This window comes from Mytilus galloprovincialis, chromosome 10, assembly GCF_965363235.1.
Source record: "Mytilus galloprovincialis chromosome 10, xbMytGall1.hap1.1, whole genome shotgun sequence".
NCBI classification, from domain to species: Eukaryota; Metazoa; Mollusca; class Bivalvia; order Mytilida; family Mytilidae; genus Mytilus; species Mytilus galloprovincialis.
The window spans coordinates 37288399-37576756 of record NC_134847.1 but is presented as its reverse complement, the minus strand read 5'-3'; the positions used below and the strand labels follow the sequence as shown (position 1 = coordinate 37576756).

The window sequence follows — 288358 nt, the reverse complement described above, 5'->3', positions numbered from 1 at the left end:
CTAAAAATAGAACATAGGGGTAAAATGCAGTTTTTGGCTTATAACTCAAAAATCAAAGCATTTAGAGCAAATCTGACGGGTTAAAAGTGTTTATCAGGTCAAGATCTATCTGTCCTGAAATTTTCAGATGAATCCGACAACCTGTTGTTGGGTTTCTGCCCCTGAATTGGTATTTTTAAGGAAATTTTGCTGTTTTTGGTTATTATCTTGAATATTATTATAGATAGAGATGAACTGTAAACAGCAATAATGTTCAGCAAAGTAAGATTTACAAATACCTCAATGCAAAGGAAATGGTCAGCTGACCTCTTTAGGAGTTATTTCCCTTTATAGTCAAATTTTAACCATTTTTTCGTAAATCTTAGTAATCTTTTACAAAAATCTTCTCCTCTGAAACTACTGGGCCAAATTAAACCAAACTTGGCCACAATTGTCATGGGGGTATCTAGTTTAAAAAATGTGTGGCGTGACCCGGCCAACCAACCAATATGGCCGCCATGGCTAAAAATAGAATATAGGGGTAAAATGCAGTTTTTGGCTTATAACTCAAAAACCAAAGCACTTAGAGCAAATCTGACATGGGGTAAAATTGTTTATCAGGTCAAGATCTTTCTGCCCTCAAATTTTCAGATGAATCCGACAACCCGTTGTTTGGTTACTGCCCCTGAATTGGTATCTTGAATATTATTATAGATAGAGATAAACTATAAACAGCAATAATGTTCAGCAAAGTTTGATTTACAAATAAGTCAACATGACCAAAATAGTCAATTGACTCCTTAAGGAGTTATTGCCGTTTATAGTTAATTTTTAGCATTTTTCATAAATTTTTGTAAATTTTTAGAAAATATTTTCCACTGTAATTACTGGGCCAAGTTCATTATAGATAAAGATAATTGTAGCAACAAGAATGTTCAGTAAAGTAAGATCTACAAACACATCACCATCACCAAAACACAATTATATCATGAATTTATCTGTGTCAATTGTTTAATATGCACATAGACCAAGGTGAGCGACACAGGCTCTTGAGAGCCTATAGTTTATATTGAACTCTAATACACAAACAAAGACATTGTATCACTTCAACAAAAATCTTATAAACTGAAGAATTAATGAAAACTTAAAACATTGACTGATTTTATCCTTTTTTTTTCTAAATAATTCTGGAATAAAAGGTCAAATAACTCCCAACAAGGCCTTAGAAAATTTCTCAGAATGCAGGATTTTGCATCTCATTTTTCAAAATTTTCTGATCATGAGTTCTAGCTATCATTTTCCATCCTAAGACTTGCAAATTGATATTTGCCGCCTCCACCTCTGCTGTATTTAGGTTAAATAATATACATAGCAAAGACTGCATTCCTTTCCCTGAAATATTTAAAGAGTGAGCAGATGGCTGTGAGATTGCCTTGCTTACTGATACAGGCTGTTGCAGATGCAGCTTTCTAATTTAACGGAATTATATACCCTTGATGGAACAAGGAAAATATGATCACAAGGGGCTCTTTATAGCTTGCTGTTCGGTGTGAGCTTTACTTGGACCTTAAATGGTTTTCTAATACACAACTTGGATAAAAAGGTGTCTCATTGACACTCGCACCACAGCTTCTTGTATCTACATTTGCATGAAAAGAAGATCTATGATTAAAAGCTCGGACAGGAGAACAGAATTTTCCTCTAGAAAAGATTTGAAATAAATCTTTAGAAGAGTGGCTAATGATACCAAAGTAACATTCAAACACGTAAATCAAATAAACTGACTAAGCTATGTTTAAAAAAAAAAAAAAGAAAAAACTAGTTTAGTCCAGGTATCTATGATGAGTTTATCTACATAGAAAACTGAAGACAAAAAAAAGAATAAAATGTGTAGTCTTCAAACAATGTACATGGAAGATGTTTTGACATGCATACGAAAATGAAGAAAAGATTGAATCATAAATTGCTTTGTTATGAAACGCTTGGAATGCAATTGCAAGGTGTTAATTTCATACCAATATAAAATTAGTATGTGTTTTTAAACCTCCCTTCCCTGCTATAGAGATTTGCCAAAAACTTTAGTTTAATGAACTTCATTGGAAATTTGCCAATATAAAAGTATCAATATTCAACAGCATAGTGAATTGCTCAAAAGCAAAAAAAAACAAACATTTTAAGATCATTAGACCACATTCATTCTGTGTCAGAAACCTATGCTGTGTCAACTATTTAATCACAATCCAAATTCAGAGCTGTATCCAGTTTGAATGTTGTGTCCATACTAGCCCCAACCGTTCAGGGTTCGAGCTCTGCGGTCGTTTAAAGCTGCGCCCTGCGGAACATCTGTTTGGCTTATATTTTAAAAACCAAAGCAGTTAGAGCAAATCTGACATGAGGTAAAAGTTCTGTCAGCCCTTAAATTTTCAGATGAATCTAATAACCCATTGTTGGGTTGCTGCCACTAAATTGGTAATTTTAAGGAAATTCTGCAGTTTTTGCTTATTATCTTGAATAGTATTAATGATACAGATAAGCTGTAAACAGCAAATATGTTGAGCAAAGTAATATCTACAAATAAGTTCATATGACCAAATCCTTGGGGTATCTAGAATAAAGTTACTATTTGAACCAAACATAGAAAAGAAGACATTTTTTATGATAAGCAATGAGAGTTATTTGCAACACATTAGTCAAATGTTGATGAAAGCATTTTCAAGTCAACTGCAGTTAAACACCTAACAAACTTCAAAATCTCACACCAAACAACTTTTTCTTTTGCTTTTAAAGAAAGTTTGACAAAAAACTGCATTTTCAAACACTTATTAATAGACATTAAACCAAAAAAACAAACTACGATGAAATTGGACACTTTAACTCTTAAACGAAAGATAAATGCCAAAAAATCAAGGTGAGCGATTCAGGCTCTTGAGAGCCTCTTGTTATATTATACAACCGTAAAAAAAAACATCATTTAATGCTATGATGTCGTTCTCGTTATTTGAAAACAAATTTGGTTAACTTTAGTAAAGTAATCTCTATGAAATTTTACCAGAAGGTTCAATACCACAAAAGCTAGGTTGGGGATAGTTTAGGAATTAGGAAACAAAAAAAAGTATTTTTGTAGTTTTCGGACAATATTATAACTTGAGTGTTAGTATATAAATCACACTGAAATAGCGTCACAAGTTCCATATCACAAATGGAAGGCTGGAAATGAGTATAGGGGTAATTGCCCCAAAACAAGCATTTCATTTTGTGTACGCCCGTTTGCGGGACGTATTATGGCATACCGTTGACCGTCTGTCTGTCATTTTTCGTCCGTCGTCAACAGGTCGGACATTAATTAAAAACGCTTTACCCAATTTACATAAAATGTTGGTGAATTGTATATATCTATTGACAAAAGCTCCCTTTCGTTTTTCATAAATTTTGGATTTTACGTTTCTGAGAAATGTTTTTTTCCCCAGTTTTCGGACAATTTGCAACAAACTTTGGTCAATTGTTTTGATACGACCGCAAAATAAAAATAAATTAAAATTAAAAAAAATTTGATCGTATATTGGTATCACGTTGTCAGTTCGTCCCAATCTAATTAAAAACCGATCTCTCATCGCTCCTGTTTCTGATATGTCGCGTGGGAGATCTAACGAAACCGGCTTTGAGGTCACATGTGAGTGAACTAAAAGTCATGAATTTATAAAGATATGCAAATGAGTTGACGACCTATTAATAAGCCAATCAAAAAAGTTTATGAATTATTATGACTGACGATTTCGTAGTAAATAAAATGAGTTACATCCCTTTGCCTTACGTTAAACTTCCAAGATCGTGGAAGACTCAATTTCATTGGTCGAAAAAGACACACCTACGAGGTCACTCGCATGTGACCTCAAAGCGGGTTTCGTTAGATCTCCCATGCGACATATCAGAAACAGGAGCGATGAGAGATCGGTTTTTAATTAGATTGAGTTCGTCCGAAGACAGATGTTTCCGGATAATAACTTTAGTATAAGTATAAAATAGATATCAATAAAATTTAACATAATGTTTATAACCACAAAAGGAAGGTTGGGATTGATTTTGGGGGTTATGGTCTCAAAGGTTTAGAAATTAGGGGCCCAAATGGGCCCTAAACAAGCATTTATCTAGTTTCAGGACAATAAGTTGTGTATAAGTATTTCAATTGCTCTGAAATTGTACGGTCTACCACAATGTTTAATACCATTAGTAGAAGGTTGGGATTTATTTTAAGGGTTAAGGGGCACACAGTCTAGGAATTAAGGGTCAAAATCACGCATTTTCTAGTTTCAGGACAATAACTTGTGTGTAACTGTATGAATCTCTCTTGACATTGTACCACAAGGTTTCATATAACAAAGGAAGGGCAGAGATTGAGTTTGGGGTTCATTTCCCCGAACATGTAGGAATAAAGGGCCAACAAGGAGCATTTTTTGTCGAGCCTGCAACTTTTGTTGCAGAAAGCTTGACATAGGGATAGTGATCCGGCGGCGGCGGTGGTGTTAGCTAACTTCTTAAAAGCTTTATATTTTAGAAGGTGGAAGACCTGGATGCTTCATACTTTGTATATAGATGCCTCATGTTACGAAGTTTCCGTCAGTCACATGTCCAATGTCCTTGACCTCATTTTCATAGTTCAGTGACCACTTGAAAAAAAAGTTCAGATTTTTTGTAATGTTGAATTCTCTCTTATTATAAGTAATATGATAACTATATTTGATATGTGCGTACCTTGAAAGGTCCTCGTGTCTGTCAGACAGTTTTCACTTGACCTCGACCTCATTTCATGGATCAGTGAACAAGGTTAAGTTTTGGTGGTCAAGTCCATATCTCAGATACTACAAGCAATAGGGCTAGTATATTCGGTGTATGGAAGGACTGTAAGGTGTACATGTCCAACTGGCAGGTGTCATCTGACCTTGACCTCATTTTCATGGTTCAGTGGTTATAGTTAAATTTTTGTGTTTTGGTCTGTTTTTCTCATACTATATGCAATAGGTCTACTATATTTGTTGTATGGAATGATTGTAAGGTGTACCTATCTAGCGGGCAGATGTCATGTGACCTTGACCTCATTTTCATGGTTCAGTGGTCAAAGTTAAGTTTTCGAGTTTTGGTCTTTTTATCTAATACTATATGCCATAGGCCATCTATATTTGGTGTATGGAAATATTTTATGATCTTTATGTCAGTCGCGCAGGTTTTATTTGACCGTGACCTCATTTTCACGGTTCATTGCACAGTGTTAAGTTTTTGTGTTTTGGTCTATTTTTCTTAATTATAAGTAATAGGTCAACTATATATGTTGTATAGAAGCATTGTTAGCTGTACATGTCTGCCTGGCATGGTTCATCTGACCTTGACCTCATTTTCAAGGTTCATTGGTCTTTGTTTAGTTATCTTGGTTAATGTTAAGTTTATGTGACAGTTGTATTAAAGCTTAGCTTTATACTTAGGACTATCAACATAATATCAATGATTAGTATAGAAGGCGAGACATTTCAGCGTGTGCACTCTTGTCTAGTTTACAGACAATAACTTGTGGTTAAGTGTATGGATCTCTCTGAAATTATACTACAAGGTTTCTTACTACAAAGGAAAGGCTGGAATTGAGTATTGGGGTTCTTGCTCCAAGGGGGTTTCAATAAGTTGGTAGCCAAAATGGGGCCCAAATAAGCATTTTTGTAGTTTCCAGTCAATAACTTGTGTTTAAGTGTATAAATCTCTCTGAAATTATAATACAAGTTTTCATACTACAAAGGGATGGTTATGGGGGGTTATGGCTCAAATCATTATAAGCAAATAGGGGCCAAAAAAAAGGGGGAGTAACAAGGGTTTTAAAAGAAGTGTAGGGGAGGTAATCCAATTCCATTTAAAGAATACTGTTATACATACATGTATTTGTTTGATTTCCTCCCTTACACTGCTTGAAAATTTTGTATTAAAAAATGATAATTGTCTTGAGATGATTAGCGGTGATTTGTTTTTAGAAGTTACTATTAATTAATATTAATTTTAACCATGACTGTATAACATTTTATATTTTAATATTTTATGATGTATTTAAATTAATGAGTAGTTATTGCTGCAAACTCCATTAGAAATTTGAATTGAGATTTTTTCTGGAATACGGGAATGGGGAGGTGAAAAAAAATGGGGGGGGGGGGGTACAATTTTTCACATTTCTGAAAATTAAAAAAAAAATTATTCAAATATTTTTTTTAGGGAATTAAAATTCAACAGCATAATGAATTGCTGAAAAGCTAAAACATTTTTTAAAGTTCATCAGACCACATTCATTCTGTGTCAACTATTTAATTACAATCAAAATTCAGAGCTGACCCTGTATCAAGCTTGAATGTTGTGTCCATACTTGCCCCAACTGTTCAGGGTTCGACCTCTGCGGTCGTATAAAGCTGCGCCCTGAGGAGCACCCGGTTATCTATTGACATGAGCTCCCTTTCGATTTTTATAAATTTTAGATTTTTCGTTTCCGAGCTATTAAAAATGTGGATTTTCCAGTTTTCGAACAACTAAAAATGCCTAATTCAGCAGTTCTCATGAACCGTTGGTGAATTGTTTATATCTATTGATGTAAGCCACAGGCACTTGTCCCATAATTTTTTTCCTTATATAGTGTTATATTAGATCATATTAGGGTTTATAGGAATTTTTTCGACAAGTGCCTGTAGTTTTCGAGGCAAATATGCAACACGAACACGTCCTTACATAAAAGGTGCACTCGATTTTTTTCTATTTTTAATGCAATTGTTTAAGACCCATGTTTTGGAATTTTTTCTTGAGTCACATAATGAAAGGGCAGAAACGAAAATTAAGGATTAAATAGACTGATATGTTCTTCGTCCGTGGTAAAAAAAATAAAATCGGAGGTTATGCATTTTTTTTTAGATCCAACTGAATAGACACTCATGTCTTCGACTTGATAACTAATTGTTCTGCTTAATTATGCAATAGATGAATTCATTTTATTTGTTTCTATCAACTTTTATTTTTTTGTTACTATATATACTATCGCCTTCTCTAACAAAGAGCTTCGATTCTTTAGTTCTATTTCAACCGAGTTTCTGCCTACAGGTACAATCCTATCTAGCGCGAATATTGTGTCCTTTTTGGCCCCAACTATTCAGGGTTTGAGCTATGCGGGCATATATGCGCTCAGTGAAGCATTTTATTGGTTTATATCTCTGAAACTTTGGTAATTACTTAAATATTTTTAAAGATAGAGATAAAAGGTAAACAGCAATTATGTTCAGCAAAGTAAGATCAACAAATAAATAAATTTAACCAAAATTGTCAATTGGCTTTTCAAGGAGTTATTGCTCTTTATAGTATTTTTTGTCAAAATTGTGGTAATCTCTTCAACTTCGTACTTTTTTTTTTGGTCTCTTCAATTTTTTTGGATTCGAGCGTCACTGATGAGTTATTTGTAGACGACTGAAACGCGCGTCTGGCATTAATACAAAATTTATCCTGGTATCTGCGATGATTTTTTTTTTACAAAATATGATCTTCTCCACATTAGTATGATGACTCATTAACTTCATTTCAGCAAGCATGTCCGTAGTGGAACAAGAACTGTTGAACTTCAAGAGCTCTCAAGTTCAAATTTTTTGCTGGAGTTCATATCACATGCTTATATGGTTGTCTCAGATTTCACCAATTATTATTTTTGTTTTCGTCGTCATTGGTTACTTTTCCAAAGATCATTGCCTTTGACAAAAGTATTATCACAAAAGTACTGAAATTTGAGGAAACGGAAGTCCCTATAACCAATTAAATGGAAAAATCAAAAGCTCAAACACATCAATCGAATGGACAACAACTTTCATATTCCTGACTTGGTACAGGTATTTTCTTATGTAGATAGAAAAATGGTGTATCAAATCTGGTTTTATAGCTAGCCGAACCTCTCACTTGCATGACAGTCGCATCAAATTCAATTATATTGACAACGATGTGTGAACAAAACAAACAGACACAATAGGTACAAATGTCAAAAATAGGGGTCAATATTGTGTTATTATCTTAATCACTCAAAAACAAAATCAAAATCTTATCAAACATTTACCATGTCATAATATAACGGGATGTATAAGTACAGAGCAACGGCATATGTAACAAACACAAAAAGCAAATAAGAATACAAAAATTATCATAGAACAATAACACATGGCGGGATGTTTATGTACAGAGCCACGTCAAATGAATACCACCCGGCCAAAATTAAACAGACTACTGAAACAGTAAAAGTAATATTCATAAAGAAAAAGAAAAGAATACTATAACACGTTTAGATATTAAGATGACAAACACCGTCAGTATACCCATAATCTATACTTCAAGACCATCGTCATTTGTTTGTGAAGTTAAGTAATATACCATTGATGTTTTAGCAGTTTTTGTGTCTATTATTTTTCATGAATATAGGATCAACACTTCAGTATAATCGTTATTTTATATTTGCTATGTAAATTAGCCTCTTAAACTTTACCCGGTTTATAAATGCATAATATAATACTGTGGAAAAAAAACTTTCAGGCAAACATGCCAACAGTCAAAGCATGCACAAACCGCAAAACATCCGCAGTTCCAGAAATTTTTGATTTACAATTTTCAAATCTTGTAGATTTCTTAATGTTAACATGGTTAAATCTTATGTCTCAAAATCGTACAAACTCCTGAGATTTTTAAATCTGAATCTAAATTTGATACGTTACCGTTTAATTTTTTTTTTTTAATTCAATGGAATACGAGCATACGAGGGTTCTTAATTACTTGATATATAAGACTTGAAAGTCATGAATACTTTTACTATGATAAGTGATTTTTTTTTACCAATATATAGATAAACATGTTTAACATGTTTAACAAACCAAAGTCTTGTTAATGAGTTTTATTCATTTTGAAATTAAAGTAAATCTTTTATTTAAAATTTCTTGTCAGGCGGATGTGTACAGTGTAAATTCGTGTTCTCTCTAATTTTATTATATTTAATCATCATTTATAACTACATTAGCAAGGTAAATTAAATTATTTCAAAAGTAAGCGCATATATTTTTTGTAATGCGGTGAACCTGCAAATAGGGAAAACATCCAATAGAAGAGGAAGTAGATGCATTGTGGTCAATTTAATATAGCACGTTGTTCTAATGTGATGTTTTGTGCTTTTAATTGAGGTTGCATTGCCGTAGACGTTTGTATATTCAATTTTCCAAACAGTAAAGATTTTTCAACAACAGCATGAACAGGTAAGTTTAAAATACGCGAAATACCTTCGTTTTTTAACTCATGTAAACAATTAACCGGAACTGCCCTCGTTTTGAAACATGCATGCTATTTTTACACTTTTAAATGAATAATGGGATGGGCTATGATAAAGATCATTTAAATATTCAAAATATAATTAAATGCTTGTTTTGGTTAAATGTTTATTACACACAAAACTTGCCAGTATAAATAAATATCATCTATATAATGTGGTTGCATGTAAATTAGTGTTTAGAAAGGGAAATAACCCCTGTTAACAATTACAATAACTCAAAGTTAAGCTAGATAAAATGATTTTAATCACGTTTTAAAAAAAATTATATATATGAATATATATATTTATAATTATTAGTTCTAATATTCTCCTGTAATTTAAAAGGATTGTACAGAAAGAAATGATAATTTGAGAAATAACTTTAATAACGCGATTTATACCAAGGCATGTTAATACAGGGAAGAAACAAATTATAATTTCAATCAGAATTTTATTGAATATTCTGCGAAAATCATATAAAGGCTCAGGCAGGTTTCGAAAGGGCGATGGCTCTTGTTTAAATGAAGACAATAGCAATCAAAACCAAGGAGTAAACAAAGACTCACAAAATCAAAGGACATTTACATCAACAGTTATAAATAATAAATAAGAAACAACACGAACTCCACTAAAAACCGGGAGTGAAATCAGGTGCTCCGGAAGGGTAAGCATTTCCTGCACCGTATACGACACCCGTCGTGTTATCTCTTTGTTCAGTTCGGTAATGATAGAAGGTTTTATTATGTTATTATGACTATAAGTAAGAATATCAGATATGATTTCTGACACACTTTTGTCATAATGGCCAATCAGCTCATGATGGCGACCGTAAAATTTCTTGAGTGATTACCTTAATTTGAATGATTCATAGCCCTGTCTTATCAACTTTTGAGAAAGATTCAAGATTCAAGATTCAATAGTTTATTAAAGTCTCACCACATACAACATGATTAAAACAAGATACAATTATAAAATTAATTATACAGTAAACATAGTTAAAACAATTAAATACATGTACGTGCCATTCTTAAAAGAATTATGAGAGACTATTAAAATACAAATAATACTTATTCATTTTATAAAATACTACAAATACAGTAGTTAATGATATAAAATACTGTTTCTCCTTGTTAAAATGTTATTGCAGGTTTTGGCAACAATATTACACAAATATTGGTATTTTTAAACATATATATAAATTTTTCTTCATCAGACAAGTTTAAAAACATATCATTATGACACAATATATCAATAAAAAGAGCATGTCTTAGATCTTCATACAAGGGACAATTTAAAAGTACATGTTTTTCATCGTCTAAAATATTACAGTTAAAACAGACTCTTTCGTCTAGATTTTTTCTTTCATATCGACCAGTCTCAATTTTTAATGGTGCTACACCACATCTAAACTTTGAAAAAGCACTACGATGGCACTGTAGCATTTTCTGTAGCAAATATTGCTCAGTGTTATAAGTATGTTTAAAAAGTTTATATGTTCTCAATTTACAACCGGTACTATATGAAAAAATTCTTGTACACCAGTCTTTTTTTATATTTATCAAACATTTTGAGAAAGCAGTAATCCTCGTTCAACTAAATCAACGTACTTTGAGCTAGCTCTAGAGTAACGTATCAATTGAGACACAGTATACACCATATGCTGGAAGACGAAATTGGATATATCAAATGGACATTCAGAATAAAACTACTCATGCAGTTAAGACTGACAATACCCCGGCCAAAAAAGACAAAAAAAACCAACAAACATGAACAAAATAAGTCTATAAAACACACACTTAAAAACCAAAAACCGAGCAATACAGGTGCCGTGATACATATGTTTGTTTAAATTGACAATACAATCTATTTATTGCTAAAGGCATTGACCCGCATTTCCTCTGAAACCATACAGAAATATTTGTAATATGACGTATAACTGTTGTGTTTTGTACTTCCTAAATTTGTATTTGAAACAATCGTTTTTCTACAGAAAGCAGGGTTTTTTTTGGAGAAAATAACCCAATTCGGAGAACGTTATTGATCCGTGTCTTACATGCTTTCGCGCATGCTCCGTGGAAGCTTATCCCCGCGAGATTTAAAAACTTTGTTTTAACACTTGCCCATTATGTACCGCGATTTCGCGGGCATCTTCTAGTCATGTCAATTGCTACGTATTAACCTCCCGCTTCGATTTAAACTTTAAGGTCACAAAAAATATTTTGAAATATAAAACCTATTGCAGATTGAAAGTTATTAGCTACGAATTTTATAGTTGAGTTGAAACTAATAATTGACATATAAAAGAAAACGTTTTTGACGTAATCATTTACAAAAATGGAATATTGAATGATTATAAGTAATTATGTAGTAGTATAAATGAAGCAGTGAGTTTCGGTTCAGTTCTGTCAAAACTTCTGAGGGTGAAACTTGATTGAAATTGACTTTTAGACTGTCAACGAAAGGTTTGGTGGATTGTTGGACGTTACTTTTAATTTTTCAGTCGGGTCATTCTTTTCAATTCGCTCAGATCATTCATTCACCAACTGCATGAAGTCACAACGGCAAAAGTATATATGTATGCGATGTTGGTCCATATGCATGGCATAACCTTATACAGTTAACTCTCGTTGTCTCGAACTCGGTTGACTCGAAATTTCGGATGAGTCGAAGTTTTCACGTGGTCCCGAACTTTATTCCATACAAAAGTATGTAATTCGACTCCTGATGAGTCGAAATTGGATGAGTCGAAATTTCGGTTGAGTCGAACTAAATCTACGGTCCCAAGGTTAACAAAAGCATTCAAAATTCATTTTTTTTATCTCGAACTAATACACATATGTCAAAACATGACCTCCGGGATTTAAATGGATTGAAGAGTTAATCTGACAATACACGTGTAATTAAATTTCCGGTCATTGACCACTGTATTGATTTATGACATGCTATTTCCATGAGTGTTTACCTAAGATTATCTTTTATAGAATTTTGATAAATAATGAGTGATACATTGTTAATGTTCATGAAAAAGTATTTAAAATGTTTACAAAACAATTAATTTGTGATTTACACTAATGAGCTTGGGTGTGTATAAAGTGAGGATTATTGCTTCCGTTGATGATCACCTAAAAACTACTCAAACGGCGTCTTTGATCTTGTTATATTTTCTTTTGAAAAGAAAGAGTGAGATAAAACAAAATGAATAGAAATCAAAATTTTCTTAAATCTTTTGTATCCGAGAATAAACAATTTTGTCAGCTATAACCGACCTGAATAACGAAACTATCGATTGGAATTTACACTCTTGGAAAAGCCATAGGATTTTTTTTTAATTGAAACAATTGAATGAGTAAAAATAATGTCATTATAATAATAAAAGACTGTGACATACAAATACATCGATCTGATACTAGAATATCGATCCCCTTGCCATATTCACCCGGATTTATTTTAGCTTTACCAAGCTAAGCAAGAGTTGTGTCCCTTAGATTGTCGAACTTCCGGTGTTCGTTTGAGTCGAACTACGTGTATCTCGAAATTCAATAAGCTGTCATGTTTATTATTGAAAACAATGACAACTGAAAAAACTTTTAACTAAAGCACAACAAGCCAAAGGAATTTGTCGACTGTTTCGACCCACAAAAAACAAAAGTGTCCTACTGGGAAACCATGGTGTTTATTATGGTATTTATCTATGTTCATGATGCTATGAAATTAAAAACAGAGATATCTTCAAAATAAAATTTGCTATGTGGATTAATTTTATATGTTTATAGATTATCGTTGATCATCTCAACGAGATTGATTTTCTCGCTTGAGCTGGTACAGTGAGATGACTAATGATTATCTGTTTATCGCTATTTTACCTATGACGACGTTGTCAATTTCATGTCAATTTCGTTAGCAACGCCACGTGGCCTCCTTAGTTTCTAGCGATAATTATTCCATCTCAAGCGAGAAGCATGATATGAAAATTATTACAAAAAAAAGATCAAAGGAAAAATGCACAAAATAGCGATAATTATATTTATCTATTCATAAATTATGTCGGGGTCACATGTCGTTTTCGACAAACTTCGCTTGTCATTTCGATTGTAAATTAGATTATGAATGTGAATGGAATCCACTCTCATAACGATGGTTCTTTTTATGAGTTTGTGTTTATTGCTAATCTTGGACTGATGTAATTCTAATTAATATACGTTTTAGAATGTTATAAATCATATATGACAGTTTGATTCATTTCGCGATCGGAGGACATGTATATGGTATAGATAATTCCCAATTAAAATAGCATATGTATGCAAAGAAAGGATATTATAAAAAAATTTTAAACAATTTTTGCATTCTCAAATTTTTTGAAGGGTTTTAATGGTCTTAGTATGTCATAGTCGACCGTTTCATTCTTTTATGTGGGAACTAATAAAAAGACACTAAATATAACTGAATAAAGATACACACAGTAAACAGAAATTAAAGAAAACCGATATGAACCCAGCAAAATGTGTTGCCTGTACCAAGTCTCTGGTCATTTGGACTGCGTTTTTGTTTTTGTTTTCTGTTTTTGTTTCTTTATCTGAGTCAGGTGTCGTGAGGTCTGTTCGCTCCTCTTGTTTTGGGATTTTTGCCAGACGTTCGAAATCCTCTGATTTTATCCATGTAGTGCCTTTAAAAAAAATTGCCAAATAACCCCTACTTTTCTTTTCATATGTTTATTACATATAGTTTTAAGATGCCTTCTTTGAAAATCTTATTAAAACCTTGTTATTTTTTCATACTTTCTGAAAGGTAAAAGGTGTTAATTGTAATTGTATGAAAAATCTAAAGCAAAACATTTCCTGCCAAATTTTTAGGGGCTTATATATCTCAAGCTCACGGAATTTATTTTCAGCTCACCGGGCCCAAAAGGGCCAAATATGCTTTTCTCATCACTTTGCACCCATCATCTGTCGTTAACTTTTACAAAAATCTTCTCCTCTGAAACTATTGGACCAAATTTAACCAAACTTGGCCACAGTCATCATTGGGGTATCTAGTTTTTAAAAATGTGTCCAATGACCCGGCCAACCAACCAAAATGACCGCCATGGCTAAAAATAAAACGTAGGGGTAATGTAGATTTTGGCTAAATGTAAACAAACGACCAATGATAATCTGTTTATCGCTATTTCACATATGACGACGATGTCAATTTCATTAGCAACGCCACGTGCCCCCTAAGTTTCTAGCCATAATTTTTCGTAACACTCGACTCCGTTGCACTGAGAAAGGAAATCATCAGTCATCAAGATCAAAGGAAAATTTCGTAAAATTATAAATACCGATAATTTCCTTTCTCATCAGAGTCGTGTGATAGAAACTAAGGATGCACGTGCCCGTTATCAATGTTATTAACAACGTCGTCATAGGTAAAACAGCGATAAACAGATTTTCATGGTTGTCAACTCGATTGCTTTTCTCACTTTCGAAGTATCGGCTCAATGGAGAAAATCAATCTCGTTGAGATGATCAACGACCATGACGTTGATAATCTATAAATATTCTCAATATTATTAGTTAAACTAGATGTGTCAAAGCGACACGAATGGCCCCGTCTCAAAAAATTGAAAAATCTGCAATTTCAATAACACATGTGGGCACAAACATGATGGTAGTCTCATGTATCAAAAATCAGCTCAAAATCTGGAGGCGTATAGAAAAAAAGTCTGTATATATAACTGTGATTTCCACAATTTTCAAAGTTGTAAACCCTTGATTTTGGCAAAAATTACCAGAGCGGAACAAAACTTAAACTTGATCTGTTACTCATCATGAGTAACTCACATACCAAAAATCAGCCCAATATCTGAAAGCGTTTATAAAAAAAGTCTGTATAACTATGATTTTCAACAATTGATCAAAGTCCATATAGCCTGTAATTTCGGCAAAAATTAGCCTCGCGGTACAAAACTTAAACTTAATCTGTAACTTATCTTGGTTAACTCACATGCCAAAAAAAAACTATACTAAATATATAAACGCTTTCAGATCATATTGGGCTTAAATATGAAAAATCTATTAAATATGCAATTAAAAACGCTCCGATTCAGGCTTGAATATGAAAAATCTATTAAATATGCAAAAAATCGTAATTTTTCAGATGGTTTTTGTCAAAAATGAAAGTGGCCGCATCTGTGTTCATCCTCAATCTTTATATATGTTACTAGAACACACCCGTGATATTGCGGGATCGTGACTGAATTAAAGTATATAACTATGCGCAACCCTTATTTCAGTATTATTATTGTCATCTGATAAAGTCATGCTGATTATAAGATACACAGTTTTCTCTGCTTTCAAATCTTTCTGTTTGGACCTTGCGAACTGGAACTTATCAATTATTGCCATTTGGTAATATTAATTATTTGGAAAACAAAAGGTCCTGGAATGGAGAATTTTTTAAGCAACATTATTGTCCTAGAGTATATTAGTTATAAATAAAGTTGAATTCTTTGATTCGCTGTTTTACGTCATGCCCCGGCGTCATGCCTGTTAACAAATTGAAAACTGTACCTATACGCCTTATCTTTAGTCCAGATTTTTAGTATTCGTATTGTTATCTTAGAAAGTCTTACTGATTATAAAATACTACAATAGGTAACAATTTGACAATGATTGATCGAATTTAGTAGTGTCAACCCTGTGATTAGTATTCGTATTGTTATCTTAGAAAGTCTTACTGATTAAAATACTATAATAGGTAACAATTTGACAATGATTGATGGAATTTAGTAGTGTCAACCCTGTGATTATGACCCGTGTAAATAGCATAATCCTAAATACACCGTTTGGTGGTGCGCCTGTCAGGTGCGGAACGTATACATATAAGGTAATAGGTAACAGGTGAATATACTATAATATTGGTATCGGTATCGGACTCGACACGGAACTTCTTAATTATTGGCAATATTAATTACTTGGAGAACAAAAGGGCCTGGAGTGGTGTAATTTTTAATCTACACCTTTGTACTATATTAGTTATATATAAAGTTGAATTCTTTGATTCGTCGTTTTTACGTGATGACGGCTGACAAATTGGACCACGTAATTTTAGTATTATAGAGTATTACATGTATTATCATCAAATACAACTTACATTTCAATATTATGAATGAACACGAATGCGACCACTTTCATTTAAGACGGAAACCATCTAAAATGTAACTAAAATGCTAAAATTGTGAAGATTTCAGTAATTTAGCATAACTTAATGATGTTAGTACCCGATATATGTGCATTGTATTGTCAAAAACAGCCCATATTTGTGTAGCAGAGGCATTCTACTTTCCAATAAATAGCTAAAATATTACAGTTTCACAATTTTGTAAAACTGCTATATTTTGGGGACAAAAAGGGGTCTTACTGAACCTACTCCTTTCTTGAATGTACAAACAGGTGCGTAGCTCCCTATACGCTAACACGCAGTTGCGTGCACATCGATTCGGCATGCAAAAAAAAAATGGCAAAATAAAAATTCATAGATTGAATGTTAAAGGAAACACCTATGTTGTCACTTTTTTAATTGATAAAATATCATTAAATAACGGCATTTGGTTTCAAAATAAAAGTGTTATTGGAGATTATGACAAAATCGGAAAGTAACTTGTATCTTTTACAAGATTTGAATTTGTAATACTCAGACTAAGACATGTAGTTTTTGGAGCACATTTTACAGTGTACGGTTCATCAGTTTGGAATGAGGTGTACCAATCGGCATTAGAATTATCAGAACCCTTCGATATCGTTGAAAATATGCCGAGGCGATGTGGTCGACAGACTACCAGAGCCAATCACCCTGCAAACACGCCAAAACAGTATTGGAAAGTCTCATTGTTTTTTGCGTATGTTGAAAACAAATGTACGATCAACAATGAACGACGACAGTTACTAGCATTACTGCATATTCATCGGCAATTTTGAGTAAATTCTGTATCACAAATATGTGTTGTTTATGTATTACGTACTCTATTCAGAGGATATTTTAATAGTATCTACATATAGCTCCTCTTTTAACCGTCCTATGACCGAAAACTGGAAAAGAAAACATTTTTCTGCATAAAAGGGTCACAAAAATTTTCGCCTCGCTCCGCTCGGCGGTAGTTGCTTGCACATTGTTTCTTTCTAGCTACGCCCCTGTACAACAAAGGTAGAATCTTGTTGTAAAATATTGATGGCCCTGAAAAGGACCGTTACTTCATAAGAGATACAGGGGCGGATCCAGCCATTTTAAAACGGGGGGGGGGGGGGGGGGGTTCCTAACCCAGGACAAAGGGTGGTTCCAATTACATGTCCCCATTCAAATGCATTGATCGTCCAAAAAAAGGGGGGGTTCCAACCCCCGGAACCCCCCTCTGGATCCGCGCCTGAGATACCATCAGCTGCTGGCACTCTATTCATGTCCAATGCCTTTTTTCCTCGTCTCTAGGTGGGCTTCCAGTGTAACCATGGCAACGTAAACGCTGCCACTCATAAGGTTATTCGCCGGTGAATAATAGGGTTATGCACCGCTGGTGGAAATTTTTAGGGTTATTCGTCCTTCCTTGCAATTGAATGAAAAAACAACTGAATTATTCCATGTCACGTGATAACGTTTTACCCAATAGAATTGTTTAAAATATATGTAAGGTATAATAATATAAATAATACATGTCAAATATATTTTGTTAAATGGAATTATGAACTGATGTACATGTTTATCTTCCAGTGCTCCTCTGACCCTGACCTCATATTCATAGTAAATTGATCAATGTTACGCTTTCCTTGTAGTTTTTTCTCTCGCATACTATTAGTCCAACGAATTTCGTCTTAATTGCGGTGTGCCGCAGGGCTCTGTGCTTGGCCCAAAGCTATATACTATATTTTCGAAGCCGATCGGCGAAATCTGTAGACGTCACAACATGTCTTATCAATGCTACGCCGATGATACGCAGATCTATTTAGTTTTCGAACCTCTTGATAACTGGAAAACACATCGAATCGAATTGAGGACTGTTTGGCCGATATAAGTTCCTGGATGTGTGTGAACATGCTTAAACTAAACGAGGACAAAACGGAACTGATGCTATTTGCTCCGAAAAACCGAGTGAAAGATTTGAAGGATTGCAATCTCACCTTTAAAGGAAACATCATTACAAGTTCTGAGTGTATTAAAAATCTGGGCGTTCATTTTGATAAGACTCTGTCAATGCACCAACAAGTCAGTTCAGTTTCGAGATCATGTTTTTATCAAATACGAAATATAGGCCGCATACGTCCGTACATCAACGACGATGCATGACAAACTCTGGTCAATTCGTTAATCATTTCTCGATTGGATTATGGCAACGCTTTACTCTATGGACTACCAGCTTACATGATTCAGAGACTACAAAGGGTTCAGAACACTGCTGCGCGAGTAGTTACAAGAAAAAAGAAATACGAACACATCAGTGGCGGATGCAGGAATTTTCGAAAGGGGGGGTGCTAGCCCAGGGCAAAGGGGGGGTGCAGGGGGGGTGCAAACACATGTCCCGATTCAAATGCATTGATCGGCCAAAATAAAGGGGGGGGTGCGGACCCCCGGAACCCCCCCTCTGGATCCGCCACTGCACATTACTTCGACACTTGAGTCTCTTCACTGGCTGCCTGTGCAATACAGGGTGCAATACAAAATATTATTATATGTATTCAAGTCCGTGAAACATGAAGCGCCATTATATCTTAGTGAACTTGTAAATTTATACAGGCCATCAAGACCATTAAGGTCTGAAAACAACTTAACACTCGTAACTCCTATTGTGCGAACCAAAACCTACGGCAATAGAAGATTTGATCAAGTAGCGGCCATCCTTTGGAATGCATTACCAAAAAAACTTCAAAATGCAAAGTCGGTGCCTGTATTCAAAAAGAACTTAAAAACTCACTTTTTTCGACAAGCATTTTTATCCCTTAAATTCGTTTCTGTGATACATTGTGCCATAGACGTTAGCCTGCTTTTGATTTATCGAACCTTTCTTTTAACTGGAGATATGTTTTATTTATAATATGTAAATTGTATGTTTTTTTTTTTTTTTTTTTTTTTTTTTTTTTTTAGTAGCACACATATTTTTCATTTCAGTAATTATATTTTTACATGGTAATATTCCTTTTTCATCTTTTGAATACGTTTTCAAATTTTTAACTTATATTTGATAATTTGTAATAGCAATCTTATTTTAAACTTTTTTGGCTATTTGTTTTACCAATTTTATTCAGTATAATTTTTTACTCGTTTTTTTATTTTGATTCATTGATATATATATTCCACTTTTTTGAAAAAAAATTCCACATTATTAATCCTTTTATCTAGAAAAGTTTTAACACTTAAATATTTATTTTGTGGGTTCATGTTTTATATTTTTATCACTGTCTGTGTGTATATTTCGTTTAACATGTGATGTAAAGCGCTTTGAGTAATATTGTTTTAGATTTAGCGCTATAGAAAAATTGTAATAATAATAATAAATAATTAGCAATTTGTGTCAACGTTATATAATTAATATGTGTTTCTTACTAGGTTCATCCGACCTTCACCCAATATCCATGGTTAAGTGGGTAATGTTAAGTTTTCGGAGTTAGGCCGATTACACGCATGCTACGAAATAGGTATTTGGTTTATAGAATGATTGTTAAGTGTATGTGTTTGTGTGTTTAAGTTCATCTGACCTTGACATCATTTCCGTGGTATAGGTCAATGTTAAGTTTTCATGTTTATGTTTGTATAATATCAGATACTATAAACAATAAGACAGCTCAGTTTTGCATGGTGTACATGTATGGTAGAGTAAATTTGACCTTGACCTAATTTTTGTGGTTCAACCCACCACTTTTATTCCCCTTTAAAAGTGTCCTGTACCAAGTCAGGAAGATGGCCATTGTTATATTATTGTTCGTTTCTGTGTGTGTGTTGCATTTTAACGTTGAGTCGTTTGTGTTTTCTCTTATTTTTGAGATATTGAGATCAGACGTGGCACGGTACTTGTCTATCCCAAATTCATGTATTTGGTTTTCATGTTATATTTGTTATTCTCGTGGTGTTTTGTCTGATGCTTGGTCCGTTTCTGTGTGTGTTACGTTTCGGTGTTATGTCGTTGTTCTCCTCTTATATTTAATGCGTTTCCCTCGGTTTTAGTTTGTTACCCCGATTTTGTTTTTTGTCCCTGGATTTATGAGTTTTGAACAGCGGTATACTACTGTTGCCTTTATTTTTCGTAATGAGGTCTGTTTCTCAGATCTATGAGCAACAGGCCTAACTACATTTGGTGTGTGGCATGACTTTTAGGTGTCCATGTCTGTCTGGCAGGTTCTATCTGACCTTGACCTCATTTAGATGGATAATTCATGATGTAAAGCGTATATGATACTTGTACATATCACAGACTTTCAATATAGATTCAAGATGATAATTAGAGCAGGTGAGACATTTCATCGTGTTCTCGATAGAGAAACTGAAAAACAAAGTAAGGCCTATATATAAGGCAATACACTAGTATCTGAAATTGTAAATCTTACTGATGTCAGAGGAATTGTTTTGGGGTGCAGATTGCATGCAAGGCAATCAAAACCCTATGTTACCGACTTGATAAGTAAATCATATCACTACCTATTTGATACACAAAATATAGTGCATTGATCTTAACATTCCATCCATCCTATCCATTAACATTTTCAGAAATTAATCAATGTAATAAATGCTCAGACAGTCACGTCATAAAACGATGTAACAACTGTCAAGAAAATTACATAACTTTTGCAAAGTGCAGGAATCTCATATCTGTCATTGTTAATAAAATTAACGGTACCAATTTTCTTGCACCAGATGCGCATTTCGACAATACATGTCTCTTCAGTGATGCTCGTGGCCAAAATATTTGAAATCCAAAGCTTTTATAAAAGATGAAGAGCTATAATCCAAAAGGTCCAAAAAGTATAGCCAAATCCGTGAAAGGAATCAGAGCTTTGCATGAGGGAGATACATTCCTTAATTTATAATAATTTCTATCATTTTGTAACAGCAAATTTTAATAACACAAAAAAATCCGTATTTTCATGCCAGTACTTCGGTACTGGCTACTGGGCTGGTGATACCCTCGGGGACTAATAGTCCACCAGCAGAGGCATCGACCCAGTGGTAGTAATAAAGTTAAAGTCATCTTAAAAAATTGGAGGTATCTCCCATTGTTCAGAATTAAATTGGCACTAGAACACACCCGCGAAATCGCGGGCATTTAGAGCGTATTTGAAAGGATGTAAAGTGTTGTAGGAAGAATTTTGTAAAAGATTTAATAACTTGAGAATTTCAGGAAAAGTATCAAAAGTCATAGGTACTTGGGGACAGGAAAATGTTTTTTTTAACCCTCCTCCTTTATTTCCAAAATTCACATTTTTTGTTTTCTATTTATTTCATTATGAACATACATTTAGTGTACATGTATTATGAACATTCCAGTCAGGAGCTTGTAATTCAGTGGTTCAGTGATATTTGTTTTTCGTTCATTTTTTGTACATAAATAAGGCTGTTAGTTTTCTCATTTGAATTGTTTTACATTGTCATTTCGGGGCCTTTTATATCAGACCATGCAGTATCGACTTTTGCTTATTGTTGAAGGCCGTTAGGTGACCTTTAAATTTCGGTGTCATTTTGGTCTTTTGTGGAGAACTGTCTCATTGGCATTCATACCACATCTTCTTTTTTTTTGTAAAACATTTAGTGATTTGAGTATTTCAGAAAAGGTATCAAAAGTCATAGGTAATTTGGGACAGAATAATTGTTTTTCTAGCCCGGTTCCTCCTTTTTCCACAAAAAAATCCTTTTTTTTTTGTTTGTTCTCTATTAATTTTAATGACACATGAATAATTTTAGCGCTTATCTGTATATTATGAACATTCATTAAAGGGGGGGGGGGTCGGGGCAGAGGCGGATTTAGTGGCGCCCCCCCCCCTTTCTGAAAAATAATTGGTTGCTTATATAGGGAATCAATGAAGCATGACCGGAGCGGGCCCCTCTTAGGCAGTCAACGGGCCTCTTCGTATGAAAAATTCTGGATCCGCCACTGCGTAGGGGCCCTGATCCCAATATCCCGGTCTTGAAAACATGAAATCCCGAGGTTATGAATTTATTATACAAATTAAATATCTCGACATCCCGAAATTCGAAAAAAGAAATCCGGGATCCCGAAATGGTCAATCCTGAAATTTCGATCTTAAAAACACCCATTCCAGACGTCCCGAAAGTATATTTTCTTTTTACAGTCAATTCTCAGTGTAATAATTGATATATTATTCAGACCCTCTCTATTAAATTAACCCTGTGACTGCCGTGGATAGTAAACTTGAAAATGATATCAGACAGAAAATACACTTTATTCGTAGTATATGTATTTGTTTCAAAGTAAAAAGAAAAACGCAAACCGGAGGTCTAATCTGACTTAAATTTCGTCCAATGACGGATATAAGACAGAAAATACACTGTATTCGTAGTATTAATGTATGTTCAAAGTATACAGAAAAACGCAAACCGGAAGTCTAATCCGACTTAAAATTTCCCCCAATGACGGAAACATATCCGGACGTCTTTTTTCTTGTTTTTCACCCAAAATAACTCAATCTGAATAATCATATGAATGGATGACATATACGATTATGCACTGTACCCATAGGACACAGAGGCATGATGATTAATTTATTGTGGAAAGAAGAGAAGCGACACCCAAAATGAGGTCTTCTAGTTTAATAGTATAGATGTGCAAGGTCATGGTGTCTCGGCAAATCTAAAAAAAAAAAAAAAAAATATACCATGAGATATCAGAGCAATTTCGTAATAGCTTCTTATATGAGTTATTGCATTAAATAATGATAAACCTTTACTCGTTTCTGTCTTATTCATGTTATTAGCATCTCAAAATCAATAACATATAGAGAGACAGCAAGATGAGGTCTACAAATAATTCAACACTTCTACAAATTTTCGAATTTATTAATATCTTTCAGCAGTTGTGGACTATAAATGTCAATGTTAAGTACCCATTCTCCAATATTTTAAACAACTGAACAGAAAGTGAGAAATCATTAGCAGAAAACATGATAGGAAAAGCAAAATTTACAGATATATACTATTAACATAACCCAAATTGTCAAACGTATCCATTAAGGTGATTTTGCCCTTAATGTTGTTGCTATCACCATGCAGTAAACAGTTTTTGCATTCTTTATTTTTTTCAATTTTCAGATTTCTCCCTGCTTCACATTACAAAATGACCGAACGTGTAGAAGAAAGCATACCTTCTCCAGAAACATTGAATTCTGCAATATCCGTCATTCCACCACTTTCTTCTTTAGAGAGTAGTTCGACCGATGATGCATCTATGTTTTGGTCGACGAAAAATATTAGTTATACAATGTTCCCGATGTCTATATCATCTCACAGCGAAGCCTGTGCTGAACAGAAAGTGATATTTTCGCCGACAGTTTCACCTGTGCAGTCGTCCGAACAGTTACCATTTATATCACCCATGAGCCGATGTTTTTCTAGTCATATCAGAAATTCTTCTGGTGAAGATGTGATTGTTGATCAAGATACGGAATTATATAATACTACACTATACAAAACTGAATCCCAAATGCACCACACATTAACAGCTACTGATGCAATGACTATAATCGAAGATTCATCTGTGGAAGTAAATCATTCGTTTAATGACGATTCTGATGTTTCTGAGAATCGATTGCAGTGTGACAGCAGTCGAGCGTCGACTCCAAGCACTTTAGATGCAGATTCGATCATGTCTTTATCTTTGTCGTTTAACGACAGTGACGACGATTCGTCTTATATGGATGTGGATGAGATTGCGGATGAGACAAATTATATGGTGGATAACGAGAGGAATGACATTGTTTATAAAGTAGACAACGAACAGTCAATTCAGATGTCTACGAATTTTAACGAAACAGTCAATACAAACAGGTTAGTTTGCGGATAGAAATGAACATTGCTTCAATATTGATGCTTATAATACTTTATTTCTGCAATAACAATTCAGTACACTTAAAAAAACGCATTTAAGTACGCGTCTTTTTTCAGTTCAATAACATAATACATATATAAAACTTGAAAATGCTTTTTGGAACTGTGCATTTAGGATGTAAGCTTCTGTAATGTTTGTCTGTTGTGTCGTCGTTTACTAATCCTGGTGGTGGTGGTACTCCCATCTGACCGTTTATGCTTGGTCATGTTGATGTAGGTCCAAAGTCGTTTCATGCAGTACGTTTTTTACGAATCACTTTTTCAAGTACTTGGTGTAACTATGTATTCACAGGGGCGTAGCTAGAAAGAAACAATGTGCAAGCAACTACCGCCGAGCGGAGCGAGGCGAAAATTTTTGTGACCCTTTTATGCAGAAAAATGTTTTCTTTTCCAGTTTTCGGTCATAGGACGGTTAAAAGAGGAGCTATATGTAGATACTATTAAAATATCCTCTGAATAGAGTACGTAATACATAAACAACACATATTTGTGATACAGAATTTACTCAAAATTGCCGATGAATATGCAGTAATGCTAGTAACTGTCGTCGTTCATTGTTGATCGTACATTTGTTTTCAACATACGCAAAAAACAATGAGACTTTCCAATACTGTTTTGGCGTGTTTGCAGGGTGATTGGCTCTGGTAGTCTGTCGACCACATCGCCTCGGCATATTTTCAACGATATCGAAGGGTTCTGATAATTCTAATGCCGATTGGTACACCTCATTCCAAACTGATGAACCGTACACTGTAAAATGTGCTCCAAAAACTACATGTCTTAGTCTGAGTATTACAAATTCAAATCTTGTAAAAGATACAAGTTACTTTCCGATTTTGTCATAATCTCCAATAACACTTTTATTTTGAAACCAAATGCCGTTATTTAATGATATTTTATCAATTAAAAAAGTGACAACATAGGTGTTTCCTTTAACATTCAATCTATGAATTTTTATTTTGCCATTTTTTTTTTTGCATGCCGAATCGATGTGCACGCAACTGCGTGTTAGCGTATAGGGAGCTACGCACCTGATTCAATGTACTTTCAATATGCCTTTCTTATTTCTCTCTGACGATAGCTCCGTAAATGAATTAGCATCTCTTTTATATCCACATTTTCTTCTTCTTTTTAGCTCACCTGGCCCGAAGGGCCAAGTGAGCTTTTCCCATCACTTGGCGTCCGTCGTCCGTCGTCGTCGTCGTCCGTCGTCTGTCGTCCGTCGTCTGTCGTCCGTCGTCTGTCGTCCGTCGTCCGTCGTCCGTCGTCGTTAACTTTTACAAAAATCTTCTCCTCTGAAACTACTGCGCCAAATTAAACCAAACTTGGCCACAATCATCATTGGGGTATCTAGTTTAAAAAATGTGTGGCGTGACCCGGCCAACCAACCAAGATGGCCGCCATAGCTAAAAATAGAACATAGGGGTAAAATGCAGTTTTTGGCTTATAACTCAAAAACCAAAGCATTTAGAGCAAATCTGACATGGGGGTAAAATTGTTTATCAGGTCAAGATCTATCTGCCCTCAAATTTTCAGATGAATCCGACAACCCGTTATTGGGTTGCTGCCCCTGAACTGGTAATTTTAGGTAATTTTTGCTGTTTTTGGCTATTATCTTGAATATTATTATAGATAAAGATAAACTGTAAACAGCAATAATGTTCAGCAAAGTAAGATTTACAAATAAGTCAACATGACCAAAATGGTCAGTTGACCCCTTTAGGAGTTATTGACCTTTATAGTCAATTTTTAACCATTTTTCCTAAATCTTAGTAATCTTTTACAAAAATCTTCTCCTCTGAAACTACTGGGCCAAATTAATCCAAACATGGCCACAATCATCTTTGGGATATCTAGTTTAAAAAATGTGTGGCGTGACCCGGCCAACCAACCAAGATGGCCGCCATGGCTAAAAATAGAACATAGGGGTAAAATGCAGTTTTTGGCTTATAACTCAAAAATCAAAGCATTTAGAGCAAATCTGACAGCGGTAAAAGTGTTTATCAGGTGAAGATCTATCTGTCCTGTAATTTTCAGATGAATCGGACAACCTGTTGTTGGGTTGCTGCCCCTGAATTGGGTAATTTTAAGGAAATTTTGCTGTTTTTGGTTATTATCTTGAATATTATTATAGATAGAGATAAACTGTAAACTGCAATAATGTTCAGCAAAGTAAGATTTACAAATAAGTCAGCATGACCAAAATGGTCAGTTGACCCCTGAAGGAGTTATTGCCCTTGATAGTCAATTTTTAACCATTTTTTCGTAAATCTTGGTAATCGTTTACAAAAATCTTCTTCTCTGAAACTACTGGGCCAAATTAAACTAAACTTGGCCACAGTCATCATTGGGGTAACTTGTTTAAAAAATGAGTGGCGTGACCTGGCCAATCAACCAAAATGGCTGCCACGGCTAATAATAGAACATAGGGGTAAAATGCAGTTTTTGGCTTATAACTCAAAAACCGAAGCATTAAGAGAAAATCTGACAGGGTTTAATTGTTTATCAGGTCAAGATCTATCTGCCCTGATGTTTTCACATGGATCGGATAACCCGTTGTTAGGTTACTGTCCTGAATTAGTAGTTTTAAGGAAATTTTGCCGTTTTTTGTTATTATCTTGAATATTATTATAGATAGGGATAAACTGTATACAGCAATAACGTTCAGCAAAATAAGATCTACAAATAAGTTTGCATGACCAAAATAGACAATTGACCCCTTAAGGAGTTATTGCCCTTTATAGTTAATTTTTAACATTTTTCATAAATTTTTGTTAATTTTTAGAAAATATTTTCCACTGTAATTACTGGGCCAAGTTCATTATAGATAGAGATAATTGTAGCAACAAGAATGTTCAGTAAAGTAAGATCTACAAACACATCACTATCACCAAAACACAGTTATGTCATGAATTTATCCGTGTCCATTGTTTAATATGCACAAGACCAAGGTGAGCGACACAGGCTCTTTAGAGCCTCTAGTTATATGCTTTTCCTTATGTCTAACGTGTCTAATTATAAACGTTCTTGGTTCTGTTATTATCCATTGGCATCCATCTTTTGTCGGGCAGTCTTGGTTACTATATTTTTAATGATGCTATCTTCTAGCGATGTGCAGGTACCATACAGATTCCAAATGTGATATAAAATGGTATCGCCATCATACATTGTTTCGGCTTTTGATAGGTTAGTGAACAGTTACAAAAGTCATGTATTATGTAGGTCGTATTTTACATTTTGCCAAAAGGATGATTTTTCTTGGTATAATTTTTCTGTTGTTATTTTGCTGGTATTTTGTTTATTTTCCTATTAACATTGTCGTAGTCAGACATTATTTCCGTTCTCCTAAAGCAACGTGGATAATTTGTAATATAAGGCCTAAAGTGTTTGATCCTCTTTAAGGTTCATAAACTTGTCGAATTAGCTCAAGATCGTTCAGTTTGTCCAGGTATATTTGAATCTCCAGTTGTAATAATGTACGATTTTCACATTTGCAGCTCTACCCATACGTCACATGAAATAGCTGGTATCACTCTGCAAAGATGTTTTAGGGTTGTAAAATGATGCTAGGTAGATGGCCTATATCCTACTAGTTCCAGGTTGCAGCATTCCATTTCATTTTCTGTTTGTAGTTCGTTCTATAGAGAGAGGCAAAATATACCAAAGGGGCGTTTAAACTCATTCAATTTATCATGTACTGGATTAAATACTCCTAGCTATACCATTTATTTTTCTATCATTCATGTACATTCCCCGTTCATGTTGCAGTCTGGTGGAAAAGTCGGAATGAATCCATGTTTCAGTTTCAAATATGAGGTACCAAACATGGTAAAGTTGGCAGTGTTTGTTTTTGATGGATTTGCGATTTTCATTTACCATGTATAATGTGTTTTATTTGAATTCTAATTTGGTATTGATTTGGTGTTCTCTGTAAAAGATGAGTAAATAGGCTTGCGATATCTGACATTTTCTACGTTTTCAGTGATTTATGTCGAACGTTTAGTTTGTGTGTTTATGATGGTTTATCAGATATCACTACATGTACTAGTATTCGGAATAGGTCAGGTGTTTTTTGTAGTAATAATTATTGGCATGTGTACATGTTGTCTAAAATGGTTCATTTGGCCTAGTTTGGAAGACTGGTCCCAACATAATCCAAGAATGGCAATCGGAAATGAGAGCAATCATGATCTCATTTTCACAAATAATTCAATACGGGGAACATGTAGTAAGACATACATCTTATAGACTTTAACATTAAACAACCGTTTGACCTGTTATATGTGTGCAATTAGCGTTAAGAAACATAAATATGCTTTAACTTCAATTACAACAATGTGCATTTGCTGTCAGTTTATCTCTGTAGAGGGAATCATGTAAATTGCTCGGATCAAATATTTTGATAATAATTTCATGGGTAAAACATCCTGTTTCAAAATTCAGATTGATTTTTCAGAGAACGTTTTAGATGTGATATGATTTCTTATTCATGAAAGACCAAATGACGTCGGTTCCATAGGTTACCTTACAATATTCAACATTGAGCAAAACAGTTTATTAAATAAATGAAATTTATTCTATTATCGATAATGAGAAGATAAATATCAAAACGCCACAATGACCACGACAAAGTAGAAGTAGAAAGAAAAAAAAAATAGCGAATTTCGAGAGAGCTTTGCTTTTTACTGATTTTGATCAAATATAACTTGCACTGCACGTGACTTGTATATTAACTGAGTTATACTACTCTGAATTGCTTAATCACTTAAATGAAATATTACAAAAAAAATAAAAAATTACAGAAGTCATCATGGTCATTGATAGCTTGATCTGTATATTGAGATCTATATTTCATAACAAATGATATTGTTTTTTTTTCTTTCAGCTATATACATACTATATCTACATATCAGTGTCCAGCTGAAGCAGATGATACAATAAGTAAGACTTCGACTAACGAGTCTAGTCTTGTCACATGTGATGATATCACTTGCGTTTCAGACGAAAAAGATCATCTCGATGTTTTAAAAAACGACACATTTGAGAAAAACATAGTACCAGTTACCTACACTACAAATTTAATATCAGGAGTGTCTACAGTGGAAGTGCAAGTGTCACACACTAAACCATTACATAAAGAAGCAAAGAATAATATGTCAGAATCATTACTGTCTTTTGAAAGTAATGAAAATTATCAAATATCTATGATGACAACTCAGAATATGATAGACGATGTATTTCAACAGCACCATTGTGATGCACATGATGTCAAATCAGATGATAATGTGCATTGCAGCAGTTCTGTAAATGTATTCGATTTTTCAGACATATTTTCTTCACCTATTCCTGTTGGTCTTTTTGCAAACAAAAACTTCTTACAAACCAAGATGGACAAAACCAATTCAGACTACTCCACGAGTTGTTCATACGTCGACAAAATGTCAACTAGCACAGAAGCTGTCATCAACAAAAGTAATCCATATGTATCTACAAACATGGACAAAACAGGACAGTGTTTTTCTAATAGTTCACAATTATTCAAAGGTAATTTAGAGAACTTTAACAAGAGTATTTTATCAGAATCAATGCGAGGAATACAACATTCGGTTATTAAAGAAGAAAATGTAACTGAGAACCAAATTAGTACAAGGGTATGTCCAGTTTTGCAGACTGCTGATTCAACACAGGTATCAAAAGATATAGAAACACCATCTTCTTTTGGTGTCAAAAAACAAACCACGCCATTGTCTATGTCTGTCACAAAGGAAAACCTTTTTTCAAATATTTCTTTAGAGGCACTAAAATCAGTTGTTATTAATACAGCACACCCACGGGGACCAACTATATTGCTGGGTAAATCTGAATTTGATGGGCTGCCTTCAAAAATAAAAGGTTCTGAGTTTGAGAGACTGCCTTCAAAAAGCTGCATTATTCCAGTTAATTCTGTGAATTCCCATGTCGAACTTAAAGGAAATTCAGAAGAGCCAAGTAACCATTCTTCCACTTACATGTCTATGGTAGGATCAACGACCACGATCTCTAAAGACTCAATCGAATCTTTTCCTGGTTCTATTATCAAATCACGTACTGGCATTGCAGGTTTAATGCAAACACCTATTTTGTCAGCTGCAGTACCCATTGGTCATAAAAGTAGACTTCGATCAGTTTTAACAAATCAGATACCAATACCTCATCATAAACAATTACAAGTGAAGAAAAAAGATGAGTTAAAATACAATCAGATAGCAATAAAAAAATTAAAAGAAGTCGAATTATTGAACAAACGAAATAACAATGGTAATGTCAAGATGATCAGTAAAACGGATGCTCGTGTCATGCGACGAAAACTTTCAGAAAACAAACTGTATACGCAATATATTACCATGTCATCAGGCGGCAATACGATTGTTTCGCCCATATCAAAATCAGTATATACAAATTCATTATTGAATCCTCAAACGATGCCGCCAGTAATATACAGATTAAATGCAACATTGAAGAATCCTGTATCAACAAGTACGAAGTTTACTACAGAGTCAAATGTACCGATTTTAGTTAAAGGTGCATCCGGTACATACTCTTATGCGTATCTTACTATTGAGAATGATAGGATACCAAAATCAAAGGCGAACGAAAATTTTGTAGTTATACCAAAAGTTAATTTTGTAAACACGATTAAAGTAGAACCGCCAAAATCAAGTCTAAATCATCCTACATCAACAAAATTATTAAAGGACAATTCGATCACACCAATAATGTCAAACTCGTCGACCGTTCCTACAATGACCAGCAGTACTTGTATGCTCAATTTAACTAGGCTTTTAACAAGTAATCTAACAAAGTCTTCTGCTACGACCACATGTACTAATATGTCATCTCGACCTATATGCAGTGTAACATCTGTTTTGCCGATACAACAGAAATCAAAACTTCTTACAGTTAAAGATATATTGACGAATGACACATTAGGTGAACTTAGGAAAACTAAAAGACTAGTTAGGGAAAATTTAGCATTGCTGCAAAAAACAAGTTGTGGAAGTAAAGACATATTTGACAGTTATAGCAATATTTTAAAGACTATAGAGAATCATGAAAATTCAATGTTTGAGACTTCAACTATGGTAAATAAGACATTAAACGTTCCTTCAAACGATTGTGTCACATCAACCCAAAAACATTTAGTTACCAATTGTAGTGTAAGTCTACCTCGATTACCGTTATTTTCTCAAGTTTCAAAGGTTCCAGAAACCAACGAAACGCTCCAGACAAAGACAGCATTTTCAAGTAGTGCAGCAAAGTCGCAAATACCTGTCATAAAACAATCTGAAAACCAGAGTGAAGGTCTTAAAAGACCCATAGTGGTTAAGGTGGTTTATGGAACAGAGAATGTAAAAGGAAAAACTTCAATGACTATGCATGACTATATATTGGACGAATCTACTGGACAGTTCCGACCAAGTTTTTTAGATGAGAAAGACCAGACATTGAAGACAACTTTGTCAGTTCCAAAGGAAACAACTGCTGTATATGACACAACAGATACCAATACATGTAGAGAGTCGTCCTCTGCTGAATCCAGTAGGGTATCAGCATTTACCAAAACCAGAATTAAATCATGGTACTCTAACAAATGTTCTGCATCATCGATTCCCTGTACAAAAATAAAGTCACCGTTGACAAGCACGCCTACAAACTCGACTGCTTATACGAGTAGTGTGTCATGGAAGTTACCTTGGTTCAATAAAGTTTGTATCTCATCCAATGGTAACCCAGCTGTTAAATCGCATCAAGACGAAGCAAATATCGTTTCATCACATGACAACAGAAAGCTTGTAACGTGCGCAATTACAAAGGTTGTTTCGTCACTACATCAAAAAAGTGTTGTGTCGCCATATCCCAGCAAAAGTGTTGGATCACAGTTTTCAAAATCAAATGGTATTTCACCGAAGAATGATGTTCCGTCAAAAGCAAGTTCCGAAAAGTCCGTCCGAATTGATAAAACGGCTAGTTCAAGTTTAGTACAGAACATTCAAACAAAACATGCCAGAAAACAAAAACTAATTCCATATTATTCATTGTATGATAAAGACTTACCGCATGAGCGTTTACCAAAAGACACACAAATTGACCAAAGTACTGCAGTGCCTATCAGTATACCATCGACTGTTATTCAAAGCCAAGTTATGTCAAAAGCTACAACAAATGCAACAGTGAATATTTTAGTTCCCTCTTCTTTGTACAAACAAACTGACTTTACTGCAGATGGTTTCAACTGTGCATCAGATAGATATGGAATTGCAAGTAAACAAAGTGGTAAAGTACAAACACTTACTCCATATCATTCATTATATGATAAAAGCTTACCACATAAGCGTTTAGCAAAAGACACACAAAATGAACAAAGTATTACAGTGCCTATCAATATACCATCGACTGTTATTCAAAGCCCAGCTACTTCAAAAGATACAACAAATGCAACGGTGAATATTTTAGTTACATCTCCTTTGTACAAACAAAATGACTTAACCGCAGATGGTTTCAACTGTGCATCAGATAGATATGGAATTGCGAGTAAACAAAGTGGTAAAGTACAAAAACTAACTCTATATCATTCATTATATGATAAAAAATTACCTCATAAGCGTTTAACAAAAGACCCACAAAATTACCAGAGTATTACAGTGCCTATCAGTATACCGTCTACTGTTATTCAGAGCCAGAGCCAAGCTACGTCGCAAGCTACAACAAATGCAACAGTGGATAGTTTACCTCCCTCTCCTTTGTTTAAACAAAATGACTTAAACTCCGATGGTTGCAATTGTATCTCACGTGGTTGCAATTGTGCCTCGGATGGATATGGTATTAAAATTGATTCTGTGTATTCATTGAGAGAGGATTATACGGTACCCGAGAAAGCTCTCCAGAATACACGATCATTTCTGAGGTATGGTTCCGAAACGGAGACAGACGATGAAGGAGAGCAGGCGACTTATTTTAGAGATCAATTTTATAGTAAACTACAGAAAGCAAAGGTCAAACTGAATGAGGTGGCAAAAAAAGATGAAAGATTGAGGAAACCTTGTTATGTAGTGCTTCATGGTTTTAAAGGGAAGTCGGGTTTACACTCTCGCTGTACTAGTTGTTGTAGAAAGTATGTCGTCAGAAGTTTGTGTCAAAGAATTTTTAGTAAAGCAATGATTTTAAAGAAAGAACTATTTACATATAAGAGAAAACATATCCGTTCATATAAGAAAAGCATACATAAGAAACCAACGCAAACAACTCAACAAATTACAAATTGTTGTACTACACTTCCGAGTAATACACCAATCAGTTGTATGTCAACATCCGGTTATGCACCTCTCAGTTGTACATCAGCATTCAGTTATACGTCTGTTAGTCGTACTTTAGATTCGAGTTTTACGCCAATCATTAACACTTCACTGGCAGCCCATGTTGTAACAACGTCACCTCTGCCTTTCCATTCTTTCTATATTAAGAGTGAATCTGGTACTAAGGAGTATGGAGATGAAAATCGTGTATTTACTGCTTCAAACAAAACTGAACATGATATTTCTGAATACGAATAAAAAGTTGGAAGAGGAGAAAATGACCATGCACCGACATTGAGTAAACGTGCTAGAATAGAAAAAAGGTGCGCGGACATCTGGAAAAGTAAAACGTTTTAAAGGACGAACTAAAAGTGCGGGTAGAGCTTCAGATGATATAAAACGCAAAAGAACACTGGATATAAATGATTGAGATAATAGACGGCACATAATTTGTTGAAATGAATACTTTAATACCTGGATAAGAAAAGAACATTTAAACATTACCGTAAAAGGGAATATAGTTGCAATGCTCATTTTTCGAAGGAGAATGATAAACCTTATCTAATTTGTCTTTCGTTGTTATACGATTTGTTTAACTTACCTAAAGAAGGGCAATTATTTGTCAGTAAAATAACTGCCTTATGTTCAAAGGAATAGTGTCAATGATTACAAATACGAATTTTACTTCACATTGTTTTCAATCTTTGCTCATATGCACAGAATTATAGCTGCATGTAAGTGTACTGCATTATGTCCTATTTCAAAATATTGTAAAAACGAATTATCAAAAAGTTATTTCAGGTGACTACACATTATGATACATCAAATGATAGATAGTCAGTAACAACTATCGATCAGCCTACGGCCTTCAACAATGAGAAAACCCATAATGCATAGCAAGCTTTATAAGCCCACTCAAAAATGACAAATATTAAACAACCCAAACAAGAAAACTAAAGTACTGAATTATGTTCAGCACAAATAAACGAAATACAAAAATGATATGCAGCAACAAGTTTAACGTGCGCATAACTTTAGACCGATAGACAATAATAGTGCATTGACTTGACATATCAACGATATAAGGATGAGGTATAGAAACGGGGAAATGCGAGGCTCTGTCGAGCTTTTTCCTTCGTTTCGTCAATACACTATTATTGTCTTTATACTGCAATCTAAAAAGAAAACATTTTCAATTGTTGTTTAATGTGGTAATGTTATTATTTGATTTAAATATTGGGAAACTTTCCCATTATATAAAAAGGCCTCATATCATGCAGGCGTAGTAAATATACAACACAATGAAATGTACATTACCTGTTGAAACCCGCAATCGATGGTGAACGAATTTGTTTGAGAATGGACTAAAATATCAACAATAAGCATAAAACATAATGATTTATAGTTTGCAAACCAAAAATCTAAACAAGCGAAATGTTTTTCTTTAAATTGTAAAAGAAATAAGTTTGAGACGTCGTTGTATACATTGGAAACAAGAACAGGTTGAAGAGGTCGTATGAATAATTAATTATAATTTCGGTAATTTCTATTCAAATATTCATGAGGAAAAGTGATATCGGGTCAGTGACCGTATATGACTTAAAAATATAAGGTCAACGCTGTTTGACTACTCAAATAGAACGAGTGCATTATAAATCCACATAGAGAATGTGGTGGCGTTCAAAGTGTTCGATGACGCCTAGCCCTTCCCATTACCTGGGTCAGTGGTATATGAATACAACACAAGAACACACAATTAGAATCGGTTAAAAAAAGCTTAGCTCATTATTTCGATGCAAAGCACAAAAACCTGAACAAACACAAAAGGCACAAAATGTACAACTAAGACTTCTTGCTCTTACTGAAAGTTAGTTAAATGACAATAACAACTTATAAAAGATTATGTACATACGACTGAAATATCAATTAGCATACACATCCAACATTCAATAGATTTCATGTAAAGACTGTCATTAACAGTCAAAGAAAAAGCATGATCTTAAGCTTGTGCAATGCAAAAATACAGGTATCGACAGAATGTAGGACGGTGAATGAACATGTTTGTACAACATTTATATTTAGTTTGATTTCAATAACAATTAATTGAGTATACTTTGTTTGTATAATTAGTGAAATTTATTTCAAGAATATTATTTAGACTCCTGGATTTTCATATTCCGCTAGAAATCTGAAACTCTTTTTGACTTTGGCCTATACTATTTAGCAAATTACTAAATTTGATGTTACAGCCTCGCTTTAATCTCAACCTGCAATAGACTAGTAAATATTAGTGACTACATAGAATACCAAAAAAAAAAATAGTCCATCAAGAAAAACACTGGACTTTATGATGAAAAACGAAAGAAAAGATAACTAATACACGTGTAAATAACATTTAGGAACTGTTAAAGGGTAAATAAATATAGCCCGTTGTCGAATTAAGACTAAGAGGTAGAGCTTCAAACCTAATCCACATTCAGTTCTAACTCAAACTATTAGTCTACGTTCGTAGACTCGTCTATTGTTATCTATATTTGATTTAATTAGCACTGGTCATCATAAATTGTATCGCCAGTGAAAGGGTTATGACCAATTTGGCTTCAATTTCATTCACTAGCAGGTAGCATTTCAACTTGAATAATCTCCTGGATTCAAAGTCAAATTTATAAACATCTATTTCACTCAACTAAACCCGAATGTCATATGCATTAACATTTATTTGGTACAATCTTTTTCTTCAATTGAGACATGACAGAATGAGACCTGTTTTCGCCGAATTTATTCATACCATCAGCTATATCATCAGCAACATGACGGTTGTCACCACTCGGGAGCAGGCCCCGATATCGTCTTATCCTTATGAAGCACCTGAGATCATCCGTAGTTTTAGGCTCAAGTCTTCTTTTTGTAGTGTTTTGGGGACTAACACTTGTTTGTCATTTTGTAGTCTTTCTCCTCTTTGGTGGATCGGTTTGTTGTCTCTTTGACACATTCCCCATTTCCCTTCTCTATTTTATTTGTCATGGCGATGTCAGTTTATCCGCGACTTTATATAGTATTGGATGTCCACTAATTGGTATCTTCCGCCCTTCTTTACAATACATACAATGTTTCATGTATACACATTCATCAAAGGTAACAACAAAACTATGACGTTACGCACGGTATTCGGTCTATTTTTCATTTGACCATTTCTTGATGCATAAGTAGGACAAAAAGAAATCAATTCTGCGTATTATTAAATAATTACTGGTCTTGATTCATCATTCGGATCGAAATTAAATAAAACCTGATTTTAATAAATTTAATGTTATGTATTATTACATAATTAAGCAACGATTCCGTGTTCATAATGACATTTTTGCCGTGTAAGACGTAACAACAATAACTAACCATCCAAATATAAACGAAGAAAACATACTAACTACTGAATGAATTTCGATGTTTGTACAGATGGGATATAATATGATCATATTTATGGTGTGAAACGGTCGAGATAAATATCCTGTCAGTTCGCAATCGAGCGGCTATTTACGAAATTCAAAAGAGCTGTAAGATTTGAAAATTCGAGTATACAAAAATGATGTTTTTTTAGTATTTTCCGTGTCTCCCTTAAATGGTACCATAGAGCAATTGTTCAAGATTTTTTAGTACATGATAATTAAGGGTATCTCAAATTTGTGACAGACAAATAAACTATGAAAACAAATGTTACTACTGACATGTGATTTTTTTAAAGATTTGTTTAAGCCTTCAATATTAAGGAAATGCTATTTTTTTCATCAATTTCCACCAAGTTGTCCGTGTCTCCCCAAAATGTTACAACGTCCAAATTGAACGTTTTTTGCACGGAACGTCAATGTACTACAACGTAATATATATAATTTTATTTTCCATTGACTGAAACTTTAGAATTTTTGTGTCTTTAGCATTTGACACGTTCTGTGTAATGATATATTTGTTTGAGATAATTTTTAATAATTTCTTTTAAAAGGTAATAAATAAACAAGGAAATTTGACTTCCATCAAAGTTTTGTAAACCTTTTGATGATCTTAAAGGCGTCGAAGTTTTTGGTAAAAATAAGTTTTCTATAATACCGAACCTTTCGACTTTGGAACATTTGAAGGCTAAAGTTGATAACATTTATACTCTTAAAGCACTAAACAGCTTTGGTACTGGCTGTATCTACGCGATATATATGTCTAGATTTAAATACTTGTGATGACGAAATCCTGAGCATCATATTACAGTATGTGCATTTTGCAACAATTGACATGATTGGGCAGTGACAAACATTTGAAATATATACTTTCGATAAGTAAAGATTATGAGGAAATACAGTTTATTTGTCAAAAATATATAATCAGTCATGTTTACAGTCTATTTTTTTAAGTAGTTATAAACATCAAAATGTCAGCTGTATTAAATATAGTGCAAAGCTTTGACGTTTTGTACACAAGTCGGTTGAAATCATTTATAAAACTACGTCGAGTAACGTTACCATTACTAAACCGAACACTGTGCGTAACGTCTATGCTGTACCATTCTTTTTTTTTCTATGGATAAAAAAATCCATCTGAATTGAAAATTGTAGGCCTAAGTACGTTTGCTTTTATATTTCTTGGATGGTTTTTTTTTTTTTGTTATTTTGTTTGTTTTATAAACGAACAGAAAATGCTACTATTATATACCTTTTTCGTCTGTATTTTCACATTACTAAACACAACTGATATATTGAAACTATTTAGGAAGATTTCAGCCTCATATATGGTAAGGATTAATGTGATTTTGAATTTTATTCATATAATATTTCGTATTGTGATAAACAAATACTGACTGCACGGTCCGTCACAATCCTCGAAGGGCCTTTTTTACATAAATTATAGCCTATTATGTTAAGTGACTATACATATGATTGTTTAAAATTGTATTTATAAAATTGAAAATGGAAATGGAAATGGGGAATATGTCAGACTGAGAAACAACAAGCCTGCATTTCATGTACATGTATTTATTAAGTTGTACTTTAAAATAAAAACATGTATCTATTTATATATCATATATCGTAACCCTCAACGATTGCATATACACCGCACTTATTATGCGTTTTTTCTCTGTGTGCTACTTTTTACAATCTTCTCTTTTCTATTGCTCTAATTGCTAAAGGACGACCAGAAACATATATTCAAAGTCTCTAGGATGATCACTATTTTTTAATTTTGGTCTAAATGATAAGAAAATGTAAAAATATCCATCAAATCACTGAAATTATTTAGCCGCTTAACATTGTTGTTAAAATATAACTTTGATATCTAAAACTGTTTATCATTTATACAGGACATTAACCTAAGTAAGCAGACATGCTTGTGGTTTGTTTTTGCTAAGACTACTGTTATAGTAGTCTCAGGTTTCTGTAAATATAAATCCTGGCCGCGTTTACTTCAAATGTTGAATTTGATCATAGAATTTTGGCGGTGTTCCCAATTATGGTGTCACATATAGTCTAAGATTGGGAGAAATGTATAATCATGGTTTCATTCCCCACTCCCAAATTGTTACCTACCATTTGCAGAATTTTTATCGCCGGACTTTGTAAAATTGCCCACCCCTGAACTTATGACACAAGTAGTGGGTTCTCAGATGACAATTAATAAGGTATTTTATTTTGAAAAAAATACATAAAACCATAAATCAGGCTGTTATTTTGTTGTTGTTGTTTGATAGCCTCACTGGACACAATTACGAACGATTTTTGAACTTTAGTTATTTTTTTTCTAATCTTTGTAGAATACTTTTCTTAAATTAATTGTACCATAGAATTAAAGATGTATGAATGCTTTTCCTTTTGAATCATAACACACATAATTTTCTATTTACGTTGGGATACTTTGGTAAGATTTTCATGACCTGGTTTTATGGGTCTAGCAAGCCCAATATCATGAATATGGACGCAATTACGAACGGCACTATATCTATAGATCTGGCAGAAAAAAATCATTGACAACGATCTAAATTTATGAAACATACATTAATCTTATCTTAAACACATTTCCTAAGAAAATAAGAAGTGTAATATGGTATTTTACTTCAAATTCTTCAGCAGTAGTTGAAGACGAAATTAGTGACAACAAATTTTCTTTCAAAAGGAAATAATTCGGATTTTTTGTTTTTATGCAAGTTCTTTCGTCTAAGAATCACTAAATTCTCTTTTTAGTTGGTGAACCTATGATTTTAATTTATATTTAAACTTTACTTTCGGAGTTCTCAGGACTTTTCAATAAAAATTCTATTTTCTTCTGACAATGCTCAGGGTCAACCGAGTTTGAGAAAACGTTCATTTTTGGATTATTTGGGCAAGATAAAGGGTATCACACATATGAACAGATTTAGGAGATATTTTTCTATCTATATAATGACAAAAGAAGGCAATTTGCACCAGCTTGTGTGCTTTATTCATGTAATTTCCAAGAGAGGGAGTCATTATTTTGACATTTACGAAACTTTTCGTCGTCTGCGACATTAACCAAGTGCGCATGAACTTTTTTTCGTGAAAACACAAGTAATGTAGTGGGTTTTTAATTAATAGAAACATTTATTAATTATCATGCAAAAATATAATATAAGAGGGCAAACATTAAAAATCGTTCGTAATTGTGTCCAGTCGTAATTGCGTCCGGTAAGACTACATTGTATATAATTTTCAAGTAATTTTTCATTTCGGGGCCTTTTATTGCTGGTTATGCGGTATGGGTCACACTCATTGTTGAAGGCTGTGAATTATCTACAGTTGTTATTTTGTATGTCATCTGGCCTTTTGTGGAGTGTTGTCTCAAAAAATTGAAACTGGAAAGCATAATCGTGATGATGAGTGGTGTCTGTCTGTATCTGAATGTATGTTTGTGTTGTATATGTATCTGATGTTACTACATGTATGTTTTGTTTATTAATATCAGTCAGTTTAAAGTACTCTTTTAGAGCTCATGTTCCTTGTTATTATGTACATGTATATATGCATCCCGACTACTTTACTTTACTTTAGCAGTTTAGTGTGATTACATGTGTATCTCCACCAGGACTTGAATTCAGGACCTCTGTGTTAACATTCAAGACAGGGTGTTAACAGACTGAGCTAAAGAAGTAATTCCCTAGCTGAACCGTTTACAGCTGGCTAACTTTATTTTCTACTACATATATCAAGAAAAAATTATTCAAGAAGCAATTCTGTTAGAAAACGTACTTAGCTGAATGACCTTAGATTTTCTCTAATTGTGATGTCAAACCTTTAAAATTATGATGCTAAATAAATTAAAATTTTATGAGAACATGTGTGATGTTACATCTTGGCTGAAAAATTTGCTAACCAGTGAAAATAAACAATGTTCATGTACATGATGTACATGAACATGTAGTGATGATATATGTCTATCATGATTTCCAACCACATAAGATTCTTCTTACTTATTTGTATATTTGAATTTGACAATCATAGACACTTCAAGTACCACTGTGACACTAACCTCATAATCATTACTAAAATTTATGCTATTCTTAACATGCATGCATGACATATGCAGAAATTAATGCTTAAACATGTTAAAGTTTAAGATTTAATCATTGTACAGTTCAATAAAGCATTAGATATTTTTTTTAAAACAGTGCCCCACATAACTCTATCTACATGTACATAAAATCACAAGTCAATCTACAGTACTGTGGATTCATGACTTGTTGGATACAAATTTTCACGGATTTCATGGGACATGTCAGGTGCAGGTAATCCACAAATTTAAAGGTTCAACAAATAACAAATCGTTCACAGGAAAAACCTAAAATCATATTATATCCATGAAAATGCAAGTTTTCCTCATTCCAAGAAAATTTTAATGTACATGCACAATAAATGAATCCAAAGTATTTACAGGTGAATTCATACTGCATCATTCATGTCACTAGATGACCAGCTACAACTACAACATTGTTCAAAGGGATATGGAATCTCGACCAACATGACCAAAGTGGGTTCAACACAAGTAATAGATAAAATTGAAAATGGAAATGGGAAATGTGTCAAAGAGACAACAGCAGGACCAAAGAGAAATCAACAGCGGAAGTCCACCAATGGGTCTAATATACCTTTTAAAACCACAAAATGGGCACACAGAAGTATTTAAGCATTCACATAAAGCTTTCTACACTCTTGATAATCAAATATGGAACAAACATGACAATGATGACAAATACATGACCAAAATCAACTCTTTGAATTATTAGACACTTTAAGATCTTGTACAGTTTCTATTCTATTGTATTTAGTAACTTAGACATCTTATTTCAGTAAGAATCAGTGAAATATTTCAATGAAATGGAGACTGTGGTGTTGAAACACAAGAGAACTACATTAGAGAGAGCAGAGAAATTTATTTCTAAGGATTACTTCACAGATGTTAACTTGGCTGGAAGGTAAAATAAAGGCAAAAATTCTAAAAAAAAAAAATGCTTTCGTTACCTTGGTTCTGCAAAACTTTATTGTTTATATATTATAGAATACATTTTATATTACATATAGAATCAGATATAATCCAGCTGTGAAAGGAAAATATAATGAGACAACAGTAGGATCTTTATTTGGACCAACGTATGTTAAGGCCTAAATTTAGAATATATTACTTTAACCAGTGAAAATGAAAAAAATAAAATAAAAGAATAATCCCACATTTTGATTTGTCTACTGGGCTTTAGCTGCTAATCTTTAAGTTCATAAGATATACATGTATAAATAAACGTATTGGTTAAATATGAATATAGAATAGGTTTCATATTTACAATGTTGCATAATAATTTTATTTAAAACATATATCATGTATATACACTGTACCATAATCATGGTTTAATAAATACATTATTCAGTAATCTACATATATAGTACTATAAAGTTTTTGTTGTCTATTGTATACATGTATATATAATTCAGACAAAGCATTTATTGACTGCTTTCACCTTCAAATATTTTCAGACTTTACACAAAGAAAGCAGCACTGACAAAGCTTACTCATTTTGAAGCACCATATAGAATCAGATATAATCAAGCTGTGAAAGGAAAATATATTGAGACAACAGTAGGATCTTCATTTGGACCAACGTATGTAAAGGCCTAAATTTAGAATATCATTTGGACCAACGTATGTAAAGGCCTAAATTAAGAATATCATTTGGACCAACGTATGTAAAGGCCTAAATTAAGAATATCATTTGGACCAACGTATGTAAAGGCCTAAATTAAGAATATCATTTGGACCAACATATGTAAAGGCCTAAATTAAGAATATCATTTGGACCAACGTATGTAAAGGCCTAACTTAATAATATCATTTGGACCAACGTATGTAAAGGGCTTAATTAAGAATATCATTTGGACAAATGTATGTAAAGGCCTAAATTCAGAATATCTTTCGGACCAACGTATGTAAAGCCCAAATTAAGAATATCATTTGGACCAACGTATGCAAAGGCCTAAATTAAGAATATCATTTTGACCAACGTATGTAAAGGCCTAAATTAAGAATATCATTCGGACCAATGTATCTAAAGGTCTTTAATAAGAATATTATTTGGACCAATGTATGTAAAGGCCTAAATTAAGAATATCATTTGGACCAACGTATGTAAAGGCCTAAATTAAGAAAATCATTTGGACCAACGTATGTAAAGGCCTAAATTAAGAATATCATTTTGACCAACGTATGTAAAGGCCTAAATTAAGAATATCATTCGGACCAATGTATGTAAAGGCCTTTAATCAGAATATTATTTGGACCAATGTATGTAAAGGCCTAAATTAAGAAAATCATTTGGACCAACGTATGTAAAGCCCTAAATTAAGAATAACAGTCCTAAATTAACAATATCATTTGGACCAACATATGTAAAGGCCTAAATTAAGAATATCATTTGGACCAACTTATGTAAAGGCCTAAATTTAGAATATCATTTGGACCAACATATGTTAAGGCCTAAATTAAGAAAATCATTTGGACCAACGTATGTAAAGCCCTAAATTAAAAATATCAGGCCTAAATTAAGAATATAATTTGGACCAACATATGTAAAGGCCTAAATTAAGAATATTACTTGGACCAACGTATGTAAAGGCCTAAATTAAGAATATCATTAACCCTTTTGGTTATATAGTTTTTAACATGTCAAGGTACTTATACATCCTTGTATGAAAAGATTTTTGGATCAAAAATAAGGACAATCATGTTATCCAAGCAATACGATCCATTGGCTCCTTATTTGAGACAGGCATACCAAGAATGTTGCAGGGTTTAAACTGTCTGTGAGAGCTCAACGCACCTTTTAACCTGTCTGTTAGATCTCAACCCTCCTTTTAGCCAGGTTTAACCTGGTACAGTGGTGGAACAGCACAACATATAAAGAACAAACTGTAGAAATCATTCATACCTGCCAACTTTTGAAAGTGCCGATGGGGGTTTTAGTGCGCAACAACAATTTCAAAGGTTACAATACTTTGCGACAACTATTTTGCCCGTGCTGTTTTGTGGTCTAGAAAAAGTGTCATATTTGTGAGATGAGTTTACATGCCTTTTTCTTAAGTTTATTTGCATGATTCTAGTTATTATATATCAGTAGAAAAGATGAACATGTGACTGCAAGACCAGGAATTAATTTCATGTGTAAGGATATTAAATAATTGTTGACTTTTCCAATTTAAAATTATGTGTTTTAGAGGGTTTTTCACGATCACGATCGTGCAATCGTGACAAAGGGTCAAAATCGTGAAAGTTGGCAGGTATGATTCATTTGGAAGTGGAATACTTGTAATAAAATGAGGACGATTCACAAGAAATAAAACATGAAAAAAATAATAATTACATCACATGTATATTTCATGAGAATTTATTAGTTAAATTGGTTACCAACAATCCCGTGTCATTCAAATTTTAACCTTCATATTTAAACCAAATGTAACATCTAAGGGATGGACAGGAACAAACTTTTTTTTGTTGGATTATAAGCATTAAAATGTAATTTTAAGAAATTAATGCTTCTTTTGTAATTTTTTTTTGTGTACAAATGTTGATGTGCCTTGATCAATGCTTTTACAACCCAATAAAATTACAAGAAAGAAGCATCCACTTTTTAATTGAATTATGGGTAGACTATTATTTCAGAAATATAGAGTATTCAAAAAAGGAAACAACCAGTGCAATCAACATGTATTACATCTAACAGAAGTTCGCCTGCAATCTTTGTTATAAACAATGTCATAATATTTCTTCCTGTTGGAATAAATATTATATACCCATTACCGGTATATATTCCCTTTGGAACAATAAATGTAATTTTGTTCCACTGGAAATAATATTCCAGACTATTTGTTTCTTTTGGAACTTATCTCATGAAGGAACTTCTATTTCATGACAAATTGACACCAATACTTGCATAAAACTATTTCCTTTTATTTTAGTTTTTGAAACAACTTCATGTTTCTTTAACTCTATAATTTCTTTGGGAGTACATTATTTATTCAATATTGTTCGTTTACAGATGGAGTACCCATTGGTTTTATCTGGAAATTGAGGTTCCGTTAGAATGGGCAGGACAGGAAGTTCATTTGCTATGGAATTCTGGGTCAGAGGCTTTGGTATGGCAAGATGGATGCCCATTACAGGTAACATCTATTTTTTAGAGTTATGGAAAACATTTAACTTTAAAGGTTGTATTCATGTTTATGTATTTGTTTCAGTTTAAGGAGTCAGACTGTTTTGCCATACTTAAATTGTAAATTACTCTTTGATTATATTAAATACAGTCATGTCTACCAATAATTCAGATACATGTACAGTGAAACCTGGGTAAACCGAACCCTGATAAAACCGAATTTCAGTTTAAACCGAACAATTTTCAAAGTCCCACAAAATTTCCCTATCAATTAATGTTAATCTAACCTGAAAAAACCGAACCCTGTCAACACCGAATTCCGAACGCTTTTTTAAGGCTCGTTAGAAAATAGATATTTAAAAATTACCTGTCACTATCGATCGATAGCAATCAAAACAAAAAAGTATATTTAATTATTTGCATGATTTAATTAAACAAACACAGGATGACAGAGTATCCCCAAGGTATTTGAGGTTTAATGAACTGGTGAGTTGTTATCACAAACTAATTAGCATGTTTGTGTCTATGTATTCAGTGATCAAATTTTTTTATTTTGTTAAGAAATGTTAAACTGGTCCGCTGCCCCTGTCGCCGAAAAGGACAAGAATTGAACTTTCCCTTGGATCAATTAAACGGTTTCGCTACTGAATGGCAGTAACGAATTTGTGACCGTAAATATTTGATTAACATGCATTTAATTAGTTAATTTAATAGTTTTAAGCGCTTCACTGGATTAAGAAGTCGTGCAACACAACAAGGCCAATGTCTTTTGAATTATATTTACGGGATGCCTGATTCCCTTTAGAGCCCCAATATATATATTTCAGATGCTCCTCCAGACTTCCGTTGGCTATTTATCAACGATAAAGTCCGAGAATAAACTGGACCCCTGCTGTTGTTTCCCTTTTATCTTGTGGCAAAGTATCAATCAGTGGGTGGCCAGTTTAGTCCGAGAACTCGTGTACAGATAATTGAAAATGACGATCTTGATTCAACTACGGAATCGTCATTTGGCAGTGACTGAGAATCTGAATTGGTCAGTAAATTAACGGATGAGATAAAAATTATAAAAAGCAAAATCGCAAAATCGCAAAAAGTCGGAAATCATTGAACGATTAATACATTTACACAACGAGGAGCGTGATTGACAGACTAGCGTAGATTTTTACATTTACATCTAAATCATCATGAAAATAAATTGCCGTCTGCTGTGTCACCTAACGTCCCTTGTCAGTAAGTGCTAAAATTATTTTGGTGCCGACTTCCGTTTACCTCTTCAATCCGAACACCTGTGAAAACCGAACAAAACTCAAAGTCCCGTGGGTTTTCGGTTTGGACAGGTTTCACTGTATCAAGAGCTGATGATAAGACATTAAATTTGATAAGTGTCCAAAACATATAACAAACCTGAAATTACTCAGATGTTAGATAAGTTTTGATAAATTAATCTAACAGATTTAGTTTGAGATCCCACCAATAACGAATTCTGTAAATAGACAAACTGATAGAGTAAACCACAAGATTGAACAATTCTTCTGTCTTTGGATAGACACATGAATATCTATGATGGGTAATCCCGTTTATGAAGAACTTTTTGATTTTGTTGCCTATTATTCTCAGTCTGGTATAAAAGAGTGACAAAAGTTAGTGACTAACAAGTTCTTGCAATTTTGTAAACAGATTTCTTTTCATTTTCAGGGATTGAGTGTAGCATTTAAGAGAACCTCATTTCCATTAAATCAAGCAAAGGTTGATGGGAAAAATAGGTAAGTTCATCCCAATAATAAGTTAATTATTAAGCCAGATTCTGTCTTTGAAAGAAAACGTATGGTTTATTAGGGTCCTGCATCCTATAGTTTTCACTTTGTCTGTCAGACTGTCTGTGAACACTTTTTCTAAAAACAAAACCTCCAAAAGTATAGGTAGGAGGCCAATGTATGTATGTACTTTGAGATTCCGCCAGTTGAGACGCACACCTTGATTGACTGCAAGCGTACAGCGGATCCATGTACACTCCCTAAGGATTAATGGAGATGTGTCTTTTACAATATTATCCCATCACCAGAGCAATCCCCACCCAACACCGCCCAAGGGAGTGTGTAGGACACTGGGAAGTCTGTTATTATGGTGGAGGAAGCCGACAGAACCACTGGGCTTCTTGGCAGGAACAGACAACCCGAAGAGATTTCAGAAGATTGATCTCCAGGTCAAGCTGGGAACAACTTTGACCTACCGAGGCCCCCAAATCCAATCTACTTTTAACTCCGGTCTGGATACCAGTGAATTGTGTGGGAGGGTGAAAATCGCCCTACTATTGTACTGAAAAATCAACTTTCGAGTGAGAATCGAACTCGGGACCTTCAGTACTGTAGCCATCGGTTTTAACCACTAGACCACGAATCCACAATGAAAATTTGCACAGTTGATGGTGAATAATTTGGAGATGTGTTACAAGTTAGTTAAATTTGGCTCACTATAGCTAATTTGATGAAAAACGTTTTTTTTGTTTAAAAATCATGAATATTAACTTCTTCTATGTGCTAGGATAACAATCAAAACTTTGATTTAAACATTAGAGATCAAAGGAAAATATGTTTTTCATGAGGTGCTTAATTTCATATCTGCTTGTACTGTTATAAATTCATAGACATATAACTAACTCACACATGCATTGGGAGCTGTGATGTAGTGGTTAGCGCATCTGACTACTAACACAGAGGTTCCTGGTTCGATCCCCGTTTCAGGGTGAAAATTTAAGGGACTGAATTTTTGGCTCTCCCCCGACACCATTTTTGAGTATGGTCTTGAGAAACGATGATAGTTCGTCGGAAGGGGACAATAGATGGCTGACCTGTGTTAAGAGAGAGCCATATCTCTTGCACGTAAAAGACTCCCTTGTAGATTTCGAAAATTGAAGGCTAATGCCGCTAATGCATCCGCAAAGTGAAAAGGAATTAATATAAGTTGCTATAACTTGTTTCCCAATCCACTATAAATAAACTTAACACCCACACATGTGTTGCTTTGTTAACATCAGTATGAATTATATGCTTTTGTGCCTCACAAGATTTTTTTGAAGGACCCTTGCTAAAATGTCAGTTTTCTAGTTTATTTTGTTTTTTCTAATATAGGTATAAGCTGTATGTAGAGATGGCCTGCAATACATTGTTTGGAGCAGGGGACGGTCTGATTAACCCACCAGTACTAGATAAGACATTCACTTTGTCACAGGCAGAAATCTCTGTGTTTCATAGAGATATCTTTGAATTAATATTAGATATTGAAACACTCCATGACATGGCGAAGGTAATGATTAAACATCTGTCAGTGTTGATAACAGTCATGCTTTTACCTTTTATAATCAATTGAAGTCTTATATGAAAAGAAAGAAGGGTGTTTTGGGGCAAAATTTTTCACCCTTGAAGGGAAAAAACAAAGAGTCAAAACATTTGACACAAATTCCAAAACCCCACCTAAGTTCTTCCTTAAAGTTTTGAAATTATTCAGTTTGTGAGTGCATTAATCTTGTTTACATATCAGTAACCTCTGTTTAGTCTTATAATATAAGAAGATATATTAATGAAATAATGACCCCATGGCACAAAAAACTAAAAAACATCTAGAGGGCAACGTATATTGTTCAAATTTGGAATTTGTTACAAGCATAAATGTCTTGCTTTTGTTATGAAGATGTCTTTAAGTTTAAAGTTGCATGCCCTACACACAGATTGTTAAAATTCATTTTAAATAAAACATAATGTAATGCATAAATATTGTAAAACCAATTAAATTTTCAAATACAAATTTTCAGCATCTACCAGAAGAGTCTGAGAGAGGTTATATAGCACTGTATACTGTCAATGATATGATTAATACAATCATCTTGGATGATAAGGCTAGCTATTCCAGGTAAACTAATTATAAAAAAGAAGATGTGGTATGATCGCCAGTGAGACAACTCTCCACTACAGATCACATGACACAGAAATTAACATCTATAGGTCACTGTATGGCCTTCAACAATGAGCAAAACCCATACGGCATTATAAAGTGAGATATAAAGGGCCCTCAAATGACAAATGTAGAATAATTTAAACAAGAAAAGTAACAGCCTTATTTATATACAAAAAATGAAGGAAAAAAACAAATACAAATGAAATATGTAACATATCAACAAAAAACAACCACTGAATTACAGGCCCCTGGTTTGGAACAGGCATATACATACAGAATGTATCACTGTAATTTTCAGCTTATTTTGTTTTTGTCAGCACATTGTTTGTTAATAAGGTGTATATTATTTTATATGCTTTTATTACTGTGTACATGTTCCAAAATAGATGCATCTTATTCAGATAAAAATAATAAAAATGTTAAATATTACAAGATATCTTCCTGTTGTTTCATTACAAAAAAAAATATGCATTAATATTTGTTGTTTAAAATGCTTTGAATTTGTGTCTTGCATTTTTTGCTTTATAAGGTGATGAAGGATAAACTTTTTATGCATATGAATTCCATTATGCAAATTAGTGAGACATATAGCTAATGTAGTTATATGTTTATTATTTTAGAGCCCATACAATGGCTGAGAAGTTTTTACAACAAGGCAATGGTCAAGGCCATCATACAATTCATGCGATGGGACATGCTCATATAGACTCAGGTAAACCGAATGGAAATATTAAAATTATTGAAAATAGTATACTGTAGATTCATTTATTTCTTGTGTACCAATTTTCGTGGATTGAACAAAACTTGCACTTTCATGAGGATTTAATTTCGTGGTTCTGCCAAAGTCTGCATACAAGTCTATGGAAAATTTGTAATTCGTTGAATATTGAAAGGAGTAGGTCCGGTAAGGACCGATTTTGGCCTCAAATTTCAGTTTCATCTGACGAAAGATTTTGACCACTTTTTAAATACTTAAGTGTCTATTTCATATGATGCAATTAATTTATGCGAAAGATTTTAACTTATTTAGTCATTAAAAACGATCCGATTCAGGCTCAAATATGAGAAATCTACCAAATATGCGAAAAAATGTCACTTTTCAGATGGTTTTTGTCAAAAACGAAAGTGGCCGCATCCGTGTTCATCCTCAATCTTTATATATGGTATGTATTATCATCAAATACAACTTCCATTTCAATATTTTGGATGAACACGAATGCGGCCACTTACGTTTTACACGAAAACCTTCTAAAATTTAACTAAAATGCTTTTTGTAAAACTGCTATATTTTGGGGCCAAAAAGGGGTCTTACTGGACCTACTCCTTTGTGGATCACCTGTACCCACAAAATACACAAGAATTGGTATCCAACGAAAAAATAATGAATCCACAGTAGATAGACTAAAAAAAGAAAACCATAAGTATTTCCCACAGAAATCATTAGGGTTCATGATGTTCCCAGTCAACCAAAATTATGTGAAAACTTCTGCTCACAGTTAAGGTTTAGAAAATTGAATACTTATTCAAATAACATTTAGGCTTTTTTATAATTAAATTTTCAAAAGCTTATAAGTCTTATTGCCATGGATTTTTTTTTTACACATTCTGAAATTTGACATTACCTTTCCCATTCAAAAGACATCTGAAATTGATCATTTAATTTTTCAGTGGTACAAGAAAAAAACAATTTCAAATCTTTTGAATAACCTAATTGATACTGTATTACAGCTTGGTTGTGGCCATATGGAGAAACTATCAGGAAATGTGCTAGGAGTTGGTCTTGTACTGTACAGTTGATGGAGAAATATCCAAACTTTACTTTTACTTGTTCTCAGGTAAACTACTTCCTCTATTTTTATGCGCCACTTAGAGGCATTATTTTTTTCAATCTTTGCATCCATTCAATGGTCAATTTGTTCAATTGTCTGTATGTTCGATCGTCCATTGGTAAATCTTTAAAAATCAAAAAAGAAAGGAAAAAAAACCATGATGTCCGTTTATTGAATACAATTCAAAAGGGACATTCATTAATTCTTTCAATTTAATCCTAAACAATAAACATAAAAAAGGAATGGATCACAAGCAACAAATGCCAAACACTAAATTACAGTCTCCTGACTTTGGGCATACACATAAAATATTAGTAATTGTGAATTCTCCAAGGCTTCTATATCCTTTAGTCATCTTTATGGCTATCCCATACTAATCTAGACTTTTGTAAGACGACAACAAATTTTGCAGTCGTATATTGGTATGACGTCGTCCTGGTCGTCGTCATCCCAAGGCAGTTGGTTTCTGGACAATAACTTTATTATAAGTACATGGAAATTTATGAAATTAAAACATAAGGTTTATAACCACAAAAGGAAGGTTGGGTGGATTTTTGGGTGTATGGTCCTAACAGTTCAGGAATTAGGGGTAAAAAAGGGACCCAAAAAGGCATTTTTCTAGTTTCTAGACAATAACTTGTGTTTAAGTGTATGGATCTCTCTGAAATTATATCACAAGTTTACGTACCACAAAGGGATGGTAAGAAATGGCCTTGGGTGGTTATGGCTCAAACTATTTAGGAATTATGGGGCAAAAAAGGGACAGTTTTAAAGCAGTGTTAGGGAGGTAATCCAAATATATTGAGGTAATCCAAACATATTATGTTAGTATAACCACCCTTACACTGCTTTAAAAGTATGTATAAAGAAATATTGTATTGTCTTGAGGTGATTAGCTATCAACTTACTCTAAGAAAATACTATTAAATTTATGCTGATTAATTTTCTATTTTATGACTTTTATGAGGAATTTAAATGGGTAAATTATGGTTACATCCCCAATGGAAATTTGAATTGAGATTATGACCATATCTTGAGGGAAAGATTTTTTTGGGGAAAAAAGGGTGGGGAGGTGATTTTTTTTTGGGGGGGAGTGGCAATTCGCAACAGCATAGTGATGTAGTGTATTGGACAAAAGCAAAAAATTGAGTACAAATTCAAATCATATAACCAGTTCTAAGTTCTTTGACTACAGTTATTCTAGGTTTTGTCAGAAACCTATTATGTGTCAAATATTTAATTAAAATCCAAATTCAGACCTGTATCAAGTGTGAATATTCTGTCCATTTTAAAGATTGAACCTGTGTGGTCATCCCATACCTGTGAGCTGTGCTCTGTGAAGCAATTCATTTATATGTTAAAGAGATTCAAAATACCATAGTGAAATAAATACATGATAAATTCTCGACTATCACTTATATTTGATATCTTAGCACAAAATAGGGGCCTTTTTGCCGAGTGGTCTAAGAAGTCAAACTACTGAATCACTAGCCTGTTCACACTGAGGTTTTAAGTTGAATATTCAACAGGGCGATGCACTCCAATTTTAATTGACTACGATTGTCAGTTTTTCCTACAGAAGATCCCTGCAATTTTCTAGGCACTCCAGCTGATGAGCCCCTCATCAATATAAAGTGACTGCCACAAAATAACATAATAGTTGTTAGGGAGCTACCATTTGATTTTTATGGGGGGGGGGGGGGGCTAGGATGAAAAATTTTGTCCTGCATTTTTTTTTAGCTGTAATCTCTGTCCTGCCTTTTTATTTTTCACTCTGTTCGGTCCTGCCCTTTTTTTTTAGTTTATTCTGACTTTTTTTTACCTAAATTGTCATCCTGCCTTTTTTTTTTACTCAAAACTCCTGTCCTGCCTATTTTTTTCAAATTTCATCCTAGCCCCCCATAAAAATCAAATGGTAGCTCCCTTAAAGTGGTGTAAAACAGCAATCAATACACAAAACAGGAACACTGCCAAAAACCTGTCAAACCTCAATCCACCTTTAATACAAACTACATTGATTATAAAAATTACAAGCTGTTAGATTCTGTGTATTGAACAGTGCTCTCGGATCTTTTTTTCTGAATTACTACTTTTCCTGTCTAGACTGAATGAAAAGAAAATGTAACACATATTTTTTTGATATTTCAGGCTCAGCAATATTATTGGGTGAAAGAACACTACCCAAAATTATACCAGAAGATTAAACAGTTAGTCAAGTCTGGGCAGTTTATTCCAGTTGGTGGCACATGGGTGGAGATGGTAAGAATTTGAAAAAAGTATTTGATATGTCTCTACATACATGTAATCATTTATGCAATAATACTTTCTTGGATAATTTTTTGACATTTGAGAACTCATGTAGTTAGGTTGATGTTGAACTATTAGATTATTCATATTATAATCATTCTTCAGATCCAATTAAAATCAATCCTTTTTGTTTATTATTTATTCAGTCATGTAAAAAAATTGTGTATGAGACAAATTTGTTGCATTTCTTTGACATGTTGTTTAATGAAATAGACAAGATAGACCAAATTTCCTGCCTGCACTGTATAGTTCAAAGTTCAGAATGGAATGGGTTTTTTTATAGGATGGAAACCTGCCAAGTGGAGAGTCATTTATAAGACAATTTTTGTATGGACAAAAGTTTTTCAAAGAAGAATTTGATGTGCAATGTAAAGAGGTAGGTAATACATATATTATTCACCTAATGTTGACTTTTTAGTCACATGGTTAACAAAATCAATTAATTGTCCTTATATTAACAGCTGTTTATCTAAATCTACAGCATTTATAATGTATCAAACTGTTGACCTCAATTAATGAGATACCGAGGGCATAATGAGAACAAATGACTGAACAATTAAGTAAGCATGATTTGAACAAATGACTGTTCAAGGAAGCATTATAAGTACACATGAATATACAAAGAAGCATAATGAGAACAAATGACTGTAAAAAAGCATGATGTGAACAAATGACTGTAAAAAAGCATGATGTGAACAAATGACTGTAAAAAAGCATGATGTGAACAAATGACTGTAAAAAAGCATGATGTGAACAAATGACTGTAAAAAAGCATGATGTGAACAAATTACAGTACAAAGACGCATGATGAGAACAAATGACTGTTAAAAAGCATGATGTGAACAAATGACTGTAAAAAAGCATGATGTGAACAAATGACTGTAAAAAAGCATGATGTGAACAAATTACAGTACAAAGACGCATGATGAGAACAAATGACTGTAAAAAAGCATGATGTGAACAAATGACTGTAAAAAAGCATGATGTGAACAAATAACAGTACAAAGACGCATGATGAGAACAAATGACTGTTAAAAAGCATGATGTGAACAAATGACTGTAAAAAAGCATGATGTGAACAAATGACTGTTAAAAAGCATGATGTGAACAAATGACTGTTAAAAAGCATGATGTGAACAAATGACTGTAAAAAAGCATGATGTGAACAAATGACTGTTAAAAAGCATGATGTGAACAAATTACAGCACAAAGAAGCATGATGAGAACAAATGACTGTAAAAAAGCATGATGTGAACAAATTACAGCACAAAGAAGCATGATGAAAAAACATGACTGTACACAACCATTTGTGTATAGCTTTGTTTTGAAATTTACTTTTTCATTTGATAGAGAATAAAAGAACATTGAGTAAAGTTTGTAACAGGTAGTAAGACCCTTTTTTATTTTTATAAAAACTATTCCTTTTTATTACTATTATAGAAATAACCATTTAAACTTAAACTTAAAACAGAACTGATAATGATTATGTTTTATAAATTTGAAAAATACTTTTTTTTAAGTTTTGGTTGCCGGATACATTTGGATATTCAGCACAGCTTCCCCAGATTATGAAAACTTGTGGCATTAACAGATTTTTGACACAAAAACTCAGCTGGAGTTTGTTCAACAAGTTTCCTGTAAGTATGTCTGGTTTTACATGTTATTTCTCTTGCATGAAGTTAAGGATGTTCACTTTATAGTTTATAACAATATAGAAATTAAACTTTATGTTTACCAGTAATTAAGTTTCTTGCTACCTGTGAAATTTTCCTTTTATCATACTGACTGATACATGTGATAATTTCCTTTCTCAGCGCAGTAGAGTGATATGAAAAATTATTGCTAAAAACTAAGGGAGCATGTGTCGTTGTCAATGAAATTAACAAAGTCTTTGTAGGTAAAATTAGAGATACACAGATTATCATTGGTCACCGTTGAGATGACCAACAATAATCTATATTTATCCGACAGTCTATTGTTTTTCATACACACAACTCTTGTTATTTTCAAATGTAGCTTAACATTTTTTTAATCTGTAGATAACATTTTAACAGATTCACACAGAGCAATGTATTGTTTATTGCAGCATCATACATTTATATGGGAAGGTATTGATGGTTCCAGAGTTCTGACTCATTTCCCCCCTGGAGATTCTTATGAGATGAAAGGACAGGTAGAAGAGGTAAGATAGATTTCGCTTTCATACCATAATAGAGACCAAGGCATGTGAACGAAGGTACATTGTTTTAACTATGCACAACTCCAGCTAAATTAAGGTATAATGCTTGTGACATCAGTAGGAAGTGCTGATTATAATTTATATTATTTTAAGTAGAATTGTTCGTAATTTAGACAGATTTAAGATAGAGACATAACTAGAATGATTTATTTGAGTATCTACTTGTTTTGTGTTTTGAAATTGGTTATGACATATGACATATAAATGCTCTAACAAACAATGATGTATTCACAAAAAATATGATTAAAATATTACATTTAAATTTTTCCACATATGAATAGCTCTTCTAGATCAGCAAGAATGTGCAAAACCAAATGTAAATCCTAAGATTTATCCTGTATTTATAAGCAGATGACAGGTGTATTTGGTCTTTTTTTTCTAACGAAAAGGATGCAAGTACTTATTCTCATTATGACTTTAGATAACTTCAGTTCTATTACAAAATTGAATATACCGGTAGACATCAATTATGATCACATATTATTAAATGAATACATCATATGTACACTTCCATTAGAGACTGATAACAGCAATATGGTTTAAATGTTGTAAATGAGATTTAATAAAAATATTATTTCATCTTAACACAATATAGCCTTATTTTGCTGATGGAACATTAAGCAATCAATAATTAATTAATCAATCTGTTTTCACTTTTAGGTGGTGAGAACAATAAAGAATTATAAAGATAAAGGCAGGTCTAGTAAAAGTGTTTTCCTGTTTGGATATGGTGATGGAGGAAATGGTCCATCGTAGGTATTTTATTTCTATGTAATAACTGAAGTATAACAGGGAAATGACTTGAGTGTATAGATAAAGGTAATATCCTTGGTTAGCTGGCTAGATAGCTGAACCGTGAAATCATTATAAGGTTAGGTATAGAATAGTCTAGTTCTACAGACTGATAGATTGGTTACCTGTTGGCCTAATCTACTTTAAAGGAGGGTAGCATGCCTAACCTAATAATGACTTCATGGTCCAGCTAGTGAGCAAGCTAACCAAATATATTACCTTTACCTACACACTCAAGTCATTTTGCTGTAACTAGAACAGTCTCTTTCGTATTTTTGTTTTGTTGGTACATAATAAGGAATGTTCAACTGTAGACATTTTCATTTGTCACTCTAATAGACCAAAGGATCTTCCATAAATTATAAGTGAAGGAATTTGATACCTGTGCTTTCAACTGTTAAATTCAGAGACATTTGTGGTAATTTTTTTTTTATCAGTTTTTGAATTCGATATTGTGTACTTTGATTATTGCTCTTGGGATATTTTATGTTCATTTTTGGGTATAGATTAAACATCAGTTTAAATATTTAACAATGAAGTTGAATGAACACATTTTCTATAGGCAAACTTCTTTATTGTGAAATCAAAGAACGACCAAAATACAATTAAAAGAATCCCCACTAGTTTTAGATGAGAAAATTGATGTAATATCTTATCCTGTATGTGTTTTCTATAGAATTTGATAAAAGTCTACAATGTGTATCAACATTCGTTCCATGTGAAACAATTATTATTGATAGAAATACTTGTACTCTAATTACAGAGAGGAAATGTTACAAAGATTGAAAAGACTTGAAGATGTCAATGGATTACCCAGGTATATATGTATTGATGCTGAGTATCATTAATAGTTTGACTGCAACCAAACCTTTCCATAAAATCAAAATAACTTACTGTAGGTTTCAGTCATTCAACAATTTGTTTTTCTCTATTGATTTTTTTAAAGCTTAGACAATAAATTGCTGTAGAGCTCAATTCATGTGTAATTGTCTGCTGAAAACCATTGACTAATTAACAGTGCCCTCTATGTTTTTGAGAAAGAAAATGTATGGCACATCGCATGGAAGATCATCATTATAACAGCATAAAATTAAGTGAAGTCTAGATGAACTTATAATTAACACTATAACTACCAAAGATCTTGAATTACTTTAAAAAACTAAAATCTCTAAGAGGTATAACTTAAACTACTATTCACAACGTTTCTGATTTGTGACAGGAATGTATATGTTACAGGCATTTTCTAAATTTAGGCATTTTGTAAAATGACTGAATTTTAAGCCAATTTCTAAAATGCCTAAAGTTGGCGGGCATTTTACAAAATGGCTAAAAAAACCTAGTCATTTTGTAAAATGCCTGAAATTTTTAATGAAAATTTCACAAATTGCCTGGTCTGTTTCAGGCAAATTGTGTAAATATGAAATACATGAAATAGATGATAAAAATATATTGTAAAGCTACACAAAAGGGTTAAGTAAAATAAATTAAAGATTATTCTTTAAAAATGTAGTCATAATTGTCAACCATTTTCCAAAGTGTACAACACATACACTTTGTCCGACCCCCCACCCTCCCTCAAAAAGTGTACATCAACCATTTTCAGATTTCAAGACAAGAATCAATCATTCCTAATAAAAAGAAGATCCTGTCTATTATTGTTCAGATTCATATCAAAATTTGCATTGAAAATAGATTGAAAAATATCTGGCTGTTTTACTTTTATTTTTTTTTAAAAGGCGTACGGTAAAATTTTGATTGTTTAACCCCCTCCACCCAAGTGTACGTTTTGTACACTTTGGAAAATGGTTGACAATTATGGATGACCCCTAACCTTATGGCTGTTGTGACTGGAAAGGAAGAGCATCGTTATCAACTGGGAATTAAAAAAGAAATACTTGGACTTTACACCAGGAATCAGTTTGAACTGTCTGACAGTAACTTTATTGCTATTCAATCTGTAAATTATGATAATGAAATATCCTTTAGAAAAGCTGTCAGTAAAGTTTCTTTATGTAATGGTCAGGGTTACATAAAATGTGGCTGTAGTGCTAGTGGTAAGACTAGATGCAACACTAAACGTTGTCTTTGCAAAAAGTCGGGACAAATGTGTAACAGTCGCTGTCATCCAAATCTTACATGTAGCAACAAATAATTGTCAACTTCACTGTTTATGTAAATAATTCAATTACAATTAAAAATCTGTAACTGTTTAAATTGCATGCTTTATTTAATAATAGAATAAAACTATCTATTTGATATTTCAAGTCGTTTAATTTTGAGTACATTATATTCAGTTTTAGTCTTTTAGGCATTTTGTAAAATGCCTTACAATTTTTTCAGGCATTTTATAAAATGCCTGAAAAAAATAGTCAATTTGTAAAATGCCTAAATCATGCAGGCATTTTAGAAAATGCCTAAAAATTTCAGTCATTTTACAAAATGCCTAAATTTAGAAAATGCCTGTAACATATATAATAGACCATATGAAATACCACTAATTAAAAACTTGAAAAACATATGTCTGATATTCTGTATGCCCAATTGAACTATGGATATTGGTTTTGGTTTTGCTCATTGTTAAAGGCTGTATGGTGACCTATTTTGAGAGTTATCTGTGATTGGATTGCTGTACAATTTATCATACAATTTTTTGGTATATTTGTTTATTTATGTTTGTATATTTTAGAAGAAAAGATATACTTGACAATACTAAAGCCAAGAGTCTATTTGCCACCTGGTTAGAGGTCAAAGTTTACAAGTTCGTTCTTAAATCTACCAAATTCAACTTGAAATACTAAGACATTACAAAAAGATATATTTCAACTTTGTATCTTAAAGCTTCATGGGATGGTGGTCAAAATCAGTTTAATCTGACTTAATCTTGACTTTGACCTCTATGCTAATAGTCAGAAATCTCAAAAGGTCATTTTCTAACTAATGAACTTCAATGCAGAAAATCAAATGAATGTAGGGGAGGAGAATGGCTAATAAGTCTTACTATGGCAACAGCTCTTGTTTTAATTTGGTTAGTCAAGTGAGAAAATCAACCAGTGTGACCTCCCAACATGATAATCAAGGAGATAACACCAATGGCTCCTCTGAACTAATGTCATATATCACTGAACTAGTATGCATATTTGTTTAGAGGCCAGCTGAAGGACACCTTCCGGTGCGGGAGTTTCTTGCTACATTGAAGACCCATTGGTGGCCTTCGGCTGTTGTCTCTTTGACACATTCCCCATTTCCATTCTCAATTTTATTACATGTAATTGAAAGGACATGTGATAAGAATCAATTACACAACTACCCAATGAACTTAGTACATAGAATGTTCAGCAATAGACAAGTGTCAAGTATTGTGCTTAAATTAACATAAAATCTGATACTTATTGTAACAGTTAAAGGGAGATAATTCTATGCTGTATTCTGCTCGCACTCATTAAAGTGATGAATGTACTTTGATTTTTTTTTGTTTTCTTTTCAGAGTAGAAATGAGTACACCAGATAAGTACTTTACCTCTGTAGAACAGGAGGATATCTCAAAGTTATGTCGATGGAGAGGAGAGTTGTACTTAGAACTTCACAACGGTACATATACTACTCATGCTAAGGTGAGTGGATTAGGAGAGAGCCTTCATCAAAATAATTCATCACCACTGATAAAAGACAACTTTATCAATTTTGTTGATATGCATACTAACCAGTGGCGGATCCAAAAATTTAATAAAGGGTTGGAGTGGGGGGACTGACTGCCATAAAATGGGGCCCGCACCAGTCATACTTCAGTGATTTCCTATATAATCACCAAATTTTTCCCACAAAAAGAGGACCCATGCCCCCTCCCCTGGATCCGCTTACAACCTCTGTCAAGAAAGGTATGTGGTAACATAGGAATCAGTGTTTGTCTGTCTGTCAACCCACTTCTCTTGTGAGTAAAACTTCTTCTTAACCATTTTGGATTGGATATTTTTTCATAAAGGTTATATAACATGTTCATAAATCGAAACAATTCCAGATTTTATGAGTGAATAACAAATTGAAATAACGTTTAAAAGATTGATTGGAAAGAGGGTTTGCTGACATTTTAAACCTACTATTTGAAAACTATAATAGATAGACATAAATTGTATCCAGCAAATATGATCAGCATTGCAAGATTTAAAATAAGCCAAATTCAAATGTAAATCTTTATTGTCATTATAATAAATTAGCTAGTGACAAATATAACAGCAAAAATTCATTAATGAATACATCTCCTTTATATTATAATTAATTAAATCATAAAATAACAGATCAAGTGAAAATATCTAGAGACCCCTGTGTCTTTAGAACAAATGACTAACAGTATTTGTTTTATATAAGAATAGTTTTATTTTCTGATAGATAGAGGGAATTCATGTCATAGTTTTGTATTTTAGTAAAATATTAAAAAAAAAAATGTTAATTTTTAACTTTGATAAAAAAAAATGTTAATTTTCAACTTTGATAAAAAAAAAAATTGTATGATTAACTACTGAAGTTACATGCCTTTGTTTCTTGGAAATATCCAAAATGTCTTCCCTTTTCTTATTTTTATGTTGTATCACTTCTTCTGAGTTATTATGGTTCATTATTATTTGTTTTGTACAAATTTTATTTTTTGTGAATAAAGGTAAATCACAAATTAAGATTTTAAAGAAGCACAAATTTTCATTACATTTGTAAGCTGATTTAGGCAAAACATTGAAATCTTATATCCACAAATATAAATGTCAAGTATTAAGTTTGTACCCAATGAAATTTGTGGTATTTTTTCTACAGATAAAACTTCATTTAGTTGAAATATTTTACCGCTTTCAGTTTAAGACTGCTATATAAAAACATTTCTCTTTTTTTCATCTATTTTGTCTATTAAATTTAGCACCAACTGTAATCTTTTTTGTCAAGTGTTTTTTTTTTTATGAACTTAATATAAAAATTTAAGTGAATTGCACTGTTTTTATAATACTTATAAATGAACTACTTTAAAGGAATTGTTCACTTTATAAATGAATTTTAATGATGATTTTTTTGCATTTTTTCCAGTATCTAGAAAATTATAATAACTATACAAAAACTGTAAACAGCACCAATAAATACCTTATGAGTTCTAACTAAAATTAATGGAAACCATTTTATCAACATTTTATAGGAGTTGTCCTTAAATGACTATTGCGAGTCAAATTTTTTACTTTTCGTTTTGAAAGTTAACATAGAAATCTTAATCTATTGAAAGTATAAGGAATTTTTTATATAAATAATCCTGATTTTTATGCTCATTTATATTTTTATATGACATATGTTTACCAGATGAATGTTTCATGCTCCTTTGATTTTTTTTCAAATTATGGGTCCAAGTTATTTCCAAAAATAGACCTTTTCCATTGTATCTCTCCTTTAAAAAATCATGAATATTTTCCTATATAGTTTAAACTTTTTGAGTTTTCAACACTTTGAAAAATCTTTATTGAATGTTTACCATTAAATATCATTTTGAATATTATATAATCATGATAATGGAATACAAATATAACAAATGTTTAAAAAAAATTCTGACAAAAATATAAAAAAGCGATGTAACTGAAAAACATCTTGTGCAGTTGTGGTGAAATGATAGATAAATTAAAGTCTCAAGAGTTTTCAGCCCATATAAATGTTTTGGTTCTCTGTGGTCTTTTTACCATGGATATCTTCATCAGTAATTGTCAATCTTTTATTCTTTTTAGACTGTAAATATAAAATAAAACAATAATATAATAATGATACATTTACATATGGAAGGAAGTATGTATAATTTTTTTTCTATTTCAATTCCAAAATTAGGAGCCAATCTGTAACATGTAATGTACTCTGAATGTAAGGTTATCATATTGACATGATATTTTGTATACATGATAAGATACCTACTCTCTGTGCAAAATATTTTAGTTTAGACATTCAATTGAAGTCTCTTTAAAGGGTGTCAACTATGTTTAGCAATTTATCAAATTAAAGCTGAAATAAGGCAATTTTTGCAGTTTTAGCTGGTAAAAATCAGTGTTTATCATCATGTTATTGTTTTATTGGTAAGGTTATGATTTTATACTGTCAAAATAAGTAAAATAACTGAGGTTGAAAAAATATCCTTTACCTAATTTGCCAATTCCTGTCCTGATATTCTGATAAAAAAGACACAAAGTACAGGTCTGAGTACAGCTCTTTACATGTTTCAGTATATATACATCAATGGCTTTCAAAAATTGACTGAATGAGCCTTTTGAAGTTAAATCCAGAAAAGTGCTTCAGATGCATAAAAAGTGTTATTTTTATTTTAATGCCCCATTTATGGGCATTATCTTTTGCGGTCTGTGTGTCAGCTCGTTTTTTCGTCTGTTTGTTCGTCCTTTTGTCCCGTTTCAGGTTAAATTTTTTAGGTCAAAGTTTTTGATCAAGTAGTTATTAATGAAGTTGAAGTCCAGTGAACGAGAACCTTAGTACACACATTCCCTATAATAGGATCTTTCTAATTTTAATGCCAAATTAGAGTGTTAACCCCTATTTTATGGTCCCCTGAACATAGAAAATGATAATGCAAATGGGGCATCCATGTACTATGGATACATTCTTGTTTTTATGACATTTTATATAAAGTATACTCACAAAATCCACCAGGGTAATAGAAGGGTGGTGGTGGAATTCCAGCTGGGAATGTGCCGAAGGAAGGGAACTGGCCTCCATTAATTATAAATGGCAGAGAAAGACCAGCTAGAAATGCTCCTCCTGTTGGCGAAAGCTGTGCTGTGGCATGGTATACACAAACCAATAGGACTACGAGTAACAGGATGGTCTTGTTCATTTTCTGTTTAAAAAAAGATATAACATATTGAATTTCATAAAACTCATGAAAGGAGTTGAATTGAAAATATTATTGAGACAACAGCCCATCAATACAAGTTAAAAAATAGATGCATTGCTGTGTCAGGAAAATTAGAATTAAAGGGGAATGAATTTATTGATAAATAATAAAATTTCTAAAAATCTTTCTGACATGGGGAATGAGATCATACTATTGAAGTTTAATTGTTGTTTAGATAAAATGATATTGTAAACAAAAAAAATAGTTTTTTTTATTCTTTGCTAAAATAAAGGTTATATTTTACTATAAAATAAAGAAAAAATGGATAAAAAGTATAGATTTTCAAAAAGAAAGAAAACACAAATCTTCTTTTTCATTATAAACTAAATGTTGTTCAAAACTGTCATACTTTGGTAGAATCATACATGGAAAAATTTCTATAATCATGATAATGTATAAACTTCAATGAAAAATATCAAAATAGATAAATTCAGAGTACATTCAATTATCTGAGTTATCTCCCCTTTTTAATTCAAGTTATCTTCTGATACTAGAAATAGAAAATTCTGTAAATTTTCTCTACCATAATGCTTTAATTATCTGCATTTGGCAAAAAAAGTTATTAGTGACAAAAATCACACAAATGAAATTGTATTTATTCATGTAACTTTGCTAATTTCTGTTAAAAAAAAGATTTGTTTCACTCAGTCTAGCAACCATTTGCCATCCAAAATTATAATTTACTCCTATATTACCTTAGAAAATTGAAATGTTGATTTTGTAGTGTACAAATTTGTTCATAGAGTGTTTTTATAAGACCGCTAAAATTAAAAAAAATTTTGGTCGTATATTGGTATGACGTTGGCGTCGTCGTCGTCTGAAGACATTTGGTTTTCGCACTATAGAAATCTATGAAATTTAATCTCAAGGTTTATGACCACAAAAGAAAGGTTGGGATTGGTTTTGGGAGTTTTGGTCCCAGCAGTTTAGGAATTAGGGGCCAAAAAAGGGCCCAAATAAGCATTTTTCTTGGTTTTTGCACAATAACTTTAGTATAAGTAAATAGAAATCTATGAAATTTAAACACAAGGTTTATGACTACAACAGGAAGGTTGGGATTGATTTTGGGAGTTTTGGTCTCAACTGAGTTCAGGGATTAGGGGCCAAAAGGGTCCCTAAATGAAACTTTGTTTGATTTCATCAAAAATTGAATTATTGGGGTTCTTTGATATTCCAAATCTAACCGTGTATTTAGATTCCTAATTTTTGGTCCCGTTTTCAAATTGGTCTACATTAAGGTCCAAGGGTCCAAAATTAACTTAGTTTGATTTTAACAAAAATTGAATTCTTGGGGTTCTTTGATATGCTGAATCTAAACATGTACTTAGATTTTTTATTATGGGCCCAGTTTTGAAGTTGGTCCAAATCGGGGTCCAAAATTAGTCTTTGTTTGATTTCAACAAGAATTGAATTCTTGGGGTTCTTCAATATGCTGAATCTAACCATGTATTTAGATTTTTGATATTTGGGCCCGGTTATCAAATTGGTCCACATTGAGGTCTAAAGGGTCCAAAATTGAACTTTATTTGATTTCATCAAAAATTGAATTCTTGGGATTCTTCGATATGCTGAATCTAACCATGTATTTAGATTTTGGATATTGGACCGTAATTGGTAAATGTCCAATGTAAAATTTTTAAGTTTTTAAGTTTAAGTTCTTAGACCACTTTCATTCTGTGTCAGAAACCTATGTTGTGTCAACTATTTAATCACAATCCAAATTCAGAGCTGTATCAAGCTTGAATGTTGTGTCCATACTTGCCCCAACTGTTCAGGGTTCGACCTCTGTGGTCATATAAAGCTGCACCCTGCGGAGCATCTGTTTTTTTTTTTTGCAAAGATGTTTATATCAAAAAAAAAATTAAAACAATAGAAATACAAAACAAAATAGAAAAAAACATAGAATTACTAAGACAAGAAAACTAACAAAATTAATATTACAGGAAATACTGAAAAAAATGTTTGAATAAAGAAATACTATCATATTAAAGATTTCTTACCTATTTGTTTTCCTTGAGACTAAACTATACCTGACAATGGTTTTACTTTTACTTATATATGTCCCTTTGACATGAACTAATTGATCACAATTACATAACTCTATTGTCCAGTGCTCTAAGTTGGTATATTAACTTTATAGTATTATAATGCATTATGGAGTACATGTAAATAATAAAACAATAAAATGTACTGTTTTTAATGACATGTAGATATATTATGTGCATGGGAGCTGCATGTACATGTAGTTCAGCAATAAACAAAAAGTTTTTGTTTGGTAATTTGTTTTTAGCTCACCTGGCCCGAAGGGCCAAGTGAGCTTTTCTCACCACTTGGCGTCCGTCGTCCGTCGTCGTCCGTCGTCGTCGTCCGTCGTCGTCGTTAACAATTTACATTTTGAACTTCTTCTAGAGAACCACTGAATGGAATGGAACCAAACATGGCATGAATGTTCCTTATGAGGTGCTGACCAAGTGTTGTTACTTTGTAGCCGATCCATCATCCAAGATGGCCGCCAGCGGGGGACTTAGTTTAACATAGGACCCTATGGGAAATGCATACAAATGACTTCTTTTAGAGAACCACTGAATGGAATAAAACCAAACATAGCATGAATGTTCCTTATGGGGTGCTGACCAAGTGATGTTACTTTGTAGGCGATCCATCATCCAAGATGGCCGCCAGCGGGGGACTTAGTTTAACATAGGACCCTATGGGAAATGCATACAAATGACTTCTTCTAGAGAACCACTAAATGGAATGAAACCAAACATAGCATGAATGTTCCTTATGGAGTGCTGACCAAGTGTTGTTACTTTGTAGCCGATCCATCATCCAAGATGGCCGCCAGCGGGGGACTTAGTTTAACATAGGACCCTATGGGAAATGCATACAAATGACTTCTTCTAGAGAACCACTAAATGGAATGAAACCAAACATAGCATGAATGTTCCTTATGGAGTGCTGACCAAGTGTTGTTACTTTGTAGCCAATCCATCATCCAAGATGGACGCCAGCGGGGGACTTAGTTTAACATAGGACCCTATGGGAAATGCATACAAATGACTTCTTTTAGAGAACCACTGAATGGAATGAAATCAAACATGGCATGAATGTTCCTAATGTGGTGCTGACCAAGTGTTGTTACTTTGTAGCCGATCCATTATCCAAGATGGACGCCAGCGGGGGACTTAGTTTAACATAGGACCCTATTGGAAATGCATACAAATGACTTCTTTTAGAGAACAACTGAATGGAATGAAACCAAACATTGCATGAATGTTCCTTATGCCGTGCTGACCATGTGTTGTTACTTTGTAGCCCATCCATCATCCAAGATGGCCGCCAGCATGGGACTTAGTTTAACATAGGACCCTATGGGAAATGCATACAAATGACTTCTTTTAGAGAACCACTGAATGGAATGAAATCAAACATGGCATGAATGTTCCTAATGTGGTGCTGACCAAGTGTTGTTACTTTGTAGCCGATCCATTATCCAAGATGGCCGCCAGCAGGGACTTAGTTTAACATAGGACCCTATTGGAAATGCATACAAATGACTTCTTTTAGAGAACCACTGAATGGAATAAAACTAAACATTGCATGAATGTTCCTTATGAGGTGCTGACCAAGTGTTGTTACTTTGTAGCAGATCCATCATCCAAGATGGCCGCCAGCAGGGGACTTAGTTTAACATAGGACCCTATGGGAAATGCATACAAATGACTTCTTTTAGAGAACCACTGAATGGAATAAAACCAAACATGGCATGAATGTTCCTTATGAGGTGCTGACCAAGTTTTGTTACTTTGTAGCCGATCCGCCATCCAAGATGGCCTCCAGTGGGGGACTTTTGAATGAAATTAAACATGTTCCTTTCCTTATCAATGAGGTTGTGTTGTCACTTTTAGCCAAATTTTATATTTTTTCATATGATTTCAAAAACCCAAGTAGAATCAGGTGAGCGATACAGGCTCTTGAGAGCCTCTAGTTTATGTTGTATGCCTATAGTTATCATGACATTGGTAAATAAAGATTATTATATATTTGTCTGTAAGATGAAAATATTAATGGTTTCTCTTTTTATGTATAGGAGAGTAAGAAAAGGTCAAAAGTATTACAAAAACAAAGTTTTTATTCTAACAAAATGTCAGATATATAATTGTATCAAATACACTCAATATGACATTATTAAAGACCATCTGTTCACAAATGTTTAATTATAGTGTTTTAAATATATACAATTGTTAAAAATATTAATTTAATACATTGGTTGCAATGAATTACATTGATTTCCCAGTGAAGTAAAAATTGGTAATTTCACATGTGAAAGAGACATGGTTATTTCACTCCTCTGACATCACACAACAATTGACATTGTGAAGATGTAGGATGGAAACAAATTGTAAATGCTTAGAAAAAGATATAGTTCCTTAGATTTTCTACTTTGATTTCAGAAAAAAAACAACATTCACCAATGGATTGTAATAAAAGAATATGGAACATTTTTATTTAAAGAGGGTTTATAGGCTTCATATGGGAAAGCATCATTTAAACAGAACAGTTGCTTGGAAACATGCATAGGATTTCTCGTACCATCATACTATTTCCACCTCTTTTAAAAAAAATCTGCCTCTAAAGGCCTATTCAATATGGGCCAACTAATCGTGAAGTGGCCTATTATAGTTGCTTTGTACTCCTGTTAAAGAACATCCTATTTGATATTTCAGCAATTTCAGCTGTTTCTATCTCATTCTAATGAAATTGTTTATGTCCTACTGAAATCAATATATTTGTCACAGAACAACAGTTGTTTATTCATTATAAAAATGTATGTTTTTATGACAGCAATGGAACAATGTAAGGCAGTAAGAAAAACTCCTAAAATTCAAATTGCTACATTCTGCACCAAATTCTCGATATGAAAATAAGATATGGTATGATTGCTTAAGATACAACTATTCATCCAGTCATGCTTCAGTGATTCCCTACAAAATCAACCAAATTTTTTTCCACAAAAGGAGAGCCAGGCCTCCACCCTGGATCTGCCTATGGCCTCTAACTCTATAAAATATGTATTTTCTTATTCATACAGCTGAAAAGATACAACAGAAAATGTGAATTTATGCTCCATGACCTGGAATATTTAGCAACAATATCAGCACTGACAAATAAAGGATACAGTTATCCCAGAGCTGAACTGGATCTGATGTGGAAACAAATACTTTTGAACCAGTTTCATGATGTCTTACCTGGCTCTTCTATTGGAGAGGTAAGTGCTTTGATATTTATGTACCAAAAGATTGGTAGAAATAAAAAAATAACAGACATTTTACAAGTCAGACCTTGTTTTGGAAATTCTTTCTCCATGAAAATTTATTCCATTATTTTTAGGGTTTATTAAAAAATTAAATGCAGGTTGGTTTGAAGGGACTTATATCATCAACCCATAACTAATATACTGACTGAAAATTATTCAAACTAATTGAAAAAGGCCTTTTATAGCTGACTATGCGGTATGGGCTTTGCTCATTGTTGTAGGCTGTACGGTGACCTATAAATGTTAATTTCTGTGTCATTTTAATCTCTTGTTGATAGTTGTCTGATTGGCAATCATACCACATCTTCTTTTTTTTTATATTTTCCATAAGAAGGCACTGATTTATGAACCACATTGTCCCTGGAACAACAGATAACATAAGTTACATTTTTCTTGTTGTATTTTGATGGCAAAGTTTTGTGTGATGTTTTCAGAAAACATGCTGAAAAAAACAAAGAAATATGTGAAAAGTGTAAAATCAAATGTTTTCTCTGTCTTTTGATTAAGTGTGATATTAACAAAAAATGTGTTTGCAGAACTACTTGCTTTGAAATTGATTTGGTTAAATTAGAATAAAATAGAAATATAATAAGGACTTAATTTGACTTTCGGTTGTTTGACCTATTTAAGAATAATATTTGTTTATATATTTCCAGGTTTTCAAAGACGCTGTAGATTTATACAAAGGTTTGTGAAATATTTTTACAAGGTATTTTGTATAATATTAATAGTAAGATGAATAACCGGAGATGTGGTGTAAAGTCAAGGGGACAGCAAACTTACAATACAAGTTGACAACCAAGAGCTCAGCATGCTTTCTCCACAAATGGTTGAAAGCCAACATCATATAGCTTCATTCTATATTCATGTTTGATTTTGATTTTATTTTAAACAATGTTAGATTGACCATTTTAGTTGAAGAACTTTACAATCTTTATGATTAATAAAATTTCTTTCCCATAATTACTGACATATCAAATTGACTGTCCAGAATATATTGTAATTTTGTAATAAGTGATTCCACCATTATTCACATATTCTATAATCAAAACCTTTTTAGCTCACCTGGCCACGGCTAAAAATAGAACATAGGGGTAAAATGCAGTTTTTGGCTTATAACTCAAAAACCAAAACATTTAGAAGAAATCTGACATGGAGTAAAATGTTTATCAGGTCAAGATCTATCTGCCCTGAAATTTTCAGATGAATGGGTCAACCCGTTGTTGGGTTGCTGCCCCTGAATTGGTAATTTTGAGGCAATTTTGCTGTTTTTGGTTATTATCTTGAATATTATTATAGATAGAGATAAACTGTAAACAGCAATAATGTTCATCAAAGTAAGATTTACAAATAAGTCAACATGACCGAAATGGTCAGTTGACCCCTTTAGGAGTTATTGCCCTTTATAGTCAATTTTTAACCATTTTTCGTAAATCTTAGTTATCTTTTACAAAAATCTTCTCCTCTGAAACTACTGGGCCAAATTAATTCAAACTTGGCCACAATCATCTTTGGGGTATCTTATTTGAAAAACGTGTCCGATGACCTGGCCATCCAACCAAGATGGCCACCACGGCTAAAAATAGAACAGGGGTAAAATGTAGATTTTGGCTTATAACTCTGAAACCAAATCATTTAGAGCAAATTTGACAAGGAGTTAAATTGTTAATCAAGTCAATATATATCTGCCCTGAAATATTCAAATGAATTGGACAACCGGTTGTTGGGTTGCTGCCCTCCAATTGGTAATTTTTAAAGAAATTTTGACGTTTTTGGTTATTATCTTGAATACTTTTATAGATAGCGATAAACTGTAAACAGCAATAATGTTCAGCAAAGTAAGATCTACAAATAAGTCAACGTGACCTAATGGTCAATTGACCCCTTAAGGAGTTATTGCCCTTTATAGTAAATTTTTAACAATTTTCATTAATTTGGTAAATTTATGTAAATTTTTACCAAATATTTTTCTCTGTTACTAATGGGCAAAGTTCATTATAGATATAATTGTAAGAAGCAAGAACATTCAGTAAAGTAAGAACTTCAAACACATCACCATCACCAAAATACAATTTTGTCATGAATCCATTTGTGTCCTTTGTTTAATATGCACATAGACCAAGGTGAGCGACACAGGCTCTTTAGAGCCTCTAGTTCGTAAATCTTAGTAATCTTTTACAAAAATCTTCTCCTCTGAAACTACTTAGCCAAATTAATCCAAACTTGGCCACAATCATCTTTGGGGTATTTAGTTTAAAAAATGTGTCCGGTGACCCGGCCATCCAACCAAGATGGCTGCCATGGCTAAAAATAGAACATAGGGGTAAAATACAGTTTTTGGCTTATAACTCAAAAACCAAAGCATTTAGAGCAAATCTGACATTGGGTAAAATTGTTTATCAGGTCGAAATCTATCTGGCTCAATATCTTTAATTGTTTTTACATAGGCGGTAATGGTAACGTTTTTTCCTGTAGCTCAGTCCATATCGTAAACTTGGATATGTATGATAGCTCGTTTCGAAGCTGTGACATTTTCACATATGTGGTTAAATTTTCGGGGTACGAAGTGAGATTACTTTTCCTGTAAATTAGCAAACCCCGAACATCCTTTTGTGATGCGGCTCCTTGTGGTAAAATATCCCCTTTTTAACACAATAAGTTCTTTGAAAATTTAATACTTTGAACACATTCAATAGCTCCATAGTTTTTACACATTTATTCTATGTTCCTCTACTTTCCTAATCACCACAAATAATTAAGTTCAGTCATTTGTTAAAAATAGAAACATGTCCAATATCACTACACAGAGATTTTTTCTTTACACGTGACTTTTGAGTTCCTCATTTCGAGGCGCATTAGGGATGTTGTCCCATCTGCCCTGAAATTTTCAGATGAATCGGACAACCTGTTGTGTGGTTGCTGCCCCTAAATTGGTAATTTTAAGGAAATTTTACTGTTTTTGGTTATTATCTTGAATATTATTATAGATAGAGATAAACTGTTTACAGCAATAATGTTCAACAAAGTTAGATTTACAAATAAGTCAACATGACCGAAATGGTCAGTTGACCCCTTTAGGAGTTATTGCCCTTTATAGTCAATTTTTAACCATTTTTCGTAAATCTTAGTAATCTTTTACAAAAATCTTCTCCTCTGAAACTACTGGGCCAAATTAATCCAAACTTGGCCACAATCATCATTGGGGTATCTAGTTTAAAAAATGTGTCCGGTGACCCGGCCAACCAACCAAGATGGCCGCCATGGCTAAAAATAGAACATAGGGGTAAAATGCAGTTTTTGGCTTATAACTCAAAAACCAAAGCATTAAGAGCAAATCTGACAGGCTAAAATTGTTTGTCAGGTCAAGATCTATCTGCCCTGAAATTTTCAGATGAATCGGACAACCCGTTGTTGGGTTGCTGCCCCTGAATTGGTAATTTTAAGGAAATTTGACTGTTATGGTTTATTATCTTGAATATTGTTATAGATAGAGATAAACTGTAAACAGCAATAATGTTCAGTAAAGTAAGATTTACAAATAAGTCAACATGACCAAAATGGTCAGTTGACCCCTTTAGGAGTTATTGCCCTTTATAGTCAATTTTTAACCATTTTTCGTAAATCTTGGTAATTTTTTACAAAAATCTTCTCCTCTGAAACTACTTGGCCAAATTAATCCAAACTTGGCCACAATCATTATTGGGGTATCTAGTTTAAAAAATGTGTCCGATGACCTGGCCATCCAACCAACCAAGATGGCCACCATGGCTAAAAATAGAACATAGGGGAAAAATGCAGTTTTTGGCTTATAACTCAAAAACCAAAGCATTTAGAGCAAATCTGACAGGGGTAAAATTGTTTATCGGGTCAAGATCTATCTGTTCTTAAATTTTCAGATGAATCGGACAACTCTTTGTTGGGTTGCTGCCCCTAAATTGATAAGTTTAAGGAAATTTTGCTGTTTTTGGTCATTATCTTGAATACTATTATAGATAGAGATAACCTGTAAACAGCAATAATGTTCAGAAAAGTAAGATTTACAAATAAGTCAACATGACTGAAATGGTCAATTGACCCCCTAAGGAGTTATTGTCCTTTATAGTCAATTTTTAACAATTTTCATAAAATTTGTAAATTTTTACTAACATTTTCCACTGAAACTACAGGGCCAAGTTCATTATAGATCGAGATAATTGTAAGCAGCAAGAATGTTCAGTAAAGTAAGACATCACCATCACCAAAACACAATTTTGTCATGAATCTATCTTCTTCTTTTGTTTAATATTCACAAATACCAAGGTGAGCGACACATGCTCTTTAGAGCCTCTAGTTAATGTCATTACTGTCAAATAGTTGCTGACACATCTGTAATAAAAATATTGTCCAAACTATATATTATGATTCATGCCTTTGAAAATTAAGTATCATTTATAATTTCTTTAAGTGATCCCACTTTTGTTATGTGCTCTCTCAAAATTTAATTTTCTTACAGGTGTGGAGAAAAAGTATAAAAAATTACTGGCTGATGTTCCATTCACTAATGAGAAAAAGTCAGATAGTTCCAGCATCATCATAAATAACACTCTTGGATGGGAGAGGAAAGGAGTTATTGCACTTGATAATAAAGGTCAAAGTGCATCTAAGAAACGTCGTGTCTCCACTGACAGTGATCTTACACAGATTGACAGTTTTGGTCAAACTTTGGGTAAATAGTTACTTTGTATATGTCACAGATAATAAGGGTATTAAACAATAAATTGAATAAATGTGTCTAAATATTTAAATGAACCAAGCCTGTTAAAAAAAAGATATCAACAACATTTTTTACAGTATTTTTACAGTATTTTTTACAGTATTTTAAAATAGAATAATGTTAAAAATTAAGTGTACTCTTATGAAATGTTGCTTAATGTTTTAGAGGATTGTCCTTTACCTGTCGTAAACAGTTTCCTTATATAAATTTTACTTTCACTTTTTGATTTTCTCGATAAATTAAGGTTTTTCTTTCCATTATCTTTATAACATGGAGAAAGAAAATATGCGTCCATAGGTCACCATGCACCACTCTCCCCAACACATTTCCATGTTCAGTAAACTGCAAAATATGGGTGAAAACCTTATAATTAATTTGGCATATGTCTTTTAACACAGCTAAAGTAGGTGGAGCATATGCATTTCATAAATACAGAGAAACACTTCAAAGAAGACATGTCAACATATATTTGTTCCGCCTAACAGAAGTTCCGATGGAAACTTTGTTATAAACATTGTCATAATATTTATTCCTGTTGGAACAAATATTCTATACCATTTATTCGGTTAGGAACATATACTGTAATATTTATTCCTGTGGAAATAATATTCCAGAATATATTTTCCTTTTGGAACTTATGTTAGGAAGGAATTCTATTCTGTGACAGACACACTCATAAGTGATTAACATTTCAGTATACTGTGGATTCAGTTATTTTCATGGGTATTAATTTTCTTGGTTAGAGAAATATATGCTATTTCAATGATACCATTATTTGTGGTTTTATCAAAGTAACTAAACACTTGTATTTTATTGAGTATTTGAATTAGGGGTTTTCCCATTCTCTTTACCTTGACCTTAATTATCTTTGGGTCAGAAGTCACATTAGTCATCCTCACAAAATCTCTGTAAATTGATATCTTACAAATATCAATTAAACCGCTGATACTGACGATCAGTTTTAATAGTTATATTATTTTTGCCATCTTCAATCTTTTTACTGATTCTCATATGTTTTAATAACTATGGAAGACACTATGATGAGGGTCATTTATACATAAGTCTGACAACCTCTTATCGAAGACACTATCATGAGGGTCATTTATGCATAAGTCTGACAACCTCTTATCGAAGACACTTTCATGAGGGTCATTTATGCATAAGTCTGACAAACCTCTTATCGAAGACACTATCATGAGGGTCATTTATGCAAACGTCTGACAACCTCTTATCGAAGACACTATCATGAGGGTCATTTATGCATAAGTCTGACAACCTCTTATGGAAGACACTATCATGAGGGTCATTTATGCATAAGTCTGACAAACCTCTTATCGAAGACACTATCATAAGGGTCATTTATGCATAAGTCTGACAACCTCTTATCGAAGACACTATCATGAGGGTCATTTATGCATAAGTCTGACAACCTGTTATCAAAGACACTATCATGAGGGTCATTTATACATAAGTCTGACAACCTCTTATCGAAGACACTATCATGAGGGTCATTTATGCATAAGTCTGACAACCTCTTCTGTTTCATTCACCATCTTTCAAGCAAATTAAAAAAATGAAAACTTCCCTCTTATTCATGTTTGTAAAATTATTTTTTGATATACAAATAAAAAAAATAATGGTTTTTAACATACTATTTTTGAATTTATGAGACTATTATGCACATTATGACATATATACTTTCAGCTTTTATGGAAGTAGGAGGTTATGGATACACAGTGTATAAACCAATTACTTGTCCGCATCATACACACGCATTTAAAAAGGTAAGAGTCAAAATACATCTAAGAATATTATATCACAGTTGCATTCAAAGAAATGATGAATACTGTAAATTCAGAAATTATTGCGTGCATTGATTATTGCGATTTTGTCATTTTAGACTAAAATGCAATTTTAATTTTTGGGATTTTAAGAAAAATCCTGTTTAATTCTTATTAAAAAGAAATCAATGCAAGTTTAAATTATTGGGCCATTCCAGTTAATGTCTACTATAGGGGAATGAATGGTCCTTTCTGAGGGGTGTGAATTTTAAACATCTTAGGGGTGTTATTTTTTTTTTTTTTTTCATCTGACATATACAATTATACGCAAAAAAATTCTGAGGGTCTTGCAGCAGTAGGTCATTTTTCCCATGAAAGCCCATCCACCAATATGAACAGAAACTCTACATCTGATAGGTCTTAAATTTTAGATCTGATAGGTAGTTTTTCATGATGTTTTTTCTGATACGTATAAAAAAAAATCTCCCCATCTATCCCCACCTGTCAAAATTAACTGGAATGGCCCATTGCGATTATAACCCTATTGCATTTATTGCAATAATAAAAAACCTTGCCATTACTTCTGAATTTACAGTACAAGCAGTTCATCTGTATCAAAAATCAATCTCCAATTGGACACATTTGGTTGAATGTAATGACATTGCATATCCCATATCGGTCCAGTTATCAGCCTGTTACTTGCAATCGTTAGACATAACCTTGAGATGAGAGCCTTTAATATCCGAGGTTAATGGAGAACTTGTTTTGGGATCAAAAAGATATGATTCAATGTGTGTATGACATCTTAAACATAAAAAATATTTGTATCATTTTTTTTTCAATTTGTTGCTCTTTTGGAAGCATTTTGTCGTATTTTGATATCTTTGTTTTCATAAACATGCTTTTCATCTGAAATCCTTGTTTTAAACCTGGCAAAAGGATATCAACATAATTTAGGAGTAAATAAAGAGTTCCTACATCAGCCACCATCTATAGCATGACATAATCTTTATGCTGTGGATTCATTTGTTTTTGTTGGTACCAATTTTTTTTGTAATGTGTTTATTGGCAAAGAACTACATATATATAAATAATAGTAAATAAGTTCATAGTACATCAGCAAAATCGAGACAGGTACATAAAGTTGATATTTTGAATCCTTCTATAAACGTATTATACATGTATTATAAATAATAATTTAAAAAAAAGAACAGAAAATCTTACTCTGAGGTAGCATGGATTGGGTAGATATTTTTTATTACGTGAAAATTAATTTATAAAATCATTCTATTAGTTGGAGCCAGGGGTTCGACGTTCCAGCAGGTGTACGCTCTTTGCAATGGTTTATTTTTATAAAATATTATTTTTTCAATGAACAAATTTTCTTTAAGATAATTTTTTAAGGCTACACTATTTACTTGTCCACATTGCATTTTTGTTTTGTATATATAATATTTAGTTAAAAGTATTATGAGATTTCTTATGTAGTTTTTTTCTGTTTTTATACGACCGCAAAATTTGAAAAATTTTTCGTCGTATATTGCTATCACGTTGGCGTCGTCGGCGTCGTCGTCGTCGTCCGAATACTTTTAGTTTTCGCACTCTAACTTTAATAAAAGTGAATAAAAATCTATGAAATTTTAACACAAGGTTTATGACCAGAAAAGGAAGGTTGGGATTGATTTTGGGAGTTTTGGTCCCAACATTTTAGGAATTAGGGGCCAAAAAGGGCCCAAATAAGCATTTTCTTGGTTTTCGCACTATAACTTTAGTTTAAGTTAATAGAAATCTATGAAATTTTGACACAAGGTTTATGACCACAAAAGAAAGGTTGGGATTGATTTTGGGAGTTTTGGTTCCAACAGTTTAGGAATTAGGGGCCAAAAAAGGGCCCAAATAAGCATTATTCTTGGTTTTCGCACAATTACTTTAGTTAAGTAAATAGAAATCAATGAAATTTAAACACAATGTTCATGACCACAAAAGGAAGGTTGGGATTGATTTTTGGAGTTGAGGTCACAACAGTTTATGAATTAAGGGCCAAAAAGGGGCCCAAATAAGCATTATTTTTGGTTTTTGCACCATAACTTTAGTATAAGTAAATAGAAATCTATGAAATTTAAGCACAAGGTTTATGACCATAAAAGGAAGGTTGGGTTTGATTTTGGGAGTTTTGGTCCTAACAGTTTAGGAATAAGGGGCCCAAAGGGTCCAAAATTGAACTTTGTGTGATTTCATCAAAAATTGAATAATTGGGGTTCTTTGATATGCCGAATCTAACTATGTATGTAGATTCTTAATTTTTGGTCCCGTTTTCAAATTGGTCTACATTAAGGTCCAAAGGGTCCAAAATTAAACTTAGTTTGATTTTAACAAAAATTGAATCCTTGGGGTTCTTTGATATACTGAATTTAAAAATGTACTTAGATTTTTAATTATTGGCCTAGTTTTCAAGTTGGTCCAAATGGGGGTCCAAAATTAAACTTTGTTTGATTTCATCAAAAATTGAATAAATGGGTTCTTTGATATGCCAAATCTAACTGTGTATGTAGATTCTTAATTTTTGGTCCAGTTTTCAAATTGGTCTATATTAAGGTCCAAAGGGTCCAAAATTAAACTAAGTTTGATTTTAAAAAAAATTAAATTCTTGGGCTTATTTGATATGCTTTATCTAAATATGTACTTTGATTTTTGATTATGGGCCCAGTTTTCAAGTTGGTCCAAATCAGGATTCCATATCAAGTATTGTGCAATAGCAAGAAATTTTCAATTGCACAGTATTGCACAATAGCAAGAAATATCTAATTGCACAATATTGTGCAATAGCAATTAATTTTCAATTGGAGTTATCTTTCTTTGTATAGAATAGTAGTTGATAATATATGTTGGAAATTTGCCAGACATGACTATGATGTCATTTTCTATTTTTATTTGCCAATAACTTTATGTAAATAACTTCATTGGAAATTTGCCAATATAAAATGTTGCTGATGAAGCTTTTTTTCCTTATCTTATCTAAAATGTTTTTAGATAATGTATGTTGGACATTTGCCAGACATGACTATGATGTCATTTTCTATTTTTATTTGCCAATAACTTTATGTAAATAACTTCATTGGTAATTTGCCAATATAAAATGTTGCTGATGAAGTTTTTTTTATTGTTTTATACAATAAACAATGTATATTCACTTTTACTACCAACCAATCTTTACCATTCAGTGATAACAAGCACTTTATTTTACATTTTAATATTTTATGATGTATTTAAAAGAGTAGTTATTAGAAATTTGAATTGATATCAGTTTTGGAAAAAGGGAAACGGGGATGTGAAAAAAAAGGGGGGGGGGGTTTAAATTTTTCTCATTTCAGATTTCATAAATAAAAAGAAAATTTCTTCAAACATTTTTTTGAGAGGATTAATATTCAACAGCATAGTGAATTGCTCAAAGGCAAAAAAAAACTTTTAAGTTCATTAGACCACATTCATTCTGTGTCAGAAACCTATGCTGTGTCAACTATTTAATTTTAGATTTAAAAAGTTTGAAGAAGAAATCTTTAATTGATTTGTAAAATCTTGACATTTGTTTTGTGTAAAAAAAAACCATGTAATGTCAAAAATTTGATCACAATCCAAATTCAGAGCTGTATCACGCTTGAATGTTTTGTCCATACTTGCCCCAACTGTTCAGGGTTCGACCTCTGCGGTCGTATAAAGCTGCGCCCTGCGGAGCACCTGGTTTTCTAATATCCCAAATAAGACAATATCTAAATTAAGTGGTAGTTCAATTTGGACTTTTGAATATATCCATTTATTAAGTTCTTCCCAAACATCAAAAACTTTTGGACATGTCCAGAATATGTGTTCAATAGTTTCTATTGAGTCCGTACAGAAAGTGCATTTATTGTTTTGTGAGACTTTAATTTTGTAGAGTAATTTATTAGTTCCCAAAATTCTGTGATTAATCCTGTATTGGAGCCACTGTAATTTTGAGTTTTTAGTAATGTAAAATGGAAGTCTCTATATTTTATTCCAAATAATATTATGTCTATTTAAGATTAAGGACCACTTTTGCTGTGATGTGATATTTGTTATTTTTTCATTTACAGTGACTTGACTGTTAGTGTTGCTCTCCACCAATTGCAATTCATTCAAAATTTTGACCAAATTGCAATTTGTTTTATAAAATCAAATTGTTCAACTGGTCAGAAATTTGAACCAATTGCTGTAGAAAACCACAGCCAAGTCACGAAAGTGCAAGGTGATAAAATAAAACATACTTACAATCCTATAAGACTTTAACTCCACTTTAATGATGTTGTGACAAAATATATATGGAAGTGTTTAACGACCTTGACTGGCTATACAGCCCTCGCACGGTCGGCTCGGTGCCCGAAGGCGATTGGTGAGCGTTTGAATATTTTGTGCCGTGGGTCAGGAACAGGTAGTAAGGACACCAAATGGAGGCCGCCATCTTGGTTTTGGTGAGTTGATTTTGGTTTGTTTACTATTTTGGATTTTACTTCTTCACAACGGCTGCTTTCAGGGCCAGTTTGGTCAGCTTGGCAGCCCGCTAGCCTCGATGATGGAATACTGGTAGATGATCTCGGATGTAGTTCTAAAGATGACAGGAAGCGTTATCAGGACCAAAGCCGTGAGGCAGTGAAACGTAGGTCGTATCGCCCAACGCCTAGGATACAGCCCTCGGACGTTAATCGGCATGACACTCCCCATGATACAATGGTTTTGGAGTGCATGTTAATGCGGGTACGCCAACTACTACGTCTATCTGTACGGCATGGATTGGTTTCTGTCATCTTAAGTAGTAAGTCGTTGATATCTAACTGTAAACCCTCATCGAAGATAGCGGGTAAAGGAGAGCTGGCCCAGCACGTCCGTTGAGCTGTAATGACTGAGACGTGATTTTGATGTGACAAAATTAGTTTATCAGTTTGTATAGTTATATTATATTCATTTCCATGCTGAAGGGGAACTGTTTATTTTGAATTGCTATTAAATTGTCCAAACTAAGCTTTCATATAGTTTTTCTTTCTAAAAGTATTCTATATTTATAAGAATCAGACATTATGTGAATTAAAACATTTCATATTCAGTAAAATATGTGTAAAATTGCAATATATGTTTGTAGGAAGTTTCCATGGGGGGAGATAATAACTTTTCTTTGAAAAAGTCTTTATTCAAAAGAATAATATTTTAGGTTATCTCCCCTGAAAACTTATCAATAGCATATTGTTATTTCACACATATTTTACTGAATATATGATGTTTTATTTAAAATGATATCTGATTCTTATAAATATAGAATACTTTTAGAAAGAAAAACTATATGAAAGCTTAGTTTGGACAATTTTATAGCAATTCAAAATAAACAGTTCCTCTTCAGCATGGAAATTGCTATAATATAACTATACAAACTGATAAACTAATTTTGTCACAACATCATTAAAGTGGAGTTAAAGTCTTATAGCATTGTAAGTATATTTTATTTTATCACCTTGCACTTTCACATTTTGACTGAACAATTTGTTCAATATTCTGACCAGTTGAACAATTTGGTTTAATAAAACAAATTGCAATTTGGTCAAAATTTTGAATGAGTTGCAATTGGTGGAGAGCAACACTAACAGTCAAGTCACTGTAAAACATTGTACATGTCTTTTGATCCTTTTGTAGATTTCATAAATATGGAAATAGTAGTTGGTATCAGGGTTTCCCCATGGTCAATTATTTTTTTCGCCACCTCTTTCGCCAAAACAATATATTTTTCGCCACTTTATTATTTTTTTCGCCAAGTAACATAACTATATTTTTCGTTTAAAATTTACCTTTTTTTCTACCCACCCCCGCCCCTCCCTTAAATAAGATGATTTTGCTCCATTGTGTCTATGATTATTCCCTCAAACTTATTTTATTATACCCCACGCAACAAAGTTGCGGAGGGTATAATGTTTTTGACCCGTCCGTCCGTCAGTCCTGTTTCTTGTCATCGCAACTCCTCTCAAACCACACAACAGAATTTCACGAAACCTTTTCAGATAATAAGGACATACTATGTAGTTGTGCATATCGAAGGGAAATTGCGATTCAATTTTTTTTCTAGGAGTTACGCCCCTTTGAACTTATCTTCTTTAATGTACTACTGCAACAGTTTGTCATCGCAACTCCTCTCAAACCACACAACAGAATTTCACGAAACCTTTTCAGATAATAAGGACATCCTATGTAGTTGTGCATATCGACGGGAAATTGCGATTCAATTTTTTTTCTAGGAGTTACGCCCCTTTGAACTTATTTACTTAATGTACTACTGCAACAGTTTGTCATCGCAACTCCTCTCAAACCACACAACAGAATTTCATGAAATCTTTTTATATGAAAAGGACATATTATGTAGTTGTGCATATCGACGGGAAATTACGATTCAATTTTATTTCTAGGAGTTGCGCCCCTTTGAACTTATTTGCTTCAATGTACTACTGCAACAGTTTGTCATCGCAACTCCTCTGAAACTACACAACAGAATTTCATGAAACCTTTTCAGATAATAAGGACATACTATGTAGTTGTGCATATCGACGTGAAATTACGATTCAATTTTATTTCTAGGAGTTACGCCACTTTGAACTTATTTGCTTCAATGTACTTCTGCAACAGTTTGTCATCTCAACTCCTCTGAAAACACACAACAGAATTTCATGAAATTTTGTAGATAATAAGGACATACTATGTAGATGTGTATATTGACAGGAAATTATTATGGTCATTTTTATTCACAAGTTCAATCATGCATGTTGGCATGTTTGTAAAAATGTTCAACCATGCATAAGTAACGACATGGTACATATTGTTGTTTTATTCATAAACATTATAGGGAAAAAAAAGATAAACATGTGTAATCACGATTATTTAATAATTTATTCTAGTGTAGACAAATTGTGAATTGTGCACGCTAAAATGAATGACTTATCTTGTGTAATACATATACACGACGACATACAATAGATCAGTAGAAACTTAAACAAAAATTGCATACTTACCAAATTTTATAAAATAAGTTAAATCCTGTTTATATAAGAATATTTAGACACAATCAATAATGCGATAACGCACATGCTTGCTGAAACAACACTAACTATGCCCTATTTCTTTCAATGGAATACGGATCATTTGATAAAATCGATAACGGAAAAGATTCTGGAAAAGTTAATGTATAAAAAAAGGGAAAGAAATTATTTAACAAAGATCTGTATGTGTATTCACAATATTTATTTTATACAATTGTGAAATCAATTGTACTATAGATACTAATATTATGAATAAGTTATATCTTACCAAATAGTGCTTCCCTAAACTATTAAGTAAACTAACATGAGGGATACTAAGTTACAAGCTGTAAACTTAGTAAATTGTTACAGCAAATATGCAATACAGATATTATTACGTTTAAAAAAAAAAAGGAAATTATTATTCAATATTTTTTCTTATACAATTTTTTTTTCTTATACTTATTTAATTTCTCCAATGACAATGTGGGGACGTGGGGTATGTGAGCGTGCTCACTAAGGTTCTTTAATTTTAAATGAATTTGGATAGATTTCTTCATAACGACAGTTTTCTTTTCTTGACCATCGTAAATGAAAAAGTTGAGACGTAAAACTATGCTTGAAACACGCATGTCACTCAAACGACTTTAAAGTAGTCTCCCTAATCAATTACCTATATTAAAACCAAATGATAATTAAAGTTTTAAATCAGAGACTTTTCTTGCTTTTGAACATTTTTCGTCACAACAACAGCTTTCTTTTCTTAACTATCTTTAAAAGGAGAGGAGACATCAAAAGTTTGCTTCAAACACGTGCGTCGCAAGGTGGTAAATAAATTCTGTATGTGACATTTAGCGGAAGCCATTCAACCATATCATTTTGTCAAACAATTCAATCAACACCTTTATTAATTAGTCCTTTGTTGTCGATAGCTTTTAAATGCAATCAGCTGATTATTGATTTTCTATCAAAATCTTAATGAGGTCAAGGTGAATTCCGAGTATTGTCTGATCGGGTAAAGTCCGAGAAACTCGAGAAAAAATTAAAGTAAATTAACAAGATGGAGGAAAATAAATCGTTTTATATATTTCTTTCGCCAAATTCTTTCGCTAATGACGAATTTTTATCGCCACAATTATTATTTTTTCGCAAATTGCAAAAATGGCGACCGCCAGCGGAAACCCTGGTTAGTATAATTGGCCCATAAGGCTTTATAAGCTGATTACTTTTAATATTAAGACTTTTCATGTAGGAATAAACAGCTGACATTACTCCTTGAAATATAAGAAAGTTGGTATCAATATCATATGTTTTTTTAAATTCCTGCCAATTCATTAAATGTCCATCATTATCAATTAAATCATTTATTAGCCAGACGCCCTTTTCAGTCCATTTTTTATATAGAGGGATTTGAATATCAATTTTGATTTCTTTATTATTCCAAAGATTAGATGTGATAAAATCATATTGGTTCTTAATAACTACTTTGGTTTGTAGTTCAGTCAAGCATTAAAAACCTCCTGCCAAAAAGGATTTCTTACTTGTGTTCTTGGACCTACCAAGAATAATTCATTTAATTCAATTTTTTCAGCACAAGTTAGTAACTTACAATAATTATTAGTTTGTTTGATTATTCTTCTTATCCAAGTTAGTTTTAATCCTTTGATGTATTGTTTTAGATTTAACATGTTAAGTCCACCCAGTTCATATATTTGAGCAATTGTTTCTTTTTTAATTTTGTCTGGTTTACCATCCCAAATAAAATCAAATAAATTTTTTATGAATTGATTTAGTAATCCATTATTTAGATTTGGTAAAGTTAGAAATAGGTGATTGAGCTTTGAAATTATAAGACTTTTAATTATAGAAATTTTTCCAATTGGGGATAAGTATTTGTTAGACCAGCTTTTCATTGTTCTTTCTATCTCCTTAAATTTGGGTTCAAAATTTAGTGTTTCCATTTCTTGTAAGTCTACTGAATATTTAATACCCAAGAGCGTAAATCTGTTGGAACCCCACTCCAGTCCCCACTTTACACACATTGTATCTTGGCTATATTTCTTTTTCCCAATCCAGACTACCTTTGTTTTCTCTAAATTCATCTTGAGACCAGACCATTCAGCATATAGTTCTAAAACACAAAGAGATGCATCTAAGGATTCTGGTGAACCATCTAAAATAAGTGTGGTGTCATCAGCATATTGTGATATCAAAAATTCTGAGTCTTCAATAGTAATACCTTTTATATTTTCGTTTTTTCTTAGTAATATTCCTAAAATTATTGCACATAACAAGAAAATGTAAGGGGATAAAGGATCCCCTTGTCTGCAACCTCTTTCAATTATACAAAAATCTGAAAGAAAGTTATTCTGCGTTATTGCTGATTTGGTATTTGTAAAAAAAGTTTTAACCCAATGTTTTATGGAATTTCCAAAGTTGAAAAAATCAAGAACTTGTTCTATGAAAATCCAGGATATTGTATCAAAAGCTTTTTCAAAGTCAATGAGGAGGAGAATGCCTGGGATATCATTTTCTTCAGTGTAGTGCAGTAAATCGTATATTAATCTGGTGTTTTCACCAATAAATCTACCAGGTATACCAATTTTAGTGGATTAAGGAAAATTTGAACTTTTGTGGATATTTGATTTCTCGGTATCAGTAAAGTCTACATATATTCCTTCAGGAAATTTTTAATCTTTGAACGTTTTTATTTGTGGTTCCCCTGTACCCAGGAAATTCAAGAAAATTGGTATTCAACTTATATTATAGGGTTATTGAATGAATATTGGGGAATATTGTCCAGAGTAGAATTTTATATTACACGAGCTTACAAGTGCAATATATGTTCTATGAGGGACAATATTCCCCAATATTCATGCAATAAACCTTTTATTGTATAGCAATATAATATTTGAAAGTAAAAATTGGTTTAAACTAACATTTTGTTGTTGATGACGTCATGAATTTTGAAGATTTATTGCACTAGTGCAATATTAGAATTTATTGCATGCTAACTTTGGTTACTTTCTGTGGGAAATATTATATTGCTATGCAATAATAATGAATCCACCATAAACAATATACACAACATATGTTTTATGTTTTCAGGGACAGCTGCATTGGTTGAAGAACAAGGTAGTAAGTGCAGCATTTGATTACGAAGGTAGAATGACACAGCTTCATCTCCATGGTGATGACAGGTAATTATTTTTGTCAGCCATGTTTTTTTTCCAATCTACAGAATGTCATTCTTGCATTTTTATCTGAAAGAAGTGGATTAACGAATCAAAATTCTCACTACAACTTTAACATTAAATGAGTTATTGTGTGTAAACATTACAATTCTTATATATTATTGGTTCACTACATTATGTTTAAAGCTTAAATTTTGGTTAACCAGATGAATATTAAAGATTTTGAATATGAAAATGAACTATCTCACTTTACCTTGGGTAAGATGCACTTGTTTGTGTCAATTGAGAAAAATAATGAATCTATTAATTTAAAGTGTTTTCAATTGTACAGAATCATTTTTTTTTTTTCAAGACTTTTAATTTTTTATACAGTTTTATAAATAGTTCATACAGTGGTCATCTGGTCGTTTTTCATCCATACAAATGAATTTCAGTTTAAAATAGAAAAAAAACTCTGAAATCATCAAAACATATTATAAAGTAAATTGATCCTGAACATGGTACAGGAAATCATTTAGGTCTAAAATATCCAGTCTCTGATGCAGTTAGGAAATCAATGGGTTTTATTTATTATTTTTCAATGAAAATTAGAAACAAGATTTGATTTATTTCAGAAACGCCATATCCAAAGATTACCATGGTAACCAGTTTGTTATATTTGATGACATACCATTATTCTGGGATGCCTGGGATGTGATGGACTACCATCTTGAGACAAGGTACGTCTGATAAATCAACTTTATTTTATTTATTGATATTGAAATTTAAAGGGTGTAGGTACATGTACATGTACATTACTTTATTTCAACACAATGCATAGTATAAAAAAAAAAAAATGTCATACATGGGTAGTTGTTTTTATCTTATTGCCTAAAAGAAATTGAAAATAAATTTAACTTAGAGAATTGATTTTGATTAATACACAAACATTAACAAAGACACATTAAAGAAATTGGGTCACTCTAATCTACTTTAAATGCATGTATGTTTGTGGAATAAGTGTATTGCAGGTGGAAATCTTTGACCAACAAAGTACTGATGATAGATATCATGCTTCTAGAATTATATGGAGGGTATTTTCAAAAAAATAATCATGAATGGGTCTTGTTAATATGTTTTTTAAATTAATATATTATGGACCATTTCTGGGCATTATGTTTTCTGGTCTGTGCGCCCTTTTGTTTGTTGGTTCGTCCTTCCATCTGTGCCGCTTCAGGTTAAAGTTTTTGGTTGAGGTAGTTTTTGATGAAGTTGAAGTGCAATCAACTTGAAACATAGTACACATGTTCCCTATAATATGATCTTTCTAATTTTAATGCCACATTAGAGTTTTTGTACCAATTTCACAGTCAACTGAACAAAGAAAATGATACTGCCGATATCTTCATTCTAGAAAACCAATCAACGAAAAACTGCAACATGTAAAGATTCTAGATGAAGGACCACTGAGAGCTTCATTGGAAGTTAGTATATTGTATTTTTATATGTACTTTGTGTTTACTTGAAGTTGATTTTAGTTATTTTTTATGGGCGTAAAGGTGAGGAAGGAATAAATGCATTTGATATAACATTCAACATTTCAAATGAACACTGAGAAAAGAGCCATTTTATCAAAGGAACAATGTTTTTATTGCTGTTATTTATATTGACAGTTGTTTGAAAATCTTCAAAAATAATTAAAAAACTTTTGACTTTCAGCTAAAAGTCAATTTAAGCATTGGTTTTTATAAGCTTTTACAAGTATTTCTTCAGATTCATGTCTAGATCATTTAGATTTTATCCTGTTGATCAGATTGAGACCGTTGAGTTTTTCATCAATCAACTCCTTTAAAATGACCTTTATAACTATAAATTAATTTTCACTGGTTTCCTTTGTTTTCTAGTTTTCACTGAAGATTAGTGATAAAAGTTATATAAAACAGGTGATAAGTTTGGATGCCGAGTCTCCTTACATCAGATTTGACACAGAGGTTTGTAGAATATAAGTAATATATTGATTTTATGCTTCGTGTTTGCCTTTACTGCGAATGATTTAATATGTTAGATAAACTTGCAATTATTATTTTCTCCCATAGTTTTAAAAAGAACATTTTCATATTTGTCAGCTGCTTGACAGTGATGAGTTGTTAAGTGGCTCCTTCTTTGATCTGGTAGACACTTCATGCCATTTTTTAGCTCAACTGGCCCAGAGGGCCTAGTGAGCTTTTATCATCAATTGGTGTCTGTCTTGTTCAAGTCGTCGCTAACTTTTCAAAAATGTTTTCCTCTGAAACTTCTGGGCCAAATTAAACCAAACTCATCTTAGGGTATCTTATTTCAAAAATGTATCAGGTGACCCCATCCATCAACCAAAATTGCCACCATGTTTAAAAATAAAGCATGGGGGTAAAATGTAGTTTTTGGCTTAAATCTCGGAAATTAAAGCATTTAGAGCAAATCTGATATAGGTCAAGTTGTTCACCAGGTCTAACATCTATCTGCCCTGATTTTTTCAGACATACAAGACAACCCATTATTGAGTTGCTGCCCCTGAATTGATAGTTTTAAGGAAATTTTGCAGTTTTGGGTTATTATGTTAAATATTATAAGAAAAAGAAATTAACAGTAAACAGAAAAATTGTTCCTCAAAGTAAGATCTACAAATAAGTCAACATAACCAAAATTGTCAATAGACCCCCATAAGGAGTTATTGCCCTTTAAAGTCAATTTTTCACATTTTTTTGTAAAATTTTGATATTTAATTTTTAAATCTTCTCCAGAAACTACTAGGCCAAGATAATTAAAGGTAACTGTAAACAGCAAGAATATTTAATAAAGTAAGATCTACAAACTAACCACCATCACAAACACAGAATTTTGTCATGAATTTTATTCTTGTCTATAATGCTTTGTTTAATATAAACATTGACCAAAGTGAGTGACACCCTCTAGTTTATAGTTATAATTACTAGTGGGAGTATATTGATGATGCATGCTTTTACCTGCTTTTGTAATTGAATACTTTATGCTTTACGCTAGAAAGTGTTTTGCAAAACTTTGTTAGTCCGTAAATTGTATTAAAAAATTCATAGTAGAACATATTGATCTTTGACTTATTCTTTTTCATTGGTAAATATTTTTTAAAATATATTATTATTTATTATTTTATAGGTCACATGGCATGAAAATAGAAAATTCCTTAAGGTAGAATTCCCAACATCAATCCACTCTATGCAAGCTTCATATGAAATACAGTATGGCCACCTACAGAGAACCAATCATAACAATACATCCTGGGATTCCGCTCAGTTTGAGGTATGATGTTTGAAAGAGAGGCAAAAGATACCAGAGGGATATCCTAACTCATAGATCAAAAATAGATTGACAACGCTATAGCTACAAAAGAAAAAGACAAACAGGCAAACAATAATACACTGAACACAACATAGACAAAATAAAGACTAAGCAACACAAACACCACTAAAAACTGGGATTGATCTCGGGTGCTCTGGAATGGTAAGCAGATCCTGCTCCACATGTGGCACCCTTAGTTTTCGCTCATGTACATGTACATTTGAACATTCACAGTGTCAACATTTTTTTGATTTTAGCAAAAAAAAAATTTATGAAAATATTTTTTTTAACAGAAGATATAAAATTTAGGGCTCCATCTTTTTTCAGTTTAGTTTAAGATATATCCTTTTTGGTCCCCTTTTGTTTTATTTCTCATGTCTTTCCAAATATTTTGCTCCCTGCATTCTTGATAGTTAAGTTAAGAGGTGTGCAGAGCTGTTTAAAAGATTTAGTTTCATTCATTATGTTTTCCTTATATATTTGTAGTTACAAAAAGTACTTAAAAATTTTGGGAATTATACTATTCTATCAATCAGTTCCTGTCATGGATAGTAAAAAATTAAGATAAGGACTTGGACAAAATATCTGTATATTGTACTGGGAACAGTATATGTAACAGGAAATGAATTTGAATATGATAGGCTTTTCAGTATGAAATTAATAAAATCTCTGACTCCACCAGACTTTGCGAATTAGGGGTTTTGGTTGCCTCTGACTGAAAAACTAGCGGAACTGCTCAATGGATTAACCACGTAATTCTAATCTTAGATAAATTCAAGTTTTATCATGAACTTAATATATTTTGTCATATAAAATGACCATAATAAGTGTGATTTTTAATGTGAAGTGTTTTGTAAGGTTTTTGAATTTGGGATTGCAATGGGCACAACTTTTGTATTACCCTGTTTGTATTCTGTACTATTCTGTGATAAAATGAATGCGATTATAAGAATTTTGAAGTGACAGAATACAAGATACACTGGCATCACTTTAAAACTAGTTTGAATGACATTTTATTGATATTATCAGAACTGAATAGGATAATAGTGAGTACGTTTTTAACACATGTCTGTTTCTGTATCATATCTTTATTACCTATGACCAGCTGATAAAATCTGCTACAATTAGGTAGTGTCAAGTCCCATCAAAATGTCTGTTCCTGATTGTAATACCGTAATCAATTAAATTATGTTTTTCTCAATTGAATAATTTCAAGGTCTGTGGACATAAATGGGCTGATATATCAGAGCATGGTTATGGACTAGCTTTGATGAATGATTGTAAATATGGCTACTCTTGTTTTGACAACGTTCTTAGACTTTCTCTGTAAGTAGTATTGTGTAGTAGCTCATACAAAAGTCCATCTTGAGAATTTAGAAAACGAAAAATAAAATTTCATTGAAATATTAAAAAAAGATTTTCAAGAAATAATCTTAACCGCAAAATAATTTATAAATTTTTGGGATTGCAATGGGCAAAATAATTTATAAATTTTCTATGAAATTCCTTAACAAAATGTTAAATCACAAAAATACTAAGATCTGAGGAAAATTCATAAGAGAAAATCCCTAATCAAACAGCAAAATTAAAAGCTCAAACACATCAAACGAATGGATAACAACTGTCATATTCCTGACTTGGTACAAGCATTTTCTTATGTAGAAAATGGTGGATTTAAGCTGGTTGACTGAGGTCATAAACATATCCCAGATCCACTGGGGTAAATGTGTTCTCCTTAACTGTAGTTATGTATATCCAAAGATGGCGGACGATGTTTGTGGTAAATTTTTTTTTTGTAAATTTTGTAGTAATAATGTATCATTCTTCAGTTTTTCGTGTCATTTTTGGTGTATTTCAAAATTTGAAAGTGAAATACTAAGTATTTCTATCATATAAATTCAACCGCTAAATGAAGAAAACGTCAATCTAAAATATTGTGATGATAACTGAAATAAATAAATTTTCAATGATATACGTAACTGGAAATATTGATATCCGTAACTGATTTTATTTCTAAACAATTCAATCATGTTTGAAACTTTACACACTCCTTAGTTATATTAATATAAAGATCTGTATACTTTTTGGTGATGATTCAAAATTTTATTTTAGAGTTGTTCAGTTTTTTGTAAAAAAAAAGGGGGGGTTTTTCACATGTCGCGCCGTATGTCAGAAACTATCCATGATTATTGCATAAAAATTCACACACAAGACGAAGGGCGTATCATGTGCTCATGGCGCAGCTGTTTATTATTTTATTAATTGCCACAGCCTATAAAATGCAAAATATCTGGATTTTTCAATTGCCAGAGCAACAAGCTCTAACATAAATACAGAATTTACATTAGGGAATTAGCCTTGGTGAGAATGAACTAGTCAATAAGATATTTACATAACTAATTTTTTTCTTGGGTGTATTTTTGTGTTTGAAATAATGACTCTATTTTTTTCCAATTTATATTTGTTAAAAAAAATTACTTTGTTATTTAGTGTCTGCATTCATTAAACCTGTTCTCCCTTTGAATGCAACTCTTATTAAAACATTAAATAATCTGGTATTTCTTGTAGGTTGAGATCACCAAAAGCTCCAGATGAAACGGCTGATATGGGAGTTCATCAGTTTACATATGCTGTTATGCCACACAAAGGTATGGAAGAGTTAGTTCCTTTTCCACAAATTGTACCTTTTAGATAGTTAACATGTTAACATGTTCAACCTTAAGCTTCTCAATAGAACTAGGTCACATCTCAAAAGAAACTAAAACCAATACAAAACAGATACCATAATTGTGATAAATTTTATCTTTTAAGTTTTGTATAAACTTATTTATAAAATGCATCCAGAAAATGCTGGGAAAATTCCATCCAAACAATGATTGTTATATTTAGGATCTATTCCAGTTGGTTCAATTTCTGTTCGTGAAATGGGAAAGACAAAACTATAGGGATGCAAAGACATTTTATATGTCAAAAACACATTTTATTCCATTACAGATTGCAAGCTTTAGAAGGACACAAAAATGAACTGTATAAAGTTATTTAAATGTAATTTTGCTTTACAACGAAAGCAAGATACTAGGAGATATTATGTGTATACTACATTGATTTTACTTTGAACAATGAAAGCAGGATACTAGTAGATGCTAGGTGTATACTATATAGATTTTATTTTGTCTTTTTTTTACAACTTTCCTGTATTTATTTAGTAAAATGGTTAATGGCAGGATAATTTGATTTGTTTTGTAGGAAGTTTTCAGGAAGCTGGTGTAATACAGCAAGCTTATGACTTGAACTGTCCTCTGTTTACAACAGAAGTTCAGGGAGAAGTTTCATCAACGTCTCATTCATATTTCAAAGTGGATAATTCACAAATTATATTGGAGACTATAAAAATGGTAGGTTATTATAGGATTAAACACATTTTTTCTAGAGGTTATTGATGTGTAAACCAGGGCTCTTACTTCGGAATTTATTCAGTTGGTGAGTTAATCGTCCCGGTTTACACATTGATAACCTCTAGAAAAAATGTGTTTAATCCTTATAAATCTTCAGTCAAACATTCACATGTAAAATTAAAAGGGCCTACCTCAAAAACTGCATTTTAATGAGATATTAACTGAATGTGAAGTAACAAATTAATCCTTTGCTTGAAAATTTTCATATGTATGATGTCGTGTTTTGCCATGAAATAAAAACACTAAATCATTCATGAAATTTCACAGATCTTTTTATAAATTTTAATTTTATGCATTTTCAAAGCTTTAATGCATTTTTTTTGTTGGTTGTATATACATTAAAATAGAAAACAAATGTTTTGTTGTTTTTTTTAAATCTCAATTTGCTGAAAATCCCAGGATCCCTGCACATGCATAAGTATTGCGCATGGATAATGGTACGGAAGTAGTTTGGGAAACATGGTTTATCGAAGTGTAAACCAAGGTAAAAAATTCTAATTGACCAATCCATTTGAAGTATTTATAGATTTGCAAAACATATAAGAATCAAAAACTAATTGTTCGGAGAACAATTGAAGGTCTTACAACTTCTAAAGATTTATTTTGATACAAAATATTAAAAATCGGTTGTAGAAAGTCATTTAATTTTCAATGTCAAATATTAGCCTATTGTATGCTGATTCCGAAAATATATGGTTTCTACAAACCTTTGGTTGAAATAAGTCCAAAAAATAGCTACTTCTGGTTAGCAAAAGGTCACTCCGGTTTGTTTTTTTGATAGTCATTTGGTTTGTAACCTAAAGCACAGAGATCTATGGCTTTATCGTGTAAATATGAATATTTTGAAACAAAGGTCATAATCTAGAATGTCCAATTAACCTATGACCTGACCCCAATTTCAAGGTCATAAACCAAGGGCCTTCAATCAAAAGACCTGAGGTCTTTAATATGTATGGTTTATTAGTTTTATATCACTTTAAGCATAAGTTTAAATATAAGAGAGGCAAAAACTCCCTATTATTGTCTACCCACCCTTTCAACCAAAATTTTGAGTAATGACATGTCGCAAATGATAATTTGATAAAAATATGCAGTAAAAATCTTGTACGGTTAAAGAAAAGAAGTTAGAATAAAACAAAATCAAAATTAAGATTATGAACTTGACCTTTGACCTTGACCTTATTTTCAAAAATCAAAAGACTCTAGGCCTATATCACTAGTCTTATAGTTTACCAGTTAGGAAAGCATATCACTTATATCAAATGCATAAGGGGGAATAACTCTCATGGATTCTCCAGATAGGACCGGTTTAAGTGTTTACCCTAATCCTTAAGACGTAACGAGCAATAAATTTGTCGTAATCTTTTATGGTTGCGAAGGAGTAGTGGACACAAGAAAAACAGTGTTTGGGGAGATCACACTCTTACAATGTAAAGTTTTCTGTTCAATGGTGTCAGTTTTAAAAGCGTATAAACTATTCGATATCATATACGAAATGTCTTAGCAACATCTTATGAAATAACAATACCCTCCAAGAACAAAATTAAGGCGGAAGAAAAAAATAATAATCAGAACAAAATCAATAGGTCTTTCCACGGAAAAGTGGAAAGACCTAGTTATTAATCTTTGTATACATTTTTAAAGATGTGGTATGATTGCCAGTGAGACAACTCTCAAACAGAAATTAAATGACATACAAGTTAACAACCATAAGTCACTGTACAGCCTTTAACAATGAGCAAACCTATAGTCGGTAATTAAAGCCCTGAAATGACACATGTAAAATATAGACTGCTGACTTTGGACAGGCACTTACAGAATGAGGCCCTTATTTCCCTTTTAAAGCATACAGGAGGTTTATGATTTTAAATTTACATTGCAATAGACTGTACAAACTTTAAGGGAAATTTAAAATTTTTACTTTGTTTTTTAATTGCCCTCTAGCTATGGTTTCAATTATTCTATTGTATATGCAAGCTCATTCAATAATAATTCTGATTTAGTGTGAAGATCAAACTAAGGATAAGACTGTTGTACTGAGATTGTATGAGTCCCATGGTGGAAAAGGGAAAGCAGTACTCATATCTTCATTACCAGTCAAAACAGCCAAGAGGTAAGTAAAGATATACATATATTTTTGATAGAGCCTAGGTGGAGTGGTCTAGCATGTCGGTCACAGTGCAATGCAGTTTGGTTTCAATTAAGACTTGTTTATATATACATATCAAACATGTATAATAAGTACGTCTGAACCAGTGACAACTCTACAACAGATTTGATTCATTGGATCACCAGCAGTGATGGTAATACAAGGCTGAGATTACATTTTGTATATATGATTCGTCTAAACATCAGCCCAACACATTATTTGTTCTTCCCTTGTCAGGATTCAAACTCATGCTACTGAGATATTGTGGCACCAAATCACCTTGCGTTTTGCCTGATGCATTAGACCACTAAACCACCTAGGTCCTATATTTTGACTTATCATGATAATGAAAAAGTAAAAAGAACAACACATTATGTAAATGTACAGTTTGAGGTATAAAAAGCTTTATACTGATAGTTTTTCTCATCAAAAATTTTCTTTCAGGCTTATGAAATGACAAAATGGTGCATTTAAATTTCAATAAACATCACATAGTTTATAAGGAGAACATATTGAATGTACTATTATTACTGTAGGAAAATCCTTATACCAAAGACATTCGACTATATTGTGCTTTGATTATTTCCTGTTTCAGGAATTTTACATTTGTGGTCTTGTGGCAGGATGCTCATCCTGATCTGAGGAAAGTTTCCACTTCTTAGATTTGTTTATAAACAAAGACCTTAAACTTTTAATTTGCTGTTGTTTGTTGCTATGTTTGCAAGATATAAGATTTAAGATTTAAGATTTGTTTGTAAACTAGATTGTATAATAATTTCCTTCTCTGAAATGTTACCATAATGTGAATTATTTCATTGAGAATTTTTCTTAGAGTGTCAGTATAAGTCTAGTTCAAAGCTGGTTTTAAATTAATAATAAATTAGAAATTTCCTCTGTATGATAAATCCCAACCATCTGTATGCATGTGATCCATCAAATCATGTAGTCATATTTGAGAGATTTTGAATCAAATTTCTTTTTGAAACAATATCAGACAACAAACTTCATGCAAGTTCATTCTGACTTTTTAAAAACATCTTGTTACTTGCAGAGATTTTTTTTTACATAAGTTAGATCTAGAATTAAGATAATATTAAAAAATCAGATTTTTTATATTTGACTTCACTATAAGCTTTTTTTTAACTTTCAGATGTAATGCATTGGAAGAGATTATAGAAGATACACATAAATCAGTGGCAGGGATAGAAGGGGACATTCATCTGACATTCCAACCTTTTGAAATCATAAGCATAATGGTAGAGTTCAATCTATGAGTTCAAATTGTTTTTCACTGTCTTGATATTTTTGTAGAGTCTTGCTGGGACTAGTTGCTTACGTAAACAGATGAGAAAGATTTTATATTATTTTTTTTGGATTTTACGCAATCTTTGGAGATACATTTGTTAATATGTATTGTACATAGCAATATGTCAGTGTTTGAAACAATAACAATTACAAACTAATTGCAGTTGATAACTTTATTTTTATAAACTTAAAATAATATTTAATAAATTCTTTTTAAAAGCTGATTAAATTATTTTTTTTAAATCCTAAAATGAGTCTGCTTCTAACATGTCTTATATCAGGAGTAGACATGTTTTTTTTTGTAGTTAAACATCAAAATGAAAACATAGTGAGGACACAACACTTCAAATAATTACATAATATTGTGTCTTTATTACTTGAACATGTTTTTGAAATTCTAAATGCTGTAATCAGGATAGGCACAAAGAGTTAAAATCACAGTTAACAATGAATTTTATAGGGAATTTTTTCCTTGATGTTCGGTATTAAGATACATCAAGTTCATGTTAGTAAGAATAGTTTCTAAAGAGAATTTTTCCCTCACAATTAATAACTGTTTCAACAGATTGTGTACATTGAAATTAATGTTTTACCCTAAAACTGTTTGAAATTCAATTTATTAGAGTTAACAGAAAAATTCAAAACAGTTACAATTTGTGAGCACAGAAAGTTATTGAGACCTCTCTTCTTCATCATAACGTCCAGAATGGAAGACGTCTGGATTTTCAAACTTGCAACATCCTAAATCTAGGGATTTAATCTTCAACATTTGGATACCTGATAGATTAAATTCGAAACAGGTTATTGACCTATTGAGTGACAGTAAATCCACATTATAATGGGACGAATGTACTTGTCATGATATCTTTCTAGCCGTAGAGTTCATAACCTTTTTAAATAATATTACATTTTTTTATGAGTTTGATTTTGATTTTAATTTTTACTTTGTTTCTAATAAGTTGATTTATAAAAAAATTTAGAAACATTTATTTCAACGTACATAATTATAATCTATAGGCACATTATTAATTGTGACTTCAAATTGAGAGACCTGAACTAAGTACTCAAGGGAAAGAAAATACCATGTAAATTTAACATGATGACTGGGTTTAGAATACCAAAACATGTTGATGTAATAAGTAAATAATATCTGCAATCATTTGCAGTGTTGTGTCCTTTACTACATTGTACTTTGTCATGTTGGAAAAAGTGAGATAAACAATTAATCTAATAAATCTGCACACAAAAGAGTCCTTTATATTCATGTAACTAGTAAAGATGTGTATGAACTTTGTAGTTGTCTAAGAAAAGTTGAAAATAATTAATTCTAGAAGAGCATTAGTTTTCATCTAGTCATTACATATACTCATGGTTTTTGCAATGAACAGTGATTCTGGAATCGATCTGTGTATTAAAATGACTTTTGTCAGGTATTAAAATTTTGCTCAGGGAAAACTAGAAAGATGGAGGACAATAGGTTTTTATATTTTGTCATGATGATCAGTTCCTTACATACCCATATTTTGGGATTTGGCGGATGGTGTTCAGGGGGCTGGACCTCCTTTTTTGGATGACCAATGCATTTGAATGGGGACAAATTGTTGAAATACCCCCTTTCTACTGGGTTGGAAACCCCTTTTAAAAATGACTGGATTAGCCCATTCACCAGTTAAATGACATTACAGTAGTCTCAATGATTGCGTGGTTGCATAAGACTTGATAGAGCAAATAAAGGCGGCAGTAGTTTACAGATGTTCAAATTTGTAAATCAATAAGTAATAGACAAATGAAGGTAACAAACCGAAATAGAGGAAACCAACATAAAAGGTGTCTGCTGCTATTCATGCATTACCCACTTTGATAATACACACTCAGTAAAAATTTCACAATTGGGAATATGACACAATAAAACAACAGGAAAGAAAGGAAATGATCACTATAACCACATGATAAAACACAAAGTAAAGAAACAGTTTTTTGCTGTCTTACTTTAGTTGATTTTTACTCAGTTAACCTAACATTTATATACATTATGCAATGTGATAGCATATTAAAATAACCATGTAGACATTTATATGAAAAAAATAAATGCTAGTGCACTTTACTGGAATTATTTGCAATTCATGCATTCAATTTAAATTTCTTATTTTTCAAAATATATTGATTTGGTACCTAATAGTTCAGCAATTTAAAGTATTTATTTAGTAATATAGAAATTTTAAGACATTATTTACAAATGTTTAAAAACTGTAATATTATGTATCTTTATTAATTGAATAAATGCACTACATAAAACTTATTTTTATTCTTTTCTACCTATCCTGATGTCTTTTGTTTACAAGATAATCTAACAGAAATCTGTTTTAACTATAACGGTAATAAATATTGATGAAAGCTTGGCTTGCAGTCATGTTGATGTTTTTATATATACATTGCTTATTGAGATATTCTAAGTCTTGGAGAGTATATGATAATAACCAATCTCTTTAGAAGTGTGTATAAAAAAGAAGATGTGGTATGAAGGTCTTTTTTTCAATCGTTCATCTGTCAGTTGTTCAAAAATGTTTTTGGGACTATTTACAAGTCTTCGAATATACTGAGTGGTTTATGTAAGAGATCTGACTAATACTATAAATGAGTTGTATCATGTGTTCACCTTTCTGATTTGTCAGACACATAATTTCTGTTTTTCCATGTTTTGAATTATGGCAGGGATATTCATGTTACTTTCTCTTTTAAAAGTTTCATCGACAATCTTCTCTTTGCCTTCATAATCTGTTAATATTTTTTTTATATAGATTAGACCGTTGGTTTTCCGGTTTGAATGGTTTTACACTGGTAATTTTGGGGCCCTTTATAGCTTGTTGTTTGTTGTGAGCCAAGGCTCCGTGTTGAAGGCCGTACATTGACCTATAATGGTTTACTTTTATAAATTGTTATTTGGATGGAGAGTTGTCTCATTGGCACTCACACCACATCTTCCTATATCTATGTTATCTATATTGATGATATCAAATCAATATGAACAGTTGACATTTCCCTCCCAATTAGTCACTCTAATTTTATTTACTTTGTATACTGTTACATTTTAACCAAGAGGGACGAAAGATACTAAAGGGACAGTCAAACTCATAAATCTAAAACAAACTGACAACACAATGGCTAAAAATGAAAAAGACAAACAAACAACAGCACACATGACACAACATAGAAAACTAAAGAATAAACAACACGAACCCCACCAAAAAACTAGGGGTGATCTCAGGTGCTCCGGAAGGGTAAGCAGATCCAAGTGTTTTATATCAACGATATAGTTTCCATATCTTCTCTTCAAATTATGTTTATTTTCCAAATGGTTATAACATTAACGGTACCAATTTTCCTGCACCAGATGCTCATTTCGACAATACATGTCTCTTCAGTGATGCTCGTGGCCAAAATATTTGAAATCCAAAGCTTATATAAAAGATGAAGAGCTATAATCCAAAAGGTCCAAAAAGTATAGCCAATCCGTGAAAGGAATCAGAGCTTTGCATGAGGGAGATACATTCCTTAATTTATAATAATTTCTAACATTTTGTAACAGCAAATTTTAATAACACAAAAAAATCCGTATTTTCATGCCAGTACCGAAGAACTCTGGTTATCTGATAGAGTTGTTCATAAAGACAAATATCTGTTCAAGCTGTCGATATCAACGATATTTATTCCATTTTGACATAAAAACAATTTTTATACGACCACAAAATTTTGGGTATATTGGTATCGCATCCTCGTCATCATACAATAACTTAAGTAGAAGTAAATCTATGAAATTTATATTAAGTTTTATAACCACAAAATGAAGGTTGGGATTGATTTTGGGGGTTATGGTCCCAACAGTTAAGGAATTAGAGGACAAGCAGGGGCCAAATAAGCATTTTTAGCTCACCTGGCCCGAAGGGCCAAGTGAGCTTTTCTCATCACTTGGCGTCCGGCGTCTGTCATCCGTCATCGTCGTCCGTCGTCGTCGTTAACTTTTTACATTTTGAACTTCTTCTAGAGAACCACTGAATGGAATGAAACCAAACATGGCATGAATGTTCCTTATAAGGTGCTGACCAAGTGTTGTTACTTTGTAGCCGATCCATCATCCAAGATGGCCGCCAGCGGGGGACTTAGTTTAACATAGGACCCTATGGGAAATGCATACAAATGACTTCTTCTAGAGAACCACTGAATGGAATGAAACCAAACATGGCATGAATGTTCCTTATGAGGTGCTGACCAAGTGTTGTTACTTTGTAGCCGATCCATCATCCAAGATGGCCGCCAGCGGGGGACTTAGTTTAACATAGGACCCTATGGGAAATGCATACAAATGACTTCTTCTAGAGAACCACAGAATGGAATGAAACCAAACATGGCATGAATGTTCCTTATGAGGTGCTGACCAAGTGTTGTTACTTTGTAGCCGATCCATCATCCAAAATGGCCGCCAGCGGGGGACTTAGTTTAACATTGGATCCTATGGGAAATGCATACAAATGACTTCTTCTAGAGAACCATTGAATGGAATGAAACCAAACATGACATGAATGTTCCTTATGAGGTGCTGACCAAGTGTTGTTACTTTGTAGCCGATCCATCATCCAAGATGGCCGCCAGCGGGGGACTTAGTTTAACATAGGACCCTATGGGAAATGCATACAAATGACTTCTTCTAGAGAACCAATGAATAGAATGAAACTGAACATGGCATGAATGTTCCTTATGAGGTGCTGACCAAGTGTTGTTACTTTGTAGCCGATCCATCCTCCAAGATGGCCGCCAGCGGGGGACTTAGTTTAACATAGGACCCTATGGGAAATGCATACAAATGACTTCTTCTAGAGAACCACAGAATGGAATGAAACCGAACATGGCATGAATGTTCCTTATGAGGTGCTGACCAAGTGTTGTTACTTTGTAGCCGATCCATCATCCAAGATGGCCGCCAGCGGGGGACTTAGTTTAACATAGGACCCTATGGGAAATGCATACAAATGACTTCTTCTAGAGAACCACTGAATGGAATGAAACCAAACATGGCATGAATGTTCCTTCTGAGGTGCTGACCAAGTGTTGTTACTTTGTAGCCGATCCATCGTCCAAGATGGCCGCCAGCAGGGGACTTAGTTTAACATAGGACCCTATGGGAAATGCATACAAATGACTTCTTCTAGAGAACCATTGAATGGAATGAAACCAAACATGACATGAATGTTCCTTATGAGGTGCTGACCAAGTGTTGTTACTTTGTAGCCGATCCATCATCCAAGATGGCCGCCAGCGGGGGACTTAGTTTAACATAGGACCCTATGGGAAATGCATACAAATGACTTCTTCTAGAGAACCAATGAATAGAATGAAACTGAACATGGCATGAATGTTCCTTATGAGGTGCTGACCAAGTGTTGTTACTTTGTAGCCGATCCATCCTCCAAGATGGCCGCCAGCGGGGGACTTAGTTTAACATAGGACCCTATGGGAAATGCATACAAATGACTTCTTCTAGAGAACCACAGAATGGAATGAAACCGAACATGGCATGAATGTTCCTTATGAGGTGCTGACCAAGTGTTGTTACTTTGTAGCCGATCCATCATCCAAGATGGCCGCCAGCGGGGGACTTAGTTTAACATAGGACCCTATGGGAAATGCATACAAATGACTTCTTCTAGAGAACCACTGAATGGAATGAAACCAAACATGGCATGAATGTTCCTTCTGAGGTGCTGACCAAGTGTTGTTACTTTGTAGCCGATCCATCGTCCAAGATGGCCGCCAGCAGGGGACTTAGTTTAACATAGGACCCTATGGGAAATTCATACAAATGACTTCTTCTAGAGAACCACTGAATGGAATGAAACCAAACATGGCATGAATGTTCCTTATGAGGTGCTGACCAAGTGTTGTTACTTTGTAGCCGATCAATCGTCCAAGATGGCCGCCAGCGGGGGACTTAGTTTAACATAGGACCCTATGGGAAATGCATACAAATGACTTCTTCTAGAGAACCACTGAATGGAATGAAACCAAACATAGCATGAATGTTCCTTATGAAATGCTGACCAAGTGTTGTTACTTTGTAGCCGATCCATCATCCAAGATGGCTGCCAGCGGGGGGCTTATCTTAACATAGGACCCTATTGGAAATACAAAAGTCTTCTTCTAGAGAACCAAGGAATTGAATGAAATCAAATATAGCATGAATAGTCATTCCCTTATGAGGTGCTGGCCAAGTGTTGTTTCTTTGTAGTCAAATTTGATCTGTTTTTATATGATTTCAAAAACCCAAGTAGAGTTAGGTGAGCGATACAGGCTCTTGAGAACCTCTAGTTCTAGTTTCCAGACAATAAATTGTGGAACAGTAGTGTATGCATCTCTCTGAAGTTATACCACAAGTTTCATACCACAAAGGGATGGTAAGGATTGGCTTTGGGGGGTTATGGCTCTAACTTTATAAGAATTAGGGGCCAAAAAAGGGGAAACACATTGTTTCGATCCACAAAAAATGTTCTTTTACAGGTAAAAATGATAAATAGGTATTTTTGAACCCATTGTATGAAATAAAACAAACATAGAAAAATCCAATTGAATGAGGTTGTATCTTTTTATGTTCATATTGTGTTACATGACCCTCTGCAGTTGTCGGAGGTCATGTCCATAGTTAATTATAAAATGGAGTCTAAACAGAATTACAAATGAAATTCCAGTATATGTTTTTTCATATGCATTGTTAATTGTTTATTTTAGTATTATTTTAATCTGGATATTTGTTTAAGTATGTTATAAATTAAATATGAAATTTGAGCCAAATCTATTGACATAATTATGACAGCTGATGTCCCTTTAAGATTAGTTTAAATGTATTTCAATGTCGAATATTTAGCGTTCCTGATGAAGGTGAACCCAGAAAACTGTTTCGGACGCATGACTTTTACTGATTAGTGGCCTCACACTTTAAGAAAACATTAAAAATTTACACTGACAGCAGTAAGTACAGGCAAGACACAGAGTTCTGTGGAATCTCTTTCGAGTCTTTCGTACTATATTCAACATTTGATTATTAATGATAACTATCAACTATGGCACAAAGGATATCAGAATACAAATGGCTGAAAGAAAGCATATGCACATGTTTTTTATGCCTCATCTACGATAGTAGAGGGGCATTATGTTTTCTGGTCTGTGTCTCCGTTCGTCCGTTCGTTCCTTCCTTCATCCATGCGTCCGTTCGTCCTGCTTAAGGTTAAAGTTTTTGGTCAGGTAGTTTTTGATGAAGTTGAAGTCCAATCAATATGCAACTTAGTACACATGTTCCCTATGATATGATCTTTCTAATTTTAACGCAAAATTAAAATTTTGATTCCAAATTCACAGTCCACTCAACATGTAAAATGATAGTGCGAGTGGGGCATCCGTGTACTATGGACACATTCTTGTTAACTAACAAATACACTTTAAGTACTTATTGCACACTACTATTTGTCTTTGTAGGTTATCCTTCTCGGTAGTTTCCCTTTTCAACTACTTACTATACACATGTTGTTAATGTTTTTAATTTCTGCCATATGAGTTCACGCTTAAATCGTCTTTTGAAATGTCAAATTTGTCAAATATATCCACATTACTAAGTTCATTAAAATCATATGAAAACTTCAAACCAAAAATAATTAATTTGGAAGGCTAAGTTTTAAGGCTCTGGTTAGTGTTACATGGAAATGTAACGATAATAAAAACAAACATTTCATTTATACTATTATGCATATTTTAGGGGCCAGCTGAAGGACACCTACAGGTGCGGGAATTCTCGCTACATTGAAGACCCATTGGTTGCCTTCGGCTGTTGTTTGCTCTATGATCGGGTGGTTGTCGCTTTGACATATTCACCATTTCCTTTCTCAATTTTATTTCATTTATAAGTTATTGATAGATGACCCAATGTTTTGCAGCTATTCATCGATTGTGTCAAGAGTTGATGTTTTTTTAACAGTTGATCAACTAGCTGTACTTAGATATAAAAATTTATGTCTGGTCAAAATTGTAATTGTGGATCGGAAGTCTTTGAGGAATCAAATAATTAAAACCAGGCATTGCTATACGATACATAGGTTGCACAAACTGTTAATGAGGCTATTTTCTTTCATACTATTTAATGACCAATATGTATGATTTTTATCATTTCAGACTGTTTAACGATAAGATTGTTTACATTTTTATTTATAATCATTAGTGTTTTTTTTTCCATTTATTTAGTTAGTTTTTTTATTAGTTTTTGATCCCTTCTTACTTATGTGTTTCTGTTGTTTCCTTGTTTTACACTGGTTAAGTTTGAAGACTGGTGGAGTTTTTTTTTTATTCCTAATACCCAATGTTCTTAATTTTCATACTTTGAATGCAATGTTTTAATATATGTAATTTTGCTTTCCTTTTTTGAAAGTTGACTTAAAACTGTATTTTACTATATATTTGACATTTGCTATTTGTACCATGCATTATAATTGCCAGTGTGCTTATGGTTATTTAATTGATTTGAAAACAGCACTTTAACATCGTTTTCTTTTACCTACAGATTGACTTCAGATATAGCAGTGAATTGAAACAGATACCAATATTTTATTGAACTATGACAGCATTAAGAAGCTGTCCATTCGTTTGATATGTTTGTGCTTTTGATTTTGCCGTTTGATTAGGGACTTTCCGTTTTTTATTTTCCACGGAGTTCAGTATTTTTGTGAGATAACTTTTTAAATAGCTTTATTTTATACAACTTTATATCTTGAGTCATAATTAAAATGAAAGTAAATCGAAATTTCCACATTTTTCAATGTTATTTAAATAGTACAAGGTTATTAAAAAGAAGCAATAAATCTAAATACGTTGTTCTTTGGTAAGTTTTATTTCGTTTTGTTAAACTGTTTTAATTTAGCATGTTTAATGCAGTAGCATTAAAAAACTTCATGTACATGACGGATTTTCTTCAATGGACCTATACGTCTGCTGGTGGACGTGTTGTCTCCTTTTGTATCGCCATTTTAGTAGTTATAATTTGATTTTGACGTGAATATCATTTCTAGGTTCTTTGTATATTAATTGTTTACAAAATTTAGTTCTTCACACATATAGATTGACTAACATTATCTGACTCATAATTTTGCAGTTTTCGGTTTTTAATGACCTGCATTTGAGAATTTGATTTTTCCTACCCACTTCCTTGATTCGAGCGTCATTGACGAGTCTAATGTAGACGGAACGCACGTCGGTGATAATGACTTCATAAACCTGCTACCTTCATCAGGAATGCCAAAAGCCAAATATTTGAAAGCCAAGACATTAATAAGAGTCGAAACAATTGAAGAGAATATGACAAAAAATTACCTTATAACATAGCCAAATCAGTATCAGGCCAACTTTGCCTAAAGGACATTCGTTTCTTTATTATTTAAAGTTATATAAACAATTTTTATTAAATCGTATTCAGGAACTGCAACTCGTGCATATTTTTGGAATACATACAATCATCCGAATTATAAGCATATGACCCGATATAACTTAATATGAAATATATAGATACAGGGACAAGCACTTATAATAGTATGAAGATTTTTCTTTGTTTGATTTAATTTGGTACATAAAAATATGTTCCTTACCTCAGTATTATTTAGTATTAAATCTAATTTGTATAACCAAGCAGATATCCAGTTGAAAAGAAAAAATTGAAATTTAACCAAGATAAAAATCCTTTTCACAGACGGAAAAAAATCAAATGTTATCATTGCAACCATAAGGTTTTACAGTACCGAGTTCCATTATACAGAAATTTTCTCTAATTATTCAGCAAGGAGTAATTGAATCAGTATAAGTCTAAATTTGTTCCACTGACACTATCCATTATCGTTTCCACCAACATCTCATCCGACACTAATTCCGTTGAATCATTGATAAACGTATTGGATTATAATATAACTTTTCCCTTTTCTTAATTATATTACTAGACATCATACTTATGCTATCTCTCTGAGTAAAATAAAAAGCTTTTCAAATCATTTTTTTTTTTTGGTGGTGTATAATAATGTTAGAATACCTGAGTTATTTAAAGATTGAATGACACTGATCAATGCTTTGATGGTCACGCGCAAACATCATGAATATTATGTAAGTTCACCTGTGTATACTACATAAGCGAAATAAACGTAGACAGGGACTCTTGAAGTTGTTTAATTTTTGTTTTCATTTCATTTGTAATAAATACATTCCTTTATTCTGGTTATATTTTTCTGCAATCATATTTCTATAGGGATTAAATTTAAATCAAACCAATAATGCACTGTTAAATGCATGCATGGTGTATCGCAATAGTCTTTTCATCATTGGAATGGTGCTTCTAAATCGATGTCTTGAAGTTAATCTCCAAAAAACTTCATTGATTATTTCATAGTCAAGGCTCAATGAAACCAATCGTTCTTTTTATTCCGAAACATGCAATGTTATTTTTAGAAATGGTTGTCCCTGAGGACTTATGAATGATCATAAACCTGTTTTTACTAGAGCCCTCAAAGCAGTTGAATCATTTTCATAGATTACTGTCCTATTTTAAATCGTAAGCAATGGTTATGAATAATAAACTCATCATAGATACCAGGACTAATTTTGTATATACGCCAGACGCGCGTTTCGTCTACAAAAGACTCATCAGTGACGCCCGAATCCAAAAACGTTAAAACGGCCAAATAAAGTACGAAGTTGAAGAGCATTAAGGACCAACATTCCTAAAAGATATGCCAAATACAGCTAAGGTAATCTATGTCTGAGGTAGAAAAGCCTTAGTTTGAATTGCAATGGTCTTTTGTACTATAAGGACGAGCATACACCAAAAAGAAAGTATTCTAAATTAAAAAAAAAATTTTTAAATAGCTTATTACATGTATTAGTTTACTTCTATGTCATACTCTGGTGGAGAGTTGTTTCATTGGCAAGCACACCTCATCTTTAATATCTATATTAGAACATAAAAGGAATTAAGAATGAACTCAGTTATTGATTGAAGACTTTTGAAAATGTCCATGTCTGAAATTAATTTAGGTTTAGGGGAATTGACCCTACTTCTTAACAAGTTTGTGTGTTCAACATTTTTATCCAATATAAGATATAGATATATACAGTTATTCTAGAGAAGAAAAAAGAATCCTGGCTGCCGGGTTTTTCTGACTTTTCTGATGTTTCGATCTACTTCCCTGTTCAGTATTATATTAAATAAGATATAATTACGCATGTTCTTTTGCTGAATATTCATTTTTATTCTGCCATCGACAAAGGCAATTTATGTTGAGTTTCTACCAGGCTAGGAAAATCATTTACAAAATCATCCTCCCACCTACAAAACTAATAATTTTATTTTACAGAATCATAGTTTAGTTTATCTTGTGAATAGTCCTATTCATATAACAGGAAGCAAATTATATTTGAAATATCCTATATAGGACAACTAATATCTAGCGACCATGAAAAGCCCTCATTCGGCAATCCTCGGTAGAATCCGCTACTCTCCTTCTATCCGTTAGATGAGGGTACGGAATCTACCGAGTTGAGACGAATGAGGGTACGGAATCGGCCGAGTTGAGACGAATGGAAAAGCCTTCATAGGTAGTAAATGTCGTTACATAAAACACACTCATCGTCAGTACATATCAAATATTGTCTCTTACTGAATCTAAAATATTTAATCATATTTGATTATCGACACATGAGTTGAATATAAAAATTGATAAAAGAGAAATGCAATGAATGTTTATTATTTCAGCCTTCAATTTTTGAAATGGGTGATACATTCTCCGTCACAGTGCAAAATGAGACGAATACAGATATTGGAGTACAATTAAGATATGCATCAAAAGTTAAGGCGAATATGATAGTGAAGGCTGGTAAAAACGCTGAGGCCACTGGCCTATATGGCCTTCCACACGACCTGCTCGTAACTCACAATAACACTATAAGTTATATGTATATAAATGCAATCGAAAGACCTACAATCCGCGTGTATCAAGCAAATGAACAGAGCTATGAGCTGCATAATATCACAACGGGGAAATTAAACCGACAACCTTATGCAAGACCTTCATGATGATTTAAAGTATCGAATTTAAACGTAGAAAGACAACTTTATTTCCTTACGTTTAAGTTATATTTTCATTAACTTCTTAACAATGTTAATTTTTAAATGTTGTTTGTGTATTTTTTTTTCTTGTAAAAAGTTACATTATACATGTACTATATGATAACGTGGTCGCCTACTTGCATGATATTCTTATATGGCTAGGTTAAACATGCTTGCTGACGCCAAACCGTCTCCATAATCTTAGACATTGGTGTAACAGTACAACATACATGAAAAAAGAAAATACTATAAAATCATTCTATAGTGAAGGATTAAACTCATCTAACTGATACAAAGCAATAATATATCTTACAAAAACACAGAATGGATGTGGACGGAACTTTATACACTCTTCCACATAAAAGACACTAAGTGCATATAAGCGAAGACTTGCAAAAAGAAAAATAACAAAATACTGAACTCCAAGGTATTGAAACCGAAAATGCATTATCAAATGGCAAAATCCAAAGTTCAAACACATCAAACTAATGGAAACCAAGTGTCATATTCCTGACTTGATACAGGCAATTCCTTATATAAAAGATAGAAAATTTAACCTGATTTTATAATTAGCTAAACCTCTGACTTGTATGACAGTCGCATATAAAATTCCATTATATTGCCAACAAAGTGTGAACAAAACAAACAGACATGGTAATGTCAAAAATAGCAGTACAGCTGTCAATCGTAATCTTAATTACTATAAAAACAAAACAATATGTCAACAAAGATCAACAAAATGTCACACCGACAAAGCAAATAGGCAAACATGAAAGACAAGTTTACAAAAAAATGACCATCTCACAGCAACAAAATGGCGGGATGTATAAGTATCGAGCCATTCCTAAAAAAATGAACTTAACAGTGATGGGTTATAATTTAAAAGGAGAAAATAAAAGAATCTATAGCACCCAAAATAAGACAAGACCAGAACCTAGAATTTATACTTCAATATATAGATTATTCATGATTTTTCATTTCCTATGGTTAATTATCCATTTTTAGATGGTGACGATCCCTTGTCACCATCTTATTGTATTTATATATCTCAACATGTTTGATTCACTCGTGTATGTACCAAAGTACTTGATTTAAACGAAAGCAATCTATTTATTACTGAAAAATTATTACACCAGGGTTTTCGATATCACAAACAAATAAAAATATTTACCCAAATTTTATCATTGGTACAAGGACATCATTCGTAAATATTAATAAACATTCGGACACAGGAACAGGTTTTTCGCATCCAATCTTTTATGAAAGTAGTCCGTACAAAATGTCTATCCGTAAATCTTATGGACACCATCACGAATTGGTTAATCCATGCGATGTGTCTGTGTCTAAACTAACAAAGGACATTTTTATCACGTATTAGATTGTGGTTTACCATTTACGTCGTCTGATATTGAAGAAGCTTTTAAGTACAAAACATGAACTATTTCCTGAATATGACTAAGTGTGAATATGCATTGCTACAAGACGTGTCACGGTATTTGTTTATCTAACATCCATGTATTTAGTTATGATGTTGTATTTGTAATTCTGATCGAATATGGTTAAATGTTTTATAGTTTGTAGTTGTAATTCTATTATTTTTTATCATAATTTTCTATTCGTATGTAAAAGTAAAGATAATTAATCACCCAGTCATTTATATAATTTAAGTTTAAAGCAATTATATGTACACGTTTTTTTTTTTTTGCATTTTATTTAGAAGAAGTACCGACATAGATAAAAAATACAATTAATTTTCTAATTATTAACACAATTTTATATCAATATTCTTGACATTGTTATATAATACATCAAATAGCATAATGATCCATGATAACATTCCGAATTTTGATTTATATTCATTTTTTAGAAATTTACCTCGGACGTCACTTTTGTTGCGTTGATAGATTCATGTGACAGACAGTTCGTGGTTCTGTTGTGCTGTCTTTGTGTACTGTCCTATGTTGTATTACGTGTTCGTCGTTAATCTACGATTAGCATGTCTTAATGTATGATTGTATTGTGTATTTGTGTATTTATCTGTCTTGAATGTGCTTATATGTATTTGTACTGTATTCCTGTCATGTAATGTTGTCATTTTAGTGGTATATTTAAAATTGCCATAGGGGGAGGGGGGTTCCAACTATATGTCCCCATTCAAATGCATTGATCGGCCAAAAAAAGGGGGGTTCCCTGACACCCCCTCCCCCCTGGAACCTCCAATGCAAATTATATGTAACAATACACGATTCTTTGTCGGTGTACAGATTTTGCGGTGTGGTTTGCAGTTTGTTATTATCGTTGAAATTAAATAACGAAAGTTGAAATCGAAAGATGTATTGTCAGAGTTGTTTTTCCAGTACTATTTGTATGGTCTGTTTTGTTTTGAAATACAGTATACTTTTAGGAGGTCACTGGTGTTCAATAAGATTTCCTTTTTAGTTACTCTTGATTACTTTGTTGGTATATGTGGTGTCATGTGATATAATGTTATAACAACACACTTTGCACACACCTCAATTAATTTTTAATATTTAATTTGCTTTAATAGCAGAATGTCAATACGTTTGACAAAACACGACCAAAAACAAAGAATGCAAATAGAAAAATTGAGGTCACGCTTACCATTCAGAAAAATTGGGGTTGAAAATGGTGATTTAATATTTTTAATCTAAACATCATGAACAAATACAATATTACTGTAGACAAATACTATTAGAAAAAAGAAAGTGGGATATAATCATTCTTTAAGAATCAGTTTTAAAATCAGTGGAGATCACCTACAATATATTTTTTTCTACACAATTTGATTTTTTTCGGAAAAGTAATTTGATAAAAGAAAAAGGCAATTATGATGAATGCACTTTTATAAAACATAAATGTATGTTGATTCAAAAAGTCGTTCCTCGTACAAAAAGATCGTGTCTTAAACTATTTATGACAGTTTCTTAAAATGACAAACAACAGCTGAAAGAACTAAACCGTTAACATATTACGCTTGATTTTACAGTAATGTGTAAAGTGATCCGAAATAAATATATTTTTGATAATAATGAATGAAAAAAGTAGTATCATATACAAACCAGATACTTATTAAATTTATTCAAAGGTTTATAGCAGCACTGTCAGCAACGTTTTACGTCTAGGGTAATTCCGAACAACAAGAGTTAGAAATAAAAATTGTTTTATATATCTCTTCCATTATTGCGGTTCCTATAAATCCTTGGCTTTCAAATATTCGGTTTTGAGCATTCTCGATGAAATGATATCCATAAAACAGAAGTTCATTTTTTTAATGAAAACTCGGGAATATTGCACTGCAAATTCTCTCAATTATTGTTGGATTGTAAAGAAAATAATGTCTTGCCTTGAAGGCATAAAACTTTGCTCAGTGCTCGGAGCACAAAAATCATGCTTGAAACATGAACTACAGCAATTTGATTGGTTGATTTTCGAGTCTGAGTACAAAAATCATGCTCGAAAGTTTTATGACCGTGAGGCCTGGTGTTGACGAGCTATTTCTTTGGAAGATAAGAAAATCAGCGCTGGTATGACTTGTGTCTCTTTAAAATTTGAATTCAATGTTCTATAAAATTTGCAAAGAAACACTCTCAAATGTACAATTCCTGCTAGATAATAATGACATTCATATTAAAAGTGCAAATAATGAGTCGTATGTTGATTAAACGAGCATCTAGCGTACAAATTGATATTTATGGTATACATTTAATGAGGGTTTGGCATGACACCAAGACGAGTAAAAATAAAACAGCTGAAAAATAAAACCTATGCATTCTAAAGTTCATAATGTGGAATATAGAGTCTGGACAACTTTAGATTATGTATGCACAAAATGACACGGTTACAAAAAAAAACCAAAAAAATAAATATTGAGCTTCCCTTCCCAGAAATTATAAATTTAAAAAAAAAACATCAGTTGACAAAAAATGTCATATTAGTACATGTAGCGAATGGACAAATAGTTTTCACAAGTAACCAAGCTATAATTTGATACGCCAGACGCGCGTTTCGTCTACATCAGACTCATCATTGACGCTCAGTCCAAAAGAGTCATTAAAGCCTTACAATTTCAAAGTTGAAGAGCACTGAGGACCCAAATACGGCTACGGTAATCTATGCCTGGGATAAGAAAATCTTTAGTGTTTCGAATAATTCATACTTTTGCAAACAGTAAATTTATAAAAATGACCAGATAATTAATATTCATGTCAACACCAGAGTGCTGAGTACTTGGCTGATGATACCCTGGACGAAGTATCGATTAGTTGTTTGTTCTAGTTTTATCTTAATATTAAGGTTTTGTTAATGTGCCCTCTTTTGTGAATTCTTTTTCTGTTTTCTATTTGTAATTTTATTTTATTTTTTTTTTGAAAAAAAAATATTCATAATTTTCTCTCTTTTAAAAGGGAGAGTTATAATGCAACTAAATGAAATCAAATCTTTTAATGAATATGAGATTTTATACAGATTAACTGTAGTCCACTTTATACAATATGTAACATAGACGAGAGTCAGTCCATAAGCTTTCGATTGATAATGAGTTACAGCCCTCAGTCCATGAATTCAACACATATCAAGAATAGATTACCTTAGCCGTATTTGGCACAAATTCTTGGAAATTTGGGTCCTCCATGCTCTTCAACTTTGTACTAGTTTGGCTTTACAACTATTTTGATCTGAGCGTCACTGATGAGTCTTATGTAGACGAAACGCGCGTTTGGCGTAATAAATTATAATCCTGGTACCTTTGATAACTATATCTTAACAATAATAATGAACACTTGATAACCTAGAGTGTCCTATAAGGGTTCTGATAAGTCTAGTGCTTTAACCTGAATGAAGCGTTAGTAGATTGCCGTTAACGTATAAATGAGCGAACAATTTTTTTTTAATAAATTAACTCCAATAAATAATTCCACCCAGAAAATTAAACACAACCAAAAAGTTTAAATTTGGCGCATACATAAAGTTCAACTTGAAATTGGTGAGCTATATACGAAAAAAGGAAAATCACAAAAATACTGAACTCCAAGGAAAATTCGAAAAGGAAAGTCCCCAATCAAAAGTTCAAACACATCAAACGAATGGATAACAACTGTCTTATTCCTGACTTGGTACAGGCATTTTCTAATGTAGAAAATGGTGGATTGAACCTGGTTTTATAGCTAGCTAAACCTCTCACTTGTATGACAGTCGCATTAAATTCCATTATATTGTCACCGATGCGTGGACAAAATAAACAGACACAATAGGTAAAAATGTCAAAATAGGGGTACAGCAGTCAACATTGTGTTATCATCTTAATCACAATAAAAACAACAAATGTAACGAAGAAGCACAAAAAGGCATACATTAAATTTAACATCCTCATTTTGCCTATACGAGTGTTCATTTTCATTTAAGGGTCATACCTGACTGTTTTATATTGTTTTAGTTCGTTTTTAAGATGTTGTTCCTTTAAACATATATTGAAGGATATATAAAAAGAACTCCAACTTCAAAGCAATCAAGCTTTGATTAAAAGCTACTTATGTCTAGATCAAATGTAATCTCTTATTTCATACATGAGCTATTTTGGACAATGCACGAAACATTATCGTTTAACTACATGTTCCCCTTTACAGATGTTCAGACATGGGTTTGATCGTAAACTTCTTCACTCGATAACATTCTGAAATTAATTAGTTTTAATCAGAAATCATGTTAACAGTAAAAAAAAAACAACAAAACAACCCCTCCTAACACGTATTTTAATCTTAACTTAATCGATTACCAAAAATTAGTAAACAAGGTTTCACTGAATTTTTTGAAGGCATTCAGAACGTAAGCGGTTACCTGGATTTCTACCGTTTTCAAAGTAACATGAGTTACGTCGGGCTTCTGTTCGGCTGTAAAGACTAAATACACAAGCATCCGGTTAGAATAGGATGTTAAATTCAGTATCGTTGACAGAGTTAGTATCACGCTATCTGTACGTACATAATTCTTTCAACATTTCTTTGAGTGGCCTGGAGCAAGGTTTGATTTCTTATCCAATAAATCATATTTTGATATAGTGCCCTCTTTGTAGGTAAATCGTCTCCCTTTATTTGAAATACATATTTCTGTTATTATTCAAGTAAAACCATAATAGATTAGTGTGTATAGTCGGATGAACAGCTGACTGGTAGAAAACATTACCGTAAATAAAACTGCGTATTAACTTCACTTAATTAAGCACATGAGCCCGTGCGGAAATGTTACACATTTGACTTTGACAAAATCATCATTCCTTTACATTAAATGCGAAATAACACATAAATCACTAAATCCATCTTACTTCCTTTTATATTAGCCTGACGTAAAAAAATAAATAAAAGTATCCTTTTTTACTGCTATACATAAATATGTACAACTTAATATTTTGTATCAACTTAGATGTTATAATGACAATAGACAACTCCCTCCAGCAGATACCAAATGATGTAAACATTTACAATTATAGATCACCATAATACCTTCAACAATGAGCAAAACATGAACCACATAGTAAGATTTAAATTGCCAAGAAATGACAAATGTAAAGTAATTAGACAGAGAGAAAAAATAATAACCTTATTTATGAAATAAACAAATCAACTAAAATGAGTTATATGATATCCAGCATCAAACGACAATCACGGAATAATAGGCTCCTGGTGTTGGACATGGACATACTTAATGTGACGGGGTTGATCATGTTTGACCACACCAACCATTAAATCTGACAAGATGGTCCCATGACAGGACACAGAAAACACACTAAGGGAAGATATAACAAAATCAATGAAGGATAAACAAACTTAATTCAAATAGTTTTGGGGTGGGTTGGGGGGAGGGGGTTAAAAATTGCTGCAAGTTTTGTTTATCCACAATCGACTTTACATATATCCCTATTGGTCAATCAGTTTTTCCAAAATTAAGATAAGAACGGGATGGGGGAGGGGGGTCAGTGAAAAAACTATGTGAATTAAGGTGGGTTTTTTTTAATCTTACATTGAACTTTTGATGTCATCCCAAAACAATTCGAAAAAAAATCCAGAGAATCATCAATAAACGGAAACGACTCAAAGACTGTCCCTAGCTTTAAACAGCCACTTATGTTGCGGAGTAAACATGTTTGCTGTTGGACAAACTCTCCATCTAACATGGAACAGCGCCGTAGCAGAAAAGACCACACTGTAAAAATCATTTGAAAAGAGTTAAACTAATCAAAATAGTAAACATCAGAATAATGTGATAAAAAAGCACGGACCTATCTTTGTATGGTATTTATTTAACCCGCACTTCAACACACATATTTATCCCAGTCACAGTCAGTACATGTCTGTTACTCAGTAGTTTTATTGTTCATGTTGTAGATCATATTTGTTTTTCGTTCATTTTTTGTACATTAACCATGCCGATTGTTTTCTCGTTTCAATTGTTTTACATTTTTTTATTTCTTGGCCTTGTATAACTGGCTATATAGTTTAAAAAAAAATGTTTTCATGGAAATGCTATCATGCATAATCTTTTTAAAAAGGTCAATGATGTGCATAACTGATTTAACGGTTAAAAAAACGTTTTTTACTGACAGAATAGAAAAAGGAATGATAAAAAAAAATTACCTAGCGACAAAGATTACCAGACATGTGATTTGTGCATCTCAAACCAGCCTTATCATGATACTCATGTTTTTGTCAGTATAGTATTGATGATTGTTCCACGATTGTTTTATTGCACATAAACAAATAAGACATTACCTTGATATTTCAAATTTTGGTTTGGTTATAAATACATGGAATTAAAAATATGCGATGTTGTTCCTACGCAAAGAAGCGGGAAAGAGAAAAAAAACACTGTTGATCGAAAATCTGTATTCCACTTTAAATGACCGAAAACCTGTAGCCTACTTTAAATGACCGAAAATCTGTATCCCACTTTAAACCAGTTTAATATATCGAACATAATTGAATTTTATGCCTCAAAAAAAAATCATAAGATCATAACTTAATGTAGTCGCAGCTGGTAAAAAATACTGTATTTATAGACAAGTTTGGCAACTTTAAATATCACAATCTTCCATTTTTCATGAAAATTTTGAGCAGACACGTGGCATAAAACGGTCACCATGGAAAAGCTATTTCTAATTCATTTCATGTTCTTAATCTTTCAAACAGGTAAGGAATAAGTAACATGAGAAAGTATAATAATTATTAAATAACTTTGCATCTTTTAGATTGGTTTTCTTTCTTTCGTAAAAGCACGTTCAAAAGACAATAATTTTCATTTAATGAAGGTAACATTTTCTTTGATTTTCTATGGTGAATGATTTAAAAGGGTATTTTATTTTGTAAATTCTGTTATAAATATTGTGGCAGAATTGATAAAACATGTCATGTTAAGTCATATACTTTTCCTTTATTTGAACAGAATTTTATTTTTGAAGTAAAAGACAATTTACAATTTTTTTTTTCGTAACTTATCATTTCTCTGTATGATAGTCCCAATACGTTAAAGAACCTGAAATTGTCCTTATAGATCGTTATTATTCTGAAACTAATGTGATACTACATTTCTATATTATTATAGAATGCAAATTTTCAACATGTGGTTGTTAATATTGAAATTATCAAAACTCTACCTAAAATATCCTTTACCGAAACCATATTGCAAAACATTTTACGTGAATGTATTTCATTAATTATTCGGGTTGTACATAACACTACAGGGAGATAACTGTGCAAAAAAAATTAGCTGAACGTTTTAATCAAGTTCTATTGTTAAGGAAATATTGTGATTATATGTGATAAAAATTAGAGTTTGTCGTCCTGCTTTATATCCGATGAAATTTTCCTAATGAAGTGTTTGATTCAAGTTTTTCGAAAATTTTATATTTTTGACAGAGGTTCAAAGTAAATAATTAATACACGAGCCAAATTAATTTTGGTCAATGAATTTGGTATCTCCTTAAGTATAATATCAAATTTGATACATTTTCTTGTTAAATTGATAAGGTGTTTCCTCCAAATTTTGTTAAGAATGTAGGTAAAACTTTAATTATTATTAGAAATCAGAAATATATTACAATGGTTAAAACAACAGTAACACCCCATATATGTTTTATAAACTGTAATTAACAATTAACAATTGTGAAACCAGGATAGTAGTTTAATCGCGGCAGAGTTTATAAAAATTTTAATTTAAAAAATCATCTTACAAGTACGAACCATAATTAATGAGTGTTTAATGAATATCTATGCCGATTAATACTAGATAAACCCTATTCTGAAAGCACCATACATTGTATATATGAATGATAAATAATATAGAGTAAGTTAAAAGTAAGTAAATAGTTTATTATAGTGTAACGATCCAATATACATCATCATATACAATATAAAAATCTTTAAAACCATATTAGATCCCTACCTTCAAGACATATGAGACACTTTCATCCTTTTCAAACTAACAAATATATACTATAATGTAAAAGAAATATTTAAATAATAAAACTTTTCATGATATTAAAAATTCTAAAAACTCCTTTTTATAGATCCACAGAAACAAATGTAACAATCTCAAACCCATATCATATGATGGACCGGCTAAGTGCCGGCCCATAATAATGCATAATTATTTATTGTACGAACATCAGTTTGTAAAGTCAATAATTCAATATTGCTACATTTATGAAAATTTTGATATTTTGTAAACATTTTATATTTTAAAAAACAGTTTAATATAAATTACCTGTTAACAAAACTTTGGATTTTTGAAATACCATGGCCTTTTTACCTCAGAAATAGATTACCTTAGCTATTTAGGACTTTTTGGTCCTCAAAACTCTTCAATTTCGTACAGTATTGGCTTTTTGTTGCTAACATTTTTTTTATTCGAGCGTCACTGATGAGTCTTTTGTAGACGAAACGCACGTCTGGCGTTAATATAAAATTTCAATCCTGGTATCTATGATGAGTTTATTTCTTACCACATAACAGTAAATGGAAGTTGCTCAAAATGGACGTGTTGGTCACATTGCTCTGTAACATGTGGTAGTGGTAGCCAGGAAAGGAGTCGAACATGTCAAAACCCACCATCAGCTAGAATCGGACCAGATTGCAGTAAATCTACATCAGAGAGCAAGACATGTACACTTACTGCATGTCCAAGTAAGTATCTAAATGCATATCAAATGTTATAATACAGTTTACAATGATTTGCAATTATCATTATCTCAATGACATATAAGTGAATGTATTTACATGATTTAAAAGGATTCAATTGACGGGATTCCAGTTCGACTTAGAACAACCATATGAAAATGTTATATACTAAACACATGAAACAGTGAACTGGTATTTTAAGATATCAATTAAACTTTGTTTTATGAACAACACACACAAAAAAAACATTCCAGAGCTGTTGCATCAAAAATACTGATAATTATAAAATAATGATATACCAAACTCGAAGGAAAAATCATTTCCAACAACCCTTATCAAATCGAAAAATCAAAAAAACTTAGACACATCAAGCGAATGGAAAAAAACTTCATATTTCTGACATGGTACAGGCAATTCCTTATCTTATTATTTTTGATGGTTGTCGATAGAAAAAGAACATTATCAAGCAAGTAATTATTAGTTATGTGACATGAGAAGCTTGAAACCCCTAAATTGATATGCCTATATTGTCTAGAATGCTATTATGTTTCAGTTTACAATAGTATGGAGAATTAAATTATAATTTTATTGAAACTATTTAACAAATTGAAATAAAAAGGGATTATGAAAAATCAATTTGTAACTAAGCAATATGACAAATGTTCTCTTTAACCATGTTAACAGACGAGTAGAGAATCTCGTGTTTGGCCGATAACAGTATGCACCAATATCGCCTTGCCTGTCCCAAGTCAGGAGCCTGTAATTCTTAGGTTGTCGTTTGTTTATGTGTTACATATTTGTTCGTCATTAATTTTTTTATATAAATAAGGCCGTTAGTTTTCAATTTTGAATTGTTTTACATTGTCATTTCGGAGCCTTTTATAGCTGACTATGTGGTATTGGCTTTGCTCATTGTGGAAGGTCGTACGATGAACTGTACTTGTTAGTTTCTGTGTCATTTTGGTCTCTTGTGGAGAATTGTCTCATTGGCAATCATACCACATCTTCTTTTTTATATTGTCATGTTTTTCAAGTAAATGGTAACTATGGAGAATGGACGACATGGTCTTTTTGCTATGGAACCTGCAAAGGTGGCGTCCAAGTGAGACGAAGATCATGTGATAGCCCACCACCAGCTAACAACGGTCTAGATTGCAGTGGCAAGAGTTTAGAAAAAAGACGCTGTAAACCTCTTGGTTGCCCAAGTAAGTTTCTAAATTAGGACCAAACAGTTTAAGTCTGATAAAAAAGCTAACCGTTTGATAGTAGAAACAAAGATTACTGATATTCATCTTAAGAGCACTTCCGAAAACCCCAAGATGATTGGGGGGGGGGGAGTCGTGTCGGCATGTGTTTCATTTTCGATGTAGTCATTTGTGTTCTGGTGTTTGTCTTTAAGTTGGATATTCGAAAGTTAAGAATGAGTAAGAACTGACACAAAAGAAAACCTTTTTGACCTCAAATGACCTTAAATAATAGCAAAGTCCATTTCAAGTCAACTTTGTCTAATTAGTCTTAATGTTAGTTTCTCTATAATTTATAAATTTACAAATGGGCAATTTGAATTAGGTTAGTTATAAATTATGGCGGTACAGGGATGCAGACTACTGGGCTGGTGATATCATCGTGGACTGATAGTCCATCAGCAGTGGTATCGTCTCATTGATGTATAAACATAAAGAAACCATTAAATAAATTTCAAACTTTCGACGTGCTTTTCTAGGTGTACCGCGATCAGGACACACAACGCGGAATATTTGAAAGCTTCTGAACCTAACCAATCGAAGAGCTATTTGATCAAAGAGGAACCTGAAATGATAGCCGATTCCATCTCATTGCCAGTTATATCAGATCCACTAATTTGAATTTTATGTTACTATCTTAATCGAAAGCTATACTAGTATATGTTTTGTTGATATGCACTATACTTCACCTCAATCCCATATCAATGATGGGATGCATATGATTGAATAGGACCACCATTGACAGACTTTTTTTTACCTGATATAGTCAAATGAACGTGTGGCATGCTATTTTTTTGTAGATATCGATCCGAACCTAATATAAGTGAACCCTGTGGGGTAACCTATAAGGTACTTAAACTATCATTCGTCCAGAAAACCACTTGCTTCGTAAATAACGAATTAATCTAACTTAGGTCTTAGATGAAATTCGACCTCAAGCTCTATTTGGCCTATTTTTACTTTTACTCGAGCGTCACTATTGAGTCTCCTGTCGAAGATAACCCGTGACATGTCAGTAAACATGGCAAAGATATGCATATGATTCCTAGGACAACCATTGACGTGGTTACTGTTAGACCTAATAAGATAACCACAGAACTATTTGTTAAGCTTATTAGTTAATCAGTATTCTGATATCTCAACCCAGACCAAAATTAAATATGTATTATGAACATATCTACAATTTAAAACATATAGAACGGTTTTTAAAGATTGGAACACTTATGTCATGATATTGATGAATTTGTAATTGTTTCAAAAAAAATAACAGAATCTAATCTTTTTCTTTCTGCCTCATTAATTTGTATCAATTGATGTATGTATACACCGTAGACATGGTACTGCTGAGAAATTGGAAACTGATTATTGGGAAGTTGAAACCATCCCATTTGTCATGATTTAGTACTTTATCTCGGGAATTTGTTTATATGATTTTTTAAAGAAAATAAAATGCATATTATCAAGTTTATAGTAAACTAGTATTTTGAGATCTACATCCATACTTGATTTACCTCTATATCTTTTAACTAAAAGGTACATAAAAAAATCTTACAGTAAAAAGTCACCTAAAAAACACTTGCTTCATAAATATCGAATGTAATACGAACAAAGCAAAATTGGCAATGTTTCAAAGAATTAACTAAATAATCGAAATACACATTTCTGCACAACAACCACTTCTATCTTCCTTCAAAAATTATCAATATGTAATCACAATTACAAAATAAAATGATAGCACGAATTTGAAATAATGTCACCTTATAATCTTATATTTGTGGCTGAACTTGTTATTGAATTACCTACAGGACGTATACAAAGGCGAAATACACGCTACTGGGCATTCCTTTAACATTTCAACGAAAAATTGGAAAACGGATGTATATTTCTAGAGAAGGAGAAAATATTTCTAAACATACGACACACATTTTTCATTTTCTAAATTATTATAAAATGAAAAGATACAAATTTCATCGTGAGGCTTCTTAATTTTTTTTAACCGACAAAAAAATCATGTTATCTCTATTAAAAGTAAAAAAATTAGAAACAGAAAAAGGTAATAAAACAAGAATTTTTAATGAAGAAATATGGCAAAAGTTGTCTTTAACAGAGTAGTACATAACCTCGCATTTGAGTAGTAAGAATCAGTGACTGTATTGTTTCATAATATATTGTAGAAGCTGGCAACTGGGGAAGATGGACGTACTGGTCAGAGTGCTCTGTCAGCTGTGGTATAGGTAGCCGTGAGAGATCAAGATCATGTGATAACCCAGCACCAGCTCACGGTGGACCGGATTGTAGTGGCTCTGGCACGGACAGTGAACAATGTGCATCAAAATCTTGTCCAAGTGAGTATCCCATTAACATGAATGTTTCTTTCAGTATTGTCAATGTAGTATTCATTAAGTCAAATATGCCAACCTTTGTACATTTTATAGATCACTTTTAAAATATTATTTGTTAATTTTGACAATGAAGAAATATTTTTCTTGATTTATGTATAACATGTGTCCTTTAAAAAAGCTGGAAGCCGATTGTTATATGATAAATTTATATTGCTTTGTATGTAATGCCTTCATTTTTTATGATCCAACATCGTATCGTATATATTTTCCTTCCCTCCTTAGTCCTTGTTATGCCTTTTTGGCACATAGGGCAAGGATTTCTTGTCCTTGTTTCCGTAACTGTTTGTTTTTTTGCGAGACGAGATAGTTGGTCTTGTGCTCAACCCCCAACCTGGAGGACCAGGGGATTTTCTTTCAAGGTTCTCTTCCTTTAGATCAGTTGTCGTCCCCGACTATGAGTCATGATCTACCCATGTTTCAATTCAGAGTTGTCTCTCCTAGATAGGTAGTCATCCCTGACTACGACTCCTATCTGACCGTTTATTTTCATAACTGGGGCAAGGTTGATGAGTGCTAGGGCGTATCCACACACCGATGGGCCTACACACTGCATCTCTAGGGTCCTTGCTACTCCGAGATCTCCAGCAGATTAGCTTGACTAACTAAGTAATCAGTATCCTTGTGTTACCGCGAGGATGATTCTGCTGGAGTCTTGATAATACAGAGGCTATGTACTGGCAGGAAAGGCTTATATATTTTAGTATTGCAAAATTGTATATGCTTTAAGATTGATCTAAAATTAATTTTAAAATCTAAAAAATGAAAATCATTTTCAGAAAAGCGCTTGCTTCTCGAATAACGAATGTAGTACCAACAAACAATAATACCAACCATATCATAAAGTCAACGAATGCTTGAAATACGCAATCACGTGCAATTCCCTGAATGAACTAAACAACCACTTGTATTTTGCTTTTAACCTAAATTTAGCTAATAAATGTTAATTCGAAGGAAAAAAAGTTTCGCACTGAATACCTCAAGCCTTGGTATAATAATGATAAAGTTAAAATATACATATATAATAGTAGTTCGTATAAAGTAACATTAACAATAAAAATTAATGATACTACACAGGTTAAAGTTTAAAAAAAAGGATTTCAAGAAACAAAACGATTATAACAAGTATGAATTCAGATATGGAGTATTCATAAACGACATTGACATACGTAATACAATATATTATACATAATATCAATAACTGCTCGCAGTTTGTACAGTCATATTTAATATGTTTACCGGTTTAGAAATAATGTCACCCTATAATCATATATTAGGGCTCAACTTACTTTTAATAACCTACACGACGTCATACAAATGCGATTATACACGAAATTGGGCATTCCCTTCAAAATGATCAGCATTTGAATGAAGCAAATAAACAAATCATACATTTAAATATTGCTTCCAACGAAAAAAGGGCAAACTGATGTATATTCCAAAGTAGAGGAAACAAATTTAAACATACGAGACACCTTTTCATTTTTAAAATGATGATGAAATACAAAGATGTCGATTTAACCATGTATCGTCTTAAATTCCTTTAAACATGTTAAATAGTACCCTACAAAAAATAAAAAGAACAGGTGAAGTTCTTTAAGAAAGTAAAGCAAGTTTAAAATGTGACAAGAGTAGGTCGAGAACTCCTCAATTGTATATATTTCTAACCGTCTTTTATTGCTGAGAATGTTACAGTATCGAAGTTTTGAAATTTTTATGCCCCACCTACGATAGTACAGGGGCATTAAGTTTTCTGGTCTGTGCGTCCGTTCGTTCGTTCGTTCGTTCGTCCCGCTTCAGGTTAACGTTTTGGTCAAGGTAGTTTTTGATGAAGTTGAAGTCCAATCATCTTGAAACTTAGAACACATGTTCCTAATGATATGATCTTTCTAATGTTAATGCCAAACTAAAGTTTTGATCTCAATGTAATGGTCCACTAAACATAGAAAATGATAGTGCAAAGTTCATGTTAAAATTTTTGGTTAAAGTTTTTGGTTAACATTTTTGGTTAAAGTTTTTGGTCAAGGTAGTTTTTGAAGAAGTTGAAGTCCAATCAACTTGAAACTTAGTACTCAGCCAAATTAAAGTTTGACCCCAATTTCACGGTCCACTGATCATGGGAAATGAAAGTGCGAGTGGGACATCCGTGTACTATGGACACATTCTTGTTTATTTCTATTTAAACTTTAAAATTAGAAATGGAAAATGTTATGAAAAAGAATTTTTAGTCGAGAAATAAGACATAACCTCGCAGTTGAGCAGTAAGAGTCAGCAACTGTATTGTTTCATCATATATTGTAGAAGCTGGCAATTGGGGAAGATGGACACGCTGGTCAAGCTGTTCTGTAAGCTGTGGTGGGGGTAGCCGCAAGAGAACAAGGTCATGTGATAACCCAGCACCAGCTAACGGCGGACCGGATTGTAGTGGCTATAGCACTGACAGTAAAAAATGTGCACGAAACCCTTGTCCAAGTAAGTATCCGATTTGCACATGTTGCATGGATGTTTCTTTCAGTCTTGTCCATGTAGGTATTAGTAACGTCAAATATGCAAATTTGTACATTATTTTGAGCACTCTTAAAATATTTCTTTTTATTTTGACAATAATGAAATGCTTGTTTTGATATATGTATATCATGTGTCCCTCAAATAGCGGACAGCAAATGATTATATGCTAAATCATATTGTAATGTATGTAAAGCCTTCATTTCTCATGGTCCAACATCGTATCGCTACAGTTTACATATATTATAGTATTTCTCAAGGTTATGCGTTTCTAAGATTGAATTAAGATGTACAGAATTTAGGATTAGAATTTAGCAAATTGATTTCGATTTATTCGAGGAGAAAAAAACTTTCCCAAAATGTACTTGATGCCTTGTTATAATATTTATAACATCAAAATATACATTATATATAGTATTAATGAACGCTGGCAAATTCTACAACCATAAAACTAAAATGCGAAAATTGGGAAGATTTCAGTAATTTAGCATGACTTAATGATGCTAGTACCGAAGTTATGTGCATTGTATTGTCAAAAACAGCCCGTATTTAGGTAGCAGAAGCATTATACTTTGCAATAAATAGCTAAAAGATTATATTTTTACAATTTTGTAAAACTTTTATATTTTTGGGTCAAAAAGGAGTCTTACTGAACCTTATCCTTTTACAAGATTATGCGTTTCTCAGATTGTGTATGTCTGCTAAAGGACATCACTCCAGTAGCATAATATGCATGAATTTTCGATGATCAAACAAAATACTGGCCCTGACGTCGCATATTATAGGATTGTCAGTTTTCCTATCGAACGTCGGTGGTTTTACCCGGGCACTCCGGCTTCCTCCACCAATAAAAATTGACCGTCACGTAATAGCCTAAATGCAGTGCCTAAAAGTGGAGTTTAAACTCCAAAAAACAAATAAATCAAAATCAACCTTATGGACTGAGTGTCGTCTGGTACGACAGATGTTCCTTCATCACCAGATATGAAAAGTATCCCTTACATGACACATTCAGATTATTCTATTGAACAACACTGTATATTTTCAAAATGTAAAGCCACATTTACAAATTACCGTCCGGGATAAAAATTTCAGGGACTGAATTTTCGACTCTCCCTTGACACCATTAGCGAGTATGGTCTCGAGAAAACGATGATAGTCCGTCATAAGGGGACGATCAATGGTTTACCCGTGTTAAAAAAGAGGGACGAAAGATACCAAAGGGACAGTCAAACTCATAAATCTAAAACAAACTGACAACGCCATGGCTAAAAATGAAAAAGACAAACAAACAACAGCACACACGACACAACATAGAAAACTAAAGAATAAACAACACGAACCCCACCAAAAAACTAGGGGTGATCTCAGGTGCTCCGGAAGGGTAAGCAGATCCTGCTCCACATGCGGCACCCGTCGTGTTGCTTATGTGATAACAAATCCGGTAAATAGTCTAATTCGGTAGGTCACATTCAAAAAAGGGGGGAGGGGATTGTAGTTTCGACGTAAGGAATATATCCGATATCATATGTGAAACGGTTATTCCATAACGGTCAACCAACTCGTGATGGTGTCCGTAAAATTTACGAAGGGATGATTTCAACTTCACCATTTGGAACTCTTGGTTTAATAGCTTCCTTGTGAGCAGCAACCTTCTATCAAGAAAATCTTGATAGGAAATGCAAGCACGGGAATATCGTATCAATTGGGAGATATATACCCCGTATGCAGGTGCTGCTGGAATGTTGCTACTTAGAAATGGAAAGTTCACAATTGGAAAGCTGAAATCATCTCTTTTGTCGTAAAGTTTTGTTTTCAACCGACCCTCATTGTCAATTTCTAGATGTAAGTCAAGATATGAGGCCGACTTAACTGTATCTGTAGTATCCTTTATCTCTAGCTCGATTGGATAGATGCGTTCCACATAGTCACCAAATTTTGAATTATTTAGTGAAAGAACATCATCTATATAGCGAAAAGTAGAGTTAAAGGATATTCCTAACTTCTTATCTTTCTTCCTAAGACGTTCCTGCATGAAGTCAGCCTCATAATAATAAAGAAACAAGTCGGCAAGTAGAGGGGCACAGTTTGTTCCCATTGGAATGCCGACAGTCTGTTGAAAAACACGTCCTCCGAACGTAACAAATATGTTGTCAATCAAGAAATCAAGCATCTTGATAATATCAGTTTCAGAGAATTTTTTGTTCGAATCAGAGTGATCCTTTACAAAGTAGGACGTATCCCTCCCTAAGACAAGATACTTGTATCTACGTTTGCCATTCTTTTTTACGAAGCAAAGCAATACCAACTCTTTCAATTTGTCTTTTAGTTTGGAATGTGGAATACTAGTGTACAGAGTAGAAAAGTCAAATGTTTTAATGCTGTTACAAGATGAAAGAGAGTTAGATTGTATGTACTCTAAAAGATCTTTGGAATTTTTAAGTATCCACATCTGATTCACGCCCCCTCTAAATAGGCAGTTTCACAATATCTTTGAAGCCCGTCTTTGATTGCTGATAAAATAGATGTTAATAATTTAGAAAGAGGTTTCGTGGAGCACTTGGAAGACCCAGCAATATACCGTTGTTTGTAAGGACACTTATGTAGTTTAGGTATCCAATACAGTGATGGCAGATCCAGTTCTTCATCTTTGGTTGAAATTCCAAAGGAACACAGAACAGACCTATGATTATCTAGGATTTCCTCTTTGGTAAGTGTCGTGAGGGTATATGTTGAGTTTCCAAGTGAATTGTCAATACCTAATTCGTTTATCAAGCAGTTAATGTAATGAGTTTTACATACAAAAACGATGTTGTTTGGGTCTTTATCTACGGGGACAACAACATATTTGTCATGGAGGTAGGATAGGTGTTTTGCAACATTTGGGTCTTTAAAGATTGACGTAGCATGGGCATTGATAGACCCATTCAGTTTCTTAATTCTGATTTGTATCAACGACCTCATTGCCTTAATCCATTCTGAAAGAGTGTCTACGTCTTCCTTTTCGCGCTTAGCCAATTGCCTGGCATAATCCTCAACTGAATCCATCAAAATTTTAAAGTTGTATTTCCAATTGATGGATTTAGGCTCACGATATTTCGGACCTTTCGATAACACATTTCGTAGAGAAGTGTTATTAACAATGTTGAGGTCACCGGTAATAACGTGGCCAGCAGGATTATATGTGAATTGGGAACCATATCTCTTGCACGTTAAATACATCCTTGTAGATTTCGAAAAAGAGCAGGCTAATGTCGCATCAAGGCAGCACTCGCACCCGCAAAGTGGAAAGGGATTAATATAAGTTGCGAAACTTGTTTTCCAATCCACTATAAATAAATATGTTTAGATTAAAGTTACAAAACCCTTCAAATTACACATACAGATGCTCAATTTACTACAATTTAACTAAAAGGTTTAATTTTCCAAAAAGTTTCAGAGATCTAAATTGTAAATCGATAATTGTTGTCTTCAAATTAGAGTGTATTATTGCGGATTGGTATACGTCGGTGCAACGAGTGGGGCATTCGTGTACTATGGACACATTCTTGTTTATTTCTATTTAAACTTTAAAATTAGAAATGGAAAATGTTATGAAAAAGAATTTTTAGTCGAGAAATAAGACATAACCTCGCAGTTGAGCAGTACGAGTCAACAACTGTATTGTTTCATCATATATTGTAGAAGCTGGCAATTGGGGAAGATGGACACGCTGGTCAAGCTGTTCTGTAAGTTGTGGTACAGGTAGCCGCAAGAGAACAAGGTCATGTGATAACCCAGCACCATCTAACGGCGGACAGGATTGTAGTGGCTATGGCACTGACAGTAAAAAATGTGCACGAAACCCTTGTCCAAGTAAGTATCCGATTTGCACATGTTGCATGGATGTTTCTTTCAGTCTTGTCCATGTAGGTATTAGTAACGTCAACTATGCAAATTTGTACATTATTTTGAGCACTCTTCAAATATTTTTTTTATTTTGACAATAATGAAATACTTTTTTTGATATATGTATATCATGTGTCTCTTAAATAGCGGGCAGCAAATGGTTATATGCTAAATCATATTGCAATGTATGTAAAGCCTTAATTTCTCATGGTCCAACATCGTATCGCTACAAGTTTACATATATTGTAGTATTGCTCAAGGTTATGCGTTTCTAAGATTGAATTAAGATGTACAGAAAAAAAAATAAAAAATCAATTAACGAATGTATTACCAACAAATAAACAAAATAACAACTATATTATAAAGGATCAATGAATGATCGAAATACACAATCGCATGCAAGGCCCTAAATGAACTAAACTACCACTTGGAGCTTCCTTAGGATTAGAATTTAGAAAATTGATTTCGATTGATTCGAGGAAAGAAAAACTTTCCCAAAATTTACTTGATGCCTTGTTATAATATTTATAACATCAAAATATACAACATTATATATAATATTAATGAACGCTCGCAATTTCTACAACTATTTAGCTAAAATGCGAAAATTGGGAAGATTTCAGTAATTTAGCATAACTTAATGATGCTAGTACAGAAGTTATGTGCATTGTATTGTCAAAAACAGCCCATATTTAGGTAGCAGAAATATTATACTTTGCAATAAATAGCTAAAAGATTACATTTTCACAATTTTGTAGAACTTTTATATTTTTGGGCCAAAAAGGAGTCTTACTGAACCTACTCCTTTTACAAGATTATGAGTTTCTCAGATTGTGTATGACTGCTGAAGAACATCACCCCAGTAGCATAATATGCATGAATTTTCGATGAACAAACAAAATACTGGCCCTGACGTCGCATATTATATGATTGTCAGTTTTCCTATCGAAGGTCGGTGATTTTACCCGGGCACTCCGCCTTCCTCCACCAATAAAAATTGGCCGTCACGTAATAGCCTAAATGCAGTGCCTAAAATGGCGTTAAAACACCAAAAATTGAATAAATCAAAATCAACCTTATGGACTCAGTGTTGTCTGGTACGACAGCTGTTCCCTCATCACCAGATATGAAAATTATCCCTTCCATGACACATTCAGATTATTCTATTGAACAGCACTGTATATTTTCAAAATGTAAAGCCAAATTTAAAAATTACCGTCCGGGATGAAAATTTCAGGGACTGAATTTTCGACTCTCCCTTGACACCATATGCGAGTAAGGTCTCGAGGAAACGATGATAGTCCGTCATAAGGGGACGATCAATGGCTTACCCGTGTTAAGAGAGAACCATATCTCTTGCACGTTAAAGACATCCTTCTAGATTACGAAAAAGAGCAGGCTAATGCCGCTACAAGGCAGCACTCGCACCCGCAAAGTGGAAAGGGATTAATATAAATTGCGAAACTTGTTTCCCAATCCAGTATAAATAAATATGTTTAGATTAAATTTACAAAACCTTTAAAATTACACATACAGATGCTCAATTAACTACAATTTAACTGAAAGGTTTAATTTTCCAAGAAGCTTCAGAGATCTAAATTGTAAATCGATAATTGTCGTCTTCAAATTAGATTGTTATATTGCGGATTGGTATACGTCGGTGCAACGAGTGGGGCATTCGTGTACTATGGACACATTCTTGTTTATTTCTATTTAAACTTTAAAATTAGAAATGGAAAATATTATGAAAAAGAATTTTTAGTCGAGAAATAAGACATAACCTCGCAGTTGAGCAGTAAGAGTCAGCAACTGTATTGTTTCATCATATATTGTAGAAGCTGGCAATTGGGGAAGATGGACACGCTGGTCAAGCTGTTCTGTAAGCTGTGGTGGGGGTAGCCGCAAGAGAACAAGGTCATGTGATAACCCAGCACCATCTAACGGTGGACCGGATTGTAGTGGCTATGGCACTGACAGTAAAAAATGTGCACGAAACCCTTGTCCAAGTAAGTATCCGATTTTCACATGTTGCATGGATGTTTCTTTCAGTCTTGTCCATGTAGGTATTAGTAATGGCAAATATGCAAGTTTGTACATTATTTTGAGCACTCTTAAAATATTTTTTTTTATTTTGACAATAATGAAATGCTTTTTTTGATATATGTATATCTTGTGTCCCTTAAATAGCGGGCAGCAAATGGTTATATGCTAAATCATATTGCAATGTATGTAAAACCTTCATTTCTCATGGTCCAACATTGTATCGCTACAGTTTACATATATTGTAGTATTGCTCAAGGTTATGCGTTTCTTAGATTGAATTAAGATGTACAGAAAAAAAATTAAAAAATCAATTAACGAATGTATTACCAACAAATAAACAAAATAACAACTATTTCATAAAGGATCAATGAATGATCGAAAAACACAATCGCATGCAAGGCCCTGAATGAATTAAACTACCACTTGGAGCTTCCTTAGGATTAGAATTTAGCAAATTGATTTCGATTGATTCGAGGATAAAAAAAAAATCCCAAAATGTACTTGATGCCTTGTTATAATATCTACAACATCAAAATATGTCTATTTAATAGTAGTTCGTATATACATGTAGGCACTTTAACAATAGACAATAATGATAATAGAACAGTTAAAGATTAAACAAAAAGGATTTCAAGAAACGTAATGATAATTTCAAGTATGAAGAAAGATACGGAGTAATCATAAACGACATTGACATATTAGGTAATACAACATTATATATAATATTAATGAGCGCTCGCAATTTCTACAACCATATTTAAAGTACTTATCTAATTTGAAATAATGTCACCCTATAATCCTATAGTTGTGATTTAACTTGATATTGAATTACCTCATACAAAGGCGATCATTCACGATATTGGTCATTCCTTTCAAAAATAAAAAAAATCATTTCAATGCAGCATTAAACAAACCATAAATTTTAATCTTGCTTGAAACATAAAGTTTTCGAGTTGATATATATTTCAAAAAGTAAACTCATAAAGGTACTGAACTCCGAGGGAAATTCAAAGAGGAAAGTCCATGATCAAATGGCATAATCAAAAGCTCAAACACATAAAACAAATGGATACCAACAACACACTTCTGACCTGATACAGTTATTTTCCTATGTAGAAAATGGTGGATTAAATCTGCTTGTAAGCTATCTAAACCTCTCACTTGTACGATAGTCGCAAAGCCTGTTTTATGTTCTAATTTTTTTTAGAAAATACATATTTTATTGTGCTTTGTCTTCAAATACTTTATCAATTGATAGCAACCTTATAGAACCGTTTAAAACTGAAAGGCAAAATAACAAATACCGAACTCTACGGACAAATAGGAATTTCCCTTGTCAAATGAAAATGTTAAATGCCTAAACACATCAAACAAATGGAAAACAACTGTCATTTAATGACTTGATTAAGGCATTTCCTAATGAAGAAAAGTGTGAGTTTTGCGGTTTACATGTTGTTATGAACTGATATTTTATTGTGTATTTCGCTGTGCTGAGTGTTCTTGTGTTTGTTTGTATGGTATTCCTGTCACAAAGTGTTGTCATTTTAGCGGTATTTTTTAACATTGCAATATAATCAGGAGGTTTGGCTAGCCATGAAACCACATTTAAACCACAATTTTTCATTACATGTCCTGTACCACGTCCGACTCATATGGAAATTAGAAGATGTTGGCAAAGATAGGTGCACAGTTCGTTCCAATAGGAATGGCGACAATTTACTGATTTTTTCCCCCTGTAATTAAAATCAATTATGCTGTTAATAAGAAATCATTTTGTTCACTATCGACAAAATATACCGTATGGTATCCCAAACTAATCAATTTATAGCGTATGCTACTATTTTAATGTTGAAAAGTATTGTGGTTGTTTTTTTTTTTCGACGATGTTTTAATTTCAGATTGGGAATGATTGTTTACAGGGTTGAAAATCAAAAGTCTGGACAGAACAATGTCGATGCTTAAAACCATCAAGTTATTAAGAGTCTTTAAGTATCCAGACATGGTTATTATCACTACGCGAATAAACCTTTCACAGTATTTCTGAAGACCCTCATTTAATTAAATCAAAATATGAATTTCTTTTGGAGAAATTTGACTAATTGCCTTTACAGAAGAGTAGGAACCCTCGTTTTGTAACAATCACCGCATGAAACTATATTGTCTTACCATTTATTTACGCAGTAGATGGTGAATGGGGAGACTGGATGGCATGGTCTACCTGCTCCGGATCGTGTAGTAATGGTCACCAACGAAGGAAAAGAATCTGCAATAACCCAAAACCAGCTAACAACGGTCGAGACTGTGGTGGCACCGACTCTAAAATTAGACAATGTAAACCTTCTAGGTGTAAACGTAAGTACCTAAACTTATATCAACTATTTTCAGGCTTGTTCAAGAAGGTACTAGTAGTTATTTTGTAAAAGAAACAAAACCTACATATACCGTATAGCAGGTTATTTTCGCCTATTTTCGCGGATAGAACAAAATCGCCAGAATAAATTCCGCCAAATTAAAGGTGTTCATACAAAAGTATCAATAAAAGTTTTTAATCTGCCAAAATAATAACCGCCAATATATTTCGTATACCTTGATCAATGAAAATCGCGAAATTTTACACCCGCTTAAATAACCCGCTATATGGTAATTTAAGGACAACATGATATCGAGTCCTGATTTTAAAAAGGGTAAGTTTTACTCAGTGTTTAGTCTTTTATATTGTATTTCACGTCATGTTGTTTTATTTTCGTCATTTTGTCCGCAATGCATGAAATCAAAATTTCACAAGATTATGCGTTTCTCAGATTGTGTATGACTGCTGAAGAACATCACCCCAGTAGCATAATATGCATGAATTTTCAATGATCAAACAAAATACTGGCCCTGACGTCGCATATTATAGGATTGTCAGTTTTCCTATCGAAGGTGGGTGGTTTTCCCCGGGCACTCCGGCTTCCTCCACCAATAAAAATTGGCCGTCATGTAATAGCCTAACTCCGGTGCCTAAAAGTGGCGTTAAAACACCAAAAATCAAATAAATCAAAATCAACCTAAAAGACACAGTGTCGTCTGGTACGACAGTTGTTCCCTCAGCACCAGATATGAAAATTATCCCTTACATGACACATTCAGATTATTAAACAACACTGTACATTTTTAAAATGTAAAGCCAAATTTACAAATTATCGTCCGGGATGAAAATTTCAGGGACTGAATTTTCGACTCTCCCTTGACACCATTTGCGAGTATGGTTCGAGGAAACGATGACAGTCCGTCATAAGGGGACGATCAATGGCTTACCCGTGTTAAGAGAGAACCATATCTCTTGCATGTTAAAGACACCCTTGCAGATTTCAAAAAAGAGCAGGCTAATGGCGCTACAAGGCAGCACTCGCACCCGCAAAGTGGAAAGGGATTAATATAAGTTGCGAAACTTGTTTCCCAATCCACTATTAATAAATATATTTAGTTTAAATTTACAAAACCTTTAAAATTACACATACAGATACTCAATTTACTACAATTTAACTAAAAGGTTTAATTTTCCAAATAGCTTCAGAGATCTAAATTGTAAATCAATAATTGTCGTCTTCAAATTAGAGTGTTATATTGCGGATTGGTATACATCGGTGCAACGAATGTTAGGATAAGTAAACGTATGTGCTGCTAAAAATCAGACATCAACAACAATGCAAACGACATCATTTACCAGCATTTGAACCAGCTTAGTCATTCACTCCTTTCTATGCAAGTTCGCATCATATAATATAGAAAAAATATATCACAGGACTAGCAATCCACATCTTGCATCATCTCTCCGTATTACCACTTTTAAAGAGGACTAATTGATTCGACAATTGAGAACTATGACACCATATGGTTACAATAAGTAAATTGATGGTAAAGTATTCTAGATGTATCTAGTTCTTCCTGAAGGTCGGTGAATATTATGAAGATTTTAAACTCTACACCTGGATGGACAGGTAGACGTACTCATTTTCATCGTCATTATAAATGACTTACTCACCATGATATATCTACAAATGACCTGTTGCCATTAATTTCTTCTTTTAAAACTCCATTATTTGTACAAACTATGTTTGGAAAACCCTGTTTCAAACACTCATTAAAACCAATACAAACCTACAGCTATCTTTAGAATATTGCTTTTCAAACCAGTTCGAATTGGAAAAGTTCAAGAGGAGATAACATTCTTTTTAAAACTTTCATTTGCCATCAAAGATCTCAATGCTAACAATTTGGGCAATATCCTTCTTTATAAATCAGTTCAGTCGGAAATCTTTTAAAGATCAGTCTACACATATCATTTTGTTTTTACCTATACCAAACCAAATGCAACTTAAATTTTTAATTACAAACACGTGTTACATGATCTAAGTAATGATGCTTTCAAGTCAAAATCTCCCGATTACACGTGTGCACATTATGTAAAGTTCCCAATTCATATATAATACGACTGGCCATCTTATTACTGGTGACCTAAACATTTTCAATAACATTTTTCTGCGAAATGCGCTATTCGAAGGCTAAATATATCGTGAACATAAATTCATCAAGTGGAAACAAAAGTTTCATTATTCAGTCAATGAATTTAACGCGTATATAAACAGACGAAGTAACCTTTTCCAAAAGGATTCACCAGTCACCAAGGTTAAAATTGAGAATGGAAATGGGGAATGTGTCAAAGAGACAACAACTCGACCATAGAACAGACAAAATTAAAAGGTCTTCAATACAGCTTGAAACTCCCACACCCGAAGGCGTCCTTCAGCTGGCCCCTAAACAAATATATAAACTAGTTCATTGATAATGGACTTCATACTATACACAAGAAACTAAAATAAAAAATCATACAAGACTAACAAAGGCCAAAATGCAGCGGGGTTAAACATGTTTTTTGAGATCTCAACCCTCCCATATACCTGTAGCCAATGTAGAAAAGTAAATGCGCATTCGAAACGCTTATTTAGCCCAAAGCCGAATATTTGAACGCTAAGGATGTATCAGAACCTAAATGTTATTGAAATTATGTTTTATTATATGTTCTTTTGTAAAAAAAGAGACAAATGATACCAGAGGGACATTCAAACTCATAGATAAAAAATAAGCTGACGCCATGGCTACAAAAGAAAAAGACATGCAAACAAACAAATAATAGTACACAAACCAAAAACATAACATAGAAGAATAAAGACTAAGCAACACGGACCTCACCAAAAACTGGGGGAGATCTCAGGTGTTCCGGAAGGGTAAGCAGATCCTACTCCACCCGTGGTAGACGTCGTGAAAAGGGAACGGGATTGTAGCTACAACAGTAGGATCACATCTGACATCATCTGAAAAACGGATATTCTATAACGGTCAACCAACTCGTGATGGCGTCCGTAAAATTTACGAAGGGTGATTTCAACTTGACTATTTGGAACTCTTGGTTTCAATAGCTTCATTTCGAGCAGCAACCCTCCATAAAGAAAATAATGTTCGGAATTACAAGCCCGGTAATATCGTATCATTTGAGAAATGGTTTGTAACTTCGACGACTAAACTCAATCCATGCTCGCTTAATTATAAACAGGAAACCTAACTAAATAAAAGAAAAAAGAAAAAATAACATGTTTTGAATCGCATCAAGAGACAAAAGTAACAGTTTCAAAAGTTGCATGTGTTATTAGCTAATCGCTTACAACAATGTCATTCAATATTATTCAACTTAATTACATAACGGTGTAGGTATGTATGCAAGAATGCAAATGATAAACAAATTCCTGTCGAATGTATATGTTAATATACACTGATATTTTGGTTATTCCTCTATTCCTCTACCCCAACATTAGGATAAGAGAAGAATTTCAATCTGTTATAGCTCTTTGTATGTGTTTTGTGCGCTTACAATTTTGTATGTGTTTTGTGCTCTTATTATTTGGATGTGTTTTGTCTTTTGCGATTTTACTTTTTTCCCCGTTTGAAATGGAACTAAAACTTACAGTAATATTATTTATTTTAGCCTAATACATGTGTGCGACCTGACTTTCAATGAAAGTAAGTATATCAATATCAAATGAACTCAGTCTTGTATAAGTAGATAGTAGCTTTTTTATAACAGCAAAAATCACTCATAACCTTAAGCGCTGTTCAGTCAAAAGTTAAAGACTGCGTAACCCGTACCAAAACAGAAATGTGTGATGATCTCAGGTACGCCGGAAGAGTAATCAGATCAATATTCACTAGTAGTAGATGTCGTGTTGCTCATGGGGAGTACAAGTTCCATTACAAAATCATTCTGTGATATTTCAATCGAGGAACAGATAACGGTATTGGGGCAACGACAATTAAACATATCATGTGCTTTTGTAGGCAATGGTTCATGTGGTTATAATTTTATTATGTTAATTTGCATTACCTTTCCTCAAGCCTTGGCTAGGTATATTGTGAACTGAAAACATAATTTAAAACAATGTAAATGTTTATTTTTTTTAGAAATACTAAGGCTTTTCTTTGTACTTTATTTGGATTTGAAACAATTTTTGATTCGAGCGTCATTGATGAGTCTTATTTAGATGAAACGTGCATCTAGCGCAAATATAAAATTTCAATTCTGGTATCTATGATTAGTTTATTTGAATTATAGATTAAAAGTAAAACAGTAGCAAAATAGGAAAATACACATGTAATTAGTTGACTTTCAATTATTAGGTGCTTTTCTTAAACTGAATTACATATCGATAAGGCATGAAAATTCAAGTGTTACACAATGTTCTGATGATCGTGTGTTCTTATATACACACACACAAAAATAAGCTTTTTTTTGCGTATTCATGTAATCCAACAACTGAGATATTGCAAAATGTGCAATTAGTTACGATCTTTTGTATGTGTTTGTCTAAGACATTCGGTATTTGATATATCAGCACTTCATGATTTAATGTGATAGACTTGCAAATCAGGCACAGTTAAACGAATACAAATTCTCTAATCATTTCATAAGCTGTCATTTTGATCTTTTGTAGATGGTTATCACCAGTAGATATTGGATATTAGAGCTGCCAGAGTGTAAAGTTTAATGACATTACATAAAAGTCTTGTGTTAAAAATAAAATTTTGTTTCATCTGGTCATAAACATATATATGTGTCGTTTTCGTCATATAGCACAACAGGAATACGCGTTTTGCTTTGTGTTAATGGATATTTTTTTTGTATTTATATTTTGTTCTCCTCTTATATTTAATGCGTTTCCCTCAGTTTTAGTTTGTTACCCCGATTTTGTTTTTTGTCCATGGATTTATGAGTTTGAACAGCGGCATACTACTGTTGCCTTTATTTACGTTCGTTGGAGTCCTCCACGAATGAGACCATGATGTCTATTTTGATAATGTACCAGGAGTACGGCGATTTCTAAGCCAAAGGTACTATCTTTTTTTTTTGGAATGATATCTAAACATATAACGAGTACATATGGGTAAACAATCCCTGCTTAAGATCCGGGAAAATCTTGCGAAACTGATTCCTCTCAGGTCAAAATAGTTAGAAAGCCAAACAACTACAAAGTTGATGAGCATTGAGGACCCAAAATTCCAAAAGGTTATGTCAAATACGGCTAAGGTAATCTATGCCTGGGATAAGAAAATTCTAAGTATTTCGGATTATTCATACTTTTACTAACAGCAAATTTATAAAAATGACCATAACATTCATATTCATGTCAACACCGAAGTGCTGACTACTGGGCTGATGATACCATCAGAGACGAAACAACGATTAGATGTTTGTTTTAGTTTTATTCTAATGTTAAGGTCTCTGTCAATGTGCCTTTTTTTGTGAATTCTTTTTATATTTTCTATTTTCTCTTTGTAATTTTTATTTTCGTTTTTTATTTTTTATATATAATTTTCTCTTTTTTAAGGGGAGAGTTATAATGCAACAAAAAGAAATCAAGTATTTAAATGAATATGAGCTTTTATAACAGATCAATTGAAGTCCACAACAAGATCATTTTCGTACACTTTTATACAATATTCAACATAGGCGAGAGTCAGTCCATAATGTTTCGATTGATAATGGGTTACAGCCCTCAGTCCACGAAGAAAAATATGTTTTCATTTTTTAAAGACATGGGTTATTTCCGCAGTCCATGAAATTGATGAAGCAAACACATATCTACAAAATGGTAATTTAAAACACTTGATAACCTATAGCTAGTATATCCGATTAACGTTTTGTTCAGCCTAGTGCTATAAGTCTACATGTTTCTTTAGTCGATTACTTTTAACTTATAACTGTGAACTCTACTATACTTTGTATACTAAAAAAACAATTCTAAACGGAAAGTTGAACACAACCAAAACTTTTAAACTTGGCGCATTCATGATGTTCAATCTTAAATTGGTGAGCTATATACGAGTGTTCTTTTTCATTTAAGGGTCATACCTGACTTTTTTATATTGTTGCTCGTTTTCAAAAGTTGAAATTCTTCACCTGCCGTTAAGCATCTAACAATAAATCAATTACATATTTTACCTTTGAAGGATATATAAAAAGTATTCCCACTTCAAAGCAATCCAAGTTTAATTAAAAGCTACTTATGTCTAGACATGAACCATTAAGCAAATGTAATCTCCTATTTCATGCACAAACTTTTGTTATAGCTACTAGGACATCTAATAGCATATACTATTAATGAGGAGGTTTGAATCCAATTTTGATCTTGATGATCGTCATAAAAGAGCCCACTTGTACAATAATGGATTTCATAATAAATTTTTTTTGTTGCGTTATGTTAAATTTGTAATTTAACCAGAATCGTATTCAAGGGGAAGCCGGGGACTGACAATGATGGTAGTGAGGTGAACTTCTTATCCAATTAATATATCTGGACATTAGGGCCTCTTTCTAAATCTATTGTCTCCCGTTCTTTGAAATATCAATTTCCGTTATAATTAAAGTAAAACTACAAAAGATTACCGTGTATAGTCGGATGAACAGCTAATAACTTATAAAAAAAATACCGTGAATAAAAATGTGCCGAAGATTTACTTCATTATAAGCATTGACCTGGTGCGGAAAGGGTTGTACATTTGACTTTGAAAAGATAATAATTCCTTTGCACTAATTACGGAATAACACATTACTAACTAAATTCATTTAACTTCCTTGTATATTAGCCTGAAGTAAACCCCCCAAAAATATATAATTTATTCTTTTTCTCCTATACATAAATATGTATAATTTTATATATTTTTTTATCAACTTAGATGTTGAAATGAACTTTAGACAATTCTCTCCAGCTGAGACCAAATGATGTAAACATTTACATTTATAGGTTATCACACGGCCTTCAGCAGTGAGTAAAACCTAAACTGCATAGTAAGCTATAAAAATAACTCGACATGACAAATGTCAAGCAATTAAATCGACAGAAAAAAAACTAACGGCCTTATTTATGCACAAAACAATCAACGAAAAACAAATAATATGAAATCCAGCATCAAACCACTGAATAATAGGTTCCTGACTTTGGTCATGCAAATACACAATGGCACAGGGTTGAACATTTTTGAAGGCACCACCCATTTAGCCTGACATGATGGTCAAACGACAAAACACAAGAAAACACTAAACGAAACGAAAACAATAAAGAGAATAATCAATAAACGGCAACCACTTAATCACCGCCTAATAGCTTGAGACAGTCACTTACGTTGCGACGTAAACATATTTGATGTGTGACAAACTCTCCACCTAACTCGAGACAGCGGTGTAGCAGTACAGCATAAGACCACACTATTAAAATCATTTGAAAACGGCTTAACTAATAAAATCAATACAAATCAGAATAAGGACTAACAAAAACACGGACCAGTCTTGGATGGGTAGTTATACTCCCCGCACAACAACACACATGTTTAGCTCCATCCCATTCAGTATGTGCCTGTATCTGGGTGTTATCAGTGGTTTTCGTTTGTTGCTTTACTACATATTTGTTTTCGCTCATTGTTTTGTACATGAACCATGCCGTTGGGTTTCTCGTTTGAATTCGTTAACATTTGTCATTTTGGGTCCTGTAGTTACTGGCTATACATTATGGGCTTTTCTGATTGTTAAAGTTCATGCGAGACATGCAGCTTTTAACTTCTTTGACGTTTGTTCGAAATGAGAGTTGCTTCATTTGCAATCAAACCATATCTCCTGTTTTCATCATGTACATGAAGCTGGTTTGTAGATTCAGAAGAAAGAGATCATAATATGAATTTGTCAATTAAATGAGAATACAGATAACATCAATTGATTAAATGTAGGTTTATTTTACTGTTGTCCTACCGTGCGTTGTTTTGATTGAAATGCTATCATGCCTTATCCTTTAAAAAAATGATCGATGCATGACTGATTTTATCCTTTAAAAAAGTTTTGATATCTGATAGAATAGAACAAGGAATCATTTGAAATTACCTAGCGACAAAGATTACCAGGCATGTGATTTGTGCATTTCAAACCTGTCCCTTTCATGTTTTTCATCTGGATATTATTGATGATTGTTACAGGCTTGTTTTATTGCACATGAGCAAATAAGACATTAGTTTGATTTTTCCTAAATGGTTTATTTATGAATACATGCATAATTTCTCACATAAAGAAGCGAAAAAATAAACCACTGTTGACCGAAAATAGGTATCCTACTTTTAACTAGTTTAATATAACGAACATAATTTAATTTTATGCCTACGAACAAAATCATAAGGTCATAACTTAATGAAGTCGCAGCTGGTAAAAATTCTGTATTTATAGACAAGTTTGGCAACGTTAAATGTCACAACCTTCCATTTTTATTGAAATTTTGAGCAGACACGTTGCATAAAACGGTCATCATGAAAAAGCTATTTCTGATTCATTTGATGTTCTTAATCTTTCAAACAGGTAAGAATAAGTAACATGAGAAGGCATAATATTTTGTTCGGATTGGTTTTCTTTTTTTCGTAAAAGCACGTTCAAAAGACAATAATTTCATTTGATGAAGGTAACATTTTCTTTGAAAAATTATGGTTAACGATTTAAAAATGTATTTTATTTTGTAAATTCTGTTATAAATATTGTTGCAGAATTGGTTAAACATGTCACGTAAAATTATAGAATTTTATATTTGAATAGATCCAGTACTACCGTGCAGTAGTAATCAAATAAGAACCTAAAATTGTGCTGAAGGGTCGTAATAATTCTAAAACTAATGTGATACTGCATTTTAATATTATGTGGACTGCAAAATTTTTAAAATAGGAATTTTGATATAGAAATTGTTAAGAAATCTACCCATAGTTATATATCCCTTACAAAAATGACAAAAATCACTAAATATGTTGCGTGAATCTATTAATTATTGGATGAGGCTTAGGAACGGGGAAAAGCGAGGCTCTCCCGAGGTTTTCCTCGTTTCGGGCCGAATCCTTATGTCAAGTCAGTACAGTATTATTGTCTTTATATTGCAATCTAGAAAAAACAAATTATTTTTTTTTATATTGTGTTATTGTTGTTCATTTGATCTAAATATTGCTAAGAATTCCCCCTTTAAAAGGTTTCTAAATGGGCGGGGAAACCTACAAAACAATGAAATGTTAATATGTTGAAACTTATCGATGGTGAACGAATTCATTTAGGTATGTACTAAAATATCAGCAATAAGCATAACACATAATGATTTATAGGTTTTAAGCAAAAACAATTTACAGGTGAAATATGTTTTTTCAACAATTGTAAAAGAAATAAGTTTGAGTCGTTCCACGCTTCGTTGTATAAATTGGAAACAAGGACAGGTTAAATTAGTTCCGGCAACTTCTATTTAAATATTCATGAGGAAAAGTGATATCGGTTCAGTGACTGTATATGACAAATAGTCAACGTTTGCCAACCAGGATAGTACCGTTTCTGTTATGATTCCACGACTTGGTGTAATGACCCATCGCGACAGAGTTTTGGAACATTTCGATTTTAATAATTTATTTTATAAGTACGAACCAAAAAGCAATGTTTACAATCAATAAATGAGTATTCAATAAATATCGAATACGATTGGTACGTGTGAAAGCCTCCTTCGGAAGCAGCTACATACGAATTAATAATTATATGATAATATTCTGAAAATAAAACGATAATCAAATTCGCTTATAACGTATATGAATTTCATGTGTGCGATTGGTTTTGTTTTATGTTATTTTTTGTAATGTAGATTTAAAAAAGATCACTTAAACGAATATGATTCTGTCTGGTTAGCATTAAACATTTTGTTTGTTCTAAGATAAAAAGTACATGTCCCTTAAACCTTCACAACTAAAAAGAAATGTGCGTGGTATATGCATAAGATACTGAACTAATCTAATTGAAAAATACAATGGTTTTGATTTATTTTCTGATGTTAATATTTGACTGAAATCATCATTCATAAGCTGGATGAATCGCTACCAGATAATTTGCAATTGTAATCACTATCACAAAAATCCTCCAATAATGGAACTATTGATTGATATCAAAAATAATTCTAATGAATCATTTCGGAATATTAGAAGTTACAGGTATCCTTCAATGCATAATTTATCTCACTTCTATACTAGAGAGGCGTAAGATACCAGAAGGACCTTGAAACTCATAAGTCGTAAATAAACTAGTTGTCGTTTGTTTATGTAATTTATACGTGTTTCGCGTTTCTCGTTTTTTATATAGATTAGACCGTTGGTTTTCCCGTTTGAATGGTTTTACACTTTTGATTTTGGGGCTCTTTATAGCTTGTTGTTCGGTGTGAGCCAATGCTCCGTGTTGAAGGCGATACATTGACCGATAATGGTTTACTTTTATAAATTGTTATTTGGGTGGAGAGTTGTCTCATTGGCACTCATACCACATCTTCCTATATCTATTGAAAACGCTAATGGTAAAAAAAAGACAAACAGACATACGATAGTACAAACACACACCATAGAAAACTAGAGACTGACATAAAACAAACCCCACAACAACTGGGGTAGATGTCAGATGCCCCTGAAGCTGATCCTGCTCCACATCTGGCACCCGTGTAGTTGCAAATGTTAGTTCAACATCGGTAATTAGTCTAATTCGCTAGGTCATATTTGTGATAGGAGACGGGATTCGTTTTGTATTTATATTTTCCATTCGTTTTTATTTGTTATTCAAACTAATCCTTGCCAGCTGTTAAATGATTTGTTGTATTAAATTTGTTCCTTAATAATCTGTAATATCTATCTATCATCAAAACAAGTGTGTCAACATTCATTTATCACGGGTTTCCCCTCACACTTGCGCTGTGCCAAGTTGAAACAAGAAATCCCATAGTAAGATCACTTCACACTGGAAAATATCGTCAAATTAGTGTTTGGGAAGTCAATAAAACATTTCTTTTTGAATTACAGTTTACGTTCACTTCTTTTATTCAAGTATGTAAAACATGTTCAACTTTTTTTTTGAAGTTTCATAAGACTTTGATAGAAATTATTTTTCATTGTCTCGTGAATATTAGGTTTGCCGTGTCGCAGTATACTTGAAAACTTAAGGTAAAACAATATGATTTGAAATATTAATTTCTAGCGAATTTGGGTAATTATCTTTATTCTCATCACCAAATACATAGGGTAAATATAACTCTGATGATATAACACATACATCATTCGATAAATCAATAATATTGTTTGTTGAAATGATTTGTTAAATGATGATCCAATGTACGGCTATTCGCGGGCATTACAAGATATGGTATTTATCCTGTTTACTCGGTTTTTTCGTAAGATCTGTGATGGATCAGTATATGAATAAACGCATCATAGATACCAGGATTAAATTTTGAATTAACGCCAGACACGCTTTTCTTCTACAAAGGATTCATCAGTGACGCTCGAATAAGACTGTTAAGTAATGTTTTGCTGTTCGTTTTTAAAAGAAATTCTAAGTTGAAATGTCAACAGGCAATATTGAATTATTTTGATTGCACCATAGGGTAATACATGTTCTTTTATTATCATGCAATGATATGTTCTTACCCCATTAAAGTAAATGGAAGTTGCTCAAAATGGACGTGCTGGACACATTGCTCTGTAACATGTGGTAGTGGTAGTCGGGAAAGACAGCGAACATGTCAAAACCCACCATTAGCTAAAATCGGACCAGATTGCAGTAAACCTACGTCAGAAAGCAAACGATGTATACTACATGATTGTCCAAGTAAGTATCTAAATGTATATCAAATGTTTTCAACCTTGTCTAAGTCATCAGACAAAGTGCAATTCGAGTATAAGTAATTTGTAACTGACTCTTATGTTCGTTTTTCGTTACGAGAAACAGCTGTCCCAGGTTGGGTAATATATAATTGCCTATATCCATGTAATTTGAACTTTGGTTGATTCTTTTCTCATTTTCAATCAAACCACAAATGTTTATTTAAACTCTTAAAACCAAGTTGAAAGTCACATTAATGTATAAGCCAATTTTATGACATACCAATGAAGTTATGCATATGATTTATGGTTGTAGGCCTTGGTAACACCAACATTTTCCTCTCGTTTAATTTTTCTTATATTTACATCATTGAAAAGGTAGGGGTCCATGCATCATCTGCCAAAGTCTTAGGGAAATTCACCGTTTCATTTTATGTTTAGGATATATTGAATATGACCAGTTTTGGGTACCCTAAAAAACGGCCGAAAACACTAGTAAGTAAAAATCATTGAGTGTTTTTGTACATGTTGTCATTAGAAATACCCCTGACTGTTAAGTTGCATAGAAGAAACATATTTTGAGGTAAATCTGAAACATCATAGTAATACAAATAGCATGAATGAATTGAAGTATAAACCAATGCTCCGTGTTGAAGACCGTAACTTGACCTGTAATGGTCATTTCATAAATTTTGACATAGATGGAGAGTTGTCTCATTGGCACCCATAGCACATCTTCCTGTATCTATTGAATATCTTACTGGTATATTGCGCCTTCTTATCGTGTACACTTCTTTTAGTGACTTCTGAAATGGATTAAATTTCATTGTTCTCTTATCGTTATATAGTTTTTTGTATTCTTAAAAAAAAATTGATAAACATTTACATTTGTCAATTTCTAATTAAATACAAAATAGGGTTTGTAAATAGAAAAACCTAAAATTGAGAGGACACGATTGGGACCAAAATACTTTTAAAACATCATATATCCAAAAACAATTTTTTTACGATACATTTGATTAATTATAAGGGTATCATTAATTTGCTAACACCAATTGAAGAGTCAGTATTAACTTTACAAATTGACCATTCCAGATCAGTTTAGGTCTAGGAATATTTTGAATACTCTAAATTGAACTTTCAGACTTAAAAGTTTGAAGACAGTCATTTTGGGTTGTCTTTTTAGAGCATATGTATTTCTACTATCCACGTACTCTTACAGACTAATTTTTGCAAAATAAAATGTTGAGATATATCACCAGTGCTATCTATAATATGAAGGTATCCAATTTTTAAAATTATGGTTCTATTTTCAAACTTAATCAGTTTGTTTCCCAAAATTTTCTTATTTCTATGAAGTTTATTTTTCTATTCGAGCCTTCGACTTTAGTCGAAAAAGCAAGACATAGCGATCCTACATTCTGTCGGCGGCGGCGTTCACAAATATTCACTCCGTGACAGAAGCTTGGTTATGATCATAAGATAGTATCAAGAAGTAAATTTTGTAAGATTAAAAATCCATTTACTTTTAAATGGACATAGATTTTCTGCCAGGAAACAAATTTGTGGTCAAAGTTTTCAAAATTTTGATAACTTTCTTGTACTGTTTTGGATTTGTATCAAACTTGGACAGAAGTATGTTTATCATTAAAAGCTAGTATCTAGAAGGACATTTTGTTAATTTTTTGTACCTGTGTATCTGTATTTTAATAACGTTTGGAATAAATAGAACTACTGGTAACCCTACATATTCTTTAACATCATTTACCAAGGACAAAATTTTACAAAATCACAAATCTGTCCTTCTCTCTTTTTGGTATCAACATCAAAGAAAACGAAGATAATTTACCATCATATACTGGATACCAAAACTACAAAAAAACTCCATATAAAGAAGATACATAGCTGGGTCATCAAAATGTTCGACTATACATCTTTCTAGAGTACTGACTACTATTCTTTCTACAGCTAAAGATGGGCTTCAAAAATATTGTGATGAGAATATTCTACCAGTGGTGTTAACCAGATGTGGATTCTCAAAAATTTGAAAGATCTACTGCTTAATCTTCGATCACAATCTTTGCAATTTTGCAGCAACATAAAGACTTGATTTTCTACGCTTTACACTACTATACCCCATGAACAGTTGAAAGATCGAAGTTATCATCTCATTAAACAGCTTTTACTATAAAAATGGGAATCGTAGATACAAATTTCTTATTTTGGGTTACAAAAATTCATATTTTGTGAAGAACCACACTGAATATACCAGAAAATATACTGAAGATGATATTATCAAAATGCTTGACTTTTTGATCGACAATATATTTGTTGAGTTTGGAGGATTTATATTTCAACAGACAGTCGGTATTCCAATGTGTACTTATTGTGCACGCCTACTGGCCGATTTGTTTTTGTACTCGTATGAAGCAGAATTCATTTAGATGTGTCACGGTACTTTTCTATCTCAAATTTATGTATTTAGTTTTAATGTTATAATTGTTATTCTCGTCGGATTTTGTTAAATGTCTTAACGTCTTTTCTGTTATATTTGTGTGTTATGGTAAAGATAATTTATCACACCCTTCATTTATTAGATTTAGTTCTACGAAATTAATACGATATAGTAGGTTTACTGTTTAATTCAGAAGAAACACCGACATAGCTAGGTAGTACAATTAATTATCTAATTACTACCACAATTAGATATTAATAAGTATTGTTATTTTGATTGTTATTAATTCTATGTTATTTTTAGAAATTCAAATGTGACGTCACTTTGTGTGTGTTTTAAGAATTTCAAATGTGACGTCACTTTGTGCGTTGAGGCTTTAGCTAACTCGGCTGTGTATTTTTATGTGCTGGATTAAGTTGTTTTATGTAATGTATCCGTTTTATTCTGTTGTTACTCCCCACTTCGGTTTTATCATGTATATCTATTATATAGTCATTTAATCAAATTTACAGTGCTCTTCGGCTGTGTACTTGTTTTGGCTTTCGAACTTTTTTCATCTGAGCGTCACTAGTTTGACGAAGTGCACATCTGGCGTATTGAGTTTTAAACATGTACCTTTTGTAAGTTATTATTCGTGTGTTTCTCTGCCCTACATGTTGTCTTTTTAATGTTATATTTAACATTGCCATAACAGCGAGAGGTTTGGCATACCACAAAACCAGGTTCAACCCACCATTTTTTTCTTAAATTGTCCCGTACCAAGTCAGGAAAATGGCCATTGTTATATTATAGTTCGTTTCTCTGTGTGTTACATTTTAATGTTGTGTTTCTGCTGTGTCGTTGTTCTCCCCTTATATTTAATGCGTTTCCTTCAGTTTTAGTTTGTAACCCGGATTTTTTTTTCTCTCAATCGATTTATGAGTTTCGAACAGCGGTATAACTGTTGCCTTTATTTACGTATAAATGGACTTAGTTTTCTTCCAGTTAACATTACATACAATCTGTCGTTAAAGTTTTAAAACATTTATTAGATTCATAAACTATCCTTGAACTTGGACAGAAGCTTCTATTAATCAAAAGACAGTATCAAGAGGTATATTTTTATTCCTTGTTTTCCTCTTTTTTGTTGAGCTTGCGATTAACATCAAAAGTAGGCGAGACACTAAGTTCCGCGGAATCCTTACGAATGTTTTCGTCTGTCCACCGCCTGAGACAGAAGGAAAAATTAATACCAGCTATAGTAAGATATTTTACCGGAATCAACTTCCAGTTTGAAATACCATTTCAGATGAATTTATTTACCCAAGATGCTTTCAAAGACATGAAGCAATTGTGTATATCAATCATTGGTAATCCATCTTATTCGTACTAATTAATCATCGCATTTCTTTTAACTTTATCTGGTTAACCATCCCAGATGTATTTGTAGCATTTACTCTCTATATCTTTTCTATATTTCTTTGGAACTGTACAGGTATTTGACAAAATGTTAAATCTGGTAAAACTGATATTTTTATAAAGAAAAGTATTTTCCGATGAAACTTGAATAAATTTTCCCCCAATGATATAACTTATAAATTTTCTCAATGTTTTTCTCCCAATATAATGTTTCACATTTTTCTCTACATAACCTAAAACATATTCAAAATGCTTTTAGTGGTTTATTTATCCAATTAATCCCGACTACATTGTCTTAATCTTTTTTTAGTTTTCCTATCCGTATAACCTCAGTTATATTTTTTTTTATTAAACATTAACCCAGAAAATGATAAAAGAAAAAAATTAATTTCGTTCATTGCAGCTTTGAATTCTTTCTTATTAATGAGAAATAAAGTCGTATCACCAGCTAGTTAAGAAATCTGAATGGTACGATTTTTATTACCTATGTTTAACTACGACCCTTTGATATCTCTGTTTTTTTCGATGTCGTAAATCCATGATCTCCACAGATAATTCAAAAGGAGCGCTGATAATTGACATCCTTGCCTTATTCTTTTTGAGTTTTGATAATTTCTTAAATCCATCCATTATTAATGACGCAAGTTTAAAACCCATATTATGCCCTCTTATAAAGCTTAATTGAAAGCTATATATGTTTTAAGACAGTATAAAATGGCATGCGCTACTTTTTTTTTCTCAATCAGATACCGGTGATGGTATGCATATGATTATATAAGACAGCCATTGTCATGGTTTCTTGTCTGGGACAGTCACATAAATGTTTGGCATACTTAATAGTCAACTACTATTTCTATATATCATTTAATCTAAATTAATTCTGGGTTTTGGTACCTATGTGTAAAAAACAAAATAAAACTAAACAATATCATTTATACATATAGTATTAAAGAATTCTAGTAGTTTGACAGTCATTAAAGTTCTTTATTTAATTTGAAATCATGCAATGCTTCACTTATATTTGGGGCTCAAATTCGTGAAAAATTTCCTTTATAACGTCTTTTAAATGCAAACATACACAATTGTGTGCAATTACTTGAATTGAGCTGCGTTGCAATGTATGAAAACGTAACAACCAAATGAATCTTTCTAGAAATTATCGATTTTATGTTTATCAATAGGAAGAGGTTTGTATAATACAGTTTGTCTTTAAGTTTTATCAATTTCGTTTTGAACCCTTGCATTGTCTGTTCGTTCTGAATTATGAGTTTGTATATCCCTTTGGATATTTAGCACCTAATCAAATTATTCTCGACTGAATTATGTGATAAACAAAATAAAAAGTAAAATTATTATAGGAAAGACAATACACCAATGTGTTTAGTGTATCTAGATAACTTTTGTATACATATAGACACATGTTTTCTTAAGGTAGATGGGGTGTCTAAATTATAATCCATAACTCTTTTAATAATTTGCCAAAATGTAGTTTACATCCTGCTTGTTTAAACACATTAATAAAAAGAATGGGTCACGGGACTTATTTTCACACTACAGGTTGTGCAAAATTGTCAGATTTTGTATATATTATGCATGGAAAACCTAATTTCCTGCCATAAAACGAAAACTACACCAACACTATAGAATTTTGAGATAAAATATGAAAAAATAGCTCCAATATTATGCTTTAAGGTAACAAAAACAAAAAGGGGGTCACCGGACTCGTTTTCTTGCTACAGAATAAAATGGGTAAATTCCTAACTCATTCTATTGTAAAATTAACACTATCTGAATTATCTGCCCTTGCATTTGAGTTGTCTCCCCTTATTTGTCAAAGTTGGAAAAAATTGAATCAAACAAAAGTATTCATTTTTTTGTAAACTACAACCAAAAATATGATAAAACATGGCATTTCCTATATTATATAAGAAAATTCTTACACATCAATTACTTAATAATCCTCAAATTTGCACATTTCATCAAAGATCAAGACCTTGTTTTCTGGTATTTCAAAATCCAAAATGGAGGAAGACACCCTATCTACCTTAACAGTGGTATTTGTCGTATAAATTCGATCAAGTGATTTATTAGGTCTTTCCACTTTTCTGTGGAAAGACCTATTGTTTTTCATCTGATTAATTTTTTTTTCTTCCGCCTAATTTTGTTCTTGCGATAAATAATTGTTTCGCAATATGTCGCTTAGATATTTGGTATATGATATCGAACAGTTTATGCGCTTTTAAAATTTACCCTGCGTAACCGAATACTTTTCTTTGTAGGAGTTATCTCCCCAAACACTGTTTTCCTTGTGTCCACAACTCCTTCGCAACCGTAAAAGATTACGACAAATTTATTTTATAAAATTGCTCGTTATATCCTTCATATGATTTGTCCAATTTCGACCGAAGCAATATGAACGTTCCATATGAGAGTTATTTCCCCATTTGTATCTGAAATTTTGGAATGTATTTAAAACTGGAACACCATAAGTGATAGAGACCTAGGATCTTTTGATTTGAGGTCCTTGGTCCAAAAAAATGAAAATTAGGTCAAGGTCAAAGGTCAAGGTCATATTCTTATTTTTGAATTAGGCTTATTTCCACTCATTTCCAGAAACCGTATAAGATATCGACAAATTATTTTGACTAAATTGATAGTTGTGACATGTCGTAACTTAATAATTTTGGTTGAAAGGGTGCCTAGACAATGAATGGGAGTTTTTGCCCCTATCATATCTAAAAACTATGTGTAAAGTGATATAACTTATTAACCATACATATTAGAGACCTAGGGTCTTTTGATTTGAGATCCTAAGTTTGTGACCTTGAAATTGAGGTCAAGGTCATAGGTTAATTTGACGTTCTAGATTTTGACCTTTGCTTTAAATTCATATCTATACATCATAAAGCCATATGAACTGACATTTAGACTGATTTTTAATATTTTAATATCAAAATAGATATTAACTGGTGGAAAGACCTTCAATTTTTCTCTGAACAATTGATTTTTAATATGTTGTTGTTGTTTTTTTTTTTTGTGCTGTTATTCGTTCCTTCATATTTATTCATATTCATTTTCTTAACATCAATGTGTTGAGTTTATATAGATAATTTTTATATAAACGCATGTTTTCTTACAATTGATATTTGTCGTATAAATCCACTCTTATGTGTCATCTGATTTATATGTGGTTGTCTTTTTCTTTTGTATATGTTTTTCGTTCGTTTATATTGATTCATATTGATTTTCACAACACCAATGTGTTGAGTGCATCTAGATAACTTCTATATAAACACATGTTTTCTTAGCATTGGTATCAGAAGAGAAATTAACTTCAATTTTAAGCAATTAGAGTATGTGACTTTATCTTTTCACTATGTTTTATAGTAGCTGGAAAGTGGGGAGGTTGGAGGGAATGGTCAAGTTGCTCTGTAAGCTGTGGTGGTGGTCACCAACAGCGAACAAGATCATGTGACAACCCAGCACCAGCTAACAACGGACCGGATTGTAGTGGCCCAGCCTCACAAGGTAGACAATGTGGAAAGAAACCCTGTCCAAGTAAGTAACCAATTTACATGCAGTATGGTCAGTCTTATTCATGTACTTACTTACTAGAATTATGTAAAAAAGCAAGACTTAAACATAATATTATCCTCGACTGAACAACATCTGATAAACAAAATAAAAAGTAAAATTATTATAGGAAAGACAACACACCAATGTGTTTAGTGTATCTAGATAACTTTTGTATACATATAGACACATGTTTTCTTAAGGTAGATGGGGTGTCTTAATTATAATCCATAACTCTTTTAATAATTTGCCAAAATGTAGTTTATATCCTGCTTGTTTAAGAACATTAATAAAAAGAATGGGTCACGGGACTTATTTTCACACTACAGGTTGTGCAAAATTGTCAGATTTTGTATATATTATGCATGGAAAACCCAATTTTCTGCCATAAAACGAAAACTACACCATAGAATTTTAAGATGAAGTATGAGAAAATAGCTCCAATATTATGCTTTTAGATAACAAAAAGAAAAAAGGAGGTCACCAGACTCGTTTTTTTGCTACAGAATAAAATGGGTAAATTCCTAACTCATTCTATTGTAAAATTAACACTATCTGAATTATCTGCCCTTGCATTTGAGTTGCCTCCCCTTATTTGGCAAAGTTGGAAAAAATTGAATCAAACAAAAGTATTCATTTTTTTGTAAACTACAACCAAAAATATGATAAAACATGGCATTTCCTATATTATAATGAAAATTCTTACACATAAACTACCTAATAATCTCCAAATTTGCACATTTCATCAAAGATCTAGACCTTGTTTTCTGGTATTTCAAAATCCAAAATGGAGGAAGACACCCTATCTACCTTAACAGTGGTATGTGTCGTATAAATTCGATCAAGTGATTTATATGATGTTTTTTTTTCTTTTGTGCTGTTATTCATTCGTTCATATTTATTCATATTCATTTTCTCAACATCAATGTGTTGAGTATATCTAGATAATTTCTATATGAACGCATGTTTTCTTACCATTGATAGTTGTCGTATAAATCCGCTCTTATGTGTCATCTGATTTATATGTGGTTGTCTTTTTCTTTTGTACTGTTATTTGTTCGTTCATATTGATTCATATTGATTTTCACAACAACAATGTGTTGATTGCATCTAGATAACTTCTATATAAACACATGTTTTCTTAGCATTGGTATCAGAAGAGAAATTAACTTCAATTTTAAGCAATTAGAGTATGTGACTTTATCTTTTCACTATGTTTTATAGTAGCTGGAAAGTGGGGAGGTTGGAGGGAATGGTCAAGGTGCTCTGTAAGCTGTGGTGGTGGTCACCAACAGCGAACAAGATCATGTGACAACCCAGCACCAGCTAACAACGGACCGGATTGTAGTGGCCCAGCCTCACAAGGTAGACAATGTGGAAAGAAACCCTGTCCAAGTAAGTATCCAATTTACATGTGGTATGGTCAGTATTATTCATGTACTTACTTACTAGTCTTATGTAAAATATGCAAAACTTGAACATAATATTGAGCACTCTTAAAATTACTTCGGCTTTTGACATTGAAATAATGTTTTCCTGATAGGCAAGTGTTTATGATATGCAACATATATTTAGTTATGTTTCAATGTTTGCATATCATAAACTAAATATATTATGTTATATATGTTCATTTAACAACACCCGTATTACCAATGTTATTTGAACTGATCGGGCGGAGCTTATGTTTTTATTTGCATAAGGACAGTCTATTTGAAGATGTGTGTGATAAAGATGATAGCCGTTATAATTATTGTTGATTTCTAATCACCTATAAATGTCACCAAACCGATATACAATTCAAGGAAAGAGGGACGAAAGATACCAAAGGGACAGTCAAACTCATAAATCTAAAACAAATTGACAACGCCAGGGCTAAAAGTGAAAAAGACAAACAAACAACAGCACACACGACACAACATAGAAAACTAAAGAATAAACAACACGAACCCCACCAAAAAACAAGGGATGATCTCAGGTGCTCCGGAAGGGTAAGCAGATCCTGCTCCACATGCGGCACCCGTCGTGTTGCTTATATGATAACAAATCCGGTAAATAGTCTTATTCGGTAGGTCACATTCATGATAGGGAAGGGGATTGTAGTTACAACGTAAGGCAACTGAGTGTATTACGTAATATGCTTTGTGACGAATAACTGAACACTTCAATAAAGTCATATGAAACCTCAAATTAAAAAAAAATATGCATAAAGCAAAATTGATTGTTTTCATTATTAAAGTTATGTACATATACTTTTGTCTGAAGAAAATTCTTTAATTTGTCCACATTTAGAAGAAGTTTACTTTTCTAAATTGCTTTCTTCCAGGAAGCAATTCGCCAACATATTTTCCGTCTGCAAAGTGACCTTAGCGTGACCCTGCTCGTAAAACTCCGGTGATCGCAATACGCATGGATCTGTCACTAAAATAAACTAATATCTGATTGTACATGTTATACATGTGCTCAATTGCCATGCTTATTTGTTGATGGTTTACTATAAGGGGACAATCGGTAAACTACGATTTCAAAACACGACAACTAATGAGCGGCCATATTTTCATAACAGACAAAGAGAAAAAGAAATTGATAACAATATGTTTGCGTAAAAAGTGATCAATTCGTACACAAAAGACTAAGTTTATAATATATATATGCATTGGTTCAAAAATTGGACAAACATTATTTTTCACCAGTCACTCGTTCCATATGAGTTTATCCCGAAACAACTGTATATAGATGGACTGGTTTTAAATATGCGAACCGATTAAACCCCGTCCAGTTTAGTGAAATAAATCAAGTAATAGTTAACTTCAATTTTAAGCAATTAGAGTATGCGACTTTATCTTTTCACTATGTTTTATAGTAGCGGGAAAGTGGGGAAGTTGGAAGGACTGGTCAATGTGCTCTGTAAGCTGTGGTGGTGGTCACCAAACAAGAGTAAGATCATGTGATAACCCAGCACCAGCTAACAACGGACCGGATTGTAGTGGCCCTGGCTTACAAGGTAGACAATGTGGAAAGAAACCCTGTCCAAGTAAGTATCCAATTTACATGCGGTGTGGTCAGTCTTATTCATGTACTTACTTACTAGCCCTATGTAAAATATGCAAAACTTCAACATAATATTGAACACTCTTAAAATTATTTCGGCTTTTGACATTGAAATAATGTTTTCCTGATAGGCAAGTGTTTATGATATGCAACATATATTTAGTTATGTTTCAATGTTTGCATATCATTATGGTATATATGTTCATTTAACAACACCCGTATTACAATGTTATTTCAACTGATCGGGCGGAGCTTATGTTTTTATTTGCATAAGGACAGTCTATTTGAAGATGTGTGATAAGGATGATTGCTGTTATAATACTAATTGAATTCGTATCACTAATTAGTGTCACCAAACGCATATACAAAAGAATTAAGTGAATGATAGGGGATTAACTGGACACTTCATTGGTGAGTTTATCCCAAAACTCATATCTATAGATGGACTGGTCTTAAATGAGCGAACTTCTTAAACTCAGCCCAGTCAAATAAATCTATCAATAGAAGAGTAGCTGGAGAAGTCATAAATTGTATAGATTTCGCACTATCTGTTATATTGTTAGAATGTAAAAAGTATCGACATTTTAAAATCTTGTCATTTTATTTAAACTTCAAAAAATTGCAGTTAAAAAAGGTTACACAATAAGAATTTGTAAAGGAGAAGCATGATGAAATTTACCTTTAACAAAGGAGTAGGCAACCTCAATTTGAGCAATACGTGTCAGGAACTGTATCATATATTGTAGTAGCTGGCATGTGGGGAAGTTGGACGAAATGGACAATATGTCCTGTTACCTGTGGTGGTGGTATACAAGTGAGAACAAGGTCATGTGATAGCCCATCACCAGATAACGACGGACCGGATTGTATTGGCTCTAGTACAGAAAGTAAACAATGTGCAGCATCTGTTTGTCCAAGTAGGTATACAATTCATATATATAACATTTTTTCGGTCTTGTTCGTCCACATGTACTAATCATTATTTCAAATATCTTGCTTGATTCCAGAAACGATTGAAAAGCATTCTAATGCTCAAAAAAACAACAATATAACTATCACTTCAGTCTTGCTGCAAACTTTAATAACAGATTGATATTAATCCCTAGGCAGAACAAAATTTAAAAACAAAATTACCTAACATCTTTTATCAAGTTCTCTATCATTAATAAAGGTTATTTAAATGATTATTAAATTACTTTAACCATCTGCTTTAATATTATCGAACAGCTTAAGGTACAATTCTTATCCCAGTATATATATTAGATCAAACAACAAAAAGGTAAATGCCTGTAGTTATGAACTAGTACTGAACGACCGGTTAGGCGTAATAATATCGACACAAAGGCGTCTGAATCGTTCCCGACAAAAAAGAAATACAAAATAAGGTTTTTGTCTTTTATACATAAAGGCAACAGTAGTATACCGCTGTTCGAAATTCATAAATCAATTGAGAAAAAAACATATCCGAGTTAAAAGCTAAAACAGAGGAAAACATATCAATTAAAGAAGATGGCACAACTCCCGTTTTTATGGCAATGTTACATATAACATTAAAATGACAACATTACCTGACAGAAGTACCATCCAAATAAATGGGAGAACATATAGGACAAAGAAACACACGAATATTAGCTAACAAAAGGTACCACGTTTAGAAAAATTTAATACGTCAGACGCGTGTTTCGACCACACAAGACTAACCAGTGACGCTCAGATAAAAAAAGTTCGAAAGCCAAAACAAGTACAAAGTTGATGAGCATTGAGGACCAACAATTCCAGAAAGTCGTGCCTTAAACGGCTAGGGTTTTCTGCCTGGGATAAAAACATCCTTATTATTTAGAATAATTCGTACTTTTGCATACAGTAAATTTATAAAAATGACTATATATTAGATATACATGATAACACCGAAGACGTGACTAACTACATAATAAAAACGGATACATAAAACAACCTAAACCAGCACATAAAAATTCACAGCCGATTTAGCCAAAGAGGTCAACGCACAAAGTAACGTCACATTTGAATTTCTAAAATTTTTCCAAAAATAGGATAGAATTAGGATAGAATTCAAGATTAGGTTTGTAATATTGATACAACATTTATTGATAATAATGAAAATTACAATAATAACTAATATAAAATTGTGATAGTAACTAGATAATTATTTTTTATCTAGCTATGTCGGTGTTTCGTCTAACACAAACTGTAAACGAAATATATCATATAGGTTTAGTTGACCCACACTAAAATCTAATAAATGAACTGGGCGATTAATTATCTTTACCATAACACACGAATACAACAGAAAAATAATAAGATTTACAACTACAAACGATAAGACATTTGACAAAATCTGATGAGAATAACAAATATAACACCCAAACTAAATACATGAATTTTGGATAGAAAAGTACCGTGACACGTCTTATAGCAATGCGAATTCACACTCAGCACAACAGTCACAATCGGGAATTTGTCAAGTTCTGAACTTAAAAGATCAGACAACATAATTGTTATCTAATAGTTCGTTTCTATGTATGTTGCATTGTTGTTTGTTTTCTGTTGCACTTCAGTGTTCTGTTGTTTCGTTGTTCTTCTCTTATATTTAATGTGTTTTTCTCGGTTTTAGTTTGTAACCCGGATTTGTTGTTTTCTCTCATTCGATTTATGACTTTTGAAAAGCAATATACTACTGTTGTCTTTCTTTTATTATGAACACAAATTACTTAAGTAATAAGAGTAGGCGGAGAACACCTAATGATGTATTTTTCTGAACCTTCTATTATCTTTCAGTATATAACAGTTTGGAAAGTTTGAATTTGTTTATTTTAAAACCTTTACAAATTGAAAACAAAGAAGATTTTCAATGGAGAAATATGATGAAAGTTGTCTTTTTAAGAAAATGAGGAACCCTCATTTTTAGTAAAAAAACAGCATGCAACTATTCTATCTTTCTATATATATAGATAAAAGAAGATGTGGTATTAGTGCCAATGAAAAAATTCTCCATCAAAGTCACAATTTGTAAAAGTTAACCATTAAAGTTAAACTACAATCTTCAACACGGCACATTGGCTCACACGGAGCAGCAGGCCTTAAAGGGCAACAAAAGGAAAACAACTCCCTTATCTACATAAATAAAGGCAACAGTAGTATACCGCTGTTTGGAACTCATAAATCGATAAAAAATAAAAAAAAATACCGGGTTACAAACTAAACGAGAAACACTTATGAACCACTTCAACAAATGACAACTACTGAACATCAGATTCCTGACTGTGGACTTCATGTTTTGCAGTAAATGGTCATTGGGGAGAATGGGGTGGTTGGTCTAGTTGCTCTGGAACCTGTGGAAGTGGAATGCGTACTCGAACGAGAAGATGTAATAACCCAGCACCAGCTAACAACGGTTTTACTTGCAATGGCAAGAGAATAGACACAGAAAGTTGTGAACCTAGTGGGTGTTGTAAGTATATAAATCTAAATCAAACTGATTAGGTCTTTTTAGCTCACCTGGCCTAAAAGGTCAAGTGAGCTTTTCTAATCACTTGGCGTCCGTCGTCCGTCGTCGTTAACTTTTACAAAAATCTTCTCCTCTGAAACTACTGTGCCAAATTAAACCAAACTTGGCCACAATCATCATTGGGGTATGTAGTTTTAAAATGTGTCCGGAGACCCGGCCAACTAACCAAGATGACCGAAACGTCTAAAAATAGAACATAGGGGTAAAATGCAGTTTTTGGCTTATAACTAAAAAACCAAAGCATTTAGAGCAAATCTGACAGGAGGTAAAATTGTTAATCAGGTCAAGATCTATCTGCCCTGAAATTTTCAGATGAATCGAACAACCTGTTGTTGGGTTGCTGCCCCTGAATTTTTTGGAAATTTTGCTGTTTTTGGTTATCTTGAACATTATTATAGATAGAGATAAACTGTAAACAGCAATAATGTTCAGCAAATTAAGATTTACAAATAAGTCAACATAACCGAAATGGTCAATTGACCCCTTTAGGAGTTATTGCCCTTTATAGTCAATTTTTAACCATTTTTCGTAAATCTTAGTAATCTTTTACAAAAATCTTCTCCTCTGAAACTATTGGGCCAAATTAATCCAAACTTGGCCACAATCATCGTTGGGGTATCTAGTTTAATAAATGTGTCCGGTAACTCGGCCTATCAACCAAGATGGCCGCTACGGCTAAAAATTGGACATAGGGGTAAAATGCAGTTTTTGGGTTATAACTCAAACCAAAGCATTTAGAGCAAATCTGACATGGTGTAAAATTGTTAATCAGGTCAAGATCTATCTGCCCAGAAATTTAAAGACCAATCGGACAACCCTTTGTTGGGTTGCTGCCCCTGAATTGGTAATTTTAAGGACATTTTGCTGTTTTTGGTTATTATCTTGAATATATTTACAGATAGAGATAAACTGTAAACAGCAATAACGTACAGCAAAGTAAGAACTTAAAAGAAGTCAACATGACCAAAATGGTCAATTGACCCCCTAAGGAGTTATTGTCCTTCATATAGTCATTTGTTAACAATTTTCACAAAATTTGTAAAATTTTAATAACATTTTCCACTGTATCTACTGGGCCAAGTTCATTATAGATAGAGATAATTGTAAGCAGCAAGTATGTTCAGTAAGTAAGATCTACAAACACATCACCATCACCAAACCACAATTTTGTCTTTAATCCATCTGTATCCTTTGTTTAATATTCACATAGACCAAGGTGAGCGACACAGGCTCTTTAGAGCCTCTAGTTTCAAGAAGTAAGTTGTTTCATAGACGAAAGATAAACAGCATAATATCACTAGTATCTACAGAAAGTAAAATATCTAAAATTGTTTTTGGCATAGAAATAAATTGTTTTCGTATATGTACTATTGTAATCAATGTTTTTTTTTTTAACTTTGTAAGACCTTTACTCAGTCCATTTTCGCTTAATGATCAACGGAAAATTTTTAACGCATGTTTAATATAAGTAGAAAAAAGTAAGGTTTTATATAGAAAGAACAGACAAAAGTCAAACATATAGATGTTGCATGTGTTAATATTAGCTGATCACGTACAACAATGTTATGTAATATTCTTTAACACAGTGCCATAGCTGTAAGTTAAAATTATCGAGGTTACTACACATTGATATTGTAAAATATTATCCACAAGCTACAATGTGAATCTTCTTGACGATTGCGCGCAGCGAACAAGCAAAAAAGCTTCACATTGGATTGAGTTGCTGATATATTACGTTCTCTACACTAAAAAATCCGATTATATGTGTATCGGTCTACATGTATTACTATTTTTTCCCCAAAACCCTAAGGCAGTTGATGAAAGCAAGCTTTTTTTATATATATCTTAGGTAATAAATCAGTCATCCCGACAAAACTTGTTATTTTTTTTATTATTTTAACGATAACAAATGTTTTTTATTCAATTATTTCCTGATATATAAATACCTAAGTAGCATAGGTTGCATACTTAGGGACCCCTGTATTTTAACAGCATCACTGGACGAGGGAAAAATCAAATGAGTTTAAACTTCCCATAGTTTTACATAACTATATTTATAAAAATAACCAATACAATTGATTTTACCTGATACGTATCACTGACACTATAAGACATGATAATTATCGTATATTCGGTACACTGACTTACATTATACATGTGTTGATTAAAGCGTGAAAACTATATATTTGATTGAGAGAAAAAAAAATGTTATAGTTAGAATTGGAAATTATTGACTAAATGTGAATGAACAAAAATTAAAATCATTCTGTGACTTACACATGGATAATAAAAATATAAAGCACATGTGGTGAATACTAATGTATTGAGAAACGTGATATATGTAATTTACTAATATAAATATTAATATGCACAGACATGAATTCAAATATCGATTAATGTACAAATCTTTCTTTCTGTAAAAAAAAACAAACATATTGTTCCCTACGTTCTTCCTAAGATATAGTAATATTATTACATAAGGAATCAAACACGCCTTTAGTTTAGAGCAGTTGGACCAAGTATATTAACCTACATTTTTTCGATAAAGAGTTCAATTTTTCATCTCATATATATTTTATATCTGAACGTTGAAAGAGCAGTTTTAGTTCATTTTTCATATTTGCAATTCAACAAATCCGGTATAGACTGCAAACTCAGTTTATTTTTTTTTCAAATTTGCATTTATTACGTATTTTCCAAATATCCCATTTAAAATATTGTAGTGTTGCGTTAACAATTATATTATTTGAATTATGTAAACAGATTCCTAAGAGAATATCTTTTTCAACGAGTGCATCGTTATTTATTAAGTTAGAAAATTGTAAATTTCTGATAACTGTTTCTATCAATGGTTTAACATTGTTACATTGATAAAATAAATGCTCACGAGTTTCAATATTATTATTTTCATCACATAAGTGATATTTTCCATTTGACATATGCATTATTTGCAGTCTGTTTTCGGTATAAAATCCTATGTATACATTTCCATTAAAATTCTTTAACTTTTCTATTAATATCCAGTTTACTGAGATTTAGCAAAAAAAATTCCCAATTTATGTACTCGCTATACAAATTTTCCCATTTTGTTTGACATTTAGGGGTCTCAGTTATGTTTAAGTTTAGCTAAAGATATTTTAACGTTAAATCTTTTTTTTTTATGATTTTATTATCTGGATTTATAAATTCAAAGTTTTCAGAAATTTTGATTTTGTTGTTATTTAAAGTGCGTTGAAAAACGGTTTTTTTAACACCTGTATAAAAGTTAGCGGTACGGAACTTTTAATTCGTGAATATTCCGAAATACAATTACGTTGATCAATAAGTTGTTGATATATTTCACTGCACGATTTAAAATCATTGGTATTATCATCCCATAGATCACCAATAGTTTTTATTACACTTTTTGAAAAAAAAAGAATAAAATAAAGATTTCTTTGAAATAAAATATTTGAGTTTCCAAATAAAGGTTGTTTCTTTACTTCCATTTTATTAGATATACCCTGTGTGATATTTGTCAATTTTGACCACGATTGTAAAGCGCTTTTGTAATAATGTGGTAGGTTTTTTATCCCAAGACCTGAAAGGTCTGAACATCTACACAGAAAAAGTTTATCTGCAAAGGAGTAGGTCCAGTAAGACCCCTTTTTGGCCCCAAAATATAGCAGTTTTACAAAATTGTTAAAATGTAAACTTTTAGTCATTTATTGGATAGTAGAAAGGTTCTGCTACATAAATATGGGCTCTTTTTGACAATACAATGCACATATATTGAGAACTAGCACCATTAATTCATGCTAAATTACTGAAATCTTCACAATTCCAGCATTTTAGTTAAATTTTAGACGGTTTCCGTGTAAAACGAAAGTGGCCGCATTCGTGTTCATCCAAAATATTGAAATGGAAGTTGTATTTGATGATAATACATAACATATCTAAAGATTGAGGATGAACACGGATGCGGCCACTTTCGTTTTTGACAAAAACCATCTGAAAAGTGATATTTTTTTGCATATTTGGTAGATTTCTCATATTTGAGCCTGAATCGGATCGTTTTTAATGACTAAATAAGTTAAAATCTTTCACATAAATTAATTGCATCATATGAAATAGACACTTAAGTGTTTAAAAAGTGGTCAAAATCTTTCGTCAGATGAAACTGAAATTTAAGGCCAAAATCGGTCCTTACCGGACCTACTCCTTTTTTATCATATTTTTTTTACCAAAATTTACCTATTGTATTCCAACTAGATAATGGATTGTGTAATATCGAATAGATCGATTTTATATATTTACTTTCTATCCAACTATCCAAATTAACCATCCCCATGCCCCCCTTTTTGCCGTCTAAACAACAAATTTTCCGGTCTACTTGATACCAAGTCAGGAATATGACAGTTCTTGTCCATTCATTTTTTATGCGTTTTGTTATTTGATTTTGCCATGTGATTATGGACTTTCCGAATTGATTTTCCTCTAAGTTCAGTATTTTTGCGATTTTACTTTTTACCATCCCAAATAAAATCCCATATTTTCTTATTTAAATCTTTTTTGTGTTTTGCAGGTATACCTCTTATTTCTAATTCATAACCACACACTGAACTAAATAAAATTTAACAATAAGGACTTTTCAGAGTATGTCAATTTTCTACTTTTTTCAGATGTGTACACAATTTTCTACTTTTTCCAATATTGATTTCCATATTTTGTCGTTATCAATATTATTACCATGGTGAATACCTAGTGTTTTTATGTTATCTGTTGTCCAGCTTATCTTTTTAAAAGTAGGCCGTCTGCGTTTATTTGCGCCAATATTTATTCCCTGTCTTTTCGTAATTAATTTTTGAACCCGAGGCCTTTTCATATTTGTTTGATATTTCAAAAGATTTTCTAACAGATCTTTCATTTTTATTAAGTAATTGAGTGTCATCTGCAAACATATTCAATTTGGTTTCTATTAGCTCCCCAGTTCCCCCCGGGCAACATAATACCTGCAATGTCTTTTTCTGCCCTTATTGCACAGGCCAGGGGCTCTGCATGTAATATATATAAAAAAGGGGCTACAGGACACCCCTGCCTGGCTGATCTAGTAAATGAAAAATATTTAGAGACGTAGCCATTTGTTTTTATACATGTTTTTGCACGTTTTAATAGCATTTGAATCTAACCACGAAAATTATCCCTAAAATTAAATTCCTTCATAACGAAGTCTAACAATCCCCATTACATCCTATCAAAGGCCTCTTGTTGGTCTAAACAGACAATTATACCCTCTTCATCTTCATTATCAGTATATTCTATGATATCCTGAATCATTTTATTTGCTTCCGTTATATGTCTGCCTTTTACAAACATTTTTTGGTCGGGATGAATAAGCTTTGGAAGGACTATTTTTAATCTTTCTGCTAGTATTTTTGCTATAATTTTATAATCATTATTCAGTAGTGTTAGAGGTCGCCAGTTCCGTATGTTTTCCCGTTCCCCTCCCTTGAATAATAATGTTAAAACTCCTTTAAATTGTCCGACGTTGTTTTTTTATTACATATTTCTTGCAATAACGTACAAAATTCTACTTGTATGGTATTCCAAAATAATATGTAAAATTCTGACATGATCCCGTCCTCACCTGGGGATTTGTTTGTTTTTATAATTTTTAGAACGTTAATTATTTCCTCCGCGTTATTTTCACGGTCAAGTAATTATTTGTCGTCCTCATTTAGTTTGTTTTCGATATGGCTTGTTAAATATTTAGCATTTTCCAAATGCCATCCCTCTGAGCTAAATAAATTTGAGTAAAGTTTAACTTGTTCGTTTAGTATTTCGTCTATTTTGTGTTTATAATGCCAATTTTCTGTTTTAATTCGACTACATAATTTATTTTTACCGTTTTGTTTTTCAAAATTGAAAAAGGAGCTAGAAGATTTTTCACCTTCTTTCGCCCATTTTACACGCGCCCTTATTTTTGACGCCTCTGATTTGTTCTCATAGTAATTATTTTTTTATTAGCGATTCTATTTCTGAAATCTTATTTCAACCTCACCAGAGTTAGAACTATTTAATTTCAGTTTTTCTAATTTCTGCTCAAGGTTAATAATATAACTTTTTTGAGAATATTTGTTTTACTTACTTACATTGTTAACTTTTCTATTTTTGATTATGTGACATCCCACCAATCTATTTTTTCGATTCTATTTTTTTCCATTTTCCAGGTTTCCCACCAAATTTTAAATGCATTCCTTCACTTTTTATTGTATTTATATTTATTATCCATATACCCGGGCCTCTTTTTATTTCATCAAGTTTTAATTTTAAAGACACAAGATCATGATCGCTAAAAGGACAATGCGAGATACCAACACTGTAAACTTTATTTGAAAGACTTTTATCACAAAAGATATAGTCGATTATTCTAGACTTAGAATTTCCTATCTGAAACGTATACCATTTGTCTTTTGGGTACCTATCTCTCCATATATCCGTAAGATCGTATTGTGGCAATAAAAAAAGTAATTCCTTTGTACCAATATGATCACGAGAGTGAGAAGGATTTCTATCGTGTTTTTTGTTAAGAGTACAGTTAAAATCACCTACCAAAATATTGTAGTGATCTACACTATCATCTGTAAAATTACCAAAACAATTATGAAATGATTCAAACAGCCGTTTCCTCTCGACGCCACTATTGTTGGCATAAATATTTAAAATATGGTAAATCGCACTTTCCGTTTTTATGCTACATTTTATTATTCGACCGTTTTGTGAGTTGGTATTATCAAACGCAAATTCGTCGGGACAATTTTTTGTTTGTAAAATAGAGACACCACGAGAATCACTGGTTCCGCAGTTCCAAACACTTTTATTGTCCCCATTTATTTTCCATTCATTTTGCCACTGTATTGTATCATTTACTGTGCAATGTGTTTCTTGTAGACCAATTAAATCATATGTTTTGTTATCTAACCAATTGAAAACTTAATTACGTTTCTTGGTATCACGTAAGCCGTTTACATTAAATGTTATGATTTGGATCGACATTCTTATTTAAAGTACATGATTTGGTTTAAAGGAGTAGTTCCAGAAAGACCCTTTTTTGGCCCCAAAATATAGCAGTTTTACAAAATTGTTAAAATGTAAACTTTTAGTTATTTATCGGATAGTAGAATGGTTCTGCTACATAAATATGTTTTTGACAATACAAGGCACATTTATTGGGTACTAGCACCATTAAATCATGCTAAATTACTGAAATCTTCCAAATTCCAGCATTTTAGTTAAATTTTAGACGGTTTCCCTGTGAAATGAAAGTGGCCGCATTCGTGTTCATCCAAAATATTGAAATGGAAGTTGTATTTGATAATAATACATAACATATATAAAGATTGAGGATGAACACGGATGCGGCCACTTTCGTTTTTGACAAAAATCATCTGAAAAGTGACATTTTTTCGCATATTTGGTAGATTTTTCATATTTGAGCTTGAATCGGATCGTTTTTAATGACTAAATAAGTTAAAATCTTTCACATAAATTAATTGAATCATATGAAGTAGACACTTAAGTGTTTAAAAAGTGGTCAAAATCTTTCGTCAGATGAAACTGAAATTTGAGGTCAAAATCGGTCCTTACCGGACCTACTCCTTTTAACACCGCTATGCCTCGTTGATTGATTTGAATATAACAATACAGATAAATAGATTCAGTTTGAAGTACAATAGATTGAAAAATAATCTATCAATATAATTCAAAAACTGCAATTCAGTAAAATAAAACATATGTACAAATAACATTTTGGATTGATTTGTTTTTATCGTTTTACATAAAAAGTCACATATACAATAGTAATTTAGGTTTGTGTATTATCACTCGTATTCATCTGTAGAACCCTGTTTACTTTGTTTACTCTCTTTCTCTGCAGACATGGCGTCAGCGATATGTCACTAAGTTTGCGCTTGGTGTCACAAGGACGAAATTCACGTAGTTTTACTAGTATTGTTTGAGCCCCTTCAATTGTGATATGAACTCCACTGGAGTCTGTTTTTTCACAAAGTGACTTCACCACGTTACCTTTTTTTACGAATAAGTGTTCTACGTCAATATAGGTCAGCACTTCATCTTTGAGACATAATTTTTCCAAGAATTTATTCACATTTGTAGCTGTTTCATATACTGTGTGAATATGATTACTGTTCCCTTTTCTCGGAATAATACCACACTCACCAATATCCGCGTTTGGAAATGCTTGTGATGACCTTGCCTACATTTGAACCATTGCTTTTCACTCGGTGATTTTCAGATGAAAGCAAGCTTGATAACGTAACCTCACACATTGTGACGTCGCTGATAACTTCTTCTCGTCGATTGTGACGTCGCTGATAATGCCTGCTCTCGTCTCTAAGCTGTGAGACGAGACGTACGGAGCGACTGAGCAGTGTGATCAAGGCGTAGGAAAGGACAAGAAAGTTATGCTTACACGAACGCGAGTATTAAACAACTGCGTGTTGAATTCAGATGTTGATGTACACTCATATTATAAGTTATCCATGTATTCCTATACTCAAACATGAGGGTAGTAAAAGAATTCCAAAAAGTTATAATCCCTTGTATTACTTTTGTGCTCTTTGTTCGTATGCAATGGAACTGAAATTTACTATCATATTATTTATTTTAGCCTAATGTATGAACGTTGTCCTGACTTTTAATGAAAGTAAGTATCACAATATACATCAAATGAATATCAAATTGAAAATTGGGAATATGTAAAAGAGACATTAACCCGACCAAAGAGCAAACAACAGCCGACGAAAACCAATTGGTCTTCAACGCAGCAAGAAAATCCCGTGACAAGAGATGGGCATCAGTTTGCCCCTAAATAACATTGCGTAAAAGTTCAGTGAAAAGGAACTTCATACTAGACTCCAAAACATATAAATGAACTAGAATAAAAAAAAAATACAACACTAACAAAGGTAATAGGCTCTTGTTTTGGGATAGGCGCAAAGATGTGGGGGGTTAAAAATGTTTGGTCTTATTTGCCTAAAGCCAAGATAGAATAAAGAAACACATAGCAGTACACACAGTAACACCCAGTTCTAAAGAAGTCCGAGTCCGATGTCCGAACAGGCAACCAAAGAAACTAAGTGAGATGGCAATGATACATAAATTAACAAAGGACTACTAGCATTATTGACCTGCCAGCCCGAGACCTCAATTTAACTGATTGAAAGATTATGTCTTCGTCACATAAAAAGTACAATCCCTACCGTTAGGGGTTTAGTATCATACAATCATAAAATATATGATAACATAACTTGTATCATGCCAACAACTGGTTTGAGAATCAATGTGTTTATTTCAGATGCAAAGGCTCTTTAATCATATTTATTTATAGTGGATTATGAAACAAGTTTTGCAACTTATATTTATCCCTTTCCACTTTGCGAGTGCGAGTGCTGCCATTAGCCTGCTCTCTTTCGAAATCTACAAGGTATCTTTAACGTGCAAGAGATATGACTCTCTCTTAACACGGGTCAGCCATTTATCGTCCCCTTCCGACGGACTATCATCGTTACCTTAAGACCATATTCGCAAATGGTGTCAAGGGAGAACCGAAAACTCAGTCCCTGAAATTTTCTTCCCCAAACGGGAATCGAACGAGGAACCTTTGTGTTAGCAGTCCGATGCACTTACCACTACACCACGGCTCTATGAGTGAATCAATATTAATATTAAAATATGTCATCTTTAATGACCTGACAACAGTCTAATCTAGTTTGAGTCGATAGTTGCTCGGTAATAGCAGCAAAAATTGCTCTTGCCCTTATGCACTGTTTAGAAAACTTCGGCATTTAAATAAAAAAAACTCTGTATAAAGATACTAGGGGTACATTCAAATATGATAAGAGATTGACAAGGTCATAGCTAAGAAAGAAAAACAAAAGACCGACAAGTCAATAAAACATTTCATAAAAAAATACAGACTGCGTAAATCGTACCTAATCAAAAATGTGTGAAGATGTTATGTATGCCGGAAGGGTAAGCAGATCAAATTTCACTAGAAGAAACCGTCTTGTTGCTTTTGGTGAGTACTAGCTCCGTGAAAAAATCATTTTGTGATATCTAACTCGAGCTATAAAGAACGGTATTGGTGCAAGGAAAAATAAAACATAGCATGTGCTATGGCAATGGTTATATTTGTATAATGTAAACTTGTAAACTTTTCTGGCAGGATGCATTTTACATTGTGAACTGAAAACACAATTTGAAACAATGTAAATGTCTATTAAATTCTAGATTAAAAGTAAATCAGTGACAAAATCGCTTAATACATGTTTTAGTTGGCTTGCAATTGTTATGAGCTTTTCTTTAACTCAATCACTATGAAAATTTAAGTGTCACACACTTTCCTGTTTATATGTTTAATACCACGATTGATTTTCCCCTATGAGTCAGTGTAAAATTTGCTCTTTTTAAAAAAAAATATGCAGAATGTATCTTTGTTTCAAATAAAGTTTGATCCTGTCCAGTACTATAGAAAAAATTTCACATAACATTTCATTGCATATAAGAAAATAACCATCAGTGGAAGTTAACAAATCAAATTTCTCTCCTTATTTCATCTGTGTACAAGGTTTAGCCACCATGTTACCTCAAGATTACAAAATTTTCTATAGAAATCCCAAATAAAAAATAATGGTGTTTTGAAATACCCAAGACATATGTTTATGACACAGAAATGTTTTACTGCAATAAAATGTAGGATTAATTACCTACAACTGTCAAATTCAAGGGAATATTTTGTTCGACCTACTTTCGTATACAACTGGATGTGACATACCATGATTTGGTGGTATTACACCATTATATTAGGTGTAATACCACCATTGATTTTCCCCTATTAGTCTTTGTTAAATTTGCACTTTTCAAAAAAATGTACAGAATTTATCTTTGTTTCAAATGAAGAAATACTTGGCATGTATAAAGTTTTATCCTGTCCAGTACTATAGAAAAATTTTCACATAACATTTCATTGCATATAAGAAAATAACGAGCATTGGAAGTTAACCAATCATATTTCTCCCCTTTTTTCATCTGTGTACAAGGTTTAGTCACCATGTTACCTCAAGATTACAAAATTTTCTATAGAAATCCCAAATAAAAAATAATGGTGTTTTGAAATACCCAAGACATATGTTTATGACACAGAAATGTTTTTACTGCAATAAAATGTAGGATTAATTACCAACAACTGTCAAAGTCAAGGAATATTTTTTTCGACCTACTTTCGTATACAACCGGATGTGACATACCATGATTTGGTGGTATTACACCATTATATTAGGTGTAATACCACCATTGATTTTCCCCTATTAGTCTTTGTTAAATTTGCACTTTTCAAAAAAATGTGCAGAATTTATCTTTGTTTCAAATGAAGAAATACTTGGCATGTGTAAAGTTTTATCCTGTCCAGTACTATAGAAAAATTTTCACATAACATTTCATTGCATATAAGAAAATAACGAGCATTTGAAGTTAACCAATCAAATTTCTCCCCTTATTTCATCTGTGTACAAGGTTTAGTCACCATGTTACCTCAAGATTACAAAATTTTCTATAGAAATCCCAAATAAAAAATAATGGTGTTTTGAAATACCCAAGACATATGTTTATGACACAGAAATGTTTTTACTGCAATAAAATGTAGGATTAATTACCAACAACTGTCAAATTCAAGGAATATTTTTTCGACCTACTTTCGTATACAACCGGATGTGACATACCATGATTTGGTGGTATTACACCATTATATTAGGTGTAATACCACCATTGATTTTCCCCTATTAGTCTACTTTTCAAAAAAATGTGCAGAATTTATCTTTGTTTCAAATGAAGAAATACTTGGCATGTATAAAGTTTTATCCTGTCCAGTACTATAGAAAAATTTTCACATAACATTTCATTGCATATAAGAAAATAACGAGCATTGGAAGTTAACCAATCAAATTTCTCCCCTTATTTCATCTGTGTACAAGGTTTAGTCACCATGTTACCTCAAGATTACAAAATTTTCTATAGAAATCCCAAATAAAAAATAATGGTGTTTTGAAATAAACAAGACATATGTTTATGACACAGAAATGTTTTTACTGCAATAAAATGTAGGATTAATTACCAACAACTGTCAAATTCAAGGAATATTTTTTTCGACCTACTTTCGTATACAACCGGATGTGACATACCATGATTTGGTGGTATTACACCATTATATTAGGTGTAATACCTGTGTGGAATAAACTAAATAAGTCGTATATGTACTTTGCGTTGTGTTTACTTTGCGTATAATATTTACAATGGCGAAGCCCATACAAGGTGAAAGAAACGTCACAAACATGTGAACGTAAATACGGGAAACGTAACGTTATAACTTCGAACTATTCTCAACATACTGGGGCCCGCAAAGTGTATTTATGTACAAAACAATAGAATGTTACTTTAAATGTTCATCAATAAAGAAAAGAAATTTAATTTTACACTTGCAGGAATTACTGTCTCTTCAAAACACAAAAATAGGAATCTGAATTAAACTTTAACGAGTCCATGATTTTATTCTTTCCTTTGCACGAATTGATGCCTTCCGCAAGGGCAATGTTCTTGTCTGTATTTTTTCGGTGTTTGGTTCTTCCACATATTCATCAGATGGTGTTACTTCGTTTATTTCTTCTTGACGGGGTGATGCGGGATATAATGTACAATACCTTTACTAATGTCGGGATCCTTAACCTTCTCAATAAATCCTCGGCGTTTTTGATCCTTGATTATCTGTCCATATACCTTAAGCATTTCGGGATCTTGACTTGATTTTCGAATGACGTTTTCAGTTCTTGATTTCGTAACGAAGAAGTTTGTAGGCAAGGGTTCGTGATCTGGTTTCAATGGCAACTTTACTATGTACTTGTTTTCTCGGAATTCAATTGCTGACTTTTGATTTGTTTCCATATAGTCTACCTTTTCAACATCTGTCGTATTGCTATCTACTCCTAACGACTCTAATTCCCAAAATCTTTCTAAATTCAACTCCTCTGGTTTGTGCGATGTCAATATGTTGTACATACCCACATTACTCTGTTGACGATAAGACGTCGGAATTGGACCAGACAACAAATAACCAAGTTTTGACTTTACGGCGGTTGGACCATTGCCTCTTAATATTGTATCCTCTACGAAATCCCAACAGAAATCAGCTCCAATGAGCAAGGAGATTTCAAAAGAAGAGTTGTCTTCTGTAAACGGATGAGCTAAATGTAATCCTTTCAGGTACTTGAATTCTCGTATACCATTACCGATGTAATTGCTTAACGGGCTGGCGATGTTCGGTACTACTAGAACCTCAACTGGAATTTTCGTTCTATTTATCGACTCTACGTATACGCGTGCTCTTGACAAATGACGGACTTTGCTGTCGGTACTTTCAAATGACGATAAATGTATGGTTTCTGTTCCTAGTATTTCTAAATCTATTTTCGACGCTAACTCCTCGGTAACAAAAGAGCGCTGTGCTCCTTCATCAAACAAAATGTGCGTATCAACATATCGATTTCCCCCAACTGGTGCAACGGCAGTTTTTAGAAGCACGTTCGAACGGGATTTTTCTTCAGACGAATGAAAACTTGCGGCGATCAATGTATTTTCGCTATCATCAACGACGGCATTTACTGACGTTTGCTTATCATTAGTACATGTATTTCAATGGCAGAGACTTGTGTGGTGCTTTTTATGGCACTGGCGGCAGCAAAATTTCGATTTACAATCTACGGAACGGTGTGATCCTAAGCAGTTAAAACATAACTTCTTTTCTTTGACGATTGATAGGCGTGTGTCGTTATCTGTAACAATAGGCCATTTTGCAGGGTCATGTAAATTCTGGCAGAATATGCAAGGTTTTTGTCGAATATTTTGTGTTTGTCTCTCACGATTATCGAATGTAACTTCTTTACTTGGTGTACCTTTTCTATTAGCGCTTGTCAAAAACGATGCGGTCATTGCAGTAGGCTGCATTGAATCCATAAATGACGACGAGCGTTGTCCAGCTTCAATTATAGTGATCTCTTTCAAAATTCTACGTCTCAAATCAATCAATTCCCAATTATCGGAACCGTTTTCACGAGCTAAGTGTTGTCGTATTTCTGACGGAAGCTTGTTCAATATTATCGGAATAAGTAATGCACCATACGATTCTCCGGAGCGGCCTAACGATTCAAGACCTCTTATGTATGCCTCTAACTTGTCGTAATAAACACGTAGACTGAGTAGGTTGTTTTGTGGTGGTCTAAGTTCTAGCAAAGCTTGCATATAAGCATTTGTAATCTTATGCGATTGTCCGAAACGCTCCTTTAAAAGTTTAATAGCTTCCATGTAATTTGAGTTTGTGAGCGGTAACCTGTCAATAGTTCTTGCAGCATCATTAACAAGCTGGGATTTTAAATAACTAAATTTCTGTACGTCTGTGAGTGTTACATTGTAATGGACGGAAGATTCAAAAGAGTCCCAAAATGTTTGCCAAGTCAGAATTTCTCCGTTAAACATGGGTAGTGTAAGTTTCGGCAAATGGTGATTTTGGTTGCTAGGTTGCTGAACGGGATACATTTGTGTTGTGTACGGAACAGAACTGTGTTGATAAATGTTTTCAAAAGTGTGAGAAGGTAATGCGTGAGCATGCGGTGGGATATCATTATCAGTACATAATTTGTTTGCGAATGTTTTCCGTAAATGTCGTATTTTGGTGTTCAAAAAGAATTTGTACTCATCTGCATTAAGAATTTCTTCCTCGATGTCCTCCTCCTTTAAAGAATTCATAATATCTTCGTCCAATGCACTAATAATTTTCTGTTTTTGAATTAATGTTTCTAAAAGTTCAGCACTTTCTTCATTGTCCAAGTTTGAATCATCTTCCGTTTTCCATAAAAGTCTCTTTACTGCACTTTTGTGACCAGCTCTGACTGCTTTTAGCTTGCTGTCCATCTTTTCCAATGGTCACGGCACCATAAATGTGTGGAATAAACTAAATAAGTCGTATATGTACTTTGCGTTGTGTTTACTTTGCGTATAATATTTACAATGGCGAAGCCCATACAAGGTGACAGAAACGTCACAAACATGTGAACGTAAATACGGGAAACGTAACGTTATAACTTCGAACTATTCTCAACAATACCACCATTGATTTTCCCCTATTAGTCTTTGTTAAATTTGCACTTTTCAAAAATATGTGCAGAATTTATCTTTGTTTCAAATGAAGAAATACTTGGCATGTATAAAGTTTTATCCTGTCCAGTACTATAGAAAAATTTTCACATAACATTTCATTGCATATAAGAAAATAACGAGCATTGGAAGTTAACCAATCAAATTTCTCCCCTTATTTCATCTGTGTACAAGGTTTAGTCACCATGTTACCTCAAGATTACAAAATTTTCTATAGAAATCCCAAATAAAAAATAATGGTGTTTTGAAATACCCAAGACATATATTTATGACACAGAAATGTTTTTACTGCAATAAAATGTAGGATTAATTACCTACAACTGTCAAATTCAAGGGAATATTTTTTTCGACCTACTTTCGTATACAACCGGATGTGAAGTACCATGATTTGGTGGTATTACACCTATAACGTGTTCTTATAATAATAAAAACTTTGAAATTTCAATTATCACTGTGCAAATGCAAATCTGGCACAGTTAAACGAATACAAATTTACTAATCATTTCATAAGCTGTCATTTTGATCTTTTGTAGATTGTTATAAACAGTAGATATTGGATTTATGAGCAGCCAGAGTGCAAAGTTACATAAAAGTATTGTGTTAAAAATAAAATTTTGTTTCACTTGTTCATACACACTATATGTGTGCTGTGTTCTTTATATAGCACAACAGGAATACGCGTTTTCCTTTTTATCAATGAATATTTTACGTTCGTTGGAGATCATAATGTCTATTTTGAGAACGGACCAGGAGTACGCCGATTTCTAAGCCAAAGTTACTATCTTTTTTTGCAGTGATGTCTAAACACACGAGTACATGAGTGTAAACATTCCTTGCTTTAGATTCAGGAAAATATTTCCCGTGATAGTCGCTCAAATGTTAAAATTGAGAAAGGAAATAGGGCAAGTGTCAACGCGACTACAACCCGACCATACAGCAGACAACAGTCGAAGGACACCAATGGGTCTTCAATGTAGCGAGAAACTCCCGCACCTGGAGGCGTCCTTCAGCTGGCCCCTTAACAAATATGTATACTAGTTATACTATTAGCCGACTTTGTATATGTTCCGGACCATATAGTATTTGGACCATACGCCATACCATATGGTCGGGGTAGTTAACACTTTGTTACACGATTACTCTTAGTCTTTAAAACTCTTCACATGGTATGACCGTTTTAGTTGTCACGTCATTAAAAAGACGCTACCATATATATAGGTCATTTATTATAATATTCTAATAAAAAGATTAACTAAATAAAAATAAGCATTTTACATAGTAAATTTTATTCACTTATCAAAATTATGGTAAATACCGATGGTAATTACCGATTTGTTATTACGAGTGAATGGCAATACGTCGACTTGGGGAGATAAGTTCCAAAATTTTCGATAACAGTGAACTGTCTCATTGGCAGTCCTACCACATCTTCTTTTTTATATGTTACACAAGGAGTCACCGTCATACAGCAATCATGTTACGATATTTGAGATCCAGAGCTTCTTAAAAACACCGTAGACACATTGTAATGGAGAAAGACCTCGGTATCAATGCACGTGCTAAGAAGGCTAACGGTTCACTCGCAAACAAGAGGTTTAACTGAAAAGGATTATGCACAACAAAGCGTATTAGTGTAAATGCAAAACAAAAATATGGTACCATGTGGAAGTTAATGTCATCGTTAGCCTACATACAGGAATGAAATTGCAATGAAAACTAACTATGGCATCAATATAAAGTTTTTATTTAGCCTTTGAATTATAAAATTATTACAATTTCATGTTCAAATTTCAAAGTTCATCTTTTTTTTCAATGGTTTAAATTCTAAAGCAGATTGTCAACATTATAATACCTAAAACCCACAAAATAGAATATTAAAGACTTGGCAACACGAATCCAACTACAGATACATGAGTTGATCGCAGGTGCTCCGGAAGGCTGATCTGATCCTGCTCTGCATATTGCTACCGTTATATTGTTCATGTTAGTACAACCAAATAATTCTTAATCGGTAGGTCACGATGAACATGATAAAAAGAATATACATAACAACAGCTTCTTTATATCAAATCCAATATACATATATTTTAGGGAATTTTATTTCACAACAACAAGGAGACTCCCAGTCTATACTGCTCATTGTCTTAAAGAGGTGAGTGAGGAGTCAACTGAACACAGCAAGGAAGAAGCAGATATATTTTGGTATGTTAAAATGCATTTGAGACGAAGTCATGAAACAATTGTACTTCAGTTAATGGCGTCCTTGCAATAAATCCGTTGAGTGCCTATTGATTGATAGTTTAGTCTTAGCGACACGAAATTTATAAGTTTGAATTGGCATTGAACTACCTTTCTGAACTTCGAGTTATCTGTACTTTGTGTCTCTTTTTTAGTCTATTTTTGCGCTTTTGTATACCGAGAGAGACAATCTCTTCTTAACTGATTGTTACAGAAAGTAAAATTGAGAATGGAAATGGGGAATGTGTCAAAGAGACAACAACCCGACCATAGAAAAAAACAACAGCAGAAGGTCACCAACAGGTCTTCAATGTAGCGAGAAATTCCCGCACCCGGAGGCGTCCTTCAACTGGCCCCTAAACAAAAATATACTAGTTCAGTGATAATGAACGCCATACTAATTTCCAAATTGTACACAAGAAACTAAAATTAAAATAATACAAGACTAACAAAGGCCAGAGGCTCCTGACTTGGGACAGGCGCAAATATGCGGCGGGGTTAAACATGTTTGTGAGATCTCAACCCCCTCCCCCTATGCCTCTAGCCAATGTAGAAAAGTAAACGCATAACAATACGCACATTAAAATTCAGTTCAAGAGAAGTCAGAGTCTGATGTCAGAAGATGTAACCAAAGAAAATAAACAAAATGACAATAATACATAAATAACAACAGACTACTAGCAGTTAACTGACATGCCAGCTCCAGAGTATATACCGGTATTATACTGTTATACCTCTATCTAAACTTTAATGAGAGCCGGGCGTTCACAAACTTTTTTAACCTCGCCACATTCAATATGTGCCTTTTTTTTAAGTAATTTGATTTATGTTCAATAGTTGCCTCATTGAAAATCATAGAACTAATTTTTATTTTTGCACCCTAATTTTTTCTTCCAGGAACTATAAACCATTTGACTTACCAAGAACAACAACTGCTAAAAGGAAACGTGCTACAATTAGTTCATATGACAACTGTCCTCACGGAGCGCAAGGAATACGTCGATATCACAGAAAAGATGCACAAAAGAGCCTGTCTGAATGTAGATTGAAAAATGCGTCATTTATAATACACATGATTAAAGGATGAAAAAGACTGCTGAAATTTTGAAATCAATTTATAGTTAGTCAAATTATTATTCAATAAGTGCTATTACATTTACTTATATGTCTGCTATTGCTTCTCAACCACGCGTACCTCTTGCCACATTTACATATCAGTTCCTGTTGTCCGTGTTTGGTCTTATAGTGTTCGTCATAGGCTCTTTTGGATCCAAATAAAGATGGGCATTTGTCACATGCGGTTTTATCCACACTTTTACAGTCGCTTATGCTACTTAAATAGGATGCTCTATAGGAAAATGTTTTAGAACATTTTTCGCATTTAAAAAGTTTATAGTTTAAATGCTTACTATTTCTGTTCCATCATGGTCGGCTTTATTAAAGAAATTTACATTGCAAATTTCACACCTAAAGAATTTAGAGGATCCATTATGAACCTTCATATGTCGTCTTAATCCAAACCTCGATGTGAAATGTTTCCCACAGATATCACATATTAATGGGTTGACATGTCCTTGCTTGTGGTCATCAAGGCTCCATTTTTCTGTAAATTTTGAGGGGCAAATTGAACAAGAATAATGGTGTTCATGTTTTCTCAGATGTCGTTTTTTATTTTTGTTATTTATGTTGGACTTACAAACGCCACATGAACTAGTAAGAACTTCTTGAGACGTACTCTTTTCGTCGATATCATTATTATTACAATCGCTGTTTCCTTCTTTGTCTTCTTGATTATATGTCAACTCTGGTGCGACACATTCAGCAACAAGGGTACTATCATTGTCTTCCTCGAAGGATCCATCTAGGGGAATGCAGGTCTCAACATTGAAACTTGTTGAAGCATCTGAAATTGAAATAAAAAATATATTAGTACTCTATATGACAAAACCTAAACATGTTAGTATGCCAAACTTTTAAAATCAATGAACCATGTCTGAGTGGGTGGGCAAGATTATCGCCATGGAAATGAGATATATTCTTATACAGCTGTTCACCAAAGGACATTAACTTATCATACTTGGTTTGCCTTAAACTGGTCTATAAATCACAAACTTTACCACGTCCACTCTGTTTAGTTAGATGAATTTATATTTGTATATATCTACTGCGATGAGCCTTTTGAACTGTTTCTATAGTGCGTTTTATGTTGATTATGTGGCGCCTACTAACATGTTAAACACCGCTACATTCTGTATGTGCTTGATTGATTAATATTTTGACTAGTAAAAAATATATGCAAATTCAATTTTCAATAGCTATAAAACCAAATAAAAAGTACCATTTTCTTCGACATATGCTTGCACCAAGACAGGAATAAAACAGGTATTTTCAAGTCGTTCATTTGATTGTTATAATCGAGCGTTTTGTTTTGAATTTCAGTCCGCATTATTTTCGGTGAATTTTGTTGCGTCAAGTATTTCATAATTTGTTACAAAAGAACTTTAACATGCATCATCATCATAGAACAACCATTTATATGTAGAGCGAAAAGAAATCAACAATATATACAATTTGTCACGTTTGCTTGCCCATACACTTTTGTAAACAATGATATCGTTCTTCCTGAAATTACGCTATTTTAAAAAGGTTTTGTCATGTTATCATAAAACATTAAAAAAAGACTTGTGAAGAAATTTGTCTTACCTTCAGTATCTTCTTTCTCCATGAAAACATGCACGCACACACACGTTTGTGTAAGAAGCTATAAGCATAAGGGAGCTACCATTTGATTTTTATGGGGGGGGGGGGGGGCTAGGATGAAATTTGAAAAAAATAGACAGGACAGGAATTTTGAATAAAAAAAAGGCAGGATGAGACACTTGCAAAAAAAAAATGTCAGGGTGACAATTTAGGTAAAACAAAGTCAGGATAAACTAAAAAAAAAAAAAAAAGGCAGGACCGAATAGAGTGAAAAATAAAAATGCAGGACAGAGATTACAACTAAAAAAAAAAAATGCAGGACAAAATTTGTCATCCTAGCCCCCCACCCTCCCCCCCCCCCACCCCAGCCCCACCCCCAATAAAAATCAAATGGTAGCTCCCTAAGAACTCTCAATAAGTGCTTGTATGGAGGCTCCGCATAACAATTATAATATTTGTGGCTTTCAAATATATCATTTGTTAAGGCTGATAAAATAAAATAAATTAATGAAAAGATTTTAAGATTATCAAATAGAAACAAAACAAGCCTTTTTAGTTGGTCGCAGATGCTAGGAAAATTCTTAAGGGTAAAATAAACAAAATATTTTCACAATCATCTGCATTAGATTATTTTCTTTCAGACTGTTTAAATTTCAAACAGTAAACATACATGATGTTATATTTGTTATTCTGATAGGATTTTGTCTAATGCTTAGTCGGTTTCTGTGTGTGTTACATGTAAATGTTGTGTCGTTGTTCTCCTATATTTAATGCGTTTCCCTCAGTTTTAGTTTGTTACCCCGATTTTGTTTTTTGTCCATGGATTTATGAATTTTGAAAAGCGGTATACTACTGTTGCCTTTATTTGTCTTGTTGATTGGTGTATCATTGGCAGTCATACCACATTTTCCTTTTTATGCAAGGGATATGATAAATTGCACATTATTATATAGTAATATTCTCCCGTATATGCATATTTATTTATTTCATAAAAAAATGAACGAAACAGACTTAATTCTAGTCTTCTCAAACAAGTATTCCCCCAAATATATGCTATGGGTATTTTCTATATATTAGACAAATGTTCTGCCTCAATGATGTTGAATATTTGCCACTTTTTCTTCTAACATAAAGAGCACAGAACCAGGACATATGAGCACAGAACCAGGACATTTTTTAACAATCACCAGCACATCGACAGGACATAATTGTTTTGAATATTTCCAAGACTTTTGCATACAAAAAACGTTGTATTATACCTAACGAGGTACATTTTTCAGTGTTGGAGAAAAATTACACAATAGATCGGTCGTTTTACTGTCGTTCCGATGCAATGTTAACAAACCCACCAGAACAGAATCAGGACCCACCAGCACCCGTCTGTACCGAATCACCAGCACAGAACGTTCTCTCGCAGGACAACCATACCCACCGTGTATTTGGTCTTTTTAACTTTTTTTGATTCGAGCGTCACTGATGAGTCTTTTGTAGACGAAACGCGCGTCATTCGTATATACAAAATTAAGTCCTGGTATCTATGATGAGTGTATATACATGTATAATCCCTTCACATCCTTTATGTTACTTTCCAGATCCACGGACATACATAATCTTGTTGTTGTCGTCTGTGAAGAAATATCATTAAAAAGCTGTGCACACTGAATAACCCGCGTTCGTAGCACCACATTTGTGAGGTTATTTCGAATGGACAGAAAAATGATTACAGTTTTTCCTTATGATATATATTTAATTTTAAATTCTATTCTAAGGAGTAAATCATGAAAAAAGTTGATGACGTCGTCACTGTCGCATTTAAGGGTTCTAAAATCTGTGGGGAAAATTGTCTAACTATTGTGTTAGAACCTTTAGCATTGGTGGCAATGTCTGTAATATTAAACAAGAAAATGATTCCTTATATACGTTTTTTTTTCTAAATTAAGAAAAGATTAGCTCTAGGAGTTATCTCGCATTGTGCATGGCCCAATCAAACATCTATATCATTAACAAACTTATTCGTTTCGATACTGTTTTCAGTCTTTCAATGATGGATTTTCTTACCTAATGGTGTGTTTGCATTTGAAATGAACACATTTATTTCTCAAACCAGTTGTTGGCATGATACGAGTTATGTTCTTCTCATTTATCCTATGATGGGATAATAATAAACCCCTGACAGACGGGATTGTGCTTGATTTTAATATGAAAACATAATCTTTCAACCTGTTTTATCTAATTGAGGTCTTGAGCTGGCATGTCAGTAACTACTAACAATCCTGTGTTAATTTATGTTGATCATTGTCATTTTGATAAGTTTCTTCTGCTATCTATTCTAAAATCGGACTCGGACTTCTTTTAAACTGAGTTTTACTGTGCGTTTTGCTGTGTGTTTGTTAATTCTATATTTGCATGAGGTATTAGAAGAGAGTTGAGATATTACAAAAAAAATGTTTAACCCAGACGTATCTGTCCGGCAAGTCAGGAATCTCTGGCTTTTGTTAGTATTGTGATTGTAAGTTTTTTTACATAATTTTAATTCATTTATATATTTCGGAGTTTAGTGTGACGTCCATTTTCACTGAACCAGTATACATTTTTGGTTAAGGGGCTAACTAAAGCCGCGGGAATGCTTAAACATTTGCCGTTAATGATCTGAATACAGTTATCATTTTGTTTCACAGAATCCTGGCAGTTACTGAAAAAGTAAAATCATAAAAATACTGAACTTCGAGGGAAATTTAAAAAGGAAAGTCTCTAATCAAATGGCTTAATCAAAAGGCAGTGGCTATTTTGCAAGCCGGACAAATAGCATTTTTACGGTATTTTGCTATTTGTTCAGCCAAAAAAAATGGTGAAGATATAACATCGTTATTTAAGGAGATAAATAAACGCTTTTAAAGTAGTTATGAGAAATATTGCCTAAAATCGTACATTAACATCTATGCAGCAAATACACTTTTGAATTAGTTACTTGTAATCTTGGCAACAAATTGTGCAAATTATTTCCACTCATTCACTAAAACAAATCGAAATGCAACTGAATATACTACAAATTATTTATTTCATTCAGATCTTCTTTTTTTTTTTATTCTGAAGGAGTTATTTTCATAATTTTAGCTCATCTATTTTATCTAATTGAGGTCTGGAGCTGGCATGTCAGTAACTACTAGCAATCCTGTGATAATTTGTGTTGATCATTGTCATTTTGATAAGTTTCTTCTGCTATATATCTGTTCTAAAATCAGACTCGGTCTTCTATTAAACTGAGTTTTACTGTGCGTATTGCTGTGTGTTTTGGTAATTCTACATTTGCATGAGGTATTAGAAGGATTGAGATATTACAAAACATGTTTAACCCCGCTGTGTCCGGAAAGTCAGGAATCTCCGGCTTTTGCTAGTATTCTAATTGTAAGTGTTTTTCATAATTTTAGTTCATTTATATGTTTCGGAGTTTTGTGTGACGTCCATTTTCTCTGAACCAGTATACATTTTTGGTTTAGGGGCTAACTAAAGCCGCGGGGTTTTCTCACTGTGTTGAAAACCCTTTAGCTGTTTACTTCTCTTTAGTGCAGTTGTATTATTGTGTGACACATTCCCCGTTTTCATTCTCAATTTTATATATGTTTGAATGCATCGATTATTTCTGATGGAATATTGAATGCTTAAACATTTGCCGTTAATGCTCTGAATACAGTAATCATTTTGTTTCACAGAATCCTGGTAGTTACTGAAAAAGTAAAATCATAAAAATACTGAACTCCGAGGGAGATTCAAAAAGGAAAGTCCCTAATCAAATGGTCATATCAAAAGGCAGTGGCTATTCGTCCGGCTAGCCGGACAGATAGCAAATAATGTCTATTTATCCGGCAAGCTGGACAAATAGCAAGTTTACGGTATTTTGCTATTTCTCCAGCCAAAAATAATAATGAAGATATAACATCGTTATTTAAGGAGATAAATAAACGCTGAGTATTTATTTCATTCAGATCTTTTTTTTTTTATTCTAAAGGAGTTTGGGGAGGGGCAAAAAAGACTCATCTTTTTATTTATTCAACCTATGAATTTCATGTAAGGTAAACAGTCTGAACACTGATTATTGGCCGTTCTATAGACATCTATGATTCCAAAAGAAGATTCTGAATTTATTGTTTCCTTGAAGTTTGGTTCAAATCAGGTCGTCAAATGATTTTCAGACACGATTTTTTAATTAAAATGTTCGAGGATTTTTAACTCATGAAATAATAGAGAACGATAGACACGTGTAACCTTCCCCGAAAGAAAGATTGTGTTTACGATAGAAAAAATTAGAAAAAAAAGTTTAATAAGTTAAACAGAATGGTATCCTATTCCGAGTCGATGTATATCATTATATGTGCATAGATCTCCGTTGTGGTAGAACCTAGAAATAATGCATCCATGCATATTTGATAAAGTCATTATCCAAATGCGTTTTGCCTCCATGGGGTAAATCAGCAATTCAGTTTGGTGTCAGGCTTATTCTTCTCAGTTTACATGTATACTATATACGCTATTGTTCTGGAGTCACTAGTATATATAAAAAATGTTTTAAAGCAATCACATTATTTCTAGTTTTTATTGACATCTTTGAATATAAATCACGATCTCCAATTCTCAAAACGTCCATTGCATACGCGCGTTTGTTATCCGAAACCTCATCCGGGACACTTTCCTCGCTACATGACACTTTTATTGATATCCAAAATTTGCGCATCCGCAAACGGAAGGCCGGAAAATAGAGATTTTTAACTATTCGTACGGCTAGCCGGACGAATATACACTCCGAAATCACATCAAACGAATGGATGACAACTGTCATATTCCTGACTTGGTACAGGCATTTTCTTATGTAGAAAATGGTTGATTATATCTGGTTTTAAAGCTAGTTAAACCTCTCACTTGTATGACAGCCGCATCAAATTCAATTATATTGACACCGATGTGTGAACAATACAAACAGTCATAGTAGGTAAAAATGTCAAAAATAGGGGTACAGCAGTCAACATTGTGTTATAATCTTACACTATAGAAACAGATAAATATGTAACAAAGAAGCATAAAATGGCATATGGACCAAGCAAATTAACAAAAATCAAATACAAGAATACACAGATTTTCCCATGTAATTACGAGATGTATAAGTACAGAGCCACGTCATATGTATTAAAGAAACACAAAAGGCGCATAGACAAAACACATTTGCAAAAATGAAAGACAAGAATACAAAAATGTTTTACAATAGCACAATAACAGGAAGTATAAGTACAGAGCCACGTCCTATGTATCAAAGAAACTTAACATGTAGACAAAGCAGATTGGCCAAAATGAAAGACAAGAATACGAAAATTATCGTAGAACAATAACACAATGACGGGATGAACAATAAATTTGGATATCAATAAAAAAAAACAGACTAAACAGTAATTATAATATTCATAAAGAATAGTATAACACGTTATTAAGATAATAAACCACGTGTCAGTACCCAGAATCTATACACCAAGACCTTCGTGTATTATTTGTGAAATTGGGGGATCTTTATGATAATATATATGTCAAAATATACTAGTCTAGTATCGAATAAACACATTTTATAACTAACATTATGTCATTGGTTTTGTAAATTGTTGAAGATTCGGTGAACTTAAGTTGCTTACAGTTTTTGCCTCTTTGTCTCTTGCGAAATTAGGTCAGGCTTATTGGCAATTACACATCACTTTCTTATGGTTATTGTGTATTCCAAACTAATTCGTTTGATGTGTTTGAGCTTTTGGTTTTTCCATTTGATTATTGACTTTCCGTTTTGAATTTTCCTCGGAGTTCAGTATTTTTGTGATTTTACTTTTTACATTTATATGAAACATGAGATTATAACGATGAATTTTTAGTTTTAAAATATAGTTGCTAACTCGTACGGCATTTGATCTCACTGAAAAGACATGTTTTGTCGAAATACGCATCTGTTGAGAAAAAGTGGTATTGTCCCTGACAATCATACACATATTCTTATTTTCGTATTTAATCAAATAAAAAATATATCGGAGAATAAAATTATTTGAATTACTGAAGGTAAAAGGATAAAGGTAAAAACTCAGACATGCATCGGCATAATACAAACACGGGGGGGGGGGAGGGGGGGGGGGGTAACTTCGATATTTTTTTGGTAGGGGTGTGCCATTTTTGCCTCAAAAAACGTACCCATTTTAATATAACATTCATTGAAATTCAGTACCTATAGTTATATAAATATTTAAGAAAGAATGACCTATACTTATACTACAATATTTAAAATATGACCCATGCTTATTTAAGCACTAACTCATCATCACTCATAATTCATAAATATACCAGCTACCCTTAAGTTTTTATATATGAATTGACATCGTTTGGTGCATATTTATATATGATATGTAGATCATACCCCAAATCAATATACAGTTATCAAACATAAATGCATTTTAATATAGGATGCCATTAAAAAGGAGGGTCATTTTTATATAAAATCTCGCAAAATTATGACCCATATTTTTGGCACATCCCCGTATACCCAATAATAGGAAGTAGCCCCCCCCCCCGTGAATACAAATAGAAAATTTGCCACCTAATTTTCATCTTAAATTGCAATAGGACGTTAAGCATACAATCAATCGTCAGCATCTGAAGTAAATGTGTATTTTACTGATAATGGACATATTTTACAATCAGCTTTTTTTTTGTGGTGGTTTCCTCTGACCTTTAATTTTATTTTTGTTTTGCCGATTGTTCTTTCCACTGTTATAAATTAACTTATAATTTAATTTTGAATGTAACAAGTCTTCTGATTTGTTGACAGTTTTTTTGTTTGTTTATCAGCTCATAGACATAGTTTAGTCATGTGACCATGAAGTCATTAACGTTACGTGGGTTATTCAGTATGCATCACATTTTTAATGCTATTTCTTCATAGACAGAAAATATATTAAAGTCATTCCTTAATAACAATTCTGCAATGTTTAATAGAAAACTAATTTACAAAAATCATAAATGCAAATCTTTGACAAGCAAGATAATTTTCAGTCAAATTGAGTTTGTTGAACACAGTTCACTAAATACATGTACCTATTTCCCCAAAAGTCCAGAAAAATACAAGTAAAGAAAGTATGCAAAACACAACTGACAAATATACTGTAAGATGTGGTACTGTACATTATTTGTGATGTCATAGCGTCAACATTTTGTCGTTGATGAGGAAAATCATTTATCAGCGTATGACATAAACGTACATACTGGTAACATAGGTTTTTTGCATGACATAGCCAACATAATTTTTAGCAAGTGAATTACATATCCAGTATGTTTCTTTCTTTTTATAATCATGTTTATGTACATGTATGTAAAGGGGTACAGTGAATGATTTCCAGATGGATATACATGTTAAAGTCTGTAAGATACAATAAAACAGCAACAACACATACAACTTTTTCCAACATTTTTTTTAGCTATATCACTCTTCAAAAAGTACACAGTCTTTAGAAATATTGAAAAGGTTAAGGTATATCTAAATTCGCAGTCTTATTTTAGCTATAAACCTCATATAGTCAACCGGTATTTTCTTGCCTGAAAGTGAAACCAATGTTCAGGGATGCCTGTGTTCTGCTGTATATCAGATCCGAATGAAAACGTTAAATTCGAGGCCTAGTGAAGGGAGAATGGCTTCCTTAAGATGCTCCTATAGATAAATCTGTCATCCAATCGGTTCTGTTTGTTTGGCATTGCCATATTCGATATGATATTAAGTAAAGGGTTTACGACTTATCTTTTTTTCTTAATCACTAGTATTTAATTCAAATCTACTCGATCACTGACATTATCAAACACTCAAGACTAAATAAAAACAAATACGCTCTCTTTGACACATATTAAACAGCAACCGTGCGAAAATGAATTGTGCAAAAGGTTAAAAGATACTCTAAACCAAAGCTATAGTGGGCCATGTTCCGCAATTTTTCACACGCTTTTATTCTAGTTTCTCTTTTTTGACACTTTCAATTGTCAGAAGTGCATATTTATGGTCCAATATGTAACCTATTAATTCGAGATCAATAAGAGATTAAAGCTGACATTATATCAAGAACCCTTTCTAACTTGCAATGTGATAAAAATGACAAAGTCTTTTGTTTATATTTATCATGATTTGATGAAGTGGTTCCGAGTCAAAGAAAAGTTTTGATTTATATATTTGTACACCTGAATTCGATGAACAACTACTGTTTTATCTTGACCAATTTCTTATTGTGACAATGATATGCATATTATATCTCTCTCATTCAATTTACAGGCAGTAGCTTGGTGTAGTCGACTAAAAAGCGCGCATGCATGCAAATTATAGAGCACGAACCATGCTGCCTTGTTTTTGTAAAACTTAACTATCTAGATCCCTATTCTAGTGACATTCGTTCTTCATTAAATTTATATGTTCAATTATATTCATTCTATTGTTTGGTGTTTGTTTTAGCTTGTGTAGTTACTGATCAGATGCGCATTTTGATAGTGATGTAATAGACCAAAATATTTGAAAATCCAAAGCTTATTTAAAGGATGAAGAGGTCCAAACCAAATAAGATAATCGGTATAGGTAAATGAAATTGAGAATGGAAATAGGGAATGTGTCAAACAGACAACAACGGTAACCTAGAAGTGATAACGTCTGTGTTATTTTGGTCTCTTGTGGAGGGTTGTCTCATTGACAATCATAACACATCTTCTTTTTTAAAATAACAACCCGATCAAAGAGCAGAACACAGCCGAAGTTCCCCGATGGGTCTTCAACACAACGAGAAAAATCCGCACCAGGATATATAGTCTGACTCAAACATGCACTATGCATGTAGTATGCACCACTGAACGCAACTAAACTCCTTCATTAAATCAATTAACAAGAAAACAGCAGAAAGATTATCTCAAAAAAATATTGAAGAAAAGGCGACAATATATGCATAATTGGGTTCAAAGACTATTTTACAAAATGTCACATTCCTACTCCAGAAAAGGACTATGCTTTATGTTTTCCGTTTTCCATAAGTATAATTCACACATAAAAAAAGTTAAAGTGATGTAATTTCGTCCTCGATGAGTAGGCTGTAATGGTCATTAAATAATGCTGATGTAGCTTGTTTTAGATATTCATAACAATTAAGAAATAGGCTAAAATTTCCTGTAAGGCATTTAAGACAAACTTATGACATAATCTGAACTACTTTACGCATGAGTAGACATATACTAATTCCCTATACAAGGTAAAATTATTTATAAACAGCATACATGACATGCTTTTCTACCTGCAATGGTGACTTGTTAAAACAAAATGCAGGATCATTTTGTGAATTGAATGCTTGGTCCTATAATATATGATCTCGGGGTGTTATTTTCTATTTCTGTTTATTTCTCATAATTTGTTTTTACTTATTTTGCTATTTTGTTATTTTTGTAAAAAAAAATAATCTATCAATGTGCCAAAACATGAAAATATCAGTTCGAAAACGTTAAATAATGAAAATGTAATGCGAAGACATATAGCAAATGACTAAGGTGCGCCTATGCTTATTTTTTAAACTTGTAAACACGTTGTACTAGCATTTACAAGCCTCTGTGACAAGGAAAATGCTCAATTTGTATGAATTTGTTATAGCAATTTTAAGCACCAAATTTTTGTTCCACTACGGTCAGTTTTGATGGGTTAAGCGCAAGTACTTTCCCAAGTCTAAGAGAAATGCTTTCATTTGATTTTAACAACAGTGTTACTTTATGTCTTATCTGAAGGATCATACCTCATTTTGTCTACTATTACACTTCTTTTCGACTTTATCTGTCCAAAATGTAAGAGTTTTTTTATTTATTTTGTAGATATCCGCAAATGATTCATCTTTCTTAGACCTGCGTCAATAAACAGGGCATATGATATCTGAGATATGTCAAACTATTTGTAGCTATAAGCCGCTAATGGTACCGGGTATTTGTGGTTATTTAGTCCACATTAAACCACAATTAACACAATTAAAGCTATCCATAAGTGAATTAGTTTTATCTGTAATTTATCTAACTTCATAATAATTAAATTACGAATTCTTAAACCTAGCTATTTATTTTATGCTAGAACTTCCCGAGTCCGGAGTATGTTTTATCAAATTGATTTAAATATAATTCTGTTTATTCATTAAAATAAATTGATTTCTTTTTTCTTTCATTTACCTACAGATAACGAAATTTGTTCAATGGTTTTGATAAATTTCTCCGATGTCAGAACTGGATAAAAGAAGGGTTAATAACTAAACAATTTGTCAAAGCTAAGCTCGAACCTGGGTAAATACTGCTTATCATAATAAATAAGTCCTGAATAGCTGTCTTCAGATTTGTATTAAAGTCCCCTGATAAATTCCATAGTTTTGTTACGTTAGTTTAAGCACATCTATACAGGGTGTATTACCTCATTTAGCAACCGTAAGACAAGGCAATGAAAAATTGTTTCTAGACTTGAATAAAATGAGACGTGCAAATACTTTTAATCTCGCTAATGGAGGCCACAAAGACTGCGGTTTTTAGGGCTATAGATAGATACTATTCGCTTAATACAGGTTTCTTTTGTTTAAAAATCAACTAGATTAGGGACTAAAATTCGTGGTATTTCGTAGTTTAATTCATGAAATTTGACACAGGGACACAAATGTTGATACAAATGAAAAATGACGATAGTTGGTCTTCTTGAAGATAGTGTAGTATATACTAGTTTGGACGACTGTCACTTTGACAGGTAGCATCAACGTAAGTATCTATTGATTAATGTAGTTTATTAGTAATGTATTTAACAATTATACATATATTTATTTTTAATTGATATATCAATTAATTAATGAATTTGTGTATTCATATATTTATTATTTATTCATGTAAGATATTTGATTGTTGATTTTCATCTGGTCATTTTGAGGTATAGGTCTTTCGCTATTGCGATATACGAATTAGGCTTACACTATAAGCGTTCCAAATTATTTCTTTGTTTTTACATTAACAGATAGCAGATTTAATTTATTTTTGATAAAGTTTGTAATTTCCGTTCCGGCTCTTGTACTTTTTCTACTTTAAAAAAAATACTTTTAACCTGAAACTTCATTTAACATAGAAATCAATGCTATGAAAAGTAATCCACGTATTGTTAAAGATGCACGAAACAAGTGTAAAAATATCTGGTTGCCAATGAGGCTATCCATTCGAGACCAAAGGACAAGTTTGTTTAGTTAGTATTCGCTTTGTGTCAGCTGTGTTGAACTAGTCAAAATCAGTTCTTATGGCCATCTGTTTCTCCCCTCACCCCCCCCCCCCCCCCAACCCCAAAAAAAAATATATTCGTGTTAAGTAATGAAAATACGAGCTCTTTCCTACACAACTGTTTCGACCAAAGGGTCAAAAAGCAAAAAGTTTACAAGGTACGATAAGCATTAGAGAACGGCCCCCTAATATCGTTCAAATTAAAAGTGACTTGCCATTAATTATAATACATTATTCTTAAAGTTTAAAACCTATATTTTTGTTAACATCAATAGATTTTTCAACTTCCGTTGATAGTATTCATGCTCTGTTGCTGTAAAGACCTCAAGATTCGCGAAAAGGGCAGAAAAATGGCAGTTTCCAAACCTTTTTCTGCATTTTAAACTATGAGCGTACCTACGACCCACGATCATATTTATACCAGACATTCCTTAAACATTAATGTTGACGTAGTTCAAATATTTTAGTGGGTCGTAAGTACGCTCATAGTTAAAAATTAAAAAAAGTGACAAAAAATCGTCGTTGTTTTCATTGAATCATCGAAATTTTTAACCGAACTGCGGACCGGAGATGATTTCCGGTATTTACTAGATCTGACGACGGAAAAGTATTCCTGCTACGCTATAATAATAGCTACTTTCTTTAGGACGAAAAATAAAAATATATTTGAGACAGGAAAACAGGATATTCATTTACTCATTATTCTTGAATTTAAAGTGACATTTTAGCAGACCGTCGAAATCTGACCCAAAAATAAACGGAACTGTGATAAACTTAAGAGAAATACTGGGAACATAATTGTGAATGAATATAATAACTGGTTCATACTCAAAAAGTGCATATATACGTATTTTGTTTCATAATTGACGAAATCGTCGCCCTGGAATGTTTTAATCTCCGTTGACACTTTTGTGAAAAGTGCTTTCTTTCACGTCCGCATTTCTACCAAGTATGGCATGCCAAGTTAACATTTTAGACAATCATTTAATAAAAATACAGATGGCGAAAATAAACTACAGAACTGTGAATAATAACATACACTGTAATTCATATCACATAAGAGGGGAAGGACAGGGAGAAAGGGGTAGGAGAAAGGAGAAAGGGGGTACGAGAAAGGAGAGGAAGGCTGGGAGAAAGGAGAAAAGTTGGAGAAAAAAAATAAAATATGAAAAAATAAAATATCTCTCTTTTTTCCGGTAAATTAAAAAAATCAAATAAGGAGAAGAGGGATAGGAGAAAGGAGAAGAGGCCTGGTAGGAGAAAGGAGATGAGGGGTGGGAGAAGGGAGAAGGGTACCCCTTTCCTCCCCCTCACATAAGAAGACACCATGTGACCATTTTAATTAGTTATTTGTGTAAGTGTAACAATAATCAAAATTAAACAAAACTATCCAACACTTTTATGATCTAAATTATGTATCTTGAGTTATTTTTTTTTTTTGTCATGGCGTTGAATTTATTGGACTTATTATTTGTAATTGTCACCCGCCTTCCCGTTGTTCTGTCTTGACGACAACTTGGTGCTACTTCGTATTTCTTGTTTGCAAATCATTCTCTTCATATCTTTCCGTTAAAATTTGCATGCATAAAGTATTTGTCACTGGACAGTCAGAAAATAACATTCAATCAATCATATATCTTCTAAAATAACAGCACTTCATGTATTATGAATTTAAACATATTCAAAAGAATAAAAGTTTCTTTTATTTTTTAATCAGATATTTACACGTCGAAGAAAATAAAACAAGTATTGAATATGAAAGGAAGAAAAACGCATCATAATTAAAGATATCTTGCTTGTAAGACGTGTGTTTCGCGTACAAAAGACTCATCAGTGACGGTCGAATAACAGAATGTCAAAGGGCCATTAAAGGCTCAAAATTCCGATTTTTTTTGTGAATAAAGGTTATTTGTTCCTGAATATATTATCCGTAGTTTTTGCAAACAATATAAAGTTTTGTTAACAGTTAATTCATAAAAGTTACTATTTCAATAATAATTCACAAAGTGCTCACTTTTGGACATCATGTTGCTGAATGGGTTGTTTGTTTCATTAATTTTTAGTGTGCTATAGCTTAAAAGGTTACAGTCCGTTGGAAGACATATTACCCTAACTTGACACTCCGATCCAACTAGTTTTTGTTCTTACCCCTTAATGCCAATTGATTGACGGAAATCAGCAAATACCAATTTTTAAGTCTTAAGTTTGAACAGGCCGGTGTCAGAACCCACGATATCAGGCGTTTTAATTCATTTATTATATTTATAAAATTGTACAATGAATGAATAAAAGGGTGCATACTGTAAGAATCCATCTTATATGAATCCGCGCTTAAACATACACATCCACCCAAAAGAAATAACTTTTGCAACATTTATAGAAATAAGAAGATGTGGTATGAGTGCCAATGATACTACTCTCCTTCCAGGACACAACATATAAAAAGTAAACAATTATAGGTCAAAGTACGACCTTTAACACAGAGCTGTGGCTTACACCAACCTGCAAGCTATCAAGGACACACAAGTGGCTAATGTAGCAATTCAAACAGAAAAATCAACGGTTTAATCTTTATATAAAAAAAACTAGAAACGAGGAACACGTATGAACCACAACAACCACTGAACAGGTTCCTTTCTAGTTGCAAACAAACGCAGCATGTGTAAACGTTTAAACAGGCGACAACCTTCACCCTTACCCGAACTTATACTAGTATACTCTTAGTTGTAACTTTCATGTCCAATTAAAACTGTAGTTCATTTTGATAAACAAATTACAAAAACACAAAAACAAAACGAAAAAATGCAAAATGCACATTAGTCACATACATGCATTTTACATGATATTTCACAAATCATTTGACACTGACAGGAAAGTGAAACCATTTTCCGTCATTGCCAGTATTCACATCATAATTACAGATAACAAAAATGTTCCATAGTTATAGGAAGATGTGATGTGAGTGCCAATGATACAACTCTCCATCCAAATAACAATTTATACAAGTAAACCATATATATGTGGTGGTGTTTAACGACCTTGACTGGCCTTTCAGCCCTCGCACGGTCGGCTCGGTGCCCGAAGGCGTTTGGTGAGCTTTAAATATTCTGGAGCCATGGGTCAGGAACAAGTAGTGGAGGTCGCAATATGGAGGCCGCCATCTTGGTTTTGGTGAGTTGTTTTTGGTTTTTGACTATTTTGTTGTTTATTCTTCACTAACGGCTGCTTTCAGGGCCAGTTTGGTCAGCTTGGCAGCCCGCTAGCCTCGATGATGGAGTACTGGTAGATGATCTCGGACGTAGTTCGAAAGATGACAGGAAGCATTATCAGGACCAAAGCCGTGAGGCAGTGAATTGAAGGTCGTATCACCCAACAGCCTAGGATACAGCCCTCGGACGTTAATCGGCATAACACTCCCCATAATACAATGGTTTTGGAGTGCATGTTAACGCGGGTACGCCAACTACTACGTCTATCTGTACGGCATGGATCGGTTTCTGTCATCTTAAGTAGTAAGTCGTTGATATCTAACTGTAAACCCTCATCGAAGATAGCGGGAAAAGGAGAGCTGGCCCAGCACGTCCGTTCAGCTGTAATGACTGAGTATGACTGTATGAATGAATGATGTGGAGTAAACCATTATAGATCAATATACGGCCTTGAACACAGGGCCTTGGCTCACACCAAACAACAAGCTATAAAGGGCCTCAAAATTACTACTGTAAAACCATTCAAACTATAGTCCATTTCATCGTGAAAGAAAACAGTTCATTCTGTTCTCAGTTTTCAGTTGTCTTTGTCAATTTTCCCTGGCTTCAAATGAAATGAATCGATTAATTATGTTAAACATATTACTTTTTTTCTTCTTTTTTGGAATTTTATTCTCATACACACTTGTCCTGGTCTACACTTATTTAGTTTTTATACATTGACTTGTGATATTTGGCATACAGTGTATAGCCATGACTCAGATATCATAACAGTCTAATTTTGTTTATTTTCTTTGGTTACATCTTCTGACATCAGACTCGAACTTCTCTTGAATTGAATTTTAAATGTACGTATTGTTATGCGTTTACTTTTCAACATTGGCTCGAGGTATAGGGGGAGGGTTGAGATCTCGTAAACATGTTAACCCCCCCCCCCCCCCCCCCCGCATTTTAGCGCCTGACCCAAATCAGGAGCCTCTGGTCTTTGTTAGTCTTGTATTTTTTTAATTTTAGTTTCTTTTGTACAATTTGGAAATTAGTATGGCGTTCATCATCACTGAACTAGTACATATTTGTTTAGGGGCCAACTGAAGAACGCCTCCGGTTGCGGGAATTTCTCGTTACATTGAAGACCTGTTGGTGACCTTCTGCTGTTGTTTTTTCTTTGGTCGGGTTGATGTCTCTTTGATACATTATCCATTTCTATTCTCAATTTCAATATCATTATGACATTTACCGTTGATCTCAAGGTCCAATTAATTGACCTTTAACTTTCATGGTTAAATGCCTCTTTAATAACTCCAAAAATGATTTATACACACCCCTTTTTGCCTTTGATAAGTCGTTTCTAATCCACCATAGGTTTGTACCCATGCAGAGGACACATTTATTCCAACCCCTACAGGTGTACATCATATTAATTCGTAATTGCCTGGATTAGACATTTTATTCCGCACAATGTCTGTATGTGGTACAAGTCACGTCTCTTTTATTCCATTAACTGTTAAGTATCTTTAAAAACTGTTTAAACTCATCTCAAATTATTAAATCTTATATATTCTTGTTTTCATGAAAAGACTTTCACATTGAAACAAAGATTTTGTACTGGTCTACAAATTAAACAAAATGTTTGATGTTGCTTAGTAAGATGTGGGATTCTATACTCAATATAGAATTCGTCCAAAAAATAATGATAATCTAGATGTGTATATTATAGTGTAACACCGTATAAGAAGTATATTCTTAAAAAATAACTTAGCTCAGACTTCAAAAAATATAAAGAACCTATTATTGCATTGTTGATATGCACTTGTTATGTAATTTAGTTGTTGATCAGCGTGTAGTGACCTACAATTGAACTAAGTTTTCATTTCTAACTAAACATGTTTAGAAAAAGACAATGTGTATTGCATTCAATTTAATTTGTTCAATAAAATGACTTATTGATTTGTAGTTGGCTTTAATTCAAACATGGTTTGCTGTTGCTAAGCAACACTTGTGTTGCTATGCTCAATATGGAATTTGTAAAGAATAAAAAAAAAGATGCATATGAAAAAATATTGGATGAAACACCAAATGGAAAAAAAATCTTCAAACAACAGCTTAATTCATACTTACATTGTAAGAGGGGCAAGCACCAATTTTTTAACCGTTGCTAGGCAACATTTCTGTTGCCAAGGTTGTTATTAAGCATATAATAAACAAAATCAAAGGGTATTTTCATTTGTGACTTCAAGTTCTTCTTGGACAAACAATATCATTTGCAAATATTAAAATTTTTACTGATAAAGCAATTAATATGTGATAATTTTCATTCTTCATAAAAACCGTTGCTAGGCAACCTTCCTTTCACCGGAACACAATAAAATCATTATTTTTTCAAGTGTCTACACTAAGACCATCATTGATATCAATTTAAACTTATTTGGAGAGGGGGCCAAAAATAGCCCTTATCATACCTTGTCCTTTGGAATATCTAAGAGTGTGGGCGATATCTCAGAAGAAGTGTTTTACGATTTTGCAATATATGTCTATTTAAGCTCAGACTGTTATACTTCAATGAATGGATGGTGATTCAAAAATCAATAAATAATTGAGAGAGAGAAAATGTCACACCAAAAAAAAATGATAAGAAAACAACGGGATGCTAAACTATCATGAAGAAAATATAATTGTTTATAAATATATTATGAAAGATGTTTTACAAAATTGTTGCCTTAGTCTGATTTAGTATTTTTCTAATTTATATAATATTATAATAATAATAATTCTTTATTTGTAAAACAGACAAAAACCAATTTAGGTTATGGCAAAAACAAAACAAACATGATCAAACATAATGAAAACTTATAATTGTATGTGGGTGATTTTTCTTGTTTTTATCGCTTTATAGATATGTAAGGGTCTAAATGGAGTTAACAGCCAATAAGGGAAGAATTCTTTATTCAAATAATGGGCGCAATCAAAAACAGTGATTGATCATGATAATGTGGTGCTAACGTATAGAGAATATACAAAATTATAGGAAAACAAAATAATAAGTAAAGAAAATACCTTAAAATAATAACAGACTACAGACATGATGATGCCTCCCCCTTTTTTCCTCATTCAGACCCTCTTCTCTATTGACAGGGTTATTATTTTTGGAAACATACGTGACAACTGTACATAAAATTATTTTGTTATTTTTTTACTTAAACCATATAAGTTGATCGATTATAATTAATGATTGTGTAATGTTTGTGTAATGATTGTGTAATGATTGTGTAATGTTTGTGTAATGATTGTGTAATGTTTCATCCTTTTATTCATGTTATTGTTACATGTTTTACACACATGCATGACTTGCAGTTAAATTGAACATTGATAAAATAGTGTGTATCCCATCTATATACGTCACAGAAAAGTGAAATCTGACCGCGTCCGTTTCGTTAAAAAAAATTCCCCCTGTCGCACTCCAATCATTACACTATAATTAAAACAAACACACATATCTCGTACACGATACGAAGCGATGATCATTATTTTTATAGTCTATTTATTGCCAAGAAACAGAAAAATAATTGTTCACATTAACATATATGAAAAGGCAAGAAAAACAACCTTCTGTACAACAAGTAAATTATTTGATAAATGATAAATATTAATAAACCAAGGTTGTCTGGATAGAATTATATATCTGTGTTGCTAACATGCATACATGTGCATGTACAGTATACACATGCTTTAATTATTCCAATAGTTAGAACAGAGATAACTAAACACTCATAGTTGGGGGTTATTATATAACTAGAAAGATCTCCTGTTATCAACTTGTTCCTTAATGTATATGCAATAGTCTTTATAAAGGAGCTTCTAAAAAGAAATAAAAAGAAGCTATCCAGTGGCGGATCCAGAAGTTTTCATAAGTGGGGGCCCATTGACTGCCTAAGAGGGGGCCGCTCCAGTCATGCTTCAGTGATTCCCTATATAGCCAACCAATTTTTTCCCTGAAAAAGGGGGGGGGGGGGGGGGGGCTGAAAAACCCTCTAAATCCGCCTCTGCTATCATTATAGAGATTAAGAGGATTTTGTTGTCATTATAACAGTGAAATTTTGTACCAATGCTCATAAAAAAATACATTGTACATGTATATCCAGTTTTCTTGAGAAAAATGTGTCCATCGGTTAACTCTAAACTACATTTATAGGCTGGAATGGTGTACATGTAGTCAATGCAATGGATTATTGAGCTTTAGGGGCTAAGGGTTCTATCTTTAGATGTGTATTTTTTTCTTGTTTGGTTGTTGTTGATGTTCTGTTAAATTAGCGCATCATTTACACAAGTCGTGCACAGAGTTGAAAGATTGCTTGATCGATTGTTGTTTGCTAAAACTTCCAGTGGCAAATATTTTTAATGCATGTTCTGGACGAGAACAAGTTCACAATAAATACAATAGGTATAGTCTTGTTATAGAGACAATCCGGGATGATGGCCGAGAAATTTGGACTGCAACTGGAAAATCAGGGTATATTAGATAAGGACAGAAATTTTGCCTTGCAACAGGCCACCTACGGACCCCTCAAAAATCTGTTGCAAGGGTTCTTAACGTGCAAAGAGCGTAGCACTCTATTTACACGAGGCATCAGATTTAACGTCCCTATTCTGACCGGACGTCAGAGTTGTAGAATATTCGTCTTTAAAAAACAAAATACCACAATTATCTCTGTGCAATTTGTGTCATTTGGTCTCTTGTGAAGAGTTGTCTCCTTATGACGTAGGTTGTTTCTATTTGTTGTTAAAAACCCGCTACAACCTAATGATCATTGACAGCTGGAAGGATACAAACGGATTTAGTTTCGGATGCTTATTTTTTCCTATGTCACTCTTACGTGTCCATTAAATGTGCTGATATCATATTCAGTAAGTTTTTAAGAGGACTGTTTTATCAAATGTCACTCAAGAAGAGATAAAAATCATACCCTACTTGAAATTTTCTTTTACTGGCCAATTTAAATATAATTTATGTTTGACATAATTGATTTTTAAAAATCCACTCGCAAATGCTTTATGCACTTTATTGTTTTATGGCATCATTTTTTATACCGATTTGGGTCCCATTTACGTCTCAAGGATGATCTCCTAGACAATGAGACAATTATTTAGAATTTTATTGGGCCATGAAAGCTAAATTATAAATTAAGTAAATAAAGAACGCACCCCTTAAAACATAACAATAGGTGATTATGGTAGTAACAGCAGAGAAGTTCCGAGGGTCAATCTTATAAATCTTATGGATTTTGATAAATGTTATATAATAACTTTTGTCCTGTCGTTTGATCGAGATTTTAGTGATTACCTGTTGTTTTGTACTTAGCAAGAAAACAATTTCTTACTTTGTAGAAGGGCATTATGACCTGTATAAATGACAAACATCTAGATGAATGGTATATATATAAATGTGACAAAGATTTTGAAGAAAATCATATTTTGTGTTTAATGTATTTATAAGCAATTCATAGAATGCGGTCCTAGAATTATATCTTTGTTAAAAAAAACGTCATGGAAAATATGACTAATAATGTAATACAGGCAATCCTGGATGATGGTCGGGGCATATTTTTTGTACTTTTGTTCACAAGCTTCTGTACCGATATGAGTAATAGCATACCTCCGTTGATAGAATAAGAAGTACTACTAATCATGCAACAGGAGTTTCAAATCCCTCAGGAAAAAAAATATCGTAGATTAAATTGGTTGTTCTTCTAAGGTTTCTTTTTTGGTACGTTAAATACGTTTTTATTCCTCTGTGTCGTTTACGTGTTTATATTCAAAAGCGTTCCTGATGAAATTGACATGTGTTTTAACTTGTCATATGAAATTTTACTTCACAATCGCCATACCAGAAATAAGTTTAATTCGGTGCCATAAATAGTAACGATGAATATTACACCCGAACTGTATGCTTTAGATTACTTGCATAGTTTCTAAACCCGATTTACAAAGTTGGATCCAATATGTTTTGCCTTTAAAATATTTGATTTTCTGTTTCTAATTATTGTAACATATATTGTTTTTAGTTAGCACGAGCAGTAGTCGGTGACTAATAATTGCTATTTCATACTTAAAAGTGTAACCCTTTTACTCATTGGTGATTTTCCTCTATATCTTACTGCTGTTTTCCTGTTTGTAAAGTACAATTTAAAACTGGTACAAGAAATAATGAGTATACCTCACTTAAGTATGTGAATAACTGTGAACTTTATACTTTTGAACATCATATGAAGATATTAAACGAACACTTTCGGATCACTTTAAACTGCTCTGCAAGCTTACATTCGAATCCCTTTAGACGTCTTATCACTGCTGCGCCTAGAAAGTAACCCTTATGCAAACGTTTTATTATCTATCAAGGATGTATTGTTTAAGCCACAACCATATCCCTAAACTTAGTACCTTATCAGAATATCACTGTAAATTTCAAATACACTCATGAACTAATGCCGGTAAAGGCCGAAATGCCACCCTCATATTTGTGTCCCCCAGTAAGATTATCGTTGGAAACTTAAGTGTGGATTTTTGAACAAACATTGTGTTGTAATTTAGTAGCAATATATCGTGTTGTATCATTATGACATCAGCTTTATTGTATCAAGGATTCTCTACATCAATAATGCCATCTTTGCAAACAGTCATCAAAGAAGTTTAAATGTTTTTGTAGTATTCATTTACACAATCATTGTGCTGCAACATGTTATTCCTAATAATTTTACCATCTTTTTATAACATATCCAAACCTAGGTTTTGGTAGTTATTTTGGTTTTTTTTTGGTTTGTTCCCCAGTACTTGGTTTTCGGTGTATAGTGTATTGTAGAGTTGTATATTTTTATTTTATTTTTTGGGGAGGGGGAAGAATCTTGCCATGGTTCTGGCGGTATTTCCTTGACTTACAATTTTTTATTGTCCTTATGGCACATTATTATCTTATGCATCTTTATTTACTGACATTCAACTGGGGAAAAACTTTCAAATTGTTAAATGCATGATGAGAGAATTACTTAACTATCAATCAATTTGGCATGAATGTTTTCATCAGATACCCAATGACTTCCAAAAATTAAATATATATATTTCGACATTAGCAAAAAAGAATAAATATCACTGAAAAACATATCCGTCATATATGCAGGAAGTGAAACTGAGTCAGACATATATACGCCCTCGTTTTCGCGTTTCGTTATAATCATTTTCAGATATATTTGTCGTAGATACTTGTACATGATCATTTTCAATTGATCAGTAGAAGTTGCAGTTATAAATCCTTTTACATTTGCTTGTTTCTAAGTGTTTTACAATACAGTGCAACTGGTGGTTAATATAAATAAGATTATGATAAGCAAATAATCACGTTTTCACCCGAAAAGTAAACGAACGTCGGACTTGTTGAAGTGATATAAGTTAACATGCCTTTTCAACATTTGATATCCCAACAAGATTGCTATTAAAGTTTCGAGTTATACTCTCATATAATACCTTTTGGGAACACTTAGTAAGATATAACAGTAATAAATTAGTAAATTGACCTATGTTAGTTTGATTTTCTCTGTGTTTCTATTCAAATTAATCTTATACTGCATACAATTCTTCTGTTATTTTCTGCTCTTTTCGATATCTTGAACTGCACACATTTCTTTTATGGTGTGGATGTTTTGTGTTCTCGACAAAATAAATCTTGATCTAAATACACTTTTTATGTTATCTAAAATTGTAGTTTATTTGGATGTGCATTCCTTCTAAATTTACCCATAACTGCCTTCAATTCTTTATTAAGTACATTTTTTTACATTTGATCGTGTAATTTGCAAAATTATATTACAAGCTTTTAAAAAGTGTGCCTTGTTTGTTTGTTGTGGTTTTATTTCTTGAATGTTGTGTTTGGATTAAGCAGTGTATCAACGCAAGAACATCTCTTAGGGAGCTACCATTTGATTTTTATGGGGTGGGCTAGGATGAAATTTGAAAAAAATAGTCAGGACAGGAGTTTTGAGTAAAAAAAAAGGCAGGATGAGACACTTGCAAAAAAAAAAGTCAGGACGACAATTTAGGTAAAAAAAGGCAGGACCGAACAGAGTGAAAAATAAAAAGGCAGGACAGAGATTACAGCCCCCCCCCCCCCCTCCCCCATAAAAATCAAATGGAAGCTCCCTTAATATTTACTATTGTTGTGTTTTGAATGAATCAGAGTATCCATAAAAGTACACACTATGTGCAATGTGCTATTTTCAAAGTCATTGAAGTGACAAGATGCACCCTGATTCATCCAAAACAGATAGAGAGGGCTTACATAGGCTATGCCTTTTGTCCAATCCAATTCAATTTATTTGAATAAAATATTGTTTAAACCAAAGTACACCTCTTATTTACTATTTGCAATTTTATTCCTCGTCTACTTTATTTTTGCTCATTTAGGCCATTATACAATTGAACAATTAAAAATCCAATCGTTTCTTTATTGTTATGTACCTTTTACTGTTAACTGTTTTTCATAAACAATTATCTTTAAAAAAAAACATATAATAATGCTGCAATCATTGTCACTAGTAAAATGTGCAAAATCACAAAATCTAATTTCCAAAACATATGAATAATTTACATGGTGCACTTGTTGCAGGACATAATATCTTTTTCATCAGGAAGTGGTTTATTCAATTTATTCAGTCTGTTCTCTAAAATCTAGTGCATCAAGTTACTTCAATGACTTTGAAAATAACACATTGCACATAGTGTAAAGATAGTCTTTGATGTGTCCAAACATTACATTATGGTAATACCTAGTAACTATTATAGAGTGTCGAGTGTCCGTCAAATAAATCTCTGGGCTTCCGATAAATGTTATATAATAACTCGGTCTCTCGCTTGGCAGTGATTTGGGGATTATACTGGTGTCCTTAACTTAGTACGGTAATAATGTTAAGTACTATTGAAGACATTATCTACTGTTTCGGGATTATCTGAAAGTGATCTTTTCAACAAGGTCTGATAACCCCTTTTCACTTTAGTAGCTAATTAAAAGTATTGCTTTACAGTTTGATAGTTGGGTACAGGTTGAAATTTTGTACATATTATTTCTGTACGGCAGAATTTGATTACAATTTTTATTATTTGAACATCCCCTTTCTTGTACATGTTGTCCAAATGTATCTATAATAATTACGCAGCTTGGTGTTTTATAACATATCTAAAACTAAAAAAGTCAGAATCGTCCGTTTTCCTTAAATTTATAAACAGACTTGGTCTATGACATTAAACTCCAGATTTGCTTTGTACGATTTACGTGGATAGGAAATACAAGAAACATAAAAAAAAAATACTTACCACGTCGCTTAACTTTTACTTAAACTTATATTTCAACCCATTTGACTTTCAAGGTATACACAGACCTTCACACATAGTATTCAATTTTGACAGATTTATAAATCTAAATAACTCCATACTATCTTTGTTTCTCAACAAGTTTATCGTGTAAACTTCGAGGAGCTTTGTCAACTAACACTCCAGTGGACAAATCGTGTAGTTAATTTTATCAAATATATTTGTCTTCCTCTATCTAGGCTATCACACTGATCTCTTAACCTATTGTTTGTTTTATTTGATTGTTTGGACGGATTATTTGGCCCCCTCTTTCAGTTAAGATAACAACTTACATGTATTTTTTAAAATTTCAAGGTCATAAGTTATAATATTAGAATTTGTAGGTGCATTTTGAGATGCATGTACTTTTGTTTGTGGATTAATATGTCTATAGAAAAGTACAAATAATTGCAATCAACACCTGTTTTATTTACTGAAAACTGATTTTTATGATTATCTATTTTTGCATTTGTCAAGAGAACATTAAAGCTTTGACGAGACATTCAGCAGATTTTAATATGTTACGCAGTCGTTTAGGAATATACGTGTAAGAGATGTGGGAAGTACATAAATCGGACAGCAACCGAAAAACCAATGAATCAGTAACACAAAATCTTTAACATTTTCTGGCAAAAAAATATTCCAATGCGTGAGTATTGTTTTTAACATGTTTCGTCATTCATGTAGTATTGCTTATTTCCTTACACTTGAATCTAAGTGCAAGTTGTCCTCTTACATGTACTTATAGTACACGTAATGGTTAATCGTTGAGTGTTCAGCTGAAACAGACAAATACAAACAAGTTCTTTCAAAACAAAGCTAAAACAAGAGGAAATAAAACATGTATAATGATTGCAAATGTATTTCTCCTACACATTTTTAAACATTGCACTTCATCTGAATAATGAAGGCAAACAATTGCGCCGCATATCTTGAATTTTTCAGTCAAACTAAATTAGAAGCATATTAATCAAGTATTTAATAAAAACAAGTTACATGCCTGTTTCCAGGTATTTCATTGTTTAAATTAATATTTCATCGTATCTCAAACTTCAAGATCAAAGGTATAGTTTGGTGTATGTAATTTACAACAGGTATGAAACATCAAAGGAGCAATGTATCATTTCTGTGACAACGTTTGTGTGACAAAGTAATGTGTTTCCTCTCTATGTTCTGTCAAATTAGTGATGATATAACACTATAAAGTGACAATCACTGATTGTAATCTGCACGGAATTACATATCCGCTCCGAGTGGTTTTCTATGTTATACTGCAGGATTTTGTGAAGGTCAGAAGTCAATCTAGACGTTGAACGAATCGAGTTGTCCGATTTTCTTGTTTCTGTCATTTATCCTGCCAGATGGGCAGATGGCATTGTGACAAGGGTACAAGATATTTTCTTGCTAACAATAACAAATTGAAAGTTGATATTGTACACCATGATCGACAAGTATTAAGACATTTAGTGTTTAAAGTTCAGCACATAATTTGCGGAATACATTTATTATTTACTTGGCTGCATCGAACGAATATTGATTGATGAAATTATTTTTGTCAATATAATGATATTTATGTTTGAATCCCGAGTGTGAATTTGCAATACAAAAACATTATCAATTAAATATAGTCATTGCCGGTTTTTTTATGACGGATTTGAATAATGTTGTTTTTTTTCCACAAAAGTAGAGAGCGTTTGGTACTCTCAAATAATAATTAAAAAAAATGGCATATTGATTGAATTAAAAAAGAATTCTTTTACCTAAGAGCTCTCATTATTAAAAAATTCAGTCACGAAGTCACGATCGTAACTCAAATCATGTTGGTCCATTGCACTTTTCCTTCGACTTAATGCAGTCGGGTCCACTTTTTTATTAATTCTCATCGTCAAATTTATTATGCTACGAATATATTTGTGTCGTTTCCGTATTCTGCCTACACCATTTCTGACATACATTGTATATCCAATAAATTTTACAATATCTCACATCCATGCTAAAACTCATTCCAGCGAGTCGCTTAAGCAGGCATTGCTTTAGACATTGGAAGTCATTGTTGTTCATATCTACAATTTCATTTCCTCTAATTATATACATGTAGCTGCAGTGTACATTCGATACTTTACTCTTGTAATCTAGATAATTAAACGGATTATGGCGTTCTTTAGTATCTTTTTCACGATTAATGCTTTATAGTTTTCGGATGCTTGTTCACTTGAAGTTAATATCTTCTTTGCTTAATATGTTAGTTATCGACTAAATTACAAAACGTATAATTAAATCCTGGTCCTTAACACATTATCCTCTGAAAGTTCACTGAGCGTATTGACTATGAATGTCTCGGTTTTAATAGTATATATACAAATCACTGCTGTATAATGTGATGTGCAATTGCTTTGGTGGTTAGAGAAGTGAATATCAATATCAATAGGCATATAAATCGGTTATATGTGAACGTAACAGAAACCCACCAGCTCAATAAAACAAAACTACACCTATAGAAGTCAACATACGGTCTTCATAGATACCCGGTAATAACCAAGTTCTGTAACTACCGGTATATCAAGCGTATATGTATAGATGCCACAGATACCGGTATAGCCTTTACAGTGTCCGGTGGAAAGTGGGGGTACTTTTTAAATAAAATAGGTTACAAGCTGCAGTTCCTGTATATAAGTGATTAAAGTTTTATACTCCATGGCCTTAAATCTGATGTGGAAATGGAGAGCACGGCATATCAATGTATGACACAAAGCAAAACATGCATTTGTCATGACCAACATTCAGGCACCTGTGGTCAACAGAGACGTTATTTGAAAAGGGTGAGGATGTTGAAGAAAGGTAGAAAATACCATTGCCCGAAAAAAGACAGACCTACAACAATCCAAAAAAACCTTCACAGAAAATAGAAAACTAAGAAATACCAACCTTACCAACACTGGGGCTTAAATATCTGGTTCTCTCATTATACTATGTAGTATTTATTACATATTAGTTTGCTATTAAGTGACCAGAATTCAAACATTCTCTTGTTGAAAAGTTTTTACATTCAAAAACTCTCCATACATTTGCCAGGATATGTTTAGGCTAAAAATTTACAAATCGAGAGTTATTTCATCATTCATAAAAAAAGATCTACATTAAATGTCAAATTCCTTTTTATAGCATTACTTTTTTATGTTCTGTGTAGGTAAAAAGGGAAAGGAAAGTTTGGACAATGAACATAAATATGCTAATAAAAAGACATCCTATCAGTTAAAGTAACCACAAGAGAACATATCGGTTATTTAAACCATTATCTTCTTTTTTTATCTTTTGAAAGGGTATTTATTATGCATCCTATACTTTTCGGGCTGTTACAATTACATATATGTCTTTTTAGTGGACAGGGGGTGAATCGTTGTTTAGATGTCGACATTTCAATTTACAGTGATACTGATGCGTGTGTCCTCTTCCTGTCTAAACTTATTACAACACACCAGTAAGCCCTCTACAAAAATGAATAACCGAACGCCAAACGTCTATTCTAAAATTAGGGTTCAGTATTTGTCCTTGTCTGTTTATTCTTTCCGTATCAGAGATATGAGAAGAAATATGCCAGTATACTTTCAAGTAAAACTTTGAGTTTTGGTTATTTCTGAACGTCTTCTTACTCATACGCACTTTCAATTAAACATGATAGAGAAACTGTAAACATAAGTTTGTAAACATAAGTTGCTGGTATTCCTGTCTTTCATTTCCTGTGTTATTTGAACTGAATAAAGCCGGTTTTGTTTACCGCAATAGTCATGAATAGGCTTTCGAAAGAGATGTTTATAGGGAAGGATATAAATTTGGATAATGAAGTACTTATATAGTATTAATTAAAAGGCTAACATCATCTTTGACGGTTTTGTGGTGAACAATTATATACTTAAAGTCAATGACAGGGGGCAAATCCAGATGTTAAGCTTTCATTGCAGATGTTTGTGGTCTTGTTCAATGTATTTTAACTTTTGTACTATCAAAACACAAATGTAATTCGATAGTAAATGTTTCGACTTTAGAAGTGTTAATTTATCGTTTGATTAGAAAACCATACAGTTATCCAATACCTTAACATAACAGTTAATCATACAGGTAAATCTATTGGTGAACAGGTAAACCACTCGGTTCATCAGTCCCTTGAGTGACAGCATTCACAAGCGATGATACAAAGTAACCGCTTCATACGGCACAAATTTAATACAGGTGATTCCAGGTGCGAAATTTGATTAAAATAACAAGGAGTAAACAGTGAACTGTTATTCTCTCTCCTTCTGATTTGGTTAAGGCTATCTTTAAGAAAAAATAGGTGAGTCTTAATTTTTATTTTTAAATAAAATACATTTCTGATTCTTAAACTGACATATAATTAATAAATTTAGATACAACAAGTAGTCTAATAAAACCATATTTACTATAAATTTCTAAACATCATGTGTTCATATTCTTACTCAAATTTATAAGCTTAATTCAAATTTTTAAATTTAATTTTTTTAATTAAACCAATATGTTGCCTTCGACGTTATCTAAGAAAAATCTACTGGGTCTTAAATAGATGTCACATATACTCTATTATGTTGTAAGAAAGATATTAACTTGAATAGCACTGTATTTAGACATTATATTGTTTTAAGTACAAAAGATGTCATTATCAGTAAAGTAGGACATTATTTTAAACACTTTGTTTGTTTATGTTCATGTTTGTTCGTGATAAAGTTGTCTCGGTACACCATAGGGTAATCATCTTCATCGAAGTCCTGTATTAAATGCATTTCATATTCACCTTTCATATATATTTACATACTACTACCGTTCGTAATACTAGTTATGGTAAAAAAATATTATTATTATCGCTTGTTTTGGGGTTTAATCAAGTTTAAATTGCAATACACGTATGTTTTGTTCTGTCAATCGGCTCGTGTTTAGAAACAGAGTTTGCATATGACTGATAATTTTATTTTTATATTTAAAGTTTTTGTCAGGGTTCACATTTTCTACTTGTTAATAAATTCTGTATATTACTTCCTGGATGTTGATAACTTTAATGGTCAAATGTCCTTATTTATACTTTTTCATCATGTTATAGTTTCTATCCCACAAATGTTTTTTGTACATGATATTCTTATTGCTAGACTATTTAACCCTGGTTTTTAGTGGAGTGTGAGTTGAGTAATCTTTGAATTGAATATTTCTTTGAATTCGGTGGCTTTTAGGGCGTCCGTTTGCGATTTGGCATTTCCTCATTTGGTCATTTTCCTTGTCATCTGCAAATTTGGATTTTGAAAGTTAAAATATACATCTTAAATTCAAATATTAAAAATAAAACTAAATAAAACTTATTTTTCTAAATTCATGATAAACTGATTTTTATGATAATCAAATAAAATGCACTGCGAATAAAAATCTCTGGTTATTTCGCAAAACTTTTTAACGGCAAATTAGACTCGAATAATGATATTAATGTATCCCTAGACTTACAATGTAATGGCTGGTTGACAACGGAGTTTGATAGATAACACGAAAGTTCAATATAACCTGCATGACTTGGTCAGGTCTCTAATCTCTATTGTGAAAAAAATATGTAAAATTTCTTTAAAATGTATAAACGAAGAAAACAGAAGTTCAGTGGGTTTTTTTTCCCTATCTTATCTTATGCCATTATATTTTTAAGGGTTTAAAATAACATTTCACGAGGAAGAAAGACACTTTTTTAAATTTCATAAACAGATTTAAATAAAATTGTCTGAATTCTTCAAAAAAATAAATTGATGAATCAGCACTGAAAAAAAGCTAGATATGAAATATGCATTAAAATAAATGTCCCCTCCCCACACTGTTCCCTGCAAGCAAAGAAGATTCTAGTATCGAAAATAAGGGTTACCATGCAGTGTAAATCTCAGTAAATATAAATGCAAAAACATATTTGACGTACATATTTGTACAAGTTTCATGCAACCTACAGACAACCAGATAAAAAAAGTCACATACTTTATAATACTTATTCCAGGTATCAACAAAAATAATACCAGTTTTAATTAGGAATATAGAATAAATATATATACAAAAGTTTTAGAAATAAATATTAAAACATATATTTCACTTTCAACCTGAATTATTGATATTTTACTTCTTGAACTATTGTCATTGTATTTACGTTAAAGGGAAACTTCGCAAAAAAATCAAAAATTGATATTATGTTCATTCTGTATAAAAATGTTCAAATTCATAGATATTAAAGTTTTATTCCGCTAGATAAGCGATCACCATCGATTTTAAATTTAGAGTATCAATTCTCCGAGATCCGCCATCTTGTCTTCTTTCCCGATGAATAAAAACGATATGTCTATAAACCACAAAGAAACAAAACTACAGTAACCGATGTAGTCGTAATTGCGTGTCGATATCTTGTCAATCGTACGGTTGTTTAATACGACTAACTAACTTGATACGGAAAATATTCTTACTTTTTTTAAATTACCATGGTCTGTTGTTTTTAAACTGTTGATATTGGAATTAGGTGAAAAGTCAAAGTTGAAATCATAAATAAGTGTTCCGTGAAAATTGTTTTCGAAAATCTAATTTGTTCATAATTCTTTAAAGTAATAAACTTTTTTCAAATATATTTTGATCTTCCCTTATCTGATCACCAGCATGGCTAAAGGTATTACTTCCAAAGGTATTGTGAGGGGTGTGAGGTGACACGTCCAGGTATTCAAGCGATTTCCTGTCGGGCTTGCAAGTTCATGCATCGTTTCACTTCTGCAGGTATTGATCAGTGTACACGGCTGATAACTTATAACTTATAACTTTCCATTTTGAACTATCAGATGTATAATATACAACTCTGTCTTACTTGTCATTACTAAACTCATACGCTTGTTTATAAATAACATTTCTGGTGTAAAGAATATAATTCATAATATATAAATAATACCCAAAAAATAAGATTTGATGAAATTAAAATCTATTTAAATATTTTTTCCAAGGGTGAATTTGGGGAAATGTAATATATAGTCATTGTCAATAGTGAAGGACAGATTGGAACAGACCAGAAATATTGATTTAAAAAAATGTACGCACTTGCCGACGATTCGTTTATACGACTGGATATAAAGTTACGGAACTATAGCGCAATTTAAAATATATACGTGTATACATTGAACATATAAGAAAAAAACATATATTTTGAATAAATAGGGGTAAAAGTGTTGTAAATAGACTAGCCAACGTATGCCAACAGTATGTAATCATCGAATGTCGATAGACTACAGTTGTATACCAAAAGAAGAAGAGAACCAATTTGATTTAAATACAGGTCGATGTATAACTTTTGCTTTGGTTCATTGAAGCTGTGGACCTAGGAAAATCACAGATTTATATTTCAATAAGATTGTTCTCAAACAAAGGAAGGAATTCGTCATCACAATTGTTATATATGCCACTGGACGAACACTAATTATCCCCAGGGGATGTGAATATTTTGCTGGGAAACTTTTGAGTATCAAAGTTTCAAATTAATTTCGGGATTTATTTTCTTTCTTGGTATTCAATAACCGAAAAAAGAATAAATTACTTGTTCGCTAAATAGGGATATTCTTGTCAGATAAAAGAATTTTACTTATATTTAAAAAATAGGGAAATATGACATTAAATTGGTTCTGTCTTTTTTTAAACATCGTTAAAACGATGTGTGTCTAAGGTGAACGCCACAAGAACCCTGTAATACTAGTACGAGAGTATAGCATGTAAACATTCCTTCTCAATAATATGGTTGTATTGGAAAACTTTTCATACAGATTGACAACTCATTGTCCGATATGCATGTAATATTTGCCACATGACGCCCATAGTTCTTTCTACCATCATCACCTTATTCCTTGATATTGCTGTAAACATCGATGGTTCACACCCAAACAAAATGGGAGTAATGAACCTTCAGAGCTTCTCCGTGTTATACACTTGTGAAATATATAGACGAAATTTCTGTATTGAAATGAATCTACATCTCACAAACAGGATTTTCAAATAACGATTTTGAGTAATCACCTTACAAACCAATATAAACGTATGGCAAGATATAACCATGAAGGAATTTAGTTTTTGTCAGAACTCATCACTATATCATAAACGTATACGTATATATATGCATACAGTTTCAAATATCAAGAACAAGCGTTCGATGTCGATAGTCTGTTCTCTAACTGTTCAGAGTTAGACATGTCACTTGTTCATTCTTGGAAGCCTTCATATTCCCCGTCTAACGATGGGAACTCTTTCTGATTGTGTTGACTATAAATGCTAGTATGGTAATTCTGTCGTTTATCTGTACAAGCGGTTGCATTTCCTCTCCTTTCCCAACAAACAAACGAACGAAACGCAACTAGTCTGATTTCTCTGGAGCTCATCCTCAATGGCTCTTATACGTCAGGAAACTTTCATGTATACTAATAATGATTGTTTCATGAACAACGATGTATGAACGAACTATTATAAATTCGTCAATATCTGTAATGCATGACTAAAGTATAACTTTTATTACAACTACTGTATTACTTATTTGGACTAATGACGGCTATCATGTTCAACATTGCACAACTATTATCATAGAATTTTAAAAAAAATCCTCAAAAATCCTCAAAAGATATAATGCCTTAGCTTAGATAATTAGTATTCTTTTCACAAAAAGTTCGTGTAAATGATTGTCAAATGAATTTAATTATGTAAGAATAAAATGTTAAAAAGAAACTAAAAAAAAATTATGCATGTTGTATGTTGTATTTTTTTGTCAATTAAAAACTTTAAAATTGCAATAGTTTTATTAGCATTTAAACACAGCCAGATTTGAATACAAGTTAAGAAATTCCGGTAAAGTCAATGATATCAAACAGATGTACAATGGTATATCAAATTGGGTAATATTGCATTTAGTTGTTATTAAAGATTAAAACTACTATTTTTTGCTTCATATTTGAATCTTTACGCCAATTGCCGCTAAGAAAGTAATCAAAAATTGTTTCCTTTTATTTTTATACACTTTCGGAATTACAAATCTGAATTTTATTTTCAATTAATTTACACAATTTAATTATTGTATCTTTATTCTCATCGTGTATTTAATCTTGGTGTATTAACATCATGACAGCATATACTCTAATCCTTTCTATTTATCCTTTCCAAATAACAACATTTATACCTGTGTACGCTTGAACTCACACCTGCGGCTAAATAGCTACAAGGTAAACGAATTGACCTCAAGCCGAGAAATATACAGTGACCTTTACAAAATAATATACACACTCTGCTCACACATTAGTTTTGCATTGAAATGATTATCAAAACAATAACGGTAAATAGAACTGAAATATTTTCAGTTCAATATCAGTAAAAATGTTCAATAAATATTTTATGAAAAAAATCTCAACAATAATTAATTAAATTTATTCAAAAACATTTACTAGAGATAATTTTATAGGAGTTTAATTCAATCAATACAAAACGGTATATATATGCATATTCACTTTCGTTCATTCTTATATTGTGGTTTATAACTTCGACCATTCGTCAGCTGTGCGCTTTTAATTACGTATATTGTCGATAAGCTATAAGAGTTAAACAGATTTTATTTTTTCCCAGAATTCAATAAATCGGGCTAATACGTCACGACCCACTCGAGAATTCAACCAAAAAAGTTACAAATACTTGATTTTCTCCGTTATTAGAAGGAATATAAATTTAAAACTTTGCAAATGTGTTTTTTATGTTAAGATGAACATAATTAGATGATAAGTAAAAAATCGCGGAATTTCCCTTTAAGAAGACGCCATATTTGTTCAGTTCAATATCGAGAAGAAATCAACATATTTCACAGTACAACTGTATCTTTGATGTATACATTAAAAATACAACTACATTTTTCAAATAAACATTACATATGAAAAGTGATGTAGTAGAAGTAATGGATTCATTTTTAATACTTTGAAAACGTAAATATAAAAGTAGGAAAGTTCAGAATCGATTCATGGTTTGATCTTTACATTAGAGGTGGTTCAGGCTTCACATTTTCATATCTTCAGTCTTAAAATTCCACGATAAAAAATATTGTTGGCATCGTATTAAAAGGGTTTGAGACCATATCACCAGATGTTCCTAGATTGCAGGGTTGTTCTATCAGCCTAGGTTTACCTTGCCAAAATAGCTAAACATGTTAACTTAAGTTCACTTTAATTTTATGAAGCTATTTTATCTTGAGGTATGTTAGAAACTTTTCATTCGGCTTCTTTTTATCTCAAAAATAATTTTATGATTAAACAGTATTTTTGCTTACGTGATTGTTCGATTTCGTATGTTTAATTTTGGTGTTGCCTTTTTATGGAATTTATTAGTAATATATAATACTAATAGTCCTTGAAGCTAATAATTTTCAAATATGTGAATTTTTCTCCGATCATCATCATCTGCGCCACCTCTGTGGGGTTTATTAGTATTTTCAAGTGACCCTGTGAGGTACTTCGTGGAAAAGCTATACGTATAATTAGTTTTATGAAGCTATTTTATTTTGAGGTATGTTAGAAACTTTTCATTGCTTCTTTTATCTGAAAAATAGTATTTTTTTACGTATTTGTTCGATTTCGTTTGTTTATTTTTGGTGTTGCCTTTTTATGGAATTCATTAGTCATATAAGTCATTGCAGCTAATAATTTTTCGAGTATTCAAATATGTGAACTTTTCTTCGATTATCATAGGCGCCACCTCTGTGGGGTTTATTAGTAGTTTCAAGTAACCCTGTGAGGTACTTCGTGGAAAAGCTATAATTAGTTTTAAAAACCCAACGCCATCTATATACATAAATCTACTATATTTACAATAAACATTATCTAGTCAACAATAAAAGCGTGTGATTGATTGTCAAAATAGTAATTTTCCTATTTGTTTATTATAGTTGATCTCTAAAATATTAATAATGTGTTTTTTCTGGTCATTCGATAACTTACCCACTCATAAATGATTTATGGATATTTGCTACAATTACATACATGTTGTAATCGTATAAACGATACACAAATCGCCAAAGGGTAGTTATAAAACCGAGATTTGAACCATATAGGGTTGTGTGGTAAATGTTTTGCACCGTCAAATGGGAAATATAGATATGATCTTAATTAAATTCATCCATGCCTCATTTCATCCTTTCAATGCAGATCCACCGTGAAGGTGTATCTTTTTTACGATGTTATGCATTCATTGTACTGAATAAATGTTCAGTTTAATGTACATAAATAATACTGAAATTAAATAATTAATTTTCCGCAATTGAAATCTTTTTTTTTATTTCGCAGAAAGAATGCGACTGTCACGTGATTTCTTCTATTAATCTATTTCCATTATGCTAATTTTACAAGTAATGGAAATTAATTATTTCCATATTTCATAATAAAAAAAACATGTAAAATGGTAATTTATGATACAAAAATGTATGCATTTGCACTTGCTCTATACATATTCCTAAAAACTCGGTCATTTGGTCATGTTTTGTTCCCAAAATGTATCTTCGTGACGATAATGTAACACATTTTAAATGAAGGGACATGCCTTAATTCAAACAAACTCGGCTTTATTAATTATTTATAGTCTATGATTGTAAAATAAGTTTTGAAACAAAAGAATTGTGTATCTCTTATATAAATCATAATTGTTGAATTTACTGGAAAGTTTGGGTAAAAAAAAACAGATTTGATAGATAGCCAAACCTGCTATGTGTAATTTATAAAAGTTAATAAATATTAGACCCCATACGATTTTTAACATTCATTAAGACCCTTGGGTTTATATGCAATTCCATATGTATTTATAATCTTTAATATGTATGGGCTCATCTAAGATATATAGGGGGTCCTACGCGAATAGGGAAACAATCATAAAAGACCCAAGATTTTCGCAATGATTCTTAATTTAGATGGTTATATATATACGAATAAGATGGTATTTAATCTTATTGGAAAAATATTTCAGGTGAACAAATATAGCCTTCTTTAGTGTCAACTTCTCTCTAAATAAACTCATCATAGATACCACCTGACTAAGTTATATGTATATTTTTATATGTAAAATCATACAGAACTTCCTCAGCGGTTGTCGTGTTTTTTATTTAGGACATTTGTGCTGTTGTCAGATCTTTGTTTGACTCTGTCAAAATTCACAACTTAACTTGTATTGCCAAATGTATATGATGACTTTTCAGCACTTTTTTTTTATGAGGGTCGGGTGTATTTTATTTTGTACGTTTTGTTCTAATACATATCTTTGTATTCCTAGTATATGTATTATTACTTTAACACTTCGACATAGGTCTTAAGACATTGTTGGCCATTGGGTAGGGGAACATTTGTTGTATTTGTATTTTCCCAACACATATATTTTCATTCCTAATATATATGTATACCTACTTTTACACTTGGACATATGTCTTAAGACATTGCTGGGTTGGAAAACATCTGTTATATTTTTCGCTTTTCCTTAACACATCTGTTTTCATTCCTAGTATAGTATGTACTCTTACTTTTCAGTGACACTTTGACGTACCGGTCTGTCTTAAGTCATGTACGCCCCTTCATTTCACTATAACATAATTAATAAATATCACACTTAACGAACTTGACAAAGAATTAGACAATCTGATTTATTCGTATAAATAGTAAAAGTGAAATAAGGTGTGAAAATTACAACATAAATGATACCAGCCTTCCGTTTGTGGGTTTTGGACTGAGTTATTGCACTACATTATTTATAAACTCACAAGGATGTCATGTTTGTATGTGAAAGGGTACTTTCAATTTCCGTTAGTTAGGACACTGACGTGGTTGGTTTTCCTCTTTTGACCATTCCAGAGCACTATACGTTTTCTGAGAATTTGATAAATACATTAGAATTCCACGGATCGTCTTTTTTTATATATATATAAAATCCTCATGTTGTTTTGTTTTGTTCGGTATTTACAGAATTTGGTATTGTTTACAGTTCTTGAAAGTCTCTTTTTTCAAAACTCGGCTAGTCGCTGGTGATGTAAAGCTTGACTCACTGTATAAACCCTTTCCTATTGATAGTGAACATTATATAACCGTGTCACTTGGTCTCTTGTGGAGAGTTGTCTCATTGGCAATAATACCACATTTTTTTAATAGATTTCATTTGCTTCATGCAGTGTAGGGTTGCTGATTATTGACACTTACATTATTTGATCTGTTTTCGAATTTCAAGTTAAACCTTATAAGCCCTGAAAATTATATATATAGCATTGAAAACCAAATATCATATGTAAAATAAAAATAGTTGGAATAGTAGTATTTTCGTACTATTAGATCATCAAACAATTGATTTCGTTTTCTTGTGCTACTAGTAGTTTATTGGACTCTTCTATAAACAGAAAAGTACCAAGTTTGTACTCCAGACATCAATTCCAGACATTTTTGCCATTAAGTTTCCAAAACGATTGTCAATTTATATTGATGATAAAAAATTAAGTCCAAACTCTATTCTGAGCAATTCTTAAGATCAATTAACGACAAACTTTAATACATTCGATCAATGCCCTTAAACTATTATCAATCAATGCTTCAATTCATGATGAACTTTTCCTTATAGACGACCAGAACAAACAATATGTTAGGATATATATGGTTTAATTACATAAGTCTGCAATGTTTTACTGTAATGACCTGAAGTTTTTTTAGTGTGATAGATCGATGGTTTAAAAAGGATAGTTGACAAAATTTGTTTTATATAAATATGTAACAATGTTAATTTGGTACATGCTTAACTCAGTTCCGTATATAACTTCATTGGATACCCTCGAAGCAAAAAAAAACATATAATATTAGTGTGATGAATATATAGCTGAAAGCGATAACCATACAAAATATGTGGGGGGTTTTATTTCTAAAAACAAATGTAGAACATTCAATATTTATACAGCAATTGTACCGACATGACGTACACACAGAAGTTAACCATATGTTCGCATTGTTTAATCCTGGTACCGGTTAAGGAATATACATGTTGCCACATGGCGTTCTCCATCTGTTCGACAGTTGCAATCCCCTTTCCGGAGGCGGATTTAGGGTGACATGGTGCCCGTCCCCTCTTTCTTGGGAAAAAATGGGTTGATTATATAAGGTATCACTGAAAATTTCTGGATGTACCACTGCTTGCTAAAGAGAGGCGTCCGTATCTTGAGGAATGAATAAGTACGCAGCCATGTCCGGCCATAGAGGAGACGTAATAGATAATTATGTATGGAGTATTCCACGATATTTGAAGTTGATTAAGTTAACCCGTGGTACCGTGCATCAACTTGTCTGTGGGTTTTTAAGGTGGGCTTGTTGCATGACGAAAACACAACACAAATACATCTATGCCAACTACTATCGGTTATGTTCCTTTATTTTCATGATATTTCCCAAATTGTGTTGAATTCAGTCAGTTGATAATTTGGTGATGAAAATAAAGATGTAATAGTATATGAGCGTCACAAAGCCCTTTTCTTGATTTGCCGTAAGCAGGTAAAAAATGAAAGCCAAGTATGTATATCTTGCCGGAAATGGTATATCTATATATATGTTCCCAGTATAAGTAAGAATTAGAGTAACTAATGTACAGAACTTCAAGTTTGAATTATTTATTACATCATAAAGTTTACCTATAATGATGTATTGGATGACGATCGGCAATGGTATGTATAACATTGAATTAATGTATCGAAATCATGTCTCCATATATATGACAGTGACAAGCACTGTATGTACGTTAAAGGCGAGTGGTTGTACGAATACTACGAAATGAAAATTTAAACGCCTTTTCTAAATCTAAAGGACTCTGGGTAATCTCATTATTCGTGCCCCAAAATAAAGATAACGTTACGTCATTGGTTGAATTTCTATTCATTTTTAGGGTGGTAACGTTTCAGTGGTGAACGCTTTGAAAATATTATACCAAGTATATGCATTATATTTTGAAACGGTGAATTATGGTAACACATTCACTTCGAAACAAGAGATTGTAACATTAGCGGAACTGACGATAGGCTTGCAGTTGTAGGAACTTGCAATGCAAAACTTAATATGAAACCAACGACATTTACGAAGTGCAGCGCCGGAGTGTGGAAATATAAACTGAAAAAGAATATTTGCAATTCTAAGTCATAGAATGTAAATGCTTTATCTTAATTGTGTCTCCTGAAAGGTTTTGGCAGGATTCATGCTGTATTTCAGTGTATTGTGTCCTATCATTTTCATAGTTTTTGTCTTTCCGGACGGTATATTTTATTTTCATCGTGGTATAGCATTTTCGATTTTTCTAACTTGAATGACCTTTGGTATCTTTTTAGAGTCTTTTACACTTTTCTTAAGATAATTTTTAAGCAAAATTTTTCATTTTTTTTAATATCTTTACACTGACTAAGAGTACAATAAAATTATTTGTTGATGGCGTTGCTGTGCTGCATTTATTGGGTAATTATTGCCATAATCGTTATAACAGTAAGTGTCAAAATATTTGTATTTCTAAAATATTCTTTATAATATTTGTTGAGTGCATTTATGAATGTTTCAAGCACTGTGTATGTATATATAATCAATAATTTGGATAATACCTGTGCAAAAAGCAAACATTGTTGTAAAGTTTAGAATACTCAGCACGGCATCCATTGTTTGAAATTTTGATTTTGCAGAATTTAAACAGGTTTTGTTTAATCTTGGAACGAAAAGTAGTAATTACTTAATACTGAACTTTTTAGTGGGAGTAATCGGTTTTCAATAATTGCATTGAATTGTCATAAGAAATTAAATGTTTATTTTTGTGAGAGGCCTGATTTCCTTTCTAAGTTATTGTCGCAGACGTTCAGCGATCACGTTGCACTAAATGACTCTTACCTCAATAAAAGATCCGCGTTAAGTAAATAATCCCTCAATAAAGTTTTGAATGTTGTCTTTAAAAAATAACAAAACTGTATTATTTGAGTACCATTGAAAAGAGATGTATGTAGCATTTATTTAGCTATGAATGAATATTGAAAGACAGTTTTTGAAAGGATCCAATTTCGCTTACGCACTGTCCAGAAATACGGATAATTATTCAATAAAATTGATTTTGTGGTAGACATTCACAGTAAATTTTAATCTTAATTGTGTTCCGAAATAAATAAATATAGGCGAGTGTGCATTAAATAAATATTAGGGTTGTAAGGGTTAATTCATTTCGAACGGTTGTTATTCTAGATATAACAATAGGTTTTGAATAGTGTTAATTGATTTTTCATATTCAATATTTTTCAATAAGTGTCATAAACTATTTTGACCTGGACAAACAGATGGTTTTTAATTTTATTCAATGTTATGCCTCGTGTAAAGATAACTTTTTTAAATGGGCAACAAATTAAATAATGTGAAATCTGACGCATTCTGAAAGCATTTTTATTACCTATAGCAAGCATTTTATTGTGAATCCAAATTACCTTATTAAGGACCAACAATAAAAACTGGAGAATAAAATGAGAAATGAACATCCAGGAGACTTGAATGGTAAAATATTCATTTGTCCTTCTTTATGATAATGTGTCATTTCAAATTTGGTTCATACACAGACATAGTAATATCAATTTAAAGATTTTCGACTTTAATTTATCCAATTTTGTGTGCAGTCTATGTAAATATGCAAATTTGCTTTATCATTTATTTATTTGTTAATGAATTGTACGGAGATGCCAGGCGCTTTTTAATCACACCCATTAGTATATTTTGTCGTCCTTATAGAGTACTTTCTAGAATTTGCAACAATACATATTGCTTTCAATAAAAAAATATTTTGTATATTAGAATTTCCAAACTAATTCATCTCAACTTTAATTAAAATTAATGCCAATCCTGAGAAAAGCGAATACTTTATTCTTACTTTTTTCGTTTCAAAACATACCTACCAGATTTAGAAACATAATCGTTATGATGCAAGCTATAATATATCTCTAATAACATAAGTTAATCTTAATGTGGCTCTCTATTATCATCGGTTTTAGAGGACTACTTTGTTAGCTGACTAGTGAAAAAAAAATCCGTTGCCCCCACCCCCAACCCTATCTTCTAGAACAAATCCAATTGATGTAACTTAAATTAAAGGGAAAGCTGAAGCATGTGCACATAATTGAATGACGTAAATATTGAAAATCCTTCTTGCGGTGGAAAAATCACCTCATTTAAATGGCTTAATAGTGTCAAAAATGTGTTCTTTGCTTTCAAAGTACTTGAATTATGTAAAGTTTTTACATAAATTGAATAAATCAAATCAAAATTAAACCACAAGTATATCCAAGCTGTAAAACTATCAAATCCTGTCTAATATTTACCACACATATATTAGAATTGTCTGTCAGAGAACATGGCACACACCTATTTGGTGTACAGTGGACATAATTAATAAGATGTACAAATGTATTAAGGACAAGTCTCATGCATGACTATTGAAAATGTACAAGTATGACTTTAGTTCTTTATACGATATAGTATTGCTTGAGATATATCTTGAAAAAAGAAGTAATGTTTAGGTAAAATTTATTAAATTCAATTTAATTGAAACAAAGAATTTGATTGGTTGAAAAACATACTAAATGCTGATTGGTACATATTGTATATGCGTCATAAGATGATTTTCTGGCTCGTTCATAAGTTATCACATTTCTTGAGTATGAAACTCTACCCTTATATAGTATGATGATGTGAGTTTTTAAATGTAATATAGATATTTTCTGTGATTTTCGTACTCTTCTGTGTTGAAGTATTGTAATCCAGACTTCGGGTCTTCCATATCAAAGCAATGAATAAACAAGTGATGGCAACCGTAATAAGAGCGAACTGTGGCGAAAATTTTCACATCATTTGAATCCGTTGTTGCTATTTTTGGATTTGAGTTTTCCTGATAAAGGCGTTCCGGGAGTACAAAACTAAGTTACAAAGTATTATCTTCATTTAAGGTTCCATTTGACTGTAAGAGTATTTGAAAAATGGCATTTAAGGGAGCAGCGAGAAGATCACGATGAATATTGGGTTTACAAAAAATGAAGGGACTATAGATAAATATCACTTTTCAAGTTTTCATTTTACTTTTTTATGAATCACAAACAAGGCACGTAATTTCCAATAATTGATAAGAAATGTGGTTTCTTACTTACATTTTATTTATTCATTTGGTGATTCTTATTTTGGTGTATTGCTCATCAATTGATTAGTTCGATGACTGTTCAGATTTCAAATGAATTTATTAGTTTAGCAAACAAAATTTTACAGTATCAAGAAATCCTGCCTCGGAAGTCATATATTGTTAATACAATACTTCTATGTTCCTCCAAAGACATAAAAGTAGACCATTCTATTATATTGTCATGATGCTTGTCTATAAAAACCATTTTATAAAACGTCACATAATTTTTATTTAGTTGAATTTGTGCAGGGTTCAATTTTAAATGTGATAACTCTATATGTAAATTTTATAAAAGGCCATAAAAAGAAATTGAAGATGTTGCATTTTTGTGCTGGCAGTTTATAAAAAAAAAATAGTCAAATCGTTTTATGTGAAAAGGGCTAAGTTTGATAGACCGATCTGTGTTTATACATTTTGTTTATTTGAACACGAAATTAGATTTACTTCGTTTTTACCATTATTGTCTTTTATTATGTAATGAAAACAGTGGTTGTAAAAATGAAGTTGAATTATTATTGGAGTTTATACCTTTTTTTACTTTAAAATAGGTTATAATAGACAAGGAAACGTCTAATTACAACAACCGAAACAAGACTCGGAATCACACAAACGTGAATAGAAAAAAAACTTCATTGTATTTGAAAAACAAGAACAAAAGGTGTCTCTGAACATTTGATTAATAAAATTTAGCCTTGTACTTTACTTTGATATATTTCCTAAATTAGAAAAAGATTATTTAAACAACAAAGACTAGATGTTCAATTGGTCAACTGCTTGTTAAAGGCAGGATGTGGCAAGGATGTATTAATGTTTGGACAAAACACAAGCTTGTTCATTTATCATTTACAACTATACAATTAGTGTAACAAGCTTTACTTTTCCTTTTCTTCTATTAATTTTCGGGTTGTTTTTTTTTTATAAAGTTGTCAAGACATCAACTTCCGAGAGATGAACAAGAATTGAGAGTAACATCTTTAGGGAGCATAGGTTTGTTTTAAAGGGGAACAAGAAGGATTTTCAAGCAAAAACATTATACTGACCCAAGATTATAACAAAAATAATATTTTCATTTCAGGATATACTATTAAACAAGAGTAGAAAAGTAAAAAGATACTTGGATTGAAAAAAAACAAGATCTGAGATTGTACCACCAAAAACCTGCATTCTGGTATTCAATGCTTCTTTAGAGGACATAACATTGGTATGTATCATTAAAACAAAAAATAAGTTCCAAATTTTGTTTGGCACACTTGATGATTGTTTTTAAGTTTTAATAGTTTTGAGTTGTTTTGTCTATGATAAAGTCTGTGATCTGTAATTAAATCTAGTTTTTTCTTCTTGTTATGTTCATGCCAAGAACCAATTTTTGATTAGCTTTTATAAAATTAACCTTTTGAGGAAATAATAGAAATGGCTACCTCTTCTCGTCATTCAGATGGCTAGTAGTTTGCTCTTACGATTGTGTTCTGCTGATAACAGACGTTTCTTTATATCTGAAGAAGTTCCGCTATTCGAAATCAACGGTATTTCAGTCTTGGCAGATACATATGAGTTCATCAATGCTATTTGAAAGTTAACATTTAAGGCGACGATTGTTATTATTGTAGGCAGAGCTCAAACCAAGCAATAAAATAAGCATGGAACGATTCCGAAAGCCGATATTTTGGCTAGATACACGAGAATAAGATCAGATGGAAATGGGTTAGCATTATAAGTAAAATAAAACATAATTTATACATTTAAGTGTGAAAAGTCATTAGTACATGTATTGAAAAAAAAATTATATGCTGTATCAATGTATGACGCGATATTTGGTGCTTTTTCGTCAAAGTTATAAGGATATATTACAAATATTTTGTTGATGTATCACACACTATTAACATACATTTTTTGTACAAACATGTTGATTTCGTTTTCTCTGTGTTTATTTCAATGTATATTTCAACCTTGCGCGGACTGTTATGTACGTATCGTTAACGATGTTTCAATACCTAAATTACAATATAATGAATATTACTAAAGAATTCCTTTTATTTTTTTCAGTGACAAATATTCAAAAATGCATTTCTAAATATGCATTTATATACAAATAAGTTGGCAGATTTCTTTATGATTTGTTCAAAATGCATACAGCCTAAATGAATATCCTACTGGTTTTAACGAATTATATACCAACTAAATCGAATCAAGATCGTTTGATGTTGTTTTTCAAAGAGACCAAATTTCAAAGTTCATTGAATATTTATTTTAATAAATATTCCTCATAACGTGTGTTATATAAGAAAGGGGCGTTCATTCGCCATGCTGATGGTCAATTTTGTATTAGTAGTCTGCGGTATAATATCATTGTACTAGTTTGACATCTAGTATGTGAAAAAGTTCTATTTTATAGTTTTTATGGTCAGAAATAAACATGTTTGGAATCTATAATTTATTCAAACTACAGTTTGAAATCTATATTTTATCCGACCTACAGATGTTGCTCTCATGTAATAAAACCTTGATGTTTTATTAAAGCGGAAATCCAATTTCGCGGTGTTTTGGATCCAAGTAAAACTAGATATAAAATTATGGACAGGTATATTTAACTTATCAGGTAACTATGCCTGATCTAATCAAGCATGGTCCCTCATCTAACGATAAGCCGGATTAGAAATAATTATCTCCCGTACACATGTGTTTTCTAACTTGTAATTTTGTAAGCTTCGCTGCTCTATAGCCATTCATTTTCAAATTTAATACCTGACCACAAATATTATTATACACTTAAAAGTTTACCATCCCCGAACTTTTATTGTTCTGTATACTTGTGCTTTGAAAAGTAAACATTAATATACATGTATGTGTATAATTATTTCTTACACACGAAAGAACTGTTGATAAGTTTGACATAATCGTCCTGCAATATCAGATGGTAAAAGTAGTAAAACATAACACCAAACATGTATTTAGCGGTTACAGTCTTCATTTTGGTGAAAAGTTGAGTTTGTTGCGCAATTTTATATTTCTATGAAGTACTTGTCTTTCTACTGGTTGTCACTGAACACGTGAAAATATCCCCTCTTTTTTGACGTACGGCCAAAGGCTCTCCATGGTATTTGTTAAAATTTAGTAAAAGTGTGTCTCCGATATTTGACTTTCGTATGGTCCCTTGGTACATTTTCCCTTTTTGAAGTGCGGTAAAAAAAACAGTGACATATATTAATGATTTGAGTTAAGGAAAATAAACTCTTTAGTTAGTAGTTTATATGTTGCGGTCAAAAAGAAAAATGATGTACAGCATACCGGTATGTAGTTCTTGGGAGCAGTTGTCCACAGCATTATTAATCGGACTGGAAATGACAATTTATTACGGTTTGTAGTGCATGTACTTTGTACTATTACATACCTTTCCAAAGCAACAGGAGAGGGAAGTTCATGTTAAATTTCACGTCACATTCTATATGTACCTGTCCCCAAATCCGGAGACTGTACTAGTATTAAGTGGTTGTCTTTGGTTGTTGACTGTCATATTTGGTTTGAAGCTAGATTATTGTTTGTTTTTTTCATAGATCTAAGTGGGTTTGGTTTATTCGTATGAATTGTTTCACATGTTGTCATGTCAAGAAGGTCTTCTGATGTTCTGATAATTGTTGAATGCCGTAGTTGCTAATATCCACGTTATTTGAACTTCTTGTCTCGTTTGCAATTATACCACATCTCCTAATTCTTATATATATATATATATATAATTTTATTTATTGTGCAACCTGATATAACATTTTTACATACATTAATACAAAGTCAATCAGACAGCCTTCGAAGGCTTACGAATTAAGCACTGTCAATTTATACCTATAATTTGCGCTAAAATTGAAAATATGAAATTTATACTTCAAGAACATTTTAAAACAAGATATATGTTCTAACGTGCTGATTGTTATAGTTAGATAGTTACGAAAACGTAACCATGAACATTAAGGCACAGTCATTGATATCTTTGGCACTATATATATATTTACCCAAAAAACTGTTAACTAATATTACCAAAAAAAACGGAATGTTTCTTTTTATATTGAGATTAAAATAATATCCGACAGAAAAGGATTCCTCCACTATTTTATTCACTAGAATGTTGTAGTCACATGCAATAATTAATTCACCATAAAACTGTCATGGTAACTTTTATAAAGATTTAATGTGCTGTATATTTTTAAAGATTTTGTCGAATGTTTATATTTATTCATTATATGTTTATTTTATGGTCCAGAAAGGGGGCAAATTAGCTCAACATTAAATATATAAAGTTGATTATTTAAAAAATCTCATACAAAAATAATTGAATTCGTTTCACCTTTTCTTCTTCCTTTTGGAATCTTAAAGGGGTATATAGCTTCGAGGTTGAATACATGGCAGTCATTATTTGTCTATAAAATGTTTGTTAAAAATGAAATAAAAGGAAAGATAAAATACCAACGAGGAAAATCAAAAACGGTAAGGTTGAAAAGAAACAAAACAACACCATGACAAAAAAAAATCGAAGCTCTAGAACATGGTGCTGATACCAACAGAGAGTGAATTTAATTCTTGTGAACTCATAAATTACAATTAAAGAACAGCTGAATACAAACGTTTCAAAAATAAGTTAAAGAAAAACTTATTTTTTCACCAGGGGCGAATCTATGCAGTTTTACTAGATTCCGTTCGGGCCGATTCCGGCTTTTAAATACTTAAGTATATATATGTTGCATATTGTTTGTTTAAAAACTTGTTTTTGATTTTTGTTTGTTTACAACTGTTTAAATAATACGACGAGATTTGATGCTTAGGAAACTGGTTCCAGTTTGTAAAAAACAAATGTTAAACAAGTTTGGGGTTTGAACCTTTTTCGGAACCAGTTTTGCAGAATAAAACAGACGGTTTAACAAACACTACAAAGACCGAAAACAGACATTAAGAGGCAAAAAAATTCACTCCCATAGTCGAAGGTTTGTTCCGCGTGCAAAATATAATTGAGTGTGAAGAGTAATAAAGATGATAAACAATAAACTCAAACCTTATTTGTTCAGAAATAAACTATGATTTTTTCAAAATCTTAGTTTTATTGGGACTATATTGCACTAGTACTTAGGTATATTTCAAAGAATATGGCAAGAACTTTTTTTTTTCAATTTTGCATTACATAATAATGCTTCAAACTCGATGCTTGAATACGATGATGAAAATCCACCATGTTTTAATATTGTCACACACTTGACTTTAATATAAGATCCGAGTTTTAATTATCAAACCTAGGCTGACTTAATATGACGTAACAGTGCTAAAAGGTCATGATTTGAAGATTTTAAGGTTGTTAAAAATCATGCAAAATCTGTCAAATTTTGAATTCGAGTGTTTAATTTCAAAGTTTTTGAGAGTATTTATCAAATAAGTTGATATTTTGAAGTTGAAACAAATTAAACAGCCAAAGAATAGTTTGTATTGTCCATGTTATGAAAAAGAAAGCCAAGTTTTGAACCCGTCACTCGGTTTCGGTTCAAAAGCTTGAAAGTGGTATCTAAAAAATACATGTATAGTTCCAAACTTGTGATTCAAACATTAAAGTAAATAAAAAAGTTGTCAGTGAAAAAAAGAAACTCAAATATGAAGTTAGAGTTCTGACAAATATTCTTAATATTGACAATGAAATTATCATAACTGTTTTTATTTCTTTAATTCAACTTCAAACAAATCGTTAAATATTTGAATAAGCTGCATTTCTATGTTGCTAAATAATTTTGTTATTCATAATATTTTTATCTTTGATAATTTAAAATTTCATGCAGGGTTGAAACATGAAAAGAAAAAAACGTTTCGTGAATTGCGACAAATTGACCGCTGCAGACGTTAAATTGAGTAGCGCGTGATTTAGTTCATACTGGAAAAGCAGACGACAGTCAAAAAATTGCAGTCTGTACTATACCTCTAGAAACTGCTCGTTTGATGTAGTCAAGAACAAATACCAGATGGACAGTTTATTTTCTCATCAGTTTTGTGCAGTTAACATTTTTGCGCTGATAACAATTTTGATTAATGTAGAGTGTTTAATATCCTACTGTTCGCTTGCATAATTATTTCATCTTAAACAGAATTTATCTTTTCAAGATGAATAAAAATCTACTTGATATAGACCATAAAAAGAACATATATTTGAAGTACAAAAGGCTTTATGTAGTATCGCTGTTAGGTAGCTTAGTGCTGCAGTTGGTACTGAGCAACAAAATAATTTGAAACAAATATGGTGAGTGTGTGTGGTAATTATAAAACCTGCACCTAAATTTAACTTCTCCCTCGGGTATACACGTGTCGTATATGGTATAGTATGATAAGGGTTTAAGGTGGGATGTCCAGCTCCATAAGAAAAACTAACATATTGTTTGGTCTAGTAATTTGAAATGTATAACAATACAAATATAAGTTGATTTAACTTCTGACACTGGCGTTCATCTCCCACTTTAGGTTGGGATTGTGTCGCTTGATCTATCTTTTGTTTTCTTCTTAATGTGTTCAGATAACTGATCTTGTCTGTTCGTCTTTTCTTATGTTTTCAAATTGCTGGCAGACTTTCTTTGACTTCTGATTTTTTATTGTCCCCGTCATTTTATATTCCATACATGTACCTACTTTTAAAACAAGTCTTCGTCCGTAAATTGAATACAAACACATACAAATCGTATATGTCTATGAATAAACAAATAAATATGCTGGACTATGTAAGGAAACTTAATTTGAGGTTTTTTTTACTTAGAATTCCAATGTCTAAAACAAAACTAGATTGGAGCAATTTTGAGCAAATTTTTGTTCTTCCCTGGCCGGAATTCGAACTCCTGCTACTGAGGTATCGTGACACCAAATCGCCTTGCACTATGCCCGACACGCTAGACAACAGTGAACTCGACATACATATGTAATATTTGTGAGTGCTTGAAGTTTTTAATACTTTGATTTCACATATCGAATCATTTTGTTTACCTCAAAATTTCGAGGACGAGAACATACCAGAAAATTTTCAAATCAAACTGTAAGAATGTATTGACTACAACAATCCTGGTTTAACAAAAGTTTTTTCTTCATTAAGACAAGATTGGAATGTCAATGCATTATTTCAATTTATCTTTTAAATTTATTTAAAGAATGATATATGGACAACGGAACAGTTATGACTCACTTAGCAAAGGTGTTTTACTTGACGTTTCTTACGCAAAGCATGCAACATTAAATTAAATTTAGGGATTTACACAAATGGTTTGTTGGACATTTAAGAACAAAACGATAAAAATAATCAAAACAAACGAATAAATAGTCGAAATTGATAAGTAACTGATGCGTTTGTACCGAAAGATAACTGTATAAAGCATATATCACTTACACGAACTAAAGCTTTTTTCAATATCTGCAAGAAATACGAGGAAACAAAAGGATTACTATTTAAAATATTTATGCATGATAAATTATACTGTTATTGTATACTAATTGAATTTCTTAATTTTACGTCTTAGGCGCGTCTTTAATCATTAAAAACAATGATCATTCATATAGGGAAAACGGTACTTTTTATTCTTATATTTATAATAAAAACCTGGATAAAACAGTTATGTGTGGTGTTAGTACTTTATTATTTTGTTAAAAAAAAATTAAAGCCAAATAGTATCATGACCGACTTCCAATGAAGCTTGTTTATGCTATCCATGCCCACCGTCATTTTACACCAATTTATGAAATTTTCAAGTCTTTTCGAATAATTCTCTAGAAACTATTTTGATAACTTTCAAAATTTATATTGTAAATATACACACTGCAGTTATTCATAGATAAATAAAAATAATATATTGTACCCTTACATCCAATCACATCGCTCCTAAGTTGACGTCTTTCACCTGCCTTGGGTACACAAAAGGCAACATAATGCTGGGAAAATGTACCGTTTTCCATATACTGTCTCAGCGGAAAGTTTTATTCGTTTGCTGGTTGGAAGTAATTCATAATTTATAACATCTATTTCTTAAAATCATATATGCTGTTTACTGTGGCCCATATTGGTATACCGATCCTTTCGTATTTATACTGACACCCCTGCATTTAATATGTTTGGGTTTTGAGCGTTCCTGAAGAATTCAGAGTCAATTCAGAAATTGTTCAGAACGCACCAAGTTTGAACTAAGAACTCTTTGTATGCTATTTCGTGCAGGGAACCGTAGAAGTTCCGGTATTAAGCATCTGACCTTTGACTAGCAATTAAGTGACAAAATCTATCACTCTAGTAGACATATACATCAAATTGTAAAAACAGTACATTACATTTGATCAAAGTGCATAGAAAATAAAAATAAGTGTATTCTTTAATTTGTCTTGTAATTATAATCGTCGTGCTAACTTGAACGTTATTTTAATATTTTGTTTGTATTGACGTAGTTTGATTGGCTGCATGTTATGTGACGGAGTTTGATAGACTGCATAAGATGTGACGAAGTTTGATAGATTACATGTGATGATACTTGCATGTATAACTGTCAATATATCTGATCAAACATCTAATGCAATAAATAATGATCAAAATTGCGTACTTTACTTGGTTTTCCCACTGTTTATCATGGTCACAGCATGTGACATTTCAAAATGGTAGTTCTCGACAAATTTTGAATATTATAAATCATTATACTTGTCGCAAACATATGCTGTGATTGACAAATGCATAAGAATTGAATTATAAATTTTGATATCTGCACAAAAAAATATATACATATCTATGTAAATATAACATTTTTATCTATGAAATTAAATATCAATAGATAAAACAATGCTATGATTCATTAAATATGTACTGTTATCTTATAGTTTTTTGTTTGACAAATGTATAAAATATTAAAATTTGGTAACTTAAAGCGACAGTTGTGAAAAATGAAACAATGTCAATAAATTCAATACTTGTTTATTGGAAAAGTCAAATATAATTTGTTCTTTCTGGTCAATCAGACTAAAGTGAAACATAAGTGAAACATATTGTGTCATCAATTACGCTTGATGTAGATTCCAGGATTAAACTTAATCAAACACATCCAATACCATAACATTAATTTAGATGACGAAAAACAAAAGTTATACATGGGGAGCTATGTAACCATAAATGGCATAGAAATAATAACAAAAATCTTTTGTTCTCAGTTTTTCCTCATTGAGTTTGATTCTACATTTTCGTAAAATATATTTACATTGTATATCTGTTCACAATTTGTAATAATGTTCGTTCTAAATAATGACCTTACAAAACATTACAGACGTGGCCAATTATACCATGTAGGAAGCAAGTGACCCTTACAATCCACGAACATTGATATACTAATAAACCATAATATTATATTAGAGTAAAATGGTCAGTTTTTTCCTGCGTTCTGTATGGATATTTTGACATTATAATGGTTTACTGCGGTCAAAAAACATAAATTAGTTGTTCTACTAAAATTCATGTAACTAGCTGTTTGGCTAAAATATTGTATCGATTATCCTAAAGATGAAAGTAAATAATTATGTTACATTACATAAAGTAATGATAATTATTATTGTAAAAATTACTGCTTCGGTGCTTTGTTTATTGGTAGTGTTTGATTTAAGCCTCATTTGTATAAACACATAGTCCAAATAATTGCTGCACTTATGTGTCACTGAAGAGTCTAGGCGAAACGCGCCTCTGCGGCACCAAATCATAAGCCGGGTGCCGTTGACGAGTTTATTCATGGTTGCAATGGTCGTCTTGCAGTTCTTATGCAAAATAATATATGAAATATGTAATATATGAAATATATAATATATGAAATATGTAATATATGAAATATGTAATATATGAAATATGTAATATATGAAATATGTAATATATGAAATATATAATATATGAAATATGTAATATATGAAATATGTAATATATGAAATATGTAATATATACCGGGGTACCGGAATTCTATAACATTTTTGAAGAAAAAAATTAGCATATGGAGAAATATTTCATTAAACCAACGCGAAATTTTAATGTAATATTCTATGATATCTTGTTGACAGAAAAAGGTTTAGTTACCCGAATTACAATAACTATGGATAAAGTTTCTTTGAATAAGTCACGATGGAAAATATCATAAGGTCTAGAATTTGAGATTTCACTCTATTATTAAAATTCATGAATAATTTAGAAATATAACACTGTTGTTAAATTTGCACAGTTGGAATGGAAATGTCTGAGCAGTTTTTGCACAACACGTCAAAAGGCTGTTATATGATGCTCTTATTGTTTTGCAAGATTGGCGTAATCTCAGCTTTTGATATAATCAGCATAATTTTGCTGCACTAAATTGTAAAAAGCTTCGAACAAGCATTTTAAAAACATCTTGATGGGTGTGTTGCCTTACGGCTGTTATCCTTAAAATATGAGATATTGAATAAAAGTTTTATTTGGATATTGTATAGTATATTAATTTTCTATGAGGAGGGTTTGAGATTTCGTTGTAGGATGTGTGCCTTTATGCATAATAGTGTGAATAGGATAAACATTATTCTCTTTTTTTTTTAATCTGAAATGTAAATATATCCTATATACAATTTTCAGTTCTGAATGATATAATTATTTTATTTTTTCAATTGAAAGTACATCTATATATGTATATAATTGTCTTGTCTCGTTCTGAATCTTTGCATTATGATAGTACACCCTTATCATTATTCTACCATTTCACTTAACTTTTATGTCAGAATGACCCATACTTTGCTTTCCATTTGTATCTAGCCTAACATTATCAATTTCACCCCCCCCCCCCCCCCCTCTATCAGGACAATGTTAAAAATTATGCAATCACATTAGGCCATAAAGTTACGTAGGGTAATTGAAGGATAGGCGTTAAGAACAGGCTCCAGCAGAATAAATCACCTATACACAAGACAAGGTCTATTATTCCGAACAACAGGTATACATTTGATATACAAAACTGATGATACCTCATGTTGGGCTATAAATCCCGGAACAATGCCGGGACAGAATACCCGTTGTTAAAGTAATTACACTGTATTGACTTTTACATTATAAAAATAACAATTGCCATTTTTGTAATGAATGTTATACGGCACATAAAGGCTAAATTCATGTCAAAATGTGTTTGTAGTCTTATACAACAATTAGTTTACTATAAAAGAATCGTTCATATATTTTTTTTAAGGCTGAATCGTACAAATTTAAGTTCCTTTTTATGAGAGTAGATATAAGATTTTATCTTTTCACACCGAAATTAGATACCTTCATGATTAATAAATGTAAACAGTAAATCTGTGTATTAAAAATATCTTAAGTGAAAGGACAAGTTTAATGACTGATAAAGAATATCGTGTAACAGTTTTGCAAGGGTATCAGCCTCCGCCTCTATTGTTTTGATGTTCATCGTGCAGTAAAAAGACTGCGAGCATGTAACAGACGCATCTTTAGAGCCTACTTGTTGAATCATGATTCACATTAAACTAAACGAATCGTGAATCACGAAAAACGTAATGAATCATGAATCACGAAAACGTAATGAATCATGATTCACATTAAACTAACTGAATCATGAATCACGATTCACATTAAACTAAAATTATCGTGAATCACGAAACCGGTAACGAATCGTGATTCACATTAAACTAACAGAATCACGAAAAACGTAATGAATCATGATTCACAGAAAACGCAATGAACCGTGATACACAGAAAACGTAATAATTCATAATTTAATGAAAACGTAATAATTCATAATTTAATGAAAACGTAATGAATCAATTAATCACGATTTACAGAAACGTAATGAATCATAACAAAAATATTATATAATGATAAAATTAGAAAAATAATTGACAAGCACGTTATTATGGTTATATACATATATAGTGTACGATAACTCATATATTTTGAAATATGTTTTGACTGAAAAATATAATGAGGTGGAAAATATGAGATTTCACTTTTCTTAAATTGTTCATGAATAATTCAGTTAAAAGAAATGATTGTTAAATTTACGTGTTTTGAAAGAAAACGTCTGAGCAGATATTGCATAATTGCATAATGCATAAACTTCTTTAAAAGACTTAAATTTTATTCTATCCTTTGTTCTTCGGAGTTGGCATGCTCTCTAATTGCGGTTTCTCCAATTCCAATGCATCTCATCTTTTGACAGACATAGAAAGTTAAATTTTCACACGAGGATTGCAAAAACATAGTACACGAACGGACTGAAAACTGTTTTGTGTGACATAAGAAATTCTTATTAATTTTACATCTGATTCTTTCTTTTCTTCTCTGAAAAACAGGTGTCGGGTGATTCAACCTAATGTGAAAATTCTATTGTATCCATTTAAATTTTTCACAAAACAGGGTATACGGACGGGTATAAATTTACCAAAGGTAAGGATATATAAAATGTTTTAATGCAAGCTTTTATATCAGTTAATCGGCGTCGTAATTTAAACATGATACGGAAGATATATAAACATAATGGAACCCGTGGGACATTTCAAAAGACTATAGATGCAACCTACCCAGGGTTTCTTTTAGGTCTTTAGTGATACCTGACCCGCGGTGATACCCGAGTATTCGTCGGAATTGCGTGCTCAGTGACGACTATTGTCCGCTTCAATGATGAAGGTGCCCTATCAATGACACATAAAATTCTCATCTCGTATCAAAACTGCTTGTTAAACCACGTGGAACGAGATTACAATAGAGAAGGAGAATATTGTTACGGCATTAAAACTTTATTAAAGTCCACCCTGAATTTATTAATGTATATCTCTGTCCTGTTTGTTAGTCGTGTTGTATGCTGGAGGCTTCGGTCACATTAATAAGGTAGGAAGGCGAATACAATCTTGGTTTACTTTTATCATGTCATCTCGAAAAGTTATAATAATGTTTAAAGTTGTTTATATATTTATATTTTATTTGTTTTTAAACTTTGAAAACTGATTATATTATTCATTCCTTGAGATATTTTATTATCATATTTGGTTGTAGTTTTAACTTATATGCTCATATAACACTTGAGTGGCCAAAGAGTTTAATATATAGCTGTACACGGTTAACCGGAATTTATTTAAAAGCAGCGTGCATGTGGATATAAAAATGAAAAACAATAAGTTTTGGTCGCAACTTTTCTAAAAAGTTGTTATGTGCGTTGCTGTTGTCACCATGTCAAATAAAGAAAATAAGCATACATGTGCAACTAATGTACTATTATAGCTAGGATTAGATTTTCTTTTGACTTAAGATTAGAGACATGGTATTTATCAACTTTATATGACTTGTATCTTGATTTCTATACAAAGATATATTTTACCCAAAGTTAAACCAGCAACATTTGTTTACGTTGTTGTAATTTCTGCATAAATCTTTTGTGATTGTAACTTTCAAAATAATGTCCATATATGGCGAAGGTTTTAATACAAATAAGACGCCATGTTTGCTGCAGCTACCGGCTTGTCTGAAACAGGTTGCTTCGAATACCTTTTTGAGTTTAAGGATTAGATTAAAAGAATCAACTCGACTAACTTGAGTGACAACCCATTATACTGACTTGAACAAACAAATAAAGAAACAACAGCCAAAATTTATTCAGTAAGACAAAATCTGGATCAGAAGGCAAACTGATTGCTTATTTTAAGTGAATCAATGCTGATCGTCGATGTTTTAATATATATTTTTTTTATCCAAACAGAGAACTCACTTTAAATCTAGTTTTCCTTAGTTGGTAAAAACCTGAAAAATAAATATCATATAATACTGTCCCGTTCGTGTCATATCGTTTATTCGAACTTCTGTTATGTATTTCTTAGCATAATGAAAGTTAATTCGATTTTATTATCATATTAATTGAGTTACGAATAACTATGTAACTCATTAAGATAATTGCTTGTAAGTATAAATAGGTAATGAGCTATGACCGGTGGTTAGGGACAGGGTTTTGTTCATAGTATGTGTCAAAATTGGTTTCACTAACAACCACTATACAGATGGCACTTTATCAATTATTCTTTTATTCTCTCATTTTCATTGTTTTCTTCTGTTGTATAAGTCTATACATTTCTAAAGGGATTACAGGTAACATACGAGGTAAATCTGATAATGAGGAAAATAGATAAAAAGCTTACAATGTACTTCAACTAATGACCACTGACAGATGAATATAGAAGAATACAGCAATGGCCGAATTGACCTGTTGAGAACAAAACAAATCTTTCATGTCTCAGTCGGAATCAAGTTAATACGCCAGGAATTGAACAAATCTGGGATAATTAGTGGAATCAGTTTTTTTGCTTGAGGAAAGAAACATCCCACTGATAATTAGACATTGCTTTAGCTATTGTTAGGTCGGGTATTAAATTGCTCTCCTGGTGATTTAGGTTTTGTTCGATTCGCTCTGTCGCCAGGTTATGTGAATGGTCAGATGAAATCGTTGTCAAACAAGTTTATTAAATGGTCATTTAAAGATTTTGTCAATCAAATGTTGAGAAAGGACATTATAATTGGTAGAATGAATGATTCAGGACGAGGGGGAAATTCTCATCTTGAATGACCGGGTCATTTAATGATGGAGACTTCACGGTATTAAACACATTAGCACTAATGTGTTTATATTTGATGGCTGCAAATGCTAATGTTTTTATTATATTCAAAATTTTGTTATTTTTCGTTCACAGTTTTGATAGAGTTTAATTGTTTATGTTAATTTAACTTCTGTATGTCCTATTCATTTGAAACTCAGATTTCAACTATATAAATTAAATTCTAAGTATTCATTTGAAACTATAAAGTTTACCGCACAAGAAGCGCTAACTTGCTTAAAAATATGTTTCTTGTTCATTTAAAGTATATTAGTTGACAATTCTTGTCTTGATACTTTGGCTTTTGTTTTGAATCATTTTAGCTATAAAATCGGCTTCTTAACTTGCTTAAAAATGTGTTTCTTGTTCATTTAAAGTATATTAGTTGACAATTCTTGTCTTGATACTTTGGCTTTTGTTTTTAATTACTAGCTATAAAATTGGCTTGTTTCATGCGACTGCTGCATTACTTATCTTTATGAATAGACAGTGGTTAGTATTCATTTGGTCTCAGTTTTAACGAATATCGTTCAAACTGTGTTTTCAATTCTATACTTCTATAACTTTGGAGACTCATATGGCCATTTTGGTGACATTGTCATTTTGTTGTAATACCGTGGCTACATAACCTTAAAAAAATGGTCGTTGAAGTGTTTATCATGATTATTATTTTTTCTATCATGTTTGACTCAAATGATAATTTTAGATCATACTCTCACTCTTTATAATAACTACTGCCTAGTTTTTATAAGTGAATGATAAATTGTCTGTTGTTTATCATTGTCAGCAAATTGTGTTAATAGGTTATTTTATCAAATTTTAGAACATGCAGTTATGTTTTTGGACAATTATAAATATATTACTATATTAACCTTTTCACAAATATAAATGTTGAATAATATTTTTTCAATAAATTGAGAATGGAAATGGGAGATGTGTCAAAGAGACAACAACCCAACCAAAGAGTTTAATGTTTAATAGATACAACCAGATGAAGCACATTACCAGCTTACAGAACCCCATGATAGAACTAATTACCATTCATAAGGCATTGAAAAAAATAAAAATGTAAAGTCACGATCTGTTAAATTGATTTTTTTCAATTCAAATTTGTTCCCTCTCCATGGGACATTGGTTTTCAAGGCATTATGCATCTTGCGATTCAGTACGCCCATTTTAGGTATAATGACCGTAAATTCATTATTAAAAAAATATTTATTCGTGTGCGTTGAGGAAATTTCGGGCAGAATCAATTTGCGCCAATTGCAGTTTTGAAAAGGTATTAATTGCGCCACTCTCTTTTATTTTGATGGTATTAATTGCGCCAATAAATGAAATGGAATTGCGCCACATTTACCTGTTAATATGTTTTACCTAAATCAAGACAAGACAAGACAAATACTTTATTAAAGTCTCGCCACTTGTTACATATAAAATATACAGCTTTTTAAAACACAAGTTAACAACAAGAGCCACTCTATAAAGAGTTTTGAGAGACTATAAAACAATTTTTCTAAAAATTATAATGCAAATACAAGTCAACTGTCACGAGTATAAAATACATTTTCGCTTTATTAAAATTTCATAGCAGATTTTGGCAATATAAAATACCATATTTTCATTTTTAAAAAGAAATATATTTTTTTCATTATCAGTGTCCAGAAATTAGAACGTCAATTTTTCAGAACTGCGTGTAAAAGAAAAGCAATCAATGTGTTGTCAGAGCCACCTTCAAAAATAATAAATTCAGAAATCTTCAAAATTGAAGAAGAGAATTTAGAAAAGAAAGATTTAAAATATGTGTGTCAGTCTGTGTATAGAGAGAGAAGAAAACTGCGTCCGGCTTAATCTAAAAATCGAGCAGAATTCCACAGAATATTGGATGATATTGGTATTGTTACAAACAAAGATGATGAGTTTGTATTGTGTAACGATCCAGCAAGCGGTATAATTTTATTAGGATGCGAGGCTAATTTGAAATTTCAGTGTACAATGTCAGAGGAATTTTTTGCTGTTGGTACCTAGTCAATCATTTAGTTGTTATATATAAATAAAAAAATATAAAATTGGCGCAATTAGATGATTATTTTATTGGCGCAAATGATACCTATAGTTTTGAAAATAAGGTGGCGCAAAAGAGGTATTGGCGCAATTAAGTTGTGGCGCAAATGAGTTACTTTTTGGCGCAAAAAGATATCGCCCGAAATTTCATACCTATTTAATTATTTTTAATAGTAAAAATATTACATTTAACTTCACAATTCATATTTTTAGAATATGTATGATTGAATAATTTGTCGTAGTTCATGATCAATCTTAAAAATTCCTTAAATTACATTTGAATGAAATGTAATTTAATGTTGAATATATTTATTAAATTACTCAGTCGACAAGTTTATCTTCAATTACTATATATAGGTAGTATAAGAAAGGTCAATCCATCAAAATTTGTCTTAATTTTATGACTAGATAAAATATCTCAAAAATGTGTCTATTTCACATCGTTACGTAACGTTTGTCAACACTTTGGCCATTTGAAATTAATCACAAAATGTTGACTAGTAATTACATGTACGTGTTTAAAAAATCAGACAAGTTCAAAGCTTTGTCTGGATATGTTGTGTATATATATATTTTTTTTTTTATTGTTGTCAGTTTCATACATAAGAACACCGGACATTACTAGTTAAGCAAGGACTTTGGAATTTCCTCAAAGGTTTGATAAAATTCTTAACATTCTTAGACCTTTTTATTTCCTCGTGTGTTATTTTTACCTTTCATTTTCTGTCGAGCCTTGTTTAAAACTGGTCGATTAAATTTTCTAGATGTACATGAAATTTGATATCAAAAGTATACATCAGAGATTGAGAAATTAGAAATTAAAGTAGTTTCAAAGTATGCAAATATTTTACTTATTTAATTATTATATTATAATACAACTCTCCAAGTGTTTCTAATACTTTTATAAATAAATAAGTTTACTTCAGTGATTGTTTGCAATTCAATTCAATTCAATTCAATATTTTATTTTGCATGTAGTAAAGTAAAGTATTCAGCTGAAAATAATGTGTTTTGTATAGTTTCGGATAACTGTATACTATAGCATGAGATTCCTCTCCTGATACTGATGAAGTAATCTATTTGTATATCAAGGCTTACTTTTATCTCAATCTGTGACTTGCTTGATCGGTTTTTTGATGTTTCGATCGGATTGGTGTCGCATATGTTTTGCATGTGTAACATATGTATTGAAGTAGCATCATATGTACTAAATGTATGTCTTATCGATCATGAACTCAAAATATAAATTTGCAGTGCCGAACAATTCGACCTGTTTGACTGATATAGATTAATGATACCTTAAGTGGCTATACAGCCCTCGAACGGTCGGTCCGTTTGACAGTAATTTTTCATTGAAGGACGATCTTTTTTTCTCTCTCTCTATTTTTGTTTTTAAATTAGAAGCCGTTCACGTAGAATTTTTGTGGGTTTGAATCTCTTTTATATTAGATGGTTGGGACCATGTCATAAGAAGTTAAACCTTATAATATTATTTTAGCACGAGATTTATTTTGGTGGATTTTCAAGGGTCCTTCTGTACAACTGCCCTATGAACTATATACCATTCTTCTAGTTTGAAGAAAAATTTAAGAGCCGTATAATACTGTGGCATTCGGCAAAAAGTATCCTTGTAAATCAAACCAATTGTCATAGCTGATTCAGAGGGTGGTGGTGTTTCTGTTTTGGTTCCACGCGTTTGTTCGACTATTGTTGCATCAGTTATCGAATCAGACCAAGACCAACAGGAATCATAACTGCATGGTACCTATTTACGACTTTGGAGATTTGAAGTCCTACTTTTTTTTTAATTTTAGCAACATTTTTTAAATAATCCCTCTGCAAATATATAACTGTTGATTGAAATCCGGAATATAGGCCTTCTATTTTTTTGTATCAGGTGTTACATATACATTTTTACTGTCCTTGTTTAAGTATTCAAAGTATGGTGTAAACGATGAAGAATTAAGGTAATAAAAAACAGGTGCATGTTTTATTTGGCCTAGCTTATATATACTAGGCTATCGAAGAAAAGTGTCATGTTTTAATTATTATAATTTATAAAATTAGTCAGCATATAACAAATACCTGTGTCCTGGTTTATATATACAGATAACGGATAAAAACTAATTTGTCTGAGATTCAGGGCCCTTTGTTTATGTATAACTAAAAGTAAATATTTCCTTGTACCTAAATCAACTTGAAAGAATTTTATTTTCAATTGGCGAAATACCAGGGCTGTGAATTTTGCTGCCAGAATCAGCTATAGCCGGACTTGACAAAATAGTCCGGCCGATTGGTGCAGATATAGAGCAGAATTGCTCACTTGATGAGGAAAGCATGAAACTTTGCATAGTAGTTCTTGGTTATATACCCTTTGATTTCAGCTATGGACCCACTCTGAAAAATCCAATATGGCTGCCATTTTCAAGATGGCGGAAAAACGGTTTAAAATTCAAGATTGTCCTAAAGGTATTCTATATTATTTCGGAAATTAAAGTACTGATTCTTTAAAAATGGACTTTATGTTCTTGAATTTGTTATCAATTAATTCTAAAGTATAAAACAAGTAATTTGGGTATTTCTATAACACATAAGTTGCAAAGATAGCTGCATATACAAAAACAAATAGTGAAATTCAAAATGTTAATCAATATGTTACATGTTATTGTAATTGTTCTTTAAACGCTTTCAGTTTTAATGGTTGGAATGAAATAGGTTGAAACGAGTCGATGGACGTTAATATAGGTCGGTTGAAATGGTGGAATAGTAGGTAAATCATCTGAACTTTGAGGCAGTGCCGAGGCACCTTGTCTCGTTTCTCTTCAATGCCACTTCTAACGTCACTTATCGCGCTTTCATCTGCCGTACCCACTACATCGTCAAACTATTCTATGTAATCAACAGGTGTACCTTTCTTCAGGCGAATTATATGATTGCCATCATTTAAAATAGTTAAGGGACAACTATTTCCTTTTCCAACTACGTGCGTATCCAATTTGCAACATTTCAGAGAGCATGGTCTTAAAATGCACTCCTGGTCAGCACTTTTATTAGTTTTAATGGTAACAGTCATGTTTGAATTTGGCGGAACTGTAATGGTTCGTTTTATGCAAACTAGCTGAGTTAAAATCTCGTTTCCACTATTAACAAATGGCGCATTTATCACTTTATTGTTGATGGTAATTGTGGGAGTACTCAGGTTTATCACTGCGATCAGTGTGTCCAAAAAAACTAGCCTAAGTATAACATTGTCTGTTAATGTCTCTTTGCACACATCCCATTATATGTTTACTCTATTAATGTCGAGAGTCGTTCCTTTTAATCTTCCCAATAACAAGCTGTTAACCCAAACCACGTAGCGTTACGTTCTCCAAATCTCCATTTTCTGCCGGAAATAATTTCTCATTTACTAATGTTATCATTGCAGCAGTGTCCACAATCATGTTCACATTCTGGTCATGTATAGTACCTCGTACTACTCAGCTCTTTCAAATGGTTCGTCTGATGACAATATTGAACGAGGCAGTGGGCCTCTGTTCGATTTTGTCGTAAGGTGATGTTCCATGGCCAATAGACTTTGGAATCTGAGTTGTCCTACTAACCCGACCCTTTGCTCCATTGTTGGGGTTACACTTTGATTTGCTCCGTATCCTGGTGAAGGTGACCGTTGTCTGAAATATTCGGGATTTCTGGAGTTTGTCCGTGGAGATGCTAACCGTTGTCTTTAGGGACTATATGATCTCCAGCTTAGTGGGGTGTTGCTGATCGATAGGCATTAAGCTTGAGTGTACTTCTATCTGCCGATTTACCGCTATTGTTTTGCTCAAGAGATCTTCCATGTTTATATTGATCATGTGATCTTCCATTGAACTGGTGATCTTCCATGATTTTTTTATCAGAAGAACCGAGATTATATTGATCGGCCAATCCAAAGTTATGCTGATTAGTTGTAAGCATAACATCAGCTAGTTTTGTTACAATTTGTGTGAGATTTTGCAACTCATAATCTAAAGGACTGCTCATATTTTCTTTATCGGTCGGTGATACTGCGCCATCAGCAAAGTAGACTTGTCGATGGTCATAATTGGCACTTTTTTATCCATATATCGCCATCTGGTTTGCTTTTGAGGTTTGTAAAAGTTTTAACGCCTTGTTGGATGTTTCTGGGTTCCTCTCTATTACATGCCTTGAAGAATCTTTGTCTTTACATCCTCGACGGAATGTTTTGGTTCCAATCTGATTTGATCGTCTTTCTTGCTGAAGCGCTGTTCCAAATGAATGCATTTTTAAGGCCTTGGAATCATCATCTGTGTATACCACGCAAGTGTAAACAAAGCCAACATCGGCCTGGCAATCTGGAGCCTGTACACATTTTTCCTGGTTTCCCATTGTCATCTACCGGCAGTTCGTTCAAATTGGTAAATGAACGCCTCCCAAGTGATGGATCCTCTTCAATTGAGTTTTTGCATTTTTGGCAGCTGTGGGCTTCGGCTCCGGTCCCTTGCATACAGATTTTCTTGCCATCGGGTATATTCTCTCTCCAGTGAAGAGTCTGAAGATGAGGTATGGTCACACTCTTTTTCCATCCTCTGCCCTTTCCTGGATCGGTCAATGGAGTCAATTTGCTGTTATGGGAAGCATATTAGAGCTCCAGAAGCGGACGAGGTTGTCATAATTGGAGTGTTAAATGTGGGATTTGCCATTGACTCGACGGGGATGATATCGTAAGTAGGCACTGCATTCAGCATTGGAGAAACTTGATAGAATCCACTTGCAGCCAATTGCTTCTATAACGGTGTGCTGGTCTGAACCAAATATTATTGACTTATAGTAGATAGTTAGTGTGCGTTAGAAGACACATAAGCCTTTTGCTGGTATCCTTGATTAGTACTAGGGGTTTATAGTATGTTCTTAAATGGAGATTGTTGTTGAATAATTTGAACTGTCTCATGCAGGGCCAAGGGCCCTGACATAGGACGTTTGACTAAAGGTGAAGACACCTTTAACAGAGTTAGCGCGGTTTATAATTCATGCAAACTACAATTGGGGAAAGACCCACGGCATGGATTTTGTTGTGTACTTGTGGTAAACTTGCGTTGTACTGGCTAAGGTCAAATTTTGGCTTAGATGATGTGTCCATTGCAGAAATATTAACTTCTTTATTTCGATTGTCCACTGATTCATTTACAACCGATGCCAATTGTTTGAAGGTACCCTGCTGTTCAAATGCACTTTTAAATATAACTGTGTCTCCTTCCTCAGTTGTTGTCAGCTTGTCCATTCATCTCACCACAACATTGAATATCTTATTGGTCTGATCATCAATTCCGCCAAGCAATTTTTACTAGCCATGTGGTCTATCCTGTCTTCAGACTGCTGAAGTTGCTGAGATATTGCTTTCATCTGTTTATTATTAATATTCATTGACTCTTTCTTGTCAGCTTGAAACGTAATGAGACCAACACATATTTTATATATTCGCGCTTCGCTCTTTTATATTGCGTTAAATCTCAGCTGTTCTTTGAGAATTTGATTTTCTATCTGTTAAATATTCTTGGTACAATTGTTTAATAGTCATTTTTGAGCTGTCCTCTGTTAAAGCGTCTTCAGCTGTGGGTTTCTCCATATTCCCAAGTGATTCAGTTTCTGCCATTTCAATGTTCTTGTCCTTGTTGTCCTCAATTCCTGCCATTTCACTGATATGTGTTTAACTGATTCTCAATTCACAGTTTAATGTCTAAAATTGCAAGATATTGCGACCCAAGAGATAATATTTTAAGGCAGATAAATCCCAAATCACAGCATTTATGTATGACCCAAGACAACAAATAATGCAGCTTTTAATGAAAGATACTACTGCAGCTTTTTATGAAAGCTACTACTTTGTGTATGAAATGACAGGCAAGGCAAAATCAGAAAGGACAAAACTAGGACAGATACCAAATGACACTAAACATCAACAAAATGCTTATATTCAGGTCAATTCTCAATAATGAATATTTGCTTATTTTTCAAGGCGGCCATTTTGAAAATAGCCGCCATTTTGTATTTCAAAAAGAGATAAAAACAAAATCTTGCTAAGTACACTAAGTCATTCAAATATGTTGATTTTTGTGCACCCAGCATCAAATCCACTGTGGTTTGTGCAATACTGGAAAATATTTTAGAACGTACGGCAGCCATCTTTAAATAAGCCGCCATATTGAATTTTGAGGGTGGGTCCATAGCTAATATTGCTCAGTACACAAAAATGTACCATCATGCAAAAATTGGTGCTTTCCTCATTATTTGAGCATTTTTTTCACCGATCGGCCGGACTAAAACACATATGTCTCGTTTTGTAAAAAAAACGTACTCGCAAAAGTTTGTTGAATATTTTCGTAGTTTTAACCTTATTAAAGCACGTTTAAAAACTTGAATTCAAGTTTTAAATGATGCTCAGTGATATTGCAACTGGAGCGGCCGTCCTCATTTCTCTGGCAGCATGCATGGATACAAAAAATAGCAACATTTAACTTACTTAAAAAAAAAACATGTTTACCCATATGCTTAAAGGCAGATTGTAATTATTCTTAATTAAGTATAGTGGCATCTGAAATTAATTATTAAATGTAGACACATAATTACATCAAACCTATTAATCAACTGACAAGCGATAAATTCAAAATACAGAGTGACTTGAAATTGTTCCACAATTCCATCGCTCTTGGTCATACGTGTAGGTGTCCAGAAGCATCGGTTTCGATTGGCTGCTTAAATGAGCATAGTAAAAAGGTCAATCGGTTATATAATAGTTCGTCTGTGAAGGATGCTTATTAGTTAGATGATAGGCTAACTCATATGTATATAACTTTGGCACATAAAATAAAAAAAATAAAATGCAAAGGTTTTCGACGGATTCTGAAATTGTAAGTTTTCAGTCAAATTATCTCCTCGGTTTGAGGACAATATGCTACCATCGCTATTAATAGATTTAGTTGCGCTGCGCATATGATAAATTTAGCTTTTTGTAGCTTCAAGTCACATTTCCTCTGCAGAAGATTTTCATTGCTGTTCGAACCAAAGTATTCAATTAAGTTGATGCTAACTTTGTAAAGGCAGTTTTTATTTCATTGCGTTTATTCATGTCTTGATGCGCAAGTATTAAATTTGATTCTTCATAATGAAGTTACAAAAGATTGCGTGATTATAAATAATGATATGCAAAATTTTTCAATTTTTGGAACCATAAAAGTAAATTTGATATGATGCAGCTTGTCCTTTAAAACTTGCTTCTAGGCACGTATATAGAAAACACTCTAGTTGATTATTGTCTGTTGAACAAATCGAGCACACCTGTAATAAATTCCACGACTTTATAATAAAAGCAAAAAAACGCTGTTATATTTTTCTTACATTAAAGTGTCACCATATCAAATTCGCAAAGGATGAATAAAAAAACAAAGCAATGAATATTAAAAATTAATGCGAAATGTCGAAAAAAACACGGCATGGAGTTTGGACCTCCATTTTGTTTGCTTACGTGTACTTGAAATAAGAGAAGATAGTTTGTATATCAATAGGCTTCTGAAATCGTGACCTTGCATGACCTTTCGTGATAAAAAATATTTTTGTCATTTTAATCGCTCAATAGGTTTGATATTTTAGAAACAAATAAAGTGTCGGGTTACTAGAATTTGTCGTGTTACAGTCTATATTGTTTCTTCCTGAATGAACGCTTTGTTGGGATGAGTTCCGCTTTAAGCTAGGGTCGTGCGAAAAAAAGTTTTTTAATTTGTACTTGTATACATACATATAATTCGTATTCTTCAGTACTTTATGTTATTTGAAAAATGTTCATGTACAATTTTGTACATTTCCATATATAAAGCAAGAAAGAAAACCAACTGAAAAATTTCGTACATGAATTTCAATTTTGTATGAAAAGATAACTTTTACATACAATCCAAATTAATGTATCAGAAAGTTGCGGAAAAGCGGAGAAACACGACTTTTTTTAATCATGACAAAGGGACGAAAATGATCAAAACTGAATATCTTATACTACAAAAAGCACACTTGTTTTAATAATTCTTCTCTTTTACAGGACAAATGTATCTTTAAAACAAGTCTCTTTTAATAATTATTGGTTTGTGTTAGTCCTAAAAAATAACTAATCCTTACAAATCGAGAACGCCGTAACATTTCTTCGCGTGTTCATCTACTTTCTTGAAGGGACTCTTGTCCTCAGACTTTTTCTGATGTTTACTAAAATATTTGTTTTGATTAGGAAAAGATTTTCAATTGAATAGTTAAATATTTAGTAAGTAAAGTCATCGATTATTGACACAAGACTTAAGTGGACAAATATAGTAGACAATAGATTAAACAAAATATTGTGGTGTAGTGTTGATTTAACAGGACTTGTATTTACCTACAGGCTAACCGTTTCCCTATCTATAGCACCTTTTAAAAACTTATGATTGGATTAAAGTCACTTTTGATGACATTTAAATATTAAAATAAAACAAATAAAAGTGAACATCTTGTCTTTTTGTATAATTCAATTACATAACATTTTAAAAGATGGCGAAAAAGCGAAAAATGATTGAAAATTGTATTTATTACTTTCTAAAATATAATTATTTTAAACAGGCGTTTCTATTTATAATATTAAAATATAAGTCCTTGCTTAAAGAAGACATTGGATGTCACAACTTATATACTTCTCTTATTAAAAAATAAGCAAAACAATTATTACTTAAAAAGGGGAAAAAAACAATAATGTTTTGAAAACTACTCTATAATAGAAAGGATAATTTTATTAGTTTTTAATTTTATGCAGTATGTTTAAAAGATGACGGATATTAACATTTAATGGTTGGATGAAGTGATGTAATTTTGTCTAGTCCAATAGCCTATTATATGTTTCAGTTAACTAATTTGTTTACAGGTTTTGAGGTATTTACCTCGAGATATTGTTTCTATTTCCGTAAAATCATCATTAATATTAAAATGTCGAGTTCTATCTTTACCAATAAAAAATTGACAATGCATCATAAACGTATTACCTGTACAAAAATGCATTAATTATAAACAGGTAAATGATTGACAGCTGACAATGAAGGAATCCCGCAGGGACATTACTTTTGATCGCATTGTCAGTTTTACATAATATATAAATTCACAGTATGTAGTTTTTATTTCGACTGGACTAATTTGTTCGAAATTTTCTGTTCTTTTGTTCAATTGTCTACTTCTACACGCCGAATAGCAGGCGGCGTAGTACCTGAATTGAAATTAATAACCCTGGATCGATTTTATATGGACATTGTAGGTTGCTTTTTATTCGAGACATGCGCATTGGAAATGTTGACGTATTAGAAACTTTAAAGCATTATTATTAAATATCTAAATCCGATATGAATTGGTTTTAGTACAGATTTATATTCATATGGAGTATAACAACGGTCATTATAATACATTAAACTGTAAAAATATTTTTACTTGCAGTTCTCGTGGATAAAGACCTTTCGAACGAAGTTTAGTTCAACGATGGTGTGAAGATCAAAACATGGTACATGACATGTGACAATGTTCACCGCAATGATCAACCCGACAACCGAACTGTTGTTTGTCACAGAGATTATTTGACACTCGTTACAAACACTAATTAAGGAATTATTAGCAGATAAAGATTTCAAATCATACGGACAAAGTGTGAAAAACAGCAGTGCAACTTTTTAAGCATATAAACACGGAAACTATTCTTGTTGGATCATTTTGGATATGAATGTACAATGATGCACATGGAAAATTAGTGAGTAGGATTTTTAAAGAAAAACTTTGTGTATTTGAGACGGAATCAAAAAGTATACGTGAACATTACAACGAATGTTAGTGCATAGACATATTAAAAACTACCCTAGTGAGGTCTTAGTAGAAATATTTATGGACATGTTAAAACTACACTAGTGAGGACTTAGTAAAAATATTTAGAGAAAAATATCATTTTTTAATAATTTACTCAGAAGGACTTGTATCTAAATTTCCAGACAATAAAGGAACAAGTGCAAATCAAGATAGCTAATGTGAACTTAAAATTTGATTTTTATTGTGTTATGCGGAGATCTCTAGCCATAACAATGACGGGTATCGCTTTTACATTTGGTGTTTTTGTTGGACTTTTAATTCAGCTTCCCGTGATAACATTACCCACGAATGACCCCCGAGACGGAGTCAGTTTTCATATAGAAGAATTAAAAGCAGGTCATTTGATAGATGGCCAAAATGAATTGAATAATGTATTGGACACATCAAATACACAAGATGACAAAGGAAAAATTGTTGATCAGTTTCAACCTGCCGGCCATAGAAAACAACTTTCAATCAGTAATCCTCTAAGTAGCTTGAGACCCTCTCGACACGGTGTTGTATTTGCAAGAAACAATGGAACATCGGATTATATTGAACCTAATACTCTTCAAACCGGTCGAATTATTAATCATTACCAAGATCAAAAGCAAAGTAAAGGCTCTTTACACCAAGATGGATTAACTAAGGATACGCAAGCAAAAATTACGAACGCTGACCTAAATGTGGTTTCGCCAGAAAATATTGTTTCTGAAATTTTCTGGACAAAAAATGTAGAAGATATGTGTCCATCAGGATTTAACAACGGCGATCATACTTCATGGAAAGACAAAGTGAATTCCGTGAAAATCGTGAAAATGGGAGAAGGGTGTGGAAGGATGCAAAATAGGATGTTAACTTTTCGTGACGCAAGCAAAGCATGTGCACGATATCGTCTCAACACAGACCAAATGCAAGGAGAAATATACTCTTATTATCTAAGCAAATTATTAAAAATTGCAAATGTGCCACCATCTTCCTTAAAACTTTTAGATTCTAAAAGTGACCAATGGTTATCTGTGCGGCCAGAAATAGCCAACGCACAGTGGCCAGACGATAGAGTAATAATAGTAACAAAATGGATAGATAATCTCAAACCGTCTTTCATTCCTCCCGAATTTCGTGGGGAGGACAAAAACTTATATCCGAGCTCAGAACTCGGAAAGAAATCCAAAGATTCTATATGTGATTTACTGCAGTGGTCGGATTTAATTATTTTCGATTACTTGACAGCTAATTTAGACAGGGTAGTTAATAATATGTTCAACAAACAATGGAACGACCAGATGATGAACAGTCCCGCACATAATTTGGAGAGAAGTACCTCCGGTGCTCTTATATTTTTAGACAATGAATCGGGATTATTCCATGGATATCGTCTGCTAGAAAAATATTCATCATATCATAAATCTTTATTAAATTCATTGTGTGTTTTTCGAAAATCGACGGCGTCCGAAATCGAACGTCTGCATCTTTCTGGTAGTATAGGTGATGAACTTCATAAACTATTTACAGACAATGAACAATTTCATAGATACATACCAAAAATTCCACGCAAAAATATACAAGTTTTGCAGCAAAGAGTAGACGACATTTATAATCAAATTCAAAGATGCAGAACGAAGTTTTCGTAAAATTAGAATTTTTGTTTCTATATACATTCTTGCCAGATTAATTTTGTTGTTTTCGCCCCCTTCTAAAGGGAATTTTGTTTTGTATTTATGTTTGTTTGTTTGTTATATACTAAATGTGCTATGTTTTTCATTGAAATATTTAATATTTTCAAATTCCATAATTTCATCATTTACATTTATTAAAACTATTTTTGATATATAGATCTTTCATTTTCTCTTCACAGTTGATACCTCTAAAATATAAAACTGAGATACCTCTAAAAGCATGATGTATAGTGAAATTATGCAATGGCGTAAAGGTTACTCCTTCGAAAGTAATGGACTAGTTTTTTTGGGTTGTAACTGAAAATAGAAGCATTATAATAATTATTAATTATTTTTTTTAATTGATAAACAGTACCTTAATTTTTTTCTTGCAACAAAAGGTGTTATTGTTTTGTTCCATTTAAGTTTTCTTTTATAAATGTTTCACCACGGTTTTCCTAATATATTTATAAAGTCACACATTGCATGTTGATAAACATTTTAATCCAAATTTTATATTCAAAGTCATAATTGTACAACTATTTGTAATACCCTTTTAAAAGTGATTTATTCTTCCATGCTATCAATTTCTAAACATGGTACAAAAAGTTCTTTTTTTTAAAACAGGTGTTGAAAATTGGCTCTTGTTGGTGAATGAATAAATAAGATGATATATGACTAAATAACTTTTATAAATAAAAAATTAATGATAAAAAACTAGAAAAACTCTGATATTTCTTAATTTATTTGGTAAAAGATCAAAATTCTGTTGATTAGACTGCCAGATTTATTTTGACACTAATTCTCCAATTGTAAATGGAAAAATACATGTACTTTCAAGTAATACTTTAATGATTCTAATTGTCTTTTTTACAAAACAAATAGTGTTTTTTTTTACAGAAAGAAACCTTAATATGAAGATACACTTATCAAATTCTTTAATTCATTAAAAATATACAGTTGAAATTTTAAAACATAATAAACAAATTATCATTGTTGTTATTTTTTCAAATTGCACAAGAAAATATGTAACAATTTTTTTTTTATTATCTTTCAAAAAACAGTAATCTTGAAAACGTTCCAATTTTCTTTTTCTTTAAAGAAAGATATTCCGTTGCCTAGCTTTCCTTTCCTATTTTGCTGAATATTCAACAATATATAAATCATAGAAGGTGTGTAAATCTAGACGAGATAACATTTATACATGATAACACAGTGACAGGTTGAGATGAACACTTAAAACTGTACCGTTGATTCATTTATTTTCGTGGGTACCAGTTTTCGTGGTTTGGGAAAAATGACTTGTTTGTGGATAACTAATTTCATGGTTTTTCGAAATCTACATAGAAGACCGTTTCTCATTCGAACATTCAATTTCGTGGTTCGCCTGTCCTCGCGATTTCCACGAAAATGTGTATCCAACGAAACAAAAATGAATTCACAGTACTAGTATTTCTTCATGCATTCAAACTCATTCTTATTCCATTATGCTGGGTTTTATTCTGCAGGTTTTTGTGAAGACAGTTAGAATTTTGTACATGCAAATACTACTATATGTTTTGCTTAAAGCGTAATTTGTATAGTTTTCAAGTACAAGTATAAGGACATATTACTGTTGATCATCTTTGATATTAATCAAGCATCAAATGACCTTAGGTATTCTTTCAAGCTCGTTGAAATGTTGATATAGCCAAACTCTTGCATCCTTAAATATTGTCCGGTTTGCATGATGAATGCAGTATTTGGTATTGTATCATAAACTGAAGATGGTTTCAATTGCCTTATTGTTAAACATAGCAACTGAATATAGTTAACACTAAAAGATCAGGAAACTCGACTGCAAAAGAAGCACTGAAAGCAATTGTTTATGATGTGCCGGAGACTGCCATAACATGGATTGGTCACACGCTGTGTTATACTTGTACTGTGCACATGCATGTTCGTATTGCGCCATGTTTTCTTCCCTCCTTAGATTCCTTAGAAAACCAATATATAATAGTATACCTGTAAAACTAAAGGTACGGACGTTATTTAAGATAGAAAATACTGAAGATAGAAAATACTCAGTTGTACTTAATCATGCAACTGTACTTTGGTTGACATTGACTGTACTAGTAGATTGAATTCTAACTCTTTTCCTTATGATGCCGTGTCTGAATTCTTGAACTATTGTGCACGAGGGTACATGACTAGCGAATTATTCTGGAAACACCCAAAAACATTATCTACGTTTCATGTTGACAATAATTTTGTAATTGCTTGTAATTGATATATGAAATTTGAATTGATTTTAGATAAAATATTCACCTTCCTCAATTGAATGTGATGACCTTTTAGTTATCAAAGAAAGATTCGGCGTAGATTTGCACGAAATAACAAAAATACAGTTCGTTCGTAAAAGGAACCAGTGTTTGTCATCGTGGATATCGGTCATCCATGAAATTTTACACGACAAACACGACGGACGTCAGTATGAAACATGAGCTGATGGTATTTCCGGACCTCCTAAATAAACCAACAGTTTAGATTGGATTCATACTGTTGTAGCATCTTCGCTTTTTCAGTGTTTTGCTTACTATTGTTACATTTTCGTCTATTTTGTATTGGCCATGGTGTAATTGTTTGTCTGTCTTCAATTTCAGTGGGGTTTTCGATTGGTTGGTTGAATAAAATTGAGAAAGGAAATGGTGAATATGTCAAAGCGACAACCACCCGACCACAGAGCAAACAACAGCCGAAGGCAACCAATGGGTCTTCAATGTAGCGAGAATTCCCGCACCCGTAGGCGTCCCTCAGCTGGCCCCTAAAATATGCATAATAGTACAGTGATAATGGACGTCATACTAAACTCCGAATTATACACAAGAAACTAAAATTTAAAATCATACAAGACTAACAAAGGCCAGAGGCTCCTGACTTGGGACAGGCGCAAAATTGCGGCGGGGTTAAACATGTTTATGAGATCTCAACCCTCCCCCTATACCTCTAGCCAATGTAGAAAAGTAAAAGAATAACAATACGCACATTTAAATTCAGTTCAAGAGAAGTCCGAGTCTGATGTCAAAAGATGCAACAAAAGAAAATAAATAAAATGACAATAATACATAAATAACAACAGACTACTAGCAGTTAACTGACATGCCAGCTCCAGATCTCAATTAAACTGATTGAAAGATTATGTCTTCATCATATGAATATCAGGTACAATCCCTCCCGTTAGGGGTTTAGTATCATACTATCATAAAATATATGAGAAGAACATAACCCGTGTCATGCCAACAACTGTTTTTTTAGAAATAAATGTGTTTAGTTCCGATGCAAAGACCCTATCAGTGAATCAATGTTAAAGCCAAAATATGCAATCTTTAATGACCTAACAACAGTATCGTAACTATATCCCCTTTTAATAAGTCTATTTAAAGGTTTTGTTAGTTTCTGAGGAGAATACTGGCATTTTTGTGCTTTATAAAGAATATTTCCATAAAATTTTGGATGTGAAATACCTGAACGTATAAGATGTCTGCATGTTGAGTTATATTTACGAATTATTTCCTTATACCGGTGATAAAATTTAGTAAATGTTTTGACCAGTTTGTGATATCGAAAACCCTGGTGTAATAATTTTTCAGTAATACATAAATTTCTCTCGCTAAAATCTAATACATTGTTACATACACGAGCGAATCGTACAAGTTGAGATATATAAACACCATAAGATGGTGACAAGGGAACGTCACCATCTAAAAATGGATAATTAACAATAGGAAATGAAAAATCATCTCTTTTATCATAAATTTTTGTATTAAGCTTCCCGTTTATGATATAGATATCAAGATCGAGGAAAGGGCAGTGGTCATTGTTATCATTAGCTTTATTTAAAGTAAGTTCTACAGGATAAATTTCTTTAGTATACATACTGAAGTCGTCATTATTTAGAGCCAATATATCATCCAAATATCTAAAAGTATTGTTAAATTTTTGTATCAAATGTTGTTTTGATGGGTCTTTGCTAATTTTAGTCATAAATTGTAACTCATAACAATACAAAAACAGGTCCGCAATAAGTGGTGCACAGTTAGTCCCCATTGGAATTCCAATAACTTGACGATATACGGAATCTCCAAAGCGAACAAAAATGTTATCAAGTAAAAATTCAAGTGCATAAATAGTATCAAAGCATGTCCAATTGACATAGTTCTTTTGTTTATTGCTACTAAAAAATGATCTAAAAGAGTTTGAACATATGTACTCGCATTCCGACTTTTTAAATGCCCAGTTAATTAGGGATGTGAATGTTTGGTTGATTTTTAACAATGAATCAGTTAAAAGCTGTTTTGGCAAATTAAGCGCTTTTTAAAGTATTTTGCTAAAATTGTGTCGTTCTTTTTTTTCGAATAGTTTTGCTTTGTTCGTTGAATGTAATATGTATTTCAATTCAACATGTTTTCGATAATTAACTTTATAAATAAGTTAACAAAAAACATGAATTACCAAATAATTGTAAGATAATACTACACCAACAGTCGAAAAACATACATTAAAAGAAAGCCAAAACAACAACCAATACAACAAATAGTACATGGTTCAGATACCCTGGCTTGATACATTCATCAGCAAAAAATGGGATTGGGTTAAGCCTGTTTCACGTACTTGCAGATAAGATGAATTTGGTATATGAATAAAAGGAGATGTGGTATGAACCTCACTGAGACAGCAATCAGAAAAAATAACGTCAAGATCAAAATCAACAACAGAGCTACATGTGTCTTTACAATTATATCTTGTATATTAATAGAACTAATCACACTTGGCATATAGATGTTATCAGTAGCATAACATTTTTAAACACGAAACCAAAAAAGAACAAATTAACATGGCATAATATTGCCTTGGAGAATATGGAAGACTATTTTTCTGTTTACTGGTATGTGGGCTGTGTTGTTCTTTAAATCAATTAGTTTGTCTACGATGTACCGCTCTAGTCTTTTCTCCAACAAAATAGCATGCAAGAGATTCTTTACATTTTGACAACGTTTCCAAACATGTACAGCCGTCAATGCATAACTTGTGTACAGTGTAAACAAGGACACACATAACAGAAATGACACATGTGGTGACCGTTCATAGACCAAAAAAACAAAAAATCTACATAAACAGTTTCCGATGTGCACGAACATATAAAGCTTAAATTAACAACAAATACACAAAAAATAAATAAAAAACTAAATATATAATAGAACTAATAAACCAAAAGGGACAAATTAACACTAAGATAATTTACCGATGTTGAAATCTCATAATTTGATTAAGTAGACAAACCAAGATCACAAAAAAAAATTTGAAGGAACTTCAAACACACACTTTGTCAAAATGTCACCATTCGAAAAAGAAAAAAAACGACACAGCCGGTAAGATGAAAAGACAAGATGATTATTTGGATAACTTAATATATCAGACTGCAGAAACATTCGCTAGTAATTTGAGACTGACCGATTCGTGAAGGTTGTCGTTAAACTGGTATATTGTTGTTTTAAGTCTTTCTTCGTCGCAACTTTGTTTGGGCAGCTTTTGTTTCAGTAAGGAACACACCCACACCTGTTAATTAAGTCTGTAAAGTGTGCATATGCACATGCGTAACATATCATTTGAGATATGTAAACGCCATTCAATGGGACAAATGATATGTTACGACTGCGAAATGGGAAGTTGACGATTGAAAAGTTGAAATCAACCCCTTTGTCATACTAGATTCGTTTCAAGTCGTCCATCTTTCTGTACATAGCGAAGAAAAGATCAAGATATGAAGAAGAGATTCTAATTTCGTTATATCCTTAATCTTGAGTTACATATATATTAAAACGGTCAAAATCTTAACTTTGTTTGAGGAAGTTGAAACAAATGACTAAATGAACACGCGACCAATGTGATTACGTAGACTATATATAAAACACTCAAAGATATACAGCCACGTGACTGCAATTGCAGTAAATCAAAGATATCTCCAAATAGGCAATACTTAGAAACGTATTAATGTACAGGGAGCAACACCAATTAAAAGCAAATTGTCTACAAGTTATCTCTATTGGAAAGAGCAGGCTACCCTAGTGTTAATACCCGTCTATCGGAGATATTCAATATAATACATTTTAGAACATAACATAATGTAGCGACTAAACCAGGTAACACAAAACATGTTTGATAATTGGATGTCGAAGTGTATAGATAAAGCTTGTGATCGGATTCAATGGGTCATTTAAAACAATGTACTGTAATTCATTTAAGTTGAGTTGAATAATGAGGCAGCCATCTTGGATATCAATTTATGTTATCAGGACATATTTATCTTTCTAGATTGATATCAACGTTTAAAAGCGGTAAACTTCGGAACATTATAACAATTGTTTTCGCACTCGTTGCAACTTAACTTGCGTGACGAAAAATGATTAAGTTAATGATACTGAAGAAACAGTGTACACAAATAGACTGACTTTATAACGAACTATAAATTATGTATTATGATCCCGATCACAGTTTTTTTTTGTTTTGTGTTTAGCTTTCATTTAGCTACATACACTTTGAACATGGGAGGATTCAGTCATATTTTTAAAAGTGAGGTTTCAACCATATGTCCCACTTCAAATGCATTGATTGTCACTAAAAGGGGGGGGGGGTTCCAACACCCGGAACCTGCCCATGGATCCACCACTGTAAACTTTGTGTTGCAATATCGACCCGAATATAAGAGAATGAAGAAAAGATCACCCAACTCTTGTAACCAATATCTCCTACTGTCAAGTTAATGTATCCAACGAAGAGCAGTGGTATATATCAAATATTTTTTTCAAATCAAATAATTTTATTGCCATATAAATCACTGAAAAACATGATCTGTGACAAACATAACATATATACAAAAATAAACAATACAATATTAAAACACAAAATGTATCAGTTCAAATTATTGTTTTGGGTCTCCCGTCCTCAGTTCTAATGACTGTCTTATCAAGGAAACTGTATTTTAATTTGACTGTGATATGTGGGTTTAGTATTATTTTAAGTTTAAGCATGTCCACTCCGAATTGACTTTCATGGAGTCAAAATATTTGTTTCTATAAAAGTTATATTTAGGGCATTTGAGAAAGAAGTGTTTTTCGTCCTCTATCTCATTACAGAATTTGCAATATCTCTGATCTCTAGGGATCTTAAGATGTCTACCCTTTTCTGTTAAAAGAGTGTGTTCGCTAATTCTGGATTTTGTTAATAGTTTTCTTGAGTCAGAATGGTTATGTTTTAGGCAAAATTCTTGTTTCACGTTAATCTTAATATTTTTGTATAGGAAAATTTTATTACTTTCATTTAAGTTCTTTATCTTTTTTCTAATAGATTATTGAAAAATACACTGCAACTCGATTTGATTTGCTTTTTTATGTTATTAAATACTGAACCTGTATTTTGTACAGTTGTTATTATTTCTGGATCAATATCTAATTCTGTTAAAATATCAGTAAGGTAAGTATAGTTACCATGTATATATATTCCTTCTGAGTGCATTTTTTTTTTACATATTTCAGAAGCCTCTTTTAATAAGGGGTTTACATTTTGGGTTTCCAGCTCTGTTCGTGTTGCTATATTTGATGAGGATTTTCTTACCCCAAGTATGAAGTATATGCTTACAGGATGAAAGGTTGACATTTTATGACTAAAAATTTAAGTAGAGAATATATATTTAGATTCTACCAAAGCAAATATTTTAATACGAAATTTCTCCAATCGAAACGGTGACATTTTCAAATTTAAAACGTGACTATTGAGAGTGGAGAAATATTGTATTCGACGAGTTTTGGTGGAAGAATTTGTTTTTTTTTATGAGTTTAGACAATATGCGGCAGACAAAAAACAATGACGGGAGGATATCATGTTTTAGTTATGACAAATCTGGCACAATACAAGTTTTGAAATTCAGTTCTTACGTGAGTGAAAAATGACAAGAAGCTTATCCTTGCTTTAAAGTGAAAATGTTAAGCAACAATCAAAAGTACGTACATACGCTAATAATTTCATGTACAAAAATGAAAGCAAATCAGTATCGATTATAGATTATCTACATGAGATAATATGATAGTAGTCAAGAGAAGGCAATACTAATTGTGAAAAAAAACACCTTAGAAAGGCATGATTACTTGAAAAGTATACAGACAAGTTAAACCAACACACAGTATACTGTAAGGGCACATATACTTGAATGGAGTAATTCGGTTTAAGATGTGCTCTATATTTTGTGACTGTTATCAACCTCCGCATGGATCTTTGGTATTTTGTCGGTAAATTGTTGTTGACATGAATGGATGGATGGCGGAAGCGTTTTGTATTTCGAGGTTTTCTTGTGATAAATGTATCCACTTTGAGATAACGGAAATATTGGGGTGTATGTCATTGAGGCAGCAAACGAGCAACACAATAAAACAAGACAGTTTTTATTTGTTAAGTTGTATGTTAACCCACACAGGTGTCATTAAACTTCCTTGATCAATCACAATTTCAATTGTCTGAAAAAGTAAAATCACAAAAATACTGAACTCCAAGGAAAATTCAAAAAGGAAAGTCCCCAATCAAATGGCAAAATCAAAAGTTCAAACACATCAAACGAATGGATAACAACTGTCATATTCCTGACTTGGTACAAGCATTTTCTATGTAGAAAATGGTGGATTGAACCTGGTTTTATAGCTAGCTAAACCTCTCACTTGTATGATATTCGCTCACTTGATTAACCAGGTTAGGTAAACGTGAAACTGTTCTCTTAATTGTTACAGACTAATATCTTCAAATAATGCTGATTTTACAAAAGTTGTATGGAAGGATCTTGACAGTGGACAAGTCTTCATATGGATGTGTTGCTGTCATACGGAACATTTCTTTTTTAGTCTCCCACCATACATAAGGCAACATTTGCTGTTTTAAACACCGACATATTCCTATTCTATGCATTTTTCAATTAAGACCTACATAACAGAAAACACAGCAGGGTACATTTTTTAATTGTATTATTTGTCAAAAATATTTGTCAATATCATATATTATACTGCTCAAGCAAAATACACTGTGAACACATTAAATATTTTAAAATCAATTAAGAGTTATTAAACAAGTTTTGGGAGATTGCTCAAGTGATAACTTTTGAAGCGTAGATGGTTTGCTTTTTCTTTTTAAATGATCCATTAAATAGCCTGAATGTACTTGATTGTGTATACTTGTTATAAAGGTGTCAGTCGGGTGTTTTCGGTGAAAGCCGAGAAAGTTGATTTAAATGCCATAGATTTTTATCAGTTTAATAATTTTGTTAGTACTTTGAAATTAACCTGGATAGTCTTTAGTTATGCGATGAAGATATGCTTTATTAGGGTAATTTTGTAATATAAAACAATTTTACTTTTTGTGATGGAGTTATCGGTGTTTGGCACGTGACATATGGCTGTCTTTTTCGAATGTGTCCGTAACAATTAGAGAACAATAGTTTAATGGTATACGAACATTAGTACTCTCCACAACAATAAGAATGGTTCCATATGTTTAAATAAAAACACAATTAAAGGCGTATGAAAATTGATCAAATTGGTAAATAATTGTCGTATAATTTGGACAATGAAAATTTTTATTTTTCTGCTATTTAATTTTTTATACAACATCAAAGGAAATTAGATGCTCTTTTCATTATCCCATGACACGTATGGCTTCCTACGACTCTGTCAAATATGTCGTGTTTAATTCGTCGTTTACTTTTTTCCTCTTAATTTGAATGTTTATATCAAATTGTTAAAAATTAAACATGAATTTCAAATTTCAATTTTGTCGCCCTAATTTTCATATGACAGCAACGAGACTGTCTCATTTTCTTAATAAAATGCGTTTCGAAGTGCCATACATTATCATCTTCTATAAATAAAATGAATAAAATTCTTTCATTTTTTTAATTGAATTGGATATGCAGTTTTTGATTGTGTAATAAAAGACAGTTTCCCATATATATAAAGGCAATTATCGGTTGATAGACCACGGTCATAAAAGAACAAAATTGAAAATTAAAAATTCACGAAATATTCAAATGAATGTGAACATAATATGCTATTCGAGTTGTTGAAGAGATGAAGATCCAATTCCAGATTTTATCTGTATGTAAATGAATTTAATATGAAAATGGAAAATACACCGCGCTCCAGTCGTATCATCTTGAACCAATTCAAGGACATAATGCCATTTTGAAACAATTATGAATTTGAATATGTAAACTAAAGTGTGATATAAGCGCGGAATCTGCAATTAAAAAAGTGAAGCCGATCCGTTACTCACTGAACTATGTATGGCTACGGTCAGTATGAAAAATAGACAATCCGTACGTTATTGAAGTCCAATCAATGTTCGTATAAAGACCTAATATCTGACTTGACCTTCAAAGATTTTGGTCAGTTGTAACTAAAAAAAGAAGATGTGGTATGATTGCAAAAGTTCAACTCTTCACCCAAATGACATATAAGCTAAAACGTGTGACCTATAGGTTACCGTAGACGCCATACGTCTGTGTTACCTTCAACAATAAGCAAAAGCCCATACCACATATTAAGTTATAAAAGGCTCTTAATATAATTATTGCAAATTAAGGCAACGAGAAACATTATTTAAATGACGAACGGATGTATGTAGAAAATAATAAACGAAAAATAAAGCCAAACAGTAGATACGGCAAACAAACGACAACCACTGAATTACAGGCTCTTGTTAGTTGAATTTGAGTAGAAGTCAGATTTTTACTGAGAAGTTGTTCGTTGTCCTCGATTAATAAATTAAACTATTCAACTTCTAACCTTACTGTTACTTTATATGAACACCATGACAGTCGCCACTAGTGGAGCAGGAACCGCTAATCTTTCTGGAGCATGCACCTGAGCTAGTTGCGGGGATCGTATTGCTCAATCTTTTAGTTCTCTCGGTATAGTTTTGCATTTGTGTAAGTCTTTTCATTCTTTTGGTCACGTTATTGTCGAGTTCTTTGCGACTGATGATTTTTGATTGCACCATTGTCATCTCATATATCTTTTGACATTCACAAGTCACAGGAGAAGGACGATCGACATGAAAAATGAATGTTTATGTAAGTAGATATAAGAAGATGTGGTATGTGTGTCAATGAGACAACTCTCCATCCAAATCACAACCTCTAAAAGTAAACCAATTTTATGTTAAAGTACGGCCTTCAACACGGAGCATTGGCTCACACCGAACAGCAAGCTATAAAGGGTTAAAAAAAATACTTATGTCAAATTGATAAAACAGGAAAACCTATCTTATCTATATGAAAAACGAAAAACACTTATGAACCAGATCAACAAACGACAACCACTGAACACCAGGTTTCTTGGAACAGGTGAAAACAAATAAAGCGGGCTGAAACGATTTAATAGGCGCCAATCATCACCCTAACCTGAAACAATAGTGTTACAACACAAAATAGAAAGACACACATCAAACATTAAATCATTTAGTATTTTGACATTTCCGTTGATTGCACCTTAACTATAGTACTCGAATTGACTGCAGCAGTTATTTACATATGCATACAATATCAATTAAGGTTTATGCTTTTTCAGGCGAATTTTACGCCTTAAAGATGATAAACATATTTGTTTTTTGTTTTCCAATATTATATTACGAACGGACCTATAAGAACAGGAAGAACCTTTTTCTATCTGATCATCCTTGGAGGAAGAAAGGATAGGGGTGACAAACGAATGGCACTGTAATAAGTAAAATCACAAAACATACTGAACTTCAAGGAAAATTCAAAACGGAAAGTCCCATTGTCAAAATGCGCGAAACCTTTCACTTGTATGACAGTCACATCAAATTTCACTATATTGCAAACGATGTGTGAACAAAACAAACAGACACGATAAGTTAAAATGTCACAAAAAGGAGTACAACAGCAACACGAACCCCACCAAAACCAACGAATCTATGACTCAATAATGCTTCAAAGAACTCGATACTGAGTATATAAGGCAGGGCTAGGTATCGTAGTTTATATATCTCTGTATTTGAACATAAGTTCTCTTTGACTTATTCCATTTTTGTATTAAACTATTCATTTATTTTGACCGAAATTTTCTAAAATGAATGTAAAAGTGGGCGAATAAAATGCATTCAAAACTGGACATTTGAAATTCCAAAATACAAGAAGTATGCGAATAATTATAAGCCAGCTTAAATCAGCTGGTTTTAATAAGAACAAGTGTTTAAACGTGAATCGATTGAAAAAGTGACAATGGAATTTACAGATTAACAAATAAATCGGATCAGATGAGCTTTATTTTGATTAGTTCTAAATATAAAATAAAATAAATATTTATAAAATTAGATAGGTCACTGTCCATTTTGATAATCTGGTGGCTTTGTGACACATGTCAGCTTTTATTCAATTGTTTGTTGATTGCAAATTAACTGCAGCGATTGACACACAACAAATGTAAATTTCATAATTACACCCAGAACATAAAAGGCTTAATTATCACATCCAAAAGCATTATTGAATATATTAAAAACAACAATCTATCTGGGAACTTTTAAAAACAAATTGCTATCTGGGAACTTTAAAAAAAAAAAAAAAAAAAAGAAGATAATTTTGATAATCAATAAGTGGTAACTCTCCTTTTATATAATTATTCTTTTAACAAGCAAATACAGACAGTGGCGGATCCAGCCATTTAAAAAAGGGGGGTTCCCAACCCAGAGTAAAGGGGGGGGGGGTTCCAACTATATGCTCCAATTCAAATGCATTGATTGGCCAAAAAAAAGGGGGTGGGGGTTCGAACCCCCGGAACCCGTAAAGGAACATATAAAAACTAAAAAATAATTAGAAAAAAACTCAAATATGCTATATTATTCCAACATTTAAAATATGCCTGTAACTAATTCAAACAAAAACCATTCACATTAAAATGTTGTGTTGTCATGAAAAAAAGTTAGGAACCTTTCTCGTGACTTGGAATATACAAAAAGTTGTGAACCTTCCGATTTTAAAGATAGTTGTGTTCTATTTGTTAATTGTTCCAGATATTTGGAGCAGCTGTTTTAATCACATTGTTTACTATGAATCATATAGTTCATAACTTTTCCATTCGACAAAAGTACCTATATATGTTAAAGGAGTGTTGTTTTGCGTCGTGGGATCCATAAGTACACGGCCCATCCGGATTTTAAATCCAAAGCCTCTTGCACGGTTTGTTCAGCATTTTTTCACGTCCAAGAACCCTTGCAAGTTTGTTTTTAGCGTTCTTTTATGTAAAATATTCTTTAAAAAAATATGTCTGTCGTCTGTCCTTATACAGGTTGGGGACAACCCACCAAATGGGGAACTGTTCCCCAAATGAGTAACACTCCCTCATTTGAGTAATCATTTGGTAGTGCTAAAAAACTAAATTTTCTTAACTGATTCTTTTTTCTTAAAATGGCACATATTCATGAAAAATGCAGCAACTTTTCCAAAAGATGATTATCCTTATCTTGATTTACTGAGAAGATACAAGCCTATGAAAAATCAGAAAATTTGGCTATTTTCAAGGCTTCTAACTTTTTTAAAACCCATAACAGAAATATAATTCTTTGGGAGAAGTTGTTCCATTTTCTATAAATTTGTGCCATTTTACCTTAAAAGACCCATTTTTGTAAAGTTTGGTTTTTAGCACAACGAAATGATTACTCAAATGAGGGATTGTTACTCATTTGGGGAATAGTTCCCCATTTGGTGGGTTGTCCCCAACCTGTTATAAAAGATATCCTCTTTCCTAGCGGCATCCTGATATTTCCAATACGACCAATTATATAGATCAATTGTTAATATTTGGTCTCTTCTTGAAAATGCATGACTTATTTGTTACTAGAGAGTTAGTTTAAACAATATTTATTCAAAAAGTGCATGAAATATAAATATACAATATAGAATGAAATTCAAAACAGTGTGGCTGTGGCCATTGATTGACACATTAAATTCACCCATTGACTGGGACAATTTAGGTGAACGTTTGTATGTAACGACCACTGCTCACTATGTACTTTTTAAAGACACTTAAACTATGGGGTCACCAAAGGTTCTCAACACCTTAATAAAGTAATTCGAAAAATTAATCAGAAATAACACTATGTTTTGATTTATATCAATTATATGAATCAAAACATAAGGGTACCTGATTAATTTTTCGAATTATTTTATAATTAAAGGCGTTAAGAAACCTTTGGTGACCCCACAGTTTAAATGTCTATCGTAGGTACGTCGTGAACAGTGATCGTTACAGACAAACGTTCACGTAAATTGTCCCAGTCAATGGATGAATTTAATGTGTCAATCAATGGCCACAGCCACACTGTTTTGAATTTCATTCTAAATACAGGGATTCGGAAACAAGAAAAACTTATATAAATCCGTCTCCCTACTAGAGAGTTACAAGTAAAAAAAGAATCAATCTGCATTAGCATCAAATAAAAAAAAATTATGCTGCGGCATTAAAGACCGATCTATTAAAAGTAAGAAGATGTGTTATAATATATTCCGGTATTGATACAGCTACCCACCAGAATTCAAATGACGTAATGAAAGCAAATTACATGAGGTCATCAAACATCCGCAAATCAGCAAAAAACTAGACCATATTGTCAGTTATAGAAGACCCAGACATGACAAAACGTTAACTAGCTCGATCCACAAAACAACTGCAAGATTTACAACAAAACATTAAACGAAAAATATATGACAGACAGCAGCAAAAGAGAACAACTGAATAACATGCTCCGGACTTCGGACATTCCAATCGAGTATTCAAAATCATCACTAACAGCAAGGCAACATCAATTAAAAATCAGGGCATTTAGAAGACAACATACAATTTACAACAAAACAAAAACACAATAAGGGAATGGCCAAAACTTATCGACTGACTTGGACATACCGATTGATTTCTTAAAATCAACACGAATAAGACAACAACCAAGCACCATTAGTTAAACAAGAATCCCCATCCGCACTATCATTTTCTATGTTCAGTGGACCGTGAAAATGGAGTTAAGACTCTAATTTGGAATTAAAATTAGAAAGATCATGTCATAGGGAACAGGTGTACTAAGTTTCAAGTTGATGGGACTTCAACTTCATCAAAAACTACATTGCACCTCGACCAAAAACCAACCTGAAGTGGGATAGACGGACAGACGAACGACGAACGAACGAACAAACGCACGGACGGACGGACGGACGGAAGCACATTCCAGAAAACATAATACCCAGAAATGGGTCATTAAAATAGAGAAATTTAGAGGTCAACACTTATTGGTGTTACAAAATTGCGAACTCTTTGTTCTTTTTTAGAAACAATTAAAATGAACGATCACTTTGCAACTAGAAGGTCATTCATATTTTATAATAATTCCAAATGCATGTTATTTCAATAGAATCAACGACAATTGTAGCTGGAATTATCTCCTTTACGGAACGTTTTAACATTTTTTTTTTTAATTTGTGGTTTTTATTCAATTCTCCTTATTTTCTCTATCTTGTTGATTCTATGTTGTTTTTTTTTTGTTTGTTTTTTTTTTGTTTGGGGGGGGGGGGGGGTATTTCAATTTATCCTAGTCCGCCCATACTAAACATGACGTTTGGAACTTAATGTGTATAACATTGCGATTTTGTATAGTCTATTCGTCACGGAGAGTCAAGTGGCTTAAATGTTGGATTTGTTAGCAATAAAAATCCTTTATCAAGTCTAACATTTAAGCCACTTGACCACACATTCCTTATGTTATCGTGTCCTCATGCCTTTTTTTAGCACAAGGACACGACTGTTGGAATCTTTGTTATTTTGCATGGCAGGCATATACTGACTCTTTGGGATGTGTTTTCGCCCTGTTTAAATTTTCTGTTATTTTGCAACTTATCACCGTCAGCCATTTTTATGATGTCCATGTCACCTAAGAAGTCTTTTTTGTCTATATCTAAGTTTTCAAAACCTTTACGAATAGTTAAGGCCACGATTATCAAAAACGAGCAATTCATTTTGAATGCTGTATAGTTTTTTGGTATTCAAAAACCCGTCAGTCAGTTCATACTCTTTTTTACGTCAGCCAGCCTTTGTCCCCCGTTTGTTGTGTGTCATATCACCCAAGGTGTAATCCAAGGTTTCAATATAAAAAGCTGCATTAAATAGACATCTCTAATTTTATTACATATGTAAATCATGTCTGTATTTTCTATTTTCATAATATAAAATTGCGCCTTCGGTCTCTCAAATCGTCTGCCAAGGCACTTTAAAATTATACAAAAACATAATAATATATGATTATAGCCTCTTACCGTAAATTTAAGAAGTAGCTTTTTATTACATATATTACATAACAAACACTTCAAAGTACTAGATAATGGTCTAGTATTAGTTTATTTGCGTAACTATTACGTTATTTGAGGGGTTAATCTTTTCGCTGAAGACTTCGGCATTATTGAATTGTGTATGATTGTACAATCACCGTTTTTTTCGTCACCTTTGAAGAAAAAGGTTCACTATTATTTAATGTTTAAATCTATTTAATATTTCTAAATTGTTAAGTGGAGTACTTTATTTCTTATAAATATATAGAAAATATGATCCGAGGCACACCAAAACACACAAATTCTGCCTTTTTAATGGTATGCAACTAAGTCTTTGTTAAAAAATGTGCAATCACTAAAAGTTCTTTTAACATTAGGCAAACAATGTAGATAAAAGCAAACTGCTAAGGAAATATAAATATGCGTAGGTTTACATGTCAAGTTGGTGGTAAAAAATTCACAGAAGAATATAAAAATTAAATGAGTAAGACAAGAATCGATTACACTTCTTATTTAAAAAAAAAACCCGAAGATTAGACGTTACGCATTGTATTCGGTGTATGTTTCATTTGATCATTTCTTGATGCAACAGTAGGACAAAAACAAATCATTTATATATATGTACTAGTGAAAATCATTAAAAGACATAAATGGAAGTTAAGAAAAAATATTCAAAATATTCATGGCTGGGAAAATCATACTCAAATAAAGATGTATTAAACTACTAGTATTCAATGTAAGATATACATGTTATAGGGAAAAGGATGTTTAGATCAGAACTATCCAAAAGACATACATGTACGAGGGAAAACTATTAAAAAATATACATATACTAGAAACCGATATCAAAATATATACATGTCAAAAAAAGAAACTGTTCAAAAATACAATTCTATACACACAAAAAAAAAAATATACATGTACTAATGAAAATTATTTAAAGGTATAAAATTAATGTTATAGGCAAATTATTTGAAAGTACATTTTTTTATATAAATAAGGCCGTTAGTTTTCTCGTTTGAATTGTTTTACATTGTCATATCGGGGCCTTTTATAGCTGACTATGCGGTATGGGCTTTGCTCATTGTTGAAGGCCGTACGGTGACCTATAGTTGTTAATTTCTGTGTCATTTTGGTCTCTTGTGGACAGTTGTCTCATTGGCAATCATTCCACATCTTCTTTTTTATATGTATGTATGTGCTGGGGACAAATCATCCAATGTTTATCAAAGGTTCCATGGTTTTTAATTTAATACCCCAGACGCGCGTTTCGTCTTCATAAGACTCATCAGTGACGCTCAGGTCAAAATAGTTAGAAAGCCAAAACAAGTACAAAGTTGTTGAGCATTGAGGACCCAAATTCCAAAAAATGTACGGCCAAATACGGCTGAGGCAATCTATGCAATGGATAAGAAAATCCTTAGTTTTTCGAAAAATTCAAAGTTTTGTAAGAGGAAATTTATAAAAATGATCATATAAACTGTTAATGAGTTTAGCTACTATCATTGTCTGAAACAATAGTATAACACCACAACATAGAAAAACACACGAAAAAATATCAATTGGAAGGCTTAACTCAATGCCTGGTTTGTAATTAGACAAGGAGATATGTAAGGACGCCCTTGTTGACTATTTACTGGATTGGAAACACAAATACCTTTAAAATATCAAGAATAAATACTTACAGTGATACTTAATTGAAGCTGTACATTAAGTAAATTGTGAAAGCAAAGATGCAATACATTTGATAAACTTATGTTAAAAAAAAACAGAGCAAAATACTTTATAACAACAATCAGAGCTATCCGTCTATCAGCAATTATGAAGTTATTGAATCTTGACATTGTCAGGCAAAACAAAACAGCTTACGGTGTTTGCTGTTCTGCGCAGGTTATTGTTGAATGTATACAGCATTTGGATCTTCAAACTGTTTATCAATATTTGGAGAACATTTTATCAGTATGGATTTCTTTCACCACGGTATAAGAAATAATCAAAGATGGCTGCTCACTGTCATTCTTTTCAAAATATGTGAACTTTTTATCACGCTTTTCATTATTGTTTTGAACGGGACATGTCATATATAAGTCAATTCAAAGCTGATTTATGTTGATTTGCCTTTTAAAAAATGATTAGAAATACTGCCTTTTTTTTTTTTAACTAAATGTGAGAAAGTCTGGGTGATTTCAATGCAGACGTGATGCTATAAAAAAAGATTAAGTTGCTTGTGTTAATTCAAAAAGACTTTTGTGACGTGTTATGTGTGCTGTAGGTAGATAATTTGATGTACGAGATGTGCAACTTTTGTTTGTATTTTTCTGTAATGTGCATTCCCTGTGCATACTTCTTTACAAGAATAAAGTGTCTTTGACACTTCTTGAATGCCTGTAAAACACACCTGTGCAAGTTCAAGACCACGTGTTTAATTTATTCAAATCGAACTTTCAGACGAACACCATTTGTGTGCAATTATTATGATAATTATTTCATAAATAATATTAATGGCAAATCCTCTAAATACGACCTATACATTGTAATAATTTATTAGCAGAAATAAAAACTAAAAATGGTTAAAATATGTATACCTTGGATCGTTACGGTGTTTACGCAAATGTTGGTCTTTGGTTGTACTGCGCCCATTTGTCATGAAGTCTGAATGTTATCATTTTAAATATCGGGTATATTTCATGCAGCATATTTGAATTAATTTAATTTTTATGTTAATTTCCTGTATTTCTTTTGTGAATTACGATGCCATTTTCTATGTAGGGTCTATACATATTATGTTATAACTTGAATTAGATGGGCTGAAACATCCATAAAATAACTAATTTATGGATTTTGTTACACAGTATTGTAAAATATATTTGCAATTCAAATTATTGATTTAATAACTCGAAATCCAACACCTGAATTTAAGGCTTAATTTTTTTTCATGACAGCATATTGAAAGGCTATCAAATTAAAAATTCTACAAATATAAAATCATGGATATTCGCACCTGTGCTATTTATGTTGGCATGAAATTAATTTATTTAATCAATTAATATTTCTACATTTTACAAAATTGACAAGAATATGCAGTATATCTGTCAAAAACCAAAACAAATTGGCGTAACTCATTCACTGAATACACAGTACCAAAAAGAAATTTTGTTATTTTTAAATGACGGTTTTGACACTAGTGAATTTCAATTTGAATGCAATTTTTCATGTGTACATACAAAGAATTCGAAATGAAATCATTTAGATAAATCCATGAAATTACATACAAGCACGTTCAAAAAACTTTCTAGAAATAATGGAAAAAAAATAATGGAATTCCTTATTATTAAGTAATAGGTCTTATGCTTAGATTAATCGGGTATGACTAGTACATGTAATTTGGACCATATCTTTGGCCACATATATTTTATGTATCATCGTCCGGCGCGTGACGTTTGTGCATTTTAAAGGACATTTAAGCATCTTTAATGGAAATCTGCGCTTTTCTGAACATTTGGGCTTTTTAAAAAAGGACATTGAACAAGCCATTATTTCAACTTGAAATTATGGAATTTGCATACTTTCTTGTGATTGAAAATTTCAATACATTCCTTCTAATGTTATGAGCCATGCATAGCACTTTTCATACTAGGTATTTTGTATAGATAGTGTTTTGCGCGGCACAGTACATTGAAAATGTGCTATTTTCTTTGTAATAGGTCGAGTTGTGCGGCGCACAAAACATTATAATACATGTACAAAATAAACATGGAATTTATTAAAAATTTCAAGCAGAATAAATAATGTAAATTCCATAATAAAAATTAAATTAAGTTGAAATAAAAGCCGGTTATTTGTAATCAGTCATACCACATATCCTCATTTTATATGGGAAGCGATCGTTTCAAAACTTGATGCTTATATTGGTTTGACGATATCTAAAGGACTACAAAAAATTGCATAGAAAAAGATTTACCCCAAAAATGTTTTCGCTTTATAAAAGATAAGACGAGGGTATGATTGCCAATGAGACAATTGTCCACCAAAGTTGAAATGAAGTGTATGTAAGCAATAGTTTTATTATATGCAATAGTACAGCTTCAGCAATAAGAAAAACATATACAATATAGTCGGCTCTGTTGGATATTGTTCTGTTTTGGTAAACGTTTTTTTTTTTATAAATTGTGACTTGGATGGAGAGTTGTCTCACTGGTACTAATACAACATCTTTTTATATCTATCTAACCGAAAACATTATATTTCAACGAAGAAACCAAACTTATAAGCAATCGGTCTGCAAGTGAATGTAAATATTATCAACTTTATAATATAATAATAAGAAAATAAAGACAATTTTGTATTGTCAAAGAACTTTTTTTTACCTTATCATGAATATAAGTATTTCTGTGGCTTAAAATTCCATAGCTTGACAGAGACTGTGATAACAAAAATATATAAAAAAAAATTCATGTACAAGTACAAGATGTATGTTTAAGAAAACAATATAAAAATGACCAATTATTTAAATGATGTTTATCATAAATTTCTCGACACTATAATTTAATCCATTTAATAAAAAGAAGAACTAACAGTGAATAATTGGTCCCATCGTTTGTTTTGACTTTAATTGCACATGCAAACTTAAGGGAACACAAATGTCCCAGGACATCAAAAGAAATGCATGGGAAATAAGGAAATACATATTCAAATTTAAACTTAATTCAAAGGTGAAAAGGGACGTGTTCACAGACAATTGAAATGTATAATATGGTTAAATTAATAAAGATTAAATGTAGGAATGAATGCAATGCGGAAGATAGTCTGAGGTAAAATTGAAATGAAAGTTATGGAGAAAGAATGTTCTTATGCTTAAGACATGCCTTCTACTGATAAATATACTGTCCTTTTGTCTTCTAATGGGATTCAATTAAAATCTGCAATATTTTTTTTTTATCTCTAATACTTTGTAAAATGAATTTGCGGTCTTAACCTAGATAAAATGTAAGTTACACCTCATGCATTCTGATCGTTTTCTTCTTCATACTCAGCAAACACAATGGGAAAGCATACCATAGGAAAGTATTTTGTCTACAGTTTTACCTTAAAAATGAATATGATATTCGGCTTATCTCACAATTGCTCAAGTTTACTTGATCTAGCTCCGATTTAATCAATACAAAGTTCAAGTTCAAATATGTATTGTCATATAAACTCTGAACAATAAGTGTGTGACAAATAATATAAACATAAACAAAATATATTTAACAAACAAAACCATAAGATAACATAAAAAGTAAAAAAGCAAGACAATCTATCTATATGATATATAAATATATTTTATAAATAAATCGAGAGTTCCCTGTCCTCAGTTCTAATGCCTGTTTTAAAAAGGAATCCAAGCTTTCTATACTTCTTTTGAGGATGTAAGCACAATGTGATAATTTTACTTTCAATGGTAATGTATACTTACTTTCTTATAGAACCAATATGAATATTCCATCTACGTACGATGTATATATCGCAGATGCTTCGTTTAGAAGACAAAATACAAGAAGAGTCTTCTTCAATAGAAAGTAACTTTTAACTTCGAAGTAAGGGATTTTATTTTTGTTTAATTCTGTGTTATTACAAGGTTTATGTTAGCCCTACCGAAATTTTGCCATAAAACCCGGTTAGAATAACCATTCATTCTTAAAATATCCTATACCAAGTCAGGAATATGGCAGTTGTTAACTTATATTTCGTTTCTATGTAAGTTGAATTGGCGTTTGTTTTTGTTGCACTTTAGTGTTTCTGTTGTTCCGTGGGTTTCTTCTATTAGTTGATATGTTTTCTCTCAATCGCTTTATGAATTTTTAACTGCGGTATACTATTGTTGCCTTTATTTAAGTAAATGCTTCACAAAAGAGGGACGAAAGATACCAAAGGGACAGTCAAACTCATAAATCTAAAACAAACTGACAACGCCATGGCTAAAAATGATATACTTTCTTTCCTAATGATATTACGTATCAAACAGAAGCAACGGCCATCATTTTAAAGTCAAAGTAAAACCCCAAACATGGACCTTATGCTCTCACCTCACATCTGATGCTAAGAGGTCCAGGTTCTGGTAGGAGAAGAGGTCTCTGCTAGTCAAGATAGATGCGTTACATAGTGCGTAAAACAACAAACTGAAAGGTGCCAATAAATCTTAAATATACTTGAAACAATTGCCCTATAATCAACAAAGGAAATGCAAACCTGGCCAATGATTCCACTTGAGATTTTGACAAGTAAATAATCTGTCCAAACAATAATGTTTAGTGTTTGTTAAATACTTATATATTTTCGTGTTTTTCGTAAGACATGCCTTCTTGATTTTGGTTTCACCTGTTCTTTTGTATTCATCTTTTAAATTCTGATTGTTATTGTTTTAACTTTACACGATTTGGAAAAAAAGAATATGTTCGGTTAAAGCATATGCAGAATGATTATTGAATTTTGCTTGTATTTTAAAGATTTTTATTGGCAAGGTTAGCTGAATTTCTGTCAGAAAAATCTGACAGATATCATGTGATGAGAAAAACACACAATATAATAGTTTACTTTTTATAAATTGTTACTTGGATGGTGAGTTGTCTCATTGGCATTCATACCACATCTTCTTTTATCTAGATCCAATGTCATAATAAGGCAAACCAAGTATACATATTAATTAAAACATTCGAGAGCATATATCAAAGGCCATTCTCTTACTAATAAGCTGAAATAATATTCTGCGTTGTCATAAATCTTAATTAATTTATAAAGTTTCAAGTTAGTTCAAACAGACATAGAAATGACACGTTATCACTGATACACTTTTTGTGATGATTTTTATACAAATCATACGAAATTCATTAATCTAAAAATGTTATTTCTCATACATCAAAAGAATTTAATATCACACAGGAACTCTAATGTAAAGAATAAGGAAAGAACATATTCAATGGCACAACGATGTATTTTTGATACATGATATTTATGTTTCAACAATAAGTTTGATTTTACTCTTACATAAAGATACACACCATATAACATGCATAATACATGTAAAAAAAAGGGGCGAAAGATACCAGAGGAACAGTCAAACTCATAAATCGAAAATAAACTGACAACGCCATGGCTAAATATGAAAGTCAAACAGACAAACAAAAGTACATATGACACAACATTGAAAACTTAACCAATAAGCAACACGAACCCCACCCAAAATTTGGGGTGATCTCACGTGCTCCGGAAGGGTAAGCAGGTCCGTTGATTCAGCTTCTCAATTGATAAAATTAATCGGAAATTTCGGTAAAGCTGTTCTTCCGTGATGAAGGGTTGTACATTTGTAATGTTTCTGTAAATTCGGGATATATTGATAAAAACATAAATTTTACTTTGCAGAAAGGCATCTTCAGGGGTTTCTTCCAAGGTTCTCAGTAACAGATAGTAACTCACTCTACATACAGAAGATTTTGGATTTAACGTCCACATTCCTACCAGATTTGGTTACATTCTATCTTTACATTTTACACAGTCAAACGGAAGTCCTTTGATAGAAGTTGTACCCCTCGAACGGGAAACTGAGCACAATTTCTATACTCCGGGTTACTTTCGTAACCTGTACATGGAAGTACTATACTTCAGCCGAATCAAACTTTTTCAGGGAGAAGATGTAATATCCATGCACAATGATAGCTTAAAACGTCCATGAACTTAGTTATAAGTTGAATCTTTTAAAGTAAAAGTATTACTACATACATGTTCCAAGAAACCCTACTAGTTGATTAACAGATAACGAAACCAATTTTACTGCACCAGCTGTGCATTTCGACCGACACTGAATTTTTGTGCAGTGATGCCGCACGCCAGAATATTAGTGAAATGCAATGCCTGATATTAACACTGAAGAACTGACATAATCGAAAAGAACAACAATGTTATAGCTAAAATCCCGTCAAGGGTTTAGAGTTTTGCATGAGAGAGGTTCATTTCCTTATTCAAGATATTTTTTCTTAGATTCAAAACAACATATTTCAATCTAACAATGTTCGTAATTCCTTACCAATATAGAAGTGCTGAAACACTGGACTGAAGGAGTCAACGTCAACGTCATTGTTTCAATAGACATGTTAGAAAGAAAACTGATAAAGGTAATGTTGTCATGATGTAGAATTTAGATAAAGAAAAAAGAGTTAACGTTGAAAGAAATATTTTATTTCAATACGCTTAGTAAGTGTCGTAGACAAAATTAAACGCAAATCAATCCTGTTTTCACTTTTCAAGGTTTTTTTATAAATATTATTGCTGTACATTCTTTGTTTTTAATACATATAATTTTTATGCATATTTACTTAATATATATCATTGAGACAAATTCCTTCTGCGGCTACATGAACATTACTATAATCATATTTACGTTACATACGTAAAAGGTTTTAAATTCCTTATACATATTTCCTGTTTGCGTTGGTCATTCTGCATGAAACACAGAGATCGTCATTATACATCTAAGCAAAATATACAACTGATTCGTACAGGTTAAAACACATTAGCTTATTACGCATGAATGTCATCGTTTGTAGAAGTGACAATACGAAAAAGCAATGTCATATAATTGTAGATGTTCATGTGCATAAATGTTCATGCCGCTTTCCTGAGCACATGTCAGATAATATTTATGTTTCTTTTTCTAATTATGGTCATCATTAAATTACTAAAAATATGGTATTTGGTCACTTAATATAAAGTAATCAACCATGCAGTAAATAATTGGTTCCGTAATCGATTTCGACCTTAATAGCAAATGCAAATTTGAAAGAACACAAATGTCTTCAATTTCTAGAACTTCAAAAGGAAAGTATAACAGAAAAGGAAAGTTATATCAAAATAAAGTCGGGAGATAAAAAAAGTAGAATATTAAATTAATAGATTGTATGAAAATAGTAGAATTAACATACATTGTAAGAAATAATACAATCATCGGCATCAATGAATAAAACATTTCTTTCGTTTTCCTGTATATCATTACCTTATATTCAGTATATAGTTTAAATTTCTTGAGCTTCACTTCAAAGATTTTTTCTATTGTATTTATACAGAGATAAGACAGCACACCAAAGTTACAAAGAAAACAAAGACATCTTGACGTTAACATTTGTCTACAAAAAGAGACTTTTGTTTTCAACATGGCAATGTCTAAATCGATGGTCTTAAAACATTGAAAATAAACTCCAACTCGAATATCCGAGATTTTTCATTAACAAAAATTCCTAAAAATATTGGTGGTAGTGAACACATATAATTTCTTTGGAGATATAAACCCTTTTGCTTTTTTTTTTATTTCGACCATTGAACTTACATTGAACTTAATGAGATGACTACAAAATTGATACAGAAATAAGTATGTATTGTATAGTGTTTGTTTGTTTGTTTTTCGTTTTCTAAATATTGCGTTTATTAATTAAATCTTCATTTTTAGAAGTTTTTTTTTCATTTGGGAAAAACAAATAAAACAATGTAAAAAAAATATGAAATTTTAAACTTCAATCCAAAATCCGAATTGTAAATTTGATTAAACGATAAGGTTTTCCTTCTCCGAAGAATAACTAGGCCCTAAGAAGATGGCAAAGTGTAGATATGGGACAAGCAACGTTGTTTTAAAGTTTTTGTTTGCATTGCTTCTAAATTTGGTGTTTTCTGATGTCAAAATCATTCTTATATAAAGGCAACAGTAGTATATAGCTATTTGAAAGTCATAAATCGATTGAGAGAAAACAAATCCGGAATACAAACTAAAACTGAGGTTAACACATCAACTATAAGAGGTAAACAACACACGAAACAACAAAAACACTGAAGTGCAACAAAAAACTCAAACGACAATGCAACACACTCAGAAATGAACTAAAGGATAACAACTGCCATTTTATTGACTTGAACAGGACATTTTAAGAAAAATGGTGGATTGAACCTGGTTATGCGGCTAGCCAAACATCGCGCTTTTATGGCAATGTTTAATATAACACAAAAATTACAACATGTTGTTTTCCATGTTTTACATGATAGGACTACAGTACACATAAATGTAAAAACATTTAGAACAAATAAATACACAAATAAACATTACAATAGGACATTTCAACATGCTAATAGTTATCAAAGGTGCCATGCTTATAATTTAATACACCATACGTGCGTCTCGTCTACATAAGACCCACCAGTGACGCTCAGGTCAAAAAAGTAAAGAAAGCCAAACAAGTACAAAGTTGAAGAGCATTGACAATTTTAAAACTTATTTCTTTTTATGTCTGTATTAGAATAACAAATCAATATCTAATTTAATATAGCCAATCATCATTCAATACATTTAATTCATGTTCCATGTTGCCATAGATCTTCAATATTTCACGATCGTTTGAACAAACTGAGTAATTTGAAACCATCTGACATTGGTTGATAAGCTGTCGAATTAATTAAATCTCTTTAATGCAAAATTCATCGATATAAATATCATTTTACTCGCACATCAAAAATAAATTCACTTTGCACTGATTCAGATGTGAAAATAAGTTAACACCAAATGGAACCACGAATAAAATAAATACCAAATCTACTTAACTATTTTGTTCCAATGGAAGATATAAGTGAATTTTTCACCCTCTGAATATGAAATATGTTCAACAGTAAACAATCAAATTCTGTTGAAGCATTAAAGGAATAAAAATATTCCTTTGAATTTGACAGTTGTTGGTAATTAAGCCTTCATTTTGTTGCAGTAAAACATTTCTAGGTCATAAACATATTTCTTGGGTATTTTTTATTAGAGGTTTCTATAGAATATTTTGGAAACTTAAGGTTACATGGTTACTAAAGCTTGTACACAAGTATTTCTTAATTTGAAACATAGATAAATTCTTCACTTTTTTTTGAAAAGTGCAAATTTAACAAAGACTAATATGGGAATCAATTGTGGTATTACACCTTTATCGCAGATGATGTTATATGTGTTTCATTCATCGTAGCCATAATACTGGTTGCATTTCGTTAGTCTCCACCTGCCATTTTGGATTTGTGTTAAGCCGTTAGATTTTTATTTGTTTGAATTGTTTCAAATTTTGTCTTGTTGTGTCCACTAAAAGCTAACTGTATATGCAGTATGGATTGCTTACATGTAAATATTGGTAAACCCTGGTGCATGGTTGTCAATGTGACAACATCACAGTTTTATATTTTTATATGAGAGGTAATCGTTTCGAGTTGTGATGCTCAAATTTTTTTTATCTAAAGAATCCATAACTCCATCATATACATAAATAGTATATAAAAAGGTCTACATGAAAAATATCCTTTAAAGTAGAGAAAGACCATTTATAAAATGATATCTAAATAATACAACTTCGTTCTGTTTGATAAAAAGGTTTTAGCTAAATACTTAATATGGCAGCGAACAATACAAACTAATAAACAAACTGTCTGCAAAAATGAGAGCAATATAGTGAAAGTGAATAATATCAACTTGAAGTAAAAATTGTAGCTTCAAATATTTTACGAAATTTTTGGTAGTTAAATAAACACAGTTTTGTCTTTCAAACATACAAATGGGTATATTTAATGACTTACGAAATAGTTGTTTTGTCGGCTTTAAATAAAGAGGTTTCGAAAAGAATAATATATTGCAAGAATAAACAAATAGACGCAAAAAACAAAGGCAACAGTAGTATACCGCTGTTCAAACTCATAAATCCATGGACGCAAAAAGACTAAGATACAATATTTTACAAATCATGCATTCATAACGTTGAGTTAGGAAAGGGCATCTGAATAATTCATTTTAAAGAAAACTCTCAGTGGACAATTTGTTAGCAAGTTGGTTTATTAGAATTGATATAGCCTCATTTGTGTGAGTACGTATTTTTTTTTTAAATCATTGAAATAGCTTAAATTACAGCATAAACACATACTAAACTACAACTAACTAAAGACAATGCATAAATACTGGGACCACAAACCAATGAAAAAACTGTGTACAAGTATATACACAGTTAATTGTCATTGTGAGGCTAGTAATTTACTTGAAATGAATGTATTCGTGTAGGGCATATTAAGAATTTACTTTTCACTTACAAAATTTCTTTGTTGAATGCCAAGTTTGGTTGAAAATGGTCTGGTGGTTTTTGAGAGAAATTGTTTTTAAAAGGTTCACCAGAGATGACAACTCCATGTGATATGAAAAGCTCACACTAACACGATGAGAGCCGCGAGCTGGTTACATCTTCTGACATCAGACTCGGACTTCTCTTGAACTGAATTTTAATGTGCGTATTGTTATGCGTTTACTTTTCTACATTGGCTAGAGGTATAGGGGGAGGGTTGAGATATCACAAACATGTTTAACCCCACCGCATTTTTGCGCCTGTCTCAAGTCAGGAGCCTCTGGCCTTTGATAGTCTTGTATTATTTTAATTTTAGTTTCTTGTGTACAATTTGGAAATTAGTATAGCGTTCATTATCACTGAACAAGTATATATTTGTTTAGGGGACAGCTGAAGGACGCCTCCGGGTGCGGGAATTTCTCGCTACATTGAAGACCTGTTGGTGACCTTCTGCTGTTGATTTTTTCTATGGTCGGGTTGTTGTCTCTTTGGCACATTCCCCATTTCCATTCTCAATTTTATTTTATAGATAAGGGGTAAAGCAATACCAAGCAAATTCCAATACCCGTTCTTTTTCTAATGAGTTCAATTCATATTCTAAGCTGTCATATATCTTGATTAGTTTATAAGTTGTTAGGTTTGTTCAAACATACTTAGCAATATGACACTAACTGATAACATTTTTGTGTCGATTCTAATGTATAAATGTAAAATTCATTAATATAAATGTCATATTTCTTGTACATCAAAAGAATATTTTTTCGAACGAAAAAAACTTATGTACAAATATTAAGGAAAACACAATTCGATTGCACCAAGATCAAATTTTTAAATAACTTTTGTGATCCAACACAATTCTTAATTATACCCCTAAACGAAAAGATTTTTTTAAGTTCATCTTCATCTCTATTGTTAATACGAACCAGGGTATGTTCAAATGAGCTATAAATTGTAAGAAATATTTTCTGTCGACTGTATGTTTAATATATGAACCAGTTTTGTAAGTGTTAAAAGGGAGATTGAAGATGTTCGTTGTTATTCTGTGGTTTACATGTTGGAGCGACTATTGTATTATTTATTTGTGGGTTTCTCTGTGCTGAGTGTTCTTGCATTTGTTTTATTGTATTCTTTTTACGTTACTGTCGTGGTTTCATTCTAACGATATTTGTTAACATTGCTATATAAGTGGGAAATTTATCTAGCCATTAACCAGGTTCACTCCATCATTTTTTTAAATGTCCTGTACCAAGACAGGAATATGGCAGTTGTCATTAAATAATTCGTTTGTTTGTTTGTTGGCGTTTGTTTTTGTTCTACGTCAGTGTTTCTGTTATTTCGTTGTTTTTCTCTTGTAGTAGATGTATTGCCATCGGTTTTAGTTTGCAACCCGGATTTGTGTTTCTCTCAATCGATTTATGACTTTTGAACACCGGTATACATACTGTTGTCTTTATATAAGACAGATTTAAAAATAGTAAAACAATAAAAAAAGATGTCATGTACTGTCATTTCAATGTAAATATGTTATTACCAAACAGTAATATGTATACTGTAAACCAACTAAATTTCGCGAGCGATTTATTTTCGCGATTTTCGCGAGTAGAAAACTAACGCGAAATTAAATCGTCGCGAAAATGTATAACTTCGATCTTTCCCTATCAAACTACATCAAGTAAATAAGAAAATCGCGAAATTAAATCGCCGTGAAATTGACTAGCTGGGGATACACGCGAAATAAAGTATCCGCGAAAATAAGTTGGTTTACAGTAGTTAATATATGTTAGAGGCATTGCCTCCTGTGACTACATGAACACATAACTAATATATATTATATCATCTTTACTTTTGAAAGATACCAAAAGAGGATTTATCATATTCACAGTTGACTTCATTCCTTATAGGTTTTATTCCTTCTGTTTGAAATACAAGGATTATCATATTGGCTCATCAAACAATTCATTCAAACAAACTAATGTAGTGTACAGGATTAAAACAGAGCAGCCAAATGAGTTCATTATTTCTCAGATTACATATATTTATTCGTCAAGAAATTCCTTTCTTCTTATTTATATGGTCAGCATTAAATTTCTGAATATAATAGTCGGTAGCTTAATAAAAAGGAACCAAGCTTGTAGTGAATAATTGGATCATTGGTCGATTTTGACAATTGCAAGATGCAAATTTGTAAGTACACAAATGTCTTCAATTTCTATGACTTCAAAAGGAAAGTATAACAGAAAAGGAAAGACTTAACTAAAAGTTAAGTCGGAGATAAAAAAAAAATAACGAAAAGTGCAATTTCTGATTTATCGATTGTATGTTCAAAAATAATAAAACTATACATTGTAGGAATAAAAAGAACCCGGATTAATGAGTAATTCATTTCTTCACTTTTTACCTATGTCATTATGCTGTAATGTTTCTTATTAATTAACAAGTATATTCAGTTAAAGTTTTGTTTCATGGTGTAAATGGGTTTAAATTTACAGTAGTCATCAAAGGTATCAGTATTATACTTAAATACGCCAGACGCGCGTTTCGTCTACATAAGACTCATCAGTGACGCTCAGATCAAAATATTTATACAGCAAAACAAGTACAAAATGAAGAGCATTGAGGACCCAAATTCCAAAAATTGAATTTATATTTTGAAAAAGGAATGTTATATCAACCAAAAGGCCACAAAACATCACAGACATCTCGAGTTCAACAAATGGCCTTGAACTTTGTTTTAAAGTCTTGGTTTAATTTGCTGTTTAAAGTTCTTGTTTGTTTTTGCCTTTCGACCGTCTAAATTCAAGCGCCATTGATAATTCTTATCTAACCGAAATGCATGTCTGGTGTACTAAATAAAGCCTGGTATATTTTGTGATTTTATGATGTACTTAAAAGCTCTCTGGCAAAAAACATCCTTTTATACTATGTGAAAACTCATGTTGCTTTTGATCTATGAATTCGAATACAATTGGAAAATAACCAATCAATATCTAATTTAATATAGCCAATGTTAATCTACCACATTTAATTCATGTTCTAGGCTGCCATAGATCTTCAGTATTTCACGATCGTTTAAACAAACTGAGTAATCTGAAACCATCTGACATAGGCTGATAAGTTTTTGAATCGATTAAATCTGTTTAAAATGCAAAATTCATTGGTATAAATGTCATATTGCTAGCACATCAAAAATAAATTCATATTGCACAGATTATGGTGTGAAAATATGCAAACATCAAATGTAACTACGAAGAAAGCAAATACCAAATATATATAATTATTTGGTTCCCAATGTAAATATAAGTGCATATCTAAAGCAGGTAAAATGTTGTATTTTTATTTCATCTTTGATATGAAACATATGCAACAGTAAACAACCTCAAATTTTGTCGATGTGTCAAAGGATAAAATAGAATCTTTGATAAAGCTTTGATACGTTTATCTAGGGATAAAGCTGATAGACGGTTGATGCCTTTGTTCCAAAGTGGTAAGAATGAATTCATATCTTCAAGTTTTGCAGACGCCATCATAATTTGGTTAACAGTTATGGAATATCTGTATCGTAGATGACATTTAATATGATCTACACTCAACACTCAATCGAAGCCACAATCATTTTCTCTTCCTCGATTGTGATAAAGGAGGATATTTGACACGTCGTTTCTGTATCCGAGAAAGTATCCGAGAAGTTGAAACATTGAAACAAGTAACCATTCGTTATGAATTGTTATAGTATGCGTATACAAGTACTAGTAGCCATATTTAAGCAAACAAAATTATGAAAACGGTTCTTTCGTGATTTGTAGATTGTCAAAAAGACAGCAGTTTTAAAAGAAACAATGATAATACCCGCTTCCGTTGCATATCCGTTGCGCGTTTTACCATGACATTTGCACATAAAAATCATTATATTTACCCATGTGTATTTCAATAATACAGTAATCTCCCAAGGGCAGTTTAATAATTGGCACTGCAATGTCCTCTTCATATTGTTATTTGATTAAAGATGCCAATGAAAAAAGTAATTTAGATTTGATATGGAAGAAAATAGACTGTAATATATAAAAATGCTAGCCGCCAAATTAGAGAAGTACGTAAAAGCGTTACGTGATTTGAATATGTAATAGTTTTGATTGGTCGTTGGTAAACGCCTGCTGTTTTTTGACAGAGTAAACATTTGTGGTTGGGGTGGTATTATGTACTAACCAACATTTAAGGTAGTCTTTGTATCCTTTAAATTTTATAGGTGCGTAGAAATAGTGTGATATAGTTAGTACTTATGACTATTACATAACGCTCATCTAAAAGGTATTGTCACAATAAAAAAAACTCAAAAATATTTGTTTGTTTTTATGATAATAAAAAAAAGAGAATGGAAACGTGAAATGTGTCTAAGAGACATTATCCCCACCAATGAGCAGAAAATACTACGCAACATGTTTGACAAAGTGTTATGCAACCTCCTTTATGTTTTGTAATCTTGATATTGTAAGCGCTATAGTATCATAAAATTTACGTATGAAAATTAGTATGATAATGCTGATGATCATGAATAGAACGTCCAGTGACAAGGCAACCAATGGGTCTTCAACATAGCGAGAAAAAAAACTTCAGATGGCCCCCTCATTAAAAATGTGTACTAGGACAGCGAAAATATGTACACTAAACAGACCCAAATATACATGTTTTTTACTTTTGTAATTTTATGTATTTTATTTAAACATTCATTTAAACACTTTTTGGTCAGTTTTTGTTTTTAAGCCTTTTTATTAAATACTTTGCGAATTGTAGAGACACTTGTCTATTTTTGAATTTTGTGCTGTTTAAAATTGTGGTTGCATTTCTGTATACCTAACATTTCAGTTTATTCATATACATATGTATAATTCTCAAAACGCCTGTTCTCGAGTGCTAATTGTAGCTCATGCAAAAACATGTTTCGTGAGCATTGAAGTTTGTATGGTCCATTATGTAGATTTGTGTAAAACTACGCAACATGTTTTACAAAGTGTTATGCAACCTCCTTTATGTTTTGTAATCTTGATATTGTAAGCTCTATAGTATCATAAAATTTACGTATACAAATTAGTATTATAATGCTGATGATCATGAATTGAACGTCCAGCGACAAATATTACTTCAGACAAGATGAGAAAAAGTTTGTACAATATAAGTATAAACCCTGATTTGTACTAGACCTTAACACTTATCGGATTTTAATATGTTACATTTCTACTTAACAATGAAAGCGTCATCAGGGAGACATGTTATAATATCCTAACAGAATATTCCGACTTTGAGACAGCACATTTGCTCTTACCCCAAATGTTAAATGCATAGCAGTGAAGCAGCAAACCCAAAGTTTCAAGTCTTAGGTTTGGCTCTCCATGGATTGGAACCAAGATATGTCTCATACAAGGAAATTTCACTGTATACTACCGCATTTATATGATAGGATTTAATAAGGGGTTGATATAAATGTGGTTCATGTTGTTGATAATGGACTTTCGTCTATTGCAAGTGGCAATTATCTATTAATATGTTTTGGTTAAATTATCAGTTAATGAATTTAAATATGAGTGAGGAAATTTGTGGAAATCCTATTCATAACAACTTGACAATCTCCGTAAACAGAGTAATGCGAAAGTAGAAATGTTTTACAAATAGTTAAACGACTTTAGATTCGCTACCATATTGGTCTTTATATTAATATTTCATCGCATTGGTTTTTTTCCCCTGTGATTGAAGACAAGTCCTCATATGATGTTTGAAGTTCTATTTTCAAAACTTTCTCTACAAAGGTTTAGGGTTTGGCTATCTTTGTACTTGTTTGGCTTTATAAATATTTTGATATGAGCGTCACTGATGCGTCTTGTGTAGACGAAACGCGTCTGGCGTACCTTTGATAACTATTTGTATAAAAAAGAAGATGTGGTATAAATGCCAATGAGACAACTATCCACAAAAGACCAAAATGACACAGACATTAACAACTATAGGTCACCGTACGGCTTATTTGTAGTCTGTTTTGTATTGCCTTAGTTGCCGTCATCAGAGTTGTTACTTACGACTTGGCTTCCAGCGAAAATAGAGAATAAGATAAACCTATTTCTCGTATTAAACATAAACTAAAAGAACTAGCCAAGAAATTTGTTTTTGTCCCGGTCGATAAAGCTGCTAATAATATTATTATTGTTTGACGTAAATTTTACATTGAGGTTCTGAAAAAAGAAATCACCAATTTACCAACATTCCAACTGACTCCATTTTCAGAAAACGACATCTGTAACAAACATAAACTTTTAGCTACCGCTTTACAAGCAGAGCCAAATACAATGAAAGTCCCAACTATGTATTGGCTTCCGAAGCTACACAAAACACCTTACAAATATAGATTTATTTCGTCTTCAAGCCAATGTTCCACTACTAAATTGTCTATTCTTCTTACCAGCACACTTGGTACAATTAAAAACCTGATAATAAATTGTTCAAATAAGGCCTTCGAAAATAGTGGAATTAATTACTTTTGGAGTGTCAAGAACTTGATAAATTGCATGCTTATATTGGTGATTTTGAATCTGTTCAAAGTTTTGATTTTTCTACCCTGTATACCACATTGCCTCATATTCTCATTAAGAAAAAATTCACACACCTAATTAAATGGGCATTTAAAAAATCAGAATGTGAATATATATGTTCAAACTCTTTTAGGTCATTTTTTAATAGCAATAAACAAAAAAACTATGTCAATTGGACATGCTTTGATACTATGTATGCCCTTGAATTTTTACTAGATAACATTTTTGTTCGCTTTGGGGATTCCGTATATCGTCAGATTATCGGAATTCCAATGGGGACTAACTGTGCACCATTTATTGCGGACCTGTTTTTGTATTGCTATGAGTTACAATTTATGACAAAAATAAGCAAAGACCCATCGAAACAACATCTGATAAACAAATTAAATAATACTTTTAAATATTTGGATGATATTTTGGCTCTCAATAATGACAAATTCAGTATGTATATCAAAGAAATTTATCCTGTTGAACTTATTTTAAATAAAGCTAACACTAACAATGACCACTGCCCTTTCCTCGATCTTGATATCTATATCACTAACGGAAAGCTGAAAACTAAAATTTATGATAAAAGAGATGATTTTTCATTTCCTGTCGTTAATTATCCATTTTTAGATGGTGACGTTCCCTTGTCACCACCTTACGGTGTTTATATATCTCAACTTGTACGATTCGCTCGTGTATGTAACAATGTTTTAGATTTTAACGAGAGAAATTTATGTATTACTGAAAAATTATTACACCAGGGTTTTCGATATCACAAACTAGTTAAAACATTTACTAAATTTTATCATCGGTATAAGGACATCATTTGTAAATATAGCTCAACATGCAGACTTCTTTTACGTTCAGGTATTTCACGTCCAATTTTTTTATGGAAATATTCTTTATAAAGCACAAAGGTGTCAGTATTAACCTCAAAAACTAACAAAACCTTTGAATAGACTTATTAAGAAGGGATATAGTTACGATACTGTTGTCAGGTCATTAAAGATTGCATATTTTGGCGTTAATATTGATTCACGTATAGGGTCTTTGCATCGGAACTAAACACATTTATTCAAAAACCAGTTGTTGGCATGACACGGGTTATGTTCTTCTCATATATGTTATGATGGTATGATACTAAACCCCTAACGGGAAGGATTGTGCCTGATGTTCATATGATGAAATCATAATCATTCAGTCAGTTCAATTGAAGTCTTGAGCTGGCATGTCAGTTAACTGCTAGTAGTCTGTTGTTATCTATGTATTATTGTCAGTTTGTTTATTTTCTTTGGTTACATCAGACTCAAACTTCTCTTGAACTGAATTTTAATGTGCGTATTGTTATGCGTTTACTTTTCTACATTGGCTAGGGGTATAGGGGGAGGGTTGAGATCTCACAAACATGTTTAACCCCACCGCATTTTTGCGCCTGTCCCAAGTCAGGAGCCTCTGGCCTTTGTTAGTCTTGTATTATTTTAATTTTAGTTTCTTGTGTACAATTTGGAAATTAGTATGGCGTTCATTATCACTGAACTAGTATATATTTCTTTAGGGGCCAGCTGAAGGATCGACGCCTCTGGGTGCGGGAATTTCTCGCTACATTGAAGACCTGTTGGTGACCTTCTGCTGTTGTTTTTTTCTATGGTCGGGTTGTTGTCTCTTTGGCACATTCCCCATTTCCATTCTCAATTTTAATATTGTAAAAGTGCATAGATAATGCCATTGGCACACAAGTTACGTTTACGCATCTAAAACTGCCTAAAAGAATACATATCGAGTTTCTTATACTCGTTTTTAAATGATGGAAAAAGAAAATGAATTTTGCTATGTCATATATTATTGTCAATTTCTAATGTGTGGTCTTTGTATACAATTTCCTTTAGATATCATCTACAATTACAAAATACTTTTTCGTATTACAATAGTCGAGTTTGCTGCTTACTGAACTTCATGTACATGTATCACCATTAATTAACAACGTGACACCACAGTTTCCTTTTTGGAAAAAACCAACATGTATCCAGTTTCATGACATCTGTCATATACATGATTTTTATTAGGGATCATATTATATTTTATTATGGAGAGTGACCTAGATTAAGGGGACAGAACGTAAAGAAATCACTGATAAATTGCATCAGCAATTTCAACAAAAATGTTTTAAGTTTCTAATTAATACAAATTATTTTAAATCAGAGTCGCATGCATCTCGAATGCTTTTAAAATGAAATTGACGAAACTACCATTACAAGCGCACTGAGTATAGATTAGCCGGGGATTAAAGGAGTTATCTCCCTCTACTCATGTCGACACCCATTAAAAAGGTCAATCTGTTTCATTTTCTCACCATCTATGTATATGCTAAAAAAAATGAGTCTATTCAATGTTACAAGAATTTTTTTCTTATCCATGAACATAATAAATTGTCATTACTGTAACTATAGGAAACTATTTTAATAAAAAATAATTCGATTTAGGCAATAAATTATGATTACACAATTCGCTATTTTCGCAAATTGTTTTATAATAATGAGGTTATTACATTTGCTTGAATTTACGGTGCCATCACTTACTAGGTACTTAGTAGTCATGTACGCACAGTATTAATTTCACATATATCTCAAATTCTGTGTAACTCAAACATGCCATGGACTCAACGGTTAAACCGCTAAAGTCAGTGAAGATAAGATTGACATATTATCCCATAAAATGCATGCTTACAACCAGTAACATGCCTATAGATCTTCTGGTACAACATTGCTATTATAAACAAAACAACATGTCTTGACAACCACGCCGTGAATGTACCGACGTCCAAATTAAGGTCAAGAAAGGTACTGGTAACACCAAGTTCTTTTGTATACTAGGTTTATCCCAACTGAGAAAATTGGTTCCATGCGCATGTTAGGGTTCTATCGCAAAGCTCTGTATAAGCATGTTAGGGTCACAAATTGAATATAGTCTGTAAACATAAATCGTCTGTACAATTAATTTAAAACTTCTTTAACCGACTTTGATCCTTAAATAGTAAAATACAAATTGAATGAAATACGAAGTCAATAAAAATGTGCCAATGATTATCCTGTTTCTCAACATAGTAGAATACTTTGAAACGTCAAACCACTATTGTTCAACAGATAAAAGGAATCACAAAGAGGTCACATATATAGCCAAAGATTAAACATTTAATTATACAATTACAAGCATTTCAATTATCTAAAATACAATTAAATTCAAATTCAACTGTACATCTGTATTCTCCATACAATACCATCGCGTTGTGGGTCACAAATCACGAACGAACTTGACAAAAAACTCTATTCTTTTTTTTACAAATTAATTCAAACATGACAGTCATTTTGTTACTTAAATTGAAACATTTCAATTGAATTTAAATCACAAATTCCATCGAAATTCTAATTCTTCCTCCTTAAAGGAACTGTAACTGACATATACTGCTTTTTAAAGCATTCAATTTAATAAATTTTAATATAAATTGAAATAAATGCAAAACGTACGATATAAAAATGTCACTGACGACAAATAAACGAGGGGATGATCGCGTTTTATGTACGCTGCATTTTACTCCCTTCATGGGAAACCAATAAAACTCGGAAAGGTATATCAAATAAAAATATTTCCGGTTTTTTTATGTCACATGAAAGGGGATCACTTGAATATATGACCTTTGTAGGGATTTAAGACAGGTAAACAACATGTAAATATCTGTGATGCACCAACATAAATTACTCATTTGTTCTAATCCTCAAACATGATTCCTTTAAAATTATTCTTAGGGGGAAAACTATTTTAAAAGTTTTAAAGTCTCGACAAATTAATTATCAATCTTTGTATTTCTTTTCTCATAAAATTGATTGATCTAAAGTAATTTATATATAAAACTTCAACCTACTCGCATCTTTCTTTTTAATTTAAATTTTTCATCGTTTTTAGAAAAAGTTGAATTTAAATTAGAAATCTACAATACTTATACAAGAAGTTCGTAAACATGGGAATCTTCTAAGTTTTATTTTCATGATGTTCATATATTTCCATACACAGAGGCGAGGAAGTGGTGCAATTTTGGAATGAAACTTTAACTTAACTAATGAGAGCTTGATCAATTGATTGCATGTTGGTTGCTTAATGTAAAGTGACAAATAGTTCATGCATATTCAG

The 288358-nt window shown here is 32.4% G+C and overlaps 3 protein-coding genes and 2 long non-coding RNA genes across 9 annotated transcripts; 4 read left to right on the top strand and 1 right to left on the bottom strand.

Moving 5' to 3' along the window:
- The first annotated feature begins 9153 nt into the window (after nt 1-9153).
- LOC143047494 (alpha-mannosidase 2C1-like) lies at nt 9154-95980 on the top strand. 2 transcript variants are annotated; one of them, XM_076220552.1, is made up of 32 exons: nt 9154-9266; nt 23600-24334; nt 29280-34460; nt 42063-42187; nt 42741-42866; nt 45296-45419; nt 47108-47175; nt 48541-48715; nt 49221-49318; nt 49984-50075; nt 51092-51198; nt 53341-53451; nt 53783-53875; nt 55020-55136; nt 55586-55681; nt 56399-56490; nt 57294-57347; nt 60015-60141; nt 68539-68715; nt 69420-69450; nt 73256-73468; nt 75221-75300; nt 85470-85561; nt 86170-86274; nt 86949-87018; nt 87439-87525; nt 88706-88849; nt 90105-90214; nt 91457-91536; nt 92135-92283; nt 94347-94456; nt 95643-95980. In XM_076220552.1, the coding sequence occupies exons 4-32, from the start codon at nt 42090-42092 to the stop codon at nt 95764-95766; spliced, it is 3150 nt and encodes a 1049-aa protein (XP_076076667.1). In that variant the 5' UTR covers nt 9154-9266; nt 23600-24334; nt 29280-34460; nt 42063-42089; the 3' UTR covers nt 95767-95980. The 2 variants fall into 2 exon arrangements, with proteins under 2 accessions (XP_076076667.1, XP_076076666.1); XM_076220551.1 differs by lacking the exons at nt 9154-9266; nt 23600-24334; nt 29280-34460 and adding an exon at nt 39259-39382.
- LOC143047495 (uncharacterized) lies at nt 60704-65545 on the bottom strand. Its single transcript, XR_012969579.1, has 3 exons — nt 65444-65545; nt 63188-63386; nt 60704-62275 (listed from the first exon to the last, which is right to left on the bottom strand). It is a non-coding gene; the product is annotated as an uncharacterized LOC143047495 (long non-coding RNA).
- An 8463-nt stretch (nt 95981-104443) lies between the features above and the next one.
- Nucleotides 104444-108239, top strand: LOC143047493 (uncharacterized). The gene is made up of 2 exons (XR_012969578.1): nt 104444-104711; nt 107622-108239. It is a non-coding gene; the product is annotated as an uncharacterized LOC143047493 (long non-coding RNA).
- Nucleotides 108240-117082: 8843 nt separating this feature from the next.
- Nucleotides 117083-167172, top strand: LOC143049476 (coadhesin-like). The gene is made up of 15 exons (XM_076223093.1): nt 117083-117125; nt 117995-118165; nt 119194-119364; nt 121578-121748; nt 124104-124274; nt 127992-128162; nt 130031-130201; nt 132420-132590; nt 144283-144468; nt 151702-151872; nt 153112-153282; nt 154748-154918; nt 155682-155852; nt 158237-158404; nt 167130-167172. Exons 1-15 carry the CDS (start codon nt 117083-117085, stop codon nt 167132-167134), a joined length of 2283 nt encoding a protein of 760 aa, XP_076079208.1. The 3' UTR covers nt 167135-167172.
- A 22061-nt stretch (nt 167173-189233) lies between these two features.
- LOC143047491 (four-jointed box protein 1-like) lies at nt 189234-249235 on the top strand. Of its 4 annotated transcripts, none has more exons than XM_076220548.1 (3): nt 189234-189469; nt 221909-222034; nt 247006-249235. In XM_076220548.1, the coding sequence occupies exon 3, from the start codon at nt 247614-247616 to the stop codon at nt 249036-249038; it is 1425 nt and encodes a 474-aa protein (XP_076076663.1). In that variant the 5' UTR covers nt 189234-189469; nt 221909-222034; nt 247006-247613; the 3' UTR covers nt 249039-249235. The 4 variants fall into 4 exon arrangements, with proteins under 4 accessions (XP_076076663.1, XP_076076662.1, XP_076076664.1 ...); XM_076220547.1 differs by lacking the exon at nt 189234-189469 and adding an exon at nt 206748-206902; XM_076220549.1 differs by lacking the exons at nt 189234-189469; nt 221909-222034 and adding an exon at nt 233550-233701.
- The last annotated feature ends 39123 nt before the right edge of the window (nt 249236-288358 follow it).

Bases quoted from the DNA above. Each gene is read 5' to 3' on its own strand.
- LOC143047494 (XM_076220552.1), top strand. From the start codon at position 42,090: ATGGAGACTGTGGTGTTGAAACACAAGAGAACTACATTAGAGAGAGCA. The intron at 42,188-42,740 runs GTAAAATAAAGG...AAATATTTTCAG, and splicing joins GATGTTAACTTGGCTGGAAG to ACTTTACACAAAGAAAGCAG. The intron at 48,716-49,220 runs GTAATGATTAAA...ACAAATTTTCAG, and splicing joins CACTCCATGACATGGCGAAG to CATCTACCAGAAGAGTCTGA.
- LOC143049476 (XM_076223093.1), top strand. From the start codon at position 117,083: ATGGTTAAAACAACAGTAACACCCCATATATGTTTTATAAACT. The intron at 117,126-117,994 runs GTAATTAACAAT...ACCACATAACAG, and splicing joins CCATATATGTTTTATAAACT to TAAATGGAAGTTGCTCAAAA. The intron at 121,749-124,103 runs GTGAGTATCCCA...CATATATTGTAG, and splicing joins TGCATCAAAATCTTGTCCAA to AAGCTGGCAATTGGGGAAGA.
- LOC143047491 (XM_076220548.1), top strand. From the start codon at position 247,614: ATGCGGAGATCTCTAGCCATAACAATGACGGGTATCGCTTTTACATTT.